General features: G+C 48.5%; 3 protein-coding genes and 2 long non-coding RNA genes across 8 annotated transcripts in view; 2 read left to right on the top strand and 3 right to left on the bottom strand.

Annotated features, from left to right (window-relative positions):
* The window catches only part of Ano2 (anoctamin 2), a 341,360-nt gene extending 316,148 nt beyond the window's left edge, over positions 1-25,212 (bottom strand). The window contains exons 1-2 of one of the 2 annotated variants that reach the window (XM_017593038.3): positions 25,006-25,212; positions 22,967-23,293 (exon numbers count right to left, since the gene is read on the bottom strand). In XM_017593038.3, coding sequence (XP_017448527.2) covers positions 22,967-23,293; positions 25,006-25,143 — 465 coding nt within the window. In that variant the 5' untranslated portion in view covers positions 25,144-25,212. Of the gene's footprint in view, positions 1-22,966; positions 23,294-24,353; positions 24,579-25,005 lie in introns of those variants that run through there. The other variant, XM_063286858.1, reaches the window with a different exon arrangement.
* LOC134486685 (uncharacterized) lies at positions 8,254-11,913 on the bottom strand. Its single transcript, XR_010066026.1, has 2 exons — positions 11,684-11,913; positions 8,254-8,788 (listed from the first exon to the last, which is right to left on the bottom strand). It is a non-coding gene; the product is annotated as an uncharacterized LOC134486685 (long non-coding RNA).
* A 22,713-nt stretch (positions 25,213-47,925) lies between the features above and the next one.
* On the bottom strand, positions 47,926-182,783 carry Vwf (von Willebrand factor). 2 transcript variants are annotated; one of them, XM_063285420.1, is made up of 52 exons: positions 182,573-182,783; positions 177,645-177,699; positions 176,651-176,815; positions 163,842-163,944; positions 163,391-163,599; positions 159,178-159,302; positions 143,402-143,618; positions 141,740-141,862; positions 140,794-140,905; positions 139,590-139,636; positions 134,120-134,256; positions 133,375-133,513; positions 132,020-132,120; positions 127,978-128,173; positions 127,145-127,360; positions 123,232-123,472; positions 116,648-116,742; positions 114,459-114,619; positions 105,900-106,003; positions 104,465-104,603; positions 102,429-102,563; positions 100,904-101,050; positions 97,248-97,388; positions 96,967-97,080; positions 95,819-95,975; positions 95,262-95,420; positions 94,127-94,262; positions 90,502-91,880; positions 87,895-88,011; positions 87,664-87,804; positions 87,235-87,378; positions 86,019-86,183; positions 85,104-85,147; positions 84,643-84,820; positions 79,415-79,635; positions 77,839-78,031; positions 77,297-77,638; positions 75,561-75,760; positions 71,349-71,451; positions 70,829-70,903; positions 69,224-69,328; positions 67,718-67,923; positions 66,909-67,058; positions 62,881-62,988; positions 58,848-59,028; positions 58,113-58,153; positions 57,553-57,669; positions 51,705-51,803; positions 50,900-51,028; positions 50,395-50,434; positions 48,680-48,777; positions 47,926-48,249 (listed from the first exon to the last, which is right to left on the bottom strand). In XM_063285420.1, the coding sequence occupies exons 2-52, from the start codon at positions 177,697-177,699 to the stop codon at positions 48,061-48,063; spliced, it is 8,439 nt and encodes a 2,812-aa protein (XP_063141490.1). In that variant the 5' UTR covers positions 182,573-182,783; the 3' UTR covers positions 47,926-48,060. The 2 variants fall into 2 exon arrangements, with proteins under 2 accessions (XP_063141490.1, NP_446341.1); NM_053889.1 differs by lacking the exon at positions 182,573-182,783 and adding an exon at positions 179,086-179,314.
* Positions 182,784-226,546: 43,763 nt separating this feature from the next.
* On the top strand, positions 226,547-228,503 carry LOC134486684 (uncharacterized). The gene is made up of 2 exons (XR_010066025.1): positions 226,547-227,579; positions 228,249-228,503. It is a non-coding gene; the product is annotated as an uncharacterized LOC134486684 (long non-coding RNA).
* Positions 228,504-250,219: 21,716 nt separating this feature from the next.
* Cd9 (CD9 molecule) lies at positions 250,220-283,130 on the top strand. 2 transcript variants are annotated; one of them, NM_053018.1, is made up of 8 exons: positions 250,325-250,451; positions 271,237-271,339; positions 279,231-279,328; positions 279,932-280,006; positions 281,043-281,141; positions 281,290-281,379; positions 282,100-282,183; positions 282,662-283,130. In NM_053018.1, exons 1-8 carry the CDS (start codon positions 250,386-250,388, stop codon positions 282,725-282,727), a joined length of 681 nt encoding a protein of 226 aa, NP_444177.1. In that variant the 5' UTR covers positions 250,325-250,385; the 3' UTR covers positions 282,728-283,130. The 2 variants fall into 2 exon arrangements, with proteins under 2 accessions (XP_063141640.1, NP_444177.1); XM_063285570.1 differs by having other exon boundaries at positions 250,220-250,451; positions 282,100-283,127.
* Positions 283,131-288,358: the final 5,228 nt, after the last annotated feature.

Below are 288,358 nucleotides of genomic sequence, written 5' to 3'. Positions count from 1 at the left end.
CACCCTACCAAAGCCTCCCTCTCCCAGGGCTGTGCTTCCCTTCCCTCAGCCTCTGATCGCTGTGTAACTTAGCCGTCTTAGTGTAACTTTAATTTTTTTCAAACCTTATTTTTAATGATGGTTCTTAGATGCTTTAACCTCCCTTGTAGCCCACCACAAACCAGAGGTAAGGGAAAAGAAAAGCTATGGGGGAAGTGGACCTGTTTAGAAAGGTTGTTTAGAGCAACTCCCATCTGTGCTGTCTGGAAATCAGCAGTTCAGTTCACAGATTAGCAGGCAGCAGCAGCTCGACCCACTTGCAAACATTCCACAGATACATCAGCCGTCCATTTCGGTAGAGTTGGGTAAGCAAAAACAGTGACATGACCTAGCAGAGACAGCCAGGCCTCAGGCTGAGCTCCAGTCAGCAGGAGGGACCAAGAGGAACATGGGGAGTTCTTGGCTGTTCCTCTCTCAGCGAAGCAAAGATCAGTGAAGATGTGAGACCCACAAGTATTGCACAGCTAGCTGTACCAGCAAGCCAAGCTCTGCCTCCATCACTCCGTGGAGTCCTGTTTATGTCCCCCAAACATCATGCGTCCTCCACGGATCTTGCCTCAGCACAGGTCAAGACAGGTTTTGCCTCAGCACATGCATCCAACCAGCCGGATTAGTCAGAGTCCCAACAAATGCAGCTCAACTATGCAGAGTAAGGCGGAACAATACATGCATGTCGTCAGCAAAGAGTCCTTCATTGCGTGTCCTTTCACGTGCTTGCTTTAGCAAAACATCCTCTCTTCTGTGTCTGTTTCAGTAAAACATCCCTTCATGAGTCTGCCTTAGCCTTTTCGCCTGTGAAACACTCCTTCATGTGTTTGCCCCAGCAAAAACACCATCCAACACAGCTGACCTTCTAAAGAACCCTTAAGTTTCCACTTCATTTTGGACACACTCTCTCTTGGTCTCTTGGCTCTCTTAGTTCCTCTCCCGTCTCTCTTGCTGTCTTTGCTTCTCTTTCCTCTCACCGCACAGCTCAGTCTGCTGACCAACTTCGGTCTGGACCCTTCCAGATGCCCATGGCTACTTTCTCCCTCCTCTCTACAATACACCTTCTCCTCAATTATACTTTGGAGCAGCCACATCCTCATTTTTCGTTCAATCACTCTGTAGGTAAATGCCATAGTGAAATCCATTACTTTGAATGCTAACTTTAAAATAATAATACAATGAAGATTCAAACATGGTTGCTCTTGGTATTGGGGTTATAACCCAGGATTAAACTCTCAAGAGTTACCAGATAGCCCCTTGTGTTTATGGTTAAACTATTATTCTTAAAGCAGATTTCTCTCTGAGTAAAAAGCTTCAGTCATAGTCTTACTGGCCACATCATCTAGGATGGATGCCACAGGATGTTTTGTTCCATTTCCTCAACCGCTGAGTCTGTCTTTCTGTATTCCTGTCTAAGTCTTTCATGCTCGTCTTATTAAAGAACAGTCCAGTGAGCACTTATGTTCTTGAAAGGAAGGAATTTGACTTATATTCCACCCTGGATGAAGAGTTTTCCTCTTTCTCAAAAAGAATGAGTAGATCGTAGAGCTCGAGACGTGTTTCTGAGACAAGTATCAACTCTCAGGGAACTTGAAGGTTCTAGAAAGGTCATGGACAAGAAAGACTTCTAAGTGCCCCTGCAAGCTCGGTAGTTATGCCCTGACTGTCTTGTGTGTAGATCTGACACCCACCCAAAGCACAGTAATATTCTGGTAAAACTCCATTCTGATCCCAATCTGCAGAAGGCTTTGAAAATGACGCTAATGTCCAAACATATCCCATAGACTCTAGATAAAGACTGCAGTTGGAAGTCTCCTGCAGTGGTGTGTGCCTGTAATCCCAGCACTTGGGAGGCAGAGGCAGGAGGATCAGGAGTTCGAGGTCATCCTCATCTATATATCAAGTTCAAGATACTGAGGGCTACATGAGACCTTACATCAGAGGGGCAAATAAACTTACAGACCAAATAAAACCAGATCATATTCCTGCCGGCACACATACAGGATTTAAATAAGACCTCTGATTCATAAAATAATACTGAAATGTTCAGGATATAATATAAAAATTGACCAAACATTCAGAGAACAGTGAGTGTCTTAAAGAGAAGGGAACCATTAGACAGCAGTGTTAAAATAACAAATATGACAGCTTAAAGGACAAATGCTCTTGAAGTACGCAGTCCGAACCATCAGCAGAGACACAGAAGACACAAAAATGAACCAAATGGAAGTTTCATAATTTAAAACTAAAATGACTTAAATAAAATAAAATAAATAACTCCAAGATGGCCGTGACCTGGCTCGGCAGGAAACGGTGTTCGCTTCAATGCCTGGGACCCACAGGGTGGAAAGAGAGGACCAACCCCTCCCTGCAAGCTGTCCTCTTACTTCCAAACCCCGCCTTAGCACACTCACATGTGCACACATACAGATACATATACACACATGCATGTACACACACACACACACACACACACACACACACAAATAAGTGTAACTTTAAAACAGCTTTTAAAAAATAACATGAAGGGGCTGGGGATTTAGCTCAGTGGTAGAGTGCTTGCCTAGCAAGCACAAGGCCCTGGGTTCGGTCCCCAGCTCTGGAAAAAAAGAAAAGGAAAAAAAATAACATGAAGCATTAGGCAGTTCACTGACATGGTGGGAATACTGTGATGGGAACGAAGGGTCCCTACACTCACAGAAAGGATCTAATGCAAACTGCAAAGACCAGGATAGACCGAAAGCAGCAAATGGAGCTGCAGGCGGCTGTGGGATCTCAAACACTAATAGCTCTCAAGCTACAGGGAAATGAGAACAGCACATAAAATTAAGTTTGAAAATTAAATACTAAAATTTTTCAAATTTTATGAGATACATAATCCTAAATACTCTGTACCAGTGGCTTTCAACCTTCCTAATGCTGCGAGCCTTTAATACAGCTCCTCACGGTGTGGTGAAATAAGTTATTTCATTGCTACTTCATAACTGTAATTCTGCTGCTGTTATGAATCATAATGTAAATATCTCGTCTGCAGGGTACTGCATAGGCAAACCCTAAAGGGGTCGTGACCCGCAGGTTGAGAACCATTGCTGTAGCTTGTCAGCAAACCTCTAGCACTTTCAGCCTGGAAAAGTCCATATCCTGACACGTTACAATGAAACTATTGAAAACTGAAGACAAAGAGGGGGGAAAGCTTGAAAATAGCTAAAAATAAGGAATGATCTCTTTAAAGGAAATGGTTATTTAAATGGCTCCGTGCTTCTTACTGGAGGCCACAGAGGACAGTGGGTGTGGAGCAGGTGAAATCGCTAAAAGAAACTTGTCAGAATGCCAAGGTAAGTAACCAGTCCTAAACAGGACTTCTCTACCGCTCCCTCAAAGGTCCAGAGAGCGTCACAGAGGAGCGATATAAAGAATGGAAGACCCGAAGGATACAGAGGATACGGGAAAGGCCATGCCCTGGACATGACATGCTGTGCACTCCTGACGTCACCAATGTCGCACTTTCCTGCACAAGATTGTGTGCTCCAGCATTCCACCTTGGATGCAGGAGGGACACAAGTGGCCTCGTGCCTCCCTGAGGCAATAGGACAGTTAACAGTAGCCAGGGAGGGAGTATCACTTCCTCCAGCCGTGCTCCAGAAGAAAGGCCCCCACTCACCCACGCTCATGCAGGCCAACCTAGTTAAAATCAGGGGCCACAAGGGAAATAAAAATAAAGAAGGCAGAGATGTAGGAAGGGAACTAGCAAAGAAGATGTTGGTCAGTGGAATCGCAAGGAGGGTGAGAGAGGGAAAAGGGGTGAACGCAAATGGCAGAACATTCAACACCTGTGCGACCCTGTCAAAAAAGGAAGATGACTATTCAAGAAAACTGGACTGCCAGCTCCAAATTCTATCCTGAAAAAAATTATTTATGTGTGGGGTGTGTGTGTGTGTGTGTGTGTGTGTGTGTGTGTGTGTGTGTGTGTGTGGTGTGTGTGTAGGGGGTGTGGGTGTGTGTGTGGTCTGTGTGTGTATGTGTGTGTGTGGTCTGTGTGTAGGGGGCTGTGGAGGTGCATGTGGTGTGTGTGTGTGTGTGTGTGTGTGTGTGTGTGTGTGTGTGGTGTATGTCTGTGTGTATGTGTAGGGGGTGTGGTGTGTGTACTGTGGTCTGTGTTTGTGTGTGTGTGTGTTCGTGTGTGTGTTTGTGTGTGTGGTGTGTGTGTAGGGGGTGTGGGTGTGTGTGTATATGTGTGTGTGGTCTGTGTGTGTATGTGTGTGTGTGGTCTGTGTTTGTGTTTGTGTGTGTGTGTTTGTGTGTGTGTTTGTGTGTGTGGTGTGTGTGTAGGGGGTGTGGGTGTGTGTGTGGTCTGTGTGTGTATCTGTGTGTGTGGTCTGTGTGTGTATCTGTGTGTGTGGTCTGTGTGTAGGGGGCTGTGGAGGTGCATGTGGTGTGTGTGTGTGTGTGTGTGTGGTGTATGTCTGTGTGTATGTGTAGGGGGTGTGGTGTGTGTACTGTGGTCTGTGTGTGTATGTGTGTGTGTGGCCTGTGAGAGGGTGTGTGCGGGGCTGTAGTATGTGTGTGTATATGTGTGTGGTGTGTGTTTGTGTGTATGTGTGTGGTGTGTGTCTGTGTGTATGTATATGTGTGGTGTGTGTCTATGTGTGTGTGGGGTGTGTGTGTGTGTGTGTGTGTGTGTGTGTGTGTGTGTGCAGGAATGAAGGTAAAATAGACCCTTTGGGTTAAGTAAAAGAATGCTCACAGATGGTTGAAGGGCCACTGTTCTGAAGAACCACTGGAGAACATTCTTCATCAAAGGATTTGTACCAACAGGACAGAGCGTGGGGGTAAAGGATGGCCACAGAAATGGGGACAATCAGAGCAAATGGAAGCCACATAGCTCCTCTGTTGGCTTCTTTGAAGTCGGTGTGATTGTTGATAGCAAACATTGTCTGATGCTCTTGTTCTCAGGTCATGGCAGCTATAGGAAGTGTCATGGCGAAGGAGCTGGTGAGAGGGCCAAGTGTCTAGGCTGCCCGTAGGGGTGACATAGTTCTTCTAAGGAGACTATGAAAAGTGTGTCTTTTGGGATCCCTAGGGCTCCCACTTATAACACCAGACCCTGGGATGTGGGGAGGTGTTCATAGGAAAGCTCCCATTGTGATCCTGCTCTCAGTGTTGGGAGCCAGTATACCACAGAAGCTTGATTCCTAGTCACTTGTGACACTGTTTCCCATCAATAAGAGACATGGTGGGTAATTGGAAAGTGATTCTGAAGCAACATGGGAGATTACAGGGTCTAGGCAATGACTGAAGAAGTGGGTATGTTCTCTGAGTTCAAGTTGACAGGACGCTCTTTGGTACCCGTTCCCTTCCCCTGGCCTGGTAACCAAGACTACAGTAGACAGCATCTGCTCCTCATGAGGGGACCTTAAAGAAACAAATGACAAACTTACTCTTGTGACTTACACAATACCCCTGGCACTAAAATGCTGTGCATGGTCTCTAGTTAAACCCAATGAGACGTCCAGGGAAAGCACACGGAATTCTATTGGATGGTGTGTGCTTGTTTTTGGAAAACTAGTGATGCACACATTTGGGTCAGATGCATACAACCCTAAGAATTAATATTTGGGCCAGACATGGTGGCACCTACCATTAATCCAAGCACTTGGGAGGCAAGAAGCAGGCAGATCTCTGGGTTCCGGGCCAGCCAAGGATACTGTGAGACCCTGTCTCCAAAGAACAACCATTTTAGTAATAATAAAAACAGACGAGTAGAAGTCACTCTTTGGTTTTGGTCATTCTTTCTAAGAAAAGGAACAAAAGCGGAGGTGGCAGTAAAGAGGGAGCTGCCTCCAGTATCAGAGGCCCTGGAGCCCTGGATCTGAGCCCCCACAACGGGGAGATCAAGAGGGCAGGCCAGGGCTAGAGATGGGGCTTTGATTTTTTATAATATGGATTCATAATTTAATAAACACTGCTACCTCACGGCAGTTCTATTCCAATATGTCTGGCATAGACTCGGGTGACCCACAAATGTTTGTCCCTCTTTTCTACCTCTTCCCTGGGGACGTGGACAATCCTTAGAGGGACATATCTTCGTCTCTGAATGCAGACCTCCCTGGGATCCCACACAAGTGTGCTTGAAGCCATGATGCAACCTCTTGGCTTGGCGGAGAACTTGCCATCCACAGGACAGCTAATCCCTCTTCCTTTCCACGGTGATCAGGCAGAGCATTCACACGGTCCAGTCCGGTGTGGCTCCACGGACGGGGTGTGTGTACTTTCCCAGACCATGGAGGCAGGATGGGAGGGGGACAGCAGCGCGATTCGAGTGTCTGTGTCTGGTTCCGACTGCAGCTGTGTATTTCCCCAGGTGAATTTTAAAACCAGTCCAAATTCATCAACCTCTTCTGAAGAGCCCTACACACCAGCAACTTGTGTTGTGCTGAGAAGCCTCTGTGGGTAAGGAGGAACTGGGAAAGGACAGGATGCAGGATTCTGTCACTAAGCCAGCCCCTCTGCCGCCTACATTCTGGCATCCGGCCCTTTCAGCGCGCGCGCGCATGCGTCCGGACCTGCATTTCATTTCGGCCATTGTTAGTTATGGGTGCTGCAGCAGGCTGGACCACTGTATCCAGGTTGCTTCCTAACCTGGCTCAGAGTAAAAGGGAAGAAAAATAGAAGCAAAGGGAACCAGAGCCCCTTGCAGCCTGGGCATCTGCAGAGACCAAGCCCTCACTATCATCAGCCAAGCTTTGGCACCCATCTGGAGGTCAGGAGACAGGAGATGCGCTTCCATGAACCCACGGCCTCCGTCTGCAAAGTAAGATGTAGTTTAAAAACTCTCAAAGGCCCCTTCGACCTCTGATTTTCTGAGTCATTGGGATTTACAGCGAAATAAAACGGGGGGATCTAAAATACACTCTCATTTTTAACAAAAATTAGGAAGGCTATGGTTCCCCCCTCTGCATTCGACTTGTGGCTCCTGCCATCCCAGAAGAGGCTGACACATTCGGTTCACCATGGATCTGGAAAGGGAGAGGCCACCACAGCGCAGCCCCGCCCCTCTCTGGCCCTCATTCACTTCATGTGCTGAGTATTTCTTTAGAATGGGTGATGGTGCTCACAAGAAGCCAAGGCCAAGAGGGCAGGAAGGAGTCTGCTTGTTCTCGCTCAGGAGAGCCAGAAAACAGCAAACAGCTGGGACAGGTCTCTGTCTAGGTCACTCCCCTGCTGGGAGCATTGGATGGCTTTCTGTGTTCATCAGTTCAGACGAGTTCCTGGGAGGACTCTGACTATGGAGGGGTTGGGCCTCTCAGCAGGGTCACTGGCTGTCCCCATCCTGGCCCCATGTGGTGTCCTGGGAAGCCACATTTCCAAGACTGCATCTGTGGCTGCAGAAGGGACCTGGAGATGTCAGCAAACCCAGGCAGGAAGTAACATTGAGCGGATTCAACCTGGAAAAATGTGGCCACTGCATCAGGGGATAATAATCAGAAACACAAATCCTCAGGTGGGAGGGGGGGTGCCTGGAACAGGGCGCAACCAGCCAGCATTTGGACAGGAGTTGCAACGTGATCCAGTGATGAGAATTTGTGAACTGGATGCAGAGAGGTGATACCCCAGTGAGAACCGGGAAGGAACAGGGGTGGGGCTGAGCAGCTGCTCCAAGGCTCCTGAGAGGCTAGAACAGAGACCAAGCAGAAATGGCAGAAGGCAGGCCAAGTCAGACTGCAGAGAGCAGAGGTCGTGGGCAGCTGACTGGAAGCCTGGCACAAGGTCAGGAGGCAGGGTGTGGCCAAAATGACCCTAAGCCTTGTCTTGAACTTTAGCTGTGACTGCAGAACTCCAGCAGCGGACGTGTTTGTTGATGCGGGTAGACGGAGGAACCCAAAGCAACAGAAAACGCTCAAGTTCAAGTGACTGGGTCAGTCAGTTGCGTGTCCCAAGTCAGAAGCAGAGCTGGGGAAAAGGTTCTGCTCGGCAGACAGTGAGACTCCCTCCTCCCCAAGCCCACAATCCTCCCACTGCTCCACTGCCTAGAACATGGGAGCCTCAAGGATAAAGCCCCTGAGAGAAATCTTCACGTACATTAAACCCAGTGGGACCAATCAGCTGCATGCCATCTGACGGAGGCCTTGGCCATCATATACTTGCTCTAGAGGGATTTAGGCCAGACCTTAAGAAGAACTTCCCTCTTGAGTCTTGAGATATTGCATGAGTAAGCAAAAGAGGCGGTTTCAATGATTCTTCTTCAAAAGGTTTATTAGCTAAATTGTACTTGGTACAAAAAGGAGGCATCCCCTCGGCAGTGGATGAGAGGAGCACCTTGCTTCAAACAAAAAAATGAAACTCCGAAGCCAAGGTTTAAGTGGCAAACAAATTAACGTGAGTGTTCACTAAAAGAAAAGAAAGCCATCGGGGCAACATTAACTTGGTTAAACTTAAAATAGGCTCTCTGTGTGACAAGCCAGACTTCTAGATCGAACTCTAACAGAGAGATGGAACGTTTCTGCAGGAGCCCAGGGGTGCACAGGTCTCTATGGCAATAGGAACATCTTCCTAGGAGCCATGTTGTGGGGCCCTTTGTAATGAAGCACCAGGCCTCCGGTCTTAATCTTGGGAGAGCTTTAGGGAGGGAAGGAGGGGCAGCTGTTGTGCGTGGCCTCTGAAGGCTGTAGCAGATGTCGGAGCCTCTCCCTGGCCCACACCAGAGCAGAAGAAACACAGCCAGGGCCCTGGTTGAGACTTGACTTATACAAGGTCTTCACAGCTGCAAAGAACAATAAAAGCTCTTGGAGAAACTTCAGATCTAAGATTAGGGAGCCGAAAGAGCAGCAAATGTTGGGGTTCCCAGAGCCCCCCCCCGAGGTACACTCATGATTGTCAATATTGTCACTTGGTTACTGTGGAGAACAAGGAGTGTGGGGCCCACACGGGGCACCCAACCTTACATCAATCACTGACAGATTGGGGTGCAGCATCGCTCTGACATTGGAACTGAGTCTTCTGCCAGAACTTTCTCCTTCTAGGGATTTCCGAGTACACTACCATTCTCGGTTCCTGTCACCCTGGTGAGACAGGATGTGTATAGAGAGGAAGGGAGAATAGAGACAGAGATAAGGACAGAGACAGACACAGGGACCGGGTGACAGGGACAGAGACAGAGAAAACAAGGTCAGGGCAGACACCTTGCAATTACCCATCTGGGTAAAAGTGTCAAGCAGATAGCCCATGGCCTGGAGGGAATTATGTTGTGCATTTGGGACCAGGAGATCCTAGCCTATCCATGTAATTCTGCCTGGCTTAGATTTGGATTAATGACTGAATTAGCTTCCCTTTCCTGAGCATCCTCACAGCAGGCTGGAATGACCCAGAATGCCAGAGGCAGTGAGCAGATTAGGCATCTGCCCTGACTAATTAGCCCCTGTGAGGAGGGAACAGACAGCTTTACAGTGGTCACACTTTGTGGTGCAAAGCAGTCTCCAACCTTCTCTCCTTCACTCAACCCTGACATCCCAGGAGGTGCTCCCTGTGTAACGGTGCTCCTCCTCTCAGGGTGTGGGAGACCTGTGCACTCAAGAGGTGCTCCATCCCACGCATCACATAGCTGACACGCATTAGGCTCTGAAGTAAGCGGCTTAAGAATGCTTGGGTAAAGGAAGGAGGGGGCGGTCCCATCTGGGGCCAGAGCTGCTGCCAGAGAGCCAGTGGGATGTGGTTTCCAGCATTCTGCATTCTGCGTTCTGCCCCACCTGCTGCTGCTGCTTTGATCCTGGTTTTGTTTGGGTTTTTTGTTTGTTTTGTTTTGTTTTTTCAGAAGGGTGGCTACAGTAAATCCAGACAGTTGTGACCAATCAGAGCAAGGGGCTGACTATGTTTGAGGGAAAAGGAAGGCCACTGAAGAGGAATGGAGAGCTTCCCTTGAAGAAACCCCTCCTGACTCGATCTCATCCCTCCTGCTGCTACCCAGGGGCAGAAATAACCAGAGCAGCTAGGGACGATCTCAGCTCAGTCCTGCTCCCATGTGCTGGCCCACCACACTGTCCTTTCTGTGTGGCTGTACTCTCACAAGCTCTCCAGATGTCACGGGACTCCAGGCCTCCACAGTCTAGGCCCTCTCCCCATCTTCCGGTCATCCTAGCCGTGCCTTCCAAGAAGCCTGACTGCCTGTCACCCCAGCCTTCTGGCTCCAGACCCATCCACCCCTCTCAGGAGTTGTCTGATGCAGGCTGAGTCTGACCATACAGGTAGCCCTGAGGTAGCTTAAGGTAGATACAGGAGCCCAGCTATCACCTGCCCACTACCTCCTACCTACGATTGAAGGAAAAGAAACAGTCTGCAGAGAGAGGAAGCCAAGAATGGAACATCCGTTCTCCACTCCTGGGCCCTTTTAAATAACCAGATACTCCAGATTCTGGGGGCCAGGACCACCCTTCCCATTCTACACAGGGGTAAGAGCAGAAGGGTACTACAGCCACCAAGCTCAGTCTCAGGTCCAGATCCTGGGGTGGCACAAATCGTACAAGTTACCAACTCCCCATCACTTTAGACTAGGGGACATGCTGTTCAGGGATTCAGTATGGTCCACAGTTCTCCTGACCACCTCCCATCAGACAGCTGCACTCCTTCAGAAGGTGGGAAGAGGGGCTGGGGAGAAGGCTCAGTGGTTAAAAGCACTGGTCATTCTTCCCAAAGACCCAGCTTTGATTCCCAGCACAAACATGGCTGCTCACAAGCACCTGTAGCTCCAACCCCAAGGCACCCATCGCCCTCGTCTGGTCTCTGCGGGTACTGCATGTGCATGCTACACATACACGCTGTACACACAAAATAAAGACAAAAGTTAAAAAATATTTTTTAAAACTGGTAAGATTGGAAAGAAGCTCAATTTAACCTGGGTGGCAAACACACAAGGAGTTAAAAGTGCAAATGTAAGCACGGTGGGTGTACTGGCTAGTTTTATGTCATCTTGACACTGACTAGAGCCATTGTAGAAAGAGCAACCTCAATTGATAAAATACCTCCACTGGATTGGCCTCTGTACAAGTCTATGGTGCGTTGTCTTGATTGATGACTAAGATGGGAGGGCCCAGCCCATTGTGGGTGGTGCCATCCCTGGGCTGGTGGTCCTGGGTTCTATAAAGACACAGGCTGAGCAAGCCATGTGGAGCGAGACAATAACCAGCATCCCTTTGTGGCCTCTGAATCAGCCCCTGCCTCCAGGTTCCTGCCCTGCTTGAGTTCCTGTCCTGACTTCCTTCGATCATAGACTGTGATGTGACAGCATAAGAAAAATAAACATTTTTCTCCTCCTTTTGCTCATGATAACGTCATCATATCACTAAGAGCCCTAAGATACTGGGAGAGCCAACTTGTCTGACTATACTACTCATGAAGCGTTTCCCCTGGGGAGTTGTAACTTACAGATCACAAATACGAGATAGAGTGAGCGTGGCCAAGAACTTGTACAAAGACACACATCCGGGAAACGAGCCCTTCAATCTATACCCAGATCTCATCCCAGGGTGGCACACCACTGGGGAAGAGGACAGAAGTCACCACCTGATTTTGTAATCATTCAGCAAACGGCCCGTGCTGTCAGGCTATGGCCCAGGTTACTCTAGACATGTCTTCCCACCTCCACAGTGCATCCTGGGAACAGTACCTGGCAATGCACATAACACTGTATTCACACGTGGGTAGTGTGCACAGGAAACTGGCACCAGGTCCACACAAACTCCAGGTGGCCCAGGGCTTCCACCCCGAAACCTTTGGGGATTCCTGTGTTTTCACCTCACAGAGGTTAGAACACAGCAGCTCATCCATCACATTCCTTCCCTCCTGATTGGCTATTCCCAAAATGCCGCAAAAGGCTCAGCCCTCCCTGAGGCTTGAGAAACACCAGGCCTCCCATAGCTGTGGGTGACTTAGGTGCAAGACCCTAGGCTGGCAGAGCCCTGAGACTCAGGAACATGACTTCATTGGTTCCTAAACTCCGATCCCTACAGGGTCTAACAACCACATAATACAACAGAAAGCAGCAGGTGAGGCCACACCCAAGCCAACAATGCCCCTCCAAAATGGGTTCACATTCTGTAGATATCACAATAAACCCAGGGTTCCCTAAGAGGCAAAACCACAAGGTCTGTCCCCTGAATCTTAATAGATTCACAAACCCTCTAATTTCAGCTGAGCTTCTGGGCAGAGGACTGAAGATGGAGTCTAGTCTCTCTGATTAAACATCATGACCAAAGGCAAGTTGGGCAGGAAAGAGTTTATTTGGCTTGCATTTCCATGTCACAGTCCATCATTAAAGGAATTCAGGCCAGGAGCTCAAGGCTGGAGTCAGAGACCATAGAGGAACACTGCCCACTGGATTGCTCCTCTTGCCCTTGCTCACCTAACTTTCTTTTTTTTTTTTTTTTTCGGAGCTGGGGACCGAACCCAGGGCCTTGCGCTTCCTAGGCAAGCGCTCTACCACTGAGCTAAATCCCCAACCCCATCACCTAACTTTCTTATACAACCCAGGACCGACCGTCCAGAGGTGGCACTGCCCACAGTAGGCTGGGCCATCCCACATTAATCATTAATCAAGTAAATACCTCTACTCCAGGCTGGAAAGATAGATTAACCATTAAAAGCTAGACTCACGACCATAAACATAAGAAAATGGCCCCACTGACTTGCCTCCTGGCCAATCTCATTGAAGCAATCACGCAACTGAGGCTCCATCTTACCGGATAACTCTAGCTTGTGTAGAGTTGACAAAACGTTAACCATTACGGTTCCCAGGATGCAGCTGTCCTTTCTGGTAATGTAAACTCGGCAATCAGTCCCTCTGGCTGCCCCTGCCTTTATGCCCACCATAACCATCAGCTTGGGTCCCTTTCTTCTCATCATCTATGGCTGAGAATACATGGAGGTGAGCCATGGCTTTATTGGTGACCAGCCCACAAGCAAATGCATTGTCTCCTTTGGAGAAAGGCCACCACTCCACACAAAGCTACCAATTTGCACACCCAAAACAAGAGCCAGCCCAGCAAACCCAATGCCCAGTTGGATATTGTAGGTTTGGGAATGGCAGACCGGGAAGGAATATTAGAGACTCCCAGGATCCAGTTCCTTTTGAAAAGTCCTTTGCAAAAGTCCTTAAATTCCCTGAATGTTTAATCTCCACATTCAAACTAGGAAGTGCTTTGTAAATAACCCACGGTGCATGCAACAAGGGAAACAACCCACCCAGATTGCATTGTGAATGAAATATGGCTAGCTAACTCTGAGACTTTTTGTGCATGTTCTACACTCTTCTGCCTGCCTTTTCTGGAAGAAGGCTGACGGGCTCCAAAGATTGAACAGAAGGTACACAAGAACGAATCAGAACTGAGAAAATTACTGCAGTCCTGTGATGGCTCAATGAACTGGGAAACACATTCTCAAGTTTTACCTCAGTTTGGAACCTTTTCTGTGGTGCTAGCCCTCCAGCTGGTGGGTTGAAGCATTCTGGGCAAGCACTCTTCACTGACCTACAATTGTTAGTTCACTATGGTCTACCTCAATCCAAGCTATATAAAACCAGCATTGTCAGAGTCATGATTTGGTAAGCCCATGATGGATGCCTAAGCCTCTCCTATCCCACATGAAGTGTCAGCTCCGGGGAGCAGCAGGTAGGAGAGAGCAGGACTCAGGAGCAGGCGCTCTAGCCTTCTCCTCACTCCCTTCCTGGGTTCAAACAGACCGTGGACACTAACCACCTGCCTTCAAAGCACAGCAGATACTCTAGTGACTAATTCACAGGTACCAAAAACCCGGGGCCCAAGATAAAACATCTCTATGCCTCTCTAAGCCCCTAGCAGAAGCTGCAAATGTCCCCAGCTGGCCTCCCTTCACACCAGGAAGACAGGACTCCTGGTAGTTATATAGGTGTGGAGAAAAAATTTAAAGATTTGTCAACTGTTTTGAGACACAAAACCCAAGACACACCAGTGAAATGCAAGGACCCTCTCTTTAGAATGTTTAGAAATGTATAGTAAGGACAAGACTGAGTTTATAGACGGAGGTTTTCAAGTATAAACAGGGGCTGGGATTATGGTCAGTAACATACTTGCCCAGTGAGCATGGCCACCTGAGCTCAGGACCTCAGCACCCATGAAAAAGCAGGATGCAGTTGTTCCTACCTAGGATCCTAGCATAGGGGCAGCAGAGGCAGAAGGATCCTTGGAGTTCACTGTCCAGCCAACCTAACCTGCCTGATGAGCCCCAGGTCCTAGAGAGAGACACTGTCTCAAAACATAAAGGACCAACGCCCAAAGCTGCCCTCCACAGGCACATGTGTGCACACATACACGCGTGCTTGCACACCTGCACACACAGGAATATGTGTGTGTGCGCACACACATGCACGCACACACACACACACACACACACACACACACACACACTTTTAAAGTGTGACTAAAGTTGTGAAATTAGTAACCTACTTACTTCTATATCCACACATTAAATGAGGCCTATCAACACACCAAAACTACGTCATAATTCAGAAAATTTACATACAGAGGAATGTAAATATTTTGAAGATTTCTACCATGACCAAGATGCAGTCATCCCTGTGAGTGGCAAAGTCACAGAAACACATAAATAACTTTAATTGTAGTGAATGCTAACTTTCAGTTAAGTGGTTTGCTTGGTTTCCTGCCATCTGAGTTTCTAGAATCTAACCCTGAAATCCATTCACAAAATCCACAAGACCAGAAAACTCACACTGCTACCTAATGACCCCTGAGGTTACCAGGCATAGCAGACTGGGGGTGGCAGGAAGGCTTTCCCTGCACAGAAAGGACAGAAGACAGAGCACCCCTGCAAAGCACTCCCCATCTGTCAATGGCGATGCACTCATTCTGCTCTGAACCACACCCACTTGAGATAAACTCTCTGGTGGATAATCTTTGCTGTCAAGTTAGCTGCGTTTGGAATCACCTAGAAGATTGGCGAGGTGTATCTGTGGGTGTCTACGATGGGATTCCCAGAGAAGGTGAACTGAGTGGGGAGGTACACCCTGACTGTGGGCAGCCACCATCCCACAGGCCTGGGGCCAAGATGTAACAAAGAGAAGAAGAGGTGAAGGCCAGCCCAGAGTGAGCTTACACTTTCCTCTACTTCCTGATGCAGGCTCCCACCGCCATGATGCTCTTCCCAAATATGTGAGGCCAAGTAACCGAGGAAGGAACCCTCTGAGATCAGGAGCCAAATTAACTTTCCCTCCCTTAAGCTGTTCCTATTAGGCTTTCTGTCAGTGTGGCAAGAAAAGCTACTAGATTCTGAACGTGCACACCACCATCTTGGCACATGTCAGATAAGCACGGGAACACAGTCCGCTCACATCTGCCTGGACCCCATCATCTGGGACACAGGCAGGGAAGGTGGCTTAGCTAGGAAGCTTTAAAGCAGGGTTCAGAACTTCCAAGTCGCTTCCTGACTCTCCACATTTCCGTAAGCTGAGCTTCTGTATGATTCTCTCCTCAAGTCTATCTTGCCTTGAAAGCAGGCACTGAGTCTCATTAGCCTCTGTGTCACCCAGGTCAGGACCTAGCGCTCACAAGGTCCTTCAGAAATGTCACAAGTTGGGAAGTGAGACAGAGCAGTAGGAGGGACAAGTGACTCTCAAGTGACAAATGGAAATGGGATCTTTCACAGTGTGTTTCCCAGATCCCAAAACACTCAGCAATGCCCCAGAAGGAATGATTAGCCAGGAAGAGACTAACCGTTGCCCAACTCTCTCTTCACCACAGAGCTTCCGAAATGACTGCTAGCAACTATAGAGCGATGTGGAGATCTCTGACAGCCATATAGGTCCGTTATCTGGACGCCATTTGTGAACCCCTACTACCACCATCCCTGGAGTACCAGCAGGATTCCTGCCTCATGGGAAGATAACAACTTCATTCCCAGGAAAACAGACTGAGCAGAGTAAAAGCTTACTCCCTTGCCTTGATGCTTGCACACATTGTCTATGGACAGTTTGTTTGAATAAAGTATCAGTTACTTTAGTGAGCTGCAAGCCACATCCTCTCCTGGACCGCACAGTTCTTACTCTCTAATGTGACTGAAAGAAATCTTCACAAATGCTTTATGATTCATTTCCTCCCGAATAGCATGTGGTAACAGAAAACAAGCAAAACACACAGCTAGGAAATCGGATAGCCCAGGGCCAGAGCCCTTCACAAGGATAAGCATATTTGGACCATAGAATGGCTATGACAAGTCAGAGCCTGGAAGTTTCCTTCCAGTGCCTTTGAAAGATCCAACAGGGTGCCAGATGTGCCTCTTGGCAAACTCGAAGCACAGATTTAAAAGACTGGAGAAAGAGCTCCCGTAGATCCTTCCATCTTCTCTCCCTAGACTCATCGCTCCTTCAAATCATTGACAATGCATTGTCTCCATGGCTAGGACAGTGAGGATCCAAACACTTCCCAAGGGAATAGCAGGGAATGGGAGACCTGGAACCAACCAACTGGGCAAGGTTCTTCATGCTCCCTGGTCCATGGGAAAGGACAATTGCTCTTCTGTCTACCTCGATGAGGTTGCTAGGGTGAGCAAGAGATGGGAAGACTGATGCCCATTTTTGTTCATTTTTTATCATAAGGAAATAGATACCTGGACTGGAGTGGAGGTGGGGTTTCACCTCCTTCCTTGCTTTCCTCTGGGTCTTCACTTCAGGCCTGCCCACTGAGATCTGATCCCACCTACCCTTCTGTGGCTCTGCTCTAAGTTGCATGGTCCCAGGGCTGTCTTGTTGTATTCCTAAAGATCCCTCAGGACAGGGAAGAGGCAAGAGAAAAACGCAAGGCTCCAGCGAGCTGCTCTGAGGTGGGAATGAGGAACACATGCAAGACCAGAGGACATGCTCACACTCCTGAGAGCATAACAGCCAGGCCACAGAACAGGGGACTACACACCACCAAAACCCATGTCAGCACTTCCTTGCCCTGGCCACGCTCTTCCGGGAACACACACCCCACTCTCTCCCAAGGAGGCAAAAGACTCATTTCCGAACAGAGTCAGTTGGGCTCTGAAGACCCTGTCCTTAAGAAGCATACCACCACCTCACACCAGCACCAGCTGCCTGCTCAGTGTGTGCTTGTGGCATATAGCTACAGGAAAGACTGTGACACTGTCACCCTAGGAAACCAAACAGCAACGTTTTCAATATTTAAAGTGCTGGCTTCTCCTAGAGAAAAAAGCCAAAGAAAGATCTGGAACCCTAAGAGGAGAAGCTGACTTGGCAGGAGCTCTGAGAAAGCAAGAAGAGCAGCAGCCGGTCTCACCCTCTCACCCTGTAGCCTGCAGCTACAGCACAGAGGGAGAGATGACGACCCAGGCAGCATAGTTCTCCAGAGACCAAAAGACTCCGGTCCTAGGGCTCGCTACTCTACAACTATTAATACATACCCCTGACAGAAAGGAGGGACATAGCACCCCTAGAACTCAACTTGTGTCCCCTGCAGAGATCTCTGTGGATGGCTGGTGAGTGTGGCCTCTGTCTACTGGACAGTTGTGAAGACTTGAGTGCCCAATCAGAACAGAAGAGTGTTCTGTGGTACCACAGATCCAGCCAGGAATTTCCCAAAGAACACTATTTCAACCGTTCAATCAAAAAAAAAAAAAAAAAAAAAGAGGTAAAAAGGAAAAGTCAAAAACCTAAAGACATTCTTTAAGAACCTAAAGATACTGCAATACCCTGGCTTTCACTCCTGTCTCAAGTGGACCGTAATGAGAGGTTATGATGTCACACGTTCTATATGTTCCTTTCCATTGATGGAAGGCAGTCACTCAGGATCCATTGTCAGATGCCCAGGCCCACAGTCAGGAGATGGGCTCCTCTCTGTAGAGAAAGAAGCTTTAGTCCCTCCTGGTTCTCACCTGATACTGAGTTAGGGAGAAAAGAGATTGACCCCTCAAAAGATGCTGTGGTTTCCAGGGCCTCCCAGTCAGCACGTGGCCCTACTCTGTGACTGACACTGCCAGAGAGTTATCGGAGCTACTCAAGATGGTAGACCAGGCATGATAGTGTCAGCAGAAGCTATCAGTTCTCCAGTGTCCTAACTCTAGGAAAGCCAACAATGCAGGGGGATCTGGCCTCCATATGGGTACCTTCTCTTCCACTTCTGTTTCAAAGATAAATCTTCATGGGCTTTGAAATTTCAGGGCCCGAAGATGCAGTAAGCTCTCGCCTCAAGTGTCAGAACACTCTCCTGGCCTCTTCCTACGTTGCATGCATCGCATGGCTCTGGAACTCCCCTCCCCAAACACCCCTGGTGGTGACATGCATCTCGGTCTCCATTTTGTCCTGCTGGCTCTTTAGTCCAAAGCAGAAGGTTCCGAAGGCAAGTGTGGACAGAAGGGACCTCCTAGCCCTTCCACAGAGGCCTTATCCAATGTATCCATGGCCCTGTGAGAACTAGAGAATGTTAGTTCTGGATGAGCACACTCTTAGACAGCTGCAACTGGCCTCCCATTTAGGAGAGATTTCCATATCGGAAGAAGTGATCCTCGGTTATATGAACTGGTAACAAGGATACAAGTTCCTCTGTGGGCCAAAAGCATCCCTCGGGAGTGGTTCTAACCTGAATTATCATCCACTGGCCAAGCAGAAGAAGGCATAACAGGCCAACTCCCATAACTCTGGTAATATTCTCAATTGTCTTCAAAGGATGAGTATGGGCAAGGCAGTGCAATAAAATCCACACTCAAAACAAAAAGGGAAAGGGGGAGGAGAAGAGGAAGAAGAGGAAGTGAAAGAAAGGAGGAAGAAGATGATGAGGCAGAGAAGGAGGGAAAGGAGGAAGAGGAAGAGGAGAAAGAGGAGGAGAAGAAGAGGAAGAGGAAGAGGAGAAGGAAACACCAGCTGGGGACTGTACAGCAATACCACCCTGTTCAAGGAAAGGGTCAGAAATGAATTCTGCCATATTCGGAGCCTTACGGGCACAAGGTTCTTTTCCAACTTTAATGGGCATCTGACAGAAACCCTTTTCTGTTTCACTGTTCTTAAAGTCAAAGTGAAATCAGAGCCTAAAAGACAGCCCAGTCCAGGGGAGAGAAAGAGGTGGGACCTTGATAAGGAGCCGTTCAGAAGCCCACGGGCTCCGTGGATGACTCTCCCACTGGTGTTTAGCACCAAGATGTGGAGGGGGGAGGAAGCAAAGCCAAGAAGACTAGGAAACAGTGGCCCTGCGTGGGTTGACAGTTTACCCTTGGTCTTGTTGAGGTGACCCACCGTGAGAAGTAACCTAAGTGTCCCTTGCTATGAAGGGAATGAAAGGTCAACTGTAGAGTCCATAAATGACCCTTTAGAAATAAAGGTTTTATATATATATACATGTGTGTGTGTGTGTGTGTGTGTGTGTGTGCAGAACGTGAAGACTCCCACACAGAAACAGTAAAGTAAGAAGCAGAGTGAGCTGCAAAGAGTGCATTTTAAGTAATTAAAAGTGCATACAGTCCCCCCCCCAAATTGTCAGCATCAAAAGGAGCCTAGAGATAGGACGATGAAACACAATGTTTCAGCCCAGGAGGGGAATCTAGAATAAAGGACAGCAGTTAGGAACGACTCTGAATAGAGCATGGGTTAATAATAATGTGCCGATGTTGGTTCATTAATTGTAACGAGAGTGCCACATTAATAAGACGGTAATAACAGGGGGAGCCAGGCACAGGGTAGGACACAAGAGCTCTGTGTACCACTTCCAACGTCTTGTAACTATAAAACAGTTCTAAATAATGGTCTATTTTTAAAGATGAAAGGGAAAATACAAAATTGCACACAGCATTTCCCAGAACCGTGATGTGCTAGAATGATTGCCTATGGAGAGAGTAGGCAGTGAAGAACAAGGAGAGCATTTGCAAATGGTGATAACGATGACAATGTGCTACGGGTGCAGAGAGCAGCTAACTTCCCCAACGTGTAATCCCAACACCACACCAGCAGGGTGCTTTTCAGAGAGAAGGAACCCCATGGTGAAGTCGGTCATCATAGCGCCAGGAGTGGGATGGTACAAGGGGCTCAGGGAGGCTGATCCATGAGGAAGAAGAACTGTTTGGTGAACCTTAAAGCCAGAGGGCGCTGGGAGGGAGAGCCTTTGGTAGTTGTACAATAGAGACAACTTTACAGGACAAGGTCCTCATCTAACATCAGCCACCCTCGGCTCTCTCTGGGCCCTCTTGATTCTCAGCCTAGGTCATGAGCACTGAGCGGAGGGTACGAAGGATGGGCAGATACATCGATGGCGGTGATAAGAGACCAGGCCAGCTACAGTCGGGTTCAGATCAATGACGAATACATTAGCCCGGGGACCATAGGAGACACATTTGAGAAAATTTTAAAAAATTTCTACAAAGCTGCTCATCGTTGATCTGAAATTCAATTTTAATAAAGCACCTATATTTTGCTTGTTCTATATGGGAGCTCTGAATACTAAAAGCAGTGGCAGCGTGCTGTTCTGTGTTCTGCATTTGCCCATCTCTCTGTCTTTTTACCAACCCTGGGAAGGGTGTGCTACTATTCCTATTTACACGCAAGAAAGCTCTGACTTTAAGGTCCTAAATTAGTAGAAAATGCTTGAGAGGGAAACACACCTAATCAATCAGCCTTCTGGGTGCCCCCTCCTGAGTGTGACCTGTACTGTTTCCCAACCAAGTCCACACCCTGACATCTAGAGACAGCTGTGTGCTCTGTAAGCACTCAGAGCTCCTTGGATGGCCATGATCTTGAAGGTGCCCGCTTAGCTGACTCCTAGTAAAAGAACCAAATGAACTTTGGGTTTCAAACAGCAAAAGTCAGGAACTCACAATAAAGGGGTCCAAAGTGACTCAACAGATTACTAGGTGACCTAGAGGAAGGAGGAGCCATGTACCACAAGGGCCTGAGTCAAGATACAGTCACCCCACCTGAGGACAGAAAAGGAATGGATAATCTCTGGGACCCCCTTCCAATATGAAGCCATCATAATGTTAAACTTATGGATTAGTTTTCAGATAAGAATGCCTTCCCAGCAGAACACTCTTTTTAAATAGCTCAGTCCTAAATGCAATGTCTTCCTCAGACCCCTCCCCTCAAGGCCCAAGGATCTATTTGAAAAGGGCAAAGCAAAGATGGTAAGAGGTGGGGGCTGAAGCTTCGAAGGAAACGGTCTCTAGCAGATCCAACAGGACTCATGTGCGTGTGAACACACAGACTATGGCAGCATCACAGAGCCTGCGTGGGTTCTAGCCAGATGGAATCCTAGCACAGAGAGGGGAAAGTGGTCCTGGGTCCCATCCTAAACAAGAAGCTATTTACCACTAATGCTCACTGCCAAAGGGAAAATTTGTTTTCTCCAATGGAGCGCAGCTGGGCCTATCAACTATTTGCAGGGCAGGCCTCATACCCAGGAGTAGGTAGCCAACACCACACAAACTCCTTGGCTGTTTTGTGGATATTTTTGTTTCTGTTGTGGTTGTTGTTGTTGCTTTTTTTTTTAAACATTACTGGTCTTTGTTTTGTTTTTTTTTGTTTTGATTGTTGTGGACAGTTGCTTTTTGAGGAGGACTCGTAAAATTGGATGGATAAGGAGGTGGGGAGAACCCGGGAGGAGTTAGGAGAGTGAGAAAAACATAATCGAAACATATTGCATGAAAAATTATTTTAAAAAATAATAGCACATATTCATTGAGCACCTCGTGTATACCAGATATTGTGTTTCATGTTTTCATTTCACCACATGACAGCGGGACATGTAACACCAGATCCTTGCTTTTCAAACAAGAAACTTATGTTTCCTCCAAGGGGCCAATTACAAGATACCTATTGTGGCATACATTCTATCCCAGGTTCTAGGAATGTGGCAGAAAATGAAACAAAACCCCTACCTTCACGCAGCTGGTGGGGCACAGATAAGAGACAACCCTACCACCTTGCCGTGGGGAGCATCGCTAAGCTAAGTAGGATCTGGAAAAGGAGAGTGGGGGGTCCAGGGGTGGAAGAGGAAAAGGCTTGATGGCATTTTAGAGGGGATGGCCATGGAAGGAGGAAAGAGGAGAGACCTGAAGTGAGGGCATGGGTCTGAGTAAGAGCTCCTGGAAGAAAGGACTCCCTCAGAGTCCATATACCCTGAGGCCAGGGTGACCGACCCAGAACTATGCTTAGGCCGGTGGCTGGCCTGGGAGAGAATTTTGAGTGAAGAGAGATTAGAGATAGACAGTTTGGAAGAAATAGTAAGGCCAGGATATTTTGAAAAGATGAGAGTGTTATGGATAGGCAAGTGCGTGGATGGGTGGGAGGATGAGTGGAAGGTTGGGTGGATGGATGGGTTCATGGATGGGTACACGGATGGGTAAGTAGATTTCCATGGATTGCCTTAGCCTACTTACCAAGGGTGAAATACAGATATGTATACACATACATACACATGTATACATACACATACAAATACACACACATATATACACACACATACCTTACAGATTTATAAAATGTCCAATGATGTCTCATTCACTTCCCTAAAGCATCCCATTACAAGTTCCTCAGGGTGCTCTGAGTATACCCATCCCTTATTGAAGGGGATCCCTATATCCCCACAAAGAAACTTAGATCCAAATCCAACAGGAAAACCAGGTCTCCATGCAAGGAAACCACTCTGGAGAAAGCCATAGACCTTTGGGGAGCCATGTCTTGCCTTCCATCCCTAACCAGACTGTTAGGTGCTTTGTGTGTGTGTGATCAGGTATGGGCATAGCACACCACAACCATCCCACAGTTCAAAGTTATCACATTACCAAAACTCTGCTTCAAGGCCTTGGGCAAAAGTTCCTGCTTCACACAAAAGACAAAATCAAGCTGTCTGCCACAGCAAAGCAAAACTTTGCTAACCACCAGGCCACCCCATCCTGAGACCTGTAAGCTGGCCAGCCTCACCTCCAAGTCCTTCTCCAGCTCCAGCCCAGCTGCCATCAGGTTGTGCTCAAATTCATCTCGCTGCTCCCTCCTTTCCTCTTCGAGAGCGTCCAGTGGCCCAAGTTCAATATCGCCAGGGCCCCCACCATGCCGCTCCTTGCCTGTCTCCCCATTGGAGATAACAGCCAGCGAGTGTCCAGGGGAGCCATGGCCCAGGTGTGCGCCTCGCTTCCGGTAGTGGTATGCAAGGACATAATCGACTTTCCTCTGGTTGTCGTGAAAGTGCATGCGGCTCAGACGGGCTTCTGAGGATGCAGGCTCATTGGCATCCAGGTAGTTATTGATGACCTGAACAGAGAAGGTAACACAGGTGAGGTCAGACGAGCAAGGAGAGTAAGAGACAGAAGAGGATGCTCTGGGATAGACTAGGACGCAAGCCTCTCAGAGGCCCCGCCTGTCCAATGGAAGGATCCACAGCCTAAGCCCACCTGTCACACATAGCCCTCCACCCATGTGTGCAGTCTAGGCATCAGTACACACACACACACACACACACACACACACATACCACACACTCACACACCACACATACACAGCATGCACACACACACACCACACATACACACCATGCACACACACTACACACACACACACACATACCACATACTCACACACATACCACACACCACACACACACACACATACCACACACCACACACATACCACATACTCACACACATACCACACACCACACACACACACACATACCACATACTCACACACATACCACACACCACACACACACAAACATACCACATACTCACACACATACCACACACCACACACACACACACACACACACACACACACACACCACACACACACAGAGACACACCACACACATCTCTGGTATCCAATACATATACACATACCAGAGAGAGACAGAGAGACAGAGAGACAGAGACAGACAGAGAGACAGACAGACAGAGACAGACAGAGAGACAGACAGAGATAAGGAAAGAGACAGAGACTGAGAGAGATAGGCAGACACACAGAGAGGCAGACAGACAGACAGACAGACTAGCAGGCAGGCAGACAGGCAAGCAGGCCAGCAGGCGGACAGACTGCACACACCATTGCTAGTCCACATGCTGCCCCAAACACGGAAGCCCATGCCCACTCCTGCTCACCAACACATGCATTCGCACCTGCAAGCAGCCCCCTCCACTCACGCCTCCCTGGCTCGGCACTCCTGCACACATGTGAAGGCGTCCATGTGCACGGGCACACAGAAGCAAACTAACGCACAACCCTCCACATGCACCACGGCACACCCACACGTGTGCCGTGCCTGGCAGAGCTGCACGTGAGCCTGCAAACCCGCTCCATAGTCACCCAGCGTACTTACTGGCAAGTGTTCTGGATCCATCCCAACAAAAGCCGACTTCTCGCCTCCTCTCCCACCCACAGCAATTCACTGGACTTTCTGCCCCTCACAAATCCATCTCCTCCTCCTCCTCCTCCTCCCCTTCCTCCTCTCCAGTCACTAGCAAGGGCCCTGCCAGTAACAGAAGCAGGGAAAGTGACTGCTTCCTCTCTCTTCCACTCTGGACTGCAGAGGTAGAGAGGAGAGGAAAGAGCGAGCGAGGCGGAGCAGGGTAGGGACCTGCCTCCCTCCCTTGGGGTGTTCCCTTGTTTATTACTGGTTTGATACCCAGCTGCCTCAGCAGCCACCTGAGAGGTCACCGGGGCAACCCGATGAAATGCCAGGCACAGGAGAGAGGCTCTCAGCCACCAGAGCTGAGGAGGCAGGTTTCTCAGGCCTGTGGGGACTGAGCCGGGAGTCTGCCCGCCCAACAGGTAGGAATCATCTGCCTCTCCTTGCCTTCTCATTTTCAGACCCTTCCCTGAAGAGGATAGCTAGGGTGCTGGAAAATGTGTGAAACAGGAAAGATAAAAGCATTCTACCCAAACCCAGGGCTTTTCATACAGGCACACATCAGCCACAAACTACAGGACGACTGGATGGGAGCCTCCCATGGGCATCCCTTTGTACTCACAGAACGGTCTCGGGAACTCTCTCTCCTGGAGACCTGGCTAGGGTGTAGGCTAGAATTGTCCCTCTGACCTGGGAGCCGGGGACCGGGCACCTTGAGGTACTGCTGTCCATGTCTGGGGCCCTGGCTTCCTCTTGCCATTGTCCGTGAACTCAGCCGACGTGGAGATCCAGGGAGCAGAGGGATGTCTGTGAGTAAGGAAGACAAGAGAGGCAACACAAGTTCAGGTGATAGGAATCTCAAGACACAGAATCTAAACCAGTTCAGTAGAGCTCTTCGTGGCTCCATAGAAATGACCTGCGGTTAGGTTTGTTTCTTTGTAGCCTTGTTTGGCCACATTCATTTTGGCCAATGGGGTAACACCCCTACCAACCAAACACACACACACATACACACACACACACACACACACACACACACACACGCATGCACGCACGCACACACACTACAGCTGTCATAATCTCGTGTGTGTGTGTGTGTGTGTGTGTGTGTGTGTGTGTGTGTGTGTGTGTGTGCGTGCGCTTAGCATGCAATGGTGGGGCCCAAAGCCAGTGCTTTGTGCCTGTTGAGCAAAGCTCTCCACCATCAATCCACTATTGTTCTGTCCCTACTTTATTCTTAGGACCATGACAGCTGGCCAGTGAGTCTGCAGTTTGGAACAAGAAGAGAGAGGGATGGCAGCATTGGCTGGAGTACTTCCCAGCATCAGGTAGAACATTTCCCAGGGAAACAGGACTTTAGGGCCTCCCTGGTGCATCAAGACCAATAGGCACCTTGAACATCAGCAAGGAGAAAGCAAGAACAGATGAACAGTGGACTCACTGGGGCAGCAGTGGAACCACGGAGAGCAGTAGTGGCCTCTAAGTAGCCAACATCCTCCAGCACACTTGAGAAGTTCTCATAGACCCACTGTTCAGGTCAAGTTCTCTTCTGGCCCTTGCCAGTCAGGAGCCCTGAGTCACCAAAGTCTCACTGGTGGTAGGAGACTCCAGTCAGTGTGCCTATGCTTAAACCTCGGCTCCATCACTTGTGAGCACTGTGGCCACTTGAGACTTGCTTCTTCTACTATAAAATGAGGAGAGTCTCAAACTTGAAGGACAGACGTGGAAAAAGGAACTGGAGAATATGTGCAAAACACCTCAAATAGTGATTAGCCTCTGAGTTCCCAATAAAGGTTAATGATTATAATTATTGTTCTTGTTTTCATTTTAAGCACCAGGTGAGCAGAAACAACATCCTGTACACTCAGATTGGTCCTAAGTAACCCCATGGATGAATGAATGACAGTTCTAAAAGATCACTTGAAATGCCTTCAAGACCAAGGGTAGTTTAGTGGTAGAGCATAGTTTCCCCACTTGGAAAAAAAAAACTTGAATCACCATCAGATCAATTACTAGCCCTTAGGCATTCATGGATTGTTCCAAGGGGTCTAGGACATGTGGTCGCTGCCCTTGAGAAGGATGGCCTCTTTAAGATGTTGAGGAAAAACTTGGTGGTGTCCAGCATGGATGGTTGTTGTGATTTGGATGGGAAATGTCCCCACAGGCTTGGATGTTTAAACCCTTGGTGCCCCTATTTGGGAAGGTCATGGAACCTTTGGAGGCGGAGCCTTGCTAGAGGAAGTGAGTCACCAGAAGCAAGTCCTGAGGTTTTGTAGCCCAGCTTCACTTCCTGTCCATTCCTTGCTTCCTGACTATGGATGCCACCTGACCAGCCAGCCTGCCATTCCTGCTACCATGACTTCCCCAAGACATCCCTTCAAACTATAACTAAGCCAGAATAGACCTTTGCTTCCTTAAAATGCTTCTCCTCTTGTCCTTCGTCACAGCAACGAAAAAAGCAACTAACCAGGGCAAACATCTGTGACACATCCTCGTGTCACGGGAGACCAAAAAGCCTAAAAAAAATCAAATTAGAACTAAAATCTGCAACTGTATCTCAAAGAGTGAGTAACTTCTGAAAGTCAGGGGGAAACAACGAAGGTCGTCCACAGTCCAGAACACACATTCTGGCTACATAACAATGCTCTCCCAGCTCAGGACACTGGGGAGGAGCCTTCATCCTTTTCTGCCATCTGGACCCATTTTTTCCTTTCTTTATGCCTCCTTTCTGTGTGCCTATGCCTCAACTGGCCCAGGGAAAACCTTACATAAGAAAGACGGTATCTCAGAGAAAGTCTTAGAAGGTCTGGTCTTAAAGCCCCAGGACGGTCCGGAGGCAAGCTTGGAGGTGATAAAGATGATACTCATCTAGGACCCCTGTCCCTGGCTGTTATCTTCCAATACACAAGAACCATAGCTGAGAAGCAATCCAGCGCTTCAGTCAAACTCCTGTGTATCTTCTCCTAGGAAGACCCTGGGGCCTCCAGAGAACCCACCAGCCATCTTGGCTTGCATCCTCTTGGCCAAATGTGTCACAACTACCTGGAGGCTCTAGGTTTGTGACAATCTCCCAGCCCCTGTTGATTAGGATGAAGTATTTGGTCCAGTTTCCCCAATTCTAGAAAGGTATACCAGGCAGCAATAGCATAGATCTGGAAGACGCAGACCTGGTTTGTGCCATCAAGTGAAGGCTGTGGAGGGGTGAGTGAAGCATGGCCATCAAGAAAGAAGGTCAACACACTTCCAGAGACTCCCTAGGAAGCTTGGAGGTGAGAATGAATCATCAAGAAAGAGGTCAAGACCATCGCACCCAGCCTGAAGAATGAGTTAGCCCATTCATTTGGAAATCGTCTCTCTTCACCCTGCAGCCTTTTGGCTGTTAGCAGATGTTATCTTAAACATCCAACAGATCCCTGGACATCGGTGCTTATAGGCACCATAAGGGCAGAGGACACAGCTTACTCAGCTCTGCATCAGTTAGATAGATGTTCCCACGTGTAGAAGTGGGGGCCTCACCACTTACCGTCTTCCACTCCTGAGAATGTCATTGCCATCGATCACTGACTTCCAAAGTTTACCTGCTACCCATAGTCCCACAGGCCCTACCTGAACGGCACCTGCACAAAGGCAGCAATCCCCAAATCAGACTGCTGATTTTCTCCCAGCAAAATTCTTTTATAGAGTTATCCACTCTGTCCATGCTCAGGGCATCCTATACACTCAAAACACAGACAGAAATCTAGAGATATCTGGAAATCTGTTTGCCCTCCGCACCCCATATCCCGTTTGACACCAACCTTACAAATTTTACTCCTGAAACATCTGCCAGGCTGGTTGTGCTTTTTGCCTTTAGACAACCAATGGCCAACCCCCCAACCTCATTCACCTCGACTTCAGTGACATCTTGCTAGCAACAGCCGCTATTGTCACCCTTACTGTGAGTGTGTGAGTGCAGTGACCCTGTCATAACCGGAAGACCCTGTTTCACCCCAGTCTCCCCAACCTCTAGCTTTTACAATCTTTCTACTCCCTCTTCATGATGGTTGCTGAGTCTTGGCGTGGGAGTATGGTATATGCCCAATTTATGGCTGACCACTCTGCAGATACTTCTCCCCGACAAGGTATTTCTTAAAGTCTAAAAAGATCTGTAACAAGTTAATGACACCTGTGTAGCAATGAAAGTCTCCCAGTAACAAGCATCCCAAGACTGCCCCTTGCCAGATCTCATCAGGTCTGCAAAGAACTAACACACACACACACACACACACACACACACACACACACACACACACACACACACACACTTCATACTTCACATACAAAGTCTTTGGTGTCAACAGCCAGGAGGACTGGGGTGAAACAGGGACTTCTGGCTACGACAGAGTCACTGAACCGGTGCACTCACAACAGCAATGGGGAGCAAGGTGACAGTGGCGACAGTTGCTAGCGAGCTATCACCGCGGCCGAGGTGAATGAGGGTGAGGGTTGGCGCTATGTTGTGTAAATTCTTCAAACTCTGTAAACACGTTAAATACGCTTCAAATTCTTCCATAAAATGGGGAGGGAAGAAATGTTTCCAAATTCCTTCTAGAAAGCCTGCACTGCCCTTCTATCCAAGCCAGACAAGGAGGCAACCAAAACACAAAACTAGAGGTCGCTCTCCACAATTGACAGCGAGGCCCCATTGCTGAAGACAGCACCCGCACGACTCATTGGACTTGCAGGAGTTGAGCTGATACCGACGATGTATTACACCTACATACCCTACGTTCTAGCGCCTTCGATGGAAGAAGGTACTCTTCATGCTTCCAAAAGAGAAACGTGAACACCAAGCCAACTACAACCCTGTGATGCATTGTCCTGCCTACAAGATATGCCAGGGCAACCATGGCACCAATCTTGTGACAGTAACCAACCAATATCTGATTTGACTTAAGGCCCACTCCACTAGATGGAACCCATACCTGACACATTTGGGTGATCGCGAACCAGAAACCCAGGGTCAAATCAAATACTACTGTTCTTTTAAAAAATATATATAGCAATAAAATGACTCCTAATGACATTCTGCTACATGTATAGTGTGTTGTTCAGCCATCATCCAAGAATCTTCCTCTTGCAGCAGAGGGAAACAAACACAGAGAAAGTCCCACAGCCAGACATTATGCAGAAGGAGAGATGAGCCTTAAATGAGATGTCTCTGTCAAATCTCTCAGGGCCCAGAGAATCCCACAGAAGAGGAGACAGAAAGAGTGTAACAAGCAGAGGCTATAAAGGAGATCAAAGAAACAAGTCCCTCTAAATCGACATGAGCAAAGCTCACATAACTTAGAGCAGCACAGGGCTGCACAGATCTGCACTAGGACCTCTGCCTATACATATTGTGGCCTCCAGTTTAGTGTTTTTTATGGGATTCCTGAGTGTGTGAACCAGTGGGTCTCTGATTCTTGTTTCTTCTCTAGGATTCTTTTCCTTCTGTTTGTTTGTGTTGTCCAACTCCTATGTAATTGTTTTTGTTTTATCTTATTGTATTTTATTTTTTGTTATATTTTATTAATTATCCCTTAGAAGCCTATTTGTTTTCTAATGAGAGACAAAAGGGGAGTGGATCTGGATGGGAGAGGAAAAGAGGAGGAACTGGGAGGAGTAGGGAGAGGGGAAACTGTAATCATGATATATTATGAGGAAAAAAATCCATGTTTAATAAAGAGAGAGGAATAAAATGGGCTGTGCTAGATGTATGTATTGAATACATTTTTAACATACAGTATTTTCAAGATGGGGTTGCTGGGATGTGATGCCATCATAAGCCTAGGAGCAGCTCTGTCCTGAAGTGAATGGGCGTCCATGTGGAGAACCCCCACTTCCACTGAGCAATCCTGAATGAACGGGAGGCATCAGTTTACAGTGGGACCCAACTGTCTGACTCATCACGTCTTGTCCTGAAGGTCCTGCTGAACAGTACCTCCCACAGCCTCTGAAAGCAGCCGCGCTCACCTAACTCAGGTCCTGCCACACAAGAAAAGGCTTTTGCAAATCTGCCTCCTTAGCTCTACTGGCCTTTCGTCGTTGGATCAGACACAAATGAACACCCCAATGCCATAGCTAGTGTCTTTACATGACACAAGCATAGGAGATAACCTTGTGCAGAGACCAGCCTGCCACTGGTCTTATTTCCCTCCCTGTTGTAATTTGAGTTTAAAATGGCCCCCACAGGTATTTGAACACTCGGTTTCCAAGTGGTGGCATTATTTGTAAAGACTGGAACCTTTAAGAGTTGGGGCTTTAGCTTCATTGCAGAAAATGGGTCTCTTGAGAGGGGGGTTGAACATTGAAAATTACATCCCAAACTCACTGATAGCTTAAGTGTTCTCTCTGCCCTCCTTCTGCCCCCCTCCTCCCCGTCCATCTTCCTCCTTCTCTTCTTCCTTTCTCTTCCTCCTCCTTCCTCTTTCTCCTTCTCTCTCATATCTCTCCCTTCCTTCTTCCCTCCATCTCTCCCTCCTTCCTAGTGGTAGCAAACAGGAACTCTACATTCCAACCACCAAAGAGTCTCCAGTCCCTGGAGTCACCACAAGGCTCTTCCACCACAGCTAACCGCATCTCCTCAAACCGTGAGCCAAAATAAGTCTTCCCTCCATTGTGTTGCTTCTTGTCAGGTACAAAGTCACACCAACAAGAGAAGGAACTAACGAATGAGCTCTTTGTCTTGGCTCACATCAGACCCGGGTGCCTTGTGAAACAACTGGACCAAGTCATTCCCATCTGCTGACTTTCTACTCTTGTAAGGATGGAAACTACGCTTTCTAAAATGTTCTCATCACACTTTCCCTGATCTTCCCCCTACTGACCTGCCAGAACCGCTTCATCTGCTTTCTACCTCGCTCTTCCCATTCTGTACTACACACACTCTCCACCATGTTGCAAGCATATCTGGCTGTCCCCTAGAAGACCAGAGCTGCTATAGACAAACTTCTGTGTCTCCATTCGTCCTTCCAGAGCCACTTAACTTACCATTCACTGTGGGACTGTTCAGATTGTATGGCTGAACAGAACACAGTCCTTTATAACAAGCCCTAGGTTCTCACAGGGAAGGAAGCCGACTGACAAAGAAAGGCCAACTCTCCACTCTGCCTAGAGGTATCAGGAAAGAACTCAGAGAACCTGACTTCTGTGGGTTTTTTTCCCTAAGAACTGTCTCACTATGTAGCACAGGCGGTTCTAACTCACAAATCTCCTGCCTCAGCTTCCTAAATCCTGGGGTGCTAAGTGAAGATGACTCGGCATCTGCAGTGGTCCAGGCAAGAGAAGAGATTCCAAGAGGAAGGCAGCCTCTTGGAATCTTGGTCCTGAGCTGTCAGCCTCCAACTTTCATATCACTGGGCTCCTGGGGCTGAGGGCTGCTGCCTCTTCCTGCTTCTGTCCCACCTACAGTCCTGTCAGCAACCATCTATGTGGCATGTGATGCACAGAAAAGACCTTTTGAGATTAGAGAAAACATTTTTAACGTGTCCTGGGAGGCCTTTTATTATAATTTATATTCTCAACTTTCCCAATACTTTCTCTTGCTCAACTATGATCACATGTATGCTTTCTCTCCCTCTCCTCCCTCTCATGTGTGTGTGTGTGTGTGTGTGTGTGTGTGTGTGTGTGTGTGTGTGTGTGTGCGCGTGCATGCATACGTGTGTTCAGAATGAAATTCCTGCAGCTCCCACTGGATGACCTGCTTTTTCTCCTGTTTGGTCATTTGTGTCATCTTTGATTCTGAACATCTCTTTCTATAACTATTGCCAGATCCAACTGCTAATATTCAAAGTCATAATTTATACCAATGTAATAAGATTTTAAGCAGAGGTGTAGCATGATTAAAATTACATCCTGAAGACATAGTGACTATAGTTAGTAAGGATAAATGGGGTGTCTGTGAAAGTATGGATGGGAGATGAGGGTGCTGAAGAGGCAGAGGGATCCTTAGCACATTACTGCTCATTACAAATGATCTTCATGAATGGATGGACCTTTAGTTTCATGGGTCACAATGTCACTAAAAAATCTCTATTGTCTTGAGACTTACTAAGCAACTGAACAGTCTCTTTCCTAATGCCTGTATCAGATATAAACATTCCTGTGTTAGTCAAATTTCCAGGCATCTGCTAGAATAGATACCTGACATAAATCAACTGAGAGAGAGGAGGTCATCTTTTGGATCATGATTTTGGAGGTTTGGGGTCCATGGTAGGTTGTCTTTGGGGTCTGTACCAAGACATAATGGTGCAAGCGTTGGAGAAGGAAGCTGCTTGCCTCGTAGCAGTCAGGAAGCCGTAAAAGTGGAGGCGCTGTGGTTCTGATATCCCTACAATCACATGGTCCCAAATACCTACCCAAGTCCCATTAGCATCTGCCTCCCACCTCTACCACTTCTGAAGTTACCCCCATATGCAGACAGGGTGAGGAGCTGAGGAGAAAACCTTCAACCTATGGGCTTTGGAGGGACAGACAAGGTCCAAACTACAGCGATGCCTCATTAGCCAAACCCATCCCAAACCTGATCTCACTAGCAGGGTCAGGCACCTTCTAAGTAGTTTGTGCTTGTATCAATTCATTTAACCCTCCCCGAAGCCCTATGAAGGGCATGTGATTGTGCCATGCCCTCAGTGGAAAAACCCATAATTTAGAACTCAGATGGGTGGCCACATGAAACTTCTTCATTGATAGCACATCATACACTGTGGGTTGGAGCGTGAGTGATCAAATTAAAGTCTTCATGCCCTCCTTGGTCTACCATGAGGAAATACCCTGTCTACCACTTAATTGGCCTAAACTGTTCTAATAGTTCATTAATTAAGCCTGTTTTGAAACAGCCTATCTCTAACACAATTGGTCAAAACTGCTCTATTAGCTCACTAATTAAGCCCGTTTTGAAACAGCCTATTTGCAATGCAATTGGCAAAAACTCTTCTATTAGCTCATTAGTTAAGCCTGTTTTGCAACATGAAAGAATATGATGCATCATGAACAATGGGCAAATGTAACTTCCCCCACCCTGCCATTCTCTCTCTCTCTCTCTCTCTCCCTCTCTAGCCCTCTCTCTGTCTCTCTGTGTCTCTCTCCCCCTCCCCATCCCCATTCCCATCCCCCTACCCCTCTCTTTCTGTTTCTCTGTCTCTCTCTCTCTATTTCTCTCTATCTCATGACTTTGGTTGGCTCATGTCTTTGGTGAGTTCCCTCAATGTCCCTCATGCCCCTCCACCATTCACAAACATCTCCCATCTCTGACCACCTCTTTCTCTTGACCATCCCCCACAACTTCCATTAGCCCAGTGAAGATGAATATTCAAAACTAGAGATCAAGGCCTGGACATCAAAATTCAGGATGGATTTGTACTTCACTAATAACTAACGATGCTGGCGAGCTCTTCTAGAATATTGGTCATTTGTGTGCCTTCTTTGGAGAGATTCTGATTATTCGTTCACTTAATAATTAGATTACTGTCTTTTTGTTGTGTGGTTGTAGGAACTCTTTACATATTCAGGAAACAAGCTCCCTATCTGGTCCATGACTTACAAATATTGGTCCTGTTATATGGGTTGTCTTTTCCCTTCTTGATGGCATCTCAAAGCATTATTTGTGTGTGAGAGGAAAAAAAGCAACAGTGGAAATGAGTGTGAGAGAGAGATGGGGGAAGGAAGTGAGAGAGGACAGAGTGGGTACATGCCATAGAGAACTGTGGAAGTCTCAGGACATCCCTGAGTATCCATCTACCTCACCTTCCACCTTGTTTGAGACATGGTCTCTGTGGTGGTTTGAATATGCTAGGCGTTATTTGGAGGTGTGGCCTTGTTGGAGTAGGTGTGTCTGTGGGTGTGGGCTTTAAAACCCTCATCCTAGCTACCTAAAATCAGTCTTTTCCTAGCAGCCTTCAGATGAAGATATAGAACTCTCAGGTTGTCTGCACCATGCCTGCCTGGATGCTGCCATGCTTCTCACTATGCTAATAATGTAGTAAAGCTCTGAACCTGTAGGCCAGCCCCAGTTAAATGTTGTGCTTCTAAGAGTTGCCTTGGTCATGGTGTCTGTTCACAGCAGTAAAGCCCTAAGACAGAAGTTAGTACCAGGAATGGGGTATTACTGTGATAGGCCTGACCGTGCTTTTGTTTAGAAGAATGTGGAGTTAGAGACTTTGGATTTGGACAACAGTGGGATGTTTTAAATGGGGTTTAGGGCTGGAGAGATGGCTCAGCGGTTAAGAGCACTGACTGCTCTTCCAGAGGTCGTGAGTTCAAATCCCAGCAACCACATGGTGGCTCACAACCATCTATAATGAGATCTGATGTCCTCTTCTGGTGTGTCTGAAGACAGCTACAGTGTACTTATATATAATAAGAATAAATAAATGTTTAAATGGGGTTTAATGTATTATTCTAGTAGGAATATGGAAGACTTTGTTACTGAGAGTGACTTGAATTTTGTAGACCTGGCCCAAGAGGTTTCAGTGAAGAATTCCAGTATGTGGCCTAGAGATTGTTTTGTGGTATTTTGGCAAAGAATGTGGCTGCTTTTTGCCCTTGCCTGAAGCGTCTACCTGAGCCTAAGGTAAAGAGATTTATATAAATTGCACCGACAAAGGAAGTCTCAAAAAAGCCTAGCAGAGACTTCGTTCTCTGGTTTAGTCTCATCAAGAATGTTTTAATGGAAAAGAGCAAACTGAGAAAGTTAAAAATAGAAAATACATGGTTCAAGTAATAATAAAGGAGAACCAGAAAGTGAAATGGAGCTGAATCCTGAGTTTAAGGATATTAAATGGAATTAAGGGAGTGGTGACCTTATGGCAAGATCTCACCCAAATAAACTTATTGTTTATGCATTTGCAGTTATAGGAAAGAGAATTATATCCTGTTAGGTGTTATTAAAAGCTTAGGCCCAGGCCTGGTAGTACACACATTTAATCTCAGGAGACAAAGGCAAACAGACCTCTGCGTTCAAGACCAGCCTGTGGCAGAGCAAGTTCTCGGTGAAGAAAAGCTTCAATCCAGGTGTGGTGGTGCACGCCTTTAATCCCAGCATTCAGGAGACAAAGCTATGCACATCTCTGAGTTCACGGTCAATCTACAGAACAAGTTCCAGGTCTGCCAAGTTCATGCAGTGAGGAAATTGGAAAACAGAAAGCTGGTAACAGAATAAGGGGGGATCACATTCTAGTCCCAGCGAGCAGCAGAACCAGCAGCTTCAGCCACGTGGATTTAAAGTGAAGAAAGAAGGGACAACTGGGACAATTGAGGCTGGTCAGCTGGAGCTAAGAAATTAGGGATGATTAAGAAGAGACCAGCATCACTGATATAAAATCTTCTGGGAAATGTTTTCCAAGAACACAAAGAAGCTGTGTTCCAGAGCTAGCCAAGGTTGTACCTCGTGCTGCGGCTGGACTTGGTAATGTGTAAGAACCACCCAAGTGGTACTGGTTTTTAAAGGTCTGAAGGGGTCATGGAGAGCAGCTGAGCACTATGAGAAGCCAGGGAACATCACTGGTGAAGGTGCAGCCTCAGTTGTAGTTGATGGCCCAAGACTGAAGGGGTCATGTTAAGAAGTTGAGGCTCGGCACCATGAAGAGAGCCCATGAGAGGCAATGGTGAAGCAGCAGAAGACCCCAGTGTATTGGGGATGCCACTACCATGGGATGATCACCACCAACAGCAGCAGCAGTGGAGTGATGTCAGCCAGAGCCTAGAGTGCTGCAGAGGGCAGAGCTGGAGAAGTGACCCAAGCCTTGGAGGAGTGCAGAAGATCATGTGTGGATCCCAAACATGTGAGGAACAAGAAGCTGTAAAGTTGAAGTTGCCTTGGAGACCCCAAGATGTTCAAGATGTCAGAGCCATGAGCTATCTGCTGAGGAGAGCTGCTGACATGGAGGGGAACCAGCCCAGGAGAAAAAAGTTTGTTGCAGTCAACAAAGATGAAAAGGAAATTGGAGATGTGAAGACCACGTTGACAGCAGACATGGGGATGCAGAGGTTGGAGTTTGCAGCTGGGCTCCTGTCTTGCTTTGGGGATTACGGTTAAGTGACTGGATGAATCTCAGAGGAGACTTTGAACTTTAGACTTCTAATATTGTTGAGACTGCTATAGACTATGGGGAGTTTTGAAGTTGGACTAAATGTATTTTGCATTATGCTATGGCTAGGTATGGCCTCCATAGACTCACATGTTTGAACAAGCCTAAGGGTGCCAAGGTGTGGAATGAGGTAGTTTGACTATGCTTGGCCCAGAGAGTGGCACTATTTGGAGGTACTCCATGTTGAAGTAGGCGTGGCCTTGTTAGAGGAAGTGTGTCACTATGGGAATGGGCTTTAAGACCCTCATCCTAGCTGCCTAGAAGCCAGTCTTCTCCTAGCAACCTTCAAATGAAGATATAGAACTCTCAGTTCCTCCTACACCATGCCTGCCTGGATGCTGCCATGCTCCCACCATGATGATAATGGACTGAACCTCTGAACCTGTAAGCCAGCCCCAACTAAATGTTGTCCTTAGAAGAGTTGCCTTGGCCATGGTGTGGGCTCACAACAGTAAAACCCTAACTAAGACAGTCTCCCCTGTTGTTCAGGGCTGCACACATCAAAGCAACCAAGCTGCAAGTGTCCAAGGATTCTCTGTCCATCTTCTCATCCTGGCATTCGGATCACAAACACTTGGGCGACCTGTCCAGAAGTTCTTATATAAATTCTGGAGTTCTGAACTTGATCATCAAACTTGTACATCTGACACTTTCTCCACTGAGCTCATTTTTTTCAATTTTTCAGCTTTTTATCCACCCCCTCATTATATGCCTACTGTGTGCCAGATGCACAATATTCAACCTGTCTTTGAGAGGCTATCCCTATACGTGTATAGTATGTAAAAGTGTAGAGGGTTGTTAAACTTATCAGACTAGGAGAATTTAGAGATGGCATTATCGAGCAAGACCGAAATATAGGCCTTGGGCATGGACAGTACAGCTGAGTTACTATATTATTAAGTGGAATTATTTTATTACTATCCATACTCATAGCAAATAATCAACACTATCTATATAAGACAGAGTCTGCTCAGCTAGTTGATACAACACAAACACACTAAAAATGAAACAATGTGGAAATATAACACTGTTCACTTTCTTGTGAAAGTTACAGCCCAGGGTTGGTAGCATGGTGGTAGGTAGGTTTTTTTTTTCCCCAGACAGTTTTCCAAGGGCCCTGGATGATGGGCGCTCTGCCAGCTTCCACTCTGATTTCCATGTGACAAAGCTAAGAGTGTAGAGGAGCTGGCCAGGAAGGTGCCTGTGGGACAGACTCAGACCCTGCATGTTCTGCTGCCTAGAGCTCAGTCTCAGGGCCACAGCAAGCTTCGAGGGGGACACTGGGTAATATAGAGTACCCCGACATTCAGGAAGAAGAGAACATGGACTCAGATAAGCACTCTTCCAATAGGGAGTTACAAGGAAGGGCAAGTTTGCCCTGGCATAGTCACACTTACTCTACTGCGTTCAAGTCACAGATTTACACATTTGTCTTTCCAGGTAAGCTCTGAGAGCTTCAGATTTCAGCATTCAGAACGAAGTAGGGAACATAGAAATGCTTATTAAATAGTCCATGAATTATATTTCTGAATCAAGAATGCCCCTCCAAAGACGATGTGTCAAAGGCTTGATCTCAGGATGACACCTACTTGGAGATACAGAACCTTTTAGAAGTGGGGCCTCGCATGAGATCTTTAAGACACTGGTGGCATACCCTGAAAGGAGAGTATAGGACCCCAGCCCCTCCTCTTCCCTTTTTGCTTCCCAGCCATGAGGTAAGTGCCCTCACTCTCCCCCAAGCACCATCTACAATGGACTGCCCAAAGCAATTCAGCCAACTGATCACAAACAGAACCCCTGAAACTGTGAACCAAAATTAACTCCCTTTCTTTCTAGACAGATCCTCTCTGCTCTTTTGTTACAGTGACAGGAAACTGACTAATACAAATAGTGAACTGTGAAACAGCAGCTCTTTCAACAAAGACTGTTGCTCCTTGAGACCCCACATGAAATGCCATACCCCTTCTGCTGCCAGTGTGGAAGAGGGTGCTTGAGTTCCTCTTCTCTGTGGCAAGTAGTGGCCATGCGTCCAGTTCCTGCAGCAAGTCCATAAAGTCATTTGGGCACAAATTGTCTATATTTTGTGACAGCTAGCATAGAGATTTTTTATTTTGGTGTGTAGAGCCCATTCCTAGTACTATGACTAAGTCGCTAATGTATGTTCTAGTAGTCAAGGGGCCAAACGGAACCCATGAAGGTAGAAAGAACTGACGTTGTTCGAGGCACACACTGCTTTTGAATTCTTATGGGTTTGCCAGATGCGGTAGCTTTTCCTTCATGTGTAGTGACAGGTTTCTCTTGTTCGTGGATCCTTGTAAAACCATGCACCATACTACCTGTGAGGATGACCAGTCTACCAAGTATGAACAATGACAAGTATTTCTGAGTTTGTTCAGAAATTGAAACCACCATAAATTACTAGCAAGAATACACAACAGCACCGCCACTTTGGAAAATACTTGAGATTCCTTGAAAGAAAAAGTTAAGTGGAATTATCATGTGATCTCATGATTCTTCTCCCAAATACATACTCTAGAGAAAGGGAAAACTAATTTTGTTCCTGAGGGGTCAGAGAAGCATCATGGATAATAGTCGAAAGTAGGAACCATGAGCTGACAAGTGGATTAACAAAAGGTGTTATATGCTTACTAGGGGATCCTGTGGATCTAGAGAAAGGAATAGAGAGCACTGATCTAGGCCAGGATGTAACAAAACATAAAGTTCCACTTATGGGGTATATCCAGGATAAGCAAATCTATAGCATAAAGTTAGATTGCTGCTTTCTAGGGACCAGAGGGAGGGAGGGAAAAGTGCCTGACTGTTACAGAGTATAAAGATTGTTTTTAATGATGTAATGTTCTAAATTAGATTTTGGTGCATATTATGCAACTCTGTGAACATATTGAAACAAGCCCATTGGATAGGTAGGTTTTATGGCTTGGGAATTATATATGAATACAGCTTTTTTTTTTTCAAATAGAATTCCTAGAACTGTGCAATCTCTTACCTCAGCCCAGTTAGTGAACGAAGCAAGACAAACAGATCAGTGAGACTAATCTAGAGAGCAGAGAGAAGATTGAAAAGCATTTAGCGAGCCTCAAGGACTCCTGGGACAGGATCAAACAGCCCAGCATACATATGGTGAGAGTTCCGGTAGAAGAAGAGAAAGAAAGGGGAACACAAAATATGCTGCAAAGCTGTTGATTGAATCATCATCAGGTTGACAAAATATAGTAACTTCTAGGTCTCAGAATTTCATCAAAGTTACAAAAATATATATATATACAAAGAAAACTACAGCTGCGTGCATCACAGTTGAACCACTGGAAAAGTGGAAACCAACGCTTATATAATTCACTGAGCTGAAAGAGGCCTCGCCTGAATTAAAACTGAAGTAGGAACTAAGGCTAGCTTCTCATCCAAACGCTGGCAATCAGTCAAGGGACTCCTGGGGTATTTATTGTGAAAAGCTAATTCTTATTGTACAACCAAAGGAAATAGCCTTCAAAACAGTGAAAGGTAGACTTGTTTCGGCAAAACACAAGCCGAGAGAATCTGTTACCGGCACAATGGCACCCCATGAGGGACTAAGATGGTCTTGAGGCTGAGAGGAGAGGTCAATCAATGGATGGAAACCTGAATGAGAACGATCTCTGCTGGGTGCAGTAGTACAGTGCTTGTAATCCCAGCACTAACTGCTCTGAGGTAAGACAGTGCACACATGATAACCTGGACTACACAGTGAGTTTTAATAGTAAGATACTATCTCAAACAATGGCTTAAAAAAAAACCAAATAATCAGTTCCTGAGAGAAGTGTGTCATAAGAGAAATTAAGAGCCACTGGTCTACATGGAATATTAAATGGAGTTTCCCATATACTGTATACTCCCTTTCCACTCAGAGACTTGACCAATTAATCCATGAATCACATAAACCTAAGGGCTTATAATCAGCCATCATAAACATGCCTGGAGAAATAGCTCAGCAGATAAGAGCACTAGATGTGATTCCAGAGGACCCAAGTTCAATCCCCAGCACTCACATGGCGGCTCACAACCATCTGTAACTTCAGTTCAGGGGGATCCAAATGACCCACTAGCCATCACAGACACCACACATGCATGTAGCACACAGATATACATGGGGGCAAAGCACTCATTCACATAAATAATAAAATTTAATTTAACAAAGCAGACTGGTAAGATAGGAATAAGACAGAAACGTCTTCTATTTTAAATGATCAGAAGCCGCCCAATAACTATCCATGAGTAAGTAATGCTCTCTAAAACCTACTAATGGGTGTTAGGGACTTGGCTCAGCAGGGAGCTTAGCAAGTGCAAGGCCCTGGGTTTTGTCCCCAGCATTGCAAAATAAAAGAAAATACAAACTATTGCTAAAACGACAGCTCTTTATGTTAGGCAACACCTGATATAAGCATTGATGTGAATTGTTTTGAGGCCTTTAATTCGTAGTTCCCTTGCCTCGGCCTCCTGGGTGCTGGGATTTCGGGCCTATGCCATCAGACACAGATTATAATGTTCATTTTAAAGTTTAATGCTGTCGAGCTGGTCTCCTTTTAGAGACAGTGAGAGCCATGTGACTTACTTCCTTTTCTGACCTGTCAGGAAGTTCATACATTTTTCTCAATGACAGTAGCTATTCTTAGTCTAGCTAAGTATATAGCCCTAGCGGGCCTTAAGCCCCTTAAATAAACTACACATGCTGATTCCAGGTTGGACGCAGTGCCGGGGGCGCAACCTTCCCTGCAAAATGACCACAGCATTTAACTAACTCCCCCTTGCAAAACTAACACCTCCTGTAGCTGCCCCAGAGTCATCCGCATTCCCATTCTCAATTACAGACATCCGGGCTTCCTGCTAATGACTTCTTTTAAATAGAACAAAAGCAATAAGGTGAGTTGGTGGGGGAGATATGCGGTCCGAGATCAGACCCAAGTTTAAATTCTGGCTTCATCCTTCAATGACAGAGGCTGGTGAGCGCATGATCACAGGCGTGGTCCTTAGCCACTATATACATCAGGTTTACCTTCTAGGATGTGAGCTGAGTATTGACCACCCCAGAGCTACTGTGTCAGTCACCTGTCATCCGCTAGTCTCGGGTACATTGGAATGCTTGATTAAAGAATAGCCTTAATTTTCTTTCGGATGCAAGAACATTCGGCCTCAGCTATAAGACACATAGTCAGACTCTTTCTTACCACTCACCCCAACCCTAACCCTAGCCCTGACCCTGACACTGACCTCCTGATCGCACTGCTCCAGCCACTGGCTGCCCCTTGGTCCTTGAACAACCCCATCGCTTTCATGCCATGGGACCTGTATTCCTTTGCTAAACCATTCTCTAGGTATCTCCATGCTCCCTCCTTAGAGACATCCTCCTTAACCACCCGGCCACAAGTCAAGACTGACAGAGACTGATGCCCTTCTGCACCAGCACCCTGTCTCTAGCTGTCCAATACACAGTTTTTGTGTGCTCTAGAAATCCCATGTGCAGGCTGGGATAGAAGGCTTCTCTCATCCAGCATAAAAAGGCCACTGAATAGATGATTTTTTTTCTTTTAAAAATCAAGTCCTCAGGAAATAAGAACTCCCCTTGATGCCCCAATGCCACCGTCCCCCACAATGGAAACTGGAGCTGGACCTGGGTGGTGTCTGGAACCCACCCCCAACCCTTACTCAACTTTTTCAATCAGCTACCACTATGGTGCTGACACAGATAGAGACAACCAGAGGACAGAAGTGGCTTCAGAGCCCGGTGTGGCAGTACCCGGCAAAACAGTTACAGAACCACATGAGCCCTGAATGTCTAGCAGCTGGTGCAGGGTGACCCAGAGGTTCCTTGAAGGGACTTGTGTTACGTTGCAAAATTCAGACAGGTGAAGGGACAGAAGAGTGTCTCTGTCATCTTAAAAAGCAGCTTCCACCACTCTAATACACACACACACACACACACACACACACTCACTCATATATATAGACACTCGTACATACATACACACACACACATATACACATATATGCATACATTCATATACACACATACACTTATATATACACACATACATATACACATACATACACACATATACATATTTATACACATCATATACACACACATACTCATACACAAATATACATACGCACTCATGCACACACACATGCACACCCTGTCTAAGATTCTCTTACCACCTGCCACTTGCCTATGGGCTAAGATCTGATCATGCTCAGTAGGACCTCCCTCCCTGGCCAGGGCCCACATAATCCCTGGAAATATCTGTTCACAGGACTATGACTAACACTTACCTTCAAATCCCTTCTCCTTGCTCATGCCGTAGGCACCTCCCATTCCAACTCCAGCAGCAAGATACCCAGCAACTCCCACCCCAGGCAAAGACAATCCCCCAATACATCTGATTTTCGAGGCACAGTAAAATAACATCCTTGGCCCCCAAGCCCCACCTCAGTCTGCCTTTCTTCTAAGAAACACCTGTGGAAATGGCATACCTGAGCTTGTCTGCACCCAGGTAAAATGACTCGTGTCTGAGCGCTTCCTGCGGACTGTGAGAGAAGAGGCTTTCTGGAACCCAGAGGCCACTTTGGGATGCTGTGTCCTCAGTGAACTGTCAGATCAACCTGGCTCCTGGCTTACTTACCCTCGGACTGTAGCAAGAAGGACTGGTGACCAGCCACTGAGAGGTGACACCAGCCCTCTGACACTTGTCCCCTCTTTGATAAAATACATAAATAAAAATAAGACTAGAGAATTACTTGGGCACCCTCACCTTCCCGACCACAGGGGAAAGAGGTTCACCTGAAGTCACTCATCCCAAAGGACAGGTGTTAGAATCCCTTCTCCACATCTTCCTTCAACTTGTGGGATGCTGAGAACCAGGGTCCTGGACAGGGGAAACTTACCTTGCAGCCCAGGGGCCGCCATGGTGCTGGTCCCCAGACGCCAAGCCCCAACTGGTGGCCCTTGGCCGCCCTCGCTCCACTCTGGGCAGGCTTATGTGGCTGCCAGGGAGTTAATTCCATCGCGGCTCAGCTTGTCTGGATGTGCCCGCCCCTCCAGCGGCTGCCACCTCCTCCAATCCATTCCTCTCCCTCCGCAGTCTCCTCCCGCACTCCTCCTGCGTCCCGACTTCCAGAAAGGATCCCACTCTCAGGTGCAGCAGTTGACACGCTGGGATCAGGCATGGGCTGCGGGCCAGGGAGTAAATGCTGCTGGCGCTCCTCCAGATGAGGGAGCCTGAGTGAGCGCCACACAGCCCGCTGGCCTGTGATAATTCAGCCGGCTTATCTCGTGAACCGCCTGGCTGATTAGTTTGGAGTCCCCAGTGAAGTCTCCTTCCCGTGGCACCAGGCTGCAGGCTACAGCCCTGAGTTGTAATAGTAGGCACTGAAACAGCACAATGAGGTCTCTTCACATACTCTACTCCAGCTGCGGTCTGAACACAAGAACGAAGGGCAGAGGGGAGAGGGCACGTGTTCGTTTGAGCTTCCGCAGGAGTGTCTAGGGCAGTAAGGAATGTGCCTAGAAGTTAAGCTGTGGGACAAGAGTAATGTAGGCCTCCCTAAGGTGGCTTAGGGACCTGACCATAGAGAGAGGGGTGAAGAGAAAGCCTCCAAAGAACTATTCCCTGGGATGCATGCCAAGATGCCAGAAGCAACTGATGCTCCCTGATACTGTGCCTCCTCTATGGGAAAGCAACATGTCAGCATCAAGGGCGATGTCTGTGATCACTGAATCAGAGATGTCTGCTCCCCGCTCTACAGAAGACAGTGGCAGAAGCGCAACAGAATGAAGGGAAACAGAAAGCATCGGGCCAGCCTCGAGGCTTTACTCTGTACACCTCCAGGATTAATGGCTGCCGATCATCTAAAACTCTGACTGCTGTCTCTCAAGTGCTTTGCTTGGCCCAGTGTTCATACTTCAGCCTCGATCTCCAGTCTGTGGGGCAACGACTTCCATTTATCCATTTTACACGTGAAGCGACTCCAGTCTGTGTGTCTCCGGTTCCAAAGCAAGCAGCCTACTCAGTGTCTCATGTCCCGGCTCAGAACACCTTGCACTTCCGCATCTCTCTCCCTCTTTTCCCTTTCATTCTCCTTCCTTCACCTTCTTCCTGCTTCCAGGGACCCTTCTCCATGCCCTCTCATTCCTAAAGGAATAAAAAGGTGCCCGCCCACCACTGCTCCTTATCCATTCTTCTTCTATCCTTCCCCAAGGAGTTTTTCCATGACACTCCCCTAAAACACGTTTACGAGCTGCCCTGGGTACTTTCTGTTCTTTGTTTTGTTGTTGTGGTGGTGGTGGTGGTGGTGGTGGTGGTGGTGGTGGTGGTGGTGGTGGTGGTGGTGATGGCAGTTGGTAGTGGTGATGGTGGTGGTGGTAGTGATGGCAGTTGGTGGTGGTGGTGGTGGTGGTTCTGGTGGTGGTGGTAGTGGTGATGGTGGTGGTGGTGGTGATAGTGGTGGTGGTGTTGATGGTGGTGATGGCAATCAGTGGTGGTGGTGGTGGTGGTGGTGGTAGTGGTGATGGTGGTGGTGGTGATAGTGGTGATGGTGGTGGTGGTGATAGTGGTGATGGTGGTGATGACAGTCAGTGGTGGTGGTGGTGGTGGTGATGGTGGTGGTGGTGATGGTGGTAATGGCAGTCAGTGGTGGTGGTGATGACAGTCGGTGGTGGTGGTGGTGGTGGTGGTGGTGGTGGTGGTGGTGGTGGTGGTGGCGGTTTTAAAGCAGCTAGGGGAAGAGTTTATTGCTAAACTTTCAGGTCACAATTCATTATTGAGGGAAGTCAGGGCAGACACTGAAGGCAAAAACCCCAGTGGCAAGAACCATGGAGTAACACTGTTCCAGGCTCCCTCTAGTTCTCTCTAGCTCTGCGAAGGCTCAGCACTGGGGCTGGTATCACCCACAGTGGTGATACCTGAGCCTTCTCACATCAGACCTCGATCCAGTCAGTCCCCAGCAGACAGATCCACAAGCCAATCTTACCTGGGCCATCCCTCAACTAAGAGTCCCTCAGATGACTCTAGGCTATATTAAGTGGACAGGTGAAGCTAACTAAGACAGGATCCTGTCTCATTTGGTCTAACAGTGACCATTAAAAAGAAGAGTCCTTAGTATCAAGTGCAGACTCTGTCCTTAGGAAACCTGGAGGTAAAAGAAGACAAACACGCACAAAGACACACGTGTGTACTGGTTCAGTTTTTTGTCAACCTGACATGAGCTAGAGTCATCTGGGAAGAGGGAACCTTCCTTGAAGGACTGCCTCCAGAAGATTACCTTTAAGAAAATTTGTGGGGATAAATGATTGATGGGAGAGGGCCCAGCCCACTGTGGGCGGTGCCAGTCCTAGGCAGGTAGTGCTGGCTTCTAGAAGAAAGCAGGCTGAGCAGGTCACAAGAAGCCAGCAAGCAGCACCCGCCCCTCAGTGAGCTATGCATCAGCTCCTGCCCAAAGGCTCCCAACTTGAGTTCTTGCCCTGACTTCCCCTCATGATAGACTATGAGCTGTAAGCAGAATTAAAAACCCTTTCCTCCCCAGGCTCTTGGGGGCTGTTTAATCCCAGCAATAAATGCCAAAGCAGGACAGCCCACTTGATCCTCTTCCTGTGTTTTTAACTGGAACGTGGCTTTCTTGACTTGGCTTTTTTGTGTGAAATAGCATAAGGGCTATTCAGCCCTTAGCATAAGGTGTCATTCAGCCACCAAGGGCAGATCACAAGAAAACTGGTCAGCCGTCCTTGTCTCAGGTACTGTTAAGTGATCAGTCAGGAGAGTGACAGTCAATTCCTCGCCCCTGGATCTGGTTTCCTCCAGAGACTGACCTTAGCAATGACTCAAAGTTGGGGAGTGGAGGGGATGTGGAGAAATGACAAGCTTTGAATTATTAAGGAGTTATATAAAACATTCATCCGTGCTTCCTTCCCTCTGTCTACCCTACTCAGTTCTCTGCAAAACCTAGGCATCATTGTGCCCTGTGGCCTGTGGCAGAACTTCTCATGCAGTTCTCCCTAGGCAGTGGCAAATGGTAGAAACCTAGAGATGGAGCAGTCACTGAGTCCCACACGAGTGGCGAGAGATGACCAGCAGCTGTGCTGCTCTGTGCTGGGTGGCCTGAGAGTTCTTGTCTAGCTGTAAAGGCACTTGGCTTTTGAACCAGAACCTGCCATTCAGAGCCTGTTCGGCCTTTGCAAGCCATTTGCCTTCTCTGGGACATTTTCATTATCAGTACAGGGATCAGAGAGAGATGACGGACTAGACATCTAAATCTTTTCGGACTCCATTGTCTAGTACTTTTGATGAGGTAAATCCCCTCTGTGTAAAAAGACTTGGAACATCAGTACCCATCAAATTCCCAGAACACGACCAGGACCCACTTTGTTCTCATGGCTTTGTCCTCCCTCCCAGCTAGAATCCTTCCCATCCTGCCAGCATGGGTGTGCATGCTTTTCAATTCATTTCCAAGAAAGACCACCTGTACCCAAGGGTGACGGTTCCACATAGGGATTGAGGAATTAGATGCTGCTTCGTGTTAACTTGACCCTTCCACTAAGGACGGTCAGAGCAGGAAAGGCCTTGGCAACCGGCATAAAACTAAAAACACTGAGCATCCTGACCATAGGGATGCCGGAGATCCCCAACGCTCTGCCACCATGTTGTTAGTCACTGGTTCCCACTTGTGAGAATAAGTTTCCCATTTTATGCTCATCTCTTACATTAGAGCATTTACAGTCGCCCAGGATAGTCGTACTTTATCTTAAGCATGAGTCATTGATCCTCACAATCTGCTGACTGAGATGATCATGTTAGTTTTTACAGATAAGGAAACTGAGTCTGAAATCCAGATAGGACTTATTGGAGACTGTACACTTGGGTGAGGGCCATAGGTAGCGTCCAGATCTGACCCTGAGCCTAGAGCTCATCTGCTATGGCTGAGCCTGTGATGGAAGCTGGCTTTTCCACCTGGTGGCCTCCTGCCTACAGGTATCTACTTCTTATTAGGACTGGGGACCACTATGCACATAGATTTCTCATCCTTCTTCATAAATGTCATCATTCACGCTGACAGCAGGAGCTGATTTCCAGAGCCCACCTCTATGCCATGCATAGAAGCAGCCTGACTGAGAGATTTGAGAACTGGGTGTTCTTAAGGATACATTTACAGGTTCAGAACCACCAGGCTAAGTTTCTGGAGAGACATCTTCACCCTGTGCCTTTCCACCCAGAGGATACTATAATTCCACTGCTTCCTGGATATTAGATGGCCTCAGCCTCCAGACACTGGGCTAGGAGATTTGTAGAGGAACCATGTGCTTTGTCCCTTAAAACCAGCCTCAGACCTCCGAGTTTAGGTCATGGCTGTCATCTGGGACTTGAGACACAGTCCACCACCAGCCTTGGTTAAGAGGAGAACTTGGCCTTTATTGTGGGCCCAGGAGGGCACAAAGGGCAGGATGCACAGGGGAGAGAGAGGTTCTCTGGCTGGTCAGGCCACAGCATGGGTAGCAGTAGGAGTCTGCCGTGGCTGCACAGGCCTCACTTGCCACAATTACGGGGAGAACATCTGCATTGCATGGCATTGATGACCTCGTGGTGCACAACCGAGCCATTGGTGCAGAGCAAGGGCACACGCATGCGCTCTGTACTTGAGGGCCAGCAGCAGGAGCACTGTTCCTGAAGATCCTCGATGTCAATGGAGTACACAGCTTTGCTGGCGCACTTTCCCTGTAATACAGCAGAGGGATGAGACATCACAATGCTAGATGGGGCAGTGGGATTCTGGGACAACCTGCATCCATCTTCCTCCTGCCTTACCCAGAGATACCTGGGAGAGCTGGCCTTCTAAAGGTAGATCTCAGGAAACTGTGAACCTCCTTTCTCAAATTACTACACATACCCAACCTCTCTGGCTAAGATTTCTACACACGCTGATCCTGAATCCCTATTTTCCATAAACGACTCCCCAGTCTCTTTACAGATCTGTTCTGGTCTTACTCTGGGCTCAAACAGCTCTACTCACTAAGTGAAACATTTACTTTAAAAGCAATGCTTACAATCCCTGTATCTCTCTTCCTTCTGACTTTTCCAGATCCTTCTAGATGACAACTAATGAGACTTAGCTTTTCGCACCCAGTTCTTGAAGTCACAGCTTTACCTGGCAATAGTGAATGTCCACTTCCTCTTCCGACTTACAATCTCCCACTTTGATATACTGCACCTTGGCTGTGATGTCTTTGCAATCGGGCTCCTCACCTGTAGAACAGGCGAGAGGAGAAACTGGAGGGTTGACTAGCTGGGGTTCTGTAGAACACTTTCCATGTCCAGTGCCTTCACTAAGTTGGAAATGCTCCTCTTCCCATAACAACTAACCAAACAGTGGCAGGATAAGGAACTAAGTTCTTCAAGCTCAACTCTGCTGCTCCTGGCTCCTCGGATGCAGAGATGTCATTGCTACTGTGCTTAACTCACTTAACAGTACAATTCTAATTGCAGAAGGAGCCTAGGCTGACTGTGTTTTTATCATATAGACAGACAACACTTGCTTTTATATAATTTTAAATTTAATGGCCAGAGCAATCATGTCATACTGTAACTATAACTAATGGACAATAGAGTAGCCACTAAACAGAATTAATATCAGTTTATCCATATATTTGTCCAAGAAGGCAAATGTCATGGGCACATACATATTCATTTCCTCTGCAGAGGCTTCCTAAGAAGCTTTGTGCAACTGTCTTATTGAGACTTGCTCCTTCCACGTTCACCATCATGAGATTCTTTGTCTACAGTGGCCTTCACAGCTGGAGCTCTGCTTGACCCACTGCCAAGTCTAAGGTCTAACACCAGCTCACCACTCTGCTCTGAGTCATGATGGTTTTCTATGCTGGCATGGCTCCAAACCTAGGCCAGCCCTATAGACACGTTAGCCTGCCTCCCAACTGCAGATGAATTCCATTTTAATCATTTTAATCGGAAAGTCTTCCAAGTGTACAAGAGAGTGAATTTGGAGCCAATGTGCAATATTCTTTTCATGTAGATTTCAATTCTTGAACCTAGCTTATTTTCCTTATAAAAAGTCTTACAGCCTCCTGAACATATTGGCCAGTGAAGGGTCTTTATTGCTGGTTTTGTATATCACAGCCTCTTAACCAGATCCCAAGAACAATATCATCTCTACTGGTTTCCTAAAATAGCATTCTTAAACCCTTCTACGGGAAATTTGGAAAGAAGCACTCTCGGGTGTGTCACCCTGCTGTTCAGGGATGGCCATCACTGGGCTGTCACAGCTGACCATGAAAGAAAGAAGAAATGACTGAAGGAATTCACGCTTTTACTCTTCTCTACCTACAACCATGAGTCTATGAATCTAAAACGGCCATAAACAAACTAAACTAAAAAAAAAATTAGTCTAAGCAAGAAATTCATGACTTGTGCTCATGAACACAAAAATAGATAGGGCAGATATTGTCTGGTACACATCCCCAAAACCACCCACCACTCTGCCAATTAGAGCCATCAGCATTGGGTAAGTACAAAGTCAAGAAGGACCAAGGTTGATAAAAACTTGGAATAGCCTCATGATGCTCCCTCGTGATAGATATAGAAGCAATTAAAGAGTCTAAGGCGCATAGGAGATAAGAGAAGCAGCAGGAAAAAACATATGAAGTGATTGCTTCAGGGTGATTGATAGAATTGAGCAGGAAACAGGCTAAGGACAATCAGGAAGAAAAGGGAGTTGGCTGAATGGATGAACATAGTGACCAACTCATACTAAAGAACTATTTTTCTGGACTAAAGTTGATTTCAAACAGTGGTGCCTGGCCTTGGCCTAATGGACATGGAACTGTAAGCTCTTAGTGATGGACTTACACGTGTCACAGCAGGTGCCTGGAATTTTCACGATTTTGCCCTTAAAAAAAAAGAAAGAAAGAAAAAGAAAGGAAGTATGTACAAGATCAGGCACAAATAACTCAACATGGACAAGTTCTCACATCATATGAATTCCTGGCTCTGAACTCAGAATTCGGGGCTAAAATCCCCAAATGTAAACTGCTTTCCCATCACAATTGTGAGCCAACTGAACACCCCACCTGAACCAGCGTGGTCAGAAACTTCACTCCCAGAAAAAAAAATGAAATGGGGTCAATGTCCTGCCTCCCTGTTCAAAGATCATGGCTTCCCTCCAGCAGCACCCTATGTCTCAGAGAACTCTCTCTTCTTCACCATTTCACTGATTCCTCAACTAGGCCAGATATCTGTCTTGGACACTGTGAGATTGCATAAGAGCTGGGCTGGATATTGCACAGAATGCCATCACAGAGCCAAACAGTGAGACCTTCGAGACACAGGCAGGATCTGAACGGCAACTACTCACTCCTTCAGCCAGACACTTGCGTTCATCGAATGGGGGGCAGCCCGTGACCCTCTTCTCCCAAATGTACTCCCCTCTCTCGTTGACCCTGCACAGATGACTGTCACAGCCATCCTGGAATGTCTCATCTTGCTGAAAAGACAGAGGAGAGTGGGTAGAACAAATGTCATGATATTGTTTGGATTGCAGAGCTGCCATCAGCCATGGCCTTGAGTCTTTTTGAACTGCTAAAACAACAGAGAACTATGGAAGAAGGGTGAGACCATCTGTAACACCCCCGCCCCCACTCAGAGTATAGACTAGAGGTAGAGTCTTGGCTCCATAACTTATTTGTTATAAAGAGAGCTACAGAAACATAAAAAGTCCTCAGACTACTCTCTGACCATGGAAGCACTTTCAAGATGGAGACACTGTAACAGTAAACTAACTAATTGAAATATGAGCCAAGGCACCATCTCTCAGATAGTTCCAGAAGTCATAGGTGGATCTGCTCACCCCGGTTGCTTGTCTAGTCCCATAGCCTCAAAGCTACATAAAATCTCATCCAAATCATAAGGCCATACCCCAACTATATACTTGTCAAGAAGAGCAGAATTTCAAGGCAATCAGAAAGGAAACACTGTTGCCTTCCACAAGCTGCCTACCCTTTCTTTAGAAAAGGAAGTGTGAAAAGAAACCAACAGTGACCCCAAAATAGTCCTTCTACTTAAAGAAAAGACCCCCTCCCCAAGAGAAATACCCCCAACCCCCTTAGGAAGAAGCCAGAGAGTGGTGTGAGAGGGAACTCCTGAGTTCAGTTTGTGCCCACCTTCAGGGTCATGACCCGTCCTCCTCTCAGCTGAATAGTGCAAGCCGTAGGCAGGCACCGGCCACAGCATTCGCTCTGACTCTTCTCCTCCCGATAGCCCTGTGTCCAGGAAAGACGGCAGCCATGGTTAACTTCCCAGAGTGTCTCAGTTATAAATTGGCTCACCTCGCTGACTTCTTACCTCTGCTACCCGACAGTTCCTCCCAGAGTGCAGCAGACATCCTACTGGAACTAGACTTTGCCAGGCCTCACTCCTCCCTCTGACATTTCTTCCCTCCATGTATGTGCATCTCACTCAAGCTGTATCACTCTGCTTACTAAAATGGATGTCTCGGCAGCTAACTGGACTTGTTCTTGTCGGGGGTGGGATCCAGGCTCAGTTCCCAGCATCCACAGTATCATTACCTCAGCGGTCACCAGGCATGCTCACAGAACACATACACACAGGTATGAGCCGGCGAAATGCTCATACCCATAACGTGAAATTTTTAAATCTTAAAAATAAATAGTAAGCTTAAGCAACACCTCACAGAAGAAATAGGCAATATATATATATATAAACCCTTTGTCAACTGAGAAACACACATTTAATATAATCTAGGATGGAATCCCACAACAGAAAGGAGGAGGAAGGAAGAAGAGGAGGAGGAAGAGGAGGAGGAGGAGGAGGAGGAGGAGGGGGAGGAGGAGGAGGAAGAAAAGGAGGAGGAAGAGGAGGAGGAGTAAGAGGAGAAGGAGGAACAGGAGGAGGAGGAAGAAAAGGAGGAGGAAGAAAAGGAGGAGGAAGAAAAGGAGGAGGGAGAAAAGGAGGAGGAAGAGGAGGAGGAGTAAGAGGAGAAGGAGGAACAGGAGGAGGAGGAAGAGGAGGAGGAAGAGGAGGAAGAGGAGGAGGAGGAAGAGGAGGAAGAGGAGGAGGAGGAAGAGGAGGAGGAAGAGGAGGAGGAGGAAGAAGAGAAGAAGGAGGAGGAGGAGGAAGAAGAAGAGGAGGAGGAGGAAGAGGAGGAGGAGGAGGACGACGACGACGATGACGACAACAACAAGATACTTAGCAAAACCAAGCATTGTTAAGAAGTTTACTAGAACCCTGACACTAGGAAGCTCTCCTTGATCATCAAGTAAGCCCCGAGGCATGTATGTATCCAGCAGCTGGGGCATCAGCTCAGAACTTGATGGTAGCTCAGGATAAGAGCCCTTCATTCATATCGGCACTGGGAAAAGCAGCAGCTTGCAGGTAGCAGGACTTTGCTGTTTTGCAAAATGCTGTCCCATTCAGGAGACGCCGTAAGATTGCCAACATCTTATTTTGCAGAGCAAACATACTTTAAACACTTTTAACAAGATAAGAAAAAAAATAAAAATGCTACCATTGACTGCCTCATCATTTCATAAAAATCAAAGCTCTTACTCCCCTCTTTCCCCTATAAAAGATGGTACTCTCAAAACGTAAAATGTCAATGTGTTTGGTAGGAGCTGAGAAGGTAACTCAGGCAGGAACGAGCAAGCATGAAGACCCGAGCCCAACCCCTAGCATCCACATCAGGGTAATCATTCGTGCTTGTAATCGCAGTACTGGAGAGGAGGCAGGAGATCCCAGGGCTCATTGGCCAGGCAGCCTAGCCTAACTGGTGAGGTCACAGTGAGAGGCCATATCTCAAAAACAAGATGGACAGCTGGCCTCTGGCTTTTACATGCACGAGTGTGCACACACGCGCGCGCGCGCGCGCACACACACACACACACACATACACACACACACACACACACACAGAGGGGCCGGGCAATGGTGAAGAAGGGAAGGAGGGGAGCACCTAGAAATAAATAAATAAACTATGTATTCGGTCCTGTGGGACGCCAACCCTTGCCATTCTTGCTGTAATTTGGCCACCTGTAGTGATCACTGAACTGGAGCCATTCTCTAGGGCCCAGAGGACCTGGGACAAAATCAATAACACTCTAAGTATAGTGTGTGGTGCCTATAACTCTACCACTCAAGAAGCCGAGGCATGAAAATGTAAGTTTTAGGCTGACCTGAGCTACACTGTAAGACTTTATCTTGTAACACAGGTTGAGAGACGGCCTCTAATCAATCAGGTTTAGCATCCAGATGGATGTCTCTGCCAACATGACGGGCCAGCGTCGGTAAGCTTGCCCAGAAGTGAATTTAAGCAATTTGCTCCTCGTAAATCAACCTATGAACTTGATGTGCCTTCTGGGGGTTGGACATAAGGATGGAGCTCAACACAGAGACAGGGAGCCCGGGCCCCGGGCCAAAAGCACCACTTTGAAATGATGCTGTTGGATTTTTGAAGATCACGAGGCAGTGTTTCAATTGTGAGGTTGAGACTTTTTACGATGCACCGTTCCTGGAAGGCACGCAAGCAAGGAAAATCGGAGGGGAAGAAACAAGGTGGGCCGAGCACTGAAGGAATGTGAACGATTGGTTCTGAGTCAAGTGAAGAACTAAAGCACAGCTTCCCTCAGGCCGATATCAGGGGAGCCCGCCTTTGGGCATTGCTAGTGAGTATTAGAAGAGCATAGGAAACTGTCCTGAGACAGAAAAGTGAACAGTTCTCTACCCAGGAGTCGAGGAAATCCTGGGAGGGGAGAGGCAGCTGTGAGAGGAAGGGGCAGGAAGCAGCCAAAAGGACAATGGATGACACTCACACACAGGGAGGCACAGCTCAGTCAGGAATAGAAAAAGCAAAGATGACTATGAGGGCCAACAGAACAGAAAGGAACAGGCAAGGGAGTGGAGAATAAGGAAGCCATGTTTTTCAGAAACAGTGTGGCTTGGAGATGGGAAGGGATATGCATTAGCACGGGAGTGTGTAAAAGAAACAGGCACCTACCTTTCTCTCCTAATACCCCAAATAGCTATGCCCCACCCCCACCCCCACTCCCACCCCCACCCCGACTCTTGTGTTTGAATGCTTGACCCATATAGAGTGGCACTATTGGAAGGTGTGGCCTTGTTAAAGTGTGTCACTGTGGGGGCATGCTTTGAGGTCTTACACACACACACACACACACACACACACACACACACACACACACACACACACACACTCAAGTTATGCCCAGTGAAGCTCACATTCCTTGCTGCCTGTGAATCAAGATGTAGAACCTCAGCTCCTCCATCACCATGTCTGCCTGCAGGCTACCATGCTTCCTGTCATGATGATAATGGACTAAACCTCTGAAACCGTAAGCCAGACTCAGTTAAATGTTGTCCTATATAAGAGTTGCTGTGGTCATGGTGTCTCTTCACAGCAGTAAAACCCTAAGATACCTGCCTACAGCTGGATACCCAGTCGGAGGAGCCAACTTTTCTCTCACCGATGGCTCAAGTTTCCAGCCAGCCCCTAATATCCCTGCTACAGCCAGTGAGTCCTCATTTACAGCCATTTTAGCTCTGTTCCCTCTGTTCCACCTTTTCCCAAAGCTCCGCATTGCTAACCACACCCCTGGGAACCCCTTCAGCTGTCTCCCTGCGCATGCCCTTTAGTCAGGCCCCGCCTCCTTCTCTGACTTCTACTTCTATCTATTGGCTGTTCACTATCCTCCATCATGGACATTCATATTCGACATTCAACTCATTGTGGAGGGTCAGTTGGGCAGCCCATGGCAGGATGGCCTCTCTTCCCCGCTATTTCCTTACGTTCGCTGTCAAGCTTCATCCATCTCTACCACATGTCAGCACAAACTACCTTGTTCTGATCTCCATGGGAGGTGATGCTAAACACTGTGTATCTGGTGAAAGCATCAAACAGGTCTACCTAGATGCCACTCACTTCGGTTGCCCCGTCCCCAGAGCCATACTGAGGTCCTCCATGGTCAAGCAGTATCAAAGCCAGTTAAAGTTGCTGACCTACAATAGGCAAGTTTGAAAAGTAGACCAAAGGCAGGCTAACCTAGGGCTTCTGAATAGGGGTGCACTGCTTTAGCAAGATGTAAGAGTGCTGGCGAACTGAAAGGAATACTGTAGAACAAAATAGACATGCATTTCAAATATGTACAGCACCTTCTGGGGGCAGAGGGAGTGACATACCATCTGAACGCTAGAGGGCGCTGCTACGGAGAGGCTAACAGACCTCCCTTACAGCTCCACCCCACCCCCCAGGACAGGGGTGGGAATCTCCGCATCTGTTTCCTCACCGCCTGGAATGCCAGTCAGTGGACAATAAAGGTGAAGGAAGTCGCATAGAATTGCAGACAGCCTTATTCTATGCCACGTTGAGGGCCTGGGGTGTGGCAGGGGGAGTTGTTTTACACTCTCTTGGAAAACCTCAACTCCTAAAACATCCGCTGCCGGTTTGCAAAGAAAGAATCTGTATTTAATTGGTTTTTTGCATCACAGCGTACTCTCTCTCAATTGAATCCGGCTACCAGAAAGAGCCGTGTCTCCTATAGGGCCATCTACTCCACCGACATTGGTTAAGCCTTGCTTTGACCTTGACATGGTATAAATGCCATGGAAAACACAGGTATGGGTTACTTCTCCTTTATTTGGACAAAAGCAGGAAGTGCCCACATGAGCTCTCAGCTCCCACCTTGTTCCTTGTTCTGTCCCTATCCTTCCCAGGAGTCACCTGCCCTGTGCCCTACTCACAGGGCCCCTTACTGCCTACCACTCTACCTATGGCTTTGTGAACCCCATGAGGAAATGCCCCCTCCTGATGCCACCTGAGATAAGGCAATTCTGCCTCTAGCTTACAGGAAGCTTACCTACTACCAATGTATTGTCTAAAACAACCAACGTGCTTGTGATGCTAATTAATTAATTAATAAAAATAAAGCCCAAACAGAAAGGGTAGCTGCAGGGAGAATTAAGGTCTCTTCAGGCATTTAGATCTCATCAGCCTGTGTGAGAATTAGAATATCCCTGTTAGGTGGGACTAAGAGTCAAATTAAAACAATAACATCAACACCCCTTAAATATATATAATTTTGTGTCAATTAAAATTGTTAAAATTAAGAGTAAAATAAACTATACTTTTAAATTATGATGCACTGATCTTTTCTCACCTACCAAACTAAAGAGTATCCAGTTGTCAGAATGTACCTTAAGAATGTGTCTAGAACGAGCAAGAATCACAACTTGACACAAAAAAAAGAAAGAAACAATAAATGTGTGTCCATGTATCCATGTGTGCATGTATGAGTGCAGGCATTCACATTCCACACACCACATAAAAAGTCAGGGGACAATTGCTACTTTTCCATGATTTTAGAGAAACGGTCCCTTCGTTGCCCACCACCCTGCATGCCAGGAACTCTCTCATCTCTGCCCCCTACCACTCTGTAGGAACAGCAATGAGACTGTAGGCATGTTCTACTGCACTCAGCTTTATCTGAGTTCCTGGGATTCGAACTCAGATCCTCATGTTTGCACAGAAAGTGCTTTACCCACTGAGCCATCTCCCCAGCCTCCTGCTGAGCTATTGAGATGACTAACAATTGAATGTCTAACAGTGAAAAGTAGGTTGTATGCATTGGGGCACATGCGTTTAGATGAAGATCGTGTGGAGTCTCAGACATTGCGAAAGGTCTCACAAGTATTTCGAGTATGGTGGTAATGTTTCTTAAAATAGGATTTTAAAGATACAGAGTTGTGAGCATAGCATCAAAAGCCTTGGAAGTACTGTGCTTAGTTTTAAAACACAAGAAGAAAATGCAGAAAATGTGTAAGACTAAATGGTAGTTGTTTCTGAGGGATACGATTTGAGTCGGTGTCCTGACAGCTGTCAGATATTGCCCATAATCACAACTAAGGCAAGATTTAAGGAACCCAGCGAGGTCCTGTTGCTTGGCTTCCACAGCGACCTCAGTCCCTCAGACCCTCTCTTACCACAGGGCAGGCCTCACAGGTGGTCTTTCTGCACTCCAGCTTGAATCTGAAGATGGCTCCTCTCTGAACAATGCAACGGCAGGTCGTGCATAAGTCAACCATCACACTCTTCCCGGGCTGAAAACAGAACCAGAGTCAGGTTTCCCAAAGTCCAGAGAGTCCTCCAGCCTCATCCCCCTCAGGCAGCCATCCACCGAGATGTACCCTCTGCTTCTGGTGGCCATTCTCTTCTGCCCCCTACCTTAAAATATGGAGAGTGTAAGAGAGATGGTCAGACAGTGGGAGAGGTGTTCGATGGAAATGTGCTCTGTGACCGTGATGTGATTCTATGTGTACAAAAGACACGGTCGTATGCTTGGGGTATGGGCCAGGATCTGAGTGCAGGGCAGCCAGTCCGTGCCCTGAAGAGTGAGAAGGGTGGCTCCAGCGTGGCTAGGAGCCTGGCGACCCCTAGGAGTGGTTGGATGAAGTCCCCGGCTTCCCTGAGTTCCCATCTTAGATTGATCTGCCTCCTCTTCCCACAGTAGCCCCACCCATCTCACCGCTTATCTCCAACTTACCCCAATGATGGTGCCATTGAGCAGGCAGGCCTCCACAGGCTCTGGGAAACAAAGGAACACGTGAGCATAGACACACCCTCCCCCAACCTGAGACCCTTACCACATGCTGGCCTCCCTCTCCTGTCTCCGGAAAGTTCCCCACATCTTACCCCAGGGTGTTATGAGTTTCCTGCTCGGGCCCTAGTGACCTCTCTTTATCTTTCAACCAATATATCAGAACTGTCCAACACCTCTCTACGCATCCTAATGGGAGACGGGCCTCTGGGGCACTAATTAGCTGAATGCATGTCTTTAAGATGAATGGGTGAGTTGTCCTTTGGGCTTGCAAAACAATAGAATTTATGACTGAGTATCACTGTTTGTCTCTCTCTCTCTGCCAGCAGTGTTCAGGGGTGGCAATGCCTTTCCCTATGTGAAACAATATTGTCCTACTGAAAACACAGACTCCAGAGTCAGAGAAACCTGGCCCAAGGAGGGTCTACCACTCACTCGGTCGGTATCAAGAAGATTATACAAGAGAATAGTTTAAAAAAAAAAAAAACTATCACTGGGCTCAGAGCCAGGCACAGTGGCCTGCAGAAAGCTACCATTGCCTCTTGTCTGCACTCTCACAACTGCATAGGAACTGATTTTTATTGTGCCCATTCTCTGAGTTGTTAAACAGGCAAACAAGTCAGGGGTCTAGAGAGGAAAGAGCCCTGAAGGCAAGCCCAGGGGCCTGCCAGCCTGACTCACCACAGTGACAGCTGGGACAGCATGCTGAGGTCTCACAGTTCAGCTGGAAGCCCGTGGGACAGGTAGGGACAGCCAGCTGTGGGCAGGAGATGTTCCTCTGCTGCACAAACACTGCGTCCTCCACTCGGACACACTCATTGATGAGGCAGGGGTTCTCAGGAACAGCCCACTGAGACCCAACCTACAGAGTACAAAGACCGTCAGAGGTGCCAGGGAAGACACAGCCTACCATCTTATGGCAGTGTGCTGCTGGGAAATTCTTTGGATTCTGAAAGTAAGTTCTCATTAAAATTGAAATGACAGGGTAACATCTACTGGGGGAATGGCAGGGGTTATCACAATAAGTCTGGGTCTAACTTACCCTGACCAGATCCTAGCCCAGAGTCATATACCCCCTACCCCACTATTGTTAACCAGAGTAGTACCATGGAGAAGCCGAGGGAGATACTCCCTGTCATCCTTAGCATTGGCTCTGAGATGAACCGAGAGATTAAGGACACTTCCAACAGCAGTGTGGGCTGGCACAAAACTGAGACAAAGAGGAACCCCCCTTTCAACCTGTTGCTTCTCCACCTTGTATGGGGAAATCAGAAGATTGCAGAGGGCTAGGAATCCTGGCCCCCAAACCCTAGGGATCTGCAAACTGCTCCAGAACACTCTGAGCCTGCAGATGTGACTAGCCTGGCCTGAAAGTGCCGGCCCCTATGGTGCTGTGTCTTGCTGCTCTATAATGGCAAAGAAAACTGAGAGTCGAATTGGGGTTCAGAAAAATATGAAGGGGATACACATCTGTCATCCTAGTTCTCCAGAGACTCGGGCAGAAGGATCATGAAATCAAGACCAAGCTAGGATGTATAGATAGATTCTGTCAATGAAAGGAAGAAAAGGAAAAGGAGGAAGAGAGGGTGGGAGGGAAGAAAGAAGGGAAGAGAGAAGGAGAAAGGCAAACCACCAAGAGGTTCAGCCTGGAAACCCTATTACAATGAGTACTACCTTGCTGGATAGTACCCAGATTCCTACGAGGCTACCTTCTGCTTTCCTCAGGCTCTGACCTATTTCTCCCAACTCTTGCTCACCATTCTTTATACAGATGTGACGTAGAATGTGCCAGACACTTGCAACAGTTCTCTTTGCCTCTCACCTCTGCATGGCCATGGGATTCATTAAGGGGACCTTTCCCCCTCCCACCTCTAAATAATTCCTGATGTGATCCCAGTGCCAAAGCCCCAGGGGACACGCAAGTCTTATAGGTAAGGTCAAGACCTGAGCTGAGAGCAAGCAGCTGACATGACCTCAGAGCATGCAAACACTGTTGTGGGTTAGAGCTGTGTGAGTCAAGCAGGAGTAGGAGGACTGAGTGTCATCGGGACCAGCACTTGATCCCTTAGTTGGAGCAGCCTCTGCTCTGAGCTAGCCCTGGGCTTGGGGACTAGAGAGTGGGCATAACAAAACTTGCGTTGGTCAAGGATAAACGGGAAGCAGAAGAACTTAAAGTGTTTGAGGCGGGACACACTGACAGAAAATCCACAGGTAACTGAATCATGAAGAGGCAGTAGACATCTAGATGGGGAAACTAACTAACTTCAGTTAGCCCTGAGGAGGGCAAAGACCTATGTAGGAGATGACCCTGTAGGACAAGATACAACTTTTCCTTTCTCTCTCTAACACAGAGTATATTTGTCTTGCTTGAAGGAGATAAAGGGAAGGACCTATATGGGCACCATTCACTCTTCCAACCCTGCCTCTGATGATCTATGGGATCATCAACTCATCCTTTCTAACTGGAGGAAAAGAATTGTTCTTATTCTGACATCAGAAATGCAATTATCTAGGAGACAACCCTCTGTGGTTAGCAAAATGGCTGAACATGGCATGGTGATACACACCTGTAATCCCAACACTCGAGAGGCTGAGGCGGGGTCATGAGTTTGAAGACAGCCTGGGGTATATGGTAAAAGTAATGTCTCCAGAAAAGTGGGGATACAGCTCTTGTTTGCTGCTTATATTTGGGCTATGTCCAGCTTTCATCAAAGAAGCTTCCCATTGGAGCAGGTGGAAGTTTAATGCAGATGCCCTTAACTGGCCAAAGTGCCAAGATTAATGACAGTGGAGAGCTCAGCTCTAAATGAGACAGTTAAAGCACCCCTCCAATGCTCAGGGATCATCACAGAAGAAGGACAGAAAGAATGTGAGATCCAGAGGACTGGGAGATGCACACCAAAAAATGACACCTTCGGAACATAACATGCTGTTGTGCTTAGACCTCACAGCAACTGAGATCATCTGCACAAAATCAGCACAGTATTGGGCCCCTCAAAGCCTCATCATGGATTGGGGATAAACTTGTATGGCAATTTCCTCCCAGATAGGGCCTTTATCTGGAAGGGAGGTCTTTAAGAATCTGAATGTTGTAAGAGGAGGCAAAACATTTCATCCCACAGGGAAGCTCCTTAAACTCAGGAAGTAAGCAACTCAGAAGTCTTCAGGAAGTTTCTGAAACTGATCAGAATCACTAGGCCTCTCCCTCTCCAAAGTTACATAAGCAGTAATGACTGCTCAGAGACACCCTCAGACAATCTGAGCTGGCTAAAAGAAGCTAAGAAGATCTGAGTTGCCTGTAAGAAGTAGACACCAACCAAGCTGCACGGAAATGTCTCAGACCAACTGAACTACCTAGATAGGACACTCCCCAACCCATTCAGCTGCCTGTAGGCTGTGCGGTGAGCTCCAAGTTTCCAGCTTTTGTTAGCTATCACTGATGCTGGGGTGAGCTTTGCTGATTCAGCTGCCTTTAAAATATTCCTGCTTCTGTAAGTAACCCCTCACTATATTCCTTTAATCCCAATAAAGCTCATTGGTTCACCGAGCTAAAATTTGGTGTCCATACTTTGGTCTGCCATTGGTTTCCATTCTTGAGTTAATAGATGATGGCTCATATCTCTCCAGAAATAGGGTCACAGAAGAAAGCTCTTGAAGTTTCATACTCCCTAAGGGGCCATGGGAAATTAGTAACTGTAGAGGGAGGGGTGTCCTTCTCTCTAGGGTTGTAGCTACTGATAGGCCGGCAGCTGGTGTTCTAATAAATAACATCCCATCAATACTAGGGACAGAAACTCTAATTAACCTCAGTAAAACACACACACACACATACACAGAGAGAGAGAGACAGAGACAGAGACAGAGACACAGCGAGAGAGGCATGAAAATAGGAGGGAGGCATATTAAGAAGGGCTCCAGTAGGGGAGGGGAGAGGAACGATGAGAACAAGACATGAAACTGACTAAAATTCATTATATAAATGTATGGACCTGTCAAAGAATAACAATAAAAATAATAACTTAAGGGAAATGGCTTGATTTGCCATCAAAAGTGACTACCTGGGGATCACAGAAGGCATCTGACTATTCTGCTCTGAGGTATAGGAAGGAATTCTGCAGGCCAGAGGAGACAGGAAAGAACAAGAGAAAGGGGCCCACAGCATAACAAAACACTAAATCTAGACCTACAAAAACAGCTGAAGAACTTTATAAATAGACTGGTTCCTTGAATTTTAAGTTTCTCCATTTCTCTCAGACCACCAGAAAAGTTTCTACTGCAGTTAATGTAAAAGTTCAAGGCCTGAGCCACGGAAGGATAGAACAGTGCTTGTCGCCCGTGTAGCCTGATAGACCACCAGCTATACAGAATGATGAGGCCACACCCCTTAACCAACCACTGAGCGACTGTATGACCTCAGAATCACCATGAACAGGAGGTCTTAAGTCCCTGGGAGTTTACCGATCTCTCAGGGAAGCCACTAGACTTCTCCTTAAATCCACAAAATGGGAAGTCTGAGACAGCCTTAACTAGTTCCTAAGGGGTAAAGGAATCCCACAGCTGGGATTCAAACCAACAGCTGTCTACACTCCCTGTAGAGAAAGCAAAATATGGGGGCAGCGGGGTACACAAAGGTTGGCACTGATGAACTGCAAAATGAACTCCCAGGCTGGAGGGAAGGACCCTCTTCTCCATCCTCCCTGTGACCCAGACCTACGCTCTTCCAGGAAGAGAGGGAATCACCCCTCGGTGAGCCAGCCACCTTGCAAGCAGACGGCAGGCACTTTCCACAGCACTCCCCTTCGTGGAGAACATAAGAAAAACCCTGAAAAATAAAAACAGCAGAGTGTAGGCCAGACCAGCAACTGAGAAACAGGTGTTCTTACCTGGGCCTCACAAGACAGGCTAAAGAAATCAATCCTCCCAGAAGATTCCACGTTGAGACTAATATCTAATCCGGGTGAATATTTAAGACAGTCCAGGGTTCAGTTAGAAGCACCTAATGAATCTGACCTCTGCCATGGACAAACCTAGGGCTGCTTGTTGACTGCAGGGAACTCTCAGGACGCCTCGGATCTAATCTTGCATGCAGGCAAGGACCTGCACAAATGAGTATCTTGATTCTAGCACTGCCCAGCATGTGTAATGCTTTATCTCTTAAATGTCCCCTAAATTACCATGTTATTCCCTGAGCCTGTGCTACTACTGTGCGTTGGTAGAAAATTTTGGAGGAAGAGCCTATTTGGATCATTGAGGGTGTTCCTTGGAAGGAGAATTTTGGACCTAGCCTGTCTCTGCACCCTCCCCCCACCTCTCCCCTCTCCTGGCCACCATGAGATGAGCATCTTTGCTACACAACATACTCACCACTATGATATTCTGCCCCACTACAGCCTGGAAAGCCAGGGATTGAGTAGCCACAGACTGAAACGATGGACCAAAATTACCCTTTCCTCTAGGTTGATGTTCTTAAGTACTTTGTCACAGCAAAGGAAAGGTGACTATCACACTAATCTGCAGAGGTGAGAGCCCTTCATAGTTACCTCATAGTTTAAATAGTATAGCATCTATTACCAAAAAAAAAAATTGAGGTGAGCAAATGACAGAGTCTGACTTTCCCCCAGAGAACCAAACAAGGGAGGCCAGCAACCTGGGAGTTTGTCAGTCTATCTTGCTTCTAGAAGAGCCTCTGTATGGCCAAAGTATTAAGGACTTAAATTAAGAGGCTGGAGGGAAGGCTCAGTGGTTAAGAGGACCCAGGTTTTATTCTCTGCACCCACATGGTGGCTCAAAACCATAAATAACCTTCAGTTATAGGGGACTTAATGCCCTCTTCTGGCCTATGTGGCCACAAGGAATGCATGTGGCACACACACATAGATCATATACATAAAATAAAAATAAACAAAACCATTTTTAAGAAAACTTAGATTAAAACCCTAACATCATGTGCAAAGAATGGCAATGACAGTGTAGCTGAGTCTGGAGCTAAGGACAAAGAACCCAGAACAAGGCTTTATCCGGGGGCTATGTCCTTAAGCAAGAAGGAATAGCTGGCTGATCTGGATGGCATAGATGACAAGCATGTGTGGTTCCCCAGGCACACTCAGGAGCTGTGTCAAATCTGAAGAGGCAGCAACGCTGCCTTCCCTAGAGGAGTGCAACCACCCCAGAGACCCAGCTCGAGGTCACATCGTCTCCATGGGACTCACTGGCATCCCTACCCACGTCACAGCAGTGCGCAGTGAGCTGTCCCTAGCCTTTTATCAACTGAGACTCAAGTCACTTATTGTGCATAGATGAGGTTCAGGGTGCTATGGGGAAGCTGACAAATTAGGATAGTGTACTGTATACACCTTCCACTACAAAACGGGACATTCCAAATATCAGGAAAGAAGTAGAGACCTCAGGGACACCTGAGGAGAGTTAACCAATGCCTTGAGACATCTGGTATACCTCTCTGAAGCCTCTCTAAAAGTGCTGAGTCATCTGAATAGATGCATTCATTTATCCTTTTGATGCACCTCACACTATCAATATTACAAATAATTCTTAGCTACCTTGATCCCAGAGACCCACTGTCTTCTCATGCCCAGGTGCCCCAGCCATGTTACAGAATTTCCCTTTCTGAAATCTCTCCCCCAATAATCCCAAAAAAGCAAAACAAAACCAACATTTTCATCATCCCTTGTCTTTTCCATTATTCCACTAAACACTCTAGCTTACATGTATGTTGACACCCTTGTCAGACCCTTCGCCTTACTCTCTTTCCCATCCTGTTTTCACCAGGATTAAGAAAAGTGAGTCTAATATCCACCCAACCTGCAGACATTCGCCACTGAAAAGAAAATGTCTTAGCAGGACAATCCTAGAACCATGATTACCACTACTAACATGCAGAGGGGAGATATGGAATCCTGGTCCCTTGGCCACTGCTGAGGCTACCTGAGGGCCATATGATAACGACCTTGTCATTCTTCCCAGGACTACATGAGCCTGTGCATCCTGAGGATATTAGTTACTTCTGTGTAGTTGTGACTAAAGTTCCCCCCAGCAAAATAAGAAGCAGGGAGGGCGAGGAAGCCTCAAAGACACCCCCAATTCTTCCAGGTAGGCACTACTTTCTAAAATGTCTACCACCATACAAATGGCCCTACCACCTAGGAATCAAACATTCAACACGGAAGCCTATAAAGGCATTTCATACTGAAACCATAAAATTCGAGGTTTCAGTTACACTGGCCTAGAATGGGCCCTGGGCTCTAAGTCAGACATTATTGACCTAAGTCAGACCTGTACCTTATTGACACTTCAGTCAACAATGGGTCACATGGTGGTACATGCCTGCAATCCTAGGACTCATGAGGCTGAGACAGGAGGATCACAGGTTTGAGCCCAGCCTGGGCTACATGATGAAACATGTCTCAGAAAACAACAAGCAAATATATTATAATGGTGTAAAAAAACAATTCCTGTCTACTAGCATCCTCCAATATCACTCTCACTATTTGATAGCAAGTTACTGCCATTTCTGCCAATGGTCAGTGGAATGAAGTGGGGACCAAAGGATTTTTAAAGCTGGGTGTTCCCAGGAAGGCCTTTGTGACTTCCACAGCATGCTCTCCCAAAGGCATCAGTAACTGCACACATCCCACTGTAGATAGGACAGCAGGTAAGCAGAATGGCTCTCCCAAAGCCCACACTTCTGCCATCATCCACACACCCAAGACAGGTCCAAGGGTGAGGCCTTCCCCACCATCAATTCTGAGAGCAGCATCCACAGGTGCTCACATTTGTATGCTGGGCAGTTCTGCTTTAACATGACTGTCTGTCCATTGCACTGTAGTGATGACACAGGGTTTAGCCTGTGAGCCTTATTTGACCCGAGGTTCTCCCTAAAGATAGATGCTCCCTTCTTCTAGAGTCTGAGCAGTCCTCAGCTAGAACAGAGTAGCTTAGGGGAAGGCAAGCACACATTAAATTTGGGGAGCACAGGTCACGTGTTCTAGGCCGAAAATGATAAACATGGTCTGAAAATCACCAGACCGTATGGAAGCAGTCATGTACTGCAAAAGGGACAATCACGGAACGACTCAGTGTGTGTGTCTGATTTAGATTAGCTGCAGTGGTGTCTGAGGGTGGGAGAGAGATCAGAAATAGAGACAATGATTCACCATGACTCTGCTCAAACCAGTATGGACTTAAAGCCATACAACAGCCATACCCCAGAAGGGGGCATGGCCACCTTTTGCTCTCACTTCTTTTCTTTTACCCAACCTGCTGTGCCTTACATCTGAACATCGTTGTGTTGAAGGCTTGGTCCTCATGCACCTGTGTTCAGAAGTGGGTCTTTAGGAGGTAATTGGGTCATGAGGGCTCCAACTTTATCAGTGGATTAAACCATGGGGTGTTTAGCTTAACTGGATATTAGAAGGCAAGAAAACTTTAGGAAACACAGCCTAGTTAGAAGAAATCCCTTGAAAGGTCTATGCTATATTCTCATTCATTCTCATTCTCTCTCTCTCTCTCTCTCTCTCTCTCTCTCTCTCTCTCTCTCTTCCCCCCCACTCTCTCTTGCTCTCTCAATCTCTCTTTTCCTTTTCCTCTCATCCTCTTGCCCTCTCCCTTTTAATATAAATAGGTATGTAGATACTTAAATAATCTTCCTCCCTCCCTCCTTCTCTCACCCAAACACATTCCTTCTCTTCCCTACCCTGCCGCACCCAACCCTTGTGCCTTACTTACTGGCTGACAGCTGTCTTCACAGGGCTTCTGAGAGCATTGAGCCACACGCAGGCCCACAACAGTATCCTCCATGTCGGTGCAGGTGCATGTGTCACAGCCCTCCTCCCAGAACTGGCCCACAGGGTAGACGGTGCCTCGGTGGACACAAACCTGGTGACACAAGGTTTCTGAGGATAAACTCATTGGGGTTGTTTAATCACATGTTAGTGGCATCCTCGGTTTGGAAGGTGCTTAGGGCGTGAGCAACAATATCCCCACCCTCCCCGAGTCAGTCACGGTGGATCGCTCCTCATTTAGACTGGTATTTGTATCTTACTGTTTGGGATTTCTAGACTAATACAATACATGCTAACAAGATCAGAAGTGGGGACTGTGTTCTACACACATGCAGTGCACCAAACATAACACAAGTTTGTTAAAACATAGTAGTAACTTGTATGTGGGCATAGATGGGAAGGCGGGAGGGATGAATACTTGGATTCATGGATGCATGGATGGGTTTATGGATGAACTGGCAGCAAATGAGCAAATGGTTAAACTGGTAAATACTCTCTAAATAATCCTTGTGACCACAATATCTCTTTGGCTAACCTTGTCAAAGCCATACACTGACTGTAACCTCAACATCTAGCCATTATTAACACATAGTAGGTATGCTGTCAATACCTCCTGAGTTAAAGAAATTTCCATGTGGGTGAGATGCAATACTGACTGCTCACCTACCTATCCACCTTACCCTTGGTTCAGGAAAGAGGGCTGAGAAGTTCAAATCTTCTATGACAAATAACGAATGAACCATCGGTGCCTACCTTGTCAGGGAGACAGGTGGTTGTGGTGCAGCCACAGTCATTGGTGGTGGCCGAGGCCAGGTAGCCAAGTGGGCAGCTCAGCGTGGAGTTGACACAGCTGCAAGTGCATTCATACTCATCACAGCACTGGGTCTTCCGAAGGGTGGGTGTCCGGTGAGGGGGGCAGGAGGGTGGGGACACTCTTTTGCACTCTTCTTTCCTGCAGGCTGGGGTGAATACAAGTGACGCCCTCAGTCCTGCCATACTGAGGACTGTCCTTCACTTGTGCTCCTAAGTGCATGGCTGTGGCAAAGCCTTGGACCCAGAATAATAAGTAAGACATACACACACACCCAGCTCGATGGCTAGAGAGCATTTAGAATACCAAAAGACAGTTATTCTTCCAAAGGCAGTGTCAATGAAGAGAAAAAGCAGGGTTGGGAATCCATATAGAGACGGGGAGGCTACTCAGCCCCTGTACTAGCGTCCCCACCAAGACAAGGCAGGATTCTCCCAGCTACTGACTCTGAGCGATATCAGATACAGAATCCCTATAGGATCTAGGCAGACCTTGGCTGGCATAGCAGGTTACACAATCCTATCCCCACCTCAGTACCTCAAACATCACCTCCCGATCTTACCATCCAGCAATGCAAAAATTGAAAGGTGATCCACAGTGCTTGTCCCGATCACAGTGTTTCCAACTGCCTTATGATGTGCTCCCTCCACCCCCCAAAGTCTGCATCAAGGAAATCAAGTGAGATCCCAAAGTAGGCATCCAAGAGCACCCCTGCCTTGAAATGGACCCTAGGTAACCACAGAGCTCCATACCTTTCTGTGCCTATCTCTAGCCCACCTCTGTACTAAAAGCGATTTTTATGATTAAGCATATAAACCCACAGAGGAAAGCACCCTACTAAGTTTAAAGACAAGGCCCAGCAATGAAGACAAGCAAGGCACCATGCCATCCCCTCAGTGGCAGAGTGAACAAGGGGGGCAAATAACTAGAGGGTTTGCAATCTAACTGTCTGAGCCTCTACAGCTGCTTTCTGTGTGTCTGTTTGCTCGATAGTATTATAGATATTTTGTCTACATGTGTATCTGTGCAACACATGCATGTCTGGTGCCTGCAGAGGCCAGAAACCGGGAGGGGCGGATCCCCTGGAACTGGAATTACAAACAGTTGTGAGACACCACGTGGATGCTAGGAATTGAATCTGGGTCCTCTAGAAGAGGAGTCAGTGCTGCTAACCACTGAGCTGCCTCTCCATCACCCTTATCTGTGTCTCAATGTACCCCCAAAATTGGCATGGCTACAGCAGTGTCCACACAGGTAGACCTGCAGCAGAGATAGCCAGAGCAGTCAGAGGACTCAATTAAGTATGACCTTAAGCCTTCTTTCCAAGCGTACCCTAGACCTAGGTTCAGATAGCTGGAGAAATGAAACTGTCGTGATCACCTAAACAGAAGAGGACTTCCCAAGGCTGGGAGACAGTGACCCCAAGTCCTCTCCCACGGTGACCTTACCACAGGTAAAGGTGGGTCTGCATTCTCCAGGGTTGGTCAGGGTTGGCTGGAGTCCTCCTTCACACGGAGGCACTGGTGGCAAGTTGCAGTTGACCAGGTCACACACTGAGGTTCAAGAAAAAAGAGGTGCATGCAGGTTTGCTGAGGTTACTCTCCTGTCGCTTGTCAGGGAGAGCTGAATGCTCTCTCCTGCGGAATTTTACTACTTTAGGGGGATGGTGGCACCAATAGAGGTGGAGGGAGATTAGAATTGAGAGAGGGGTGGCACATTAGATGGATGGTGAATGGACAGATGAATGGATAGGAATGAATGAAAGGAAGGGAAGGAGGGAGGGAGGGAGAAAGGATGTGGATAGGAAAGAAGGAAGATTGATGAATAGATAGATAGATAGATAGATAGATAGATAGATAGATAGATAGATACATGATAGATAGATAGATAGATAGATAGATAGATACATGATAGATAGATAGATAGATAGATAGATAGATAGATAGATGATAGATAGATACATACATACATAGATACATATATACATACATATATAGATACACACATACACACATGCATAGATAGATGGACAGACAGACAGATAGATACATAGATAGATAGATAGATACATACATACATACATACATACATACATATGTGCATAGATAGATAAGATAGACAGACAGACAGATAGATCATGGATGACAGATGTCAAGTTGCCTTCACACTGACTATGCTCCTAAGTACATTATCATTTGCAAAGGCTTGCAGCTTTCAGCTAAGTCTGAAACCTCTAGACCTCAGTTTCCCCTTCTGTACACTGGAAACTTACCAGGTTACCCCAAGTTACTTACCAGGTTAGCCCAAGGAGTTTATGAACTAATGAAAGTGCAGTGCCTGGCATATTACAGAAATTTAAATGTGTCTAAAAGCTGGAAGACTGGACCTAAATGACCACCACCACCACCAGTTTTCTCTACTGCCAATATTCAGGGGCCTGCTTGATAAATCTGTTCTCAAACCAGACTGAACCCCCTGTATGAGTTGTGTTGATATCTGATAAATTTCATCAGCATAAATCAACTTCCTAGAATCCTGGCTTCCTTTCCAGCTCCTTAGCCTCTCCCGTGGCCTATCCACTCTCTTTTGAAGATCTGCCTTTGGAGAATGAATTAATAAACACTTGATGGACGGGGATGAGAATGTCATTAGCGCCCTGTCACCCAGCAGCCTGACCTTCTCTGAACCCCCTGAGTGACACTGTCAACACCCATGGAACAGTTTGCTGAAGTCCTGAATGTGGTCCCCCCATGGTGAGTGTCCTCAGACTCTTACCGGAAACGTCTTCTGGTAGTATGACATCCTCGTCAGCATATCTCTGTAGCTCCAGCAATCACCCCACCAAGCTACCATTGCCCTTACACCTCACATTTGAAGCTACTTTGTTAGAAGCTGGCTTTGGGAAGTGTTTTTCTTGTAATCCAGCCAGCCCTTTCCTACCTTCTTTTGCCCACCCTGTGACTAAGGGAGTGTACTGGAGTACCTGTGGTCTGACCCACGTGGGGCCGGACTGGGCTCTGGACCCTGGAGGGATTTGCTGAGTAGACACATACCACACTCATACTCTGGGCAGCACAGGTCTGCACTCTGCTTGAGACGAGCCACTTCACAAGGGCCACAGGTGGGAGCTGGAGGAGAAGAAGAGGCAGGAAACTCAGGGAAAAAAATCAAGTACGGTCTAGACCAGAGAAGGTATTCCAAGTTCTCATTCCCTGAAAGGCAGCATAGACCCTGACTGGGACTCTCACAGGATCTGGACCACGGGACGGGATAAAATGCTGGATGGAGCAGATCTTCGCAATGGGTCTTGCTCTATCCTCATGCTTAGCTTTCAGAAGACGCTGAGTCTGACGCAAGCATTGGATGGAAGGACAAGGACACAGCTGAGAGTTCCTACTCCAGGTACCAAAAATGGACTCATGATTGCAGCAAGCAGAAATTTAGGCTCATGAAGAAGAACACCTCTGTGGGTGTTCTCTTTATTTGGATTGGTCCATTATACATGACTGGGTGGCTGGAGACCCACAGAGTCCTCCTTCCATCAGGGACCCCAGGCAGGGAAGACTCACTTACCCCGGGCTGTGGGACATGGCTGTGCAGTGCAGTTAATCTTCCTCCCACTGAGGCACATACAGATCTGACAGGGCTGATGGTCTGGGACCCAGGTCTCTAGGAACTGAGGGGGAAACAAGATTAAGCAGCCATACATACTCTGGTTCCGGCTCCCAGGTCATGCAAGTCAGTACTCAGCCAGAGTACAGAGGGCTTGGCTTGCCCTCTTGAGGGCCTGGACATAGGGTATGAGATGGTGGGTCAAAGGCCCTGTGGCAGCCTTGCCAGTCTACTTGAGTTTGTGTTGCTTGGAACAGGACTCTGCCTCAGAATGAAACATGTTGACTAAACAAAGCTGCTGACTACAAACAGGGTGAGGAGAGGAAGATCAGAAGAAGAAAGCCACAAAAATAGCAGAATGGGGAGCGTGCGGTGTATAACTGTAATCCCAGCAACAGGGAGACAGAGGCAGTAGGATCTGGAGTTTTAGGCCAGCCTGGGCTAAATATAAGAAGAACCTGAAAAAGAGAAAAAGAGGGGAGAGGGAGGAAGAGGAAGAAGAAGAGGGAGAGGATGAGGAGGAGGAGAAGGAAGGGGAAGAGGAAGAGGAGGTGGAAGAGGAAGAGGAAGAGGAAGAGGTGGAAGAGGATGAGGAAGAGGGAGAGGAGGAGGAAGAGGAGGAGGAAAAGGAGGAGGAGCAAGAGGAGAAAGAGGAAGAAGAAGAAGAAGAAGAAGAAGAAGAAGAAGAAGAAGAAGAAGAAGAAGAAGAAGAAGAAGAAGAAGAAGAAGAAGAAGAAAATGGAGAACACAAGGAAGAAGATAAATGGAAACAAAAAAATTAAAAACAAACAGAAACAATGAAAAAAACAATTAAAAAAAAACAAAACACAAGGCAACTGCAGCTGCTATTTCAGGCCCAGCCCTGGAGTCCCTGGGAAGGTACACAGAGCGCTGGCTCCCTTCTGGGGCAGGAAGCTGAAATGACAGCTAGAAAGCCCTGCTGTGATGTTTTGATTTTCTCTTTTCCTTTCTCTCTCTAAATGTGGACCTCAAGTACCTGAAGAATAAGAGCTTTTTTCCCCCCTTCATCAGACAGTGGGCAGATAAAGCAGTAGAGTTAACCTGCCTCCCACTGAGGCACGTGCAGAACTGACTAGGCTGACTAGAAGCCATCATCAGAAAGATACCACCCCCAAACCACCTTCCTGAGAAGTCTTACCCAGGCACACTCAAGGCAGGAGGACCCCCAATCAACTGCCCCGCAAAAAGTAGTTCAGGCCTGACTGTGCAGCACACATGCCAGCAGGGGGCGCTGCTACATAGGCCCAAACCGTTTGCAGGCTGAACTGCCATCTACAGATCCCAGACGAAGGCACAGGAAAACAGGTATAAGAGTAGCTGGAGTTCAAGATTAAATAAAGGGGCCAAAAGAACAGCCTGCAGAGAGTATGGCGTAGGAAAACTGAAGTGCTCAAGGCCAGCCAAGAGACAAGCGCGTCGCCAGACACCTCCCACCAGTAGCTGGAAGATCCAATGGAAGGTGTCAAAGGAACGCGGTTCCTAGCCTGAGCTGGAGCTTCATAGTCTCAGAAGAGGAGAGGTGCCAGGCCACAGACTCCAGGGTAAGGGATGTATGTCCCCCTGTGCTGAAGTGGGACTCTGAACAATGCCCCGCCAGCAGCGGCTCCCTTGAGAGGCCCACGACCTGAGTGGGACTCTAGCCCCCATCTGATCCAGCTACAAAAGACCACATCTCCAGAGTGAATTCGGTAAAACAAACAAGAGCTATGGAAACTGGTAAATATTTTTCCTTTTTCCCGGGGTCTAACAGATTTAAGCCCTGGTTATTTCCCTGAAGGAAGATTTTCTGGGCTTTCTTTTTCAGCCTAAAAATTCATTTAATGGAAATGTTCTTCATATTAGATTCTCATTCTTTCTCCACTTTAAAGTGGATGCTGGGAACGCAGGTGGCCGGGTAAGTGCTTGCTTTCTCCCATTTAAACTCTATTTTCTGAATAACTAAAACCGGCTGTGTTCTCTCGTCAGAGGTTTTGATTAATTCTATAGTTGATTTTAAAAAAAAAAAAAACTGCTCTTATGTCCAAAATAGTGCACTACTTGGACCGATTCCTTAATGCAACTCATGCGCCTACTCCAATTTGTCGTGCTGAAGGTAAAGAAAACAGAAAAGGAGAGACAAAGTCAGAGAGACGTGGAGGGAGGGGGTCGAACGCACTAAGACATTGCCATAAAGTTCACACATTTCCTGCCTCTGGGACCTGCAGATACGACACACATGGAGCCTGGAACACTCTAGAGAGCGAGCGTCTCCACACAGGAGGCCAGGGAAGAGGGCAAGACCATCTCTACCTTCAGAGTGGAGGAAGTGTGTTGTTGCCCTTCCCCAGCAGTCTGGAATAACCGCTGGGCATTAACACCACACATCAATGCAATTCCATCGTTCGAACACCGCAGGAACCCGGGAGCCATGAGGATCGGGGAGAAACGTGTTAGGTTTCGCCAACTCGATTGGGAATCTTATGTCCAAGGACCTAATTACTTTGGCAATGCGAAATAGGGTGGAAGAGTATGACCGGGTTTCCTCCCTACTCACCTACTCACAGTGAGAGAAAGAGGGGGGCTTCGCTGGGACGAAGTTCAGTGACTCACTAAAGCAAAGGACACCCCTGCCAGTCAGTAGTGTTACCAGCTGCGCATGCTCACATCAATGCCCAGGCAGAGCGGTGCTTAGCTAGCAGTCCCTCCTAAGGTCCATGGCAAGGTTGGGACAATACGGGATGATCTGGTGCTGTCAACAGCAGTCCCTTTATGTGATTCATGCCCCATGGAGCTTGGGCTTCTCATCCATTAACCATATATGACATGTGCTAATGACCCTACAAGGATCTGGGGAAAGTCAACAATGATCTACTTCCTGGCTTACAAAGTATGGACAAACCAAAGTAGCCGCTGTGACTATGGTTTTCTTGGTTGTCTTTGATTGACTAGCTTTCCCACAAGCTCCACTAGTGACTACAGGGGTAAGCCACCCCACCTGGTGCATTGAGGGGAAAAGATTCTCCTTGGTGCAGATGGATATGTCAGGTCTTGAGGATACATCCCTTTTACCAGAAGCGAAAGAGGCTCCTACATCTACCATTCTTGGTGACATCCCTGGCAATAGTGAAGGGGAGAATACCGTGCACTTAATCTTGTAACTATAGATGCCATCAACTTGGAAGGGAGAAGACAACCATTACAGTCAATGGGAGAGTTCAGTGACAATCCTTTTGAAGAGCTCTCATGAGCTCCCAGAAAGCTAGCAGAATTGGTGATGCGATGATTTCCAGGCAAATTCTCACTGGAACAATGCAGTGGACATGCTTTTGAATAACAGAAAGTGCAAGATCTTCGGAGTTACACTGCGCCTTGAATTCTGAGTCTGACATCCAAACCCATCTCTACAAGCAAGGTCCACAGGAAGGTTAACTGAGCTTGGTCCCTCAAGGATTTCTGTATTTAGAAGCAACGTAGATTAAGCTAGTATCTTCTGATAGAACCTGAGTTCAAGGGATGTTACACACACACACACACACACACACACACACACACACACACACAATCAAATATATCAAAGAAGCAAAAACCTTCTGAAACATTGGCATGGCACATTAGTCCATTAAAAACAGTAAGGAATCCTGCAATGGAGACAGGTACTGAACTATTTAGCTGTGCACCTCTCACTCGGCCACAGGTGGTTGCAAATGTTCTGGAGAAATAAAGGATCTTTAGGAAACATGGAGATAGGGGTTGGGGATTTAGCTCAGTGGTAGAGTGCTTGCCTAGCAAGCGCAAGGCCCTGGGTTCAGTCCTTAGCTCTGAAAAAAAAAAAAAGACAAAATAACAAAAAGGAAACATGGAGATAATGTATAAAGTACAATGTATGTCTGGAAAAAATGGCAGCTACTACCTTATAATACATGATTTTCTCCTCCCCACCCTGTGTTCCTATATCACTCAACATCCATGAACAAAAACATTAATGGTGCTCTACCACTTTGGTGTTTGATGCCACAGCTAATCCATGGGAGACCAAGATCTGAACTCGAATCTGTCTGAATCCAATACTGTTACACATGCTGCTTCCCATCCCTCCATGATTCTGTAAGAGTCAACCCTGCTGTGGAAAGGGAGGGGGGCTGACCCACTGAGAAGGGGAAGCCAGGCTCTTACCTGATGTCGGACTCCATCGTCCCCAACACACTGAGTGCAGGCCTCTTCGGGGACACAGCTGCCTTCCAGCAAGACTTGGTGTTGGGGGCAGAAGCAGCCTTCTGAGGGGTGGTCGCCACAGAAGCTAGTGTTTCCATCACAGTACCGAGGGCAGCCACGCTCACAGTGGTTATATATCAGGGATGGTGGGCATGACATAGCTGGAGACAGAGAATGAGGTCATTCTCAATGGCCTATACCAGCCGGAAGCACAAGAAGGGCATCCAATATCTGACAACCTTGCTAGAGCAGACATGACCAGTTTTCCCCAGCATTCATCCTCTGTCTTCCACTCAGTCACTCAGAATAAGGAATGCAATGCCTCCTGTGTGGGTAAGTGCAATCACATGACTATGTTCTGACCATTGGACCAGAAGAAGGAGGCAGTAGGCTATGAGTGGGTTCCAGGAATCTGTCTTATTTTTAAAAGACAACCATGCCTCCTTTCCATACTAACATTTGGACCCTGCACTTTATACCCAGAGCTGCACCTTAAACCATGGGGAAGACGACCATGCCCAGGATCAATGCCACCTTCCTGTGATCACCTAAAGGACAGGAATTCCTACCTCTCTGCTACTTGAAGCCAAATCTAATTGCAACCACTTACGGGAAAGCTCCGAGGCTCTTCCTGTGGAATACGGACCTATCTGAGGCTTTAAAATCCTCTTAAATAAAGACTCCGCGGTGGTGAGGAGAAGCCTTGGAGGAAGCTACGAGGCAAACTCCCATCTCACATTACAACCTGGCTTGGCAAACTCCCTCCCACATCCATACGGTAGTTTCCAGATATCTAGAGCACAGGGTTTTTCTCCACAGTAAACAGCAAAGACATACACAGAGCAAAGAAACAAAGAAGGTGCTTTCCACAAAGCAGAAAGCAGACTTTGCCCGTTGGTCTGCAGGCAGGTGGAGTAGGAGCAATACCACCCACAGAGACATAAAACCCAAGAGCTAAAAAAAAAAAAAAAAAAAAAAATGGCAAGGCGGGGGGGTGGGGGGGCAGGAGTGGAATAGTCCAGGTCTTCTGTTCTACTCTGCCAAAATTGAAGTGCCGGGAGACTAAGAGAATAGCCAACCACTAGATGAGCCACCCAAGTCCTCAGCCAATCACTAGATGAGCCGCCCAAGTCCTCAGCCAATCACTAGATGAGCCACCCAAGTCCTCAGCCAATCACTAGATGAGCCGCCCAAGTCCTCAGCCAATCACTAGATGAGCCGCCCAAGTCCTCAGCCAATCACCAGTCCTCAGCTCCAGGTCAAAGAGGCTGAGAATCTGTGATGGTGGACTCTGAGTCACACAGGTTTAAAAGGTCTACACTAGCATTCCCATTTATAAATGAGCAGTTCTGAGGAGTCAAAAGGCAAAATGCCATTCATTCCCCACTTCAAGATTCTGCCCAATAAATGTTCATTACAGCTTGGTGGGATTTCGAATTCCGTTACTGGTTACACAACACTTAGCCGATGTCTACCTGTGTCTAAAACATCGGATTCACAACTATTTGAACATAAAAGTCCTGCATTTGAAGGACTTCTATATCTGCAGTCCTGTTTGAGCCTAACTTGGTGATTCCTAATAGGAAATATAGGGATTTTGATCCTCATCGGGCAGATGAGAGTCTGAAGCCCAGAGAGCGTGAACAAGCCTATATTCGGTTTGTCGCCAAGGTGCAGGGGCACATGTGGGCACTCACCACAGAAGTCAGTTGTCCTCCAATCAACACAGACTCCATTAGTCCGACAGAGATGGGCGTAAGAAGCAATCACCTCACACACTCGCTCCTGGTGGCAACTGTCTTGCTGGCAGATTGTATGGAATGTGGCTGGAGCGATGACCTTGTGGCATTCAGCAAACGATGCTGAGAGGAGGACCTGGCAGTGGGAGCTGTCAGAGATGGGACACTGCTCTTCAGGAACAGACTGGCATGTGCTCCCTGGCTGCTGCACGGTCCATTCCTGGATAAGCCTCTTCCAGTCTGTGGTGACCGTGCCATCTCGCAATGTGAAGTCATTGGCCCCATTTTCGTCACAGATTCCTGGAGCGGCAACAACAAAAAGACAGCAGTGCCAAAGACAAGGCCATTCTGCTCATGCAAGGATGCCCTGAACCTGGCTACTGGATGCTTGAAACGGGATTTAGTAATCTAAGTAAGCACCGACCCACACAACCCCCTTGGAAGCACAGAAAACAGAAAGGTATATTAGCAAAGGAGGAGCAGAGAGAACCCCTTCTTACCACAGAGACCATACATCTTCGAAGCAAAGGTCTTGGGGCTAAGCTGCAGTTGGAACTCGTTGTTTTGTGGAGTAAATGTGAGAGTGTGACCAAGATGGGTGAACCTGACTTCATACATGATAGCACCATAGATGCTGACTTGCATATTTCCACCCACGTACGGGGCAAGGACGGGTCTCCCATTCACTGCCATCTGCTCAGACAAGAGAAAGATCACCAACTGTTCCAGCTCAGTGATTCTCAACCTTCCTAATGCTGCAAACCCTTTCATACAGCCCCTCATGTTGTGGTGACCCCCAATGATAGAACTATTTTCGTTGCTACTTCATAGCTGTAATTTTGCTACTCGTAATGTAAATTTGTTAATTGTAATGTAAATGCCCTTCTTTTCCAATAGTCTAAGCTACCTCTGTGAAAGCATCAGTCAACCCCCAAAGGGGTTGAGAACCACTGTTCTAGCTCATCCCAGAACTTCACTCTGTGCTTCTTGCTGAAGCTACTGAAGGTCCCTTGCAGGCCTCACACTTATCTGACTGAAGAGTCACCCACAAAGTCTAGCGCTTGTCGGCAGCTCTTCCAGAGTAAAGAGGCTGTTCATATTGACCGTAGAGAACTGTATAACACCATGCAGGCAGCATGCACCTGAACCAGAAAGCCCAGGCTTCAGGGAACCTGGGACCTCCATAGACAAGGGTGACCCTTCCCAATAGGCCACGGAAGTTGCCATTGCACCAACTACTGGGACAGCGTCTCCAGGAAGAAGCACCTGCTGGCCTGGGTTCAAGTCCTCAGTCTTCCTTCTGAGCCCTCGCCATGAAGTACATCACACATCGAACATATTAAAAATGTACTTACATTCGGCAGCAAATGTAGTTTTGTTGTTAAAAAAAACTTGGAAGGTTTTTTTTTTCTTTTAATCACTCTGACTTTTTAAGATTTCTTTGGCTATGAGCTCCTCGTTTGATATATGACTAACTCTGATTTCTGAGCAATTAGTGTTCGTACTCAGGAATTCTTACCAAGTGAGAAAATCTAGTCTACAAGTTGTTCTCACACCATGAAATATTTATGATCTCTAAATGAACGAGTAAAGAAGTTGGCATACTATAACCTTTTGTAAGCATTTAATCAAACATTTATTTATAGCACTTTGGCAGTCTCCTCTCTAAATTTTGAAGCCATACGTCTTGTCAGGGCCCTAAATATTTTTCAAAGGCCCTGATTTAGGCACTAAATATTTCTGTTTGGAAAGCCCCCAGGCCTTGAACACTGGGCTCATAATGCCTAGTGTGCCCATGGTCCCGGTGCCAACCCAGTTTCTTATCAATGCCAGAAACTGGGACTAAATTCATAACTTGCTATCTAAAACTGATCCGCTCTCCCAAATCTGGACCCAGAGCAATGTGAAATCATGCCAAGACCAGGGAGACGGCAAGGAACCCCACTGAAGGAGGAAGCGCCCTGCTAGTCAAGTAGAAGGCTGACTCTCAGGCAGCGGCAGCTAAAACCAGCTCCGTGCGGTTTTCCTGAAGCTCTGCTCTGCCCCTGCCATGGATCTGTAGAAAACTCCCCTCACCTCCATGTCACTGCGCAGCTCAACAGAGAGGCCAGCATGCTTAACCTCGATGGTCTTCATGCAGGTTTGCACGGCCCCAGGGCTGCAGGCCCCATTATGGAGGACCACTTCCAGGTCCTGCTCCTTGTTTTGAAAGATGACGTAGGAGCAGTTGCCGGTAAGCTTGAAATTCTGTCCATCGAAGGTGACGATGTGCCGAGTGGAACTGCCCGTGCACACACCTGAGTGGGGGAAGCAAGTACTAGATGGGCATTTCCTGCAGCAATGCACTCATGCTACACATAGACAACGTGAGCCAGCCCCCAGGGTGAGGGAGGGGGAACGGGTCCAGGAAAGGAAGTGAAGCTTCAAGGGTATAGCGTAAGGTTGTAAGCAGGAGGAGGTAAGCAAGTTGTTCGTGACCTCATTGTAAAGAAAACTCACCTCAAGACATTACACAAGAGAACTATTTCCCTGGGCCAGAATAAACAATTCCATCTCAGAGCTCACTCAGGAACCCACAGTCACTCACGTAATCAGAAACTTCTCAAGGGCCCTATTAAAACATGAGGTGAGCAGCCCTCTCCTGCCACATGTTCCTGCTAGAATGGGCTACCTCACCACCGTCCAAAAATTGAATGGATCCAGGTGACCATAGGCAAACTTCCAGACTGAGTGAAAATAAACCTTTCCTCTTTTTAACTTTGCGGAATCAGGTATTTTGACATAGCTGTGGAGAACTGAATAAAATAATGCCTACTAGTGAGCTTTTCAGAGTGTAGGGTCAAGGAAACCGCCTCCATTACCAATGACAATGAATCACTACATCCCAAAACAAAGACTGTTAACCAGAATGGCTCTGTCCACCCCGACACCAACTGTGATGTGGTTAGTTAGAGCCCAAGAAGCTCAGAATCAGATTGCGTTTTGCCAATTTCTTACGTAAGAGCATAGTTAAACTCTTGGACTTCAGAGACCGTCTCCTGTCTCTCTTGTCTAATGGGACGGCAATCACTTCTCCTGGGGATTATCGTAAGAGTGGCAATCTAGACTAGACGGCAGCCTAACAGTACACGACATGAGTGTTTATGTTTGATAAATAGATCTGTAAATCTTATGACTAGGCCAATGCCACCGATGAAACTTAACAGTGTGGGAGGCATATAGACTCTTAGGCACTTCCATTTTCAGAATACTAATGTGTCTCTCAACAAACCATCACAGTGTACCCCTGTTTGCTAGCCGGGTCTGTCTGTCTGTCTTCTTTCTTTTCTTGTTTGTGGGTATTTTGCCTACACGTGTGTCCTGGGTGACTGTGGAGGCCAGAGGACATCAGCTCCTCTAGAGTTGGAGCTGTACAGAGTTACGGTGGGGGGTGGGGGGGACAGGAATCAAACTTGAGTCCTCTGGAAGAACACCAAGTGCTTTTAATCAGTGAGCCATCTCTCTAGCCCCTACCAGTTGTAATGAGCCACATCTATTGATACACGCCATTGTGTGACACACTCCTGTGACACATAAAAGGTTAAAGTAACCCAGCTACAGAAGGAGGATCTGAGACCTACACAGTAAAATGTTCTTAGAGAGCTACGAAACATCTTCAAAATTATACCACTCATCAGTGCACCCTAGAGTCCACTTTACCTCTTCTCTCCTTTCTCCACATCCTGGTATCTCACGGTCACTCCACAGATCACAGACGAATCTACAACTGCGTAACACCTTAAACCTTTAGTCTTGTTGTCAAGAACAGCGGATACACACTACCAGAGACAACCGGCAAACCAAAGATTGAAAGAGACCCTGGGAGTCGGAATCAGAGCTCGGTGGTACTGTGCTCGCATGTGTGAGCCTTCCAACCAAGGGGAGGAAATGAGAAGGTATTTGGCAACTGAGATGTGACACATGAAAAGGAGCAAAGAGGGAAACCAGGGGCCTGGAAAGACATTTCAAAACATTAAAACACCAGAAGCCGTAAAATTCTGCACAGACACCAAGGAGATGGCTTTCCCACACTGGTGTCATTGAGTACGAAACCTCCTAAAGCCCTGATCCACACAATGAAGAGAGTGACAAGAGTCTGTAAAAATGCCTTTGAAGGTGACTCCTCACTCAGTGGAGACTCTCCCCAAAAAATGTCAAAGGGGAAAACTAGACAATGCAATACACACTAATTTAAATTTACTCAAAACTTTATAAACCATAAAAACCACCTTGAGTAAGAGCTGTCAAAACTAAGAGAAGAAGCAAGGCCGGCGAGGTGCGCTTTCTGCTGAGACTGACAACCTGAGTCCCGTCCCCAGAGCCTACATGATGAAAGGACTGGGCTCCCTGAGTTGTCTGCTGCCTCCCACATACGCTCTCAGACACACAAAATAAAGCGAGTAAACTGAGAAGAAAAGAAATATACAAAACAGAAATCGGTGTTGAAAAAGTTGACTGGACTCTGGAGAACAAAAGATTGGAAAAAAAAAATCGCAAAGTGAAGGGCCCAGGGAGAATAGACCAAAATGAAAATGTAATGAGGAAAGACTGAAGAAAGCAGGAGGGTGATGATGCTGTGTGTGTGTGTGTGTGTGTGTGTGTGTGTGTGTGTGTGTGTGTGTGTGTGTGTGTGTGTAGGAAGTCAGGGACTTAGAGAGGAAGTCAAGATAATGTGAAAACAGAGTCCTTTAAAAGACATTAGAAAAGAATTGACATTTAACGACTGAGTCTGACTCATGAGAAGATTCTGGAACTTAAGGAAGACTCAAATCTAGATGTTGAAAACGTGTGACAAACGTCTGTTATTTTTCCCCCAGGTCAATTGGTCCTCAGTAAATCTGAGGTTTGATTTTCTTTTTTAATGGTAGGAGCAAAACTATTCGACTTCAAAGATCAAGAACACCTCCTGCCAGGCATCAGGTAAAAGTATCACGTAGTTCATGAGGTGGGAAAAAAATCCAATTTGTCACAGGATTCTCAAAAACAATGTACTAAGTCACACAACCCCTGAGTGACATTTTCCAGAAAGAATGGGAAAGTGAATCAAGAACAGAGGCAGAGGGAAATGAGATGGAGGATAACATCCGTGATGGGCAGGCCACAGAGTAGTTAAAAGGCATCGTTAAAAACTGACTTCCCGGGCTGGAGAGATGGCTCAGTGGTTAAGAACACCCGACTGTTCTTCCAGAGGTCATGAGTTCAATTCCCAGCAACCACATGGTGGCTCACAACCATCTGTAAAGAGATCCGATGCCCTCTTCTGGTGTATCTGAAGACAGCTACAGTGTACTTATATATAATAAAATAAATCTTAAAAAAAAAAAAAATAATGAGACCCAACAGCATAGTTTTAAAAAAAAAAAAAACTGACTTCCCAATTAATGAATGATTGACTGAGGGGGTAAGAGGAGAGGTGAGAAACACCAAAGGCCATCCATGTGTGTGGAGACGTCACAGTAAAATCCATCAGTACAGACTACACACTATTAAGTAAATACAATAAAAACTAATAAATGGCATAGCCCAAGAAAGGCAGGGGAAGACGACTAATGTAAATAACCCTGGAAATCCAATCTCACTCTGAGACTGTGTGCACAAAGGACTGCACACAAATGCTTTAGTTGCTGGGCTTGCTTTTCATAAGGGTTGTGGAGCAACATCATGTGTCCTCTAGAATTAGGCAAACATATTGTGGACCAGTGAGACCCAAGCTTTCTTGGTGTTTGAGAAAGGGAAGGATGGAAATATGTAGAAAGGACTAAAGTCAAATCAAAACGGCACCTAAGGGCCACACTTGGATCCAGGAGACAAGAAGAACACTGACACTAGCCAACTGGTTATTCAAAGCAGAGAAAGGTAAGAACCCATGACATGGCGGCATTAGCACTTATTTGACCAATTAACTAATGAGAGGTGTGGGAAACTTCTTCCTTCTGATTGAATTCTAGCCTACATGGTGGGGATGCTGAGAACTGAAATCCCTCCTTACTGTGTGAGCGGTACAGAAAAACCTGTCAGTCAATCATCAGTGAGTGCTAAAGCTACTATGGGGCAGAGGCATATTTCTGTTGCCTTCATGAACACCATCACTACGTACAATGAATAGATCAATAAAATTATTTTAAGAGAGGCTTCTAATTCTAAAAGAACTTTCAATTTAAAAGTAGTTAATTCCCCAACCTAGTTTTGTTATGTAGCCCTTTCACTCATGGGTACAAAAAGAAGGCTGTGAATGGCTGGACCAAGACTACCTCAAGAATACCTCCTTTGTTGTACATCTCCTATGAGGGACAAATGGGAGGGCCAAGCCCAGGGAGCATGAATTTCAGGAATCAGGAGATAAGTTTGTGTCCTACTCAGTCACAAGGAATTCGGAACCAGTGTCTAATTCTTGCCTGAGGAGTCTTCTGGCCACAGGTAAACATGTAATGTTTGGAGAATTCCTCACTTGGTCCCAGTGGTAGGAGCACTAATCTTGGGGACTGGATGGGAGCTAAAAGGATGGCCTGGGGTTACACTCAAAGCAGTCCTTCCTAAGAGAACTTCCCAAGAGCAGGACTCTGACAGAGAGTGAGTCACAACAGACTGAATAGAAAGGCATTGGAAGTTTTGTGTGGAGAACTAACAGCCAGGCAGGACTAGAAACAGAAGAAGCCCAGGGCAGGACTTCAGGAAAGCCTTAAGGGAGCTTAGGCACAGCCCTATGGTGCCTTCAGAGCCCATCCATCCCTTCTTCCTGTTCCCAGCTTTGAGAGAAGCTGTCCTTGCTTTTTTTCCCCCATCATCAGGCAATGGATGTCCTGGCAAGTATTTAAACTCTCATCAGGTTCAAAGCTTCAATCACTCACTAGCCATCTAGTTACTGACTGGGACTGTCTGATGACTGATGTGACCATAGAATTCTTTATAAATAAACAGAAGTAACACGATCTCTAGGGACCATTTATTTAATGGGACATGTATCCCATTAAATATGTTCTGAAGGGAGAGCAAGATGTGAAACCCAGTTCTGACTGGATCTCACAATTATGTCTGTCTCCACTGCTGAGTGTGAACGGTCAGAAGAGCAATGCTTCCTGTGGTTCCGTTTTATCTGGAGAAAGGAACATCTCCCAAAGAGAGACAGGGTGTGCGGCAGAATGGTACATGTGTGTGCTGAGGGAGAATAGGTACCTCCACCTGTCTGCTCCCACACTGGTTGTCTACCCATCAAGATAAAAACCTGCTCCCCTATACAATATAGACCAGGGAAATTAAAGACTCACAAGGGCAGGTCCAGCGGCAGCCACAGGTCTCCTCCACCCGAACGGGAGACTGGCTGTTGGAACATGAAGGCCGGGGTCCATGGTCACAATTGACCCGATGACTCTGCAACAAGGTCTGACCATTTGCCAAGCAAGTCACTGTGTGGCACTGATCTGGCAAGGTCCAGACGTCTCCAGGCTACAGAAGGAGAAAACAGATTTGAGAAAGGACCAGGATGAGGCACACCAAATCGAAGTCCACCTACATGTCACTGCCCGCCTCTCAGCCTCTCCTTTCGGCAAGGAGGCTCTACATAAGCCAAGAAACATAACACAAGATTTACAGAGGGACCCCCCCCCAAAACAGGTTAATAACATGCAGGAGAATGAGTCCAAGACCAGCCAGAGTAGTTAGCCAATAGAACAAGAGCCCCAACACATATTTCTAACCTTTCCATCCGAGTCATCAGGAAGGGACTTACCCTCTTCTCGTTCCCATCCTCATCCACACAAACTCCAGAAAACCCTGGAACGGACACAGAAGGACTCTAGTCAGCCCCATCGCCGAGGATCTAAACATTCACAAGGCCTGTCAACACAGCTCTAAGAGGAATGTGAGCCGGTTTCATGCTGGAGATACGAGGACACAAGGAGATGATGACCGTCCTGTGGCCCTTCAGACGTTCTTTATGACAGCTAATAATTGGGAAGACATTAGCCATTGCGTGGTGGTAGCATCCGTTAACTCCTTTCATGCCTTCCAAGAGTGGGTGTGGGGTGTGAAGCCAGATCACATAAAACTTGAAGGAGATCTGCTTCATGATTGCTGCCGAGACAGCCCCCATCTATCAGGAAAAGCTCATAACTCTATAGATAATTTTAGTTTAAAACTAATTACATTAATATATAAACCCAGGCCAGAAAACAAACCATGTTGCTAACCTAAAGTCAAATAGCCTGTGGTCCTACAGCACTGGAGTTGATGGTGTGTTTCTAAAGCCCTTTCCATGTACACTGAGAGTAAGCAGAGGACCTTGGTCCATTAGGATGCTGGGGTTCCTTTCTTATCTCTCTCAAGTCTTTCATCCAAAATCCCTCCACGCAAACAAGCCAGGACTGCCTATCCTTAAAAAGCCAGACAGAAAGTTCAGGCAGAAGCAGGATTATACACAGGAAACTCTCCAGAGACCCCTAAAGGTGGCAGTGTGTGCCTTCACAAAGAGAAATGTGAAAGTTCTGGTCCATGTGACAATCTTCATTTAAGACTAAATTTTATATACAGGTGTCTTTCAGTCTTTGGAGTGGTAACTTTGTTTTTATGGGTTTTCTGGTTTGGTAGTGGTCACGATGGTAGCAGTAGGTTGAAAAATGAAAAAGAAATATATCAGAAGACTCACCAGAACACAGTCTGTGGAAGAAGGAGTTTCCCGGGGTGACCATGGTGAGGAGGTCTTCAACTTGCTGGAGCTTTACCACATTGGAGCTGGCCCCAGGGCCTGCCAAGATCCTCAGCTGGGCTTCATCATATCGATCCCCAACCCCAATGGGGAACACTGCCACCCCTAAATTATCCAAGCAACGAGAAAGGGTCTATGGTCAGGTGAACACAACATATACACTACATCAAGCACCGGTACAGAATGAGCCTCATGCAATCCAAGCTGGCCACACACACAGCAAGCCTGGGAGGGAGACGTCCACACAGGCAGCAGGCGCTAACGAGCCACTGCTGGGTATCAAACCCTGTCCTAAGCCATGGGGAAGCTAAGCCAATAAGGTTCCTGCCTCCCGTCCTCATAGCCAATGCCAGCAGGACACAGATAGCAAACATACACAATAATAAACGTACGGCAGATGTAGAGAGATGCTTGCAAGAAACTATGAAACGGGAAGGACGGAAAATACACAGAGGATGAGAATAATCGTTTCATGGACAAAGACCAGAGATAAGGATGAATATGCAAGAGAAGAAGCAAAGCCTGGAGTGTGCAAAGCCCCATCAGCCACAGCAACATCTTCTTCAAAGGAGACGGAAAGCCAAGACCACAGAGGAGCGGCAGACGCTGGTCTGTACAGCTGCCATGTTGACGATGAGCCATGAGAGTATGGGAGCTGGGGTTCCAGTCAAGAAAGCTAGCGCACTCTCACAGCTATGAGACGGCAGGAGCAGGAGTCTCAATATTTTTTTTTCGAAGATGCAGCTCTCTGATTGGGTTGCATGGGAAAGAAAAGGCAGAGCCAAGGGTGCTGAGATTGCTAACTTCAACAGCTCCGAAGAACGAAAAAGATGACAACGGAAGAGAATGAGGTAAAGTCGGTGCAGAGCTGGTGATGAACTGAGACCTAAGCTGAGGTGAGGTGAGAAGTCTGAACTTTGAGGTCAGTGGTCCATAAATACATTTAGACCCATGACATTGCATAAGATCACTCAAGGGGGTGAGCATGAGAAGAGAGCCAGTCTCTGAACCTAGCTCAGAGGTAGTGTTTGTCTAATGTGTGTAAGGCACAGGGTTCAATGCCCAACACTGCAAGAAAAAAGAAGAGAAGGCAAGCCCACCCACCCATTCCCGCAGGATCTTGGTGGGGTCTCGGGATTGCGCACTGGACACTTACGGTTGGATCTGGCAGCATCCACTGCTGTGTCCACCGAATCCAAGGAGGTATCCATGATGATCATGACCACTGCTTTGGAGGCTCCAGGCCTGGCTCCATGGATCTGTGAAGTTACATAGCGCACGGCAAAGGCCAGAGCATTCCCTGAGAGCAGAGAACGGTCCAAGTCAGGACTGATTTTAAGGATGGAGTATTCTAAACCCTCTGAGCAGTGGGCGTAAGGCTGACCCATGGTACATTCAGTTCTGACTTGGAGCAATACTTCACCAAGACTGCAAAGAGACACAAAGGAACATCTAGACCCTCACAGTTGAAAGAGGAAACTCAGACCAAGGAGTAAAGTTACTGGCCAAGATCACTGAGTCACTTAAGCCAAGACTCAGGATCAGAACACAGGTCCTACATTTAGCTTGTGGCTCCAGGCATTACCAATCTGGCTGGGGCCGCCCTCCTGCTGCATGAGGTCCACCAAACTCTGTAGATAGGCTTTCTCCTGGGCCACATTCCACGGTACATCGATGGTATTGATGCTTCCGTATTGTATCACGGACACCTGAGTGAGATGGGGCCCTAACAGGAAAAGGAGAAGGGAAACATTTAGAATCAATGAACCCCAGGAAGATCCTCTCCCTCACCTACAACTTCATGGGCATCCCTCACCAATGTTGGCCTTTGAGATGAAAGCTTTGGCAAAACTCTTCATCTCATCAAAGGAAGATGCAGGCAAGCTAGAGGAGCCATCCAGGAGCAGGACCACATCCAGGGGTTGGCTGCAGTCTGCAGAGAGAAACAAGAAGATGAGTACACAGGTCACAGGTACTAATGGAAGATCAGCCATCAGCCCCCACAGAACCACCCCCCTCCCGCAGGGCACCAGTGAGCACATGTTTGCCAGGGAGGTCAGAGCATGGGAACGGGACAGGTAGAAGGACAGAGGGGACAGTTTCTGAATCCATGGATTTACTAGATTGACAGATATTGCAAAGACTCCAGCTCTACCTACAGGCTGTTCAAATGCCTGCAAATAAAAGCAAGGGGCTGCCCTCTCTAAAGAACAGGAAAAGCAATTGGGGCTGTTGATGGGGAAGAAGAGGACCAGGAAAATATTTATATGTATATGTATGTGCATATATGTATATATGTATATGTACATATGAAAATGTCATTCTAAGACTCATAAGTCTGAGAATTAACTAAATAAGAGAAAGAAAACATACTTCTGTGTTATTGGGTCTAAAACTGGTGGGAAAGAGGGGAAAGAAACAGAACAGCATGTAACTGGGAAAGAGGCTCTGACCTTTGAAGGAGTCAAGAAAATGTGGCATCCGTGCCTGGGAGAGAAGGAAGTTGTTTCATTCAGAGAAGTAGGCAGGGCTGAGATCATTGCGTTAAGTGAAATAACTCACAGATATCACATCCTTTCTCATGTGATGAATCTAGGAATCCATATGTAAACCGTGTGTGTGTGTGTGTGTGTGTAATGAAAGTAGAGGGCTGGGGATTTAGCTCAGTGGTAGAGCGCTTACCTAGGAAGCGCAAGGCCCTGGGTTCGGTCCCCAGCTCCGAAAAAAAAGAACCAAAAAAAAAAAAAAAAAGAAAGAAAGAAAGAAAGAAAGTAGAAAGGGGGCTGGAGAGATGGCTCAGTGGTTTAGAGATCTGATTGCTCTTCCAGAGGTCCTGAGTTCAATTCCCAGCAACCACATGGTGGCTCACAGCCATCTTTAATGGGATCGGATGCCCTCTTCTGGTGTGTCTGAAGACAGCTGCAGTGTACTCATAAATAAAAATAAATAAATCTTTTTTTAAAAGAAGAAGAAAATAGAAAGGAAGCCATTTGAAGGGGCCATCAAGAAGGACAGAGGAGGATGGGTACTCTGAAGCATATGTAGAAAAATATAGTGAAACCCATTATTTTATGGGTTAACTTAAAACATTCATTTAGAAAGCAAATAAAATGAGCTTGTGTGTCTTCGAGTCTCTAGGGCAGGTAGAGTTCCTCTGTCCCAGGCCAGTCCCAAATGGCAGGCACTCCAGTTCAAGCTGGCCACAGCTGCAGCCAAGGAAGAAAACACCCAGACACTTTCAGGTACTTCCCTTATTAGCAGAAAAATCAAAGTGATATTAACCAATCTGAAGCTGGTTATAAACAAAAACGACTGAGCACGGGGATGGAGAGATACTAAAAGTAGCTCATTCTTCCTCTGTAAGGACACCAGCTTGTCAACCTAGCTACTAAGGAGTACTGTTAGTTATAAGGTTCAACGAGCCTAGACAGTGACTTTAAGGCCAGTCTGGGGAACTTAGTAAGATCCTATCTCAGAAAGAAAAGGGAAGGAGGGCTGGGTGGCTCAATGATTGAGCTCTTGCCTAGCTTGGTCTAAGCCAGAGGTTCAAACCTAAGTCTGTCTCATGATAGAAAAAAACAAACAAAAAAACCCAACAAACAACTAGTTATGATTTGATACCAGTATAGGTTAAGAAGGCAATGGTTTAATCCTAGTTCTCAGAAGGCAGAAGCAGGAGGATCTCTGTGAGTTCGATGCCTGGTCTACACAGGGAGTTTCAGGCCAGCCAGGGTCACACAGTGAGATCCTAACTCAAAACAAAGCAAATAAATAAATAAATAAATAAATAAATAAATAAATAAATAAATAAGCAACAGTAATGGCGGCACTTTTTAGCTGCTATGACGTGCCAGATGCTGCTTCAAGTACAAACAGTTGCTAATATCCGCCGTCCATAGATGAGGAGACTGGGAAGCCCAAAATTATCAGCTAGGAGTGGCAGTTCCAGAATCCGGCTTCTGGATTTGCATGCTTAACCTGAACATGTCGCCTGGCCTCCCGGCCTTGCTTCTAAGAACATAAGCTACTTGGAATAATTCCACAGGCCAGCATGGCCCAAAGGACAGTTAACAATCATCAAAACTAGCAGAAGTTACCTGCCAGGCAGAAGTCCAGATCAGGACTGGGCAGGGAAGGAAGAATTAATAAGATTTTCAAGTTTTCTATATATTCTCTGTACTGTTTAAAGTTTAACAATGTCAACCACCACTGAATTTATGAGCCCAGGCCCTAAGAGGAGACCCTTCCCACCAAAAGAATGACAGGGAAGCTCTCTTCCTGGAAGGTAGGACGAATCCTGGAGGGCAGATGCAGGGCTTTGAGCACATGCAGAGAGCCAGAAGTTAGCATTAGAGCCCAGGGTTACAGTCTCATCAGATAATGCCCGAAGTGCAAGGTCATCACACACTGGGTACCAGCATACCAGGGAGAGGGGGGAGGGTGGGCAGCTGCAGCCCCTCCTTGGAGCAGCACGTCCTCAGGACCAGGTCGGGAGCCTCTCGGGGAAGTGTCTCAAAGTCTTGGATGAAGATGGGAGCGATGGGTCTGCTGATCCTCTCCAGTTCCTGCAGGTTGGCCCTGGAGCCCACCCCAATGGGTACCACCTGGATGTCTCCAGGCAACCTCCTGATCTCATCAGAGGCAGGGTTCCCCGTGACCATGTAGACCAGGTTAGGTGCCTGCTCCCGGTCCCCCTGGCTGGGAGAGAAGCTGTGCTCAGAAAGGTACTGCAGGGCCTGCCCAGTGTTTGTCCTGTTGCCCCCCTGGTAGCGGATCTCTCGCACATGTCGCAGCACATCCTCCTTGGACTGGGCCTCCTTGAAGGTGTACTCCACGTTTACTGTGTATGAGTACTGCAGAACTGCGATGTGCGTCCCAGCCGGGCTCACATCCATGCGCTGGATAACCTCCTCCAGGAACTCCTTGCTCTTATTGAAGTTGGCTTCACCAACTTCGTCTGACGCCTCCAGGACAAACACCACATCCAGAACCAGAGACTTCCTTTTGGGTCCTGGTGATGAAACCCCAGAGATACCAGGGCTCACAGTGATGTGTGCTACCTGTGGAGGCTTAGTAGGGGCTGGGGCCTCGGGGGCAAGGTCACAGAGGTAGTTAATTATCTCATCTCTTCTCTGCTCCAGCTCATCCACCCCACTAAGCAGAAAGGCCTTGTTCTCAGGGGCCTGCTTCTCAATGAGGCGGATCTGTTTGAGGTTGGCGTGCGGCCCAATGCCCACAGGGATCAGAATGACCTTCTTCTTCTTGAAACCTTGGAGATAGCGGGTGAAATACCTAGCCATCCGTTGGGGCTCCTGGCTAGCGGTCAGGAGCAGAATGACACGGGAGGCTTCAGGACGGTCAATTTTGCCAAAGATCTGGAACAGTGTGTACTTCAAAACCTCACTGGTAGAGGCCAACTGGCTGCCCACATACTTAATCTGGCTGGCGATGCGCCGAAGCTCTGAGGGTCGCTTCCGGGCCCTGAGCTCAAGGTAGGCATGGGAGCCATCATGGTACTCTACCACTGCCACGCGGATGCGCTTCTGAGAGATGTGTAGCCTCTCCATCGTACCCACCACAAAAGCTTTGAGCACTTCAAACTCAGCCTCAGACAGCCTGTAGGAGCCATCCAGGAGGAAGACGAGATCCAGCAGCTTGCTGCAGTAGAAGTTGTGCAGGGGGGGTTCGGGGGTGTCCTCAACATATGGGGTGGTGGAGCTGACTGGGGCATCTGTTGGGGGTACCACCAGGCCTCCGGGCTCTTGGCAGGCTTCACAGGTAAGGTTCACACCATCACAGTGACTGTGGCGGAAGGGAAAGAAACCAAAATGATTCAGGAAGGGACTATGGGCAGGTAGGACCACCTTGGGGTACACCATAGAACGTCCTGCCTGCTCCAGTCAAGCAGGTCTCACCCAAGAGAGATGCCGTTTTTGACATTTTTTCCCAAAATGTGTCTTAAATACATACAGAGAGACAGAGACAGACAGACAGAGACAGACAGAGATACAGCAAGAGAGAGACAGAGACGGGGTAAGGAGGAAGCAGAGGCTTCCTACTCTGTTATTCTAAGCCCTCCATAGCCACGTAATGTTGACTTCCTTCCAATCCATGTCTCTAGCCACATTAATATTTAATTATAATTCAAACCTTCTTATAAGTGTCTCTGAGGACAAATATCATTCTAAAACGTTGGCCCACGCTGGAACTTGTGAATGTTCTACTGGAGATAAATGGTTTACATTAGAAACCATTATCGACGTTATGAGAACTTAAGCTGTATGGATTTTGGATCGTGTTTAATTATGTTGGACCTCAAGGAGAAGAAGACAAACTAGAGTAAGAAGATTTTAGGAAGATGGACAAAAGTTTAAAATCATTGCTTCATCTAGCAGAAACAGGATGTGGGAGGACTAGGCGTGTTGCAACTAGGAAGTGATGATAGCTTCACTGTCCACTCTGCCAATAAGCACACGCTGTCTACCAAGTGCTGGCTAACCTTCAGCCCAGCTCCATGATACCCACAAGTCTGTGTTGAGTCATTGCCCAGCCCACAGATTTATCTAGTTCCAGACGAGTCTCCAGCCTTATGTAATCACTGTATCCTTCAACCATGCCATGTTCTAGAAAGCAAAGGGGAAGAAGGCCAGACCATGAGGAAAATCACGACGGGCTGTGGTGAGGATCTACCTCCATTGTGCACCTTTGACCTTCTATCTTTATAGTAAGTACAAGAAGGGGACAGTGCCCTAAGTCTTGGGCATGTCCCATGGCCTCACTGCCAGCCAATGTCCTCAACCTGCCTTGAAACACTCATGTGCCCCAGCTGAGGGGACAGGAGACTCTTGGCGTTTTCATTCCCTTTGAGCTGGACACCCTAAGCAAGCTTGCAGTGAACACCCATACCCCCTTATTCCTCGGGTCTGTTTTGGTGCAAGGAAGGTAGGTAGAATCTTACTGGGAAGTTAATTCCCACTTCCTTATAATCTTGCAATTTATGGCCTCGATCCTTGGTTAACGGTGCGTGAGTGCACTACTTCCTGGTTTCCTGCGTTTGCTAGAAAATTCACCCTGGGCAGAGCTCACTCTTGTTTGCACAGATGGTGGCGGCAGGATTTGGCTCTGGCAGCTGCAGCCACAGCCCCTCCCCAGTGAGCCCAAGTCCCCATTAGGCTCGATTGGTGTCAGGGAGTGGCGCTGACTATGTCAACGTTTTAATGAATGCTCCCTACCTAAAGGCAGGACTTCAGAAAGCCCAGGAAACACCCTCAGGACCCTTCACCTTCCCAAAGCCAGGTTCCCAGAGTTTGTTCCAGCAAAAGCCCAGGGTGGGAGAGCCCCAGGGTGACAGCAGCAAATGTCTTCCTGCACAGCTCTGAAAGCCTGTGGTCTGGACCACAGGATGCTTAAGTTATACTTGGGGGCCAAGAATCCCATCTCCCTGTCCCCCCGTATTTACAGATCCCCCCAAATTTTTAATATCCATAGATACTTGTCCTCATATTGGATGTGATACCCAGCTAGAGTGAGGCTGTTTACTACCCATGCTGCTTATCTATTATACTGAACACTCCCCCCCCCCAAAAAGCTACCTGTTTGCTACAAAAAAAAAGAGGGAGGATAAAAATTCTTGAGAAGCATAAAAAAATCTGTTTAAAACATTGAGGATGGAATAGCACCTCTTAAAGAAAATCAGACACTAGAAACAAACCCAACAGAACTTCAAAGAGATGGGTAGGTAGATAGGTGGGTAGGTGAGTGCATCAATGGATAGAGGGAAAGAGGGAAAGAGGGAAGGAGGGAGGGAAGGAAGGAGGGAGAGATGGATGGATGGATGAGTGGATGGATGGATAAATGGATGATGGATGGGTGGATTGGTGGCTGGATGAGTGGATGGGTGGGTGGGTGGATGGATGGATGGAAAGATGGACAGACAGACAGATGGACTAATTAAGTTCACTCTCAGTTTATGCTGCCTGGAAATGTTTTCTAAAGCCCAGATCCTGAGGGCCTGAACAGGAGGCATCCAATCAACGAGTCTGCCTTACCAATTCTGACAGTGCTGAGGGTCATTGGGACTCAGGGTGATTTTCTTCCCGGAAGCCAAGCGCCGACCAGCCACCTCACACACAGGGCAGTCTTGGGCATCCACACAGGTCTGCAGAAGTTCATCCAGGATTTTCCCTGCACAAGACACCTCATTAGGAGGCCACCAGTCACCTCTCATACCAGGCAGGTCCATCCCCCTGCCACTAGGGGAACCTGCTCAGAAACCCACTCCCCAGGCTCCCCCGTGGTCACCTCAACACAAAGGGAGCACCCTTCTTTCTTGGTGCTTTGTCTGCCTCTCTGAGAAGCTGAGACGGAGCTTCCTACATGACGTCCCTCCATCCCCCAGAGTCCTAGGGCAAATGAAATCTTATCCCCAAGGGCGAGGAACAGCTCAGCTCACTCTTCCCAAGCATGAACTCAATAACTTTAGAGCTGGGCTATCCAACACACCATGCGTAAATTAACACACCATGTGTAAATTAAGCATAATTCAGTGAGATGAGGAGGCCTTTCCTCAGATCTCCTAGGCATCATTGCATTGGACGGAACATTGTCATCACTGCACGTTCTGCTGGAACGTGCTGCTCCTCTAAGTCCTGAGGCTGAGGCAGAAGGATGGTGAGTTTGAAGACAGCCTGAGCTAAACAGCAAGACTCTAAGGGGAGAGGAAAAGAGGGAGGAGAAAAGAGAGGGAGGAAATGAATGAGGGAGGGAGGGAGGGAGGGAGGAAAGAAGGAAGGAAGGAAGGGAGGAAGGAAGGAAGGAAGGAAGGAAGGAAGGAAGGAAGGAAGGAAGGAAGGAAGGAAAACAAACTGCTCTATATGATAAATCCACAAATGGGCCCACACCAGAGTGTTTAAGACGCAATGGGGTATGGTTACGTGGAAAAGCACAGGTGTGGGGAAAGAAGCGAGTTCTTTCCTCGCTACTGAAAAACCAAAGGGCAGATGATACAACTCCAGTGCGGCAAAACTCAGAGCTGGCCTTGAAGAAGCGATCCCCCCAAACAGATTTGTTTGCAATCTGGGGGTTAGAGGGAGGCACCCCTGGGCAGTGGAGGGCAGGATGAAGAAGGACCGCACCTGTCTAAGAACCCATCCCTCCAGCCTGCTCCAGCCAAGGAGGCCTCACCTGGAGGGCAGTGTGCATGGCAGCCCTCCACACACTGTACAGGACAAGCCAGAGGCTCAGGGTGCTGGCATGTGACCGGGCAGGCGGGTGCACAGCTGTTATAGCGCCACTCACACTCATAGCTGTTTTCCCGAACGTTCCTTTCTTCACAGCTCTGGGCTGTGGAGACAAAAGGAAAGATGGTGACTATGGAAGCATCATGGGACCCTCGGCAATGCAAGAAGCCAGTGTCCCCCTCCTTCCAGAATTTCTCCAGAAGTCTCTACCTCTCCATCTCCACTCCACGACCCTACTCACAGTCCTACTGCGACTTCCTCACCCTCGTCACCGTCGTAACCCTCTTCAGAATCCACGTTCCCCCCACACACACTGTTTTAATTCCATTCAGAGTCCACATTCTCATCATCTCATTAGGATGAACTGTTGCATAGCTTGGCTTCAATCCATGCCTCTGTCAGTGCACTGGAGTGGTCCCTCTCTCTCAGGAGAGTGCTCTCCTGCCCCCCGCCCCGCCCCCACCCAGGCCTTCAAGGCTGTGCATCTGAGTCTGAACTCACGGCACAGTGTGGGTTTCCTCCAGGCTACCACCTGGCCATGCTGGGCGCACACGTGGGCATAGGCAGCGATGGTGTCACAGAAACAGGAGCAGTCCCCGATGGACTCACAGGAGCAAGTGTCATAAATGCAGATGTCCAGGTATGGCTCGGGGTCCACCTACAGAAAGAACCTCAAGTGGCCTCAGCCTGAGCTGGGGAGAGAACTCTGGCTTATGGTTAGGGTGCAAGGGGTGGGGTGGGGGCTCCTGAGCCAAAGAACTGTAGAACACACGTCCCAGAGAATGGATGGGGCGAGGCAAATGCCTTTGTTTCTAATCTGGATTATTAAGAAGTACTAAATAAAGCAGGACTGCCGGCCTCTCCCGTGTTACAAAATGTCTTCAGAATTTGCTAGAAGGTTCCCTCTGCTGTGTCCTGCCTAGCTGCCTGCCCTTCCCTGTAACGGTGAGTGTGAAGTAATTTTATATAAACACACATAGACTGACCACCCTCTTTCCTTGCCTCAGTGCTATGTAGAGATGGACCGGAACATGAGGAGCTACAGGGCAACTTTGCAAGACAGTGGATCCTGGCTGGGCTTCCTTGGCTTTGATCCTAAGCCTCCCTGTAGAGAGGAGTGTCCACTACAACCACGATCAACCACAGTGGTTACTTCTTACTCTTCTTATCTCTATTGTTTGATGCTGTATGTTATAAAATGTCTGAGACAGAGAAATGAAAAGAAGCCAAAAAAATTGATAGACCCCAAGATCGCTGGACTTGATGCCAGAAAACACATTTGAATGAGAAGGGAACTGGACTCTAAAGTGGCCGTTTGCTGATTCGCTGGTGTGTTGATGATGAGAAAGGTTCTGACTGGGTCTAGACACATAGAACAGTGACCAGAAAAGGAATTCCCTGCATCTGACTGGAGACCATGCAAAGAGAATTTCAGACCAAAAGATTTCTTGTGTACAAAGAAAGAGCTTGGCCAGCCATTGCTTCCCTCAAAGACTATGCATTCTCTTCTTCGGCTAGAAGCCAAGAAAGAGCTATCGTGGGGCACCCTTTCAGGGCTCCAAGCCTAGTTAGTGTTCACATCGGACACTAACCCTCAAGGCGTGTGCAAGCTTTGGACCATTTTCCTCCCTCCACCCACAAAGCCTCACCAGCCTGTTGCAGCCCTGGAAGATGTCACTGGTAAGGATTCTGCAAGATGAGTCCACCATTGTCTGTTTCATGATATTGTTGTGGCAGGCGGCAAGGGAAACGTCTAGTGACAGCTGAGAACAGGAGAGAGCACCAGAGAGACCAAACATCAGATGGCCCTGCTGAAGGGACTGAGCCCAGAGGGACACAGAGACCTCAGGCTCTGACATTACCTAGTTCCAGTCAATACACCCTCCATGAGAATGAGAGGACCCTCCATCCACATAGACTCCAGATGTACCTTTCTTGTGTCGGCACACTGTGGGCTCACTTTCCAGGAGTTCCCAAAGTCAATGGGGTCTTCCTCCACCTGAAGGCTGCTGCTGGTGAAGTCATTGTTCTGGATACCATCGAAGTTCCCACACAGGCCACACACGTGTTCCTGGGTGAGGGCATCGGATGCACAATATAAACCTGGGCACACTCTCCAGGTTGGGGGAAGAAGGTACCAGAGGAGGAGGAAGTGGGGGAAAATAGAGGGAAGAGGAGGAAGCAGACAAGGCAGAGAGACCCAGAGAAGAAGCGGGATGGTCAGCAAAACCTTGTCCTCACTGGAGCCTTTCCCTGTGCTTACCCACAACTGACCCAAGGATGCAGAGAGAGGCCATGCACCCAAGCCTCATGGTCAAGAGCACAAGAGGGAGGGAGGGAGCTGGGACCTGGGACCTCACTGTGGGTCATTAGCCTCCCTCATCGGACTATGATCACAAACAGTATCAACACTGCTATTAGTGGATGGGAGGTGAGAACTAAGGAGGGAGCACGATGGTCCTGCTTTGCTGCGGGCAGGGGAGTCCCCTCACACAGAGGACAGTGCCTTGTTCAAGGGAACAGAGGGAAACTCTACAGCTTGAGAAATGTCATCAGGGAAGGGCTGATATACCTCCTATGGCAGGCATGGGCACTGAGTCCTAAACAAGCCTGATCACACAGAAATCATCACATAAGAACCAGGGGAGATGGGCAATCTTAAACCTACGCTAATCTTCATACATGTCCCGGGAAAGCGAAGGTGACTTAATCCATTTTGGAACCATATGTAGAAGTCATGTGAGAATGTTATACAAACAGTCATGGCATGGAAGCTGCCTCTCTGAGCCCCTGTTAATGACCAACACCCTCCCCTTCACCCACTGGTCCTGTTGGTCCAACTCTCCAAACATCTGTCACCTCGTTCCTTACAGATCTTACTCCACCCACCCGACTTCTCTCCCCAGATAGTTCCAATCCTCACCCTCTCTCCTCCATGAAGACTTCTACCCTGTGTCACCTGTTCAGACAGGGCTCATCAAACTAGCCTATCCAAGGTCATTCACCGTATGAATATACTCCACTCCGTGGTGATAGAGAGCAACACTGGCTCCATCAAAAATGTCTGTCCCAAATCCGAGAACTGTGACTGTGTCACCCACAGAGTACAATAATTTTCTTGTTGCTTGACCTTGTGGTTGAATCCCCAAAGGGCTTATTCTGTGAAAATGTGGGTCCCACGTGTGAGTTTGAGAGATGGTGTAACCTTTAGCAGGTGAGACCTAGTTGGATTTAATTAGTCACTGGTGACGTCACCCTTGAAAGAGACAATATCATTCTCATAGGACCCCAGTCAGTTCCCACACCATAAGGTTTTTGTTGTTGTTTTTTTGTTTCTTAAAAGGGATGCAGAGATGGCTCAGCAGATAAAGATGGCATAGCAGCTGCCAAACTTGATGACCTGAATTCATTCAGTCCCTCAGACCCACACTGGAGACCCAGGGAGAACTAAGTTGTCCACTGACCTCCACACACTATGGCACATATATATACACATATGATAGATGATACATACATACATACATACATACATACATATATACATAAATAGATACATAGATCGATACATAGGTAGGTAGATGGATGGATGGATGGATGGATACATACATACAAACATACATACATACATACATATATACATACATACATACATAAATACATAGATACATAGGTAGGTAGGTAGATGGATGGATGGATGAATGGATAGATGGATGGATGGATACATAAATACATACATACATACATACATACATACATGAATGAATACATAGATGCATAGATATAGACAGACAGACAGAATTTTAATTAAAATAAAATTAACCAGGTCTCACACGTGACCCATCTACATGAGGTCATTTCTCTCTCCCTATATACTTTGCCTTCATTCACCGCAGCCAGGCTGAGCCCCACCATAGACCAAACAGGTGGAACCATCCACTCCTACCAACGATAAGAATGAGAGTTGAGGGCTGGAGAGATGGCTCAGCCGTTAAAGGCTAGGCTCACAACCAAAAATATAAGAATGAGAGTTGAATAAACCTCCTTTCTCCATAAAGTACTCAGCTGAGAGCACTCAGAACACGGAGCAATACCCAGGACAAAGGACCGTGGACAGTTAAGGTTAGGATCTTGGGAGAGGAAAATGTCCTGAATAGTCTAGCAAGCTGATGTGACCAGAGTCTAACGAGGCAAGGAGGGGCAGCGTGTAAAAGGCAATGTGACAGACAGAAGTGCAGGCACGGGAGGCCTGAAGATACCACTGAAGAGCAGCTCACTCTGAATGTGGAAGGCGGAACCACACACGGAGGGGTGCATTCAGCCTCCAGAATGAAGAACAGTAAAGGCCTGCAGATGCGCAGCCCTGCCACCTTCTGGCCGCCAGGACTAAAATGCAGTGCACTTGTGTGAAGAAGCTGTGGCTGTAGTGGTTTGTCACAGAGCATGAGTACACACACATGTGTACACATGTAGACACACATACATACGTGTACACATACACACATATACACATTCTCTTTTTCTCCCTTGCTGTACACCCAGTGCCTGGAAGAGTCCAATACACTGAGTAGAAACATAGTCAGTTTCCTAGAACTTTCTAGGAATGGAACGGGCTGTCCCAGGGAAGCACACCCCTCACTGACATGTACAATCTAAACATGGATAGCAGTGTTAGATAGTGTGGGGGGCCACTCTCAACAAGAATAAACCGGCCACCGTAGTCAACAGAACCCCTTGTCATACACACACCATGTAGTGATACCATCAGAACCCCCAAAACTATAGAAACCCACACAAATGGCATTGTCTTTCTGCTCTCAAAAGGGGCTAACCTTGGACCTGGGGAGGTAAGACAGGTAGTCAAGTGCTTGCCCCACAAGCACAAGGACCTGAGTTCAATCCTGCACCCACACAAAAAGGACATTCATTGCAGCGTGCACGTGTAATCTCAGCACTAGGGAGGCAGAAACAGTAAGTCCCCAGAGCTCACTAGCCAGCTAGACCAGCCTAACGGATGAGCAGTCCCAGGTCCCAGTGAAAGACTTCATCTCAAAATACAAAGTAAATGTCTCCTGAGAAATGAGACCCACCGACCAACCTCCACATGCACACACACATGCACACATATAGACACACATGCTCGCACACACACATGAACATGCACACACATGTGCACACACGTGCACACGTGCACACACGAACATGCACACACATACACACACGCATGTGCATGTGTGCTAGCCTCAGCTCACTGGTAAGGCAACATCCCACCATAGATGGCAATGATTTAATATTTTGTGAATTGAATTTGCCTCTTTGGGTTAAGAAATCGAAGAAAAAGCTACCCTGCCTATCCTCGCTCTTCCTCCTCAGTGCAAACAACACGTGTGCCTTCCTAGGCTAGTTAAGACACTGACAGAACTGCTTCTGTCCTCCCCAAGCACGTGCAGTCGCCCTCCACGACTACTTAGCTCTCCTTGTGTGGGGAGCAAGGAGCCTGGACCAGAGAAGGAACCACTGTCCACCCATAGAGAACTGATGTCGGCCCATGTGACTCATGGGCAAGCTGCAACAAGAAGGCCAGCTGACCTGGTATGTGTACTTCAGGACCACGGAGATGCTGAGGCGGTGGTCCCAGACCACAGAAAGGCCCTGACCCAGCAGCAGGATGACGTACTGGCCCGACTCCACCATCTCAAAGTGAGACTCATCTTTCAGAGGTCTCTTAACATTCACCTGAAGGAAGAAGAAACCGGAAAATGGGGTGAAGGAAGGCAGAGACCAGGACCCCCTTTTCACACAGCCTGTCTGCCTGCCTTGCCCAACAATACCAGGGCTGGCCCTCAAGACCTGTCTGTGCCCCTGGCTACTTTCTAGCCGAACTCCCTGAGACCAGCAATCCACTCAGGAATATCTGTGTCCGTCTGGCCTACAGACACTCTCCTATAATGACGAGACCGCAGTGAAAACCCAGAGAAAGAGACCAGCATACTTCCTGCCACCTCATGTGAGAAGGGAGGGTACACTGACCCTGCATCATCAACTACAAGTGGTGACTTTCAGGCTTGCTTTTTAATGTGGCAATGATTTCAACCACCTTGTCAGTGGAGTGAAAACTCTACCCACCCTTGACAACTACCCACCCCCACCCACTCGTTTTCCTGTCTCCTACCACCCTCCGTTCTCCAGAGTGACTACCATCAGGAGTGAAGACTGAAGAACAGGGATTGTGAGGCTCCACGACCCAGGCAGAAGTTTCCAGAAGAAGTCTGCCCCAAACCACTGACTCTGCCAGGGACATCCTCACTGACAAACAAACCCTCGAAGCCCACGGCAGAGCACTTGGCTGAGTCAGATGCATAAAGCAGAGGGCAAGACCAAGAACCTGTCACTCCTCAGAGATCTCCTCTCCTGACAAACAGGCCTCACACGGGGCTCATCATCTTTACAAATTCTCCCGCTAGGAGACCTGCCATCTCCTAAGCAGCCTGGCTGCCGTCATCTGCCTCAGACAGAGCTGAGCTCTGAAGTAGAGCTGACACCGCTGGCTCCCAGTCAGCAAACTTGCTAAACAGTTTTTCTTTCCTGTCTGAGGAAAATGCACTTCCAGTTCCCAGCTGTCAGGGGTGGGTATTAACAAAACATCAGGGTGCAGGCAGAGGCCACGGGAGCAAATGAACCCAGGCTTTGGGAGTTTGTAGCACGGCACGAAACCAAACCAGCTGAGTCAGATATGTGACCCAAGGACAAGCAGCCACTCTGAACGGAGGAGATTCCAGGGTTCCACCCTGATCTACCAAGGCAAAAACTCAAGGTGGAGCCTAGGATCTGCACCTCGCCACTTCTCAAGCTGTCAGGACACGGAGGCTGCGTCTGCTGGCTCTGCCCCTTTTCAGCTTGTCAGAAATCTTAATCTGAAGATCTGGGTGTGTGTCAAGGTACAAGAGTGCTGGCTCAACACGCCTAGGCCCTGGGATCTACAGGACCAGCTGACGCTACTTGACCTCGTTCCCTACAGTGGCTGCCATTCTACCAACACAGTTCTAACTGAACACTGTCCTAATAAACAGGGACAAAGGGGCCAGGAAGGAAAGGGGGAGAGACCGGCGCTTACCTCTCCATTGAACAGTTCAATCTCCCCTCCATCCACCAGGATGGTCACCCGTTTCTTGCATTTCACCGAGGGATAAGTGCAACCCTCATTCCCCACCAGGATCCGAAAGGTCCCAGAGCTACCGCCACAGTAATCCTGGGGACAGAAGGCACCGAGAGGGAAAGATTAACCTTTCTCACAGACCAGAAGATGGCATTGTGACCTCTAGGGTCAGAGAATATCATCAGAGGCACCCTGTGTGGGGGGAAAGGGAGAGGTAGCCACAGGGAAACTCTCTCAAGGGTCTGACCTCAGCCCTTACAGATGGCCCTGGTACCTACACTCAGCACACTGGCAAACCCAAAGAGGGGAGCTAGAGGAGACAGCACATGTATCCACATACAAATACATATATAAACATACACCTACCCATATACCTACACAGACATGCACACATGCATATACAAACACAAGAACACATTCATATACATGCATTTCCACATGCATATACATACACACACATGTACATGTACAAGCATATAATACACATTGGTAAACATATATATTTGTAAACATGTACACACAGGCACATACCTGTACACACATAGATGCATACACATATACTTGTAACTTGTGTATGTGTTCATGTGTGTAGCCATATACATATATAAGCATACACATACACAGACTCACACACACACACAGATACAGAAAACACAGCCTGGCCATCTGTGAGGTGAGCATCAGTCTACTTCCCGGCACTTTTGGGTGAAATGATTTCAGCTGGTTTCTGGGTCCCACAGGTTAGAAGCCGGACAAGGCTGCGGGTGCTTGCCTGGTTCTTGTCAACAGCCGGCTTTTCAGAAGGAGAAAGCTAAGCCTGACAATGCCTCTAATGGGGAGGGCCCCAGGAGAGAGCACCAAAAGACAATCCAAGTGGGAAAGAAAAATAAACACACAGTCTTGAAGGAGGCACTGGGGAAAAGTTTGCAATCGGCGCGGGGAGGGGAGACACGGTTATGGTCAGCAGCGGCAGCGCCACTGGCTCCTTTCCTCACATTAATTCCATTGTTTCTGAAAGATGATAGACACATAGCCTTTGCTAAGACAATGAGCCTGTGGAGGAGTTCTACAGGACACACACAGGCCCAGAGGCATCAGAAAAGCCATTTCAAGGTGTGTGTGCACTCTTGCACTGTTTCCCAATACACTGTCTCCCTAAGTGAGCTGGGGTGGCTGAGGTTGGCCTGGCTGATGCCCCATGAGTCCTACCCGCTCCCAGCATGCTCTGCACATGATGACCCTCGTTACCCATAATGCCTGCCACACAGGTCCTGCAGCTCCCTCTCTGGTTTTGACACCCTACCTTCAGATCATTCCAAACAGCCTCCTCCCCCAAAGAACAGGGACGGAGAAGCCACATCAGTTCAGCATGTCACGGTATCTCTGAGAAAAGCACTTTACCTCCCTGGTGAACTATCTGGTGTCAGCCAACAGAAGCAATCCCAGGAGCCCACAAAGCGGGGATGGGGAGGCACAGGGGCTGTCAGGGCTTTTGAGAAAGTCCTACGTTCTCCTGCTGGACTGAACAGCACCAGCACCCCCAGCCTCCCCTCCTCGCCATGTTAAGGGCAAAAATGGTGGCAGGTCCAAGAGGACCCTAGGTCAGGCACTGCACTCCAGGGGTCATACAGACAAATCCTTCCTCCCAGGAATACTTCACAACAATGGGCTATGAGGGACGGTGACAACCAGTCAGGATCAGCTCCCACGTGATCTGGTCTAGGTGTCCACCAAAATGAAGAGCCATCTTTCTCTCATCTGTGCCAGTGCCAAAACGGCGTGAAGGGTGCCACACCAATCCAGCTCAGAAAATGAAATTCTGTTCCTAAACTTCCCGTATCCTTGGGGCATCCTTTGGGGGATTAAAAAAAATTACTGTGACAAAACCAAACCCTAAAGTTCTTGCTATTGACAGAACCTGACGCAGAAACTCCCAGGGCACGCCCTGCTCTGTTAGATACAGACAGCACCGCCCCCCTCATTCTCAGTCTCACCTGCACCAGAACGTACTGACACTCCCCAGGGAACAGGTACTTGAGACCATCGAAGGTGAGGTAGTGAGCCATACCAAGGGCAGAGCAAGTGGCGTCACACACGTGGGTTGTACAGTTCCACCTCCGGTCCCGGCAGACACTAGGGAAAGCAATTGGGTGTTACTGATTTGTACCTTGGGCCCCAGGGGCTCGATCAGGCCTTAGGAAACAAGGAGGCAGTGGGGGACACTAAGGCGCTAGGTCATCACTTAGCCTCAGAAGCTAAGCATTTGGAGCCTGTGGAAGATTCATGGGCCTCCAAGCCTAGCACAGAGTCTTCAGGGGAAAGGAAGGCCAGGCTTCTCGATACTTCCAAGGGAGAAACAGAGATACTGAGTGAACAGGGTGAAGAGAAGGCAGGAGTCCTCTCTAAGCCATCTGCTAGGGACTCTAGACTAGAGTGTAGCCTCAACCTAAAAGCTACAGAGTGCCTGAGATTAGCCACAGGGTCACTGTATCTCAGACATATTGAGGCTAAAACCCTTTAGACCAACAGAGATTGCAGGGACAAATCTGAGACTGGAAACCAGTGCGAGTCTGCCAGGAGCGGTTTTCTGTGTGTGGTTATGTGTTTACAGCTATCATGATTTGCTGGCCACATGTCCCGCCCCTCACTGCCCTTAACCAGAGCTGATCTAGGGAAGCCAACTCTGCATGCGTCAGAGGTGGTGAGCACAGGCCTTGGAAACTGATTCCCTCCTCCACCTCTGTCCACATGGGCCCCTAAGACTGCCTGTGGCCCAGAAGTAAGAGGGTGAGCAGAAAGGGGTGCCCATGATGGATAGCCAAAGAAGACAGAAGGAAACCAATGCCTCCCAAACCACTGTGTCCTCCAACCCACTCTCAGAGCACACAGAGCCTGCGGGAAGAGATGGGCCTTGAGAATCAGCCTTAAGGAAGAGCAGAATGCATCATGCACACAGAAAATGATGGAACCTGGAGGTCATTATGTTGAGCGAATTAAGCCAGACTCAGAAAGACAATTATCATGTTCTCTCTCAGGGGTAGGGTCCAGATTTGTTTAAAAGATACAAATGTAGAAGGGAAACTATTTGGGGGAGGGGAAAGAATTGTGGGAGTAGAAAGGGGGACAAGGGAAGGTGACACCAGAGAATGTGTGAGCAAAGCACATGGTATGCATTATGTGAATGTCTATGAAATGATTACCTTGTACAATTAATAAAAAATAAATAGAAAGAAAGAGAGAGGAAGGAGGGAGGGACGAAGGCCGGGTGTGATTGAGCAAAGTGATGGAAAGGGGCATTTCACAGATGGGGAAACTGAGACAGAGTAAGGGAAAGCTCGCTCAAGTTCCCACGGGGTGTAAGGACAAGTGTCAAAAGTCCTGTGTCCACAGGTCATGATGGCTGGTCCCCAGGGCGCCCCAGAGCCTCACCAGGTGTTGCAGCCGATCTTCACTGTATCTCCTGGGGAGTACGCCTCACCCTGGTGGAAGCAGGGACAGCGCTCCAAGGCCACACACCTGTTTTCGTGCCGGACCTAAAGGAAAAGAAGGAAGGCAAGTGTGTCAAGGGCCCCAGGGACTGACATCAATCCCTGATGAGAAAGTGTCCTGGCGCTCAAGCCTGCCAGGAGCCAGCTCGGAGCCAGGGGCAACCTCAGCAACAAAGTAGCCAAGGCAGGAGTCAGCAGCAGGCTGGCGTGGGGCAGACAAAGGCATCTTCTACATTGTGTCTCCCGGTCAACCAAAGACATAACTCCCTCTGTCCTGCTGGGTGCCATAACCTAGGACATGTTTGCAAAGACTTCAGAAAGCCATGTCAGAAGCCCTGGGAGTACATATGCCAGGCTCAGCCAGGTCACCCAAAGGGTGTCTCCCGAGAAGGGGGAGGATGGATAGAGTCTAAAGGAGGATTTACCAATGAACTGGGGAAAAGAAGGTGAAAGTCGAGTGTTCAGAGACAGGCAAATGATACCCTCCTTAAGGATTCCCAGGGAGCTGGTTTGCTAGAAGATCCTTCAGAGGACTCTTTAATGAGGTGAGCAATGCCTACCTAAACTTTTAGTTTTTTATATATAATTTTACTTATTTATTATATATAAGCACACTGTAGCTGTCTTCAGACACCAGAAGAGGGCATCAGATCTCATTACAGATGGTTGTGAGCCACTGTGTGGTTGCTGGGATTTGAACTCAGAACCTCTGGAAGAGCAGTGCAGTGCTCTTAACCGCTGAGCCATCTCTAGTCAGGTTTTTAAGAATGGGAAAGTAAACTGTACACACATGTAGTCCAAATTTCATGTGTATGGAATATAGACTGTTGTTGTTGTTGTTAACTAAGGCTAGAAGGAAGGAGGGATGTTGCCTCCGGGTAGTAAGCTTGGATAAAACACTACTAGGCTTATTTTCCTTTCTAGTTTTCATTCCCTCCCCCCAAAAAAATGTTCTTTGATGAGTAGGTGTTATATCCATAATTAAAGAAAGTGGCTATCATGTTTGACAAGAATTGATAAGCATTTAGCTCCCTGGACTCCTCCAGGGACTTAAGACTGACCAGAGGAGACATAACAAAGCCAAACTAAAACCATGTCCAAGACATTTGGGATCAGGTGACCCTCCTCCCAAGGTCACCTTCTCCAGTCCCAGCGCTCTGACACACTATCTGCCAAGGTTCCTTCCTCCCTCCTCGACCCCTCAGGAAGTGACTCTGTAGCATGCTACACTTCCTAGTTCTCTTAGGGACAAGTGGGTAGGGAAAGAAACAAGACCTCTGGCTTGAGGGACTTAAGAAGCACTACCAAGCCCACCCTGACCCCACCGCCATGACACGGCAGGACTTCACCTTGGAAGTGATATAATATACATTGATCACATATTCTCCCCTGTAACCTTCTCTTGTCCCTTGGGACAGCCTAGGTGAAGGCCCACAGCTGCTGTGCTCTAGAACTACCTAGCAAGTAGGAAGAGGAACTGAATATTCGCAGTCCAGTGATCTGCTAACCCTACAAGCTTGAGTTCCTAGACCTTTAAACTAAACCCTGGGAATAGAGGTATGTAGAGGATTTCCATAGCAGAATCATTGGTTAAACCATACACACACACACACACACACACACACACACACACACACACACACACACACACACGTACTGGGAGGTGGAAAGAGTAATATTCTCCACTTAGCACCACATCCATCTGTCTAAGGAAGTGTCCTCCCATGCCTTGCCCTCTATGTGGTGGGGCAGTATTGGTGCAAAGAGTTAGGAAGGAGCTGATCCTCTGTGTCCTTGATCCTGGTCCTTAAGCCTGAGGCCACAACGGTTCTTAGAAGCCAAGAGATCAACAAAGAAGGCAGCCAGTTGGTTGGAGCAAGGAGGGACTGCAAACATCTCCCTTCAAGAACCTTCCAAGGTTCACAATAAGGGATGGGTGGGACGGGGGTGCATGATGTGAAGCTCACAAAGAACCAGTACAAAGTTGGAGAAAAAAAACGGTTCATGCCCATATTCTCCAAGCTTTGTCAGTTTAGACGTCAGTCTGAAGTCGGCCACCTAGTGGCCACCATAAAATTGACAGATGCGTGCACACTGCTACAGTTAGCGGAGACAGGTGATTGCTTTAACTGGGAAGGGAAAACCTGGCCCTGCTCACTGGGTATCTCACCTCTGAGGGACACCTTCTGCCCTGCACCTGCAAACAGGCATGGCAACAGGTTCCCAGGCCTCCTGGTGTGCACACTGTCCGTGCTCACCTCTCTTCCAAGAGTCACCCCACTGTCAAGAACGCCATACAGCCATGCCCCGGTATCCCTCTGCTTCTGCTTCATCTAGGTGGGCCCATGGGCACAGCCCTCCTCCAGTGGACATCAGGTCATTGATAGGATATGCTGCCACGACTGTCCTAACAAACTCTCCTCCTCTGGGTTCTCACTGGCGAGGCACACTCTCCTCTCCGCCCTGACTTGCTTTAGTACCATCACTAACTGGCAGCCTTCGATATCAAGATAGGGGCTCCATGCTAAGCGATGCTGCTATCAAGACAACATTGATGTGGGGACTGGTGGGGAAGCAAAACATAACCTTACAGGAGAGAAAAGGCTTTCCAGGCACTGTGTGGAAACTCTTGACTTAAGATGGTATAGGCATAAGAGCTTGGTCAAAAACACCCAGCGAAAGCCTTAAAGAAATCCCCAGCAACTGAGAACCACAGAAACAAAGGGAAGTGGCCAGAAAGTCGGCCAGCCATGTAAGCAGCCGTAATTGAGCTATGTGGCACGTCACTGAAGCCGAGAGTATGACCTGAAGGCCGCCCCCTCTGTCCAGTATGTCCTTGGAGAATACTACAGTGGTGCTGTAGAAGACTTGAGAAAACATGGCAGGAATGCTCACCGTGGGCTATCAGTTCATGATCATTCCGTAAGCATTGTCCGAGCTCAGAACCTCGTCCTCAGGCAGTTCCAAGGACAAGTATGAGGCCAGAGAACACTGCTGTGTTATCTTTCTCTGGAAATGCCTCTGTTCCTAACTGTACTTGAATGCCAAACAGACCACTCGCTCTCCCAAAATGTTTGCTGCCACCTGTCCTCGGTGGTTCTGCTCCATCCATAGCCACAGCGCGGTGTAGCTGAGCTCCACCACATGGTGATTGGGAGGGAAGCATTCTTACCTGACAACTCGCACTAACACGTGAATAACTCTTCCTGTGGGGATTTACCAGGCTGTAAGCTTTTTATAAAGTCTCGCTCATTAACCAAGTGAGCACAGTACTACCATATTTCCAGAAGTTTTGAGAGACATTGGCATTCTTGGATGTTATAAACACTTATTACTTAAAAAGGCATTCACCTCCCATGCCTGAGGCCCCGTAAAACCTCTGGCATCCAAAAATGAAGCTCACTCCAGATGGAACCTTATACCTGGGTTCTAGAACGAAGAATAATTTCCTGTGTCTTTCATTTCCTGACAGGCCATCCCCTAATGCCAGCAAAGCTGGGTACTAGTCTGAAAGATGTAGCTGCTAGATTTCAAAGAATAAATCCCCATCTCCCAGACAACGATGCTACACTTTCCGCAGAGGCCTATCAGTGTCCTGGCCTGAGGACTGGGAACCAGGCAGGTTGAAAGATCCTGGCTCTGCCCTGGATTCCTACAAGGATCCGAAGCTATGGATGGAGTGCAGGAAACAGGACCATGGGCTGTGTTCTGCTGCTGACTAGTGGCGAAAGTAGGAAACACCCTAACTTAAAGGAGTGGCTGCTCCAGGAGCATTTTTTCAACTAAAGAAAAAGTACTAGTCTGGGCTACTTAGTAAGTTCCAGACCAGTCCCAGCTACAAAGTGAAGCCTGTCACAGAAATTCAAAGCAATCAGGAAAGACTTGGGAAACCCTTTACCGCCTCCCATGGTTTATGTGCATGAACTTACTGTGGCAGTGGTCACCATGACACCAATACAAAGTAGCTGAAATGCCTAGGTCTGCCGTCTTCCACCTTCCCTCCACACCCTTCTAAGCCAATACTAAGGTGAAGAAGCAAAGATCTGAGGTGACTTGCCGTTTGACTGAGTGTGGGAACCTAGACTGGAAGACCAAATCAGCACCACCATGGTTCTTGCCACTTGTAAAAATCATCCTACCCTCTACCCCTGCAAGAAGGCCTTGGGAACAGCTGCAGGGGCAGATAATCTGCTGTCTGTGGTGGAGCAGAAGTCCTCTGCTCAGCAGGAGCCAGGCCTGTGACACTGGGAAAGAGAGGGCCTCCCCACTTGCCTCCAACATCTTCAAAGAAGTGGGGGGATTTTTTTGTTTGTTTGTTTGTTTGTTTGTTTGGTTGGTTGGTTTGGTTTGGTTTTTGGTGTTTTGGTTTAGAGGGGACATGCATGGAGGAAACATGGTTTGTAGAAGAGGACAATGGCCACTTAAGGTCACGCCAGTGTCAGAGCTGACCAATGAGAATGAGAATGCAGAAACAGACTGTAATGTCCTGTCTGTCATATGTGATGAAAACTGGATGGATCCTATGCTTTGGTCAGATGGAAGGATGGATGGATGGATGGATGGATGGATGGATGGATGGATGGATGGATGGATGGATGGTGGGTTGGGTGGATGGATGGATGGATGGATGGATGGATGGATGGATGGATGAGTGGGTGGATGGATGGATGGATGGATGGATGGATGGATGGATGGATAGTTGGTTGTTGGTCTTTGTTGTCTTGGAGTGCTAGAGATGAACCCAAGGCCTTACACTGACTCACGTCCTGTGGCAGTTTGAATAAGAAAAGCTGCCATAGGTTCCTTGTTTTAATATCTGTCCTCAGTTGATACAGCTACTTGGGAGGATTAGAGGGTATGGCCTTATCAGAGAATGGGTGTCATTAGGGGTGGGCTTTGAGGTCTCAAAAGCCCATACTATTCTTAGTTATCTCCTCTCTGCCTCCTACTTGCAGATGGGGACGTAAGCTCTTACTCCTGCTCTAGCGCCATGCCTGCCTGCTGCTCCTCTCCCCATGATGGTCATGGAGTCTAAAAGTGTAGCCTCACATATACTCTGTTTTCCACAGGTTGTCTTATGGTGTTTTATGGCAGCAGTAGAGCAGTAACTAAGACATACCCCCAACTGCTATCACTACTTTTTTTTATTTTTTAGTTAACCCATTTTCACTGTATTTAAAAGCATTGATCCACAACAGAATGGAAATGTAAGAAAATGGACCTTACACCATCCCACCAGTGGCAGGACGAGGAGCTGACCCACATAGTTTCTAAAACTGAGCCCCAGTTATTTACAAACACAGGAGAGAGAGAGAGAGAGAGAGAGAGAGAGAGAGAGAGAGAGAGAGAGAGAGAGCGCTCTTACTACAATTCTATGGAACTTTCTGGCTTCTTTGAGACAACATCTCCAACTTGGACTGGCGTTCAATCATCCATAGGAGGATGACTTTGAACTTCTGTTCCTATGGTGTCCAGCTAGAGGCATGCCCCATTACCACCCATGTTATGCTGGGGGTTGAACCCATAACCTCACGCATGCTAGGAAATCATATCTCTAACTGTGGTCCATCCCTAACTTCATACCTTGTTTGTTTGTTTGCTTGTTTGTTTTATAAGTGATTTTTGTATACATCTCCCTTGCATCCATAACCAACCAAGTGAGGAGGGCAGACTAAGTACATTACAGAGGAGGTCTCTGGGATTCAAATAAAGACTGAATGAATGTCTATTCACAAGGGTGGGCCAGAGGGTGGTGGACATGGTAACTTAACCCCTGTACCCCATTCCTCCTTGGGTCTCTCTGCCCTCAGCAGATCTTCCTCCATCACAAGGTGACTTGCCCCCCACCCCCTTGCAAGCCATCAGATGCACAATACCTAGCCTCTTCTTCAACTCCTTAGTATCATTCCATAGCCCTCCCTCATCACACAGAGAACAGAGAAACATTCATGGGAATGAGGTCTGTACCATTAGAAGCACCCAGGCAAGATGTTCCCAGCTCCCTTTTCTCTGTGCTGTGGCCAGGAACACGTGTAGGGCGCTGCAGCCAGCACGCTGTGCACACTTCATAAATTACATGGATTTCCTTGCTCTGCTGAACCTGGCCCCGGCCATCTACATATCAGTCAGCCTTGTAATGAACCAGTTGTGAAAACGATCCAACCTCTGTGGACAGAAGCTTTTGTAAGGGGCCTTAGTTACACATGTTTCTGAGAATGCATGCTAGGAGCTTCTGGGTGAGAAAGAAGTGCCTCGCAGAGTGTCTATAACATAGATATAAGGCCACACTCCCAGCCAGAATTAGGGATCTGATACAACTGTTGTGGTTATGAATATCTAATACTACATAGATGCTTTTCTAGACATGCACACATTTCCCTTACAGAAGCCTTGACCAAGCTGGACACAGTAGAATGTGCCTGTAGTTTTAGCTACTCAAGAGGCTGAGGAGAAGGATTGCTTAAGCCCAGAAGTTCAAGTCCAACCAAAGCAACAAAATGAGGCACCATCCCAAATTATTGTTTTTAATTTTTAACATAATAATAAGTTAAACAATTCCCAATGCTGACATAATACTGAAGAAGTCCCTTTTCTTGCCTGAGGTTTCTCTCAAGTCAAGATTCCCCAACTCATCCCCTACAAGAAACACCATAGGGACAACTGTGCCTACAAGTCCCTGAGATAGTCACAGTGAAACCTTATCTCAGGTCTCTTAGTCCCCTGCTTGTTGCTCAGACATGGGACTGAGTTCCTCCTCTCATAAACCCCAATCATCCTTCCCTGCAGTGTGAGTCACACACCCAGGGTAAGGGCCAGTCTCTACCTCCCAATAGAAGACGATGGTTCTAGAAGCCTCAGGGGAGAAGACAGTAGGGACATCCTAGAGAATTAATAGAAATCTCCATTTGGGAAAGGGAGGCTAGAAAGGAAGTACAGAACGGAACTCCTGTCTGACACATGCCATAGTACCCAGCCTTCCTGAGGACATGGAACAAGTTCTGGTTTCAGGACAGAACACCCACAGATCCTCAGGCAGGGTCCTCAGTGTGCACTCAAGTCATCCTACCCACCTTCGCACTGGCTTCTACAGTTTCGCCTAAACCCCTCAGTATATAACTTTGTGTATGAGAAAGTAGAGTCATGGACAGCATAAAGACAGGGTGCATTTGAAAGAGAAAAGTCCAGAATTTACATTCTTCAAGGTGATGATAATAATATATGTATAATAGATTTTATATAAAACTGGCCAAAGTCAGGGGGTGATGGCATATGCCTTTAATCCTAGCATTCAGGAGGCAGATGGATCGCTGAGTTCGAGGCCAACCTGAGGGTGAGTTCCAGGACAGCCAAGGCTGCAGAGAGAAACTCAGTCAAAAAAAAAAAAAAACTTAATAGCAGAGGGAGGGAAGGAAGTCAGAAGTCAGAAGGCTCAGGCATGCTCCAACCATTGCTGCCATTTCTAGAAGGTAAATGGAGGAGCCAAGTGGTTTCAACCAAGCATTGGACCTTGTGTGCCTTTCAAGACATTTACAGCCCCAGGACCAGAATCATGGGACATATGGGGCTGGTCAAGACTTCCCAAGTCATTTAATGGAGGGAGCCAAAAAAGAAAGTGTGGTTGGGGATTTAGCTCAGTGGTAGAGCGCTTGCCTAGCAAGCACAAGGCCCTGGGTTCGGTCCCCAGATCTGAAAAAAAAAAAGGAAGTGTGAGTGTAGGAAAGCCATAATTTGCTTGTGTTATGGCACAAGGACAGCGTCTTAGTTGTGTTTTCATTGTCAACCTGACACAATCTCGAGTCACCAGGGAAGAGGGAGCAATCAGATTGACCTGTGGTCATACCTGTAAGGCTTCGTGTTGATTGATAATTGAGGTTGGAGGGTCTAGCCCACTGTGGGTGTTACCATTCCCTAGGCAGGAAGATCTGAGTTACATACAACTAGCTAAGCCTAAGACAAAGAGAGAGGGGACCATGAGCAGAGTCCCTCTGTGGTTTCTGCTCGATTACTGCTCTGAGTTCCCTCTGACCTTGAAGTATAAGATGAAATAAATCCTTTCCTCCCAAAGTTGTTTTGGGTCACGGTCTTTATTGCAACCACAGAAATCAAAGTAGAACAAACATCAACATCTTCACTTAAGAGAGAAAGTTACAGGCAAATATATGTAAATCATACACAACTATGTGTGTATCCTTTCATCCCCACTGTATGAAATGTTACCCTTGGAAAAATTCTAGTAGAAATACCTGTTTAGACATATATTTTCTATAAATTATGTCTTTGCTTCCTAAGGCAGTTCCGTACACTGAGATTTCCTCTGTATGTGTCCAACCCCATCAGCATCAAGTCCAGACATTCTCCTCCCAAGCCCCTCCCTGAATTTGGCAGTTGAATCTACCCAGCATCCCTATCCCTGTTTCTTCCCCTCTCTGACTCCACAGACACCTCATTCACCATGGCCTACAAGAAAATGGATGGGAAGGTTCACCCATGCAGTGCTCACCATGCCTGGGGGACAGAGGCAGCCTGACACACAGCCCAGACTCATGCATTCCAGGTCATAGTTCTGGCACGTCTTAGCACACTCCAGCCCTTGAGCCCGTGGGTTGTCAGCAGGACATACCAACTTGACCATGGGTGGCCGACAGGAGAGGCTCCTTTTGCCTTGAGGAAGGAAAAGAGGCGGTGAGCAAAGCCATGACAGATCACCCTTCTGCACTGTCCAGTAGCCCCCAGAAGCCATCACTCATTTGGGGGGGGGGCTCAGCACTGCCTACTCGGCAAGTCCTGACACTGCCCAGCCTGCAGTGAGCTCCAGCCCTGAGCTAGGATCTCCATGTGAGACCAGGGCTTCAGGCCAAGCTGATGGCAGCTCTACAGACTGCAGCAGATGTCACCTGATGACCTTCATCCCTCTTGACTCGGTTCTCCCAGTTTGCCCTGAACTGAGGTGCACCGTGGAAGTCTCCAGGTTCAGGCTTGAGAAGACCCAGATTGAGGTACTAAAATGGAGCTTGATGGGACTCAATAGGAACATTAAAGAAATAGTTACAGCTCGTGAAGGAGAAAACCATCAGCCGCAGGGACTCCAAGGTCTACTCCAAGGTCAGCCTCCTTATAAAATGCCATCACTGACACACCTTCTTCTCCCCCACCCCAATGTGTTTCCACTGTATGTTTCAAAGATTTGCTTCTGGTCTATAAATAAGAATCTGGTCACCCTTCTCCCTTCTGTGTCTTGTCCTCAAATTCTCCAGCAACTGTTAAGACCCTCAAAGACCTCCTTGACCCCACCTTAAAAAAAAATCCTATGTTCCCTGAAGGCAGGGATTCTGTCTACTTGGTTCACTAATGGATCATGTTTCCTGCCAATCAAAGAATAAGAACCATGGGCTGGAGAGATGGCTCAGTGGTTAAGAGCGCTGACTGCTCTTCCAGAGGTCCTGAGTTCAAGTCCCAGCAACCACATGGTGGCTCACAACCATCTGTAATGAGATCTGATGCCTTCTTCTGGTGTGTCTGAAGACAGCTACAGTGTACTTATATATAATAAATAAATAAATATTTTAAAAAAAAAGAATAGCAACCGTGATTGGATAATCATGAGAGCAGAGAGTTGAGACAATACCCCCCAAAAGCCCAGTCATATATGAAATATCATTTCTCTCACGCTGGGCAAAGAAGGCAGAATTCACAACTTTACTTTTACGTGGAGATTTGGGTTAAAAAGCTATACTTCAAAATAGAATATGCCTTTTCCTAACCTCAGAAGAAATCCAGGTATTTCTTTACAGTGACTAGACAAGAAGGTAGGAGTGTGGGTGCAAAAAAAGTAGGTCTTTGAGGCAGAATACAGTGGAGGGGACAGAAGTACAAGAGGCCACATTCTGGCTTCACTTTGAATCACCCTCATGCTTGAGGTCTTGCCTCTTGTGTAGGGACCCAGACCACTGTCCAGGGCAAGCTGGGAAGCAAAGGGTATGAGGGCGGAGTCTCAGTGTGAGGCAGAGGAAGAAGGGGTTACATAGAAGCTATTGAGGATCCATTGATGTCCTTCCAACCAGGAGACTACATTCTAGGCCATCATGGTTCTTCCAGAGGCAAAGCCTCTGTAACCTAGAATGACAGCCCACTCCCATGGACTCTGCCCATCCCCCGTGGGCCACGCCCACTCCCATGGGTCATGCCTACCCCCATGGGCCATGCCCTCGACAGTCTTTATCACATCTTAAGACAGAACTCCAGCTATTAGGATTTTCAAATAGGGAGCAATTGGCCCAAACCCCTCTTCGTTCAGATCCATCTAACAAGATCCCAAGGTTTCCTCATCAGTGTGTCCACAGTGGGGGAGAAAAGAGCCTTTGAAGAACGATAGGCGTCACTGCTAGCGGGCTCATCAGCCAATGCCAGTTGCTCACTGCACTCGGACTACCACAGCAGATCTCTCTGCTTCTGATAACTCAAGCGCTCTCCTCCCACACAATAAAATTCGTCTGGCCTCTCTCACATGAGTGTGCCTGAAGGATGCTCACACAAGCTAAGAAGTCAATGAGACTCAGGGCAGAGTCAGACCCCTGTGTGCACACCGGCGTGTATCAGATGGTGCAGGCAGCTCTCCCCCCACCCCCACACTCATGGAGAAGAGTCCAGACAGAAGGGAAGAGAACAACCTTTCAGGGCTACAGTACTTACTGCGGTGAGACAAGGGGCTGCTGAGGACAATGTTAGGCAACAGGCTCCCCGAGGCACCACTCGTGGTACAGTGCATGAAGCCATCTTCACAGTAACTGCAGAGAAAACACCCCAGCCTTTGATAGAGGTTTTTGTTATATATGTATTCGTTGTTCCCCTACCCCGACCCTGCTCACTCTGCTCCTTCCAGTGGGGCTTCAGGCCCATAACTCTGGATCTCAAGTTTGACCTGCTATCACCATCAGTGACCATCAGGCCACCAAGTCCAGTGGGTCCCTCTGAGCTCTTTTTCTTTGCAATGTCCCTTTGAACATCCCCATCACTGGTGGCTACTCCATTCTCTGAGAGAATAAAGACAATCTCCATTGGATTTCCCCACTTCTGCCTCAACCTCACCTATAGGTCACAAATCCCCTTCCCCTGGACATCCATGCTTTCTCTCCCCTCACTATGCTGCCTTTCACGCCCCCAGCTCTCATTACAAAAATGTCTCGTGCACTTCTGGCAGTAGCCCCTCTGAGCTCCGACCTGTACATGGAAACATACACACAAACATCTTTATAATTCCCTTCAGTGTCTCAAAGACGCTGTGAGCACAGTGTGTCTACACCAGACCCCAGGCCCCTTCCAGGGCTGGTCTATGGACTGGTATCACCATCTGTTCAATCGGACTCACTGTCAGAATCTAGGGTTCATCCCGACGCTGCTCTCTCCCCACTCTCTCCATCACAATTCAGGATGTTGCCTCTGACATCTTGCTTCAATTCCTATGTTCTTGTTACTTCTACTTCTGGACTGTGCCCCACCCTTGCCGGTCATCCCTCAGGAGCATCCCTTCAATAGAGTTTCCGGGAAAGGGCAAGCCCCACCTGAGCTGATCCCTGTGTTCCCGTCTTCTCCAGCTTAACGACCATCTGTGAATCTTAAGGTGTATCATTCTCTTTAAACCAAAGGTTCTTACACACTGTTTCCCCAAAACTACGGTCACTGCTACCCAACACACATAAGTATACAAACACATACACACATGTGAGCCACACACACAAACATGTGAGGACACGCAAAGTAATGTGTTTAAAGTTTCTACACAGCAAAGAGTTGCTGAGTGATTCCCTACAGAGCGTGAAATAAACTTTACCAGATACACATCTGACAGAGTTTGCAAAGAACCCCAAAACGTTAAACAATAAACGAGCAAACAATCCAAGGAACAAATGGGCAAGGACACACAAACAGATCTCAAAAGAAACAGAAACGTCCGATCAATACCGTGGGGGAAAAAATGTTCATCCTCTTTAGCCACAGACAGCATGCCACTGCTGATGAAGCCAGGTAGGTGCCTCTTACCTATAGTCCTGGCACTTGAGAAGCTGAGGCAGGAGGACTGCCGTGAACTCGAGGCAAATTGGGGCAACAAACTGAGCTCCAAGCCAGCCTGAGCTACAAAATGAGACCCTGTCCCACCCAAAAAGACCAAAAGGAAAACAAATGTAGTGACCATGTAGAGAAAACAGAAGTCCTCTGCACGGTTGGAGCGGATGTAAATCAGCCACTTAGGAAGTCAGCAGAGAGACCCTTCGAGAAACTAAAAAATACAATGGCCATGGTCTAGTGGTTCCAACCCTGCCCTAGGTCTCCGAAGGAATCAGAGTCAGCAGTCAGTAAAGATATCTGCACAGTGCTTTTCCTAGAAGTCACGTCATGCTGTCAGCCCGCACGTATCAATGGAAGGCCAGGTAAGGAAAATGTGGGACGTAGACATAATGAAGTAGCATCAGCCATAAAGAAGAAAAAAACTCAGGTCCTTTGTGGGAAAGTGGGCAGAACTGGGGGCGACTGTGTTAAATAAAATAATCTCTGGCTCAGAAAGCTGAGAGAAGCTCGTCTGCTCTCTCGAGAACACATGGAATCCAAAAGGGAACTGTTAGGGAAGAACAGGGTTAGGGCGGGGGAAAGAGAGTAAGAAAGAGCATATGTTCAAAGTACAGTGTGTGCACATAGGAAAATGTCACAGCAGGCTCAGGACTTGGCACAATGAACAGGACACTAATACGACACTCCAAGGAAATACAAAACATCGCTTAGAAGCCAAAGAGCTAAGGTGTTGGGTACCGTCTGCTTATGGATTGGATAACAAGACAATACAAGTGGTGTGTAGATTGAATACATCCCAATAAAATCCCAATGGCAGTTCCTACAGAAACTAAGACTAGAACTGATATGGTACTTCAAAGGCCCCTGAACACCAAAACAATCTTGACAAAGAAGAAAGCTGGAGGAGCCACAGTTACTGGTTCCAAGCCTATTGCGAAGCTACGGTAATTATAACAATATGGACTGGCAGACGGACAGGTATACAGTCCAGCTAAATAAACAGTTCAGAAGTCAGCCGCCGCCTAGATGGTCAATTGAATCTCTACACCGGTGCCAAGACGTGGAAAGGAGTCTACACGGTGCCGGGAAACTGGAGTTCCAGCTGGGAAAGAATGAAGCCGCCTGTAACCTTACACCATACGCAAAACGCGAGCGCCAAATGGATCCAGGATCTAAACATTAGGAAAGTCTTAGAAGGGATCATCGAGGTATTCGTGACTTGGAATTTGGCACTGATTTCATGGCTATAATGCAGAACCATAAGGAATAAATTAAAAGAATAGGTAAACTGATTACATTAAAATTCAAACGTGTTCTGCATCAAAAGGCACTAACAACAGAATGAACAAAGAGCTCACAGAATACACAAAGATCCTCAATAACTCAACCCAAAAATGGCTGAAAGATTCAAGTAGACATATGAGAAAAATCTAGAAGTAGCCAATAGGTACATGAAGATATTCAAGGTCATTAGCCATTAAAGAAATGCAAATAATCAAAACCACAATGAGATGCCACATCATACCTAGTGAGATGACTATTAGGAAGGCTGGAGCTGGGGTGATGTCTCCATGGGTAAGTGCCCCACTTTATAAGCATAAGGACCTGCACCCCCCGGAACCCATGTAAAGCCAGACAACATATCTATAATCCCAAGGCACCCATAGAGAGATTGGGAGCAAAGACTGAAGCTTCCCCAGAAGCTAACGGTCCAGCTAGTTTGGCATATGCACTGTAGTAAGCCACAAGAGACGGTTTCAAGTAAGCTGCAAGGAGAAGGGGGACACACGAGGCTATCCTCTGACCTTCCCACATGTGCTATAACACAGATGTTATGTTCTCTCATACACACCACATAAGGGGTGGGGGAGGGGAGAAAAGGAGGAAGAGGAGGGAGGAGGAATGGAAAGAAGAGGAGGAATAGGAGGAAGAGAAGGAGGAGAGGAAGAAAGTAAGAGATGCCAGGGAGGGCAGAGAAATGATTACACTGGTCCATTGCTCGTGGGAACTTCAATGCTGCAGCCTCAGTGAAAGAATACTTTGGTAGTTCTTCAAAAAGGTAAAGAGGATTACTATACGATCCAGTAGTTACACTCAGGGATATTGACCACGCCCCAAATCTGAAGCACATACTCAGATACTTAAACACTAACGTTCATGGCAGCACTATTCACAACAGCAAAGAAGCCAAGTCTCCACCAGCAGGTGAATGGACAAACAGAAGGTACCATGTGTACACAGTAGGATCCCATTCCATCATTAAAGGCATTGGGTTGGCATACATGCAGCAACAGGAGTTAAAGCATTAACCTAAGGGACATAAGCCAGGCACAAAGAAAAGGATGTGTACTGGATCCACTCGTGAGATATCTTGAGTAGTCACAGCCATAAAAAAGAAGTCGAGTGGCTATTCCTAGGCTGGGAAACAATGAGGAGTTCCTATGTAATGGACCCAGTTTCTTTCAGGGACATAAAGGGTCTAGAGATAGCCGGGAAGAAGTTGGTTGCACAATGTATAGGTGTACTAAACGCCACTGATACACGTTAAGAGAATCAAATGGCGAATCTTGTGTCTTTTTAAAATGTTTCCATTTTCATGAGTCTGTATGTGTGTGTGCGTGTTTCGCATGTATGGGGACACACTTGTATGGATGTGCCTGTGCACATATGGATGCATGTGTGGATGATCAATGTTGGAGTTGGGACTCACTCTTGTTTGCTCTCCTTATTCACAGAGGCGGCATTCTCAGTCCAGAGCTCTTCAACATGGCTAGTTTTTCTACGTAATTTGATTCGGAGATCCTCACCTCTGACTTCTGGGGTAATTATAGGTCACAACTACTCAACCTAGTCCAGTCCTTAGATTTACACAGTAAACACTTCAATTGCTGAGCTGTCTCCATAGTCCAAAATTTTACATCTTTCTTAGCACACACACATACACACACATATATATGCATACACACATATACTCACACATACACACATATATGCACACATACACACACACATATACACATGCACACATACACAGACACATATACACACACATATATACACACATACATGCACACACACATATACACATACACACACATACACACATACACATATACACACACATAGACACACATACACATACAATATACACATGCATATAACATATACACACGTACACATATACACACACATACACACATACATGCACATATATACATGCACATACACATATACACACACATACACACACATATATACATGCACATACACATATACACACACATGCATACATGCACACACTACATAGACACACATAGATATACATACACATACATGCACACACACATGCACACACACATACACACAAACACACATGCATGCACACACATGGTAATGGCAGGAGAAGCAAGCCCTACTTGCCCAACAGTGTTGCTTTAAGGTCCCAGAGGGAAATGCTTGAAAAGTATTGCCAGGCAATTCTTTGACGAGGCTGAAACCAAAAGATCCAGCCAACAGCAGGTGTTGTGACCAGCTGCCTTCTGTGCCCCTGGGATCTATAGCCACAAAAATCAAGCGACCATGAATGGAAAATGCTCAAAAGGAGAAGAATTCTGTCAGTGCTAAGTCCAGCCGAGCTTGTTCCCTGTAGGGCCTAAGCAGAGCAGCGGGACACGTATTCACTGAGCCTGTCACTGCAGGTACTGAGCACCATCTGAAAATGACTTAAGTGTGCAGGAAGATGTAGGTAGGCCATAAAGCAGGTGCTAGGGCATTTCAGGTGAAGGATTCAAACATCCGTGGATTTTGGTACCCAAGGGTGCCATGAAGGGACAACTGTTCTTCCTTCCACTTCTGTGACTTGCACGTTCTGGTTCCACCCTTTCCATCCCTGCACTGCCTTCTAGAATCCTTTTCCTCCTCCCTCCCCCCTTGATTCCTCCCCCCTTCCCTCTTTCCTCTTCCCTCTTCCCTCCTCCCTCTGACTGGTCCCTTCTTGCTCTCCGGTCCACACCTCCTAGTGACTCCCATTACTCTCAGGGCCTCAGGGTTTCTCAAATTTTAGCCCCCAAAGTTAAGTTCATCCATTCTTCCATTCATCCATTCATCCAGATGTCTTCTTGGTAACTGGGTCGGTAAGATCAGTGCCTCCTCTGCACCTCCAGGGAGCCCTCTTGCACCCTGCTATCGCCATCCTCAAGGCTCCAAGTCCTGGGCACCTGCAGGGCCCCTCCTGCCCTCCTGCCCTCCTGCCCTCCAGCACCTGCTGGTCCAGTCCACAGGCTACAGCCTCAGTCCCCTGATCTCCATTCCTTGTGATTGCTTGGTCCACGGCCTAACGGGCTTCATGTCAATGGTGTCAACATTCCCCCACATTCCTCAGAAGCCACTCCCCGAAGCTACACTTCTCTTCCTTGTTCCCTGTTCAAAACCCTTCCAAGGGCCCTGTACCCATGCATACAGAGTTTACAGTCCCTGAGCCTGATCCCACCCTGACCCCTGGAGAGGTATGGGATGTAACGGCATCATCTCTGGATGGGATTGTTACCAGTCTCATGGGAGTGGGTTAGCCTCAGGGGACTGGATGAGTTCTCTGGAGAAACAGTCGTTTAAAAAGTGAAGTCATTTCACATCCTACATTGCACACCTCACACATGTTCACGAGACCCTCTCCAGACACAGGTGCCCAAGCCTGGACCTTTTGCTCAGCCTCCAGAACCGGAATCCAAAAGAACCTTCTTACTCTATAAAAGATCCAGTCTCTGGTGTTCAGGTAAAGCAACTCAAAGCATGCTGGCAGGCAAGGCATCACTGAGGTGAACTGCAATACCAGAATTTTCTCCTTCAAGTGCCTGTGCACACAAGAAAGAAGCTGAGAGGAGGGGACAGGGACACCTCCGTTTTCCAGTCTAGAAAAGTGAAAGTGAAGCCTAGCACGTGCGAGTGGACACCGAAGCTCAAGAAATCCCACCGTTGGCATGGAGGTGTCACTGCTTACACATTATGGACACTGAAGACCTGGGAGGACTCTAGCTCTGCTTCCGCCTTGGTATGGAAGTCTGAACAAGCCATTTCTCTCGAGGCCTCGGTTTGCCCATCCGTGAAACAAAGGACTTGAAGGACCATTTCCAGTTCCAGTTCTGCCCCCAAGGAAGCCATCACTCTCCTCCCCAGCACCCAGGCTCACAGCCCAGACAGCTGTCTGCACGTACCACATGGTGTGGTGGTCTGAGAAGATGTCTGCAGGCTGGAAGAGCTCACCGTCGTGGTAACAGGGACACTGGGCCTTGGGCACACAGTCCCCTCTTTCATCCTGGTAGAGCCCTGGGGGGCAGAAGCAGCCTTCAAGACAGACTTCACTGCATTCTTCATCCGGAAGGGAGAGGGAGCGGCAGGTCATGTTGCAGGAATTGCCACACTGCAGGTACACCTGGCCCTGTGGGCAGCTCAGAGCTGGAAGTAGGAGATGGAGGAAGGCGTTAGATATGGTATCGTACCTTGCAGCTGTGACCACTGCTGGATCCCCATGGTCACAACCATCCCTTCCCAGTGTAAGCAAAAGTGTACCTTCAGGCGCACACATACACACACGCACACATACACACACAAACGCACACACACATACGCACACACGCACACACACATACACACGCGCGCGCACACACACACACACACACACACGCACACACACGCACACACACACAAAACATACATGGAAAGTATGGGCACACACATGTTCTCTCTTTACCCACACGGAGTAGGCTTGCCTCGCCTGTGAATTCTCTAAGTCTAGAACACTAGAGTCCTAGCAAATCTAAATATCTAGGGTTGGGAGTAACAGGCAGGTGCATTTATCTCCCTGACGATGAGGACAATAAAAGCTACAGTCTCTGAGCGCCTACTGCATGCTCTCCTCCTCAGTGAGTTAGCCCCCACCTCCCCCTTCCTTGGTTCTTACCCACAGGACCCAACACTTGAGCTAAGTATCTTAAAGATCTGGCCTCTCTGGAGGCAGAAGTGAGATCTGCGCCCAACTCTCTGTCTCCCTAAAGGTCACGTTCTCGCCCATCGCACTTCAAGAAGAGCACAGTCCCTTTAAGGATGTGCAAGAATCCTTACAAGGATTACAGGCAGGGACACTTATATCTACCCCCCAGCAAAGTGGGCAGCCTCAGTCTGCTCACAGCCCTCATCCCTCCCCACACCCCCTTTAACACTGAAATGAGAGATACTGTATGGCTACATAGAACAAAATGCTCAGGCAGCTAGAGAGTGGGCTATGTCCCATGTCCCCAGGTTCAAATCCCAGCTCCACCACTAGTTAGCACGGAACGCTGAGCACCGTCCTCAGTGGAATGTAGCAACAATAACCTGGGTCTTTGTGGAGGTTCGGTGAGCCAACAAGTCACAGGAGTTCACTGTTATTGTCACTGGGACACTGGAAGGGAATTCCAGCCCTGTTCAGCAGGCTCACCAGGGGGGACATGTTCCAGAGAAAGACCCCAGCCTCAAAGAACCTAGCCCTCCTTCCTGCACTGTGGCCATCATGCACCCCTGCATAATGAACGTACCAATAATGGAAATTGTTAGTGGGAGGATAAGAGGAGCAGGGAGGTGATGGGTGCCCTTTACCCTTGCCCTCAGGCTGTTGCACAGGAAATGGCAGCTGTGCTCTGGACATAGGCCTCCCAAGGACAATAGAGCCTTCCTTCTCCAGCAGATAGATAGCCACAGACAGAACATCCCATAGAAGCTTTAAACGTCATCCCTGGCCATGAACCTCTGAAGAGACCCTGAGCCTCTCCTTCCAACTGACACCTCAGATTAGCTTAGCTGGGTGGTCAACAGATTCCCTAATCATGGGAGACACTGACTTACACCCTGGATGAGTGGAGAATCAGCTCCCCTGAATGGGTGTATGGAGTGAAATTAGGCTGACACTGGGAGAATGTTAGCCCACAAAGGCAGCAACTCCCTTCAATTCACCTCAGGAGCAATGGCCAGGGTACTTTCCATCCAGTAAAAAAAGAAGTTGGAGTCAAGAGCTCCCCTCCCCACCAACAGAGTCTCTTCAGAGCTGATATCCAGCCTCACTGAGTTTCTCCTTGAGCCTTTCTTCTGGAAAGAAACCATGCACACCCCAGTTTGGCAGAGGTGTATGCATGTGCCAGGGCTGTGCCAGGCTCAGGAACACACAAATGAAAGACTTAGACCCTGCCTTTAGGGAGCCCATGGTCTTGTCTTCCCAAAGGAGACAACCATTTTAACAGGGACAAAAGTTTGTGTGTGTGTGTGTGTGTGTGTGTGTGTGTGTGTGTGTGTGTGTGTGTGTCTCCTGAGTCTTTCGGGCATTACACAAAGTAGCTGTGTGGCATGTCTTTGTCTCTCGGTTGTCTGCAATGACATTTTTTTCTGAATGGAGGTGATAGTTTGTGAGCTCTGTCTATTCCTCAAAAAAGAGGAGAGAGGTCAAGGTCCAGGAGACAGAAAACCTGGGCTCCTCTCTAAGTAAAGAGAGGGAGAGGCCAAAACACAGGGATCTGGTCCACTGTCCTTGAGCTCAGAGAAAGAAGCCAAGGTCATCAGTCACATAACTTACAGAAACAGGTCCCTCTTGTCCCTAACTCCTTCCTGCCAGTCAACACCTGAAGCTATCACAAAGGCTCGGGTGTTAGAACTTGTTAACTGAATCACTCCCGTTACTACGGTGCCCGCCAGCTCACTGCCCATAGTCTCTTCTGTGGAGGTCCTTTGCTGCTCCTAAGAATGAATGTCCCCAAAGGCTCTTGACCTTCAGGGAGAATGTCCTAAATTAGCACAGCCTTCTGATGCCATCACATTGCTTATGGCTACTGCAGAATTCCTAATACCGGTAGGTAACAGAAGCATTTTCATAAACAGCACAGCACTGACTAATTAGGTTCCCCAGTGGCTAGAAGGCAGATGCTAGGAAGGAAACAGACGTTCAGAATGAAGGGCTCGGAGACATAGAGCTCCTAAACCATAGGTAAACTTCTAGAAAGGTCTGTACTATGTCCTTTGGGCTGTCAGTATTCCCTTCATCCAGTGTTGGAGGGAAGAGGAAGGCCGGTTGTCCCCTTCATCCCTACTTGCTTCATCTATCTCTCCTTGGAATAGAGCGTCTATTCCCACCTCTCATCAGAGACTGCTTAAGACTCCAGACACAAGCTTGTGGATGAGTGCATCTCTTCAAATCCATAATGTTATTTTTTTTTACCACTTCCCCTAACTACTGTCTCCCTGCTTCCACCAGGACATCCGTTGCCATCTCCAAATCCCTACCTCACCCTAAAACTCAGAGTTCTGCCGACCTTTCTCCTCCAGACTGTCTGCTCACACTCCTGCTCTGCTAACCTCTCTCTGCCACAACAGCACCTCTGTAAAACTTTGATCAAGAACTCTTCCCCAGAGAGTCCTCCTCAGTTGTCCCTACCCTTCATCCCCTCATTCAGTGTGATTGATAGGCACCTCCGAGGGAGGTCTCGTAAGGAAGCTTCGAGATTCTATCTCCCAGTGGTCTGAGCCTGGACACTAGCCAAATGTCCCCAGAGGAAAAACAACCAAACAGTAAGCAGGGTTAACTGCCCAGGGGACCACGGTGCAGGAGCAAAGACCATCTCTGAAGGCAGGAATCTACCACAGCTTAGGACAGATGCAAAGTCAACTAGAACAATGGCATTATTCAACGTTGCATAACTTTATACAGTGCCAAAGACGTGGGCCAGGTCCCATGTCTGTCTTGCCTGAAATTACAAACAAGGGATTCCTTCATTCCAAATTCACTGGACAGCATGCTCATACAAGGATTGAACACTAGGTGGCAGCAGTTACAGGCAATCTCAGCCAGACCCACTCTCACTCCAAGGTTCCATGGCTTCTGTAAGGGGTTCCAACTTTATGCAGAAACCCACCCCATCACCAGCCAAGAGCAGAAGGCAGGAGAAATGGCTGCAAACGAACTGTTGGCCCAAGTTTGTCACTGAGGCCTGTTTCCAAGTGACAAAATTCAAAGACAGTACCTTTGAAGATGGACCCAGACCCCAAAGTTATCAGAAGAGTTTGAATGGTTGACTAAAGGAGGTTAACCGGTTATGGGATTCTCACCACAGAAGTCTGGCTCCCGCCACCCGATGTGCACGCCTTTTCGGGCACACGCAGCAGCGTAGTTAGCTACTGCGCTACACAGGCAATCCTGGCTGTCAGCGCAGGAGCAAACATCATAACGACAGTTCTGCAGGTAGGGCAGAGGGCTGACCGCATGGTGGCAGGTCTCGAACTTGGAGGACGTCAGGAGCGCACAAGCCTCCTCCGCAAACCTGGCTGTTGAGGAGAAGGAAGAACTGTGCAGAATAAGACATGGTCCTGCCAGGGCCTCTGGGGCCAGCCTCAGGGACTCCAACATCCATACCTCACCCCCACCCGCTCCCTACCCACGAACAGAACCAGTTCCCTTTCTAGTCGACAGTTGCTGCAAAACTAAGTCTATCTGGCTGTGGCTTCGGCGCCAATTTACTGTCGTGTGTTTGGCTCAGTAACGGGTAAAACTACGTTCCCCAAAGCCCCTGCTGGAGACAGTGGTCAGAGTAGCGGAAGCTAGTGAGAGCAGAGGTGTCGCAGCACCGGATCTTCACAGGGTCCCTGCAGCGCATCTATCGCCCAATAATTCAACTTTGAGCTCCCACACTCACTGCTGCGCTAGATTGGGACCTTCCCGGGCCAGAAACGGCCCAATATTCTCTTCTCTCTCAAGATTTCACCCATCAATGGAGGGTGTTCGATAAACAAACTTTGAAAAGGAAATGAGCCAAACGTAGACCTCAAATGCCAATAGTCAAAACAAAGGCTGGTCCCATTGCTCTGTCTCTGCCTCCTCTCTATCTCTGTCCCTTGGAACGCCTGGAACACGGGAGACCCCGGGGGCTCTGCGGCTCACGTACTCAAGCGTGGGTTCAGGCTGCAGGGGTCGCTGTGTTGTCTGTGCAGGTCCGGACAATCCCCTTGAAGCTTCCAGGCGTTTCCAAAGTCTACCACCAGAGGCTCCACCAGGCCGGCCGGCGTGAGGAAGTCGTCTCCCTTGTTGCCATTGTAATTCCCACACAAACCACAGGTCTTCCCAGAATAGATTGGGGACAGCTGCCGGAAGAAACCGGGCCTTGGAGCAGCTGTCCCCCAGTGCCACGATAGTTCCATTTAGCTAATGAGATCGTTTATGCCAAAGAATTTCCCCAGGTGAGAACTAAATGCCAGGACCTCTAAGCCCTAGGCTGCGAACGGGAGGAACACTGCAGGCTTTGTAACACAGTCCTTGCTCGGCTGTCATCTGTCAAAGAGTCAGCCAGAAGGATTCTAGAAATTATTCGGTCACTTTGGAAGGTGCACCGCGGGCCCAAAGAAGGGGGGAGGCGCGGGGGGGGGAGAGAAAGAGGGAAGGGAGGAGGAGAAAGAGGAAGGGGAAGAGAAAGGGAGAGAAAGAGGGAAGGAGGGGAAGGAAGAGGAGGGAGGGAGGGGGAGAAAGAGGGAAAGAAAGAGGGAAGGAGGGGGAGGAGAGAGGGAGGGGGAGGAAGGGGGAGAGAGAAAGAGGGAAAGAGGGAGAGGGAGGGAGGGAGAGTGAGAGAGGAGAGAGAGGGATTGTCTAAGGTCAGAGAGAGAGAGAGAGAGAGAGAGAGAGAGAGAGAGGATGGCACAGCAGAAAGAGCAAACAGGTTGAATCCCGAGACCCTCGTGCTCCCTACTTCCATGACTATATTTCCTGTCAGCAGGCACGAGCTAACAACAGTGAGACAAAGTGCAAACTGTTCATTGAACAGGTATTGGTCCCAAACTGGCAAAGTAGACTGAGCTGACTGTAGTCCAAGCCCCCAGGAGCTTGTGCCTGGTGTCCAGGAGCAAGACCTTTCTTCTAATCTCCTGTTGAGGACACGGGAAGGAAGCAGGGTTCAGACTCTAGCCCCATCACTCACTCTCTGATCAGACCTCAGCGGTGAGCCACAAGTTTGAACCCAAAGTGCACACTCAGGACCAAGTGGTGGTGTAGAGAGGCAGCCTTGAAGCAAGCGGTGGTAGGGATCAGACCCAAGAGGCCAACTCTACCTCTGTGTGTAATCAATGAAACCAGGTGGCCCCCGCCCCAGGATGCTCCATAGTCTCAACGGTTAGGCCTGGACCCCTGTGGTCATCTCGGGAGCCCCTTCCAGCTCCCAGAGCCACAGACGTGTATGCAAGCAAGAAAGGTGGGCAAGTGGCCTTCCTGGTTTGTTTTACAGATGCCAAGTGTCTCTGTCTCTCTCTCTCTCTCTCTCTCTCTCTCTCTCTCTCTCTCTCTCACGCACACACACACTAGGCATCGAGGTCTTCCCTGACTTTCCAGCTTAAATCTAACCCACGCTGGCCTTTCCTGGCTCTCTCCCTGCTGTATGTCTCTCCCCGGGTGTTATTCTAACATACGACTTGTTTGCTTTATTATCTGTCTCTCTCACTAGAATGTAAACTAAAGGTGGCAAGCATTGTGCCTTCCTCGTCTATGATAGGATGGTGCCTACCTTCTACTCAAGTTGCTGTAACAAAATACCCTAGGCTGGTAGGCTTATAAACAACAGAAACTGTATCATCTGAAGGCTAAGAGTGTTAGGAACTCACGTCAAAGAGCAGCAGATGCAACACCTGGCAGGGTCCCTACTCATAAATGCTGGCTTCTTGCTGCATGGCTCATGACAGGAGGGGCCTGGCTGGCTCCAGGGAGCGCTTTTAGAAAGGCATTAATCACATTCATAAGGGCTCTCTGCCCTTAGGGAGTTCATCCCCGCCCAGAGGCCCCACCTCCTAATACCACCCCCGGGGGTGAGGATTCCAACACAGGAATTTTTACTGGGACCCTCTGATATTTGACAGATTGAATGAATAGGTTGAATGAATGAAAAAAATAAAATAAAATAAATTGTCACACAAATAGGTTTCCTCTTGATGCCAGATGAAACAGGGTACAGACTGTCACGGCCACCTGAGCAGCATGGCAGCAGGTGACACCTTCTCCTCTGCCCTACTTCTAGCATCTGTCTCTCTTTCCCTTCTCAGACAGGTGCCCTCAAACTCCCCAGAGTCCCCTTGGCCACATCAGTTGCCTTCCATCACTAACATCCCCAACTCTAGGCATGTTCTTTTCCTCTGTCCCCTTGGCCCATCTCTGGGGACAGCACGGTCAGGGGTTGGAAAGGAGGGTGTACCCAAGGACACTGACCGCAGACCTTACAGTGCCTGAGCTCAGGACATTTTGAGAAGACACTATATGAAACAGGCCTCTGCTTAGGACAGTCCTGACACAGTGGGGACTGCCCCAGGTCCACTTCCATAGGACTCTGTTGACCCTGATCGGTATGGTAGTTACTTGCGCTGGTTGACCATAGCCCTGCTGCCTGGGGTGGAGGCATAGGACACATCAGTGGAAAGAGGATAAGGGCCCTTGATTGAAGGGGGAGGGCAGAGCTATCCCTCCGCAGGTGGCCCTGGGAGGTATAACATAGAAATGGAGGAAGAGCATCGCATAGAGACTTGCGACTCCCATCATGGAGTTACACAAAGGGCCCTGGAGAGCAGGGACCCCGGGGTGTGGGACAGGGACCCTGGGGTGTGGGACAGGCTCCCCAAGCATCCTAGGTGTGGCCTAGGAATATTTCCATAGTTCCATGATCTTGATCTTGTCTTTCCCTTCTCGTTGTCTGACAAGCACACAGTGGAATTTTCCAGGGACCCTGCGATCTGAAATGCTGTAGCTAATTGATCACAGAAATGGCTGTGAGAACCCAGCTGTCTCCTATTAAATGAATCGTTGAGGAGATTTGCAGCCATGTGCGGCCATGGCATTCTTCTCTGCTGCCTACTGTTGTCTCCTGATCCCTGTCTAACTTATTTTTCCAAGAGAAAAGTGCTTACAAATGTCTGTTAGGAAACAAGGTTTGGTATTATTATGTTATAAATGAGTTAAGTGTTTTAATGCCTCTGGTTTAACTTTTTTTTTTAATCTGTCTGGGATTTTGCTTTTCTGGCTGTGTCAGGATCTTGCTGTCGAGCTCAGGTTGGCTGAAACTCGCTGTGTAGCCCAGGCTGGCCTCCAGCCCCTGTCTCATCCTCCTCGTCCCTGGGATATGTCATTATGCTCAGCTTTGAGATAGCCATCAGCCAAGCACCAGTAGATACAATCTCACCACTGATCTCAGGGACTCTCCTCAGCATTTTTAAGAATCTAAGAGCATCCTGAGACCCGACAGTGAGGGGTGTGGCCTAACAACAGAAGGATACCAGCCAGAGAACTGCCCTTCATCATGTTGTGACTGGGTGAGAGCTGCTGGTGGCTCCCGATGTCCCCTGGCTATCTCCATTATGAAGCAGCACTAGAGTACCTCCTGGTCTGCCTACCTGCCAGGGACTTTGCAAGGCCAGCAAATCTGGAAGTCCAGTGAAATGTATGTGTTACCATCCAATCTGATCAGAAAATCTACCCAGAGGACATGGCCCACACATGCATCCACCCAGTGGTTCAGTAAGGAATGTGGAGGATCCCACACACACACCCTGGCCTTCTGCAGATGTCCTATGGGCAGGATACTGCATCTGAGCTGGGTACCCAATCTGGCTTTTCCCTTCCTCGCTCCCCACAGAGTGCCCAGGGACACCCCCTGATCCAAGGCCTCGCTGCAAGCTCAGAAACTGCCCAGCAAACCTACCTCAATGCCAGTCTTAGAGGGGACTCTAACATCAACTCTGGACATCAGCATAGGACCCGAGCCCCAGAGGGACCACAGGGAGCACCCAGAAAACAAACATCAGCTTCTCACACAGAGAGAGGCCTGTTCCTTGCTCTGGGGGTGTAGAGTGTGAGGAGAAAGAAATTCTTCTCCTACCACACAAAGCCATTTTGCCCAGAGCACAAGGGGTACTTTGTAAGGGTCGGTCTCCAGCGAGGCTGCAGCTTGAAAGGGGACCTACCTTAACCAGTAGCCGCCCGCGGCCATCCCATTCCATCTGCAGGTCCTCCCCATAGCTGAGGCGTACAGAAGCCATCACCGTGTGCTGGATACGGAGGTCACCTTGAAGCCATACACACGTTCAGGGTTCAGATAGGGAGGTGACAGGGGTGAGTGGTGTGTTGTGGGTCTCAGCGTTGTGTTTGTGAGGTCTCAAAGTATTATGGCAATGACAAGCAAGGAGTGGAAATCTGATAAGTGTGCACAAGGCTGAGGCAGGGGGTGTGGGGAGAGCTCTCTGGAGGAACGGTGAACTGGGTGAATAGAAGCAAATAAGCTCCTAGAGGAGCCATTGGGCTACCGTGACCTGTAATTCCCCTTATGGACACAAGAGGGCAGCAAAAGCTCCAGCATCCTGAGAGCCTGGAGGCGAGGGAATCCTTTCTGGTTTTCAGCTAGAATCACTTGAAGGGTGTGACCTCAGCTGAGAGGATGTTCCCATTGACCCATAGGCGTGTCTGTGACATTCTCTTGACTGTTGATTGATATGGAAGGGGCAGTGCTACCCCTGGGCAAGCGGCCCTGGGCAGGTATAAGAAAAGTAACTGAACACGAGCTTGGAGAGCAAGCCAGTAAGCAGTCTTCCCCCTGCACCAACCTGAACCGGCCTGCAGGTTCCTGCATCAGTCCGGCCTTGACTTCCCTCAGTGATAAACTATGAGGCGGAAGTGTCCGATAAAATAAACCCGTTCCTCCCATGTTGAAGGAAAGTGTCTATGGCAACCACTGAACCTTGGGCCCCTGCTGGCTTCCAGACTGGAGGTCCTTCTAACTGAAAGATGCTGTGTGCAAAACTGAACTTAGCAAAATCTGCTGCTGAGGGAGGCCAGGAAAGCCTGTGCCTTGTCCTGGAGGGATACATCAGCTTCCTGGGGGTCATGCTCAGCATCAACACACATGAAAACACAGTGTGCGTCTTCGCCAAGTTCACCCGCTGTGTGCTGGTTAGGGTTATAGGCTACAGGAGAGCCAGGCGTCGTGGAAGAGAGAGATTTGAGAGCGGCGTTGAAAGTAAGGTTTGGGAACCATTCAATACAAAGCCAGTTCATCTGGTGAAGACACGCGACAAGAATTTCCCATGAGGCACTTGCCCCAAGTAGCATCCTTTGAGCTAACCATTTGTCTGTCAACCCTGGCCTCTCAACAGGGTCAACCTCTGCTTCTGGAAACCCCCTTTTCCTCCAGAGTCAGAGTACCCAGGACACCTCCCCACGCTCCCCAGCTAAATCTTCATCAAGTTCCCAGGAAAGAAGTGGGCACCCCCAGCGGGCAGGGACATGGGTTGGTACAGTTTGGAGGAAGTGGGCATGAGCTTACCTTGCAGGAAGGGAATCTGGACATCCTGACCATCGATGGCCACCCCTCCCCCGTGCTTCAGCTTCATGAGGCTGTTGTGCAGGGCAGACAGCCGCACACTGACTGAGCGGGTGCAGACAGCATCAGGGTCATCAGCGCACTGCGAGATGGAAATGTGGAGTGGCCTTACCACAGCTCCTACTGCCAGGCCAGGATCCAGCCTCGGCTCTAGAGGGCCTCACTGAAGAGCACACTTCCAGTCTCACAGAGTGTGGGGTGCCCAGAGTTGTGCAAGGTCCTAAGCCCAAGGCTTACCCAGCCGTGCATGGGTTGTCACAATGAATCTTACTAAACCCTCAGCTCTTCCTATTCATTGGGCCTATTAACTCCAAACAATCAGAGCTTCCCTGGGGTAGAAGGCCTAAAATGTCCCCATCCTTGCTTCATTAGCTGCAGAGTACGTACTAGGTACCTTGGCACACATAAAGGAGGGGACCCTGCTATTCCCCACCTCAAATAGCCCTCGGTTTCAAAGAGCAGAGGTTTAGGGAGACAGACTAGATCTGAGGGGGTGACCCTCCTGAGTAACTAAGAGTAGCCATCTCCCAGGAGCTAAGGAGGGGAAGACAGGAGGCATGATGTCACTGAAGGCCAGAGGAAGGGCTCCCTCCTGTGCACGGACAGACGCTCAAGGCCCTCGGGACACTCACTGTCTTCTCACCATGAGGCTCGGCAGCCTTCTGACGGGCAGCCTGGCCAAGCTCACCTGCATGGTCTCTATGACAATGGAGAAAGAGTGGTCTTGGCAGTCCCGGGCCAGCAGGTACTGGCAGATGCCACTGAAGGTGAAGTGTCTGTTGTCGAAGCTCTTGAAGTGGGATTGGCCTGTGACAAGACACTCCCCTGGAAGGACCCGGAAGAGGTGAGGGGAGAGACTGTAACTTGGCAAGGGGAGGTACACATAAAAATGGGGGACCCCGCCCCAAAGCTCCCAGGTACCCTTCCCCCATGACAATCAAGGCTGAGTGGGGGCAGAGGATTCTAAGTCAGTTCACTCTCAAACCACAAGATGAGCTGGTCACAGGCCGGCACTCCGATTTATGAACAGAACAGCTAAGGAAGAGTGCTAGAGTCGGGGCCTGAGCCGGCAGCTCGCAGATCTCAGCTTCTGCCCCTAAGCACTTGCCTGAAGCCTGCTTCACAGGCCTCAAACGACCCTGCTCAGGGACAGGACGGCTGCAGATTGCTATCTGGACGCTGGGTAGAACTCTGCACAACAGGACAGGGGAGGCTGCCTAGAAGCACAGCTCTCACTGAACTGGCATGCCAAGGAGCCTAGGGACAGCCTCACCCGAGGAGAGCCATGAAGAAAAGAGACCGGCCCATTGCCAGTCAAAGACTCCATTCCTGTCCCTAGCCTCGCCAACAGGGAAAACTGTTCAGAGCCAGGGGCAGGTTCAGGAGGAGCATAGCACAGACAGGAGGCTATCTACAATGGTGTGGCCGGGCAGCATTGACCTTCACAAGGCCAGCTCCCAGCCCAAGCTGATAGATACAGCTGCAGACGGAGACTCTCTAGGCTCCTCCTCCTACCCAATCGTGCCTTTGCCACTCCATCTTCCAAGGGCTTGACCCTGACTTCATGTCTCAGAGGATATCCATGCAGAAGAGGCCCTGCCGATGTCTCTACCCAGCCTGGGAAAACTCCCTCGTCGAAGACTGCAATGGACCTGCTGTGGCTAAAACAGGCGCCGTGTCCTGTTGCCAGTCTCTAGCTGAGTGTCTGTGTCACCTTCTCTCATTTTCACCGTCACTCTGTAGAAATTGTGTCCCATGAAAGAGGGTCCTCCTCCTGCCAGCCACTATCCCCCAACTCCACACACTAGGTTCTCCTCAGCACAGCCTGCCTCTGAGAAGTCCCACAGTTCCCTCTGCGCCCATATCCAGGGCTGGTGCTGGGTCCTAACACAGCCTGCAAGTCCTGAAAAGCCACAGGTGGTTCCTGCTGCCAAAATGACAAACACAGGAAAGAGGGGACCCAAGCGTCTGCCACCTCATTGGTGCTCTCAGTAACAGGCAGCGCTGGGCCAGGCTAAATGTACAACTTCGAGTCCAGCTGTGGCACTGCCTTGGAGCATTTGAAGGTTGGGCAAGGGCAAGGAACCCCAAGAGACTAACAAGTGCCCTGTCTAGTCCCCAGGGCAACTGCTCCCTTCGAGGATGCTGGGATGACCCGTGAATAAAGCCAGGCTGACGAGCTTTGAGGGAAATAGGAAGGCTCCAGCTCGTTCACCATCGCTTCTCCTCCCACACCATGTCCTGCAAAAGGGCAAGAGTGGACTCGATGCTGGGCGAGAGCTGAGGAGCCGCACGATGGGGCCAAGGGTCACCCCGAGCCATTGTCAATGTCCTGGAATCCAGCAATGTCACAGGAAGGCCTTTCAAAATGAATATTTTTCTAAAGTCGCCGTGATTGAACAAACAGAGCAATGTGGTTGTTTATGTGAAACGCCTCGACCTGGCAGGCATGAAATGGGTGGGATTCTTCCCCCAGCCATCTCTATTCTCTCAAGAACACTCTTATCTGAGCGGGAAACTGGACTTCAGTTTCTCCACAATGCCCAGGGAAAGCAGGGTCAATGAGAAAGCACCACAACTATCTAAAAGCAAAAATGTCCCGGGCCTGGAATCTAATCCCCCAATCTGGCTTCCTGCTCTCATCCTGCTGATTTCTTTCTCAGCAATCAGAAGTCTAAATATTATATGTGGCTTATCTCCTTGGTACAATTGAGGGATCAGGCTGCAAACACCGGAAACCTGGGGAGACGGACTAGTGAGCTGCCGGGTAGTAGCTGGCTGAGAGAACTAGAACATCCAACCAAACAATGGGCCACATGGCCAGACTCATGCTCCTCGGTCCAGAGCAGGACAGATAGGGCATTTGTTCACGCAGTAAAGGGCAGCCTCTGGATGGAAGACGAATGACTGGATGGTAAAAGGTTCTTAAACCAGAGCACAAAGTGGGCCTTCTAATGTTAAAGCAAGGCTGCTCCAGGGTAAAGAACCCCCGTCATTTAGAAGGAGGAGGAAGAGGGGGTGAGGGAGGAAGACAAGCAGGAGGAGGAAGAAGAGAAGAGAAAGAGGAGCAGGAGCGACCTCGTCTGATGGACACACCCTTTTCCTAATAAACAAACCACATGGCTTCCAACCAAACTTCTCACACCTGAAGCCCATGCTCCCATTCCCCCATCCAGGGCCATTTTTATTTTGAACACAAAGGGAAAGCCTTCTCCTCAGCTCTTCCTCACATAGAAACCTACCTGCCACCACCTTCCATGAGGAACATCAAATGCAGAACCAGGGCTGTTCACAGCTGAAGGATAGCCTCCGGTAGCCGCCATGCTCTCTCCACGTTCACTCTAACCAAATGCTTACAGCTCCTGGGCACTGACCATGCAGGGCCTTCCTGACCCCTAGCAGGGTTGTCCTGGCAGTGCATGATGCCAAGGTTGAGAAGGAGCTAGAGGGTGCCTGCAGACTACGTCAAAACCACATGCTGCTGCACTGGTGTTGAGCGTCCACCGAAGGCCCATGTGTTGTTAAAAGTCTGGTCCCAGCTCTATGGTCCCAGCAACACAGGAAGTGGACCTTGTGCAAGGTGCTAAGTGATTGGGCATATGCCCTTGAAGAGGATGGCGGGGAACCACCCACACCCCTCACCTCCTACTTTTTTGGTTTCAAGTGTGGTTGTGCACTTTGATATCTGTCCCCGCTGTTGGGTCTTCATCACCAGAGAACCTAATGAATGGGGCCACCTGCCCTTAAACCCGATGCTCCAGAATCTTGAACCAGAATAAACCTTTACTTCACAAGCAAACCGTGTCTGGTATTTTGTTGTAGGAACACAAAGCTGACCGATGGGCCACAGTTTTGGCTGAGGATTACCCAAAGATGAGCAGGGAGTGGATAGTTTCTAGAACAGCATCTGTGGGGTTCACTAGCCTCTCCCCACCCCAGCGGACTGCTGTCCTCCTAAGCTCTCCCCTCCCCTTCCCCCTTCTCAGTTCCTTCTCCGCTCTGTGCTCTAGGCAGCCTTCAAAGTGACCTGTTATGTCTGGGGATTTGTGATACAGGGTTACGTGAGTGTCACAGGTTCATCGTTGTCCGGAATCAAAGCTTAGGGCTCTAAGATGCGTGATAAAGCCCCTTCAGGATCTTCATAGCAGCCCTGCTCTGGTCTTTCCCTGGAGAACTAGGCATATCCCCTTCCAGAACCTTCCAGAATCTTCCCATCAACAGCTCTTCCCAATTATCTGAGTGGTAAGACAGCCCACTGGAAACAGGACTGTGGTAAGACTATAGAGAGATAAACCTAAGTTTAGCAGCCATTGAGTAGAGATGGACGGAATGAGGGGAGGGGCAGGGTTGGGTTTGGAGAATGAGATGTGGTTTTCGTAGATTTGTCAGCAAATCACGGAACTACTCCAAAGACCACAAGTCGGAACTGGCTACCTGCCCTTATCAAAAACGCTGTTTGCCTTGAATCCACGACAAAGCTCTTAAAGATTTTCAACTGAAGACCATGGGGTTATTTCGCCCTGACAAGACTTTGGTGGATATAGTGCATACTGTGGCTGTGGCTGGGAGAATGGGAGAATGGAAGGGTGACGGATAGAAGCCTCTTCCTGACGTCACCGGTGCTAGGACTCGTTAGGGTGGGAGTCGGTCGATGAAAACACGGCAAGCTAAACTCCTAATTCTATCTGCTGTGGTTCAGGTCTTGTGCAATGGGTGCTTCTGGTTCAGCTATTGGAGGACTCAGACTCCTACATCAGATATGGCTGTGCTCAAATAGAGCATTTTCAAAAGTGATTTCTTCTAGTATTACCCAAAGGATACCAAGACTAGTTGGTCATCCCTGGGCTAAAGTAATTAATCCAGCTTCCATCAAGTTCCAGAATTTTCCCAGTGTGATATGTGTTAGATAAGATCCCAAATGACCCTAAAGATGACCCTAATCCACAGACCTGAGTCCAGACCTCCAAGTCACTTCTGGCCTAAGTCTAGGGCGAGCGAAGGGGAGAAAGGCCAGGTAGAAAATCCAGCCAGCTGTGAGTTTTAGTACTGCCTCTGTCTCTTAGCATCTGTGTGACTTTGAGAAAATTCCTTAACCTGTCTTGTCTGCTTTCTCTTTTACAAGGGTTGCAACAGTGAGGTAACAGGAGAAACTCTTAGCACGTCCCCAGCGTATCGAAAACATCACATGAGAGAGCAGGAGGGGAAAACTCCAGAGTCGTGGAGAGGCAGAGGGAACTTTGAACGGGCAAGGTATGCAGTAAATAGAGCTGAGGCTAAGCAGGAAAAAACAGAGGGCAGAGGCTATACGGCAGGTCCCAAAGCAGATTTCACATGGGTAGTTAGGGAATATCTTCTGCTACCCTAGTTCTCTTAGCATTCGGACCATATGTGGTCAGCATTAACAAGCCTTCTAGAAAATTCCAATGAAACTCATGGAAGAAAAAAAAAAGAGCACTAGAAAGGTACAGAGCTAACACATCAATAGCCTTCCTTCTTGAGTCACCTAGATTCCTGGAATAACAAACCTTGCAGGACAGAGCCCCTGGCAGCCGAGGGCTATTATCCACCAGGGTGAGGCTGCACCTGCTCCAGACATGAGCATCAAGTAGAAACGGGACTGACAGCTGTAAGGACTTCTTGGGAAGGCTTGGGGACACTCCTTTATTTGTTCCTCTCCCCAGAGTTGAATAACTCTCCACCCTCCTCCACCCTTCTCTATTATTCTGTCTAACTAGTCGTATATTGGGGCTGCAGAAACCTAGTTGTGCCCTTAAGATTCAGGTCCTATTATCGCTTCGAGCCAAGAGAGTTGTCAGAACCTTCTTCTTCTTCCTCCTGATTTTCTAAAGACATTCATTCACCTCTCTCTGCTCGGTCAGGTCTCAACAGCTCAGCAACTTAATCCGCAGAGCAAACAGGAGCTGGGCAGGGCAACCTACTCCTGCTTCAGCTGCCTTAGGGGAGCTGGCATGGCCCATAGTGAGCAGAGAGTAGGGCTGAGATCCAAAGCCAAAGCTGAGGTCAGGAGGTCTTGCAGCCGGGTCACTCTCCGTCTGCTGTACTGTGGGCTCTCTGTCCAGCAGGGCAGGGGAGGGGAATGACACCTCGACACAGAGAAAGGGAAGAAAGGGAGAGAAAAAATGCGTATACAAGCCTACCTGGGCATTCCTCATTGCTGCAGATCCAGAGACTGTGTCTGCAGATGCTGTTGGACAAAAGAGCATACAGGGGTCATTGGTTCTGCCAGGAGGGCACCTAATTAAATTAACATCCATCACAGATAGCATAGTCCTCCCCGGAGAAAGGATGTAGGAGAAAAGAGAGGAAGCAATGCCAGAGCAGTCTTTAAAGGGTTAAAGTAGCACAGAACATGGCTTTGGCCACAACAGATCCTTGGAGACACCATAAAGGGGAAGAAGCAGAGAAAAGGGCAACCTAGGGTTGACGGTGCCCTGAAGACCTGCTCTGATCCTCAGGTATCCTGTTCCCCTCCCCATGTACAACGGGTGGGGGAAGGGAGCAAGAAAGACCCAGCAGTGAAACGGAGGAGCAGAGAGCCTTGCTGGAGGGAGGATCCACAGTGAAGGGAGGGAGGGAGGGCTCCTGAGGCACAAGAACAGTGGTTCTCAACCTCCCTAATGCTTCGCCCCTTTAATACAGTTTAATACGGTGATTCTCCAACCGTAAAGTTATTTTCATTGCTACTTCATAACTGGCAATTTTGCTACTGTTATGAATAGTAATGTAGGTATCTGATATGCAGGATATCTGATGTGCAAACACCCAAGGGGGGTCGAGACCCACAGGTTGAGAACTGCTGCCCTAGAAACTGCAAATCAGAAAGGGCCAGAGATGGAATGGGGAGTTCTTTCTCCCGGTGTACAGAGACAGGGGAGCTGAGTAGAGGTGATATGCGGGGACATTCTTGAAGAGATGCTTGAACTAACCAGGGCAGGTGCTCAGGCTAGACCCACCTGGGCGCCATTGAACATAGACCAAGGAGCCCCCACTAGAGGATTCTGCTTACTACCACCCAGCAGACAAAAGGTTAAGGAGAGAGAGATTTGATGCTGGATGTCATGCACGCAGCCTTTGCAGAGGACAGGCATCGTTTACTAAATTCTCCTTTGGCAGCTAGAGTTGTCAGCTGCATGGACAAGATGTGTCCTCTGATTTCTCTCTTGGCATGATGTTTGCACACTGCCATTGCATTCAACACCAGCTTGGATCCCCCTGCCAACTCCCCGACCCCCTACTCTCAACCCAGGACAGCTCCTGGTCCACCGCCTGTTGCCCCCATCCTGTCACAGCTCCCCCTCCCCAAACTCCTGGGTAGACCGTGCTATGTAGTGCTGTGGTTACCAAGTGTTGCAGTCTTGAGGGAGGGAGGTGCCAGGTGGGTACCGCTTTCCGGCGTGTACACAAGAACAGTCAGAGCTCTGCACACAGCGGTCTTCGTCCAGGAGCTCTCCCTCTGTTTCAAGGACATCAAGGCAAAGAGCTCAGCCCCAGTCATGAGCACTGTGTATCTCTCACTTCTACAACCCCATGGGCAACCAGAAGCTTAGTGCTTCTGGAAAACTCTAAGACAATGCGTAGGATGCGTATTCTTGACACTTGTGGGGTATGAGGGGGGACAGATATCAATTCTCATTCACAGAACTTGCTCAGGGTTGTCCAGTAGAAGAGCCCACTGAGAAGCAGAGGCTTCACAGAGGAATCTCGAAGACCTTATTTGATGCTGTTTGTGTATGTGTGCTGGGTTATTTGTTTTTCATACCCTAGAGAATTGAATCGAATCAATCGTTTTTGCTCAACATCATCCAGGAGAGAAGTCATGAGCCTCAGGACTTCCTAATCCATACAACTGAATACAGCTCGTGACCATCAATCACAGTCTCCTGGACATACAGTTTCAAACAAAAAGCCCTTTTCAGCTGAGTACACATGCCAAATCCAGGACATATTTCATAAGACCTTTCTCCCATACTGGCATCCTGAACCCTAACTGAGAAAACAAAACCACATCTCAGATTAGGACAGGAGCTCCCTGAACAATGTCAGTGTTAGGACCAAGACGGTTCCTTAGACACAGTGCTTTCTGAGTACAGTACAACGGGAAAACATAAATCCAAAATAAAGGCCAGTTCAATCCTGGTCTCTCTGTACAAAGACTTTAAAAAAAGCTAAATAAAAGACCTCTGATTTCGGCCATGAGGGAAAAACACAAGTGGCCTTCATCTCTCTTCCCAAAGCCCAGGACACTGGCAGGACCTCAGGTTTGTAAATGAAGAGGGGCGTTCATTACCAGGGCAGCCACAGCCATCTACACATTGCTGCTGACACACTTCATTGATAGGCAGGCTCTGGCAGGTTCTGGTGCAAGGAGACACACACTCCTTATACTCCATGCCAGCCGGGCATGCTGGGCCTGAAAGACAAATCAAGGGATTCTCGCAAAGCTGTGAACCAGTGCAGCAGCTTCCAAACCACTGCGAGCACAGCCAGCTCGGTGCTCTGACTGTCCGCTCTGTCTAGAGGGTCCCGGAGGCCATCTCCAACCCAGCAGCCCATGCTCCGTCTGCAGCCGGCATTTCCCTGAAAAGAGCATATTCTGTTTTGCAAGGTCCCAGCTAAGACTCACTGCAGTGGCTGGTCCAGACACCCTGCCTCGTGGCTATCTGTTCTCCATTCTCTGTGAAGAAAGCTTGGCCACCGTTTGTCTCTAGATGTTCTGACCTCTTCATCTAAAACTTTCTTGGGGTAGCATCAAATTCTGGGCTGAAAAGGAATGGCTTCTTGGGACAGCAAGAAACTATCACTTCCTCCTTTTCTAGCCTTTCTTCCTCATGATGTTGGCTCCAACCAAATGCTACCTCGCCCCCAGCTTAGGACACTCTATCCATGCCCACTTTGGCAATACTGACTTATTTCCACTGTTTTACGAGGCTGCCTTTGAGCCTTATTGCCTAACCAGCTCTCAGTTCATCACAAGAGCACACAGCTCCTCATGAGCAGGGCCTGTCTCTCCTGAAACAACTGCCCCCACCCCCCAACTCCTGCTTTAAGACCATCTATCAGATATCTCCTCCACCCTACCTTCAAAGGTCTAAAAAGACAGCCGCTCCCTATCCAGAGGAGAAGGCAGCTCTAACCCCCACCTTCCCACACCCCCACAGGGGAGATGGCAGGCCCTGATGGCTAAGCTGTTTGCCACACGGTGAAACTCCAATGTGCAATGTCAGGACCAGCCAGGCACCCTGCCTCCCTCAGTCCACATTATCTGACTAATTATAGCCAACCAGCTGCCCATCGAGGGGCTTTGGATCAGTGTAGTGAGAGAGGCGGCTTTCACAAGGTGACCAGAAGTCCCTATTTAACCACCGTGATTTGGAGATAGTGACAATGACTATGGACCCAGTGAGATTCAGAGATGCCCAAATGGGTATTACAAGGCAGGACTGACAGAACAGAACACACTGTGCCTGGAGGCCGGAAGGATGAGTTAATAAAAGGGAAGGTTTAATGAAGCCTTTCTACTCTCCGGGGCCACCCCACACGCTGCCTAGATAACCCGACACTCCTCCTGACTCAGGAACGCTGTAAAAGATGAATGCTGGGACCTAACTGCCCACTGACAGTTGAACCAAAGACAACTTCGGGAAGCCAGGGAATGGATTTCCTGAGGGAGTCATGGGGTACCAAAAGGGATGTGGCATGGAACAGAGGTAGGGACAGGGCCTTGAAAGGCTTTCTTCCACACAGTCCCTGAGGGAAGGGACTCCCCTGCAGGTCAATGCTGAGAGGACTGGGTGACAGAGGGCAGGAGCCATTCAGGACATAGGGCTAAGTAGACAATGGCTGATGGCAGCGGTGGGAAACGCACACCACAACAGGGCTCCAAAGCACCCTGAGCACCACCACCCCAAGACGAACAGCCTGCTCAACATGGGGGAAAGCAGCAACTTACGACAGGCACTGTGGTCAGCCCAGCCATACAGCACCATCCCTTCCTGGGCACAGGTTCGGGCATACTCAAGGAGAGCAGGACACGCGCACTCTGGCCCCGTGACGCATGTACACAAAGTCTTCTCACAGAGAGCCACGAAGGGCTCGGGATCCACCAGAGGGTGGCAGCGGGCAAACACCGACGCCGTCTTCAGTAACTGGCACTGCTCCCACATGGCCTGTAGAGGGAAAAGCTCCTCAGCGTGGCCCTGGGGTAGTCCCAGCCACGCCCACTTACTGCCCCTCTGAGGCTGGCACTAAGGGGAACCAAGGTTGTCCCTTAAGGGTCTAGCAGGTGCTTCTGTCCAGAGGAAAGAAGGCACATGCTTTGGAGGTAGACCAAGACTGAGGCGATGCGCTAGATGGGGCTTAGAAATGGACAGCCTGCGTTCTGTGAGAGGCTCGACCTGCCTGAAAAGCAGAGAGAGGCGTACCCTGAGCACACCCTGCAGCTTTGGATGCCAGCAACGGAGGCAGTCACTCTTCTGCCCTCCCCGACCACCTGCCTCCCCTGATCTTAATATTCTTCATTACCAAACAAAGAGTCTAGCAGAAGGAGGCTTGTTTTACGCAGTAGAATTTGCTAGACCTCACTCCCAATAGATTTAAAGACAGTTGGCTGGGGGCGGGGCTTAGGAATACACTTTCCGACACATTCCCCCAGGAAGCTGCTGGAGCCAATAAGGTCATTTCCCATCAGCGATAACAAATTAACTGCCTACTGTCTCAGGAGGTGCTGTGCCAGGCACGGCCTACATTGGGTTTTCCCCTCTGTTGATACCCGCAACCTGATTACACAGACACATTCGGAACCGTGGGTCCTTCCTTCTGTGATTCGTCAGTATAAGCGTGCCCGCATGCTTTACTTGACTGCATCTCTACAGCCTGTGTTTCGATGATTCCGAACGCCCCTTGCTGGTTGCTCTCTGTCTGTCTTGTTTTGTTTTCTTCACTGTAACTGTCTCTGTAGCTGGGGTACCTCTATCCATGGATGGCACACTCTAAGCGGGCAGCTTGGACCCCATGGCCACATAGACCGGCGATGTATATGAGAAACAGCGACGTCTTCCTCTTGACACAGCTCACAAATTGCTATGGATAGAACCACTGTTTGTTTCGAGCAGATTCCTTTCGGGCGCATGCGTGCCTATGACTGGAAGTCAGCAGCTAGGGAAAGGACTCACCACCTTCGGCTAGATAGAGAAGAATACAAGAGTAGCTAAATATTATAAAAGGACTGAGCCATGGGTGCTAAACTGGAGCCGATCAGTGTTTGCAAACAGGAGAGTGGACAAAGAGGAAACACACTGTTGGCTGGGAGAAGAAATTGAGAGAAAGCCCATGTTTGTGGAGAGCCGGAAGGCAGGTCTCTGCTTAGTGGCACCACGGGAATCCCAGAGGTAAGAGTTGTCTGACCTACCATGATGCCACCATTCTCAAGATCCTCCCTGTCACTAGGTACCCTCTGTGGTCCTAGAGCTCGGTGTCCTGATCACAGTAACCCTATACTGGGGCTGCACAGCTCACCTGACCTGGTCTATCCGGATGGCTCAGGCAGAACCAGGCCAGTAGAACATAGCATCCTATCTGTGGCACGATCACAGGAGGCCTACTGTGCATCTTCGAAGAGCAGCTGCCTGTTGGCATGGGCTACTGAACTACGAACCTGCCGGTGGACTGAGGGAACCAGCCGGCCACACCACCGACAGATACCATGCCCCTCCCTAGCTCCACCTTCCTCAGTTTCATCCACTGAGTTGACGTCTCTGTGGCCATGCTCTGGTCGTGGAAACCTAGACTGACAATTAGTTTGCCTAGCAGCACCCTTGGAGGAATAGGAGTGATAGTCTTAGCTACTTCATGGGTCGTTGTAGAAATACCACAGTGCCTGCCACCAAATAGGTCATCACGAATGCTTCGGGGGCTGCTCTGGTCAGTTGGGTCTCGGCTACAGTGTCCTTCTGTTAACCACCTTGAATATTCTGCCCAAGGAGAAATAGATTTCCAAAGTTGGTGACCAGAAAGAGCTGGTTGGCCTGCCCCGGCCTTACTGTAACTTCCACATCCCCGAATTCAGGTGCAGCCTCATACATAGGACATCGTGTGGATGTCCAGCTTATTGCCCCACCCCCTTCCTCTGTGTGACACAGGGAGGATGGTCAAAGTTCCTACTGTAAGTCTGCAGTGAACCACGGTGAGCAGTGCATAGAGTCACACGTGTCAAAGGTTTGTCCAAGAAGTCGTGGCAATATCATCACCTATCCCTTCTACTGTTTCTCTGCCCCCGAAACAGCAAGCAGACCTCCAGAAGATCCGGACACTCTCGTCCCTTTCTCATCTCCATCTCCCTGGGCCATATTGGGATAATGGTTACCACAGCAATGTTATCACTTCTCTGGTATCTCTGGTTGCTCCCTGGTAAGCTGGGTCAGCTTTCATTGATTTCTTATTCGGGAAGCCATGATCCTCCCCAACAAAGTCGTTGAAGGGTAGGGAAGGAGGCCGAGGCTGGAGGCTGTTACCATTCTGCAACACGTCTGCCCATAAAAACCGCCACTCAGGGAACACAGCCCTGCCTCTTGCTGAAGGCAGCTGAGGGAGTCCAGCAACTCGGGTTCCTGCCTACCTGTTTCCTTACCCACAGTTAAGAACTAGAAAGCAGAAAACAAAACACCTGACAATTACAAGACGGTGAAAATCTACTGCTCCCCCACCCCCACTTCCACCCCGACCCTCACTCCAGGACCCCCAGACAAGAGCAATTGCTCTGCACTGTGTGACCGTGACCGGCTCTTGGCACTGTAAGGAGGAGCAAGAAACTTTCCCCATGCAGGTCACAATAGCATCTAAAGAATGATGGCTGCATGGGATTGGGGATTTAGCTCAGTGGTAGAGCGTTTGCCTAGCAAGCGCAAGGCCCTGGGTTCGGTCCCCAGCTCCGAAAAAAAAAAGAAAAAAGAAAAAAAAAAAAAAAAAAAGAATGATGGCTGCAGTTCAGGTAGCCTCCCTGCCAGGAATCCTTGCAGAGCCAGCCTGATCCATCCGCCTTTGGCCCAGCTCACCAGGTCAGTCCCTTCCAAAGGGAAAGTAGGAACAACGAGGCTCTAGCATATTTCCTGGGAGGCCCCTGGAGGTGTTAAATGGTTTGTAGAAAGCCACAGTACGATGGGTGCTTCACTGCAGGATAGAAGTATGATTTTGGCAGAAGCTGCCTTCAGTCCCTACCACGGCCACCTGAAGTCGAGCTATAGTTTCTCCCTCCACAGAAACAAAAAGAAGTCTGGGCTCTCACCGTCTCCTCCAAGCTTCCTCTGGTCACCCCTGACCTCAACCTGGTCCACAGTCTGGTTGCTAGGTAGACCTTTCAACATCTGCCCAGTCTCCAGCATGACCTGCTCTGACCCCACAGCAGTGCCCAGGGGCATATTTACCTCAGTCTAAGCCACTCCCAGGCTTCTCTGTTCTAACTCAGGCAGCCCAGCCAGGCCAAACGAAGTCCTGAGGTGACATAGAGTGAAGTCCAAGGTGGATTCAGTACCTATGCTCCCAGACTCACAACAGAGCGCTAGTTGTACAGATCATGCTACAATAGACATGGTACAAGCACTGGGTGATCGGCCTCTAGGTCCACAGCACGAAGACGCCGCTGGATATAAAAGGCAAACTATTCCAATTTAAAGGGCAACATTTTAGTTCAGTGGGAAAGCAGGGAGGCTAAGCCCTCCATGACTGGACCTCGGCCTTCCCCTCTTGTCCCATCCCCAACCCAGGCACTACTGATGTCTTCTTGAAAGCGCCCTAATGTTTTTTTTCACTGACATGTCTACTGTGCCCAGGTGCTGTGTCTAGCACAATGGACGCAAAAGAAAACACATGGATAGATTCCACAATCACAAAGCCTGGGACGGGGAGAAGCCCAACCTCTCCACCTGTCTGCACTTCCTCTCTGAAGCCCTCTGTGCCTCTGCCAGGAGCCGCTTCCCAGGAAGGCTTTCTCCACAGTTCCTCCTCTCTCATCACACTCTGGGCACACCGCTCTTGAACTGCAATTACCCATTCCTGGACCCTTCTCCTCAGTTTCCCTACATGTGTTCTAAGGACAAGAGCCACACTCTTGGGGTGTAAATGCTGGATCAATCCTAGCAGTAATGAATACAGGTATAAGTCACCTCCGGTGTCTCAGAGGTGCCATAGGCCGGTTCACATGCAGGCTGAAGGCTTCATCCCTACCTGGGATGGCCTTCTCAGTGATGCTACGTATTGTAGCTGGGGGAAACCATGCCAATGAGGTATCTAGATGGGCCGCCCCAGGGGGCTTAGCCAATAAGCTTCCCTTCCCAGACATTTCTACCTACAAAAGATAGTTAATCTCTGGTCCACACTAAGTAGGTCATATGCACCTGTTTTCCATGATGAACAATAAATAAACATATGGACAAGCAAGGACTGTCTCTCTCACCAAGAACCACCGTAGGGAAAGCCTTCGCCATACAGAGCCTAAGTCTCCTGCAGAAGGTCCCTCTGGGCTCCAGGACATACTCACAGCTGAGCTAAGCCAAGGAATTTCAGCTACAGCTGGATGCCTGGGAGTTTGGGAACCCCTGCCTCTTCGGCCTCAGTCTGCCTCGTTTCTCGTCCTGGCTGGTGTCCCCATCTTAGGCTGTGTTCTTTCACCCCTGAGCAGTGCATCAGCACTTATCACAAGCCACTCTCTGTGTTTTGTCCACCCAAGTGGAGTTCACACACCCCGAAAGACGGAACTCAGAACTGCACAGAGACTGACAGACACTTTCAAAGGACACAATACTTCCTTCAAAGGAAAAGAATGTGTCCATCCTTTCAGCTTTGGGATACGAATACATAAAGTAAAAAAGTTGTACTAGGGGGTTGGGGATTTAGCTCAGCGGTAGAGCGCTTGCCTAGCAAGTGCAAGGCCCTGGGTTCGGTCCCCAGCTCCAAAAAAAAAAAAAAAAAAAAAAGTTGTACTAGGTCGTCCCAGTATGGTGGCACATGTCTATATTCCAAGCACTTGAGAGGCTGAGGTACGAAGAGAGGGAAGGGAGTTGGAGACCAGTCTCTGCTACCTAGCACCATCTTGTCTCAAAAAGAGAAATGGGGTTGAGGCAACGACTCAATGGGTAAAGTGCTTGCTGTGCAAGCATAAGAGCCTGAGCTTGAATCTCCAGAAACCACGTAAAGCCAGGAAGAGTAGCCCGTGTCTGTGAGCCCAGGGCAGCTACAGACCGATGGGAGACAGGGACAAGAAAAACCTGAAAGCTTGCAGGACCGTTACCTTAGTGAACATAGTTAGTGGCCAACAAGGAAGAAACCCTGCCCCAAACAAGCACAAGACAAGTACTGGCACCCAGGGTTACCCTTGACTTCTACAAGTGGATGCACATCCTTCATACACATACATGCACACACATACACATATATACACAAACATGCACATAAATACTCACACATGCATGCACATGCAAGCACATACATGCACACACACATAAACATACACATATATATATGGCTGAGGATGTCACCCAATGATAAAGCATGTGCCTAGCATGCATGAGGCTCTGATTTAATGCCTAGTACTGTCAAAAAATAAACATTAATTTTTTTTAAACAATCCATACATGGGCTAATGAAACAAGCAGAGAGGTTGGGGATTTAGCTCAGTGGTAAAGCGCTTGCCTAGCAACCGCAAGGCCCTGGGTTCGGTCCCCAGCTCCGGAAAAAAAAAAAAAAGAAGAAAAAAACAAGCAGAGAAAAGAGCACAGACGGCCGATAAGTGCTTCTGAAAGTGTTCAGCTCCTCAGCCATCAGAGAAAGGCACATGGAAACTAACCTGAGATTCTTTCTGACCCCTTACATCACCATGGCTATCATCAAAATAAACGATAACAACAGTGCTGGCAGGGATAGAGGGAAAGAGGGATCCTTATTCGGTGCTGACAGAAGCATAAACTAATGTAGCGACTGTGGAAGTCAGTGTGAAGGGGCTTTCCAAAAAATTACAGTAGAACTACCGTATGACACAGCTGTGTCACTTCAAGTCACAAAGCCAGAGCTGAATCCCACCACAGAGGTCCCTGCACGCTCATGTGCACTGCTGAGCTATTCACCATAGCAAGGAAATGGAACTGATCTCCATGTGCATAAACAGACGAATGGGTAATAAGATGTGGTAATCGCATAATAGAATTATACTGTAAAGAATTAGCTGTACATCAGGAAAACTGATGGATCTGGAAAAAATTATACAGACACACACAAACACATACATGTATATATTTGTGTGCACACGTCCGCGTGCACACGCGCGCGCACACACACACACGTATACACACACGTATACATATGTGTGTATGCTCCTGTAATGTTGGGGTTTTACGCTTTCACCTCTCCTTCCACTGCTGCCTAGTAAAAAAGAAAAAACTCTGGCTTCAGAGAAATGACCTGGATTCTCATACTTGAGTCTCCTTAAGCAAGGAAAATTCATAAGCCTGAGAAACAATGCATTCTCCTTTTTTTGTTCTATCCTTGTTTGTTTGTTTGTTTAAATGTTTGTTTTCTAGACAAGGTTTCTGTATGTAGCATTGGCACATTGACTGCCCTGGAACTCACTCCGTAGATCAGGCAGGCCTTGAACTCAGAGACCTGCATCCCTCTGCCTCCCAAGTGCTGGGATTAAATATGTGTGCCACCATCACCTGGCAAATTCTATTGTTTCTTTAATTGATTAATGTTTTAAATATCCCTGTTTTAACACCTAATGTGTCAAATATCAAGAACTATAATCTAAGTAAGTAAACTGGAGCCTGGGTTAACTGTTCAGAGTTTAAAGGAATCCTGACCTGAGCGACCTGAGGAGTCTGCACAGCAATGTGAAGACCAGGCTTGAGGCACGGCTGTACTCTAAAGCCTGCCTGGTCACTTGTCATCGAAGCACGGTTATAGTGAGGCCGGGATTCCATCGCCACAGATTCAACCAACACTTTAAAATATCTGGGGCAGGCGACTGCATCCAAACGGGACAAGTACCTGCCATTGTTCCTTTCTGCTATTCGCTCAGTATAGCCTGACACTTTACACAGCATCTGCAGTGAATTGAGCATAATAACCCACAATCGTTTAAAGTATATGAGGGGCTAGCTCAGTGGATAAGAGCCCTTGCTGCACAAACTTGATGGCCTGAGTTTAATTCCCAGGACCCATATTGAGGTGGAAGAAGAGAACTGACTTCTCACATGTCCTCGAGCCTCCACATGTGCACTGTGGTTCATGACCAATACATAGACATCACATGGCCCACACATAGACATCACTCCTCTGTGCGTGCATGTGTGTGTGTGTGTGTGTGTGTGTGTCTGTGTGTGTCTGTGTGTGTCTGTGTGTGTCTGTGTGTGCAACAACAGGGCAGTGGTGAGGGAAATGGCTCCGCAACACTCACTGCTTTTGCAGAAGACCTTAGATCAGTTCCCAGCATCCACATGATAACTTACAACCACCTCTAATTCCAGTTCCAGGGGATCCAATGCCCTCTCTAGGCCTCCCTCTAAGGCCATTGCACACACACATGATTTAAAAATAAATAATACATACACCCATCTTTTTTTTAAGTAACACAGTAATAATTTTTTAAATAAAATGAAGTAGACAAGAAGATATGGACAGGTCGGAACTAACTGGCATGCCATTTTATGTAAGAGACCTGGGCATCGAAGCTTAGACGACAGGACGATAAACATGGGGGTTCTAGAAGCATGGGTGGGCTAGAACGCCAACTCCCCCACGTTCAAAGCATGTGACTCAGAGAAATTTATCTCAGTTTTCCACACATCTCAGCCGTAGGAAAAGACTCAGCACAGCCCAGTGTCTTCTCCCTGCTTCTTAGTTATGACTCGACTTTCCGCTTCCACTTGGGCATGGCTACTGGGTATGAAGATTCCATGTTCTGCCCATCCGAGGCCAGGAGCAGTCACAGCACTTGGCTATACAAGCCTAGGAGGACAGGAGAAGGAAGGTACCTTGTACCTTCTAGCAAAGTCCTCTCAAAGGGCCTCCTTTTTTTTTTTTAAGATTTATTTATTATTATATATAAGTACATTGTAGCTGTCTTAGGCACACCAGAAGGCATCAGATCTCATTACAGATGGTTGTGAGGCACCATGTGGTTGCTGGGATTTGAACTCAGGACCTCTGGTAGAGCAGTCAGTGCTCTTAACCACTGAGCCATCTCTCCAGCCCCAGGGGCCTCCTTTCTTGTCCCTTCTCCTTCCGATGCTGGCATGTGACTATGGTGCCAGGAGTTTGAATAGTCCCTTGGGCCAGAAGCTACAAATTCCATCCTGAAGGCAACAGAGAATGAGACAGAAGGACCCTGGACTCACAGGGTTGCCTATTCTGGTCTGGCCCTGAACGTCCTGCACTGGGCCTTCCTGAGAGGGAAACACATTAACTAACTAACTAACTAACTAAACTAAACTAACTAACTAACTAACTAAATTGTTGCCATGTCTCACCACTCATGGGTGGCTCTACATAAAGCAGCAATCCTAACCTCAGAAAGTTGCTACAAAACAAGCAATTTAAATGAGCCCCAGCCTGGGCCTGCGGAGACAGCCAGCAAGTGCTCTGTACTGTTCCACTCGCTGGCTGTCTGCAAAGGCATCACTTTGGCTCTCTGCTAAACCATTCTGGCAGGGACACAAAATAAAGGTCAGCTAATTTGCACTTCCAGCATCTCCTGGCTCCAGTGCCCGGCACCAGCGACTTCTGTCTTGTTTCATCTCCTGTCAGTGGTGCCAGAAGCTGGCCGAGAACGTCAACCCGGACTCCATCAATCCAGACTTCACCCTCCTGCGTGGGGGCGGGTGTACAGACCCAATTGTGGCCCATCTTAATCCCATTTTCAGTTCATCAGAGGAGGCCAGGCCTCTTCCCTGGGGATGTTAGGCCCCACCCTGGGGGAAGGGAGAGAAAGCGGGAGTCATCTCCCCAGGGGATATGCAGGCAAAGCAGGAGAAAAAGCAAGGGCCAGAGGTCTGCTATTATGCTATTGTTTCTTCTCAAACAGCTGACAAAGGAGAAGAGGGGGAAGGGAGAGGATGAACATTCCCAGGCCTGGAGTGAATACAGAAAGGAGGGCAAAATGTATGAAGTGCAGATTGTTTGCTGGGCCCTGATATTTCCAGCTCCTCAGTGGGTGTCGGGATGCCTCCTGTGGGGCCACCCCCTGGAGGAGGTGTGGAGGAGCCTAGAGCCTAAAGCAGTGGGTTCAAGAATTCACTCGAGGCAGAGGCTAGCTCCCCATCTGTCAGCAGCAGGGATGAATGGGGGTGAAAGAGCTGAGTTTATTTATAAGGCTGCCCTGAGGTTCCTACCCACATTCCAAGCTTCTGACTCATGATCAAGATTCAGATCTCCATCCTGGTTCATACCAGTCCCATCACATGGATGGGGTTTGTGGAGGTTCCTCTTCTGAAGGTGGTTGGATAGGATGCTGGTGATAGATACATAGGATGACTATATATAACCTAGTAGGCGTGCCCATGTCCAAGGAGACCTCTCTAGGCTCTTTCTCGCTCTGCCCTGGCCTAAAGAGTCAGGCATTGTCCGTGTAAGAAACATAACTCTAACTTTGGAGGGGATTTAAAAAAAAATAAGTTTATTCTGAAGCCAAATATAAATGATCATGGCCCAGGAACACAGATTCAAAGTCCTTCAAATTCCAACACAGAAACGGTTTCACCACACTGTTATTCTAAGAACAGAGCAAAGAAAGCCATACATTGAGGAACTGTTCAAAGCCATTGGTGGAAACACTCCATACATAGGAGGACTAAAGCGAGTGAGGAGATCTCTGCTGTAGCCTTTTCATTGTGGAACCTGGCGATCCGCTAAGTGAATACATTCTAAAAGGTTTAATCTGTCAATTACAGGATGTAAGAGGTGGGCAAGAAACGGCCATTCAGAGGGCCAAAAGATAGCCCAAGATAAAGTGCAGTAGGGCTCTGGACCTAAAGCATTCCAAGCCCTCTGTGATCACTGAAGTCCTGATTGCCCCACCAGCCTTTCGGGAGGGGCATTGGGAGATGTGGCTTCCTCTAGGGACTTTGGTTCACCGTATTATTCCCTGGTGTGCAGTTCAGAGCTTACCCAAGCTCTTGTATAAACAGCCCAGCCGGGATCCGTCTACATAGCCTGCTTACAGCAAGAAAAATCACCAGCTCCCTGCCAGGAATCAAGTCACCTGAGCTGCCTGTCACCATCCATCAAGCAGTTTGTCACCTCCTGACCCCCACACACTCCTGTTCTCCGCCATGATGGGTTAAGTCCTCTTGTGTGCCTGGTCCTGATCTCTAACCTTGCAAACCACATACAGTTTCAGCAGCCATACAAAACACTTCAGTGTGTACTGATGGGCCCTATCCCATTCTTTGCCCACTCTGGTCCTCCCTGGGAAGAGGGCAAAGGAAAGGAAACACCCGAGAACCACTCATCCTTCAGAAGCCTTAGAGAACTGCTTGTAGGACTCTCCTCTCATATCGGAGTCTATGAACGCTTGGTCTCTCACGGGAACCCCACACATTCTCAATATGCTTTGGACACCGTCTAAATTACTTACACTACTAACTATGGTATAGGTTCACGGATATAGTTGTCACTACACATTGTTTAAGGAATGATAAGAAAAAAAAACTGTGTGTTCAGAACAGATATAGTTTTCCTACCATTGGTTGCATCCACAGACAGGGACCCGTGGATGCAGGATGACTGCATTTTGCTACAGCCCCTGGGGTTTGTTGTGATAGGGAGAGATGGATGCTAGGACTTTTTCTAGCCCTCCTAAGGGTTTGCCCAAGAGGCAAAGCGCCAGCCCACCCAAAGGAAACCTCTGAAAACTCATAGCAACTGCTGAAGCTCTGCGGTAAGGCTAGACCACCAGAGACCATTGCCACGGCTGTCACCTTCACCACGGTCCCTTAGCTCATCTCCGGAGCTGTTCTTACGTAGATAATGTAATGACGGTATAGGAAAGGTTCTCTCATTTCAGTGTTCAGTAGCAGAGACCCCATAGGAGTGGGACACTAAGAGGCAGAGCAGGAAAGGAACCCAGGTGAGGACATGAGGAAGGGAGGAAGTTGGAGACTCCTTCCTGGTCCAGGACGTTCCTTGTATAAGTCCTCATTCCTTATGTAGCCTTTTGGTGACTCAGGAAGACTGGAGAAACAGCTCGTGTTGTCAAGGGGAATGTATGCAGATGCTAGGCTTCAAACCCCAACAATAGGACACGGAGAGATGGGCGGTCTGTAAAGCCAACTCACGGTGCTGTCATTTAGCCACCAACCTACACTTGGCTCCTTGAGTTTGCTGGATTCCAGGGGCCAAACTCTCTTATAGCTGGAGAGATGGCTACTCTCCCAATGGACCCAGATCTAAGTTCCCCATTCAGCACCCACGTGATGCCTTGCAACCATCTGTGACTCAAGTTCCAGGGGATATGACAACCCTGACGGCCTCCTTAGGCACCAGGCATGTGCCGCATGCATGCAGGCAAAACACCCATGCATGTCAAATAAAAGTCAAAAGTAAATAAAGATGATTCAACGACTTTCAATCCCAGGCAGGCAAACGAATGGCTGTCCCAATCGCTAAGAGCCCACTCCACACCAAACTCCTTGATGAAATCACCCTCCCACGAGCACCTGCAGACTCCCCACCCGGTTCCATCTAGATAGAGCGAGAAGTGACAGGTCAGCCCTTGCAAACAAACAATTGTGTAATGAGGACATGAAGAGCGAATTGCTCTGTCCCCAACAGGATGGATACTTTGTGTGCTTCTCTGGGCTATTGAGGAGATGTGCTATAGTCACTGAAAGTCAACAACAGTTTTACAAATATTAGCCCATACGACAGGTGATTTCCCGAGGACAAGAGACGTCTCGGGTGAGCTGGACGAGAGGGAAAAACGTTCTGTGGGATGAAAGGTGGTGAAAGGCCAAACAAACACAGCACAGAAAAGTGTCCTGTGCTCCCATAAGAAACACCAAATTCAGAGGTGAGAGGAGTAGTTTGAAGTAAGTACTAAGGGGTAAGAGCTCACACACCGGCCCCCAGCAACTGGACCAGAGGGGTCCTGGACTCTAGTATTCAGGGACATGGATAGATACACACAGCTCTAACTCCAAAGGAGTGTGCTCTCTCAGGAAGCTGGGAGCCGGCTAGAGCTGAGCTGTGCATGATGGCCAGAAAGACCCTGGTTATTCCAAGGCCTTGACTCTTAGTCAAGATCAGAACACCCGGCCCATCTGGCTGTTGTTTGCAGAGCGCCTTCAGGCGGGGGCTGGGGGATGAATAGGTAACTTTGAGAATCTCATCCAACTCTTGAGATTGGAATTCCTAACATTGATGAAAATCCATTTCTCCCAATCCTGACCCATCTGTTGCCACGGGATCATTCTCCTGCTGTGGCTCAAGTAAAAGTTAGCAACATCACCCTCGGGCTCCCCAATAACGACTGGTCATCGTGAAGACCAACTCTTAGGAATTACAGGGAGAGATCTCTTGACGCCAAGTATGGAAGTGTCCTCATACTCTTGACAGCAGTGCCAGTCTTGTCACCCTGGGGAATGTGACCTGAGGGTGAGTGACAATGGCTTTGGTGACTGGATCTCCCAGGCCAGGCCAAAGCCACCAAGTACAATGCTGCAGGCTAAACTGTGCCAACAGTGATATGCCAAGTGGCTAACACTTACATAGTGGGCCTCATCATCTGTATATTGTGTGATGTGCAGTGGCCATGGTCATAATGGCGGGTTTCCATCAGTGACGGGAGATTGCCTTAGGAAAGGGGTGTGGTTTTCATAGCTAGCATGGCTGCTCTGTGGGCTAACATCTATGGGGCTTTGGGCTTTAAGTTACATACAGGACACGAGACCAAGGCTACCATCCTCTTGGGAAGTTCAGCCCTTCCCTCCTTGCTCCCCAGACTTAATTTTACAAAAAGAGAAAGGTTAACTAAGGATCTTTCTAAAAACATGGGTTGTGTGGTAGCTATGAGCAAATGAGCGTCACTTAATCTGAACATCACTTAATCTGAGCATTTCTGGCTTGGGCTCTAGACTCAGCTGGCAAAAAAAAAAAAAAAAAAAAAAAAAAAGCCATTGTCAGCCCCAGCAGAGAGAGGCTCTGGGTCTGTTGGTACAACAGGTAAACGTTCTTCCCCAAGGTATAAGAATTATGACCAGGCTCTCTGAAAGAGCTATGAAAATCAAGAGAAAAGAGAGGTGACTGGTTCTGACAGCTGACCAAAGCAGTTAGGCCAACTCAGCCTCCCCCAGAACACTCAACCATTCCAACTGACTCCTGAAACCAAGGCCATCGGCTGGTGATAGACTCCCAGCCAGCAGACCCAATTTCTAAGCCTGGGCCCAGGGGGAGCAAGAAGATAGGAGAGGCCACATTAATCACCTCCCAGGAGATGAGTCACTGTGCATCCCAGCCAATGAAAGATCCCCAGCTGTGAGCAAACACTATCTGATTGGCTAAGGGCAGAATACAGTTCTCTAGGTAAACAATCTGAAACTATGAACTAGGAGTGCTGGGCTTGAAGGAGTTTGTGCCTCAGGGAGGTGTGTTTGGAGCCTGGGTCCTGAACCAAGGACCACGTACTTAGTGCCTTAGGCTGGTCCCAGGATGCTGGTTAATGCACTCAGGAGACAAAGTGAGTAGGGACACGTAGCTGGAGCCTTAAAATGTGTCCCCGCAGACTTAGCCAAGCTGCTTCTTCACTTTGTCCTCCTTGAACAAAGCACCCAGTCTTTCCCTTCCCCACTCAACCCCAGTATCAGGTTCTCTCCAGGAAAAGTCTGTCTGCACCTCCCACTAACACCACATAAAAGGGAGTGTTCCTTGGTACTCTGAGGGTGGGGAGCATCTGTCAAGCCCTTGCTGTTTGCAGCCTGTGTTTGTAAAATCAAACAAAACAAAACCTGTTGCTCTCAGTTGAAAGGGGGTGGGGAGAGGGAATACCACCAACCAACAACAGAACTCTAATTTGGAAACGCAAAGGGGAAATGAGAAAAGTCTCTCATGCACCATACCTTGATTGAATTTCTTTTGAAGTCTGTCTGTTGGTCAAGCATCCCTAGAGGAAGGGCTTGCCTCTCTCACTTGCTTATTTGGATGTATTGATGCGCTGGGGATCCTATTTTTTCAAGCCCACAGGCCGATGTGATGGAAGCGATTCCTCATTTGAGGTTCCCTTTTCGGGGTGACTCTAGCTTGTGTCAAGTTGAGAAAAATTAACCAGCACACCCAACCATAGGGGAGAGAATCTCAACAGCTCGGCCCTAAAGGGACAAATGTCAGATATCTCAAGCCAGGGGGAAGAGGAAATCCCCCTTCTGCACAAAGCGCGCTCCTCTTGGCGCTCAGTCTGGAGCTCAGTCTGCCTCGTTAGCAACCATGGCCACCTGCCAGGCAACCACCCAACGGGCCTAGCGCTGATGAATCACTGGAAGCACAAGGGCAAAGACAGCTTTTGGAATGTGTTTGTTTACAAGTTGGAAGTTGCTTAAGAGTTTGGGCCTTGACATTCCGCATCGGTCCACGAGAGTCTCCCGAGTCTGACATTCTCCTGTATTCAGACAACATTTTTTTTTTTTTTTGGTTCTTTTTCTTTCGGAGCTGGGGACCGAACCCAGGGCCTTGCGCTTCCTAGGTAAGCGCTCTACCACTGAGCTAAATCCCCAGCCCCTCTCCTGTATTCAGAGGCTTGATGTGAAAACTAACAAAGATTCATTGGATGAGTAACGGGCTATTAGTAAAGCTATCTCTGCTGAGCTGCTGCATTAGTGTCTATCGCTGTTATTTCTTGACATGGGAGAGGTGGGTTTGTCCATTTGTGTGCAGATTTGGGTGAATTAGGCTTCTACCAGGGAAGGATTCTGGGTTATTGTTGTTGGGGAGACCATTACAATCCTAGCTAATACCACCCAAAGCTTATGTCCCATCCCACTGAATAGTTTTGAGACCCATTAACTGTAACAACCTCATACACAATAAAGAATTTAAGAGCTAAAAGGAACGTAAAGAATCTTGTGATATCTAGGTCCTGAAGAAGGAAGGGTCTACAGGTAGAGAGATGTGGATAACACTTTTGCAGGCAGAGGGACGCACAGGGAGTGGTGTGGATAACCTTTACACAGGTAGGGAGACGTGGGTGATTCTTTTGTAACTAGAGGGATGTGGGCATCCCTTTTGTAAGTAGAATGATACAGGCAGCTCTTCTTTTGCTCGTACGCAATCTAAGACGAGAGTACCTGTCTTATATACAATATAAATACAACATAAGGCAGGAGTACCTACACCAGATAACAGATACCACAGCCATCACCCACCCTGCAGTTCCCCGCCCCCAGAACTGTAATAATCTCCATTGTCCCCACCATATACTTTGCTATTGCCTCACTAAGTGGTGGAGACACTGGCTATACGTACCCAGTTTTAAAGAAAGTACAAGGCCAAGGAAAATATTAGAATTAGACAAAATTCTAGCCAAAATAAGTTTTCAATTTAAAAAGACTCATGAACACCTCATATTGAACAGCCAAAGAGACCCATTTCTCACCCAACCCCTGAAGAGAGAAAGAAACCATGATCCTGAGTCCCTTGCCTTAATTCTAGGAGTCACGAATCATCCAGACCACATCCAGGCCAGTGTGTACCAACCTGCTGCATGTCCCCAGAGGAGCTGGTGCAGTTAGTGCTGGGAGGAGATGTCCGTTTACACCGCTGGTTCTCACTACTCAGGGCCCAGGAGTTGGCAAAGTCGTAGGGGTCTGAGGTCAAGGTCCCTGCAGAGAAAAGTTCCTAAGAAATGATGCTTCAGTTAAGCCTCACCAAGACTTCTGCATGAAAGCTATTTGCCAGTTGTGGCCTGAATCAAACTTCTTCTATGCTAGAACTCAGGCATTTGGACCACGGGCCTTTTGAACAGTGCTCAGCATGACACCACAGTGCACGGGCACTGGAGCTCAGCTAGCCATGGTCAGAGGGACAGACACAATGAAGGAGGTGACATGAAAGATGATGAGGATGTCACCACAGAAGCGTCTCTGTGCAGCAGAGATCATATCCACAGCTGGTCAGAATGCCGAGAACAGTTGACCAGGGGGCGCTGTGGTGGTTTGAATAGATATGGCCCCCATAGACTCATGTGTTTGAATGCTTGGTCCATAGGGAGTGGCACTATTAGGAGGTGTGGAGTAGGTGGGCCTTGTTGGAGGAAGTGTGTTACTGTGGGGGTGGGCTTTGAGGTATCCCGTGTTTAAACTATGCCTACTGTAGCACACAGCACCCTACTGCCTGTGGGCCAAGATGTAAAACTCTCAGCTCCTTCTCCAGCACCACGTCGGCCTACATGCCACCATGTCCTGCCACGGTGACAATAAACTGAACCTCTGAAACGGTAAGCCAGCCCCAATTAAACGGTCCCCTCATAAGAGTTGCCACCCGTGGTCATGGTGTCTCTTCACAGCAATAGAAACGTTAAGACAGGTACACAACCCCAACTTACACATCTAACTCCACAGAAAAGGAAGCAGAAAGATTGTAAGAGTCGGAAGACCAGAAAGATTGCTGTGAGACGGTGTCTTCTGTATACGACAGAGACGTTGCACCCACGAAATTTCAAAAACAGGATTGCCTGAACAAGACCAGGACAGTGGCAATACCAGTGACATGCCAACATGGATGGGAGGAGACCTATCCACATCCCACCTTTAGATGAAGAGATAGAGCAATTCATGACCAGAGAGAGAGGGAGACTGAATCTTCTCTAAGAATGAGCCCCCCATAGGCTATTCAATCATGAGGGGTCAGGCCTAAGCAAATACACACATGAGCAACACTAAATGGACTGGGGGGGGGTGCTTGCGCATGCGTGTATGTGTGTGTTCATGCGCACATGTGCATACATACACACACACGTGTGTGTGTGTGTGTGTGTGTGTGTGTGTGTGTGTGTGTGTGTAACAATATAGAAGAAGAAGTCATAGGAGGGATTAAATCAGGGGACACACAAAAGGAGTTGGAAGGGCAAAGGAGAGGGGAAGTAGAAATAATGAATAGTACTCACATATGAACTTCTCAAAATCAGTGCTTGGATGAATTTTACATTTAAAAAGAAAGATAATGCAGATGATGCCATTCACCCCCCACCTCTCCATGTCTTGGCATGCCCTTCCCCTTCTGTACGGACCATTTTTCTCCTCCCTTGTCATGGTTTTAATATAAGACGCCCCCACACACGCTCTCATGTGGTCAAGGCTTGGTCCTCAACACTTGGTACTATTTAGAGAAGTTCTGGGAACTTTAGGACATAGAAGCCTCGCCTAGTTAGAGGAAGTAAGTCATTAGAGTGAGTCCTTGCCCTGGCTCACACCTGTGTTCCTTTTCCCTGCTTTCTGTTTGCTGCCGTGAAATGCTCCTCCTCCACTGCACACCCCTGTCTGCCGTGATGCTCTGCCTCGGAACTGAGGACTGTGGGCTGAAATCTCAGAAACTGTGAGCTCAAACTAAGTCCTTTCTTCTCTGACTGGTTGGTTTAGATATTTTGTCATAGAGTCAAGCACAGCAGCCAACTCGTTCTTACCATGCAACTCTCTCTACCCAGTCCTGGACACAGAACCCAAGAACGACCAACCTTTCTGAGCTAGTTCTCCTTCCTTCCCCCATCCCAGCCTGGTGGGGTGTGCCCTTCTCCTTGTCTAGCACCCTAGGCAACTCTCCACAAAAACTCTTATCTTCCTTTGGGTTCCTTTGCAGCCTTGACCCTCTATGACTTTTGAGCTAGTATTCAACAACAGTGAGCTCCTTTGTTCAGAGCACGGGTATGAGTCTTAGCTGTGGGTTCAGCCACAGTGGATTCTGGATGCTCAGAACACAAGTGTAGAATGAAGGTAAGGATGTGACATGAGTCTTAAGACCCCCTCCAACCCCTCTCCACCCCTTCCCGAGTCACTGGCTCTTCTGGGTTCCCATTCTCAATGTCCAGGTGCTTTTATGCCTGTATTCTTCATACTGTAGTACGTAGTATGTAGTATGTATGTAGTATGTAGTACTGTACTATGTAGCTACCACAGAAGGCTTGAGGTCCAACACGCCTGGAGCACAGGCTCCTCCTGATAACCTTGCTGAATATTTATTATGGTAGTAGTTTCTGTCTGTTATTTTTGTACTATTGACGTGAACAATCCCTTACTTAGCCAGACCTAGAGAGGCCATTTAAGGTCAAGGAGTACACGTGGGGATAAAATAAATCACCTGTATGGGAAGAAAAGGGAGTCCTTTATAATTATTCAGTATCTAGGGTTTGATGAGCAGAAAAGAAAGTCCTCCTCCAGTGATGCGCTCATTTAAAAAATACTCTGTACACATTACACAAATGAGTCAGCTGAAGGTCTTGGGAGGAGGCGCTTCTCTGGGATTACCCGCAGGGGCCCTGTATACAGAGGTTAACTGAAAAGCTACCTACTCTTCCAACCTGTATAACTTGTTGGAAGTCAGAGGAAACTAATCGACCGACCAGGGGAGCCCAGTGGAGAGAACGGAAATTTGTATGATTTCCACTCTGTGATGGATGCTGTGATTGACGGATGCTCTTTGGTACCCAATCGCATCGAGTAGGCTTGGACCTCTTGAGGAAGAGGTAGAGAAGAAGCAATCTCATGGGGATGGGGAAGTTCCTTCTACCAACCAGTGAGATCCGGCTGCCCCCCTCGTCCTGAGTGTCAAATTCTTTGTTTGTCCAGGACAATTCAGACTCAAAAATCTTTTTCAGCCCTGATTTTGTATAGTGTGAAATTTTATGGCTAAATAGGAAGCGAAGCAGAAGGGTGTCCAGCAGATGGAATTACAGACATTATTATTTAAGGGGAGGGATCTCAGAGATCAAGAAACAAAACAAGTTGAGACTCTCAGAGGTCAGAAAATAAACTTAATAGTTTGGGAACAAATAGTATTGGGTCTGAATTGAGAACTGAACTAAATAAAGCACTTTCTGGGGATGGTTCCAAAAACAGCACCAGGGACTGAACTTTTGCCAACAAATACCACTTTCCTTCCATAGTGTACGTCATATTTAAGTGTGTGTGTGTTATACACATACATACATACATATTACCATGGACAAACATTCTATTGAATCCACAAATAACTTCAAAAAGAGTAGACAGAATTCTGAGAAACGAGAAAAGAGAAATGAGGGGAGGAGAAGAGGAAGAATAACAAAGATAACCGGGAAGAACAGACAAGTTGGCTGGTTGCCAAGAGGATTAGATTGAGGGCAGCCATCTTGAACTTGCATGACAGGGAGGTGGAGCTAAACCCCTGTTGTGAAGGTGTGGTCCTGCAAGGACACTCTCTTTGAGAAAGCTGACAAGAAAAGCTACCTACTCTGAAAAATAGAAAAACAAAAGTTTGTTTCCTTGGCCTGGGCTCAGGATAAGAGGGGGAAAAAAATCTCTCCCAAAAGCATAGAATAAGGAGAAAGCTTGAGTGGGGCAGGGAGGGTGTTGAGATTCAGATTTTTGTTTCTTTTAAGATTAGTATTCAGCTGAGTATGGTGGCTCGTGCCCTTAATCTCAGCACTAGAGACACAGGCAGGCAGATCTCTGAGTTTGAGGCCAGCCTGGTCTACAGAGCAAGTTCCAGGAGAGGCAGGGCTACGAAGAGAAACCGTGTCTGGAAAAATGCTTTTAAAAAGAGAGGGGGAAAGAGAATCAACAATTCAATGCAGAGTGCACATTGAACAGAAAACCTCTCTGAAGATGAGCTGGCAATCCAAAATTGTGGAACACAGACTCAGTGGACTGTGAATAGGGGTCAGCAGGCATTAAATTAGCAGGTTGGAGGCTCCGGATACTCTGAACAGACAGCTTACCCTCCTGCGTCCTAAAGTCATCTTCAGCGAAGATGTTGAAGTCACCACACAGCCCACAGGTCTTGTTGAAGTGTCTGTCTGACATCAGGACTTGGAAGTTGCCGTCGCCGTCAATTCTGGCCGCAAAGCCGAAGGCCTCACTGGAAATTTTGTAGTACCCAGCCTCATGCTCTACATAGAGTCCCTTGGAGGCATAGGGCATGGAGATGCTGGAGGGCAGAGGGCAAGCGCATTGAGCTTCTGGTTCACTTTTAGGATCTCTCCAATCTCCTGACCCAAACCCGTGTGTCAGGCTTCAGATGGTGAAGCACAGTGATCAAGGTTCTGGACCAGCACTGCAGAGACCTGGGCCTTTGGGCTCAGTTTCTACATTTAGATTCTGATGGAGTGAAAGATGTGTGAGAAGGGCTCCAGGGTCCTTCACATTGGGACACCCGAGCTTCTGACTTACCTTTGGTCCCCCTGCATCACGGTGCCGTTGGCAAACAAATGGATGTCAAAAAACTCCCCAAGATACACAGACAGGCCCACTCTCTTGCCATCTTGGAAGTTCCCTAAGAGGAAAAACAAAAAGTTCCATCCAAAATTGATAAATCTGTTACTGTGTGTCTGTAATCTCCATGTAAGACTTCTCCTGAAAGACCCAACAGAAAAGCAGCGTTTTCCCTGAAACTCCATCATCTGACTCTTTGTAAGTATGAAGGGTTGATGCACGGCCCTCAGCGGACTCCCATAGGCATGGCCATGCCCTTCTGGACGCTCATCATCTTGGTGTAAAAATAAGACTCAGGTTGTCTGAGCACAACTGGAAGTAGAGTGAGCTGTCAGTACCCAGCTTTACCACACACAGTGTTGTCACCATAGGAGAATCCAAGCCAGAATCTATGTGACGTTTGCTTACAATGGAGACTTGAGTCCCACTGTTTAACTGAACATGGTTTCCCGTGAGAGATTTTTGAAGAGAGTGCGGGAACTGTAAACAGGAATCAATAAATTACTGATAGCTCCATTAGTGACATTTGTACGGCCAAACACCATACAAGCACCGGGTAAAACGCTCTCTGCCAATGGTCTGGCTGTGAGGGGCAAATGCAGGCTTTTTTTTACTTCACAGTGTTTTGAAAGCTTAATATTCCGAAATTAATCTAAGAAACACAAAGTCTGAGCGGTTGGTGTTCGAAGATAACAGGCCGTGTTGGAGATGAAGGAAATGGAGGGGTCAACGGAGAACCTGAGTAGGGAGCCCTGGGCACAGAGAAACTGGAGGATGTAAGAAAGGAAGCCAGTGGAGACCACTCAGCTGTGGGCCTTGGGGAGCCTGAGAGAATCTGGAAATCCCGTGGGAGACTAGCCTAGCTGTGGTACGTGGTAGTAATAGGTCTTTGTCTTCTCCTAGAGGGTTGGGGGCGTGGCCTCTAACTCCTCAACAAAGAAGCCTGGGGAGCCACGCCCACAGAATGCTGGAGAAGGTCCCTTGATTTGAGTTGTTACCAGTCAGGATCACTCTGCAGAGCCTTGTCGCAACACAGCCAGGATAAAACAGAGGTGCCAAACTCGTTAAACAAAACACAAAGGGCCACCCGTTTGGACTGAGCTTCTACATCAAAGTCAACAGACTAAACCAAAATGTTACCCAGCAGGAAGCTGGGACGTGCATCCAAGCTTCTGAGAGAACAGGAGAGAGCTACTGGGGTGGCTCGTCAGGCAAGGCTTTGCTTGCTGCTTTAGGACGACCTGAGGTGGAGCCCCAGGACCCACATGGCGGAAGAAAAAAGCTGACTCCCACAAGTAATCCTCTTACCTCCACACACGCGGGTGGCACACACATCCATACGCGAGTAAGTAAATAAACACGTAAATTTATGAAGCAGGAGATTGAGAAGGAAGAAGGAAGGGAGGGACGGAGGGACAGAGGGAGGGAGGAGAGAAAATATCCCTGAATAGCCAGCAGCTGCTTCCGTGTCCATAGGAAATCAACGGAGTGCAGCTCATCACCGAGTCCATGTCTCAGCCCTTCTCAGCCTGGGGTCCCACCCTCCTCCACTCGGGGCATTCGGTTTACAGAATAGCAAATGACACCAGCCCCAACTTAGAGTTCCAGTGCAAGTGCGTGGATATCCTATTACTTTAGCTTTTCTTTTTCTTTTTTTTTTTTCTTTCTTTTTTTTCCTTTTTTTTCGGAGCTGGGGCCCGAACCCAGGGCCTTGCGCTTGCTAGGCAAGCGCTCTACCACTGAGCTAAATCCCCAACCCCTACTTTAGCTTTTCTACATGCTGGGAAATGACCACGCGATTTTTAAAAGACCAACATCAGGCTCCAGTGTCCAAACCATCTCAAGGATCGTTTCTGTCCCGAGGCATTTACTGTGGGCCCAAAGACAAAACCTGTCTCAGGCTTGCCTGAGGCCTATGCTCCAAACACTGCACACTAGCAGGGCCCGCCATGAGGTGGATCGAGGACCTCTTCAGCTCCTTCCCGCTAGATTTCCTTGACCTTTATGACCTCCAGCTTGTCTCCTCCTCTATCTGTTCTTCCTTTGCATCCCCAACATTACAGTGAAGGCAGACAAAGATGGTTTGTCTCTGTTTCCTGAGAAACCTCACTGGGAGCCAAAGGCACCTTTCTCCTGGGAACATGAAGGGATTCCCCAGAGGCCTGTCCTTCTTATGAGCTCTCCCACCAATGAAGACTCAGGAAAGGAGGCTGGGAACTCAAGAGCCAGGGAAACTGTGGCTAGGGGTACAGCTAGGAAATGCAGAGACAGCACCTGGGCAGCTAGGGAGGCACCATTGCCACACAGATCTGGAGGACAAGTATATTTCTTTCAGAGATGCCATAGAAAGGTCACTGCCACTGCCTATAAGGCTGGGCTAGCCCAAAATACAGCAGCAAAAGAAAATCAAACAAGATGATCCCCCAAAGCCATGTTGGGGAGCATGAAAGCTCTCACCTTTCCAAGAGAAGAATGAAGACTGAAAGAGCACTCCTTGAGGAGGGATGAGGGAGCACTCCTTGAGGAGGGATGAGGGAGCACTCCTTGGGAGGAATGAAGGAGCACTCCTTGAGGAGGGATGAGGGAGCACTCCTTGGGAGGAATGAAGGAGCACTCCTTGGGAGGAATGAAGGAGCAGTCCTTGAGGAGGAATGAAGGAGCAGTCCTTGAGGAGGAATGAGGGAGCACTCCTTGGGAGGGATGAAGAAGCACTCCTTGAGGAGGGATGAGGGAGCACTCCTTGGGAGGGATGAAGGAGCACTCCTTGAGGAGGAATGAGGGAGCACTCCTTGGTAGGAATGAAGGAGCAGTCCTTGAGGAGGAATGAGGGAGCAGTCCTTGGGAGGAATGAGGGTGCACTCCTTGAGGAGGAATGAGGGAGCACTCCATGAGGAGGAATGAAGGAGCACTCCTTGAGGAGGAATGAGGGAGCACTCCTTGGGAGGGATGAAGAAGCACTCCTTGAGGAGGGATGAGGGAGCACTCCTTGGGAGGGATGAAGGAGCACTCCTTGAGGAGGAATGAAGGAGCACTCCTTGGTAGGAATGAAGGAGCACTCCTTGAGGAGGAATGAGGGAGCAGTCCTTGAGGAGGAATGAGGGAGCACTCCTTGGGAGGGATGAAGGAGCAGTCCTTGAGGAGGAATGAGGGAGCACTCCTTGAGGAGGGATGAAGGAGCACTCCTTGGGAGGGATGAAGGAGCACTCCTTGAGGAGGAATGAAAGAGCAGTCCTTGAGGAGGAATGAGGGAGCACTCCTTGGGAGGAATGAAGGAGCACTCCTTGAGGAGGAATGAGGGAGCATTCTTTGAGGAGGAGGAGGAAGAGAAGGAGAAGGAATTGAGGTCAGTTTGGTAGACAAAAGATGCCTGAGGAAAATTGAGACAAAGTCAAGATAAAGTGAGGTATGTGGTCCTGAAACTGAGAGAGGCTGAAACAGGAAGATCACAGGTTCCAGCCTAAGCTACATAGCATAACTCTTTCCAAAAACAAAAGAAAAAAGGGACCAATTGTTTCAAAGTTATCATACTTACAATGTGGCAGGAAAGGAGACAAACTGACTTTGTATAATAAAAACTGTGGGGGTTGGGGATTTGGCTCAGTGGTAGAGCGCTTGCCTAGGAAGCGCAAGGCCCTGGGTTCGGTCCCCAGCTCCGAAAAAAAGAACCAAAAACAAAAAAACAAAAAACTGTGGAACGTGGATCCCCCAGGGGGTGACAGTGAGAGTCACCTGCCCTTCATATTGAACATTTTTTTTAAAATTCTTCCCTCATATATTAGATCTGACTGCAGTTTCCCCTCCCTCCCTTCTCCCAGTCTCTCCCCAACACCTCCACCCTGCCCCACCGCAAGACCTGGCCCCCGTCCACCTCTCCTCAGAAAAGAGCAGGCCTCCCAGGGACATCAACCAACTTGGCATGACAAGCTACAGTAAGAGCAGGCACATGCTATCCTATCAAGGGGTGGAAGAGGCAACCAACAGGAGGAAAAGGGTCCCACAAACAGGCGAGAGTCAGGGACAGCCCCTTTCCCCTGTTAGGGTTCCCACAAGAACACAAGTCACTCAGTCATAGAGTCTGTGCAGAGGACCTGGGTCAGACCCCACAGGCTCCCTCATCTCTGCAAGCCCCCATGAGTCCCTGGTCAGATGATTCTGTGGACTGTGTTCCCATGGTGTCCTTGACCCCTTTGGGTTCTCCAATCCTTCCTCCCCACTCCAGAGGACTCCCCGCGATCTGTCAAACATCACAGAACATTTGAAGGACTTGCTCAGGGACGAGCGTTAAGAAGCCTAGGGGCAACTAACCAAGTGGTGTCAAGGTGGACCGGATATAAGCAAGAGCAGGTTGGAGCTGGTGGTCCAGGATGCTCACTTACTGCTAGAATTTGGGGTCCTGAAGTGGATAGTTTATAGCAACCGGACCCCATTTCCTATTCAGAGACAAGTGGAAATTAACAATGCAGGGGCAGGGGTAGGTTAAGGTCGTGGCCGTCATTGAAGGCAGAACTGTGTAGAAGCTGTGGAACTCCTAATCCCACGAGGTGAGGAGGCTTCGGAGGCATTGGCCACATCGACAATAGGAGAGTTTAAAAGGACACATTATGAGAGCAGGGAGGATCTCTGAGACCATCTGAGCAAGTGGCTTTTAAGTTTTACAGGCAAACACCCTTTTCATGAGTCAGCACACACACACACACACACACACACACACACACACACACACACACACGCGTACAGAGAGAGAGAGAGAGAGAGAGAGAGAGAGAGAGAGAGAGAGAGTGTTTCTGTTTTCATCCCTACCATATGCTAACCTAAACTGGCTCCTTCCTTCCTTTCTTTTTTCCTTCCTTCTTTTACAAGAGACAGTATCTATGCAGCACAGGCCAGGCTGGAACTCAAGGTCGCCTCACTCCTTCAAGCACTTAGATTGTAAGCAAACACTCCCAGGCCCAAATAAATTGTTACCACATTACAGTTGAAGAAACTGAGGCTTAAATATATAATCTGATTTTACCATCTTGCCGCCATTATCACTGGAGAGTGGACACTTTGCTGTGGGACCTGCTACAAATGACAGAATGAGCAAGCAACAGTAACTGGGCCCTGCCCACTAGATGACTTGGCCCTGCCCACTGGATGTCCTGGCTCCACCCACTGGATGACCTGGCTCCACCCACAAGATGTCCTGGCTCCACCCACTGGATGACCTGGTTCCACCCACAAGATGTCCTGGCTCCACCCACTAGATGACCTGGCTCCACCCACTGGGTGTCCTGGCCCTGCCCACTGGATGTCTATAACACATACCCTAGATTGGATCTTCCAAAAGGTACCCAGACACTGCCAGTTTCCTCTGATGGAGAAACTTTGACTAAGAACTATTAGTGTACACTGGTCACCTGGAGCACACAGCACACAGGGTTTCCCATCCAGAAGCTCAAGTGTCCTTTTGCAACACAAAGCTGCCTAACTAGGATCTCTCTCTCAGTGCAGTAGATTCGGCAAACCACTGACACCGAGAGGAGCTCTAAAGCACCTCCATTTCACCTGCCTTCTTTCCTTCCTGCAAATACTGTGCAGCCATTAGAAGAGTGTGTCATTCAAAGTGTCCACGGACCCCCCCAAAAAGGGAAACCCATGCACCACAAACCTCCAAGGTAGTATTTCCTAGCACTATTGGGCAAAAAAAAAATTAAGGGCCAGTTGTCCACCGAAGAAGAAAGACAGAGCAGCCAAGTTCTACCCAGGCTCCCAGCTTGTCTCAAAGGAACTGTACAAGATGCTCAGAAAGTGGTGAGCTACCAACCCTCACCCCATTTGGTGGGAGCAGGAGGCCCTGCCCCATCAGAAGCATACAGGAAGCTTGAATCAGGGGTTATTCTCAGACATCTTGTACTGTGGAAATGACTGAGCAAGCTTCCGGTTACTTGTGGCTCTCCTTGAGCTAATCTGGGAGCCAGATCTTGTGGCCCTGACTTAGAAAGAGAAGGACTTACAAAGAAGGAGGAATCAGGTCTCTCTGTGGCCCCTGGGCTGACTGTAGAAGACATGAAACCTTGGCTTGGGCCCCCATTCACAAGAGGGCTCCCCTCAGCATTAGGCAGGCTTTCGTGCACAGACAGAAACACTTTGCCCAGGATATGAGCAAGGCCTACAAACACCCAGACAGGAATGTAAATGGTTTAGAATCAAGGAAACAGGATGTCTCTGGAGAACAATTGAGCACAAGGTAATCCTAGGCCCATAAACGAAACCCAGGGTCCAAAGCCTAGGTTCCTTCCTCTGACCTAGGACTTCCCCAACCACACACCACTAATACCAACAGGAAAAGTAACCATCAGGTCTTTCTGACGTCACGGTAGGACCAGGGTAGAAATGCAACCAACCTACTACAGCAAAGCACGTCTACTCTAGAATGGATTCGAACCAACAGCTCCCAGAAAACTGACCCTTGACAACAGCACGTCATCGTGAAAAAAGAATCACAAACCACTGGAGAATCGACGGGGATGTCTGGAAATGCATGGTCCCTCCTTGGATCTCGACGTGCCTCCTGGGTACTGAAACCAGGAAGAGTGACCCGTGAGGCTGGGTCTCTGCTACAGCCCTGTGTGGTGACAGAAGGGATTTTCCGTGAAAGAGAATCTGACCTCAACGGGAGCACGCTGAGGCCCAGCAGTGTGTGACTCTTTGACGAGTGAATTCAATAACAGGACATCTTGTAGTGACCCGGATGCTTCTGAGACTTAGTATGCACCATGGATTGCGTTTTCAAAGAGCAGATCTCACCTGAGCCTCACATGCCCGAGTCATAAAGAGACTGTCGTTTCCCTGGGGACTCTGATGGGGAAGGGACATGAGTATGAGGCTCTTTCTCCTCAGAGCAACACAGCCTCCAAGTCCTTAGAAATGTAAGCCAATTGGCTAACCCAAGTAGATGAGCCCAGTGCCAACCAGAGCCAAGTAGTCAAAAGGGCTGTGATGGTTAATCCCATGGGCCATCAGGGATTGGTGTTATAATCTCATCTCCAGGTAACGAGCTCTAGAACCGCTTAGAGAAGGAGCCTGTATAAAGGAGTAGCCAAGATAGGTTGGCTTGTGAGCATGCCTGAGAAGAACTGTCTTGCTTAGGTTAACTCAAATGGGAAGACCCACCCTAACAGTGATTGGCACCCTTTCCCGGGCTGGGTCCTGAGCAAAAAGGAGGACGTCTTCAGGAGCATTTGTCGTTCTCAGGTTCTTGACTGTAGACGCTGCGTGGCCAGCTGTCTCAGGCTCCAACCTCTATGGCTTCCCTTGTAACCAGCTGTGAGCCAAAATAAAGCCTTCCCTAACTTGCCTTTGTCAGGGTATCACGTCCCAGCAACAGAGACATAGACAAGGGCTTTCCTGGGGGGGGGGGGGGGGGAGTCGAATGGCATTCCAGAGATACCAACACAGCCTGAGTTTCCTTGACTATGAGGGCTCCCTTAATGGAGGGAGACGGTTTGAATTGCCCTTATGTAGGGAGAAAGGGGGCTTTTTAAATATGCTGGCTGGGTCCCCAAGAGCCCAATATATGAAATCTAGGCCTGGTCCTGGGATTCACTATGTACTCCTTATTAACCTGTCTCTAGGCAGGATCCACAGGAGCACAAAGCTAAGCTAAGGCAGACAGATCCCCCACCACTCAGGCATCAGCCTCTCCCTAAACCTGAAGCCATAGGGCAGAGAGGGGATACTGTTAACCCTGTCAAAATCTTGTGTCAAGACTGTGGAGTCAGCTCAGCAGGAAGGAATACGTGCTGCTTTTCCGGGGATCTGAGTTCAGTACCTAACACATCACATGATTCACAAGGGCCTATAACTGCAAGGGATCTATAGGCACCAGCATATGCATACCATATATTCACAGGCACATACACATAAGTAGAAAAATCATTAAAAAAAAAAAGTCCAAAAACTCTTGTCGTGTCTACTCCAATCCGACTCACCAACACCCACGTCGCCAGGTAGAGTACTTGCACCTCTCCGCCATGATGGTTAAGTAGGAGGAGCTCTGTTCAGAATACACGCTGTGGTCACCTGAGGGGCAGGCCTGACTTCCTGCCGCCCGCCCGAGTGGGGCAGGAGGAGATTGTGCTCTTCTAAACCACACCCTAGCTATTGCCTCGGTGGGACCCCACATGGCTTCCACAGCTTGTCACATCCCGTTACAGCTCCTGTCTTGTTACTGTGACCCAGGCCACCAATCCTTGTTCCTCACATACCTGTCTGTGGTGGTTTGGATAGAAATGGCCCCACAGACTCATAGATTTGAGTGCTTGGTCATTAGGGAGTGATGCTACTAGACAGGGACCAGGAGACGTGGCCTTGTTGGAGAAAATGTGTCAGTGGTATTTCAAATGCTCAAGCCATGACTCTCTCTCTCTCTCTCTCTCTCTCTCTCTCTCTCCCACCCCCCACCCCTGCTTCCTGCAGATCCACATGTTAAAGTCTCAGATCCTTCTCCAACACCACATCTGGCTGTGTGCCACCATGGATTAAACCTCTGAGACTGTAAGCAGGCCCCAGTTAAATGCTTTCCTTTATAAGAGTTATTGTGGTCGTGCTGTCTCTCCACAGCAGTAGAACATTGCCTAAGACACTGTCCCTCAGCACCGTCTCCCCAGTACTCTAGTTCTTTCTGACCCTTCTTTGCTATGCAAGACTCCACCCTGCTGCCTCCCAGCCTACTGAATGGAGCAGACAACCCGGGCAGATTAAATGAGACTGTCCCTCATAGGTTCATCTGTTTGAATACTTGGCCCCTGGTGGGTGGAACTGTTCGGAAGGATGAGGAGGTGTGGCCTTGTTGGAGGAGGTGTCTCACTGGGGGTGGGCTTTGAGGTTTCAATGGCCATACCATTCCCAATTAGCTCTCACTCCTTCTTTCTACCTCCTACTTGCAGATCAGAATGAAAGCCACTGCTCCAGAGCCATGCCTGCCTACCTGCCTACCTGCCTCCATGTTTCTGGCCATAATGGTCATAGACTCACCCTCTGGAAGTGTAAGCCACAACAAACTGATTCTTCTATCGTTTGCTTTGGTCATGGTGTCTCCCCACAGCAATAGAAAGTCAACCAGGACACAGCCCAGCAGATTAAAGACTCTGTACCTCAGCCTCATCCTCTCACACACACTTACAACCCGGTGCTGGGTAGATTTATGTCAACTTGGCGTGAGCTAGAGTTCTGAGAGAAGGGAACATCAAGTAAGAAAATACCTCCATAAGATCAGGTTGTAGGCAGGCCTGTAAGATATTTTTTTAATTAGAGATCAGTGGGCAGGGTGGGGGGTGGTAGGCCATTGTAGGTAGTGCCATCCTTGGGCTGATGGTCTTGGGTTCTATAAGAAAGCATGCTTAGTAAGAGGTGCAAGCCAGGAAGCAGCATTCCTCCTCCATGGCCTCGACATCGGCTCCTGCTTCCAAGTTCCTGCCTTGCTTGAGTTCCTGTCCTGATGTCTTAGTTAGGGTTTTACTGCTGTAAACAGATATCATGACCAAGGCCAGTCTTATAAAGGACAATATATATATATATATATATATATATATATTTGGGGCTGGCCTACAGGTTCAGAAGTTCAGTCCATTATCATCAAGGTAGGTGCATGGCAGCATCGAGGTAGGCATGGTGCAGGAGAAGCTGAGAGTTCAAAATCTTCATCTGAAGGTTGCTAGTGGAAGACTGGCTTCCAGGCAGCTAGGATGAGACTCGTCTTATAGCCCACACCCACAGTGACACACCTACTCCAACAAGGCCACACCTTCTAAATGTGCTATTCCCTGGGCTGAGCATATACAAGCCATAACATCTGATTCCTTTGATGATGAACAGTGATGTAGAAGTATATGTTGAACAAGTCCTCTCTGCCCTAAGTCGCTTTGGTCATGGTTTCATTGCAGCAATAGTAACCCTAAGGAAAACCCCAATGCCTCTCAACATCCAGCCCCCAGTAAACACCAGTAACAGCAGCTGGAAAATTATTAGACATGAGATTCTCGGTTCCATTCCCGAGCTCCTGGAACCAGAACTCTGGGGTTAGAACCAAGCAATAGCTGTAGAACTCTCCTTGGTGCTCCTGACACCTGTCAAAGTCGGGAACCACTGCTCAAGCTTGACCATCACTCCAGCCTTAGTCATCTGGACCCTGGCTCCCCATAATAAGCACTTCCTCCCATGCTGCCCCCAGTGCATGGAAAACCTCCCTGTCTTCTCCACCTAACCCAAACCCCTCACCCAAGACTTCTCAAATGTCACCCACATGAATAGTTTCCTTTAATACAGTGGCTCTCCACCTCCCCAGTGCCGTGACCCTTTAATACAGTTCCTCGTGTTGTGGTGACCCCCAACCATAAAGTATTTTCGTTGCTACTTCATAACTGTAATATTGCTACTGTTGTGAATCATAATGTAAACATCTGTGTTTTCTGATGGTCTTAGGAGACCCCTTTGAAAGGGTAGCACCTCACAGGTTGAGAATCCCTGCTTTAATACAACATAACTCCAGGTTTTATGGATCCTTCTCCTGTCCTTGCTGAGAGATCCCACTGAACAACAGAAAACAAAGAAGAACAAGATACTATCCTTGCCCTTGTGGGGCTTCTGGAGAACAGGGAAGATGGTGGATACTGAAGTGACTGGATTACTAACAGAGGCGGGAGAGCAGGTAGAAAGAGAGCCTGAGAAAGTGTCTTAGTGTTGCTATTGCTGCGATAAAATGTCAGGACCAAAAAGCCAGCTGAGGAGAAAAGTGTCTATTTGGGTTACACTTCCATATCAATGTTCATCATCAAAGGAAGTCTGGACAGAAACTCAAGCAAGGCAGGAACCTGGAGGCAGGAGGCCTTCGGAGAGGTACTGCTTACTGGCTTGCTCCTCGTGGCTTGCTCAGCCTGCTTTCTCATAGAACCCAGGGCCACCTGCCCAGGGATAGCCCCACCCACAGTGGGTTGTGCTATCATTAGCACAACACTAATTAATCATTAGCACCAGCAATTACTAATTAAGAAAACGTCCTACAGGCTTGCCTATGGACTGATTGTACAGAGGAATTCTCTCAGTTGAGGCTCCCTTCTCTCTGATGACTGTAGCTTGTGTCAAGTTGACTTAAAACTAGACAGTACAAAGAGCATCTCAGAAACAGAAAGAAGCCAGGAGAATCGGCCACTCAACAGGCTAAGGCAGGAGAGCCTCCACTTTAAGACCGGCCTGGGCCATGCTCAATCGGGAGAGGTAGAGAGTCTCACAGCTATGGCCACAGTCTGTTTACAAACAGCTTAACGCATGCACGGACCCACAGAATGACTAAAGGAGAGACAACCCTGACAGCCTCCAACCTATGTCAAGCAAGGCCCTGCAGGCTGCCAACCTTGTGCCAGGCTCCAGTTCAGCCCTCTCTAGACTAGGTTCTGACCTTGGGATCTGTCCTGGGATTTACCCATTTAGCCCAATATTAGTGGGAATCCCACTAAGATGACTCAAAGGGGGAAATGTACAAACCCGGTGGCCCAAGTTTGAACCCAAGAACCCACATCTGTAAGCCCAGCATTCCTAAGGTGGTACAGAAAGTGGAGAGGGGAGACTGGCCCAAAAGCTCATGGGCCGGCTGGCTTGGAATCCCCAGCACAGCCAAAGCAGTAAGAGAGACCATGCCTCAACAATGTTGAGGTGAGACCCACTCCTGAGAGTTCTCCAACCTCCACATGAGCCACGGCACACTCGAGTGTGTACCTGTGCACACACGCATGCACACACTCTCATAGTAACAATTATTATTATTGATTGGCAATGTTCAGAAAAGCTCAATATATACTCAAATTTTTCATCACCAACCTTTCTGTCTGTCGCTCTGACTTGTCCTCACCAAGAATCCTGTCACGTGGGTTTAACCAGAATCCTCCTTACCCTGGCAGTGTTCTATTAAGGGCCTCATCCCCACCCCTGACTCTAAACATGTACTTTTCCTGTTGGAATTTGGGAGTCAGACCCCTTCTCTTGCTCTCTCCTACCAAAAAAACTCCCACGACAACAGTCCCTCTCGAAGTCAAGGCCTTCCTTCCCAGTTTTAACAAGTTTCTCAAAATGTTTCCTTAACAACATAGATCTGTCTGTTTGGTCATCTCATTTCCCCAAGGCAGAGGGGTCCACCTTCACTGGGCCTACAGCATCCCTCCCGTGTAGCTCACAGCAGATTAGTTCTTAGAGAACGGACCCTCGTTCTCTATCACTGCCTACAGCTTAGAGCACACCCTCTCTCCCTATAGCAGAGGGAGTGCCTTTCGACTTGAATGGGCTGAAACTGGGGTCCAGTTCCTCCTAGGAAGGATGAGACAGACTTCTTTGGATACAGTTCCTCATTTGTAAACAAGGATCTGACAACTGCATCCGACAGCTACAGTGAGGATGCAAAGACACAAACAAGTAGACCATTAGCTCCTGACCAGTAATATAGGAACTATCCAACCTCTTAATTCTGAATTCCGCATATCCCAAAGCTCTTCTACGTCATCTTCTTTCTCTATGATATTGAACTCCTGGAATGTTGCCTGGACCCACAGCAATGGATACAATCATTGGAGTTAACACAGATGTCCTCACACCAGACTAAGAGAAGGTGTCACAGGAAGACCACTGCCCTCCACAGTCTCAGAAATGACCTCTAATCTCAGGACCTGAGCGTTGGAATCCTCCTCCATCTCAGCTGCCCCTGCTCTGGGATCCTGCCACGGGCACCCAGGACTCACCGAGAATTGAGAAGGAACGTTTCTGGCAGTCCCCAGCCAGAAGATAACTGCAGCCTCCTGCAAAACTGTACATGGCTTCATCGAAAGTGTTGATGAAGCCATCCCCAAAGAGGCTGCATCGGGCTGTCGACGGCCTGTCACGAGGATCTTCTGTGCAGAGGGTCCCTGAAGGAAGAGGCCAGGGTGAGCGTTATGGGAGCATCAGCCCATAGAAACTGATGCCCCAGAGAAACCAGGCTGCAACTAGTAGAAAGTAGAAGCAAGGAAGTTCTTTCCATTTTAAATGGGGTCCCTTGCCTCTGAGCATGACCCCAGACTCATGACAATAATGGAGAAACAATCTTCCAGGACATATTCGTCTTAGTGACACTTACTACCTTAAGCAGTGATGCCTGTTATAGAAAATTTAGGGACCATAGAGGAGTGCAGAGTATGAGAGACGATAGCCCACTGTGCCCCACCATGGGCAGTAACCATGCTGGCATTCCAACAGTTGCTTCACTGCTCTACTTCTTGGCACTGGTCAAAGGGCATGGCTGGCATTTCCAAACTGGGAATCTCAGAGAGGGAAGTAAGGTGGGACAAGGGGTGTGGGGAGAAAAGGGGTGCTCTAGAACCCAGAGAACTGTCCTTGGACTTTGGCTCCATATGACTCTCATGCATTAGTGCCTCTTCCCTGACCAGCAGTCTCCTCATCTATGCTGAGGTGTTCAACTAGATGACCACATGGAAACAAATGCTGTCTCCATGCTCCCATCACAAGGTACAGTTCTGTGCCACCAAGACCCTTCGGGTATTCAGTTTAGAGGGGACGTTAAATCAGAAACAAGGTTCTGCGTAACTGTCCCAGGAGGTGACCACTGACTCCTAAAGACACAAGCCTAACACAGAGGGAGCACAGGTGAGCTCCAGACACACATGCCGAGTCCTGGAAGGAGGTGTTCCCAGTAATCCTGGAAGAAGATAAATACTTTCTTAAGTATTTGGTACCTACCTGGCCAGGTGAGGGCCAGAACTAACAGGCAGATCTCATATCCGAAAGGATTCATCTGCCGAAGGAAAAAAAAGAGAAATGAGATGGTTCTCACTGTCTAGACAGATGGCTGTAAGTACATGCTACCGTCAATGTGTCCATTGAGGGAAGGAGGGGAGGAAGGGGAGTGGGGGAGGAGAACAAGAAGAAATAGAAGAAGTTGAAGAAGTAGAAGGAAGAGAAGAAGAAGTAAAAAAGTAGAAGTAGAAAAAAGAGAAGGAGGAGGGGGAAGAGGAGGAGGAAGAAGAGGAAGAAGAGGAGGAAGAGGAGGAAGAGGAGGAAGGGGAGGAAGGGGAGGAAGGGGAGGAAGGGGAGGAAGGGGAGGAAGGGGAGGAGGATTCTCACTGGCCCCTATGCCTCCTTTAAACATGAAGAACTAGTGCCCACACTCCCACTGCAAAGTCAGGCCTAAGAGCAACCATCCCAGTGAGCCACACTGCTGGCACCTTCTCCAGACAATGGTACCAGGACCAGTTGGGGTGGGGAAGTTCTGGGTCTTTTCCCCCACCCTCCATGCTAGCCTGGCATCCCATGTCCCCACAGCCCTACACCAGCTGGAACAAAGGTGCCACCCCACCATCACACGTAGCAACCAACGAGGAGGAGAAGGGGCTGGCTTCCGTTGCTGCCATCAGAACCCAGAAACAGAGACCAGTCAGAGGCCATCACTGAGAACTCAACGGTCACCTGCCCTGGACCGTGAGCACCTTTAGACCAGTGACTGTCTCTCTCAACAACATCCCTAGGGCCTGCAAGGACACTCAGGGCCCAGGACATGCTCTGCAGATAGATGCTTGCTGAGTGGCCTCGACAAGGGGACAGGGCTCTAACAGCCCTGGACCTGAGGACATTTCTTTACAACGTGCCTCACCCCACTGCCCACTCATTCCTGGCTGGCAGAGCATAGCCTCTCCAACCCTCAGAGCCCCTGCCGCCACCCCTCTCTTCTGGAGAAGGTTACAGGAAACACATAACATGCCACCTAGGACATAGCTGGTACAACTCTTCTTACATGATGCCCATTCAGACCAATGAAGAGGAATAAACCCCCAGTATCTTATGACTGTGAACTGGACATGGACCAGACTAGGTCACAAAGCAGGTGTCCTGTCCCCTACCCTCCCAGCACACAGGTGCATCAGGGGCTCCAAGCACGGATTCAAGAAGGGAGGGAAAGCAATCTCATCTGAGTACAGTTCTGCCGCACTGGAAAGCCTCTTCAGAAAGAAAAGCAGGACCCAGCAGCAACAGCAGAAGGGACATTAGGATCCAGCTAGCTTTGAATCGCTTCTCCAAAAGACCCCCTTCTGCTATAGGATTCCCAGCCAGATCTCAGGGGCAGGGATCAGCCCTGTACCTCCCTCCCATGACTAAGCCAGCTCTCCATCCAAACCCATCATACCTTGCCATACAAACAGGGGCCGTATCTCCAAGGTCCCTTGCAAAACCCAGGCCGCTGCTCAGTGGTGACACCGCTCACTCCTAAGCCATGTCCCTGAGCAAATGCTGGATGGATCTGCTCAGGCTCTGGGCTGGCGAGTTGTCCAGGGGCTTTGAAGTCGTCACAGCCAGAGAGAGCAAGCCCAAGCTGAGGCCAAGCCCATTCCTCTGCACTGCAATAGCTTCAAGTTGCCACAGCAGAGCCCTGGCCTTCTCTTAATTACCGAGGGGAAACAATGGCAGGAAGCAGTAGTAGGAGCCCTTCCAGGCTGATAAGGCTTAAAGAGTCAGGAGGGAGAGCTCCCGGAATCTGCCCTAATGAGCTGCCTTGCTCCCCAAACACCAACATGGGCTCAGTCTCTCAGACTCCCTGTGTACCCCTACAGGCAACCAGGACCAGGGACAGTAGGTTTCCCATGACAGTCCAGTCCACTCTAGGAGAGAGAACCAGGTTACATCAACATGGTTTTTGGTTCCAAATTCCAGGGGTTTTGAAAAACACCTCTAGCCTCAGGGTGAGAGGGAGAAGTGTGTTAACACTTCCTGCCCCGTCACCCACAGGTATGAACAGTCCAGGCCAGACCTCACAAAAACAGCCTGTTTGAAACCCAGCCAGTGTTTTATGGACAGGTTAAAGACAAAGGCCCCGGGCCAGGAGTGGTGGTGCACACCTTAATCTCAGCACTCTGGAGCAGAGGCGGGAAGGTCTTCATGAGGTTTAAGCCAGTCTGGTCTACTTAGCAAGATCCAGGACAGCAAGGACTAGAAATAGAGAGAGCCCATTTCAAAACAAACAGCAACAAAACGGAAGCCCTGGTTGGCAGTCCAAGCCTTTGGGAGTTAGGGGGGTGGAAATGATGGTCTCGTTCTAATACTCCCCCCCTCCAAAGGCTCACAAGCACACACCTGCTCTCTGCTCTCCCACTGAGCTCCATCCCCGGGTTCCCACCACACATACCTCCCGAACCCTGATTCTCCACACGCCAGCACACACACATAAGCACTCCATCCCCACCTCCTGACCTCCTATCCCCAAAAGCCCAGCTCTCGGCCTGATCTCACACACTGATTCCTGTTCAAAGAGATGACAGGAGAGGCGACTGAGGCAGGGCCTTCTCAGAGGGATTCCCGGCACTCAGTTGGGCAACCAGGGCCGAGCATCTAGAAGTGGCCCATTTCCGTTTGCGTCTCACTACAACACTTGCGCTAAGCCTCTGAAGAACCACTTTGCCCCATTTTTGCTAGGCCCTCTTTGCACACACCTCACACTCCCCCGTTCCCTTCTCCACTGTCTTAGGGTTCTGTGATGAAACACTGTGACCAGAAAGCAAGTTGGGGAGGAAAGGGTTTATTTGGTTTATGCTTCCAGATCGCAGTTTGTCACCAAAGGACATCGTGACGGGAACTCAAGGCAAAATGTGGAGGCAGAGCTGATACAGACAGAGGCCATGGAACAGTTCTGCTTACAGGCTTACTCACACTGCTTTCTTATTGAACCCAGGACCAGCAACCCAGCACCACCCTCAATGAGCTGGACCCTCCCCCATGGATCACTAATTAAGAAAATGTCCTACAGGCCTGCGTACAGACATATTGTGGAAGTGTTTTCTTAATAGAGGTTCCCTCCTCTCAGATGACTTTACCTTGTGTCAAGTTAAGGAAAAAAATTAGCCAGCACAACCAGCCAAGGTAGGAAGGTCAGTGTTGCCAGGACAGACAAAGAACGAAAGAGGCAAGATTAGCCCTAAACATTTCTGTTACCAGGATCCTTAGGGGCAGAGTCCTAGTAAACTAGCCTTGGCCACCCATCACCAATGGGCCAATTTAAAAGGTATATGGTAATGAGGGAGATTTATTCATGTAGCCACATCGGGAGCAGAGCAAGGAGACCCAGTGACCCACACCTAAATCCATGAAATTAGGCTTAAACAGAGGGCAGGAGATGTGTGTGTGTGTGTGTGTGTGTGTGTGTGTGTGTGTGTGTGTGTGTGTGTGTGTCTGTGTCTGTGTGTCTGTGTGTGTGTCTGTCTGTCTATCTGTCTGTGTCTGTGTGTGTGTCTGTGTGTGTCTGTCTGTCTGTCTATCTGTCTGTGTCTGTGTGTGTGTCTGTGTGTCTGTCTGTGTGTGTGTGTGTGTCTGTCTATCTGTCTGTATCTGTGTGTGTGTCTGTGTGTCTGTCTGTCTGTCTGTGTCTGTGTGTGTCTGTGTGTCTGTCTGTCTATCTGTCTGTGTCTCTGTGTGTGTCTGTGTGTCAGTCTGTCTGTGTCTGTGTGTGTGTCTGTGTGTATCTGTGTGTCTAATTGTCTGTGTGTGTGTCTGTGTGTGTCTGTGTATGTCTGTGTGTCTGTGTGTGTCTGTCTATCTCTATGTGTATGTCTGTGTGTGTGTGTGTGTGTGTGTGTGTGTGTGTCTATGTGTCTGTGTGTCTGGGGGGGCAGTACTGGTCAAGGTGTGGTCCCTCCCATTAATGATCTGCCTTTTCTTGGCTCCACTCTCCTGCAGAGTGGTCTTACAAGTTATCAGAACTGTGTAAAATCTATTTCTGGGAGACAAGTTCCTCCTCCAGCTTCCAACTTTACCTTCCCCAGCATGAGATCCCTGGGCAAACTCCAGTGTCTTAGGAATTGTCTCAATTGGCTGATAGCAAAAGGGAGGGACACAGGCATCTCATCAGGATGTCCTTTCTCCTGGGGGCTAGAGAGATGGCTCATTGGTTAAGAACACTGACCTTCCAGGGGACCTGGTTCCACTCCTAGCACCCACATGATGGTTCATAACTATCTGTTAACTCCAGCTCTAGGAAATCAGACATCCTCTCCTGGCCTTCCAAAATGCTGAAAAAAACGCAGCACATTTTTAAATACACAGCTGGCCCTGAGAGCAAATGAGTGGGACACAGTGGTGCATGCCTTTAATCCCATCCCTCAGGAGGCTGAGGTAGGAGGACCGTGAGTTCAAGACCAGCCTTTACTACCTAGTGAGACTCGGTTTAATGAAAAACAAAAGCAAAATTAAACAAAATTCTCGGGGGGGGGGGGGACTTTTAGAAAAGAAATCCAAGAAAATGTTTCCAAAGAATAAAAAAATGAAGAATGGTAAGAAGTGTTAGGAGAGAGCATGGAACGAAGGAAGCCAAGGGGAGGTGTGAGAGCCAGGCCTGGAGTCTACAGCCCTCGTGGTCTCTGCGTTCACAGCCGCAGACCCTGAGCGTTTTAGCACAGATAATTATGAGGGTGGGCAGGAAACTGCAGCCCAGACGTGCAAGTGCGATATGGGGAAAGGGAAGCCACCAGTAAAAGATGTTTGTTAGGACATGCATTGGGAGCGAGGGATGGAGGGACGGAGAGACAGAGGGATGGAGGGAGGGAGGGGATGGGAAGGGAAATTGGAGAGCGGAAGCGGGGTAAAGTGAGAAAATACTCAGCCTCGGAGCTGTGGTTTTTCCGCACCTAGTGATGTCAGCTGTTAGCTGGGACTGTTTCATTAGCCACCGGACAGCCTGCGCACGGACACAGAGGTGGGTCCCAGATGAGGTAGGTCAGAGGGTTGTAGAAGAGGACGTAGTAACTGGTCTCCATAACGAAGTCATCATTCAGAGTTAGGGACATTTTCTTCTGCCGGAGAAAGACAAGCTTACCGTCCCCGGCCTTGCTGAACGGAAGACTAAAGAAGGTTCTCAGGAAGAAGGAAGTTAAACCCTGAGAGAAAATGCTAGAAATAAAAGTAAACAAGAGAATTTGGTAGTCGTGGGCTGAATGTGAACAGGCAGCGACTTCATAAGACAATAACAATGATGGTGAGAAATTAAAGAGTTAAAATAATAAACGGGGTGCTGAGGCAGGAGGATGGGCTATGCATAAGTGAATGTTTCCAAAAAATGTAAAAACGAAGAAAAGCGGAGCCATAGTACTCGACAGTGACAGCACAAAGGACGATGACAATCACGGAGAGAGTGTTTTGAGGTTCTCGTATTCTTCAGACTTAAAATAAAAGTTCATTTAAAAAAAAATGTGGAGAACAGAGACTGAAGAAAGCAGAATTCAGGGCCGGAGTGTAGCTCAGCTAGTAAGGTGCCTCATGCCCAAAGCTCTGGGTTGGTCCCCGGCCCCATACGAGACTGGTTATGGTTGGGTCACGTCCAGTAATCACAGTCCTTAAACCAGGAGGTAGGAGCAAGATGGTTTCAAGGCCATTCTCTGCTACACGATGAATTCAAGGCTGGCCTGGGCTACAATGAGACCTTGGCTCAAACTAACACATTACCAAAGGGTAACAGTTATATAAAATCAAAGGCTGTAAAACAAGAGCCCGAAGAGATGACTGGAAGATCTCATTACTGCTCTCCCAGACGGTCTGGGTTCTATTCCAGCACCCACGTGGCAGCTCACAACAATCCAAGTCCAGCCGTGGGGATCTAATGCTGTCTTCTGGCCTCCAAGGGCACTGCATGAACATACTACAGACATACTGCATACTTACATAAGACTGCATCAAATGAGAAACTTACTCCTCACAAAGAAGACTACACAATAAAAATAAGATTTTAAATGACTGTATATCCTTGTTTGTGAGTATCAGGATACCGGAGACCTCTGGGGAAGAAGAGAGAGGACAGAGCCTGAAGAGCAGCAAGTGGGAGCTCTCTCTCCCTGCTTTCTGCTTTTAACCATTTCCACACTGTGGAGTAAGCGGGGCTTTAGGATGGGCAGAGCAGGGTAGAATGCACATATTTTTGCATTGGCCTCTCTGGGTTCCTATACTTGATCTTCAAAAGGCCGAGAAGCCATTCTCTCCTGGTTTCGATATGGTTGCAATTTTCACTTAAGTAGGAAAATCCTGAGGCCAGGTGACTCAGAAGTGTGGGCTTTGCTCTTTCCACAGCAGGGTGGCGACGTCCCTCACTGTACACAGTCCCTGCTTCGGGACAGCTTCCTTCCCGTTCCCAGAATCGAAAGAAACCACTGTGTCAGAAGCTACAAGAGCTGTTATGACCTTTAGTACAGATCCTTCAGGGATCCGGCCAATGGACACTCGTTAGTTTCTCATTACTTGATAATTTATCTAGAAAGTGGTAATATAGTTATTGTTTTACTATTCAGTCTTTGTTTTTAAGGGAATAGTTCCCCCTTTTTAAAGATTTATTTATTTAATGTATATATATGAAGACACTGTAACTCTCTTCAGATACACCAGAAGAGGGCATCAGATCCCATTACAGATGGTTGTGAGCCACCATGTGTTTGCTGGGAATTGAACTCAGGACCTCTGGAAGAGCAGTCAGTGCTCTTAACCACTGAGCCATCTCTCCAGCCCAGGGGATATTTTCTAATATTGCCCATCTTGATTTCTGTTTTAATTTCTGATTTTTGATTTGTATCTTCAGGTCATTTACATACATACATACATACATACATACATACATACATACATTTATTTATTTATTTATTTATTTATTTATTTATTTATTTATTTATAATAGGGGTTTAAACCTAGAGCCTCAAGCAAAGTCAGCATGCGGTCCCTGAGCTGTGTCTCCACCCTCGTCTCCCTTTCTCATTCTGAGACAGGGTCCCACTCCATCACCCAGGATGGACATTCAGTCTCCAGCCCAAGCTGGCCTTGAATTTGAAATCCTCCTGCCTCAGTCTCCCTAGTACCTGAGATCCTTTTCACCTGGGATGCTTGTCCTCCTGTAGTATGGGGAAAGCTCAACATCTTATTCTCTCTCTTTTTCCTCACATTAATCCATGGATGCTTTTCCAGTTCCTCATTCACTTTTAACTTTTCGCCACAGTGGGTTTGCCGTCTTGCTTGTTTGTTCTCTGTCTGAGGACCCATTTGACGTCATTGTCTTAAGGGGCTGAGCAGCTGGGGCCACGTGCAGCAAAGCAAAGAGACAGCCGGTGAGGCTTCACCAGCCCTTCCTCCGGCTTAGATATCTAATTGCTGCTTCGCTCTGGACTGAGGGAGTTTCCGGGGCTAAAACTGGGACAGTTCTCAGCAACTAGGACAATCGGTCACCTTACGGGACCCTAGCCTCACCAGTTTCTTAGACTGCCTTCAAAAGATAGCTGGAGCATTTGAAATTTCATCACCAAGTCCACTGGAGGAAGCCTACATTTACACCTCATTTACAAGTCAATCAAATGCCCTCTTTTTACATCAAGTAACTATCATGGGCACCTAGGAGGTGGAAGCCAGACAGAAGCAGCTGCAGCACAGAGTGACTACTGAGGGGGCAAGCAGAACAAGACAGAAGCCTCCCTGTTCGTGGCTCTCCCTGGCAGTGGGCTCTCTTTCTCTCAGCCCCCAACTCCACAACACTGTGTTAGGAATGTTTTCGATGCTGTAACAAAGCACCTGACCAAAGCTACGTTTTAAAAATAAAAAGGTTTTCTTGCGTGGAGGCACGGCAGCAGGATCTGGAGGCAGCCGGTCACATTGCTTCTCAGTCAGAAGCAGAGAGGGAGGATGCTAGTGTTCGGTTCACGAGCTCCGTTCTATTCAGCCCAGGACCCCGGGCCGTTGGGTGGCACTTACACCTACAGATGAGGGTCACCCCTATTTATCCAATCTAGAAACCATCACAGAAGTGCCCAGAGGTTATGTCCACAGTCATTGGAGATCTCAGCAAGTTGGCAATCGGGGTTAACCCTTGCGTCTGGAGGGATGGCTCAGTAGTGAGGAGCACTTAGAGCTCTCAGGAAGAACCCACATCAGGCTGCTCATACTGGCTACAACTTCAGGTCAGGCTGCTCATACTGGCTACAACTTCAGGTCAGGCTGCTCATACTGGCTACAACTTCAGGTCAGGCTGCTCATAACTGTCTATAACTTCAGGTCCAGGGTATCTCACATCCTCCTCTGGCCTCTTCAGCGACCTGCACAAATGTGTGCACACAAACTCATGCATGTTCCACACACACAAACACATTCAAACACATACAAACACATACACACAAATAAAAATAATGTTTAAAAGGATTACTCACCATCAAGAGCCACCATGTACAGTAATTACTTTCCTCATTACTAAGATAAACTCCATAAGGGGGGTAGGGAGGGAGGGAGAGAGGAGGGGAGGGGAGAGAGAGAGAGAGAGAGAGAGAGAGAGAGAGAGAGAGAGAAAGAGAGAGAGAGAGAGAGAAAGAGAGATTCCTTTAGTTCAAGGTTCGAAGGGTCTGTCCTTTACCACAGGAAGACACAGAACAATGGTGCCTCCCGACCGCAGCAGATCTGGGAGTTGGAGACCAGCCCACCCTACCCTTAGTCCCAGGCCAGTCAGGGCTACATAGTGAGACCCTGAAAGGAAGTGGGGTTAAATGAATCACTATTTTTGATTAATGTGATGTTCCATTATAGCCACACAAAGCAAGAGCTAGGTTTTGTCACCTTACAGATGAGGAAGGTGCCGGCGCACAACCAGGCAATGGGACCATCGTAGAGTCACAGAGCTATGGAAAGACAGCTAGCTGACCTCTCTCCCTCTGACCACAGGCCTCTCTTCCGTTCTACCCTGTCCTGTCTTTACGCCACCTTGTATGCTCCGGTGGAGAGAACCAGTCACTGTAGTTGGGAAATTATAGACAGAAGGTCTGCCTAAGGTCCTTCTTCATCCTGCATCTACAACCATAAGTGGTAGGATATTTTGCATTGTCTCCTTTCTCTCTCTTTCTTTCTCTCAGATAGGGTCTCACTACATAACCCCATCTGCCCTAGAAGGCACTATCACACTAAGCTGACCTCAAACTCACTGAGATCTGCCTGCCTCTATGCTGGGACCAAAAGTGTGGGCCATCGTGCCTGGCCACACTGTCTATTTCTAAATTATTCTTGAATTTCTTTTCTTTTCTTTTCTTTCTTTTTTTTTTTTTCATAGAGCTTAATACCCTTGGCTGGAATATTTCAATTATTTTGCGTTCTGGATGGGTTGCTCATCAAGGCCACAGCCCTGCTTTCTATCTCCAACAGAAAGAAAGGAAGAAAGGAAGGAAGGAAGGAGGGAAGGAAGGAAGGAAGGAGGGAAGAAAGAAAGGAAAGAAGGAAGGAGCAAAGACTACATTCTCTCAGTATAGGGAACTGAGCTGAAAACAATTGGGTTTTGTCCTTCAAGTGCTTCTGGTCTGCTCAGAGCAACCTGAACTGCCAGGGCAGTGGAACAGCCCCTCACGGCTGTATATTCACACCTCTGAGGGATTGGCTCTGATGCTCAGAACCCTTAGCACACAGAACCATGTTCTCATCACACGCACCATTTTCTTAAGGCAACCGTGTGAGAGGCCAGGCCCTGAGTTTGACAGTGGACAGTTTAAGCCTAGGGACTTAAATGGATGTTTCATACGCTACACAGCTGACCTGTTAATAAATAAGGAAACCATCCAGGGACCCTCTTCTGAGAGTGTTTCCACGGAGATTGTTGGTTTCCTTGGGATCATATAGCTTTCTGTGTATGAGCACTGCCCAAAGCACGCCAAGTATGATCACACCTATGCTGCCTGAACTCACACCATGACTTGGCAAGGACTCGCAGTGTCTCATAACAACTCCTGTGGCTTTTATAAACACACTGCGTGGTGATGCCTTATCTCCCAATTGCACCACCAGTTCCTTGAGAATATGAATGGAGTTTTGCAAACACTCCTACCTTCCCAGACAACACTCTGCACCCAGATCCAGGGGCAGGACTCTCAGGAAAAGATACCATCGAAGTTGGCACAGTTAGGCTCTGGGCTGCAAGATAGGAGGTCTGCACACAGCCGGTCAGTCTCCCCACCTTACACTCTGGCTCTCCACTGAAAGTGGTTCAGGGGTGGGGAACACCCTCTCCTCTGAGTACTCCTGGGAGGGGAGGGGAGCCCTGTAATCCTACAACCTACACATGCAGCTTTAGCCCTTAGAGGCTGCTACACTATGATTTCTAATTTGCCTTTCTCTTGATTTTTCTAAAAGCATTCAAAGCAATGGCTTCCAGTATTCCATTTCCATACATACACTTCATTTTTATTTGCCCCTCTCCTCTTTCTTAAATAAAATCTGTAGGGTTGGGGGGGGGGGTCCACATCTGCTTCGCCGCAGGGCATGGCTGCTCGGGGAGGGAGGATGCAGGAAGTAGACCACACTTACCCAACCTCATTACTGAGCAGGTGTCGGGCCATAGGACAGCCCCAGGACAGCACTCTTGGGGTGGGGAAGTATGGTCTGAGCTTGGGACACAGCTGGAGCCGGCTTGGGGGGTCCCCAGGCTTGCAAGGAGGCCGGGACCCATTGGATTCTCAGGCTGTTGGGCATCCAGGCACCACTGGAAGCCTCAGAAGAGCTGAGAATGGAATGCAACACCCCCTACACACACACACACACACACACACACACACACACACACACACACACACACACACACACAAGAGGGGGAACTCTGGCTGGTCCCATGAGGAGAGTCCTTGGCTTCAGGATGGCAGGCTTGGTTTGGCTTGGTGGCGGCCATTGCTGGGAACACAGGACAGCCTTCTATGGGAGATTAGAAGGTGGCTCAGTAGGCGACGCCTTCTCTGTGACTCCCCACGGCAGATCCCCTAAAAAGAGAAAGTCCATGACTTTAAGACATGTATTGTCGTGGCAGAAAGTAGATGAGTAAATCCGTACCCCTCTTCTCAGGGTGGGCCTGAGATTAAATACTTTTAGCAGGGAGGAGTGTCTGGGATGGAAAGTCCATTGGCTAAGCCTCCAGGTCTTTAGGTACCTCATTATAATGGAGATCTGTCTCGAGCCTACTGACCTATTGTCATGTCTTCTATCTACGGAGGGGCTTGGGGCATTGCCCTTACCTGACTGATGGCCACAAATCTATGAGGGGCTGTGGCTAGTGACAGGGGCCTCGTTTCCAGGGAGTCAGGTGAAACGCCTACTGTCCCTTGAGGGTTTCGAGTCTTAGCTCAAATGGGAACCAGGGTGCCATTCATGGACCCACAAAAATCAAAGGTTCACAGGGAGCTGTACAAACAATGCTAGAGAAGCAAAGGAGAGGGGTTCGGGTTTTAGCTCAGCGGTTGAGCATGTGCCTTGCAGGAAGGAGGATGTGGATACAACCCCCAGAACCACACGAAGGAAAGGAGAAGAGGATCCAGGTCTCCCTTTAACCCAGGATGTTGCATGAGGATCCTTTCAGGGAAAGGGGAACTTTTGAATACTTGGGAAGAATGGGTAAAAATTTTATAATGACCTCAATTAATTTTTATGTGACCATTGTAAAACAGACAAACAGAAATATAGACAATAAAGAAACATTAGGAAACAAAGGAGCCATGGTGTCCAGCAAGGAGCAAACAGCACTGACAGTTCAGAATTCAAACAGCCTCCAGCTACAATTCAGTAGCTGACAATTCAGTCACCCTCAGCGGATGACTGAGGGATGCACTGAAGTCTAACGCTGAGCAGAGAAGAGGTTTGGTTCTTAGAACGCATGGTGAGAGAGAGCCACATCAATGTCAGTGCAGAGCCCACAGCTTCATGGTAGCTAAGCAAAGAGGAGGGGTAGCAGAGAAAGAAGGAGACGTGGGAAGGTGGAATTTGACACAGAAACAGATAGGAAACAGAGAGGCAGTCTGAGATAGTCATGGTGGCTCGAAACCTGTAATCCCAGCTACTCAGAAGGATTGCAAGTTTGAGACCAGTCTGGGCTACAGCGTAGTCCTAGGCCAGTCTGGGCAGCAGAATGAGACTCTACACACAGCAGAGAGGCAGCCCGATAGGAGGGGTGGGAGCTGCTGTAGAGAAACCCTTAGCATTTCTCAACAAAAACTGAGGCACTGTGGTGGGCAGCCATCTTGAGAAGGTCATGACCAAGTTGGTTTCTTTGGGAGAATAAATCTCTACATTTTTTTCTTTACCCTGGAACTCATTAAGTATTGTTACACTGTCTCTGCCCAGTATCTAATTTGTAGCACAGTGTGACCTGGGCAGAACGTCTCAGAGGAAAACTTGTCGACAGATGCATATGATTGACTTGGCGTCAGAGGCACAGAACCAAGTGCCACTTGCAACAGCGGCTATGGCAGTTAGCCAAAGGGGGCTGAGATCTAGTAGAGGTGTAGCCGTGCGAGCAGAGACTGGACTTCAAGAATTTATAGCCATGACTGGTAGGAAGTGTGGGCTTCCACAGGGGTCCTACATGTTGCCCTCTGTGTGGATCAGCGGGCACAGCCAACTCGGTTCAGTATTAACTTGAACCCGAGGGTACATCAAGCTAACAGATCCAGAGGAAACTGCTATCAACATAACCTTGGTTCCAGCTACCCTCTAGTAAACAGGGAAACAATGCTGTTGTAGCTCCAGTCCCAAACCACTTGAGCGGTAGACACGCTCAGCAGCCGCCATTGCCTCTGACCCACATCTCTAACGGGACTCTTAGCAACATAGGAAAACATCCCAAGAATCAACCAATGAGACTACAGGACATTCAAGTTCTCTGCACAGCAAAAGCGACTCTTAGCACAGCGAGCAGCTCCGAGGAGAGATGTTTGCCAGCTACACCTCCAACAGGGTGCTGACTCCTAGAATGTAAAAGAAATTTCAAAAGTGAATACTAGGGGTTGGGGATTTAGCTCAGCGGTAGAGTGCTTGCCTAGCAAACGCAAGGCCCTGGGTTCGGTCCCCAGTTCAAAAAAAAAAAAAAAGTCAATACTAAGAACATGAAACTGACCATCAAGAAATGGGCTGATAGGGCCGGAGAGATGGCTCAGGAGTTAAGAGCACTGACTGACTTCTCTTCCAGAGGTCCTGAGTTCAAATCCCAGCAACCACATGGTGGCTCACGACCATCTATAATGGGATCTGATGCCCTCTTCTGGTGTGTCTAAAGACAGCTACAGTGTACTTATAGATAATAAATAAATAAATCTTTATAAAAAACGAAATGGGCTAATAAAACAAAGATTCAGCTCTACAAAGAAACACAGAGATAAAAAAAATGTTTTGAATGTTGGTTGTCAAAAGAGATTCGATTAAAGCCACTTTGAGAGTCTATCTTACCCCAGTCGGAATGGCTGTCTGCAAGAAAGCAATGGCTGGTGAGGCTGTGGAGAAATAGGAAGTAGGAGTGTTCTCTAGAGCAGCCACCGTAGAAATTAGTGCAGAGGCTCCTCAGATAAACCAAAAATAGAAGAACTCTGTGGCCCAGCTATTCCCCTCCCGGGCATGGGCCCCGATCACATGGCGTTCACAGAGCCTCTCTCAACTGTGTTCCTTGCAGAATTGTCCACAGTAACAGAGAAATGGACCATGTGACAAAATGCATAGAATTCTGCACGGAGCCGGAGCCGTATTGGATTTGGGCCTAGCCGCTTTTTGACTGCATGGCTCCAAGTGGCTAGGTGACTTTGGGCTGTTTGGCCACAGATATTCACCCCTAAGATGACTGCCATAAGTCTTAAGATTGTTGAATGAAAGCCTCTCCCATGAATTTACGGCACAGGAAGACAACATTCAAGGGATGCCTCAGCTCCCTTAGCAGATACCAGTTACCTCCTGAATCAACACCCAGTGTCTCCACCGCCTGACCTCATCGTCTACCGCCTGACCTCTTTGCCTCCAGCTATCACTACCTGTATCCGCACCTCCCCCTCCTCTGTGTTTCACAAAGGACACTCCCCCTACCTGAAAGCCTTAAAAGCTGTAACATTCACCCCAATAAACGAGACCTTGACAACAGAACTTTTGCTTGGTCTCCTTCTTCTCTTCACCCCCATTTTGGCCCACAGGTAGAAAGCCTCTTCGGGACCCTGAATAACTGGGTCCCCGCTGGCGGGGACAGAATTCAGTTGTCCAGAACAATGAAAATGGGTGCTGCAGAGAGGGCTCGCTGGGGAAGGGCACTCGCTGTCCTGGCAGAGGACCAGAGTGTGATTCCTAGCACCCGTGCAACAGATCACAACCACTTGTAACTCCAGCTCCAGGGGCTCTGGTGCCCTCTGCTGGTATCCAGAGGTACCAGGCATCATGCATGTAGTATACATACATACATACATACATACATACATACATACATACATACATACATACATGCAGGCAAGCATTCATACCTACAAACCTCTTTTAATTTTTTTCAAAAAGGAAAAATGAATCCCCACATCCCCCTCCCCAAAGAAGAAAGAAAGATGAAATTTGTAGGGAAATTCATGGATCTGGAATATATGAGTGAAGTGACCCAGTCTCAGAAGTGCAAACACCATGTGCCTCGCTTGTACATGAAGTCCAGCTTTAATCTTCATACATTTGCATGTGAAGGGTCTGAGTGTGAGTATAGACTATGAGACCAGATAGGGGACCCCTGAGGGAGGAACAAGAGGTGGGCAGGAGTGTGGAAGACAGAAGGTCCCATGGGATGTGAAAGCAGAATTCTAAGTGTGGCCTTGAGTGTCAGAGGCTACAGGGGAGGGAGGGGGATGGGGAAGAATTCACAGGGAGAAACAACAACAAACATTTTTGTTTGAAAAAAAAGCCATAACGGAACCTACGCCTTTGTAAGCTGATTAAATAGTAACAGGCGAAGACAAATGAGGTCAGACACAGTGTGTGTACCTGTGATGCCAGGACTGGGGAGACAAAGGCCTGGAGATTTAAGTTCTAAGCCAGCCTGGAATCTATACAGAGGCCTAATTTAAAGACAAGCAGACAGAAGACCTCCGTGTATTTTGACATTGTAAAATGACTAGTTAGCCTGTAGGCCAAAAACTATCCACAAGAGGATTTTTCTGATGCTGAAAACCAAGATACTGTGAGGATGGAGATACTGCACATTAAACAATGGGCAGGGCATGTGGGGGTGCCATGGAGGGCGCCCACTGCTGAGCTCGATTATTATTAAATCTTCCAGATATCTCTCCCCCTTCCCCTCCTCCCTGCCCCTCCCCTTCCCCCTCCTTTCCCTTCCATTCCCCTTCCCCTCCCCTTCTCCCCCTCCCCTTCCCTTCTCCTTTTTTCTCCCCCCTTCCCCTCCCCCTCCCCTTCCCTTCCCCCTCCTCTTCCTTCTCTCTGCACCATCAGTTGCTAATCGATCCTCAGCCATGGGCTTCATACCTACCTCCCCTCTCCATGGTGGGGTTTCCGCCCAGTCTGAGCACACTCAGGACTTGTGCATGATGTCACAACCACCGTGAATCCATATGTGCAACTGCCTGCCATGCTATCAAGAAAAACACTGTTTCCTTGTGGTCACCCACTGTCTCTGGCTCTTCTCGTGCCCTCTCCCATGATTATCCCTGACCCTTGGGGGAAAGGGCACAGTACAGATATCTCCTTCATGGCTGAGCACTCCCCAGTCTTTAGCCTCTGCACGTTAACCAGTTGTAGATCTCGGGACTAATCGCCGTCTACCACAAGAAGTTTCTCTGATGAGGGTTGAGATGTGTATTAATCTCTGGGTATAGCAATAAGTTCCTAGGAGTTGTTTCGTTCCACATAGTAGATAATAGATAATAGGAGTGGACCCTCCCCTAGGGCCTGTGACCTATCTAGACATAGGCTCTTTGCCCCCAACAAACCAAGTACGGGTTCCACCTCCTAGCGTGGCCTTAAATCCAGTCAGGAAGTATTTAGTTATGTCCATAATGTTAATGCCACTATCGCGCTGGTAAGCATGACTGGCCAGGACAGTCTCAGGGTTCGCAGTTGGATGATCCGTGATTACTTTCCTCCTCTGGTAGTGAGCTCGGGTCTTCAAGCTGAACACATGTTAGAAATAGTATCGTGGGATGGGAGTGGTAGAGTGTTTAGCATAAAGGAGGCCCTATATTCCATTACCAGTGCCACAGACAGACAGACAGACAGACAGACAGACAGACAGACAGACAGGGTTTGTTGTTGTTGTTTTTAAGGAGGGGATTTTTTTGTTTGGTTTGGTTTTTGTTTGGTTTGGTTTTGATTTGATTCTGGTTTTGGTGTTTTGAGACAAGGTTTCTCTGTGTAGCCTTTGTTGTCCTGGAACTCACTCTGTACAGCAGGCTGATCCAAACATGATTTGAGTAACCAACCACTTTCTGCTTAGATTCAAAGCCTGTTCCACAAATTAAAGCTCATGGTTCTCCCTCTTAACCAGTCCCAAGCACATGGCCGGCTAAGTCCTAGATCCCAGTGAGATCCTATTATTTTGCTAAATGACACAGAATAAACTGACTTCTAAGTTCCTGTTATACCCATTCATTATTGCATCTCTCAACCTTCATTACAGAAGCCTTAAAATTTTTATTTTTTATTATTTGTATCTACATATATGTGTCTGTGAGACATGTATGTGTATGTTCTCAGGAGCCAGAAGATGCGGCTGGACCCCCCTTGGAGCTGCAATTACAGGTGTTTGTGAGTCACTTGACATGTACGCCGGAGCCAAACTTGGGTCCTCTCAAAGAGCAACCAAGTGCTCTTAACTGCTGAGTCACTTCTCCAGCCCACAGAAGCTTCTTTCTGCTATGAATACAGAGACCCACAACGGGTCAACATGCCGAGAGGAAGAGACAGTGGAGGGCTCAGCTCTGAGCCAGATGTCTGGATCATATTCCCTCCCCACAAAGCCCAGAGTGGGTAGAAAACTGTAAAGGTAGGTACAGCGAAACGGTGTTGGACAGATTGACAAGGCCATTACGCACGAACTCACAGTGGCTCTGACTATGCACAAGATCAATCAAGGCAGCCAAAACCCCAGCATAGATGGAATGGGCGGGGCTCATAAAGTCCCCCAATCTGAGGCGCTGTTGGTATTCAAGGCTGCTGAGACATAGGGACATAGCCCCCGGGAGGCTGGCTACCCGTGCTGTAGTAATTGGCCCCATGCCTGTGCACATACAGGCAGCACTGAGCAGATTCAGTGGGCTTAAGGACTGAAGACTTGAAATTGGAAGAAGTAAGGGAGGGACTGAAGAGGAGATGGGGTTTATTCACGTCGGAAACGTAATGTATGTACGAAATTGTCAAATGATAAAACAACACAACAAAACCCCCAAACGATTCACCACGCCTTGCTCACTATAGGTAAGTTTTATATTAGGGGCAAAAAAGGATATTATAGAAGATACTGTTGGACATCTGAGTACATACAAGAACTAGAGCGTCGTCAGTGCGGCTGCGTCTCCTCTCAAGCTCCTCCCCTTCCACGTGGCTGCCTTCTCCAGTGGCGCGGCCTCTATCCTGACTTTCACAGCTCTAATGTCTCGGCTTTAAGAATGTCGCTTCATGGGGCTGGGGATTTAGCTCAGTGGTAGAGCGCTTACCTAGGAAACGCAAGGTCCTGGGTTCGGTCCCCAGCTCCGGAAAAAAAAAAAAAAAAAAAAAAAAAAAAAGAATGTCGCTTCATTCTCCGTGTTTATGCCCACAACTCTATCATTTCCTTCGCTTGTTTTTGAGCTCTGTGGAAACAGCGCCCTACTTTGTGCATTTATTTTGCTATAAACATCGCTGCTGTATGCATCCGCCACAAGTCTCCAGTGCCCGTATTTGTCCCAGGGAGGCAGAAAACGGACCAAGTTAGGGCATGCAAATAGCTTTCACAGATTCCAACGGGGTTCAAAGTTACTACGAGGGTTTATAGGTCCCGGGGCCGATCGTGTGATCACGCTGATGTTTCTTCTGATGAACACTCAATGGTAGCAGACAAACGGCTCCGAGCTCTTGGATGCAATGGACCTACTACGGTCCTCCCTCATTTCCTCAGCACCCAAGAGTCTGCCTCTTTCCACGTGTTTTTACGAATAAACAAATGTTTATTCCAGTTGGGTTTTCTTTTTCTCTCTAAAATAAAAAAAAATTTTTTTTAATCTTTTCTATCTTCTATGAACCCATTTGTAGTTATCTTCTTTATGGTTTGTGGTAGTTTATATAATATGGATATCAGGCCTCTGCAGGTTAAGCGTTATACAAATATCTTCCCCTTGCTGGTGTGATATTTTGTTTGCTTCCTCCCGCCCTCCCTCTCTCCTTCCTTCCTTCCTTTATTTATTTCATCTTGTCTTTGAGCACAGGCTAACTTCAAACTTGAGATCCTTTTGCTTCAGCCTCCTGTACATTGCTATGACATGCTGCTGCTGCCGCTGCTGCTGCTACTGCTGCTGCTGCTGCTGCTGCTGCTGGTGGAGGTAGTGTGTGTGTGTCTGTGTGTGTGTGTGTGTGTGTGTGTGTGTGTGTACACTTTTGCATGCATGCCACAACATACATGTAAAAATTAGAGGACCTCGTTGTGGATTTGATTCTCTCTTTCCAGTGTCTGGAGCTAGTGGCCTTTTGTTCCCTTCAAGTCACACAGTGTGGCCGGCCCTGAGCTGCCTGGTTGTCTCATGTGCCCCTGTGTGTCACATACATCAGATCTCAGCAGCCCATGAGTAACAGCAAGGGAGCCGCTGTGGACCTGCCAGGAGAGGCAGTCAGCTCTGGGACAGAGAAGAGCAGTCAGGGTGGAACTGGAGCATCCTACCAAGGGGTGTGGGAGTGACTGCACAGATCTTGTTCTGCCAGGACCATGGCTCGGGAGACTTGAATTATTAATAAAAATTCTAGGAAGCCCAGTGGGTTTTTCAGGAAACTTCATCCAATTAAGGGGAAATAAATTCCAAGTGTGCTTTTAAGCCCCATTAGGTCTCTTTTTCACTGTGAAAAACCTTCATATCGACGCACAATATTCAGAGCGAAAAGTCCTGGGGTCATCTGCTGATAGTTCAACACTCATCCACAAGTACGCTGTCCCCAGCATCCAGGTTAAGAGACAAACACTACAGCTTCTCCGAGACTCCCTCAGACTCCCTTCTGGTCCCCAGCCCAGGGTCAGCTCTCCTGACTTCCAGCAGCTGAGGTTAAGTCCTGCCAGTGTGCTGCTCTGTGCGTGTAGGCAACACTTCCTGAGTCTCCTCCCTTCAGGGTTACACCCAGCGAGGCTCACTCACACGCTCATTTTGATTACAGACCATTTTCACGGCTGTGTAGTAAACCAGCGTCTGGTTGTCATAGAGGTCATGCCTTATCCTGGGGAATATGTTCTGAGACCCCACAGCCTGCTTGGCACCAGGACGCGCCTGGTTTTGGAAACCCCGAGTTGTCTGCCTCTAGTGCGCATGCTCATAGTCCCAACAACAGGGAGATGGAGGCAGGATTGTATTTTAGAGACCAGCCTGGGTTGTAGAGTGAATACCATGTCAGCCAGGGTTACGCACCAAAATTTGTTTCAAAGACCTTTGAGATAAATAAATAGATTCATAAATAATAAAATACTGCTACTCTCTATAAACATATCTACGATAAAATTTGTTATACTGAAAGACCCCCTCCCAGAAAGGGAATTGTACAAGCCCAAGACCCTCAACTATAGAAGTAAAAAGTAAGTTTTTAGATATGTGGGACAAGCTGACCCATCATTTAGACGAAACAGACCAGAAAAGAAAACAAAATGCAGAAACCAGACTAAATTATGGACATTGCTCCATGGGCCACCTGGCAGGAAAAAGAAACAGTCCCTGAGCCCCCGGAAGCCCTGACCACCATGTACTTTTTGCTAACTCACTGTTATGATTATAGCCAAAATAGGTAACATACACGTATGCCTCATTTACTCCACCAATCACATCCCTGTAACCATGCATCTGCTTCTGTAAGCCTGCTTCTGCTCCCCAATGCCCTATAAAAACCCGTCCCTGGTTCTGCTAGGTGCGCCAGTCTTCCAAATTGACTGGGACGCCCACAGATACCTGTGTATCCTGATCAATAAAAATCCTCTTACAGATTACAGCCGGTGGACTCAGACTGGTCATTGGGGCTTGAGGATCTCCCTCCTGAGGGAAGATTCTCTCTGAGAGTCTTACAATACATACATAAGGCACAGAAAGAAACTAGCAATAATAAATAGTAGTGAAATAGATAAATGGCAACAATATAATGAACTGGCTTAAAGCCTAGGAATTGGTATTTCTAGAACTTTCTACTAATGTTACAACCACAGCAGACTGCAGGAAACAAATTGGATGAGGAGAAATACTGATTATAGGACTGTTTGTTCTACCTTTGAAAGACATAAAGATAGAGCACCCCTGGGTTTGGGGCTCTTGCCAATGACCCAAGTTCAGTCCCCAGCATCCATATTGAGAAGCTCACAACTGCCTGTCTGTACACACAGACACACACACACACAGAGACACACACACACACACACACACACACACACGACTAAGACTAATAATCCTTGGAGCTGGAGAGATAGCTCAGCAGTTAAGAACACTTGCTATTTTTCCATAGGACCCGAGTTTGATTCCCAGCACCCCCACCAGGCAGCTTACAGGTATCTGTAACTCCAGCCTCAGGAGCTCTGAAGCTTCTGGCTTCGGTAGGTACCTGCACACATGTGCACATACCCACATGCCTACACCACCCATATACACAACTAAAAAGATTAAAAAGTTCTTTATAAGAGGCTATTGATAGCGAATTTTCCCTCCAGGGAAGCTAAAATCATCTGAGGCCAAGAGTGAGCTTATTCTTGTCCCTCACAGTTCCCAAGTAGGTGGTCAGGGCTATAACATGCAAGACAAACAGACAAACCTCTTTTAAAAGTAGATGTGTATGTGAGAGAGTGTAGTGCACTTGGAGTCCCCTTTGAGGCGTGGTCTTTTGTTGAGTCTGGAGCTAGGCTGGCAGCCAGCAAGCCTCGGGGATCCTTCTGCCTCTGCCTCACATAGTGCTGGGGGTGGCAGATCCTTGTGCATGTACAGCAAGTGCTGTTACCCACTGAACCATCCTTCCAGTCTCCCTAAATAAATAAAGTCATCATTGTACAGCCAAGAGAACACTGTGTCACATTTTTGGAGACCACAAGGAAATGACAGTCATCTACACCTAGAGATAGAGTACAAGTGCATAGAATGTGTGTTTCCAGCAGCTTCTTGCTTTCTTCAAAATTTTATTATTTTCATTTTGCGTGTGAATATGTGTGTGCACATATGTGTGTATGCCTGCATGTGTGTGCCTGTGTTTAAGTTCATGCTAGAACTGGTCCTCAAATTAAGAAAAAAGTTAATAAAGAAAGAGGCAATGAGGGCTGGAGAGATGGCTCAGCGGTTAAGAGCACTGCCTGCTCCTCTAGAGGTCCTGAGTTCAAATCCCAGCAACCACATGGTGGCTCACAACCATCTGTAATGGGATCCGATGTCTCTTTCTGATGTGTCTGAAGACAGTGACAGTGTATGCACATACATGAAATAAATAAAATCTAAAAAAAAAAAAAAGAGGCAATGAGATGGCGAACATGCACACAGGCGTGCACACACACACATGCATGTGCTCGTGTACATGTGTGCATGTATGTATACATGCGGGCTCATGTGTGTGCCTGTGTGCATTTATGTGTGCCTGTGTGCTCATACATGTGTGCCCGTGTGTATGTGTTCCTGTGTGTGTGTGTGTGTGTGTGTGTGTGTGTGTGTGTGTGTGTGAGAGAGAGAGAGAGAGAGAGAGGGAGAGAGAGAGAGAGAGGGAGCGGAGGGCAACTCTGTAAAGTTGGTTCCTGGAATTGAACTCAGGTCCGTGGGTTAATGCAGCAGGCACTCTGCCTCATAAGCCATCTCATTGCCTCTTTCCTTTTCAGTTTTTTGTTTTGTTTTGTTTTGTTTTTTAAAGGACGGGTTCTAGCATATACTCAAACACAGGCATTAGGCTAGGAGGACGTGGCTCTGGCTTCTTGGGAGGCTGCCTGATGCTTGCTTCTGACACAGCTGATTTCACTCTGTTCGTGGCTCTCTTCACGTCCTGTTCTATCAGAAGTATTTCCCAGCTTTTTAAGAACTATTCAGTAGCATTGTTTTTCATGGCTATGTGAAAATCCACCCTGACTGGATGCCAGATGACCTTTAACATCCCCACCAGGACAATCAGGATGCTTATATTTTCTTCTGACGGCTAGAAACAATACTGACTCCCTATCTTGAAGGTAGATCTCAGCCCTAATTGTAAAGGATTTCCTCAAGATAGGCTCCTAGAAGTGGAAGTGACCAGTGTGTCATGTTGTCAAATTGCTTTATAAAAAGAAGCCTTTAAAAGTGTCTATCAGCTGGGCAGTTGTGGCACATGCCTTTAATCCCAGCACTCCAGAGACAGAGGCAGGCAGATCTCCAAATCCAAGGCCAGCCTGGTCTATGGCACGCGTTTCAGGACAACCAAGGCTGCACAGGGAAACCTTGTCTGGGAAAAAACCAAAACCCAAACCAAACCAAGCCAAACAAAAAGTACCCCCCCAAAAAAATACCCCAAAAAACAAAACACACGCACGCACGTGCACATGTGCGCACACACACCCCCCAAAACTATCTGTCTATGATGCTAGTAATGGAACACAGGGCCTCCTTTACACTAAATGCTCTACCATTGTGCACGTCTTGCCAAACTAGTCATTATTGTAGCTCACAGCTGTGTAAGGCTATAGACTACTTTCCTCTATCAATAGCATCCACAGAAACTTCCAGCACTGTGAAGTCGGGATGAAACTTTCAGGTCAGTATCGGCTTGATTGGCCCTGTGAAGTTTTCAAGTGTGTGGTATCTTCAGCAATATCTGTGCCCTGTTTGAGGAGGTGTGTCAGTGGGGGTGGCCTTTGAAATTTCTGAAGCCCACACCAGGCCCAGTCTGTCTCTGTCTCTGTCTCTGTCTGTCTCTGTCTGTCTGTCTGTCTGTCTCTCTCTCTCTCGCTCACTCACTCTCTCGCTCTTTCGCCTCTCGCTCACTCACTCTCTCGCTCTTTCGCTCTCTCTCTCTCCCCCTTCCTCCCTCTCTCTCCCCTTCCCTTTCTCTCTCTCCCCCTCCCTCCTCTTTCTCTCCCTTTCCCTTCCTCCCTCCTTTCCCCTCCTCCCTGCCTCCCTCTCTCTCTCCCTTCCCTCTCTCTCCCCTTCCCTCCCTCTCTCTCCCCCTCCCTCCTTCCTCTCTCTCTTCCTCCCTTTCCTCCTCCCTTCCTCATCCTCCCTCCTTTCCTCTCTCTCTCTCTCTCTCTCTCTCTCTCTCTCTCTCTCTCTCTCTCCCCCTCTGCTTCATCTTATGGATAAATTGTACACCCTCAGCAAGCGCTCCAGTGCCATGCCTGCTTTCCTATCTGCTGCCCTGTTTGCTGCCATGATGCCATGACCTGAAACTACAAGCAAGCCTACAATTAAACACTTCCTTCTCTAAGATGCCTTGGTCATGGTGTCTTTTCACAGCAATGGAGCAATAACTAAGATAGCAGAGAGCCAACCACACCTCTGAACGTGTCTCTGAAGGCACCTCAAACGAAAATGAAGCAGAGAAGATAAGCTCAAATGTGGGGTATCGCACTATCCCACAGGTTGGATATCTTACGGCAGAATAGAAGGTGAGAGAGAACCTGTGTGGCCTGCGAGTGTGAAAGTATTTCCTCTACTTCCAGTCACCATGATGTTCCACATCACCTCAGGACCGAAGCAGCCAATGGAATGAAACCATAAGCCAAGATAAATCCTCACTCCCTTAAGTCGTCTCTGCCAGCTAGTATGTTACAGCCAGAAAGATGGACCAGATTCAGTCAAGAGACATGGTAACTTGGGCCAGGGGAGAAGGGGTGAGACCCGGGGCCTTGTGCATGTCTGTTGCCTATGATGGCCTTAAACCTCCTAGGTTTGAATCATTCTCCTGACTCAGCCTCCCCAGCAGCTAGGCGCAGGAAGAGAGAAAGGTAGCAAGGGAAAGAGGACAATATGGAGGAATGGCTGAGTAAAAAGGAAAGCTTTCTTTACATTAATTTATTTTGTCAGCAGGATGTGACTGGTGAGTACCTCACACATACGGAGGTCAGAGGAAAAATGTGGGAGTCACTTCCCTCCTCCCGACCACGTGCTGATCCCAGGGCTTGACCCCAGGTCTCGAGTCTTGGCGGGAAGAGCCTTCATCTGCTGAACCATCCCATTGACCCTCAAAGAAAGAATGTTTACGTCATCGTCATCATGTTCCCGCATCGTCATCGTGTTCCCAAGGCCCCGCCTCCTCCCATGAGGTCCTGGAGGACTGACTCACTGCGGTTTGTGGTCTTGTGACTTTCCTCACATTCTTAAGGACGTTCTCACACCAATCAGCCTTCCTCATCTCCCAGTCACCCCCTCCTTGAACAAAAGCCTCGTCCTAGCAATTGGCCTGCTGAGAAGGAGCCGATCACTCACAGCTCACTGCCTGAGGCTTCACTTCTCATGACCAGGGCTGTCCAGTTCCCACTTACGTGTCAAACGCCTCCCTTCGGCAGGTCCTCCATCAGGAAAAGAGATTATGGAATAGCTCACAGGTCCGGAAGCTGGAAGTCTAACGTGAGGTAAGTGCTCGCCCTCTGTGAACTCACCTCGCTCTACGGAAAGTTCCACCACTTCTTTCAATCACTGCATAGACGTGCCAGCTTCCAACACATGAACCATCAGGGGACAAATGACACTGAAACCTTAGCAGTTAGGCTGTAGATGTCAGTGCCAACAACAAGCGCCAATAAGGGGTTGTCGTCAATAACCATGGGGCTGTGAGATTGACCATATGCCTCCCTTGTGTGATTCTCTCTGCATACGTAGCCCAGACACCACCACAGACAAAGCAGACACACAGTACCACTTATCTTCTATGGACGCAGATCACACTGTGCTTTGGTTGCCTAAAAGAGAAACAGAGAGTCATGGATTAGGTGGACCAGGGGACATGAAGGAGCCTCTACCCTGTCCCATGTGCCTGTCACTTCTGATCACTTCCCACTGGCCATAAGTTCACTCCAGCTATAAAGGAAATAAAGACTTCATTCTAGAAAGCCCCAGTGACAGGAGAATTGTCATGGGGATGGGGAACAGGAAGAGACTGCTCCAAGTAGCTTCTTCTGCCTTAAATGTCATGCTCCTCCTCACTGCGGCCTCTCAGAGCAGGGCCCAGCTCAACCCCTGTATTTATGTACAGTGTGACTATAGCATAGTTAACTGCTCTTGACCTTCGCAGCACCCTGTGTGCCAAGAATCTGGGCAGATTTCATCCACATGAGAGCCAGGACTCAGAAAAACAGAAAATGTGCACAGGGTCCTAGGCTGCATCGACCCCTGGGATTTGAACTCAGATCACTAGCAGGGCACTTAATGGATAATTGTTGTGCCGTGAGTAAGGGGTAACGAAGCACACTTCCCACGATCACAAGAACTTTCCAGGAAAGACAGTGGCTAGAGATAAGTATGACTTCAGCTGGACATGTGGCTCAGTGGTAGAACACATGCTTAGTATGCGTGAGGTCCATTTCTAGCACCTCCAAAAACTAAAAATAAAAATAAAAATGGGTGTGACCTGATAGCATACAAGCAATGCCATAATTCTCAGTGAAGGAGGAAAAAAAGAAAAGACCCACTCTACCCCTGCCTGTCTGTGTGTGGTCAGAGGAACGGGAAGCAGTATTGAGATGTCAGGACAGCCCCTGGGACCTGGTCTGGTACAGGTGGCAGCCCCCAGCACAGTCTCCTTTTTCCCAACAGCATCTTCTGCTATGATTGGCAGCTGTCTACACTAGACAGCTGTCAGGTGATTTCAGCATTATAACATCACTGCCCTTGATGAATCCCAAAGTACCTTCTCATCTGAGCTACAGTTCTACCAAGATCAAGCCAGTCCTACCCTGTGCAGCTTATTAGCAAATACCTCTGAGCACGTAGATACATCCAAGAGATGGGATGGCCACCTTGCCACCCCAGGCTGCTTCTGAACATCTGGACCTCGGTGGCCTCATCATTGGTAGCCAACTCCTGCCTCACTATGGTTGTATTGATGAAATGAGTCAATACATTTGATTCTCACTGTCCACGGTGATTGTCTTCTAGAATTGCTGTGAACACTGAATTAGTTAATATGGAGATGTTGCTCCTAGGGAAAACACAAGGTTAGCTTCCCACAAGCCTCCACTCACATCTTTGTCAACCAATCAATACGTAAGCTTGCCTTCTGTGCTTGTGGTTAATGACACTGTTCTCGGTAGACGTTATTGACCCATGGACCTTGAACCCATAGCAAATGGCACCACAGCTCATGTCTGAACAGAGTTAATCTGCCACACCACAATGGTCCTGTTCTTGTCAACACCGTACACAGGACCACTTCAAACACCAAAATAGCAACAGAAAAAAAAACACAAAAACACAAAAATAAATAAGTCCTCCCATAAAACATATTTTCAAGAAGAGCCTTGGGAAGTGGAAACTTCTAGTTTCTTTGGAAAGTCAGTTATGTCAAATGATGTCTTGCTAAAGCAGACTCGGGTGAAAGGATGCTTTGATACAGCAAGCCCTGGAAAGTACGCACGATGAAGGATTCTTCACTAATGACACCCATGTATTGGTTCTCCTTAAGTTTGTCGTGACTCCACAGAGAGAAATGCACCAAAAATCTTCTGGTGGTGTTCGAGCTGAATGGCAGAGTGATGTCAGCTGATACAGACTCACGTAGAGTTTTGTTAAGACAGACTCACATGGTGAGGCAAGATCTGTGGGGGGACATGTGATATTTGGAGAGAGTATAAATAGGGCTCACCTGACAATGGCGGGGCTTGCATAGCTAGTTTTGCAACACTCCTTGGGCTCTCATCTTTGTCTGCGCTGATCTTTACTTCATTGAGAAGGGAATAGCAGAGAACTTCTCCTGGTGTCCCTCCTGGTCCTGGTCACTCCTGCTGACTCGTGCCAATTCGGTGGAGGCCTGGCTGTTTCTGCTGCATCGTGCCACTGCTGCTGATTCCTGTTTGCTATCCCAACACTTCCGAACTGGACTGCTGTGTATTCAGGAAGTGTTTGCAAGTGGATTGATCGAGATGACGCCGAGGACTCCTGTGAACTGAACCGCTGATTTCCAGACAACACAGATAGGATTTGTTCCAGAGAACAATTTCTAAACAGGTCCACTGCCCCCCTGTACCCTGATAACCTTTCTTTTCTACTACCTCTGGTGGGTGGTGGGCTAGAAGGGAGGTCAAAGCATTTAAGAACCATCATTAACAGTAGGCTTTGAAAAATTCAAGCAACAGCCTTGTTTAAAGTGAGTGGAGACAAGAAGGTGGGCTCACCTTGTCTAGACTCAGCTGGGCTGTGCAGGTTCCAAGCTTTAATCTCTCTACCCTGAGTGATGGCTCAGTGATGGCCACTGGGAGTCGATCTGAGCTTTTGTTAAGTGGATAAATCAGCAAATACGAGGTCTGTGGGTGAGGAGGACAGAACAGGCACAGACACTGGAGCAGCACTGGACACATAGGAGGCATCAAGCAAATGACACCGGCTTGCTGAGATGGATACTGCTCTTCCCACTCCACAGAAGAGGAAGCTGGGGCTGGAGAGATGGCTCGGTGGTTAAGAACACTTATTGTTCTTGCCGAGGACCCAGGTTCGAACCCCAGCACCCACATGGCAGCTCACACCATCTGTAACTCCAGTACACTTTCTTACCTCTGCAGGAAGGAAACATATACGTGCACATATGTGCATGTAGGCAAAACACTCATGCACAAACTATAATAAAATAAATAAGTCTGAAGAAGGAATTTTAAAAAGAAATTGTCTTCCAAAGGTTGAAGACCTTGGACCCTAGTCACCTGCTTGGGCCACAGTGGTCAGGACTTGACGAGAAGTTTCATTCTAGGTTCCTATTTTTTTATGATATTGCTGAGGATGGAAACCTTTGCTCAGTGCCTACATATGTACAGGCATTGGCCATAAATGTGTGCACACAGACAGCCCATACACGCCAACAGCATCCCCTGTATTGACACAACAGATTCCGTTCCCAATGTTTCTCAACTCTGAGGTGCCTTAGGAACAAGATGTTTCCCAGATTCCTGCCTGGGACGTAGAATTCCTCCATGATCTTCCCACAGAGTCCCCAGAGCTTCTCCCTCTCGGACTCCTTACCCCTTACCCCTGACAGGGCCATCCAGACACCCAGGCCTAAGGAGTTCCTGATGTGAACTCTCAGATTCCACTAGTGCTCACTGAGGGGCTCCCTAGGGTCCCGGACTACTCCACCTAGGAGTCCAGGAGAAAGGAAGAAAACCAGGAGACAAGAATTGAAGAATTTGGAGCCTCGGGAGACCTCACATAGGGAGGTTAGTCAACAGAGAGGAACTGTGAGGAACAGAACTATGAAGAGGGTGTGTGTGGTGCCCACATCCCATAAAACTGTCAGTAAAATCTTCATGCACCTGGGCCACACAGCTAACCTTGCCAGCTGCCAAGCCTGGGTTCCTGGAGTAGAATCAAGTGGACTGGATAGTCCACTCTAGAGACTGGGAAGGTACGTCATGAAACTTACACCTGGTTCATCTGTTAGTAAAGATCAATAAGCCATAGCCTGTAGGCCACATCCAGCGAGCAGCCGTGATTTCTGGCTGCTCCCATCAGAACTCCAGGCAGTACCCCCAAAAGCTACCAGCTTCTTCTGGTCAGATAAAAATGTGTTTCTGATGCCAGGATACCAGACAGCACCCTACTCTGCCTTGACTCCCCATTCCCTGCTTTGGGAGAATTTTCAACATGTCGCTTAATGTTCAGGGGACCTGTTTTGTTTTGTTCTTTCAAGACAAAGTTTCTCTGTGTAGCCTTGGTGTCCTAGAACTTGCTGTGTAGACAAGGCTGGCCTCAAACTCACAGAGGATCCACCTGCCTCTGCCTCCAGAGTTCTAGGATTTAAGACATGCACCATGCCCAGATATCAAATGGATTCATAATGAAGAGAGACCTGACAATCATCTCCTCAGCCAGGCAATGAAAGTCAGCATCAAGAGTCATGAGTGCTGCTGACCCCACATGCCTTCAACAGGAGGAGAGCAGAGTGGTCTTATGTCTGCCCTTTCCCAATCATGTGCTGGCAGAAGACCCTGAAACATGGCTTTTTTTTTTTTTTTTTTTTTTTGCTATTATTCAACACTGCCAAGGGCAGTCTAAGGAGGCATGGCGACCAAATGTGATGTAATACCTGGAGAGACGCTAGAATGGGAATGGGACCTTAGAAAGAACGAGTGAGGGGAGGGGTGGGGCAGGAAGATTGAGGAGGAAAAGCAGCTGGAATAAAAGCGTGTGTCACTTGCTGAGGACCGATACCTGTTCACTAACACTGTGTGTGGTGTATGGCTGACAACTACGACCAGCTGGAGAAAGGCGGATCACAGAACATAGATTACCTTTGTACTATCTCTGTATTAAGACTCTGCCAATCCCATTTTTCTCCTAAAATAGGTATTTATTTTTGAAAATAATCAAATGCATGGCTATTTCATCCTTTCCCACCTGGAAGGCATGAAGCCCCCTGGCTTCTGTAAGAGGACAGTGTGGCCAGTCCTCAGCTTCCGATTAGGCAAGATGAGGCCCGGCTCTGTTCTGTCCTCCTGAAATGACCAGGGTGAGTTATGGATGGCCTCTGGGCATCTGTTTCCGGTATATTAATGAGGAGGAGGTAATGACAAGGGCATCTACATCGGAGACTATCAAGAAAACATGTAGCTCATGCTCAGGCTGTGGCCGAGGCCTTCCAGGCCCACATCAGACTCCATGGGCCATCCCTTCCCGCAGCTGATGGACATGAGGAGGTGGACGGTGGGCGTCTGGGAGACTCCTGGCTGCACTGCTGCTCATGAGCTTCCTCAGAATGCTGGAGGAAGTACATACAGGGTGTTATTGTATTACTTCAAAGGAATTCTGATCTCTGTGTTCATGACCGGGGCATGCTGGGAGCACAATACCCGGAAAGTTACTCATGATCCATCAAAACAGACCAAGTATCTATCGCCCTCCCTTGCTTCCCAAGAGACTTGGCCACGATATCTTGCTGAAGCACCCCACCTCTGCCTGGAACACCCAATGCACTGCCTCCAAAGAAAGTTCTGGAAAACTTAGGCCTCCAGCGCCCCCAGCAGTTGAGCTACCACAAGGCTAACTCGAAATGCTCTGTCCAGAAGACCTTAGGACAGCCAGCCACACGGCACTGATGGCACATCCTTAGTGACGGGTCTCACAGACACCCTGATGGGACGGGATGGGGCCAGCGATGGACCCAAACTAGATGTCAAGTGAGATTGGTCCCAGACTCTGCTTAGCTGGAGGACCTTAAGCCAATGATTCAACTTCAACCTCTGTCACCAGAAGTAGCAACTGCCTGGAATACCTCACGGCCTGAGAACGTCCAAGTAAATCCTGTGGATAAAGATAAGTAGTTATCCCCCTAGAGCAGCCCTCTTACCACATGCCTCCAGACAGGTTTTCTGAAATGCCCTTACAGCTCCAAATCTCTCCATGTGAGGCAACACACCGTGTCCAGCTCTTCAGATCACTTACATACAGGACCTACTGGTACTCCAGAGAACAGACCTTGTGTGAGTGACAGGACACTGAAGCCTGAAACTCAGAAGGCTGGGGCGATTTGCGCAAACATACCCAGATTCACCAAACAGACCTAAAGCTGGCCCTGGGACTTGGCATCCCTCCATCTCAGAGGGGTGGAGCTTAACTGCTAGATTCAGCCTAGGCTGGAGACAGGCAGGACACTGAGCCTGCTCTGGGCCTCTGGGCGGAGTTTTTCCCTCTCTGACTCCATTTTCCTCCCCGGTGGTATATGTACAGAATGAACATGAAGAACAGCCTTCAGCATGATTCAAACTCTAGCCTGCGTGTGTCAGACAGCACCTGGCTTTTGTGAAAAACTTTAACAGTCTCTGCAGCGACTACAAAAACCTACAAGTCTCTGCCCTCCAGGAGCTTGGAACTTAGGAACCATGGGTGGAACTTGAGGGGAACAGCTTGGCAGGTGGCCGCTCTCCGTGCTTGTCTTCCAAGTGACAGGCGGTGTTCCCACACCAGTTTACAAGCTCAATCTCTCAAGGGGGAAGAAGCCAGTGGGAGAACTGTGAGATTCTGACTAAACTATTGCTGTCTCTACCTTTAATCTATTCTTTAAAAAAAAGAACATAATAAAAAATTTTTTAAAGTAATTTTAAAAAATGGAGGAGAGGTGATAAGAAGCCCCGCCCCTAGCCCCCGCTGAGTAACTATTGGCATTTGAAGGTGCTGGGTGAAGGAAACAGACTAACGCCTTATTTAATTGACTCCAGTCCAGGGCAGGCCTCACACCCACGAGTAGTTGCCAAACACAAACTGGACTCCATGGTTTGGTTTGGCTTTCTGTTTTTAAAGAGAGAGAGAGAGGGAAGACAGGAAAACAGGAAATAAGGAAGTTAGGTGGGTAGGGAGGTAGAGGGAAATATCTGGGAGGAGGAATATAATCAAAATATATCGCATGAAAGTCTCAAAAAGCTACCTTTACAAACTAGAATATAAGACAAATTTAGTAATGATTACTGCTCCACTTAACACTCGCTTAGCCAGGTCTAGGACAGCACATCCATATTTCTAGCTCTTGGGGACTGAAGCGGGATTGAGAACTTGCTTAAAGCTACCTTGGGCAACCAGTGAGAGCATGTCTCAAACAAACCAACAGAAGGACTTTGTTTATTTGTTTAATTTCCCCAACACTAAAGGATTTCTAAACATAAAAGAAAAGAAGCCAAGAGCCCTATAAAAATGGGAAGTTGGCAGGATGAATAATTTTCATAAAACAAATATAAATACTCACAATTTTGTAAAAAAAATAAAAATAAAAAATGCAGTGCAGGGTTGGGGATTTAGCTCAGTGGTAGAGCACTTGCCTAGCAAGTGCAAGGCCCTGGGTTTGGTCCTCAGCTCCGGAAAAATAAAAAATAAAAAATGCAGTGCTTGACTTTGCTCTTATTAGGAGAAATACAAACTGAAACTGCATGCAGGAAGAAACCTTTCAGACTGTCAAAAAACCAATCATTTGACCAAATGCTCGCTCGCTCTGCTACAGGGCAAGGGGCCCTTTCATGCAATGCCGGAGGGAATACAACATGGTATGATTCTTACAGAATTTGGCTATCTTTAGCAAAATTACATATGCACACAAACAGTGGCCAACAGTTGATCTAGGAACTTATCCCACGAGTTTAGAAAAAGAAAAAGAAAACAGAAAACCATACACAAGGCAAGAACCTCTGTAGTAGCAAATACAGGAAAAAACCCAAGTAGCACTGGTGAGGGACTAAGTCTTCATTAAGCAATGATACTGAGTAACTGAGTACAGCACTGGAGAAACCAGGGCTGTCTCATCATAAACCAAGAGCTCTCCAGGAGATAGTTCCAAGGAGAGAGAACAAGATGGAGGCCAGCAATGTGGCTCAACAGGCAAACACACCTGAAGTCAAGCTCAGGGCCCGAGTTTAATCCAAAGAACCCGCGTGCTGGAAGGAGAGGACTGAGTCCCACTGAGTGTCCTCTGACCTCCACATGTGTGCCATGGCACCCCTCCACTCCCACCCCCCCACACACAAGCACACACGCTCACGCACAAACCCACCCACCCAAATAGGAACACAAAATAAGTATTTTTTTAATTAAAGGAAGAACAAGATAGACAGGATGCTCCCACTTTTCCAAGAAGAGGAAGAAGGATAAAAAGAATACATATATCTTCTACTTAGTAAAACAAAACTATAACCACAAAACTAGACAGTTACCTATTAAGAATAAGTCTCCAAGCCTGGGACAAACTGAGGCATATCCAAGGAGACCCGGCCTCCAGGTTCTCCCCGCATCCCTCAGTCCCTACCTCTTACAGGGTATGGCTGATATCCCCTGACACACACACACACACACACACACTTCCCCTGACATCTCCAGCCCAGGGGCTGAGCCGCCTTCCCACAGAGGCTCTTCCCTGTATAGTCCGGCCATTTGGGTTACCTGTCCCCCTTTTACCTTTTGCCCTCCTGGTTGCTGCACATGGTTCTCCTCTCTCCCCCTCTTCCCCTCCCCTTCTCCTCACATGGCTCAGAGTCTTGTTTACTCTAGTCTTTCCCAGAGGCCTCTGCCTTTGGCTCTGTGCTCCTTTTATCTACAATAAATTCTTCCCTCCACCGTACCTAGGGACAGCCATGTCCTTCCTTTTTAGTTCTTCCTTCCTTCCTTTCTTTTCTTTCTTTCCTTTCTTTGTTGTTGTTGTTGTTGTTTTTCGTTTTTTGTTTTATCATCTCTGGTGTCACAACTCAGGACAGGCATACACAAGCTCCCCTTAAAGGGGCTCGGGCTCTCTTAGCTGAATCAATCTGCCAGTTTTGCCCTCCTGGCTGTGGATCATTTGCCCGTGCTGGCTTCTACCACCCAATGTACTTACCTTCAGTTTCTACATTCCAGCTCCTCCACATGCTCTATCCATCCATCTCTGCCCACCTACTAGGAATATGTCCTCTCTCTGGCTCCTGGAGCCTGCTACAACATCCTTTGGGACCCCACCAAGTAGGCACCTTCCTGCTATGGCCTTCATGGACCGTACCACGTGGGCAATTCTACTTCCTAAGATCTCGCTCCTCTCCCTCTGCTGGGACCTCCCTTTTCCAAGCCTCTCCCAATGCACCTCTTAGCTGCTTTCTTCTCTATCTGCTCTAACCACTGGTCTCTCCCCTTCTACTGGGTGAGTGCCACCGCGGGGCTCCCTGCATTGTCTGCTTTACTATGAAATCCACACCAGTGTGTCAGAAAGCTTCAGGGCCCCTGTCACGTGGGAAGAGATGTCTCTCTTCCGTGATTCGGACATTCATTCCTCTCTGATAAGTCTCGCAGTACACCTGGGGACGCCATAGATTGAAATTCTTGCCTTTGCACCTACCCTCCCCTACGCCCTTTGCGGACAGACAGAACTGAGGACTTCCACCCCCACTCCTCATCTCCCCATCCCCACTCCTCATCTCCTCACCCCCACCCTCTGGTCTGTTTCTCTCTCTCTGTCTTTGACCATGGGCTTCTTCCCACTCAAAACCTAACTTCTCAACCCCACTTCCTTGTCTGCCTACTCAGATCCCGACACACCTCAGACTTAGCATGTCACTAAACCTCGCTACCTTGGGTTGGTTTTTTTTTTGTTTTGTTTTTTGTTTTGTTTGTTTGTTTTCGTTTCGTTTCGTTTTTCAACACAGCCTGACCACAATACAAACTTGACAGTCTCAGTGGCCAAAGGCTGGCACATTTGACTACCAAAGCCTCACTGATCTTGATAAATACTGCCTGCCAATGCGTGGGCAAATGGATTGTCTGCCCTTGTGCAGGCTTTCTCGGTCTCCGTTTTCACCTCTCCCTCTACAGTTCATGCCATGTTCTCCAGGTTCTCCAGGCAAAAGCCACCCCCTCCCTGCCCTAAAGCAGGCCAGGATCTCTCTGTTCCCACTTTTTTGACTTCGATATAGAGGCTGTGGCTCCACCATGGGCGTCTCCTCAGCCTAGCTCTTTCTCAACCTCATCCTTATTCTCCGGCACCCTCTACACCAGCTCCCTGCCCCAGTCCTCATTCAACCTCGACTATCCTCTTCATATTGCCTCCATTGCGGATGGTCCCTCCCACCTAAGGGAAGGGGCGGGTCCTAATGGCCCCTCCTTTTTTAGGACTGAACTCTCCCAGATAGAAAGGAATTTTGGTCCTTTCTTTACCGACCCTTCTGGCTTCACCAAAGAGATCAGGTGCCTTACTCGAACCCATAATCTCACCGGGCATGGCCCTTGTTCTTTCCTCGCTCTCACCCTGAAAAGAATAGGGTCTGGTCCGCTGCTCAACTCCACACAGATGAGGTCTGCCCGGAAGAGGATTCCTATTTACTGGCGGCTGACACATATCCCCCAGCAGATCCCCACTGGAACCGTCTGTCAGCTTGATCCTGAGAATTGTTCCCCGGGCAGGGTAGCCTGAGTCAAAATGGTTACTTGCCTCCTGGCAGGCCTCTAAAAAATCTCTCATACAGTAATTCATTTTGATAAAATTGAAGGAGGTTGCCCAGAGGCTGGATAAAAATCCCCCACCCCGGGGTTGGGAATTTAGCTCAGTGGTAGAGCGCTTGCCTAGCAAGTGCAAGGCCCTGGGTTCGGTCCCCAGCTCTGAAAAAAAGAATAGAAAAAAAAAAAAAATCCCCCACTCCAAGTCCCTCACATGACTTATAGGAGCCCTCCTTCAGTACACAAAGCTAGATCTTAATTCTCAAGGGGACATGCTTGTTCTCAACTCTCACTTCCTCTCCTGGTCAGCTCCTGATATTCAAAAGAAACTTAAAATGATGGATGACAGCGATCAAATTCCCCAGAGTGATCTGTTGGATATGTCCTTTAGGTGTTTAATAGATGGGTGTAACAGAAAAAGATGGGGCAAAAAAAAAAAAACAAAAACAAAAACAAAAAAACTCCCTTAAGAGAAAGAAATGTCAGCTCCTGGTAGCACCCCTAATCTCCTTCAAATGCTGGGGTGCAGAATACCACCTGGAGCTTGCTTTAAATGTGGCTAAGCCAAACATTGGGTTAAAAACTGCCCCTTACCTCACCCAACACCAGGACCCTATCCAAACTGTGGGCAAGCAGGACACTGAGGAGCTGACTGCCCCACGTTACTCAGACAATGTAGGTTGGTCCCCCAAGTTCCTCCTCCATAAGAAAGTCTGTCAGATCTTCTGAGCCTGGCAACCAAAGACTGACCCTGACCTGGGACCTCTGCTCCCAACAAAATCGAGATTACCACAGAAAAACCTAGGGTGACTGTCCAGGTAGCTAGCGAGCGCTGTCTGTCTTTAATAAATTCGGGAGCTACTTGGTCTATATTTCCTGCTTACTCCTGTAAATTTATCCTTCTCAGATCTCTATGGTAAGTGTTGATGGCCAGCCCCATCAGCCAAGGGCTACAGGCCCCCTCTGCTCTCTGGGACCACCCAATAGCTCACTCCTTCCTCATTCTGCCTAGTTGCCCAACCCCAGTACTGGGCAGAGATATCAAAGTAAAGCTACGTTCTTCCTTTTCTTTTCAACCATTCCTTCGGGAATTTTCCCTCTTCTAGCCGCTAAAGAGCCTCCTACTAACATTGATGCTTCATCCTACCCCCTACCAGCCTAAAAGTATGGAATGCTTCCTCTCCCTCGGTGGCCTCACATCACCCTCCTATTAATACCCTACCTCCTACCTCTGTTGCCCTCAGTACCATTGTCCTCCAAAACAGGGCTTATAAGCTATCACCGGGCACTTTCTTGGAAAAGGCACTCTCAAGTGTACTCACTCTCCCCATAACACCCTTACCCTGACAGTAGTACAGCCTGCTGGTTCTCACTGCCTAGTCTGGGACCTCAGGGTTATTAATGCAGCTGCCGTTCCTATACACACGCTCCCTAACCCCTATGCTCTGCTCCCTCAGATCCCCACTGGTACCTCTCATTCTACTGTCCTAGACCTTAAGGACGCCTTCCTCACCATCTCTTTACAGGAAGACTCGCACAGTCTCTGGCTTTCACCTGGAACATCCTAACCTGGTATAGCATCCCAGCTTGCTCAGACTGGTCTTCCCCAGGAGTTCCAAGACAGCCTCCATTTTTTTTTAAAGCCAGATCTGCTTTGATATATTAAATAGGCACCTCAGCCATTTGTCCCAGGTTTTAAGACTTAACAGGATAGAAGAACCAAGGTAGAAGAGATCCTAGACAAAAGTTTATAACTTATTAATACTTTATTCTATAGGTTTGACCTTGGGACCACTGGCTGTCTTTAATTGCAACTTTTTTTAGTCCTGCAGATGCCCAGGACCTGGTGTATGCTAGACCAGCTATCTACCTCTGAGCTGCACTCATAACCTGCGAAGTCTGTATAAAAAGGGCAACTACAAAAGTAGAAAAGGGTCTCACTATACACTCAATTGCCTGGAGAAGAACTCCAAAATACCTGTGATGTATGAAATGTCTCGGAGTGCAAGGGTGCATGTGTAGGCATGTGTAGGCATATGTAGGCATGTGTAGGTATGTGTAGGCATGTGTAGGCCAAAGCCTCACACCAGTGTCCTCCTCAATCACCCTCCACTGTATGTTTTTATCAAAGTCCAACTTGCTGAGACCAATGAGTTTATTGTATTTGTTTACACACAAAGGTGAGAGATCACTTATAGGAAATGCAGGTGGTCCCAAAACAGCTGACACCACAAGGTCCCACCACCATCATTTCGGCAAGCCCACAGAAGCTCCGTCACAGAGTACCACTTTCTACTAGCCTTCTGTCTCCTATGGAGTCTAGCACCTCCAGTGATCATTTGCATCTGGGGCTCCTGTAGACAACGGCAATCCCAGTGGAGATCTTGTGACCCCCACCTCCTACCTCCTTCTGGAAGGTCCACAGCTCAGTGTCACCACAGGCCTGGTGACCACTGTGGTTCTGCTCTACTTACCAAATCCATGCCTGTTCTGAGACGGCACTGTGTTACCCACAGAAGGGGAAATGCTTGGCAACCTTCCACCCTTCCCCTGGGCTCTTACATTCTGTCCACCACCACCACCCTGCTCCTCAGGGCTCCCGAAACCTCAGAAGGATTCCTCAGAAGGAGCCCATGATCCTTTGCGGAGCATCGGGGAGCCAGGCCACCTCAACCGTCACTTCTTTGGAGCAGTTTAACCAGTAATGAATCTGTTCATCAACAATCGCCACCCACTGTAAGAAGCCCTCCTCCTGGGCTGGAGAGATGGCTCAGTGGTTAAGAGCACCGACTGCTCTTCCAGAGGTCCTGAGTTCAAATCCCAGCAACCACATGGTGGCTCACAACCATCTGTAATGGGATTTGATGCCCTCTTCTGGTGTGTCTGAAGACAGCTACAGTGTACTTATATATAATGAATAAATAAATATTTAAAAAAAAAAAAAAAAGAAGCCCTCCTCCACAGCCAAGGCAGATAGCAGCAATACTAGGCCCCACAGAATAGCAGTGTCACCTCTAAGACCCGCCCACTGGAGAGAACGATCTCCTGGAACCTGTATCTTAGAGTGTCCTCCACCTTTGTTTTTTTGAGGCAGGATCTTTCACTGAACCAAGAGCTCAGACGTGGCTACTACACGGGCTGGCCGGTAAGCCCCAGAGATCCCCCGCCCCTATCTCCCCAGTGAAGGAATGAATGCTCTGAAGCTCCTGGCTTTTTCACATGGATGCTCAGAACTTAAGGTCCCACGCTTTCACAGCTCTCCCTCTCAGGCCCCTGTAAAGTATAATTTGACTGCCCATCCTTGGTCAAGGACCATCAGAAAAGGAAGGACAGACAGAAAGATGTCTCCATAGGTAAAATCAGTTACTGTGCAAGCTTATTGACTGGAGTTTAATCCTGGGGACTCATGGAAGGAGAGAACCAACTCCTAATACTGTCCTCTGACCTATACACACAAATGCACATATATACATACATACATACATACATACATACATACATACATACATGTTTAAAAGAAAAGAAATAACGTAGAGTGTTTCAGTGTTTTCAGTGATCCCATCATTGGAGAGAATACTGCTCTGTCACTCTGAGGCTGTGTGTGTACAGTGTGGGGCAAATGGGGACCGATGCTCCTTGAGACTAGCAAAGCTGTTGTTACCTCCTGGTAAATCCAGCATAAGCTGAAATGCACTTGATTCATGTAGCCATACTATGCCGCATGACCTCAGGCTTCACACTCACCCTCTCTGCCCACAACACAGAGGGAGTTCTACCACAAGCCTGCTGGGATGGTTTGCTCAGCCCAGGGAGTGGCGCTGTTAGAAGGTGTGGCCCTGTTGGAGTAGGTGTGTCACTGTGGATGTGGGCTTTAAGACCCTCATCCTAGCTGCCTGGAAGTCTGTATTCTGTTATCAGCCTTCAGATGAAGATGTAGAACTCTCAGCTGCCTGCCTGGACACTGCCATGTTCCTACCTTGATGATAATGAACTGGACCTCTGAACCTGTAAGTCAGCCCCAACTAAAATGTTGTCCTTATAATAAGTGTTGTCTTGGTCAAGGTATCTGATCACAGCAGTAAAACCCTAAGACACCTGTGGTCCAGGAAAGAAACAAAATTGAAACTTTGAAACATAGTTTTAACCGGATGAGTACTGCTTGCACACCATCACAGAGTTGAAAAGTCTTAGCAAGCTGTCAGAAGTCAGGGGCAGTCTGTGTACCCGTAATTCTATCATCCTGCATCAGGCCCCAAATTTAAATTTAAACTATAAGACATCGCAGTTTATTAGCAGCTGCAGATAGGTGCCTTGTCCTTTAACCAGGAGAGTGGTGTATGGTGTATGTGTGGGGGTCTTCTCTCTATCCATCCACCCACAAAGCACAAGTTGAACGACTCTATGTCAGACATACCTTTCAGTTCCCTTCTCTGTCAGCCCTTTGTCACCTGGACTTTTAGCAGGTCTTCACTGGCATCCCCTGCCTGCACCGCTCCCCCTCACCAGGGTCGTCTATCCACTTTTTGCTAAGCCACGCACTTACAGCACCTAGCAGTCTTCTAGAAACAGAGGGCCAGAGACTCAGGAGGCTACTGGAGAGAGTGATACAGGGACAAATTCCAGCTGGTGGCAGATTACCAAGAATGTGGCACGGCCTAAAGATTTACTGTAGGCCGCAGAGGTTAGGCAAGGGTGAGGAAGAATCACAGGGTGGCCTAGCAAGAGTCACAGCTGTGAACGGTTTCCGGCTGCTGTCGTAAAGTTGAAAAAACAATAAGGAAAGATGCGTCTTCCTTCCTACGGCCCCACCCACTGAGGACAGGTGCCTGGCAGAAGCAGTCTGCCGAGAAGGTGTGTTAGTTTCCATTGCTGTAAGAAAACACGTGAGTATTTAAAGTATACACACTTCAAAGACAGAGTTCGTGCTGAGCAGGTACAAAGCCCAAACGCTGCAGGATACTATGGAACGCAGAAGCTACATCAAGGTTAACAGGAAAGCAGCCAGTCGTGAGAGAAACGCTGGAAACCCTCCCAGTCTGTAACTGACAGCAAATACCACATGCCCGAGAAACCCACAGACGTGGGAGGGAGGGATACCCTGCAAGTGACCTACAGAGTCTTGAATGTCTTGACCTGGTGCTTTCCCTCCATTCACCAACCTACGCCGACTCTCAGGAGGGATTCCCGTTCGTTCGTAGTAAACTGTGTTTCTGTTTCTATTTCTAACCAAGTGATCCTGGCTCCTATCTTCGGGGACTGGTAAAAGACCTGGAAACTTGAGCAGGCGTCCTGAGACTCAGATCCACACCTATGACACCTGATGAACAGGCAGCTAAGAGGCATGGCCTATGTATGCTACCCCTGTTGGTTCCTTTTGTATGGACTGGAGACTGTGCATTAGTACAGGGACACCTCTCTGGTTCTCCTCGTCCCTTCTTTCTGTCCTTGCTTTCTGCCACGGCTTACGTGTTCCAGCCTGGTGTGAGCCTCAAACTTTTCTCCTGCACACTGAGAAGTGTGGCGAGGATAAAGTGTGAGCCTGGCCAGCAGCGGGGCCCACCCATGCCCTAGGACGCGCCTTCCACAAGCTGGCATCCACAAACCCGTCCTTCCTGGAGCATCTAGATGGGGTAGGCAAATTCCTGCAGGAGATCTGATCGTAGTTCGGGGGAAACCAGATTCAATCTCTCTCTTCCTTGTCTTCTCCCTTCCATCTCTGGGATTACGTCACCTCACGATGAGGGCTGAGGGGTGTGCAGGGCCTCTCTCCCCATTCGACTGGCCTTAGTTGAGTCTATGTCATAATAGAAAAGTGCACACATTTAGAGCAGCTGCGAGCCCAGACGTCAGATTAGAAGGCAAGGCAATGTCCCTAATGGACTACACTTAGTCTCCGCATGTGGGCTTCCCTGGTAGTAAATGCTTACCAACTACCAACTATAGGCAGAGACAAGATGGGGACCCTACACAGACACATGGTTATTTACAGTCCTCTACGCTGCTGGGGCCTTAGAGCATCATCATACTCAGACGTTCTTGAGTCAGCAATTGGTCATGCACCCAGATCTTCACTCTGCCTGCATGGATGAGGGGGCAGAGTCACAGCACTGTGATGGCACCTAGCTAATGAACAAACTAACTTCCCTCCGCCTTCCCATCCCCCCTGCTCCTCCCCCTCCCCCCACTGCTCCTTTCCCCCCTCCCCCACTGCTCCTTCCCCCTCCCCCATCCCCACCCCTCCTGCTCCTCCCCCCTCCTCCCACTGCTCCTCCCCTCACCCCACCCTGCTCCTTCCCTCCCACCCCACCCTCCCTCTTCCCCCCTTCTTCCCCCTCCCTGCTCCTCTCCCCATCCCCCCACTTAACAACAGTTTCTGCTTCTTTACACTCTAACCATCCTCCCTGTTCATTTACAGTAGGCAGTCCCATCCCCAAGGATATGGAGACAATCCCCAGATAAAGGGACACTCCCATGAGCCTTACCCCCTTACACTTTTAACCTAAATGTTTTTTGTTTGTTTGTTTTTTAAAGCCAAAGCCATTTGTGCAAACACACTGGCTCTCTGAGCCATGAAGTCTGATAGCTCAGGAGTTTTATTTCTTTTTAAAGAAATTCTAAGAAGTGACCTTGCCACGCCGGGATAAAAACACTCAGAACTGTTCACAGCAGAATAAAATTCAGGCACGTCGCTAATGATCCTGGAATGCAGGCAAACAAGCAGTTGATTTTAAACCCCAGCAGGAGAAAGGGTGAGGGCAGGAGAGTCAGGAAGTCAAGCCAGGGCCTCTGATTCTCCTGTGACTATACTCAGACTCACCAAGGGGTGCCCGAGGAGGGTGTGAAGGAGCTCTCCTGACAAATGAGAGAATGGATGAGACAAACACTGTGCCCACTGCAGCGACCCTGACTGTGGCTTCCTGGTTCCCATCTGTCTTAGTAGGGTCTTGTTGCTGTGAACAGACACCATGACCAATGTAAGTTTTATAAAGGACAACATTTAATTGGGGCTGGCTTACAGGTTCAGAGGTTCAGTCCATTATCATCAAGGCGGGAGCATGGCAGCCCCCAGGCAGCATCCAGGCAGGCATGGTGCAGGAGGAGCTGAGTTCTACATCTTCACCCAAAAGAAGCCAGGAGCAGACTGAGCATCCCCAGGCAAGAGGAGGGTCTCCAAGCCCTCCCCCCACAGTGACACACTTCCTCCAACAAGGCCACACCTTCTAATAGTGCTGCTCCCTGGGCCAAGCATATGCAAACCATCACAGGACCCCTTCTGGGATCACCCATTGGCATAACTATGTTATTCTTGCTTAAACCTTGTACTTCTATTTTGGCAACATTTGTGTCTTCTGGGATATGTAACAATTTCAAACTAAACTCCTTATAATTCAGGGATTCCAAGCAACTCCTCTTATAGAAAAGCCTTCTCCATCCAGTAGGTAGAGAATCTTGTGGTCCCTACCCTTATCAACAAGAAAGAGTAGTTACAGAAAACTAATGGATCATTACCTTTCTGCTCCTCCAAATGATTTCTAGCGCCATAGCTCTCAGATCAAGAACTGAAGAAAACTACCTCAAGACCTCCATGAAAGAAATCAGAACAGCTATTTTTTATATGGATAGGCGGGCCATATAAAGAAAATAACAAAAGGAGGAAATGAAGTCTTGTGGGATGCTGTAATGGTTTAAATATGCTTGGCCCAGGGAGGGGCACTATTAGAAGGTGTGGCCCTGTTGGAGTAGGTGTGTCACTGTGGGTGTGGGCTTTAAGACCCTCACCCTAGCTGCCTGGAAGCCAGTATTCTGCTAGCAGCCTTCAGATGAAGACTTAGAACCCTCAGCTCCTCCTGCACCATGCCTGCCTGGATGCTGCCATGCTCCTGCCTTGATGATAATGGACTAAACCTTTGACGCTGTAAGCCAGCCCCAACTAAATGTTGATCTTATAAGAGTTGCCTTGATCATGGTGTCTGTTCACATCAGTCAGACCCTGATTAAGGCAGACACACGAGGGGTCCAGTTTCCAGTCACCCATTCCCTCCTACATCTTAGCACTGCCCACGGGTAAAATGCTTGCCCTCAGGGACAGTTAACATCCACATTTCTTTTTCTTTTTTTTTTTTTTTTTTTTTTTTTTCCTCGGAGCTGAGGACTGAACCCAGGGCCTTGAGCTTGCTAGGCAAGTGCTCTACCACTGAGCTAAATCCCCAACCCCACATTTCTTTTTCAATCATAGCCCTCAACAATACAAGAAAACACTAAGAAACTCCTCTGAAGACCCCTGAGCATAGCTGAGCAGCTAACACAACTTCTGACGGCCAAATCTGTCTCCTGTCTTGATTTTCTCTTCTCTTACAGGGATCCCCAAACCCTCAAATTCATGTCACTCTGCCCCCACATCACCATAGACTCTAACTTTCCTGCCACCTTCCCAACCGGTACAACTTTCAACTTGCCAAGATACTCCTGCGTTTTCTCCTGACCAATGAGTATTCCTAACCTTAATGGCACAACTAATTATGTTAACCCCAATACTACAGGAAAGTTGGGCCTCAAAGAATCAGCTGCTGAAACAGTGTCCTCTAGATGGTGAGTAACAGGGACCTGAAGTAAGGACCAATTGCTGACGTTACCTCATCCCAGGCCTGAACATTCCCAACAAAACAGACAAAAAGAGTGGGGGGAAAGATGGTTTTCCGCTGCCCAAGGTGGGGTCCACACCACACTGCTTAACAATATTGTTGATCCCTGTCATAACTTAAATGAAAGTCTCCATGTCTGGGGTCTTTGATGTCCTTGCAACAGAAACCTACAGAGGCATCACCAACCTGGATGTCCAGATAGAGGCTCTGTACAAGGCAAATTGGTGTCATCTGAGTCATAAATCCTAAGGGACCTGACAGATGCTGCTGTAGGCAGTCAAGCCACTATTGTTATTGAGACTCACCTTCCAGTACAATGCCCAGCTAGCTGAACTGGAATTCCATGTTACTGGCTGCTTCAACCCTGTACCTTCACTAACCAGATCTAAGTAGCCTTCAGGGGACCACAACTTTGGGTGGTGAATGGTCCCAGGGTGGTCACCAGGTCTTAAATCAACCTACCTACCAATGCTCATTGTTAGAGGATATCCTTTCTTTGTATGCAGAAAACCTAACTGTTAGCAAAGTATAAAAGCTTAAATAGAAGTCAGGTGCAGCTAGGTTTGTCCTGTAGAGATGCAGTTTGGGTGTGCCTCTAAAAGCCTCCAGAGATAAGACCACTAAAAATAGGAACTCCTAGTTTAAGGCAAACTGCTTGGGGAAGTCTTAAAACCTTTGCCCTACGACCTGAGGCAAAGCCAGCTGGATGGCCAACAGCTGCTTCACTGCGAAGGTGAAATGGTTCAGCCCCAACTGACTTGGCTTGAAGCCCACCCTCCCATCCCTCCCCACACACAGGCACACATACCAGGACTCATGACTCATGTAACATGCTTCAGCCTGCTAGGAGTATAGGAGAGGAGCTAGAAACTTTTTTTTTTAATTAGCAATTAGACCTTTGATAGCTCTCTTCTTTCGGTTTGCAAGAACCTTCATGGAAAGAGCTCTGGGAGTGAGATAAGGATTTTCTCTCTGGGCTTGCAGGAGCCACAGGGGAGCAGCTGGCAGGAAACAGGTAAAACACTATTCTAGGAAAGAGAACTAAGGAGCCCTCTTAAATTTGGAGGAGCTCAAGACAAAGCTAGACTAGTTTGGACCAGGCTGGCCTTGAACTCAGAGATCCACCTGCCCCTGCCTCCCACATGCTGGGATTAAAGGTGTGTGCCAACACTGCCTGGCTGACACAGTCTTAATCTATAACCATCATCACTTTTTTTTTTAGTTTTAAGATTTATTTATGGTTTTTTTTCTTTTCTTTTTTTCGGAGCTGGGGACTGAACCCAGGGCCTTGCGCTTGCTAGGCAAGCGCTCTACCACTGAGCTAAATCCCCAACCCCTTATTTACATATTTTTAAATTATGTGTATATGTGTGTTGGGGAGGTCCTCTGCAAGTGTGAATGTAAATGCCCATGAGAGTCAGAAGGAGTTGGGAATTTGAGTTACAAGCAGTTGTGAGCTGTGTAACCTGAGTGCTGAGAACTGAACTGAGGTCCTTTGCAAGAGCAGTATTTGTTCTTAATGACTGAGCCATTCTCTACTGGCCTTATGTTTAACAGTCTGTGTTAGTTAGGGTTTTACTGCTGTGAACAGACACTATGACCAAAGCAACTCTTATTTTTTTTCTTTCTTTCTTTCTTTTCTTTCTTTTTTTTTTTTTTTTATTAACTTAAATATTTCTTATTTACATTTCGAGTGTTATTCCCTTTCCCGGTTTCCGGGCCAACATCCCCCCTAACCCCTCCCCCTCCCCTTCTTTATGGGTGTTCCCCTCCCCATCCTCCCCCCATTGCCGCCCTCCCCCCAACAATCACGTTCACTGGGGGTTCAGTCTTAGCAGGACCCAGGGCTTCACCTTCCATTGGTGCTCTTACTAGGATATTCATTGCTACCTATGAGGTCAGAGTCCAGGGTCAGTCCATGTATAGTCTTTAGGTAGTGGCTTAGTCCCTGGAAGCTCTGGCAAAGCAATTCTTATAAAGACAACATTTCATTGGGGCTGGCTTACAGGTTCAGAGGTTCAGTCCATTGTCATCAAGGCAGGAGCATGGCAGCATCCAGGCAGTCATGGTGCAGGAGGAGCTCAGAGTTCTACAACTTCATCTGAAGGCTGCTAGTGGAAGACTGACTTCCAGGCAGCTAGGATGAGGGTCTTAAAGCCCACACCCACAGTGGCAATTTTACTCCAGCAGGGCCACACCTTCTAGATGTGCCACTCCCTGGGCCGAGCATAAACAAACCATCACACAATCTAAAGGTTCACACCCAGAAGAGCCACAGAGGATCGCTCCTCTAAAGCAAGGACAAGCCTGGCTCTTCTTTTTTTTTTTTTTTCCCCCCCCCCCCCGGAGCTGGGGACCGAACCCAGGGCCTTGCGCTTCCTAGGTAAGCGCTCTACCACTGAGCTAAATCCCCAGCCCCACAAGCCTGGCTTCTTGGTTCTCAGGCCTTCTCCACTGGCCCATTGGTGTAATCATTACGCTTGTTTCCATTTTGAATTCCCGATTTTGTAACATTTGTGTCTTCTAAGCTTTGTAACAACTTCAAGCTAAACTCCCGGGGGGATTCCAATCAACTCCCAGCACTGAAAGCCAATGCTTGTCTCTAGCAGTAGATAGATGATCTTGTGATCCCTCTTAAGCAGTGACTACGCCCCCATCAACATGGAAATAGCTAAAGAAGATCAATTCAGCACCACCCTCTGTGGCACCCCCACGCCCAAATTTGTAGCACCAAGTCTCTCAGAGGCCGGGGAACTGGTGAAAGTTACATCAAGATTAACATAGGAAAGAAGCCAGTTGTCAGACAAACACTGGAAGTCCCACTGGGCTACACACAACAGAGCATCCTGAGAAAGCCCACCTTATATGAATTGGGACAGTAGGAACTATGTAGATGACTGCACTGGCTGGTTCTGTGTGTCAACTTGACACAAGCCAGAGTTGTCACAGAAAAGGAGCCTCAGTTGTGGAAATGCCTTCATGAGATCCAGCTGTAAGGCATTTTCTCAAATGTGGTCAAGGTGGGAGGATCCAGCCCATTGTGAGTGGTGCTATCCCCGGGCTGGTGGTCTTGGGTTCTATAAGAAAGCAAGCTGAGCAAGCCTGGGGAAGCAAGCCAGTAAGAAACATCCCTCCATGGCCTCTGCATCAGTTCCTGCTTCCTGGCCTGCTTGAGTTCGAGTCCTGACTTCCTTTGGTGATGAACAGCAATGTGGAAGTGTAAGCTGAATAAACCCTTTCCTCCCCAGCTTGCTTCTTGGTCACGATGTTTGTGCAGGAATAGAAACCCTGACTAAGACAATGACCTAAAGATGGTCACCGATTTCATGACCCAGTGTTTCTAAGAACAAGCTTTTCCCTCAGTTCACTGGCCCAGGCCCATTCTCAGAAGTGCTTTCTTTCTTTTTTTCAATAAACTGTCTCTATTCCCATTTCTAACCATGTGCCCCTTGCTGGCCCGATGCTTTGCCCTCAGACACAAAGATCTGGAAACTTGAGTGGGTGGTCACAGACTCGAGTCCTCACCAAAAACACTAGGTTCCATTCCCAGTACCACAAAGAAAATAAAGAGGAATTTATTTCAGCTTGTAGTTCAGAGGCTTCGGTCTGTGGCACAGTGATTCTGCTGTTTCTGGATCTCTCATCTCTGAGGCAGAGTATTGTGGTAAATGGGGGTATGCTGGATCGGAACTGCTCACCTCATGGTGGCCAGGAAGCAAAGAGGAAAGGGCAGAGGACAAGATATACCCTAAAAGGCCTGTGTGCCCGCACGCGCGCTCGCACACACACACACACACACACACACACACACACAGTACCCTAGTGACCTACTTCCTCTGACCAGGCCCTACTTCCTAATAGTCCAGCTGGCTATTAACCCATTGTCTTAGTTAGGGTTTCTATTGCTGTGACGAAAACACCATGACCAAAAAGCAAGTTGGAGAGGGAAGGGTTTATTCAGTTTATACTTCCAAACTGTAGTACATCAATGGAGGGAGTTGGGAAAGGAACTCAAGGAAGGATTGAGCCTGGAGCTGATGCAGAGGCCACAGAGGGGCGCTGTTTCCTGGCCTGCTCAGCCTGCTTTCTTACACAACCCAGGACCACCAGGCCAGGGATGGAATCACCCCACAATGAACTGGGACCTCCCACCTTGATCGCTACTTGAGAAAATGGCTAGCAGCTGGATCTCGAGGAGGCATTTCCTCAAGGGAGGCTCCTTTCTCTCTGATGACTCCAGCTTGTGTCCAGTTGACACGCACAACCAGCCAGTACAGCCACCAATCCACTGGGGGCTCATGACTCGGTCACCTCTCAAAAGCTGGCAGCCAAGGCTTGGAGGGACAATTTTATAATCAACCCTCATTAGGATGAGAATGCAACTTGATGTCTGACGCTGTGCGGCTACTTCCTCCTCGTGGAAATATTCCTCCCTGGAGACAAAGGCTTAGGAACCCAGGTCTTCAAAATAAATTTATAAAAATCAGGAAGTTTAGAAATTTTTGATTCACAAGCTGAGAAAACTCACTGGTTGCCTCCCCAACCCCACCCCCCGCCAGGGAAATGATGGTGGAATGGTTCTTTTGGCCATTGTTGGTGCCCTATTTGAGGTGCATAGATGTTTGTTCAAACCTCCCTCAGGAAGGTAACCCAGCAGTTGGGAACTGTACCAAGTGCCTCCCTCATTAGCCAACTACTCGGACTCTCATTCATCATCTTCCCACCCCACCCTGGGCACCCTACACTCTCCTGGCCCTTTCAGGGGCCACCACCCTGGTATTCTTTCTTTCTTTCTTTTTTTTTTTAAGATTTTATTTATTTATTTATTTGTTTGTTTATTTCATGCATATGAGTACACTGTCCCTGTCTTCAGACACACCAGAAGAGGGCATCGGATTCCTATTACGGATGGTTGTGAGCCACCATGTGGTTGCTGGGAATTGAACTCAGGACCTCTGGAAGAACAAGCCAGTGCTCTTAACCACTGAGCCATCTCTCCAGCCCCCTGGTATTCTTTCTGCTTCTACTGTACTCCTCCCATCCTCCACCCCTCCCTCCCTCTGTCAAGGTTTTTCCCAGCTGATACCTCGTCCATGAGCCTTCTCCAAGCTCTGCTGTCCAACTATCCCCTCTGCTCCCGCAGCTGCCCCTAAGGCCCCGTGAGAGCCCAGGCCTTGTTCTCACACAGTTTTCCCCTCTGCCTCCCTGTCTAGACTGTGAGTGCCTGGGGTCTGGAAATGAGCCTATCTCTGACCCCAATGCCTACTCTCCCTTTCCTATCCCTACCCTCTTGTGGGTTCTGCCTCAGAGGACACAGAAGCCTTTTTCCTTTGTCTATTACTAGAACCAGGGCCATGTTTGTGCTCAGCAGCCCTAAGGGGAAGACTTTATCTCTGCGTCTTGTAGCTCCTGCCCTGAACTGAAGGCAGCCCCAGCCAGACTTTCTGTTTTTACCTCAGTCTAGAGAGGCCACAGGGCTCCACATAGATTAGAGGTTGCCATGACTATCCCTACTTACTCCAGGCACACAGGTAACTCTGTCAAAGCAACTCTGATAGAGATGGGAGGATTTCTCCCTCCCTCTTGTACTATGCATTCATGTACAAATTCATATCAAGGCGGGGTCAGGGAGCACTCAGGCCTGAGGACAGGGCCTTGAACAGGCTTTGAAGGTCCCTGGCTTCCTGTTGACCAGTCATCTCCACTCTGACAGCACAGCAAAGAAGAGAGAAGAAGGCTAAGGAGGCTGGACTGGCTAAGAACCAGTGGAGGGATGGAATGCCAGCCTGAGAGAGCCCTTAGAAGCCAGCTCTGTCCTTGATTCTCTAGAAACCAGGGGGCTGGAGAGGGATGCCAGCCAGTCACAGAGAGGCATTGTGTCTTTCTGGGGCCATGGTAACAAAGCACCACAGACCGGGTTGATTAAAGAGAACTGTACTGTCTCCGGATTCTGGAGCCAAAGTCAGAGATCAAAGTGTGGGCAGGTAGGTATGGGCAGAGTGGTGTGGGCAGAGTTGAACCCTCCTGAGGGATGTGACGGGATGGGGATGGGCTCTTCCTTCCTAGCTGCTGATTCTTTTCCGGCAATCTCAGTGGTCTAGTCAATGAAAATTCTCCAAGCTCCTGTACTCTCTCCAATGGTTTATTTCCACTTTAGTAGGACTATTAGCATTGTCCAACACACATAGCAGCTCAGGGTGTGGTTGAAACTAATGGAAGAAGATCCCGTGTTCAGGCCTAGCTAGGGCTACGTTTCGATACCATCTCAAAAACAAAGTAAAATAAACTACAAGGGAGATGGATATCTGAGCGTCAGCACCCGTCACTCTGCTTCTGGTTTGTGGATTCAATGTAACAGCCCAACGGCTCTGCCATTAGGACTCCCTCTCCCGTGCTCCTCTCCCCCCATGAAGGACTGCAGCCTTAAAAGAGAAGAGGGAGAGAAGTACAATAAAAGGAACCGTTAAAAACCACTTTAACCATTTTTAACTATACAGCACAGCAACATTAAGTTTCACTACCCAGCTCCAGAATTTTTAGTCTGTCCCAACCTGAAACTCCACATCTGTCCAGGAAACTTTGGCTCCTGGTTCTCCCCTGTAATCTCCATTATCTGGTAACCATTGTTATTTCCTGTCATTTGACTCTTCTAGGTCCCACTTAACTGGAATGGTCCAGTATGTGGTTCTTCTGTGGCTGGCTGGCTCTTCTCTCAGCAAGTCCAATGTTTGTATAAGGACAGCAATCGCATGAGACTGAAGCCCAACCCACTCCGGTGTAACCACATCTTAACAACCAGCTGCAGCTGCAACATGATTTCCCACTGAGTTGGGGTGAGGACCCCAACTATGAATAAAGGGGATACAGCTCAACCCCTAACAGCCACACTGCTAGACAACGTAAGGTTATATGCGTGTGCTTTTGGTTGTTGACCATTAACACTACTACCTCCAAACCGATCCCACCAGCAGGAGTCGATTCCCTGACATATTTTTCCAGCCCAGCTAACTCATTGCTCCAGAAGGGAAGAACAGGAATTGCTGGCAGACGTCCCAGCGCAATCTCTAAGTGAGCTCCAAGCCCCGGCCCCTGTGGCTTCAGTGTGACCTGCTTGACTAACAGGCAGCCACTCTATCCTCTGAGGGACACCGAGTACCTAACCACCCACCTACCAGGGTCTAAGCTGCCTGGACTGGGAGGTTTCCTCTGCCCACTGAGAACCATGTCCTCTGTTCCACAAATAAGAATTAACACTGTGGTATACGCCTGGTTCTAGGCCCTGAAGAAAAGGGATGGCCTTTTGTTGGGAGCGATGTCCTTGAAGCTCTGGGCTTAGCAGAGGGCCATAGAAGGGAAGGAACCAGCTGTGCAGATACTGGGAGAGAGGATCATGACTGCGGTCACAGCACTTGCTGTGGAACTAGAATCCAGAGTGCGTTGGGGGAGGGGGACGGTGCACCAAGCAAACAATCCCATAGACTCTAAGGAAGTTGGGTGTCACCCTGAGAAATAGAGGCTCCAAGGGAGAATGAGGAGCCTGCCTAGCATGCTTCAAGCCCTGGGCTCAGAAGAGTGAGAACGAAAGCCTCCTGCCTGGAGGAAGCTTGTTCCAGAACCAGTCCCAGGGAAGCAGTCTGCTGACTGAAATCCACACTAACCGTACCTGGCTAAAGAAAGCGCTTTGCTACCCAAGAGTGAGGGTCTGAGTTCTGGTGTCAAGAACCCACAGAAAGGGGTTGGGGATTTGGCTCAGTGGTAGAGCGCTTGCCTAGGAAGCGCAAGGCCCTGGGTTCGGTCCCCAGCTCCAGGGGGGAAAAAAAAAAGAACCCACAGAAAGCAAGCATGGTAGCAAGCATCTCTAATCCCAGAGTTCCTACAGTGAACAGGACATAGAGAAGGAGACTCTCTGAAGGTTTGCGGGAGAACCAGCCTGGCTGACAAGTCACTGAACAACACGAGACTCTCATCTCAAGCAAGGTGGATGGAAGGATCTATGAGGTCGTTCTCTGATGTCTACATGCGTGCCACGGTATGAGCACCTGCTTACTCTCTCGTTCTCGCTCTCTCATTAAAAAAGAGAGAGACTTGGAACACAGTTGGCTCACAGAAAGGTTAAGTGTGGAGAAATGCTTAGCTCTCAGCTTTAAGAACCATTTTCTCTGTCAGGAGTAGATTTAACATTTTCTATCCGAAGAGGGCCAAGGTTTGTCATTTGACTGCTCCTCTTTAAATTCAAGGGGAAGGGGAAACTGCTGTTATCTCTGGGTGAGCTGTTTTGCCTCAGATCACAGGCTACCCCAGGTTAAACTCAGTGCCATAGACAAGACAAGAAGGCATGTTGTGTGTATGTTGAGGGGAAGGGGGAGTTTGAGCTCACATCTCTAAGCAACTGGCCTCAAAGACCAAGAGCAAACCTCCCTCTTCCTACCTATCCTTGTACCCTTTGGGCTGGTATTCCTGGGGCAGTTCCTCTGTCAAAAGGAAGGTTAAGGGATAGGGACAGGGACAGGAGACAGAAAGTACTTTACTCTCTCTCTCTCTCTCTCTCTCTCTCTCTCTCTCTCTCTCTCTCTGTGTGTGTGTTTGTGTGTGTGTGTGTGTGTGTGTGTGAGAGAGAGAGAGAGAGAGAGAGAGAGAGAGAGAGAGAGAGAGAGAGAAGCAGGGAAGAGGTACGTCACAGAGGCAAAATGTGGCAAGAGAGATGTGGGCAGAGCCATACAAATACTGTGGGGTGAGCACATTCCTGTGGCTCACAGACTGGGGACAACAACTTGAAGATCTGGCCAAGTTTGTGCCAAGAGGGGTGCTCGTGGGATGGAGCAGGGCCAGAGCTAAAAATACAATGATATTTCTGTGCCCAGCAAGCATCTGTGGGGTTTGTGTGGTGGGAAGAAGTGGGTTTGAGGAGAGAGGGAGGGAGGGAAGGGGAGCACCCCAGGGAGGGGCTAAAAGTGAAGGCTGGCTTACAGCAGAAGATTCCAGACAATTTAGCCAGGCCCAACCCAGAGGCTGAGCCCAGATCTGTGTCCTGCACGGGGAGCAGCAGGAAGGGTAGGGCAGCCCCCTCCCCAGGGAACAGGTAAGGCTGTGGGGAATGGGCGGGAGGTATGTGCTAGTCACAAGGCATTGGCTAGGCCTTAAGCTAGGATGTTTCCACACTGACCCTCATAGATGTTCTTTTCAAACAGAAAACAGTTTCCATAAAAACAGAGTTCAAAAAAGACTCACAATCGGGCAGGGCTAGAAGAGGACCTCCACCTCTGCCTCCCAGAAGCAGGCTTTCTGGATGTGTCCCCAGAGGATAAGACATGGTGGGCTTCTAGGCTGGGAGGGAAAGTTTCTGTTCAGCAGATGTACCCAGTAGTAAAAACCTCCTCACTCAGAGAGCAGGGAACTCACAAATGCTGCCTTGTGCTTACCTCAGAGAGACTTTGAAGGCCTCCAGTGCTCTGGGAGTCTACATTTCTGGGGTGGAGCACAGTCCTGCCAGGGTCCAACTATGCCCTTAAAATGCCCTTCTGGGGAAGAGGGGAGAGTCCCACTTCAGAAAAGGAAAAAGTGCACATCAGTCCCTCGCAGGCACCGCCTACTCACAGAGCAGTCACTATGCTCAGCAGTCATTATAAACATCACCCCCAGGACAAGACAGAGTCCCTGCTCTTGCATTGCCAAGCAGAGTTCCCCCTTAGAGAGACTCGAGCACAGCAGCCAAAGAGGAGGGTTGTATAAAACCCAAGGGCTGATTCGATGGTAGCTTCCTAGACCCATAAGGAGTCAGAAGAGAGAGCAATGAGAGCCGTAGAACTCAGAGAAAATTGTGTGGCTGTCACTGTAGCTATATAATTAAAAGTGTCAGGCTGGAGAGGTGACTCAGTGGTTAAGAACACTGACTGCTCACCCAGGAGACCTGGGTTCAATTCCCAGCACCCACATGGCAGCACACAACTGCCTGTAACTCCTGTTCCAGGGCATTTGACACCTTCGCACAGACATACACGCAGGCAAAACACCAGTGCAAAAAAATAAAAATAACTAAAGTGTCAATCACCATCCTTTCTTGGGCATTCCTTATGCACTTATTGCACTCGGCTTAACGCCTGGTATATGTTTTCTGATTCAACCTTCAGACACCTTTGTGAATGACGTATTCTCCTTACTTCCCCTGTACATCTGGAACAGACGCTCGTGGGTGACCTAAGTTGTCCAAAATTGCACAAGTGGCCATGTGGCTAGGTCTGGATTCCAGCCCAGAGCCACCGGACACCGGACCCCACGAGGAACTAATACTTCTGCAATCTCCCTAGTGATAGGGTTAGATCTCCAACAGGGAGTGTGTAGGTTCCACTGTTGCTGTGATGGCTCCCCACAAAGAGCCCACATAATTGTGTGTAGTGTACTTGATGTCATATCAGACATGTGGATCTCACTGGGCGTGACTCATATGAGTGGCTAGGGCCACCTTCTTATTGTCTGAAGGAAAGAGTTCACTGCCCTGTGTTTTCTGCTTCTGTAGGCTGCCAAAGTCCTTGACTTGGAGCCTCTCTCTTTTTAACTGAGAAGTCATCGCAGTCATGTTTCTCGGACTCTTTATCAGAGTTCTTGCTGCCGGAGACCATCTGAATAACTGGAAGTGATTGCTCCCATTTCAAGTGTCTAATCTAAATTGAATCATCAAAGTCCTTCTTGCCGAGGTAGATAAGACTTCTCAGGTACATAAGGTGTGTACACATCAGAGAGCCTTTAGTGTGTGTGTGTGTGTGTGTGTCTGTGTGTGTGTGTGTGCGCGCGCGCGCGCGCACATGTCTATGTGTCATGTGTTTGTGTGTTTACATGCATTCGCACAAGGTACATCCATGTGTATGTATGTATGTATGTAGATATGTGTTTCCATGATTATGTGTCACAGGTGAGGGAGAGAATGCATACAGGTATGTACATGTGCGTGTAGAAGCCAAAAGTGAACACCAAGTTGTTTTGGGACTTTTTCTGGGGACATGTGAAAAAAATGTCTGATCAGCCCAGATAGGGCACTGACAACAAACCGAAGAAAGTGTTTTGCCTACCCTGGCATAGCTTAGTGAGCCATAGAGTTTATTATTGTTGATTACGGGATTTTAAGTGAGGGGTTTTTTTCAGGACCATGGAAGGCTTAAACGCAGCCACATCACCAAAAAGCCACCGGAGCATGAGCATGTCAGGATCCAGCCTTGGCATGGGCTCTGGGTCTTAAACTGGAGCAGGGATATCTGGGAGGCACATAATTGATACACATGGGCAACTTTTTCAGGTACAAGCTGACAGGCAAATTTCAGGCTTGAGGCCTCTCCTCCCCTCCCCTCCCCTCCCCTCCCCTCCCTTCCCCTCTCTTCTCTCTCTCTCTCTCTCTCTCTCTCTCTCTCTCTCTCTCTCTCTCCTCTCTCTTCTCTCTTCTCTCTCTTCCCCTCCCCCCTTCTCTCATTCTCTCCTTCATTCACTTCCCAGCTTGAGTCTGTGTGCACTTTCGCTCCTTCCTCAGACTGGGAGTTGCACTCTCTGCACATTCTCACACGCCTACATACTTCTCACACACACAGCTCACACACACACAGCTCACACACACCTCTCACATACACTTCACACACATACCTCACACACACCTCAAACACACCTCTTACACTTCTCACACACTTCACACGCATACCTCATACACACCTCACACACCTCATGCACACCTCACACACCTCACACATACCTCACACACACCTCATGCACTTCGCACATACCTCACACACACCTCATGCACCTCACACACACCTCTGTACACTCTTCTTTTACACACACACACACACACACACACACACACTCCCTCGCCTTTAACTTGCCCCGGTCCTAGAAAGACATTGTATAATCATTAACAAATGTGCCAAGTTCAAAAGAATAATCTCACCTTATAAAAAATTAAGAATTCCGATTGTTCCCCAAAGTTTCAAGCTTCCTCTATTCCAAGGCCTGTGGCCAAAATAATAATTGCAAACTTACCATTATTTAAACTTTAACTTTTGACCTTTATACTTTAGAGTTCTGAGGTCAGCTACTTGTGTTTTCCTGTGAGACTCTAATGATAAATGACATGGGCAAAGCTGCCAGGCAGTGGCCAGAGTCACACAAACCCTTAACTCAGCAGTTCCGCTGGCTTTCTGCTTCTGTACATAGTACACAATGACTCTCCTAAGAGTTGACTTAGTTTTACTAGTATATGATTTTATGTGTTTTATACTTGCTTATTCATACATGTCCAAAGGAGACCAGGAACCACTCTCAAATGTTGCACAAAACTCATTTCATAACTTTAATAGCTTTTTCCTTTCTTGGGGTCCCAATATTGGCTCTGTTTCATTTTCTTAATTCCTTCAAACTTTCTTTGCAAGTCAAACACTAATCTGAAACTACCATTGTGTTATTATTGTTTCCAAGATGAGAGCACACAACATGTACCTGGGTGTGATAGTCTGTATATGCTTGGCTCAGGGAGTAGCACTATTAGGAGGTGTGGCCTTGTTGGAGTAAGTGTGTCACTGTGGACGCAGGCCTCACCCTAACTGTCTGGAAGTCAGTCTTCCACTAGCAGCCTTCAGATGAAGGTATTGAACTCTCAGCTGTTCCTGTACCAGCCTGGCTGGATGCTGCTATGCTCTTGCCCTGATGATAATGGACTGAACCTCTGAACCTGTAAGCCAGTCCCAATTAAATTTTGTCCTTTATAAGACGTGCCTTGGCCATGGTGTCTGTTCACAGCAGTAAAACTCTATGACACTGGGCCATTAGGACTGTGTTGTGCTGTGCTCCTGTGTCTCAATTTTTGATTGTTTAAAAATAATTACATCAAGAAACACCTAGTTTCACAGAATTCACCAGAACAGAAGGAAAAAGAAATAACAAAGTCAGATATAATAAAATAATTATACACACCAAGGCCAACTAAAAAGCAATCACACACAAATAAAATCTATACAGCTGTTTGTTATCCATGGCTAAGGTTAGGAGAAATGGAAACAACTTTTTTACAAAGAGCTGCTCACAGACTTCTAAGATATCTCCTTCTAGGCCTGCTGTAGGTAGTTCCTTATTTCTGATGGTGGGTCTCCTGGAAAGATGTCTCCTGCTTCTCAGAGTCCCAGACGCCATCTATGTCATGATATGCTGTCCCCAGCAAACAATGATTCACAGCTGCATCCCAGCATTCCATTGAAAAGTATCCTCTGGGGTTGGGGATTTAGCTCAGTGGTAGAGCGCTTGCCTAGCAAGCGCAAGGCCCTGGGTTCGGTCCCCAGCTCCGAAAAAAAAAAAAAAAAAAAAGAAAGAAAAGTATCCTCTGCCTGGAACTTGGTGCTTATACAGCCTTTAGAAAGGGCTTTATAAATCTTGTTGCAGGAACTTCCTAAAACTTGTGAGCTGTCTACTTCCTGGATCCTTTAAGTTTTATTTACCTCTTATGTCTTAAGCCTCCTTTTAGTATGGATTATTTTAATTTGGAAGAATCTACCATAAATCACCGGTCTCCTGCTGAATCTAGTGCTCATTAATTGGCTAGGCTGCCTGGCCAGTGAGCTCCCAAGGTCCGCTTGTCTCCACCTTTGCAGTGCTGGAGTTACAGATCTACCTAACCATGCCTGGCTTTTATATGGGTGTTGAAGATCTAAACTCAGGTTCTGAGGCTCATACAACAGTTACTAATTCCTACTAATCCTTCTCCCCACCCCATCCCAGGAGAGGGGTATTATTCTGCCTACCACATATAATAAAAAGGGAAAAGAAGCAAGATACAAACCATAGCAGTGTGTTTTGGTGTTTAAAACAAGGAGGTGGGGGGAGGGGTAGGTAATCACACACGTGACTATATCCTCTTGCTTTGTATGAAAAGGAAGACATCAAAACCACTGTTGATTCCTGGTGGAAGGCTAGACTGAGGAGGAACAGGATCAGATGGGTGGGTGTGTTTTCTCCTTTGGGGAGAGTTCAAACCCACAGAAGCTGAGAGACTCATGAGGTAAACCCCACATGCCCAGCGAACGGCTCTAACAACGGTGTTCCTCTGGTTCCACACTGTCTCTTCACTTCTTAGGAAGTGAGATGAAAAAATCGAACTGCATCCAACCTCAACTTGTCACTCGACCCACAGACATCTCAGTACACATTAAGACCCAAGGCATTCTTGAAAGTGGCAGTGTCGTCTTCACACAAGGCAAAACCAAAAGGTTCCTTAAGGCTGGAACAGCGGTGCGTATCCTATGCAGCAAGCTCTGTGTAGAGCCAGTGAGATGCTACTTTCAAAAAAAAAAAAGAAAAAGTTTACCAATATCGGCTAATGAGCTAATGATTAGTCTTTCCCTAGCCAGGGCCTGTAGTCACAATACTCAAGAAGCCAAGACAGTAGGATTGATTGCAACTTTAAGATTAGCCTAAGCTGGGCTGGAGAGATGGCTCAGTGGTTAAGAGCACAGACTGCTCTTCCAGAGGTCCTGAGTTCAATTCCCAGCAACCACATGGTGGCTCACAACCATCTGTAATGGGGTCCAATGTCCTCTTCTGGTGTGTCTGAAGACAGTGTACTCACAGACATAAAATAAATAAATTTAAAAAAAATAAGAAAAAAAAAAAGATTAGCCTAAGCTACACACAGAGAGATATACACCCCCCATCTTAATTAGTTGATTTCCCCCTGCATGCCTGAAAAAAGTTAATTGCTCCATCTGAGCTATAAGTCTCACGAGAACCGCACATCGTCTACTTGACTCTTAAGTCTGGCTTACACCTTAAGTTTCCAGAACCCCTACTTCTTTTTACTCTTTTGCATCCTCACTTCTTGAATTATGCGAATAAGTAAGTTATTTAAAATTAAAATTAGAAGCAGATACAAAACAAAAGCTAAACAGAGTCAGCCTCCCGATGGGCCCCCAAAGGGTAGCCAGTGAAGGACAGCCTCCAGCAGTAAAAATTCCGGGATGCAAACAACATGAAATGGGGAATCAGAGATACACATCAAGACCTCAGGTGGAGGGCAAGTCGGGGCACCCAGGGGTCTGGCATTCTGTTTTCCTGGTTTGCTTGGCAAAGGTGGATGGAAAAGCAGGTGAGGTCCCAGCAGTGACACATCCAGCCCCAAGTAGCTGGGGGAATTAGGAGGAGTGAGGGGGTGGAGGGGTAAGGCGTGGGGCTCACAAAACAAAAGATGCTGAGATCCTGCTAAATGGGGGTTGGGGGGAGACCACAGGACCCACCCATTGCCAAACAGAGCTGGGAAACCCTCCAGGACACAAGGGCTGAGGCAAAGCACCTGCGACTAGAAAACAAAGGACACTGGAGATGGACACAACACAAGACAACAGAGTAGACTAAGGCTAGCTCATACCCCTGGCCCCACCTCAATGCTGACCTCACGAAAGTCACTGTTAACAAGGTCCCTTGGATCACATTTCTGGAGAGAGACAGAGAAGTGATAATATATTAGTGTTTGCTATAGTTAGTGTGTTCTGCAGATACATGTGTGACGAGCTTGGTCTCCAGGGATGGAGGGTCCATAGGTAAGGCCTAGCGGTAGGCCCTTGGGTCAATGGGGAGTGTGCCCTTAAAAAGAAGACTGACTGAAGCCTGGTGGTGCTAGATACCTTTAATTCCAGCAGAAGCAGGCAGATCTCTGTAAGTTCAAGGTCAGCCTGGTCTACAGAGTGAATTCCAGGACAGCTACACAGAGAAACCTTGTCTCAAAAACAAAAACCAAAAAAAAAGGAGGAAGAGGAAGGAAAAGCTTAAATGAATCTCTTGAAGGACCTTAGTTGGCAATGAGTTGGTTTCATCAGATAAGCCTGGCCCTTTCTGGCTTCTCTCAGCTTTCTGCCAGTCTTGCATCCGTCCCTGCTCCCTCCATGAAATCGTCCAATGCAGAGTCAATGCACAGTACAGCACAGTGCTAAACTGTGTCCCGCTGAGCCAGCACCAGAGTCTGTGTTGTACCGTGTCCAGCTGTGCTGGACCACCAGCACCTGCTGGACTGCTATGTCCCACTAAGTGAAACACAGAAGTCCCTAAGACCCTGAACACAGCGGAAACTTACAGAGCTCAGAAAGTACACATTTCACCAAACTTCACCCCACAGTTGTACAGACTCTGGCTGGAGGGAAGGAGACATCTGCATGGAGCCACATGCAAGTTTTGCAGACAACTCTAGTAGTCTTCAAGACTTCTGAAGAGTCATCACCCATGCTCTGGGGCCTACTCCATCACACCTGCTTCCGTAAGGAACCCCATTGAACTCACTGGTTCACCAAGCACGACCTGGCGATGGGTAGGATGTTTTTCTGGTCTGTTGCCAGTGCCTGGACTAATCACACAACAGGATTCCAAACTGTGTGCTAAGTAAAAATGGCTTCCTCATGAGCAATGTTCTGGTTGGGTCCTTGTCAACTTGACAGGAGCTTGAAGAAGACCTGGGAGAAGAGCCCCAATTGAAAAAAAAATTTCTCTGGAGGGAAGAAAAGGAAGGGGAGAAACGTTGCTTACTTATATTATAATCTTGAAAAACAAAAAAGTAAAAAGAAATACATGGAAAGCCTGTAGAACATTTTCTTGATTAGCGATGGATGTGGGCAGTGTACTCCTCAGCAGGTGACCCTGAGTGGCAGAACAGAGCCAACGGAGCAAGCCATGGAGAAGCCAGTCCGCAGTGGTGTGTGTCTCCATGGCCTCTGCTTCACTTCCTGCCCTGACTTCCCTTCAGGATGGACTATAAGCTACAAGCTGGCATAACCTCTCCTCCCCCAAGTTGCTTTTGTGTTTTATTACAACAAAGACACCTAACTAAACAAACAAAACTAAATAAAACTAAAGGCCTTGGAGAAATGGCTCACTGCTTGAGAGCATTGGCTGTTCATCCAAAACCTGTGTTTGGGTCTCAGCACCAACATGGTGGCTAAAAGCCCTTTGTCCTCTTGTGGCCTCCTCAGGCACGGAGGCAAAATACACATACAATTAAAAAAAAAATCTAGAGAGAAAAAAGAAAGCAAGACAAACCAGTACTTTGTCATGTTGATAGAAGAAGGAGGAGAAGGAAGGAAGGAAGGAAGGAAGGAGGAGGAGGAGGGGGGAGGAGGAGGAGGGGGAAGGAGGAGGAGGGGGAAGGAGGAGGAGGGGGAAGGAGGAGGAGGGGGGAGGAGGAGGAGGGGGAAGGAGGAGGAGGGGGGGAGGAGGAGGAGGAGGGGGGAGGAGGAGGAGGAGGAAGAGGAGGAGGAGGAGGAGGAGGAGAAGAAGAAGGAGAAGGAGAAGGAGAAGGAGAAGGAGAAGAGGCTGACAAACCCATTTACATTACAGAGGCACAGGGAGATGCTGACTAGATTTTGCTGACAGACAGCTCCCCAGATGCCAGACTCCCAGCATTGGCCCTGCCCTGGGAGAGGACAGGCTGCTGCAAGAACAGGGGTTTGCTGGAAACAAGAAAGTCACCACAGACCAGAGAGCCACAAGGCCAGAAAGGTGGTGGGCCAGGAAGAGAGCCCAGCCAGTCCAGAAGAGTCTAAGGAAGGCAGAACGCTGAGCTCCCTGCAGGAACTTGGACTGGAGTCTGGAACACTAAGACCTTAGTGGGGAAAAATTAATGAAGTCTGATGGAAATCTATAGCCTAGTTACAGCACAGCAACAATGTTACGTTGGTGGTTTGGTTTACTGTTGTTTTAGGAGAAGTGTTTGGGTGAGGTTGTTGGGTTTTGCGAGGGAGGGGTTTCTTTGTTGTTGTTTGGTTTGGTTTTTTGTATTTTTGTTTTTCAAGACAAGGTCTCTCTGTATAGTCCTGGCTGTCCTGGAACTCACTCTGTACACCAGCCTGGCCTTGAACTCAGAGAGATCCGCTTGCCTCCGCCTCCTGGGTGAGGGTTTAAAGGCCTGCGCCACCACTACACCATGGCTGAGATGGATGCGAACATTAGGAAGACACTAATCACTGAAGCATTTCTGTAAGCCTGAAATTACTGTGAAGCAAAAGCTTAGAGGGAGAGAGGGAAGGAGGGGAAGGGACCATGAGATTGTTTAAGGCGCCAGAAGTGGGCAACTTGAAGAAGCCAGGTTAGGGGTCCCCATGTCATAAGACAGAGTTCAGACTTGAGTGTCTTCAAGCAATGGCTCCATGACAATCGTACACAGACCCAAGTGAACATCCAGGATAGCTCCTTTCCTTTACGTTCATCCTGTATGCATTTTACATTCCTGTTTCTGCCTACATTCAAACTCTAAGGTTCACACTGTCATATACATACAAGACAGACAGACACCTACACACATACCACACACATACACACCACACACACAACATACACCAACACACAGACACAACACACACACAACACATACATACACACACACCACACACACAACACACACAACACACACAACACACCACACACAACACACATATACACACCACACACATACACCCACACCACACACACACATAACACACACACACCACACACACACAACATACACCAACACACACACAACACACACAACACACACAACACACACACAACACACACAACACACACAACACACCACATACCCACACATAACACACATATACACACCACACACATACACCCACAACACACACACACATAACACACACACACCACACATACACCCACACCACACACACACACATAACACACACAACACATACATACACACACACCACACACACACAACACACACAACACACACAACACATCACACACAACACACATATACACACCACACACATACACCCACAACACACACACACATAACACACACACACCACACATACACCCACACCACACACACACACATAACACACACAACACATACATACACACACACCACACACACACAACACACACAACACACACAACACATCACACACAACACACATATACACACCACACACATACACCCACACCACACACACACACATAACACACACACACCACACACACACACCACACACAACACACACACAACACACACACAACACACACAACACACACAACACACACACAACACACACAACACACCACACAGAACACACATATACACACCACACACAACACACATATACACACCACACACATACACCCACACCACACACACACACAACACACATATACACACCACACACATACACCCACACCACACACACACACAACACACATATACACACCACACACATACACCCACAACACATACACATAACACACACACACCACACACACACACACACAACACACACAACACACACAACACACCAAACACAACACACATATACACACCACACACAACACACATATACACACCACACACATACACCCACACCACACACACAGACACAACACACACACCACACCACACACAACACACATATACACACCACACACATACACCCACACCACACACACACATAACACACACACACCACACTCACACACACACACACACCACACACACAACATACACCACACACACACACACAACACACACACACAACACACATATACACACCACACACATACACCCACACCACACACACACATAACACACACACACACCACACACACACAACACATACACACACCACACACACACACACACACACACACACACACACACACACACACCACCCCAGACGCAATTGGGGGACACAAAGTACTACTATAAGGAACTTATGTGCCCGAGTGTCAGTCCTATGGCCCCTGAAGCACAAAATTATTGTCAGCAACATAGTGGTTTGACTTGCCCTTTGGTAGAACTTTCTCCAGGCAGGCTCTGCTGAGCTGAGTAGAAATGCACCCCCAGCCCATGCTGTTCCCAGCATGCCCTATGTCTCCTGGTTGGGGCCTCACACTACTCAAGGTCAGTCCACTGTGTGTCCCTATACCCGTGCTGCCCTATACCTCTCTAATCCTTCCCTCGCTATTTTGCATTCCAGTTGGGTGGTAACTCCTTTTAAGCAGGATATGGACCCTGCCCCTGCCTGCAACCCCACAGGGCCTGGCACTCACTGCACTAGTGAGGTAGATCTTGGTAAACAGGAGTCAACACGTTGGGTAGAGATGCTCAGGAGACAGAACTAGCTCTTCAAAGAGAAAAAGAGTTCTTGCCAAAAGTGCAGGACTCCAAGGCTCAGGGTCATTTATCATGTTGTAACACCCAGCCACCACGCCTAAGCCTGAGATTCAGAATCACAGGTAAGTTCGGGCCTGGGCCTGGAGAGATGGCTCTATTGTTATGAGCATTTGTGGCTCTTAGATGAGGGCTCGGGTCCCAGCACCTATGTTAGGTGGCTCTCAAGCACCTGTATTTCTAGTTCCAGAGAAGCCAATGCTGTACTCTGGTCCCTGTGAGCGCTCACACACATGGCAGACAGCAGAGTTAAGCATAAATAGAATAAAAATAAAGTTTACAGGGTCTTTTGTGAGCACGTTTCCAGTTTAGAGAGCATTTCTACATCCAAGGGCTCATTTGGTTCTCAGTGATTACACAGGAATATGAGCCCACTTAATGGGTAAGGAAATGGAGGCTCCGAAAAGGAAAATTTGCCTAGGTTGTCTTAGCAACCAGGGAAAGGCCCTGGGGTTTGGACCTGTGACTGCTAATATTTTCCTTTTCTGCCTTCCTATGAAAGAAAGATCTCTCTCTCTCTCTCTCTCTCTCTCTCTCTCTCTCTCTCTGTGTGTGTGTGTGTGTGTGTGTGTGTGTGTGTGTGTGTGTGTCCCTGTCTCCTCTGTCTCTCTCTCTCTTTGTGTGTGGTTGTGTCCCTGTCTCTGTCTCTGTCTATCTGTCGGTCTCTGTCTCTCTGTCTCTGTCTGTCTCTCTCTCTCTCATACACACACACACACACACACACACACACACACACACACACACACACACACGGGTTGGGGGTGCGGGGATGGGGAACCTCTTCTGCTGAAGAGCTGCCCAGAACAGAGCAGCTGCTATGGACTGAAGAGCAGCTAACGATGATACCTGTGGGTGCCAGTGCCCACCCCTGAGCCAAGGACAGGTTCCACCAGGGTTCACCCACCTACCCACCTAGCATAGTACAGAAAGAGCGGTAATCTCTCTGCTGCTGTGGAAGAAGAGGCTTAGGAGGGACCAACAAAAGGCAAAACGAATATGCAAATTCACAGGAAAATTGGAGAACTGGCTTGTTTGCAGGCAACCTCAGGATAGCATCATCCCAAGTCACCACCTGCTTCACTCACCCTCTATAATCAAAGGAACAAACCAGAGAAGAGAGCCAGCGGGTCATGGTAAACCCAGATATTCCACAGGCTGAGCTAGCAAATCGCTTGAGCTCAAGGGGTACTGGACCAGCATGAACAACACAGTGAAACCTTGTTTCAACCAATCAATAAGAAAAAAGATACCAAGTAGTGCTAATCTTAACATAGCCACTTACTAACTCCGGGAAGTCAGCCCTTTTAGCCAGAGGCTCTGGGGTTGGGCCATCTGAGTTCATTGCTACTTCCTCAGTACTTAATAAATCTCTGGAACTTGTTTTCTTTGCTTTAAGTGATGACAAGACCTCACCCTCTGAGGGTATTTACATATTAAATGGGCTTCTCAAGATCAGTGAGAATCATGCCTGAAGTGTAATAGACACCTACCCAGGGGTTAGACCTGGAGGCTTGCTTTCTGTATTCAGAGACTACCCACAAACAGGAGCTGGGAATCAAGGTTACTAATGGTTGTTTATTTTGAAAATACACAAGGCATGACATCATGGACCAAGCTGAACCTTTTAAGAGTCTAGTAGATAATTAAAAAGAACCAAGTAACTGGGCAGGAAGGTTCATCCTTGTAAATCTAATATTTCCAAGACCAAGGCAGGAGGATGGCCTGTGGGTTCGGACTAGCCTGGACTACGTTCTAAAATCCAGGTCAATGTGAATTAAAGAGTAAGATCTGTCCAAAAAAAAAAAGAAGGGGGGTTGGGGATTTAGCTCAGTGGTAGAGCGCTTGCCTAGGAAGCGCAAGGCCCTGGGTTCGGTCCCCAGCTCCGAAAAAAAGAACCAAAAAAAAAAAAAAAAGGAAGAAGAATTAAGGGCTGCTTATGGTGGCACACCCCATTAATCCCAGCACTTGGGAAACAGAGGCAGAAATAACTCCATGAATTTGAGGCCAGCCTGGTCTACATAGTGGGTTTCAGTCCAGTCAAGATCATGTACTCAGACCCTGTCGTTAAAAATAATAATAATAAATAACAAATAAACAAAACAGAAAATCACTACAGGGCTATGTTATGAGAGTAGACATATCTCTAAGGATGCTGGGATGATTGGGGCTGAGCCAGCCTCGGAGACAGCTAGGTGAAAGGCAGAAGGACCAGGAACTGGGGCTGGGGAAGGAAGTGCGGAACCCAGACATGAGGATGCATGTGACATCCTCAAAGAGCAGCAGAAGGGAGAGCAAGGGGCCTCTTGGCCAATCTCAGATCCAGGATGTCATGTTTGTGTACAATCAATATTTACTCTATGACTACTTGGTGTCTGACCTATTCAAAGCATGTAGGAGACAGCAAGGCTGGTCAAGTCTTCCCGCATCTGTGGAGTTTGCCTTTTAGCTACAATCGTTGGTTAAATAATAATACGCACTCTAAGACATTTCTCCATCATATGAGAAAGTTGCAGTGTCACAGAAGAGTCGTAGTATACAGGGGAAGGGAACTGGGGAGTCTTCAAACAGGAAACGTTACAAGAAAACGTTAAGGGGCCTAACAAACAGGCAGTGTCAAGCATTGGTTTCTTCCAAACACTAACACACACACACACACACACACACACACACACACACGCCCCTTCTGAAGAGGAGGACCTAAGAAAAATGGGCAAGAGGAAGAAGCAGGGAGATACCCAGCTGGGGCTAAATTACTCTGCATGAACATGAACAGAGGGCATTCACAGGTAATGAGGAGCAGGGCTTGGCAGAGGCTGGGTATAGAGCAGAACACAGGGTTGTTTGCCATGAAATGGGATTTTAAAGAAAGAGACGTTCAAAAGGGGTGTGTGTGTGTGTGTGTGTGTGTGTGTGTGTGTGTGTGTGTACATCTGGTCGCATGTTTGGGGTAGGGTCACACATGTGTGGAGGTGCACATGACAGTACATACAGAGGCCAGAGGTTGATGTCAACTGTCCTCCTTCTCAATCATCCTCCACCTGTTATAATGGAAATAGGGTTTCATGTTTGAACCCAGAGCTCAGGAAAGTGATTAGTCCAGTCTGTCGACCTGTTCTAGGGATCTCGTCTCTGCCTCCATCTATTCTTTGGTTGGTTTTGGTTTCTATAGTTTGGGAGGTTGTTGGTTTGTTGAGATGAGGTCTCACTGTGTGAATTCGCTTTGTAGAAGGGGTGGCCTTGAACTCAACAGACGGCCATCTACCTCTGCCTCCCAAGGGCTGGGATTGAAGGTGTGTTGTGTTACATGAGAGATGTTAGGAAACGGGGCCCCCGTTCACTCAGTAGCTAAGAGGAAGAAGGAGGGAGAGTCCCAGGTAAGGCAGGGCTTGATTGCCGAACAGAAGAAAGATAGAAGGTCTGGAAAAGAGGACGCTCATTTTGAATGTAGGATCCTGCAGAGATTCTGCTCCCTGGCCCCAGTGTTTATTTTAATAACTTCGTTCATTTCCTTCTGCTACTGTAATAAATTATGACAAATTTCAGTGGCTTAAAATAACACGTTTAATTATTTTACTGCTCCAGAGGTCAGGGGTCAGTAAGCTGGCAGTGGTGCGTTGGTTCCTGCTGACAGTCATTTCTTCACCTGGTGCAGCTTCCAGAGGCACTTGTGTTCCTTGGCACAAGGTCACATACCTCCCCAACCTGGGCTCCCGTCCTCACACCTCATCCTCTGCCTAGGAAACTGTGACCTCTCTTTCATAAGGACTCTTTGGAGGAATGCAGAGATGACTCAGAAGTCCAGAGCAGTGTCTCTTAACTCAGTTCTAGAGGACCAAGGTCAATTCCCAGCACCCACACTGTGGCCTACAAACGTCTGTAATTCCAATTCTGGGGAACCCAACCCCTCTTCTGTCCCCCATGGGCACCAGGCATGCAAGTGGTATGTAGAAGGTACACCTGCCAAACCACTTGTCACTCATACATGTAACATAAAACAAAACACGTTAGAAAGAGAACTCTTTGCAAACTTGAGGGTGGTGGTGCACAACTGAAATTCCAGTATCAGAACAGTTGTGGTGATGTCGCAAACCTTGGCTCCCAGCACTCAGGAGGCAGAGCTAAAGGGTTCTCTGTAATCCCAGGCCAGTTTGGACTATATGGTGAGTTCTAGGACAGCCAGGACTACACAGAGAGGCACTGGGGGGGGGGGGGAGAGGAAGAGGAGGAGGAGGAAGAGGAAGAGGAAGAAGGAGAAGGAGAAGGAGAAGAAAAGGAAGGAAGAGGAAGGAAGGAAGGAAGGAAGGGAGGGAGAAAGGGAGGGAGGGAGGGAGGAAAGAAAAAAAAGAAAGAAATTCCAGTACTCAAAAGGATGTGGCAAGAAGATCTAGAGTCAAAGACTCAAAGACGTTTGGATGGCTGCTGAACACATAGGACGATTTGAATTGACAGAGAGGTAAGCTAGACAAAGAAAATGGTGGAACATGAGAGCCAAGAAAAAAGCAGATATCTGAGGACCAACCCTGGAGTGAGGCATATCTCCCTGAACTTATGCCAGAGATATTTACAGAAAGCAAGCAAGGGATGGAAATTAATCCAGGCAAATGATCTTTTAAATTTTTTAATCTTAATTTGTATTTATGTTTGGATGTTTTGTTAGTATGTATGTCCAGGCACCTCCTGTATGTCTGGTGCCCACAGAGGCCAGGAGAAGGAAGGTGTCAGGTCCCCTGGAACTGGAGTAACAGATGATATGGGAATCAAACCCAGGTCCTCTGGAAAAGAAGCCAGTCCTGTTTGTTAACTGCTGAGCCATTTCTCCAGCCTCCTACCCCAAATTGAGAGTCATCTGAAGGTGCCCACCACCAACCTCTGTACCAACACAGGAAGATGCTGATGCTCGAAGAGTCACGCCAAGCAATTCACACAGACGAGACTGTAGAGTGTTTGCCAAATGCTCACACAGCTGGCTTTAGAGAAGCCTGCTGTTCTCAACCTGTGAATCATGACCCCTTTGGGAGGCACATATCAGACATTTACATTATGATTCACAACAGTAGAAAAATTACAGTTATGAGGTAGCAACAAAATAGTTTTATAGTTGGGGGTCACCACCACACGAGGCACTGTGTTAAAAGGTCACAGTGTGTTAGGAAGATTGAGAACCACGGCTTTAGAGCAAAGAAGTATTGGAACCTTCTAGTAGCAAAAGCAACAATTCCAAGTGGTCCCTGATATAATAGCCAAGAGGCTCCAGTTGGGGAAAAGAATCCTGCCTGTGGCTACATAAGTTGGTGCCCACATGGGGATGAGCAGTCTCTGAGACAAGCCGGCTTGGCCATGTGCCTTTAAATCTTACCACCAGGGGGAGCACAAGGGCTAACTGGGACCCCTGAGTTGAGCAGGGGTTTTTTCCAGAAACTGGATCCCATCCCTGACCCAACCCCCAGGGAATGCAGAATAAGTTTTCCCAGTTCCAACTCTATGAAAGCCTGGAAGACCTGGCTGTCACCATGTGATCTCTGACTCAAGGGCTTACCCACATTTTCCTCCTCCAGTTAACGCAAACCACATTTTTTCCATCCTTCCCTTTTCCTGGTTGCCTGCAGCCCTGAGCTTTTGTAACAAACACACTTTGGCCCAGAACATCACTGGGCCAGACCCAGAGTCCCAAGACAGAAGATAACCAGCCCAAATAAAGCACAGAGTAGGGACGCAGACCAAACGCCAGTCCCCTCTCTCCAGGTCCAGTGCTTTTGATGTATAAGACAACATCATTGTGTGGGCCTGGAACCTCCGGCAGTTGTTTAAGGTCGCACCGAGACTCTTTAAAAATAAATGAACAGGGAAAAGATAATTTTTAGAAGAAGGAATCTATGATTATAGGTAATGGGGTCTTAAGCAGTTCCTTTTCATGGGTACCAATTGTAACAGTGACAGGAACGGGGTAGGGGAGTCTCTTCTTCAGCATCCACCCAAAGCAGCTTCTGGTGTGGATGGAAACATTTACTGAACCCCACTCTTCCATGGCGGGGGCGGGTACACAGAGATAAAACCCTTTCTTTAGAAATGTTCTCCCACCAGAAGAGTACAGGGAGACCTTATTTTCTACCCTATCCTAGCGCCTGGCGGTGTCTCGAATCTGGATGGTCTTCTCAGTGACTTATGAAGCAAATCATTAACATCCATTCCCCCTGGCAAGAGACTCAGGTTAGGCTCTGCCCCCTTCCTCATTCTCTGTCCTCCACACAGCTCCCCCACAGCCAGCAGCTTCCCGGGCACAGACAGATGCACATCTTTGTGTTTCTGTGCCCTCATCTCCTCCTGGGTGGTATTTCCTGCTCCACCCACCTCCTGACTTCCAAAGTCAGCTCTGGCCATAGCGCCTGCATGGGGCCTATCTCAGAATGACGCAGGGACATCCACAGAATTGCCCGTTAGCGTCTCTCCAACCCCTATCCGTGGATAAAGGCGGCTGCATGGTACCACACTCAGGAAGAATAATGTGGTAAGACCTAAAAAAAATGTAGAAGGAACGAAGGAAGCTCTGAGGAGAGTCGGCACCCGCTCAGACTCTCCCTCTGGCTCCCACCTGGTTCCCTCAGCAGACTTTTAGGTCCCATTGCTGCTCCCCTCCCTTCTTCCCACTTGTCCTAAACTGACCACACCTCCTAACAGAGCGCCAGCCTCCACCTCCCTGCACTGTCCCCCTTCATTGTACCTAACTGCACCTCCTCAGAGGCACAGATGTTCTGTCCAATGCCCCAAGGTTTTAAACTAGGGACGGGACATTTAAACAAGGGTCCCTACCCTCACAGCACTGGCAGGCTGCCCACCTGACACCCACAGGTTCACCCTCACTATTGGAGCCCCCGCCCAGGCTTCCCCGATAGTAACTCTCACTTAGTGGTCGTTACCTCTTCCTAAAAGGGAAGATCAGTGGCCTCTCCTCAGAGCTCTCAGAGACTCCTAAGTTGACCATACACACACTCCAAGTCTCCTGCCTGTCTCCTTCTCCCAGCTCCTAAGCTGCATCAGGGAGAAATCAGATAGAATCTGTTGCTTTCGACTCCTGTCCCCAGTGAAGAACCTTTCTAAAGTAGACTGTAGGGGAAAATGTTTTTAATTTTTGGATTGATTAATGAATCAGTCTACTTACTGATACATAGTGAAGTCGGTCTACTGATAAATAGTAAAAAAAAAAAAAAAAGAAAGAAAGAAAGAAAAAGAAAAAAGAGCCATGCTATGCTAACAGAGGCTGGGTTTGCTACGTGAAAAAATGTCTTGTTTTTATTTTTCATTTTTGGAGACAGGGTCTCCTGTAGCATTGGCCCCCAACGTACTTTAACCCAGGAAAAAAAATCTAACTCACGTCCTTTTTGCTTCTTGGTGTTTTCTGATGTTTCTGTAATAAGTATGGTTTGCTTTTCCAATAAAGAATGCTAAGGAAACTTCCCACAGGGGTGAGGGAGAGGAAACGGAAAAGGACATGGCGAAGGGCCTCCTCCCTCAGTTGTGAAAATCAAGAAAGACTTTAAAGAGCCTCACAACAGGACATGGTGGTCCATGCCTGAAATGCTCTGGCAGGAGGACTGCAGTTGAGGATAGCCTTAGCTACTTAAGCTACTTAAGTAGGGTTACTATGGCTAGATCCCACTTCAAAAATAATGAAATCACTGGGCATATGGCACATGCCTATAATCCCAGTAGAGGCAGGCAGTAATGAGTTCGAGGCCAGTCTGGTTTACATAGGGAGTTCCAAGCCAGACAGGACATCATAGTAAGACTCTGTCTCAAAATAATAATACATTTAAATAAAAAATAAAGGGGGCAGGGAGGCCAACTACACACCCCTGCAGGCATTTAGGCAAAGTAGGAGTGTAGTACCAGGTGGGACAGGGAAAGAACGGGCGGGGTAAATACAGGATAAAGGATTTCAATCTCTGAACGTAGAAAGTTTTTGAGCAAGGAAGAACTGCTCAGGTTGGAACATTGAACATTCTAGCGGCCCCTACGCTCAAATAAGTACGTTCAGTCAGGAAAGGTTTACTTACAAGGAGGTGTCAGAGAGAACGCAAGCCAGGCAAACAGGGCCCGGCAGACTTGTCGCAGGAATCTGAAAAGGCTCTTTAGATTAGATGACCCTTGGGGGTCTCCCAACGTATGTTCCTACGCAGAGCCTAGAATGAACCAGCGTGACCTGGTAAAGGCGAGGCCAACACTTAACTCTCGCTAAAAGAAGACATGTCTGAAAGTCTGGAAAGACCCCGAGACGGTGGGAAGAAGGAAGATGGAGGGAAAGAAGATCTTAGGAACGGGACTACGGGAGGAAGAGTGCAGGGAGAGCTCTGCAGTGCGGAGGGAGCCGCACGCAGTCCCTGAACCTGGTCTGGGGAGGGGATTAAGTCATGGGCGGGGCAGGTGGGCGGGGGGCGGGGTCGGCATCCCTCGGCACATGCGCATCACAGCTGGCCGGGCGCCGTAAGGAGTGGCACTTTTTAAAAGTGGAGCCTCAGGCCAGCCCCTAGCCTCAGCGTGTCTCAGTCGGTTGTCGAGTTCCTTCGGTCCCGGTCGTGCGTGCCTCTTGTCCCACGCAAGTCCAGCTTGTACCATGCCGGTCAAAGGAGGTAGCAAGTGCATCAAATACCTGCTCTTTGGATTTAACTTCATCTTCTGGGTGAGTGAGAGGCAACTGTCGCGCGCTCCTCTCCGGGACCACCTGTTCTCAGGCCCGGGACGGCGTCCGGGGCGGTGAGTGTCCCGGCGGCCGAGAGCGCGAGGAGCTGCTGGTACTGTGCGCGCCAGGCGGACTCCGGGCGAGAAGAGAAAGGCGCGGCGGCTGCCAGCTGGCCGGGCGGGACTGGCAGGTGGGCGGGAGGGGCAGGTGGGTGGGAGAGCCGAGGATCCTCGTGGCCCGGGCTGTGCACTTCGCTCCCGGGTCCCTCTGACGCCGAGGATTTGAGATGGGGTCTGTGCCTGATCCCACCCGCAGAACCCCCGAGTGTGAGAGAGGAGGGAGGGAGGAACAGAGCACCCTTTCTCGAGTAACTGGATGCCCTCCCTGGCCCGCGAGGCCCCTGGCCAGCAGGGCAGTTGAGTGTCTCCCACTTCGGTGGTCCCACAAGTGGTAAGGGGCGTCACAAGGGAGAGGAAATAGGTGTGGAGAGTCTTCCCTGCATCTGGAGGACGGCCTTTCCTTGAGTTCTGAACGCTCAACTGAGAACGTCCTTGCCTCCCTCTAAGCTACCTGAAAGACTAGATTGTCTTGATTCTTTTTCAAGAGCGATAACTATCTTGGCTGGAGAGAACTCTGGAGAGTTAGTTAAAGGACGGCGGGGTGCCTATCGGCGCCTCTAGATGGGATAAGTCCGGTGTTTCTGCATTTCCCAGGTAATCAGGCACTGCGGGCTTGAAGCCTCGCCTCCTAAGAATGTCCAGGTGGGGCCACGGGGAACGGCTGTTCACCTGCAGAGGCCCCAGAGGCAGGTGCTAGTAAACTATGCAGATGAACCTCTGGGAAAAGCATCAGAGAGTTTCTCCAGAAACTAAGGGACAGAAGCAAGGAAACGCACGGAAAACCCTTTTGTCTTAGTTCTGGGAGGGCACACCGCCTACACACAAATGGACAGCATTTGCTCCGGTGCAAGAGTTTAACCAGGCAACTCCTGTGCCACCAGAGGCTTTCAACAACAACGAAAAAGTACACTATTCCCTTGGAGCTGGCCATCGGGATGCTTAACCTCTTCCAGCAATTGGGAGCTTTAATACTCCCCGGAGTTGCTTGGAAGTGTTGCCCAACCTGCAGAGACCGCCTTGGGTTTCTAAGAGCCACCACACCCATACAACTTAAGAGGATGTCGGAAGGCATTCCCTCCTGGCCTGTTTCCCCAGCTCTGCAGACAGGCAGCCCAGATCCCAGGCTTGGCTTGGCCCACTCATCTGCTTAAGCACCACAAAACAAAGTCTGAAGGCAGCTGGCCCCACCCAGCCCCGCCCTGTCCTCTGGGGAGTTTTCCTCACTCTCCCCAAGTAGTCGCTCCCCTGCTAGTCTGGGGTCAGTCCCCAGACGCCTGCCCGCAGAGATGTTTGAATGTTTGGTGCTGAAAGGAAACCACATATTGCCACAGCCTGCCTGCTTCCCCCATCTGCCCCATGGCATAGGCAAGGGGCAGAGGGGAGGTGCCCAGGGCCACCCTATGTCTTCTCAGTCTGTAGCCTGCTGGCCTGCAATCTGTCCAGCGTTGTCTCCTGCTGCCACTTCACTCCTATCCAGAGTCGTCGTCCCCCCCCACCCCCCATGAGGCACTGCTGGTTGACTGTGCCTCCTGAAGCAGAACAATCTCACCCTAGAAGGGTCTGGTTTGGGGGTTGGGAACTGGTTCAGAGATTGTGTACCAACTATAGGTGCTAGCCCTCGTGTCCACCGTGAGGAAACAGAGTGCCCAAGATCGAAAGCAGAGTTAGTACTCTGACCTCTGGGCACCTTGTTTTCCTTCTTTACTCTCCTGTCTCTCTTACCATTAGGGAGGTGGGCAGTTTACTAAGTTAATTATTGTTACCTGTCCTACCCTGGGCTCTAATGGTGACAGTCATGTTACAACCTCTGTTAAGTATTTTACAGCCTCCAAAGGCTCCCCCCCAGCTCCATGATAATGCCAGAGAAAGAAGAGTTATCCCATTTGCCTATTGGTGACCAGAAACCTTGCCTGTGGAAGGTTAAGTGCTATAGGCAGGGTCAAGTGACAGGGTATTTACCAAGTGAGGTGGTAAGCTGGGTTTGGCTTTCAGGCAGGAGTAAAAGAAGGCTGAGGCAAAACTCCTCAAAATATCTTTTATGACAGGCGGTGATCTCGGCGGACCCTTGGGATTATTATGTCACCTCTTCAGTCTCTTGAGACTGGTGATTTATGAACTTGACATTTGGTACCTGGTGTGGGCTCTGAAAAGCAGGGGCCACCTTTGCCCGCAGAGGATGCTGAGGGGCTGGGTGGCGGGAATCCAAAGAGAAGCCAGCGTTTCTTAGTTGTAGTGGGGCAGTGGAGGAGAAGGGAGGACCGGAAAAGGGTAATCAGCCTCTCTCCTGGGCCTGAGCATGTCCCCTGTGGGCTGCTCCATGACAGCTGAGCCTGCCCAGCCTGCCTTTCTGAAGTTGGGTGTCTCTTGCCCACAGCCAAGCCAGCAATCAGTCTGTTTTTCCAACATCCTCAGAGCCAGACCTTGCAAAGCTATTTTGGTTGTTCCCAAATTGCCCTCAGATCTCTCTGTGTCTATCCCTCCACTCCCTCCAGAAAAGAAAGAAAAGAACTGAGGAAGAAAACATCATTCTGATGTCTAGTGCCTGAATGGCAGGTGACAGGAGTGTTCCAGGCCGTGATGTGGTGGCCAGCCGTGAGCCAGGCCAGGAATGTGCTGTTTCCCGTTCATTCGTTCGTTCATTTGTTTGTGGCCTTGCTGTACACGCAGCCACACTGGCCTTGATCCTGTTGCCTCTGTCTGGCCTTTCCCCATTCTACCCATTGCCCCAGATCCCACATAGTGAGGGCTTTCTATGGTCCTCAGCCTAGGCCAAGGAAAGGACAGATGGTCTCTACTGAGTGAGGCAGACCCTGCTTCCACACGCTCTGCCCTTTCCCCATCTGGAGGGGTGGAAGTAGCAGAGGGGCGGGCTCTCCTCTACCTCCAGAGATGGCATCACCTTCATGGAAGCTGCTTGGAAATGTAGGCAGAGATCTGGACCAGGGTTCAGAGCCTGGTGGAGGCCAGATTACTTTTCTGATCTGCACTCAAGTTTGCTCATCACAAAGCCACGAGTTGACGCAAACAGTCTCAGAATTCCATTCAAGATCAGCCTACAGAACAAGGCCCGGCCCACCACACACCACCATGCCACCTCCCCCCTGGTTAATGAGGCTCCCCAGCAAGCCAGGTAGGAGTCAGGAAATCACAGTGGACACCGAGAATTGTTCTGGCAAGTACAAACCTGTTTCTAGGATCTTCCCGGCTCCTTTCTCTTTCCCTCACTCTTGGGGGGTGGGGTTCTCCTTATCTTCAGGTTCTATTGTAAATGCTCTATTGCCTTTTATGGTCATAGATTGTCGAGGTAAATGCACAGCCCTGGATGTGCATCCTCAGCCCCTGGGCTTACCCTGTGTATTTCTCTGAGGCCAGGCGGTAGACGCAGGTCAGCTTCTCCCAGTAAACTATTGTGCTTCATAGTAGAAAGTGATTTGAGGCCATGGAGAGAGCAGGGAGGAGCAATTCCCAGGGAAGTGTGGATGTTTAAACCACAGATTAGACCACACTCCCTCCTGGTGTGGCCATGCAGTGTGGCTGTGCCTCTTTTCCACATCTCTCTGCCACACGAGCCAGCCTCACTCTTCAAAGCAAAACAACTGACTCCATTTTGTACACATCGGACTCAGGGAGAAAGGTGCACCCACTCCTGAAAATGAAGCTGAAGAGCTTCTAGGTTTCAAGTCACCAGGGTTCGAGTCAGGGCAGGCTATGGTGGGGTAGATGGCTGTAACAGGAGCCCCTCCCCACCCAGATCGCTGCTCCCCAGAAGTTGTTTGCCTTGGATGTTGGGTTGAACTGTGGCAATAAAATGGCTTCCCACAGAGCGCCTGGGCTGGAGCGACACTGCCCTGCTTGTACTGGAGCTGGCAGGTTGGGGAGAGGGTGAGCTGAGGCCAAGCGTCTGCACAGCTATGGAAAATAGGAACTGGCCCCTGTCGAGAGCTTTGGTTTCTCCCCAGCCATAGTTACCAATAACTAAGATCAGGAGTCCTGATCTCTGGGTGGTGGTGAGAACTGGATTCGTGAACGTACACTCACGCTCCCTCACACCCACACCCACACTCTTCACAGACTCTGCCCCTGTTTTCAGAGTGCCTGTGGCAGCATTCCAGACCTTGCTATGGCTCTGGAGAAGCTGGGGCTGCTGGCTGCTGGTTACTGGTTACTTCCCAAATTTGGACAGGTTTTGATAAGCAAGCCTTTCAGGAGTGGATCTGGGGTGGCCGGTCAGTGCTCACTCTTCTCACTCTTCTAAGTGAGCCCTTTCCTGGCTTCTGCGCCTCTCTCGGGAGGTGTGTTGGGTGTGAACCTTTAATTTTACACGTAGGCCTGTGTGTCCTGGGAGGTGGTTCCGCCTGGTTTTGGGTTCAATTCAGTTTTTATAAAGAACTGTGGCCTCTGAAATGGGTCACACAGTTTGGGACCTAAAAATAACTTGGATTTACAAGAAACATGTTTTCTTTGGTAGCACACACAGAGATGCATGGTTTTGACTGGGTGTTTTCTTATTTCTGGCATGGGACAGGGGCGAAGGGAGCAGGGACAGGAGTTAGGGTTCAAACCTCAGGGTTCTGGTGGCTGTGCAGAGCGCAGAGCTGTTGCTGCCGTGTGTGTGTGTGTGTGTGTGTGTGTGTGTGTGTGTGTGTGTGTGTATGTGTATGTGTATGTGTATGCATGCGTGCGTGCGTGCGTGCGTGCGTGCGTGCGTGCGCCCATGTGACGTTGAGAAAGAAATCAATAGTACCTGTCAACTTTTTGATTCTTTTGGTTTCCGGTGCTGGGGATTGAAGCCAAATCCTTGTGCCTGGAAGACAAGCACTCTGCCCTTTAGAGCCGCAGCCCGCCTCCCTCCCCAGCCCTCCATGTGTTGGATTCTGCCTTCCAGTCAAAGTCTTGCAGAAATGGGTTTTACCTCTTACACAGAGAAGAGCAAAAACCTCTTCATTTCAAGGGCTGTAAATCTCCCTGACCCTGAACCACCACCAGAAGGAGTGTATTTCAACTGAGTAACTTTGTGTGTGTGTGTTTTGTATGTTGTGTTTTCGAAGTCTGACTGCATGACACCTGGCTGCTCCATTCTGTGGGAAAGGTCAGGCTGGTCCAGGGACACTTTTATTTTCCATCAAGTGGTGGCACGCAGCTGTGGAAAGCAACATCCTGTCCCCAGATGAGACAATTTTATAAAAATTACATCCATCCGGGTAATTTTCTACCCCATCCACCCAAGAGAATACTGAGTCATGGATTCATGTGGGGAGGGGTATTTGCCTGTTTGGGGATTTTTGTTGTTTTGAGTTTTGTGGAGTTTTTTTGTTTGGTTGTTTGTTTGGTTGGTTGGTTGTTGAGACAGGGTCTCTCTATGTAGCCCACACTGGCCTTGGACTCAGAGATACATCCCCTTGCTTCTGCCTCTGCCGCCCAAATTAAAGGCATGAGTGCCACCACACCCAGCTGAGTTCTAAGTATTGTGGGTATATTGTTAGCTTTTTAGGGAGTCCCATGAAATTAGCAGAACTTTCTTTGGGGGGAGTGGTGGATGTTATGCATGATTTGGTTTTTCTGTTGTTCCGGAGGTCCATGAACCTTAGGTCAGGGGTAACCCCACACTAATTTGTTTCCCTTGGTTTCCAGGAAACCCCTGGTATGCCCTGACTCCCATGTTTCTGACACGGGTGACTTCCTGGAATTGAATGGGAAGAATAATAGAAGGTTTTTAGAAAGTGCTGTTAGAAGCCTCTAAGTTGAGCTGAGTCTAGTGGTGCATGACTTTAATTAATTAATCCTAGCATTCGGGAGGCAGAGGCAGGTGGATCTCGTTCGAGGCTAGCACGGTAGCCTGTAGAGTGGGTTTCAAGGGCAGCCAAGGCTACATAGTGAGACCCTGTCTCAAAAACAAGTAACTTAACAAACAAAAATACTGAAATGACCAAGACAACACCATCTTGTTCTAAACACACAGACACACACACATATTCCCTCCCTCCCTCCAGTCACATCTACCTTGACAACACATTTGAGATTCCCGTGACCTTGACAATGGTCCATGTGTATTAACCAAAATAACTGGCAAGTTATGTCTAGAATAACTATTGTACTCTGCCATGAATGAACATTCGAGGTTATTCTGACCACCCTCTGTGTGGGTGTTACCTTTAAAAACACTGTACCCCTGGGCTTGGGTACCAAGAGATTCTAAAGAGGCCCAAGCCCACTCTTGGTCTGGTCATCAGTAAAAAAAAAACTAAAAACGTTTCATTGGCTTAATCAGCATTTGGCATTAGTCTACGCCTCGTAGATCATCACAAAAAGAAAACAGCACAGAAGAAACTCTAGGTTCAAGACTGGTGCTGTGGGGGCTGGAGAGATGGCTCAGTGGTTAGGGGCACTTGCTGCTCTTACATGGGGACTCAGTTAGGTTCCCAGCAACCACACGGTGTCTCACGACCACCTATAACTCAAGTGACTGGGGATCCTATACCTCCTTCTCCTCTCCCGATGAGAAGGGCGCTGGATGTGCACGTGCCTCACACACACATATACACGCACGCGCGTGCGCATACACACACACATACACACACATGCACATGCACACACATATGCAGGCAAAGCAGTCTTACACATAAAAGAAATCTTTTAAAAGACTGAGGGTGTAGATGCAGGAGGCCCTGGTTCCAGTCAGTCCCCAGTGTCAGAAAGAAGAGAGGAGGAGCGGAACCCTGAGCCCATGTTGACCTGGGACAGCCCACACTGCAGAGCCGCCTCCCCACCCACCCTCACTGACTCTGCAGTTAATCATTGCTGAAGGACTGACTGGACACTCGCTCAGTTTAACCAGTGCTCTGTGTCTCTAGACCACACAAGGAATCATAACATAAGCTTCCGGGCAACTCTTGCTCGTTGGAGATTCCTCGTCCCACCCCCATGGAGCGTACAAGGCCCAGCTCAACCTTATCTCTCTCGTCTCTCCTTTGGGGACTTTGAGAAGGGGCAAAGGTAGGGACTGGGTCTCCAGAGAGGTAAAGAGTCAACAACCTAAGTGACAGAAACAGCCAGAAGAGTCTAACTTGGAAATGGCCCCTGTTAATTGCATCCCAAAGAAGGCTTCTGTGGGTTTGGAAACTGTTCACTAGAAGTGTCGTGAGCCCCGCTTGTTCGTTGCTCAGTGGGTAGAACAAGGGGCACTGTGTGGAGGGACAGAAGTGGTCTTCAGAGCTGACCTGATGCCCATGGGGAGGGGTGTGTGTCCTGTGAACACTCCTCACACTCGGGCAGGTCAGTGGCTCCCACTGACTTCCCACCTCCTAGTATCAGAAGGCAGCCCCTGTTCACTCATACCTGCCAGTATGTTGGGATCAGAACAACACAGCCCCTGTGTGGCTCACTAAAGCTGTCCTAGACTTGGGCTAAAAATACCAGAAAGTCAATTGAAGCATTCTCTTAAAGTCAAACGGATTTCTGCAGTATTTTAATTTTTATCCCCTTTCTACCTACAGTGAGTCTATAGTGTGTGTGTGGATTATTAAAACTGGATGAGAAAATGTGCAAAGCCATGTACAGTTGTGAGCTCACCATGGCTTTCCTGGTGGCTGGAAATTTAGGTATCGGGGTGCACGTCACAAGGGTGAGCGTTGGCAGAGCGCCTGTTTGCACATACACCACACATGTTCACACCCCAGCTCTGATGGATGTTTTCAGGCTGGGGAACCTCCACTGCCTAGTCCGGAAGAGGAATGTGCACCCTGGAGACAGCCCCTCCCCTCTAAGGCGGCTTCCTGCTGCGCCTTCTTGTTTCTGATACCGCTGGTGTCAGTCTGTGGCCCTTACTGCCCTCAAATGTGGTGTTGTGTTGAGTTTGAGACAAGGTGGAATCAAACTGTGGCCCAGCCTATCACCATTCAAACGTTAAGCCTCCTTTTACCAGTCTGGGACAGTCTTAACACACTCTGCTTTCCGCTACCCAAATCGTTACCCTGGGTCTAAGGCACATGACCTTTAAGTGACCCAGAAAACTCACTGCAAAGTAGAAATTAGATTATCATCCAGTGCTGGGCTTGAAGAGCCCTCAGTCCTTTGTATCAGGTAGCCGACATCTGGTTCATGCCGGTTCATGGCAGTTACCCCTAGGACCCCAAGGAGTGTTGGTGCAGGTACGAGCAGAGGCTCTAGGTTGCATCTTGGAACCCAGTTTTCCAAGAGTTAAGATTCCTGGCTGCCCTGACTGGTGGAGGGAGCTGAGGTGGAGGAAGCTGAGGTGGAGGGAAAGCTAAGCAGAGACAGGCATGAAGTCACTGAGGGCTCTGGGAAGCAGAGTTTTCGTGGCGTGGACCAAGGGTGTGGGCAAAGCTCAGAGGAACAGCAGCCAAAGGAAGGACGCCTAGACCTGGCTATGGCAAGTCCAATTTCAACAGCACCTCAGGCCGAACTTAACAGTTCTGGGACTTGGATGTGTCTTCTGTCTCCGTGTATCCCTTTCCCAGCATGGGGGTGGGAGAGACACACCTGGACAAAGTGATTTTGAATCCACACTTTGTCATTAGTCAGAATCATATTCAATACTTTATTTGTGGTATTAACCTCAGAGGAGCAATTTAACTTCTGTGCACAGTTTTCCTGTATAAAACATGGGAGATGAAGTCTCGGGGTATGGCTCATTACTGATAAAACGCTTGCCTGTTGTGATAGCCCAGGGTTCAATCCCCAAGCCCACATAAACAAATCATGGTGGCACTAGCCTGTGAGCTCAGCACTTAGGTGGTGTAGGCAGGAGGATCAAGAGTTCAAGATCTTCCTCAGCTACTTAGTGAGGCCAGCTTGGGCTGTGTGAGACACCGCCTCTCACACACACATTAAAAAGGAAGTTGGTGTTATCTACTAGAAGGCCCATTGTGAAAACAGCTCAAGTGAATTAATTGCTTAAGGTAGGGTGTAGGTCAGAGGACAGATGTGCAAACACTTGTCATCTAAAACTAAGAGACCTAAAACATGAAGGAAGAGATTGTGCGAAGGGTTGAAATGCACGCTAAGTAAGGCACAGCAATTTGGAAACCTTGTCTGCTGTGAATACTGCTAGCCAACACTGCCAAGGCGCATACAAGGCTCAGCCCCTGTTTGAAAGCTGTCCAAGGGTCACCTCCCACCTCTGAGACCATCCACGATAGCACATCTTCACTTCTGCAGGTGGTAAGAGAGCTGCTGGTCCTGTGGTAAGAGAGCTGCTGGTCCTGTGGTAAGAGAGCTGCTGGTCCGCACAGGAAATGTGGGCCAGCAGGAGTGTGCACGTCTAATCTCCAGACACCTTGGTGAGGTGTGTGCTGTGTGAGAAAAGCCAGTGTGTACAGCCGAGCCGGCTCTAAAGCGAGAGTCCTCACGTCGGCGTCCTCCTCATCACATGATCAGAACCCCTGCTTTCCTCAGAAGGGATTATTTACAAGCTTGGGGGGGGGGGGTTGTGTTGCGTGTCTGGCAAGTGGAAACCGCAGCTAGGATGCCTCTGTTTTGAAAGAGGTTAGCCTGGGCCTCAAGCATGCCAGGCCTGCTCTGCAGCTGAACGACACCCCCACCCCAAAGACGCTGCTCTTTAAATGATGCTGATTCTGTCCACAGAAGAAAGGATTTCATAACTCTTGAACTTGTCCAGGCCAGGTTGATGCCTCATTATCATTACTAGGGTGATACTCTGAGGAAAAGTTGACATAGCCCCAAGTTCGCAGTCTCCACCTTCCTAACGGGGTGCCCTTTAATACAGTTCCTCCTGTTATGGTGACCCTCAACCACAAAATTATTCTCATCGCTATGTCATAACCACAATGTTGCTACTGTTATAAGTCGCAATGTAACTATCTCCGGATGTGATATGGAACCCCTGTGAAAGCATCGTCTACCCCAAAAAGGTCTCCACTACTGCCCTAAATGTTCTTCCGCACCCTGGAGAAGTAAATCCCACTGCAAACAGTTTCTACCAAGAACGAGATGACATGAGAAATAGACTCCTCTCTCATGGTCTGTGTCACGCAGGTGACAAAGAGAGCCCACATCTGAGTCACTCTGAGCATGCTGTGACGTGGGCAAGTCACCTCTCTGAGCCTGTTTTCCTCTTCTCCGATTGAACGTGATTATAGAAGCCATCTATGGTCAGGTCGCCATGCAGGTCAGCTAGCCACACAGAAGGAAAGCCTGGAAAGAGAACGGGCCCCTTCTTAAACTTTGGTATTTTACAACTGGATTTTTTTTTTAAAAATGCTGAACTATATGAGTATAGAGTTTTCTCAAAATATAAGATGTAAAATAGAAGTTGACTTCTTAAGGGCCTGGCTTCCTGTATTTTGTTGGGAGTTATAGCTGTTACATTTGCACACGCAGCCCATGATGCAACAAAAGAGTCTTAGGGACCTGGGCCATGTGTCACATGCCTGGAAGAAGATCAAATGAAGGTCGTTGTCAGCTACATAGTGAGTTTAAGCCCAGGAATGACCGCACAAAAAATTTTCCAATAAAAGAAAAAGGTCATTTGTGAACCAGAGTAACTGAGGGAGTTGATCTGTGAAAAACAGGGCTCCTGTGAGATGGCAAGTTAGTGGCTTCAGCCTCATCTTCCTCATCTGCATAATGGAGGGAGTGATGTAGCATTTCATGCAAAGCTATTGCCCTGTCCCTGGCCCACATGAAGAGCCCAAAGGTTGGGTGAGTTAGTTTGAGTGTCTCCAGCCATGGCTGGAGTCACAGCACCACTCGCTTTCTTTAAATGTTTGGAGCGTAGAACTCGTCCCAAACGGAGCTCTCTCTCCTCCAGCTCTGTGGGATCACAACACAGGGTGGCTCAGAGCCGAAACTGGCCTCTAGCATATGTCACAGGGCTTATCTCTCCATCCACGGAATGCTTGGCTGTCTCCCAGTTTGGGAAGGGTGGCGAAATTAGCCCTCAGTCAAGGCTCACCTCTGAAGCTTAAGTTGGCGTTAATTCCGAGTAGTCATGAGCTACGTGAACTACTCTGCATGGAGGCAATCCCGGCACTTGCTGTGCAGAGGCGAAGGATCCAAGTTCCTCATCCTCAGCTATGTATGTAACAAGTTTAGAGACCCCCCTGCCTCACAACAACAGAGAATGAAAGGAAATGGGGGGAGGGGCGGAGCAAGGAGAAAGTAAAAGAAACAATCTTACTTTGCCCTAAACCAAGAGTACAGCCTTAGCGCCCCCCACCCCCATCCCAATTCACCCAATTCGTCCGAAAAGAGGACTGAATTTTTTTTTATCTAGAAGCTTCTGGACAACAAGGTCATCCCCCTCCCCCCAGGAAACCAGATCTTAGAGGGTGTCAAGCCAAAGTCATCATTGCTTCTGTACAGACATCAGGAGAGAAAATGGAGAGCACTTGGGTGGAGCTCCCTGAAGCACATTTTCCAGGGACCACATCCTGTCCTGCCTCAGCAGAGAGAAAGGATGAACCCAAAGGAAGAGCTGGTTTCTGCCCTCCCTCCCCAGGCAGCTGACACTTCATCCTCAAGCCTGGACAAGGGAGGAAATCCTTGCGGCTCAATTAATTCAAGTTAGAGTATTTTTCCAAGGCCAACCTGTCTGGGCCACCAGTCCCTGACCTGGGGATTCCCGGTCGCACATGGGCAGTTCTCCGAAGTAGAGTTTTCTTCTCTGTGACCTTGCTTCCATTTGGGCCCTTCCTGTTCCGTCTGTGTCCTCTTGAGTGAGTTGCTTAACATCTCTGAAGATCTCTAATCACAAGTAAAGGCTCCTAACTTGATAAACCACATCCCACCCGGGAGGCATGCGTGGGTTCACAGATAACAGCTGTTTCTGTTATTGACAGCCTCTGTTGTAAACATTGTATATTTCCCCTCTCCTGCCTCTGGCAGGAAAACTTGGGAGAAGTTAAGTCATTGCTAAAGCTGGGTAACCTGACTGCAGTCTCTGTGTTTTCTTGTTTAAGAATAAAAAGGGAACTCTCTTAGCCTGGGAGAGTGTGAAGCCAGAGTCTATGCTCCTGCATAATTGCAGCTTAGCCTTAGAAAATAGGGGTGTAGCTTTCAGGAAGCTTCAGCCCTGGCTGGCCATGGGAACCTCTTACAACTCCCCTGAGTCATTGGAGAACTAGGGTAAAGAGGTAAACGCACCGTTGGGAACCAGATGCATGTTCCCACTTGATCTCTTGTGTTTCAGCTTCCTACCCTTGATCCTTCAGTGTGGAGCTGCCCAGCCAGTGGGCCTGCCTCTCACTCTTCCCACCCCCGACTCCTGCCAGCCTCCTCTGGCTGTAGCAAGCAGTCCCGGAGGACTTCCTGTGGTGGCTTTGCGGTTGGGTTGGTTAAGGGTGCCAGAGCCCACTCCCTGTGTCTGTGTCCAGTGGGGAAAACAGCCTTGCTCAAGGGAGGCCACAAGCTCATCTCCCACAAACACAGCCCAGGAAAGATCACCCCTCCCTCCCTTGGTGTTTTTCAGAAATGAGGGGGGGGGTAGCGGGGTGGGGGGGAGCTGTCCTTCAGGCTCACAAATCCAGGAAACGCTGTTTCCTGCCATCCTTCTTGTTCAGTATGTAAACAAAAGTCCAGGGTAGTGATCGTAGTTGTGAAAGTGTCAGAAAAACCCAGGGTCCTGGGTAACCTCTACCTGAACCAGGTTTCTGGCAGGTCTAGGAGGGAGTCTAACAGGTTCTAGGGACTACCCTTTGGGACCCGCTGCCTGGTGAACGGGTTCCCCTCCCCCCCCAGGGGGGTTCGCTGTAGATGTGAATGCTGCCCACTTGGTAGAAGGTGGAGTCTAAAGATTTGCTCGCCAGTCCTGCCAGCCAATCCATCTATTAATCTCAAGTCCATTCCGTTGTTCTTGAAACAAAAGCTAACAGTTGTGATCCTCGAGGAAAGGCAAGCATGAACTTCTTCTGTTGGAGTCGACCTGAGTATTTATTACGTATAACTGAGGGTTGGCACCTGGGTGTAGGAGGGCCCCTTCCTCTAGCACTGGCTATGCCCTTGCCTTCCCACAGCCAATAGTTCCAGTCTTGGGTGGGGGAGGGGAGACAGGAGAGGAGGCTGCCACTTGGGATCCTGTGTGTTCTTGCTGGCATTGCCTAGCCAAGCCTCCTAACCGCCGGCAACTGGGCCCATCTCAGGCTTGGCATTTGCTGGTGAGAGGAGGTCGCCATGGGAACGGGTGAGGCCCAGAGCCCATGGGGTCTGGGTGGCCTGACTTGCTTTTGAATGTTGAAGCCTGCGGACACAGAGGGCCTTATCTTCGCCTCGGTGACTTTCTTTAAGCTTGACTGATATTTTCAGGCCTGGGAAACAGTTCATAGCTAGAGTGCATCCTGGCTATTGGGTCTTCCCGGGCGGACTGAGCAAGCAACAGTGAGTGCCTACAGGTGCCCAAGTCCCCCGGGTTCAAGCGAAAGCATACAGCAGAGCGAGGAGCATCTGCTGAGGGGACAGTTATGAGCTGCTGTCCTGTCCTGTCCTGTGCCAGTCTAGGGCAGTCTCCCTCCCTCGCTCCCTCCCCATTCTGGAATCCTAGGAGAAGCCATACCCTACCAGCCTCGCCTCCCACTCACTTCTGCCATTCCATCCAGGCCTGGGCTCTGGCAAGCATTTCCCCGATGTAGAAAAGGTAAATGTACCCATCTAAGACACGGCCTCAGAAAACAGAAACCCAATGTCCCAAATTTTGCAGCTTCTGCCAGCCACCTTCTCAGATCACAGGGAGACACACAACATCCAGGGAGTGCCTGCCAGTCTGCCCGGGTCGCCCCATGTCTTAAGTTTTTTTGTTATTATTGTTGCTACTATTTTTTTTCTCACTGCAGAGACTGGCTGTAGTGACCTACGGTTTCCAGAGTGTTTTATGTGTGTGCTTCTTTGACCTATGCCGAAAGTGAAACAGTGTTTCAGTGCATGCCTGTGTGTGTTCTCGTGCCTGTGTGCGTTCTCGTGCCTGTGTGCGTTCTCGTGCCTGTGTGCGTTCTCGTGCCTGTGTGCGTTCTCGTGCCTGTGTGCTTTCTCGTGCATGCGTTGAAACAAATGAAACCAGTTGTGTGGTGCATTCCTGTAATCCCAGCAGCATTCAGGAGGCTGAGGCAGGAGGATCAGCACAAGTTTCAGGCCAGCCTAAATATGTATCACAGAGCTACAGTCGGCCTGTCTCACAGAGAGAAACAGCTGTGGGAATGAAGAGTCTTAATGGCGGAGGGAAGTGCTTGGTGTTGAGCTCTTGACAGAGTGCTTCTTCTCAGCAGAGGAAGGAGTGCAGAAACATCACCTGGCACCCTTGGTGGAACCAGGTCAAACACATGCCTAGAATTCCCTGGTGATTCTGGCACCATCCTATGTGCAGCTAGAAACTGGTGGCTCAGTCAGGCAGGTGGCCGCTCTGGGGCTTCCTGCTTCTTGCTTGCTACATTTCAGTGATGCCACCACGCTGCCCTGAAATAGCCATTGTTTTTTTTCCAGAACAACAACAGGAAGTAGGAAAGAAAACCCCTCCTCCCCCTCTCCCATACCTCCTCCTCCCCAGCACCCGCCTCAGTCCCCCTCAGTTCGGCAGACAGGCTAGCTACTTCACGTCCATTTGGAGTGGGTTGGACATGTAGCGGAGTTAGAACACCTTCCTAACAGGCACAAAACCGTGAGTTCAGTCTCCAATAACCCGAACACCAGGCTCAGTGGCCCTTGCCTCTTTGGGTTTGTTACTGTTTGAGGTAGAAACAGGGAGATCTGAAGTTCAAGGCCATCCTTAGCTACTATAAAGTTTATACCTAGGCTTCGTGAAATCCTGTTTAAATCCCCACTGCCCCACCCCCAAGCCGTCCTCCCCCTCCCCCACCCCTAGCCAAATACAAAGCCCAACAGCTGACTTCACCTGCTCCATATTTTCTGGACCCTGGCCCCGCCCAAAACACCCAGTGCACCCCGGTGTGTTTTGATTGGGATCTCCCCCATGGGGTCACATGCCACCTCTCACTTGAGAGACCCAGTGCAGTAGAGGCTCAGTTTCTAGTCTCCTCCTAGTCCATCGGCCCACAGACTTGAAGAGTTTCTGTCAGTTCCCCTTGTCCCGTGGGTGGTGTGTATCTCCACAGGTTCTGGCTGGGCCCAGTTTTGCAAGCTTGGCCAGGAACAGCTGATCAGCCCAGTACCCCTAAGCGCCATTATTACTATTTAGCCTTTTTTATTTTTTAAATCGACCTTTGGAATTGGAGGTATTCCCGTTGGCTGCAGGTCATGTTTCAGGGAGAGACTGTCCCCGCTAGTGAGATTTTCCATGTGACTCACTAAAACCCTGCTCTGCACTTTCTGTGGATCAGAGAAAACAGACGTGAGATGGAATGTGGCTCGGTGGTGGAGGGCTCCCGGGCTTGCCTCGCAAGTCCAAGGCCTGCGTTCCTGGGTGGACACCAGAAGGGAAAAGCAGGGAGAAGAAGGTTTTGTGCCTCTGAAATTGGCTTAAGCCTTATGTGACAAGGTTACCTGTGTGTCCACCCCAAATCGGAGTTTCTGGCTGGATTTTTCGAAGGGTAGAGTTACAGAGAGGACCGCAGAGCAAGCACTCTGCAGAAACTTGGCTTCTCAAAAGGATTTACCAGAGGCGGGCGTGGTGATGCAGGCCTGTAATCCCAGCCCTAGCTGTGCCTAGAGAGAGCCCGGTGGAAGGGACTAGAGACTTCCTCAGGATTAGCCCAATCTCCTCCAGGACCTTACACCTGGGAGGCAAGTGCCTAACCACTGAACTACTCTATTTTTGATTTAAAGTGAGTGTTTACTCCATAGCCCAGGCTGGCTCAAAGCTCCTCCTGCCTCGGTCTCCCAAGTGCTAGGATTACAGATGTGACCCACTGTACTTTTTTTTGGGTGGGGGGGATGGAGAGGGTGAAAGGTGGGTGGAAGGAAACAGGATCTCAAAGTGTATCCCTGACTAGCCCCGAATTCACTTACTATCTTGACCAGATTGGCCTCAAACTTAGATCTGCCTGCCTCTGCCTCCTGAGTGCTGGGATTAAAGCCCGCAGGAGCTGCTGTCTGTGCACAGCTCCGCCTGTCACCTGAGATATTAGGAAAGGGCTCCGGTGTCTCTTTGGAGCTGTTGTGTTAGGGTTAGGGTGAATGGGAACGGGGCGGGGGTGGAGGGTGAAAAAGAAGTTGATCTGACTGACCTTAAGGAATGTGTGCTCTGGGCAGTGCTGGAGCAACAGTAGTCTAGGTGGCCAGGGTGACATTTCAGGAGGAAGGACTTGATGGGCAGAGTGGGAAGGGAATGCCAGAGTTGGAAACTGAGATTCTAATTAAAGGCGGAGGAGCCTGGGGTTCCTTGGTGTCATGTGCAGGTTGGGACGATTCATCTGTGAGGATTCAGGACTGTCGAGTAGGGAGCAGGTTAAAGAAAGGAAGTCTGGGTTCCTGTTTTGCTCTTTTTGGGGAGTGGGGAGAGGATGAGAGACCTGCCATTGCGGTGCTGACAGAGACAGAATCACAGAGACAGTAAAGGAGCTAATTAACCGAGCAGCCCTGCAAGGAGACCGGAGCTTTATGGGGCAGAGACTGGCAGGCGGCATCAGCTGCTGCTTCTCAGACCTACAGAGGCAGTAGCAGTAGCCAAGACAGATCGTGTAGCCCTCGCTGGCTTCTAACATCACTCCATACCTTCCCATGTTTGTTTAGGGTTTATTTGAGTTTGGGGGAGGTTTTGTGAAATGGGGTTTCGTAACAGAACCCAGACGATCCCAGAACTCACTGTCTTCCTGGCCCAGCCTGGAGTACAGGGTTGTCCCGCCTCACCTAGCTCCGCCATATTGTTGTTAACCTGTGCCACACTTTCCATTTGTCCATTCTGTTCCTGAGTCTCACCGAAGATCCCACGTGACAGCAGTTGTCCTAAATCTCTGGTCTGTGACAGCCTCTGACTTTCCATGTTCCTCATGATCCTGACAGTTTTTCTAGACATTGGTCACCCGGCCCCTGGGGAAGCTGAAGGAGGAGGTGGAAGAGGGTTCAAGAGTAGACTGGGCTCCTTAACAAAACTTTGTCTCAGAAACCAATACAGAAAGTGTTGTTGGGTTTGGGGAGGTGGCTCGGTGGGCTCAGTGCTTTCCCAGGGGAAGCTGGAGGATGGAGTTCTTGTCCCCGGAGCCCACATAAAGCACTAGAGTTTGGAGGGAGATGGAGGTAGAGAAAGGAAGCCCAAGAAGCTATCAGGGGCTCTGCTTACATGGCAACAAATAAGAGACCGTCTGAAGGGGAACGCAGGCTGTCTTGTCCTCTGACCTCCACACATGTGCCATAGCACACACAGAAGTATACACACGCACACAGACACACACACATAACATACACACACACATATATATAATATACACACACGTGCACACACATGCACATATAACATCCACACACGTATACACACGTAGACACCCACATGTAACACACACTCTCATACACACGCTGGTTTTTGTTTTGTTTAGAAAACAGGAACAGAACAGAAAGAAGAAGTTCCGGGCTGAGTTCTTTGTGGCCTCTATGCAGTTTGTTTCCGTTTTTGTTTGTTTGTTTGTTTGTTTTGTTTGTTTTTGTTTTTTCTTATGGTCCATCTTATACTAATTAAAAATCCATATGAACCGAGCCAAACAAAGCAAGCCACAGTGAAACAATGAGAGAAACTCCTTTTTCCTTCACCGTCACATGGATGGAACCATTTGGGGCCAGATGGCAAAGGAGCTTTTCGCAGCAAAACCAGACTGTTTTCCACTTGGCTTTTGTTGGAAACAAAAAAGGTAGCTAGGCCAACTGTAGGCAGGGCCTCTGGCTGGGAGAGCTGCCTCTGACTGGGAGAGCTGCTGCCTCTGGACTTTCATCTCCTTCCCCTGCAGCTCCTGCCCCCGCACATTGCTCTGGCCCATTTCTAAGGACCGGTGTGAGCATTGGTCTGAGCATCTGCATCGAACCTGTCCAGATCATGAGGGACATGACAGCAGTGGGCTGGCTGCTTTGTGGCTGATGTGACTACCACATGTCAGGTAGTCGGGCTGGAAGGGAACTTCTTATTGTTCTTGTTCTTGGGATAAGTTACTGGCACAAGCAACCGAGAGACAAAGGTTCGCTCTGGCTCCAGTTGATGCAAAGCACGAAGGAAGGGAAGTCCTGTCCTGGAGCAGGAGCTTGGGGTAGGGGTCAGTCTTTTTGCCTCACAGATGCATATGCAGTCCTTCCCTGCTGTCTCCAAAGTGGACATTCCAGGAACTCCTTACCCAAGAGTCCTTGCCCCCAACCCAACCTCTGCAGATGCCAAAGTCCAAGGTGGCCTCAAGTACAATGTTACATTTATATTGTTACATTTACATGAGACCCATACATATCCGGATTCAAGCCTGCCACCTTCAGCAGAGCACACCCAAGGGGCCCAACTGCCCGTTCACAGGAAATCTGCAGGAACAGCCCCCTCACCTTGTGGAATCCCTTAGGAAACGATTGGCTCGGTGCTTTTTTTTAAAAGGCCAAAGATGCCTGGTCTCTTAGTTTCTCCTGTGATTGGGATAGCCGGAGGAAAAGCCAAGGATGGCAGCCGAAGTACCCCCAAACCCTGCCACCAAAAGCACACTCCCCTGGGAAGGATCCAGAGCTCCTTAAACAGTGTTGCCTAAGGAACCAGTGCAAGCTCTTCGGTTTCCGAGCCTCACCACCTCCTGCTGACCTAGCCAACCAGAGCCAGCTTTTCATTGCACAGGACGAGGCAGCTGATGACTTACACAGCAGACCCTCCAGCCACTTAGCACCAGAGTTTTCTTTTTAAACAAACAAACAAACAAACCTGGCAGTAAGTAACCGCCTGCAACCCCAGCCCTCGGAAGGCAGAAGGAGGTTCCAAGATCAGCCTGGTCCACACAGCAAGTTCCTCACAAGTCAGGCTGCAAAGTGTGGAACCTGTCTTGTAACGGAATAAGAGCTGGGCCTGGTAGGGCACACTCTTCATCCCAGCCACAGAGAGAGGCAGGGGCCAGCCTGGGCTACAAAGTGAATTCTAAAATAGCTAGAGCTACATAGTGAGACCTTGTCTCAAAAAAACAAAAACAAGAAAACCGATCGGACAGAGACGGCTCACACCTGATCAGGTGTTCTCCTAACACCCCACCTTCCTTCATTCACCCTTCCTGTTGTCTACTTTCCTTGAGTCTTCGTCCTCCCTGGTGACTGTTTTGACAAAAAGCTTGGGGTTTAGTGTCCTTTTCCAAGCCTCTACAGCCATCTGCATTTGATTCTTCACTGTTTGGCATCACCATGGTGTAGACAGCCCAGAATTGTGACTCTAGGCTTACGGCGTTGCCCACAAGTAGGACTGACTTCTGCCCTCATGTCCCAAGGTAGACAGGTATATCAAATCTCTATGCAAATCACTTCCTGGTCATAAACCAGAGTCTAGCCCATGGCCCAGCCAAGCGTGCTCTCCCCCAGCCTTGATTCTGCTGTTCCCTGTGGTCTGAAGCACTCATTCTGTTGGAGATCAGCCTGGCACAGGCAGGCCACATCTACCATTCCTGTTTCCAAATGGAATGGCTGGAGCAGTAGGGCTGTAAGCCGGGAAACACAGCCCACCCTGTGCGACCTCCATTTGTATGCAATGGGATCGGAGCAGCCTACACCTCTGTGGGTACGGGTGAGGTGGTTTCCATAGGCTGACATCCTGGGTGGCCCTTCCTGGTGTCACCATGCACACTTGACACTCAGTGCACCCAATCCTATTGCCACATCATGTGTAATATTGGGGAGAAAGAACGGAAAGGGGGTGTACGTCCACGCCACAGACTCTTTACACAGCTCCTAGGGCAGAGCACCAACATCCCCCCGAGAGCAAGATGGTGACCTGGGACCATCAAAACCAGGTCTGTCTCCCACAGCCAGCCAGGCGCTACACTGGAGGGCTATGAGTCACTCCCCCAGCAAGCCCTGGTACCAGTGATGGGGAGGTCAGCTGACTTGGTCCGGTGGGGGATGAGAAGGCTTGGCAGAGGCCTCCCCAACAGCATCTGCCATCTCCAGAGCCAGAGCAGGGGTTGACTGGTGAATAAAAGGCTGGTGTGGGTAAATGAGGAACACTTCTGATACATCGTGTCACGTGCTGGGCATATTGCAGCCGTCCCCAAGCCCCATGCGTATGTTTGTCGTTGCTCAAGTTAAAACATCAACAAAATGGGTATTATATCCCTGGTCTTTCAGGAGACCGAGGCAGGGGGATAGCTAAAGAAAGCCCTGAATAAAGTATACTGGAGAATAAAGTATCATTTAGCATCCTATTCGACACCCCAGATGCTCGCCCTCCTGCTCAACCGTTTCTCCCCCTACCTGGAGCTCGTCACCCATGTGATGGTCACCGGTTATGTTTGTTTCGTTTTCCATTATTCTGTGACCTGTATTTTAGATCCGTGCCCAAACCGCATACTGGCATTTAACTCTATGGAGTCTTGGGGTGTGGGTTCAGTGGCTTGCGCTTTTGCTGAACACTGTAGTGCCTGGTAGCCCTCGTGATTCATCTTCACCGCCGTGTAGTGTCCGGTAACCGCCTACTTGGAGGGCTGAACGAGATGATGCCGAAGTCCTTTGTGAGTCTCCTCGGGGGCGTTTGTGGAGTTTGCTATCCCCAGCGGTCAGAACTAACTGCGGTCAATGCGTTGTGTCTCTGGCAGCTCGCCGGCATCGCAGTGCTTGCCATTGGACTATGGCTGCGGTTCGACTCTCAGACCAAGAGCATCTTCGAGCAAGAAACTAATCATTCCAGCTTCTACACAGGTGAGAGGGAGAGGGTTGGCGCTTCAGCTCTGGAAACCCCGTGCTGACCCGGGGCCTAGGGCCTGGAGAGAGAAGCTGGCCACATGAACCAGCCCTGTCCCTTTCAAGTTGGGCGGCTTAGTGAGCGTGTGGAGCTGTGTCTGTGCTGCCTTTGCGTCTGACTCTTGTGGTTCCTCCTCTTGCCAACTGAGTTTGGCATCTTGACCACTCTCTGATGTGAAGTTGTCTGGCAAGGACGTCATCGCTCCTGAGGGTTTAGGAGCCTCGCTTCACATGCCACGGGTGTCTCCAAACTAAATTGTTATCTTCTTAAGTCAGAAACCATTGTCCTAAGTGCATCTGCAGAGCCCGGACGAGACGGACGCCCCCTCCCAGTCTCTCTCCAGACCTGCTAGATAGACAATCAAAATCAAGATTAATGGGGATGGAAGTGGAGGAGCTTGCAGGAGGCCCTAGGAGGGATGGGAAAGAGGAGCTAAGCAAGAGAGCCCAGAGACAGACAGAGAACAGGGAAGAGAGAGAAGAAAGAAAAAGAAAGGCGTGGGCTGGAGAGCTGGCTCAGCAGTTAAGAGCACTGACGGTTCTTCCAGAGGACCGACCGGGGTTCAGTACCCAGCACCCACGTGCAGCTCATAACTGTCTGTAACTCTGAGATCTGACACCCTCCCAAACACACAGGCAGGTAAACCACCAATGCACATAAAATAACAACAACAACAACAACAATAATAATAATAATAATAATAAATAAGTAGTAAACGAAAAGAAGGGAGAAAGAGAAAGAAGTCAGTCAGTGGACCAGAGAGACCATTCTGGCCTTTGGGGAAAACTGCTTTTCCCTTGGAAGGGTTTCCACTTTCATTCAGTAAGGTGGGGCCCGTGCTAGCTTCCGCCAGCCAGTAGCTTTCTCTACACAGGTTCCTCGGTCCCTTCTGGCTCCATTCAGCCCCTTTATCTTCCTCTGTGAGAGGAGACCGTCTCATATGATGGCCGGCCTGAGTGAACTCAGCCTTTGGTTCCCCCTTCGACTCCAGGCTGCCTGATTTAGAAGTAGGAAGCCCCCTATTTTTAGGGTGATCCTGTCAGTGCCATCAGACCCAGCGTGAGTCGCCACTTCCTTTCCACCCACCAAAGTTATTTTTACAAAAGACAAGAAAGCATTCTGACAGGGTTATCATCACTCTTGTAGGCAGCAGGGACAAAGGGCCATGGCTCCAGTCAGCCTTCCCTTCCCGTTCCCCCTTTGGCCAGACTTGGTCAGGTAGACAAGGAGTCTCTAGGGAGGCAAGCACCTGAGCTCTCTGTCTAGATCTCCTTCCTGTTTTCCGGCCCTTTGTTCTTGTTCATTGGCAGTGGTGTGGGGAAGGCGTGAGTGTGTTGCCCTATGGTTGGGCAGAGAACAGTGGGTGGTTTATGGTTGGGCCTTTTGTTTTCTTTTTCTTTTTCTTTTAACTACAAGCAGAGTTTTTAGGGAGCATGTTTCCATAGTGCCCTGACTTGTTTTAGCAACAAAGCTTAGATTCTGCGCAGGAATGCCAGGGAGAGTGGGGGAGGAGGGAGGGTGTGCTTCTCTGCTGAGTGAAATAGCATAGCAGGGAGAAGGTCCTGAGAGGAGCCCTTCAGACTCCATGCATTCCCCAGCACATAGGGGAGCTGTGAACTCACTCCCTAAGGATGGCAGATCCAAGGCAGGAAGGCTATCCTTTTGGACCAGGAGCAGGTACCTTTTCAGGCTGATCTCCTGACCAAGTCCCCGAGTCCTCCAAAAGAGCTCTGACTCCCTAGGCCTCCCTCCTGTTGACTGCTGCTGATCACCCATTAATCTTCCCAGCGTTCAGGACTCAGGCTAAGTCTGTATATTTTTAGATGTGGGAAGAAAGATTCTCACTGGTGACTGGGTGACCTGGGAGAAAAACCACTGCCATGTCTGAGCCCTTCCTAGTGTAGTTCACTGGCTTCATCTCTGAAACTACAAGGAGTAGGGATTATCTCCCATCTCACAACCTGAACAGCCCAGACACCTGCCCAAGCCTCTTTTCCCTAGAACATAAACGCAGCCCCTTCTGGAATTCTCCATGCTGCATGACCTGGAGGCACCCTTTATAAGAAGTGACCACCACTCCTCTTGGCCAAGAGCAGGGTAAGGCTCTCTGAGCCTTTTAATGTCACACAAATTGAGGCTGAGAGAGAAGCCCTGGTGAGCTGAGGGTAGGTAAGAAAAATGTGCCCTGGAGCAAAGAGCAGTTTCCTAGTGAGTGGAGAGAGAGGAGCTCAGTTCCGAGGGATACCTGGGGTTCTAATCCTCCCAGTTGCTACAGAGACAAAGTGGTCTTCAGTAGTCTTCCCTAAAGAGATGGAAGGATGACAAAAAGTACTTCAGTAGTCTTCCCTAAAGAGATGGAAGGATGACAAAAAGTAGAGTCCAAGCCTGCGGCCCCTCACTGGAGGCTGACATCCTCAACTCTGTCAGTACCCTTAGCATTGGACCCCGTTAGCATTTTAGTGGTGGTTGCTGCTGCCGCCGCCGCTGATGATGATGGTGATGATGGTGGTGGTGGTGATGATGATGGTGATGATGATGATGATGATGGTGGTGGTAGTGGTGGTGGTGGTGATGATGATGATGATGATGGTGGTGGTGGTGGTGGTGGTGGTGGTGGTGGTGATGATTGATGATTTGGGGGAGGGAGGCCCCTGGAGACTGAACCCAGGCAAGGCACCCCTCTGTCATCGAGCTATATCCCTCGCCCTCTTTTCCTTTAAGACTTTGAGACAGGGTCTCCCTGAGTTGTTCATGCTTGCCCTTGAATTTACTCGTTGATCTTGACCTTGTAGTCTAATGCCTCAACCTCTTAAGTGGTTGGTATTAAAGGCCTATGCTGTCAAGCTTTCTAAGAGTTCAGCTTTGAAGATGTCCTTCTGATTCCAGGGACAAGGGGCCAAAGACACTAAAACATCAGGGAGCTGAGTGGTACCTAGTTCTGGACCCTACCTGGACAACCATTCTATTTCGGCTGAAATTGTTGTCCCCGGGCAAAAAGGGCCAAGGAGGCTTTGTCGTCCGGGTGCCCTTTCCCATTGGACCGAGAGCAGCCCTTTGTGGGAACCACAGCCCTCTTAACACATATGCTAGGAGTACGGTCTATACCCAGACTAATGTTTCTGGCCTGACAGGCTGGCCAACCCTTGCACATGGCCACCCTCAGACCAGCCGAAGTATGCAGCTGACTGTGCAGGCAACCTTTTTGTTCAGGTTTCCTGAGGTGAGGCCACAGCTTGCACAGTCTCAAGAAAAGGTGTGTGGTAAGGCAGAAAAGCAAGACTTCAGATCAGCTGATGATACCTTTTCCCATGGAAGGGCCTTCTCTCCAGTTCAGCCCTGGTAGATTCATCCTGTCAGTGGGATACAGTCCCAGGCTTACAAACATGTCAAACGTCATATGTCCTTCCAGAACCATGGCCAGAGTGAAGGAATTTAGGAGGTATGGCCACAGGCCATCAGTGTCCACCCATCCTTGGGACCTTCGGGATATAAATGTTCTCTGTAAGGTGGTCTCCCTGCACTGGGTATGTAGGCCAGGCTGGATTGTTGTTCATTTTCCCACCTGAACCCGGCATGGCCCATGGACCTACACTTCTCTGAGGGTTCCCATGCCCAGCATATGAAATGCCAGTGACTCCCTTCCGAATGAGAGTAACCGGCCATGGGAGAGAAGGCAAGAATGAGCTGAGGTGGGGGAGGGAGTAGAGTGGGGGCCAATTATTTTGGGGATAATGACCCTAAGCAAGGGGGCGTGAGCCCAGACGAATAGTTAAAGGGAAATGCTTATGAGTTGATAGAGCTGGGCTTTTTTTTTTTTTCTTCTTTTTTTTTTTTTTTCAGAGCTGGGGACTGAACCCAGGGCCTTGCGATTGCTAGGCAAGCACTCTACCGCTGAGCTAAATCCCCAACCCCAGAGCTGGGCTTATGTGTCTTCCCTGGCCTGAGCTCAGAGCCCAATGCACAGGTGGGACAGAACACCCTCCTTCCTGTGCAAAGGGCACACTGACATATGCTGCTGCCACGCCAGTCCTTCCTCCCTCCACCCCATTTAAATAGATCTATAATGTCAGCCCAAGGTGGGGGGGGCAGGGAGGACACGTTCAATAAACAGCCCTTAAGCAATTCAACATGGAGATCCTGAAGAAGGCCCTCTGACGCGAATAAATTTTTCCATGAGTCAGACAGAAAGCTAACATTCACTCCTTTTATAAAAGGGAACACTTTGTCATTTACCACCGCCCGCCCTTGCTGACAAGCGCGGGGTGTGGGGTTGTGAGCGAGCCACTTGGCTTTCCCAAAAGGAAGCAAGGGACAGTTCTTTTCGGAAGCCAGCCAGGCAGCGGGGAGGAGCTCCGAGGTGGTGCTCAGAAATGAGCACTAGCCTAGCCTTGGCTCCCCTTCAGGAAGCCATGGGTTTGAGCTCTAGCCCCTCAAGGCTAAAGTGGGGGACAGAAACAATGCAAGGCTCGCATTGGGCCCATGACTCACGAGGGTTGGGAGACCTGCTTCCCAATGAGCCACTCTCCAGCTTAACTGCCAAAGTTTCTGTCTTGCTCCTGACTAGCTAGAGAAGGGTAAAGAGAACAAGATTTAAAGCCAACAGACCTTTCGTTTAAAGCCTTTCTGGAGTGGATCTGTCCTATGAACTGAGATGCCCGTTAGGGGAACATTCCCTCTGTGAGAACTGCTCTCTCTAATGCTCACTGCCCTGGCCTTGCTGGGAGTCCAAGCTCCCAGGCCAGGGTGTGGACTCCGAGAGAATGCAGGTTTGTTGGCACTTGATTCTGTTTCAGGTGCTTATTCATCCTCTTGGTCTCTTAATGCCCCTCCCCATTTACTGAGCCCCTGCTCTGCAGCTCAAAGGCGTGACCTCATCCTTCCTTGTCTCGCCCTGAGAGGACAGTCAGAGACCAGGGCTGTACTACTACCTTGCTCCGTGGTACCCCTTTGGCAGCTGATGCACGGGACTGCACTGCCTCCCATGTTCAGGCCCCACTACGTTTGGCTGGCCAGAAAGATGACTTGAGGACAAGCTGCATTTGTCCCCTTGCCCTGTCTGGGCCAGGCATGCACAGAAACAATACCCATATTCATGCACTGTGGGGTTTGCCAGGAACCCCACGTGACTTCACATCACAGCGGCGATAGGAGGCGAGAGAGACACAAATGCCCACTGTGTGTGCTCTGCTCTGTGCTCCTATGAGCATCAGCTGCAGGCCGGTCCCACGGTCTCCTGCCTGCCGAGTCCAGCCCTGCGCTGCAGATGGGGGACAGTGAGGTCACTGTGGCACTTATCAAACCTCATCAGCACATAGTGCGCTGTGCACCAGGAGAAGACGTATCTCCCCCTCTCGTTTTCAGCCCATTTGAAGTGTCTCAGATCCCAGTGGGAGAACAGGGAGAGAGTGTCAAGTACATAAAAATCAATAGTTACCTATGCCTTACACTGTTGAGATTAATAACAGTTGGCACTGTGTGTGTGTGTGTGTGTGTGTGTGTGTGTGTGTGTGTGTGTGTGTGTGTGTACTACCTCATTGCACACATCACAACAGTTCCAGGAGACTGTACCATTGCACTGTTGTCTTCTCTTTTTTCGTGGTACTAAAGATTGAACCCGGTGCCTCTATGCGCGCCCCCACGCCCAAGTCATTTCTCTTAAGTTTATGTGTGCAGATGTAGGAGTCCAAAGGAATGCTGGGTGTCTCCTGTGCTCTCCAGGTCCTTGAGACAGGGCCTCTCATGAACCTGACTCCTTTTCAGCTAAGCTGACCAGCTAGCCAGCTATCTCCCGGGATCTGACTGGCTCCACTTCTCAGCGCTGGCGCACACATAACCTGGCTTTTTAATGTGGGTGTAGGTTCTGGGATCTCAAACTCAGGCCATCATGGGTGCATAGCAGACATTCTTAGTGAGCTATTTCTCTACCCCAGTCACCCCATATTTTATTTAAAAACAAACAACTTGCCATTTCTTCTTTTCTTTTTTCTAAGACCGGGTCAGTACCTAGCCCTGGCTGTCTTGGAACCCACTATGTAAAACAAGTTGACCAGGAATTCACAGAGATCCATCTGCCTCTGCCCCTGCCCCTGCCCCTGCCCCTGACCCTCCACTGGGATTAAAGTTGTGTTAGCTGGACATAGTGACTCACACATTCAATCTCAGTCCTTGGGAGATTGGCAGAGACAAGTGGATCTCTGTGAGTTCAAGGCCAGCCTGGTCTACAGAGAGAGTTCTAGGATATTCGGAGCCACATTCTGAGACCCTATGTTGGAGGGGGAAAAGGAAACAAAAGAGAAAGAGTAGAAGGTGTACCACCACACCTGGCTGAGACGTACATCTTTAAACCCAACACTCGGGAGGCAGAGTCAGATGGATCTCTATGAGCTTGTGCCAGGACAATCTACATAGTGTTTCAGGCCAGCCAGAACTTACTGAAGAGCCCCGTTTCCTCAACATATATCCACCCACGCATTCTGGGCTTTAAAGATGAGGCTCTTGATATGTCACTGTAGCCTTCTCAAGGTTGGCGAGAGCATGGTAGCAAGACGGGAGGCATTGTGTAGTGCTTGTGCAGAGGGACCCAAGTTCAATTCCTAGCACATATGTTGGGTGGCTCGCAACTGCCTGGAACTCTAGCTCCAGGGGCTGCAGCGCCCTCTTCCAGTCTCCAAGGGCAGCTGCATTCATAAGCACATATATCAACAGAGACATATACATAGCTTAAGAATGAATATTAAAATACAATACGTATGGAAAGCACTACAACCTCTCTTAGGACAGAAGGGGGCTTCACAAAGGTAGTCCTGCTCAGCAACTATGGCTTCTCAAGAGTGTCACTGCAGGTTAGACTCTGGGCATAGCCGTGGTGATCTGGAATAAATGTATCCAGGGCTGGTCTACTCTGGTTCCAGATCCAGGGATTTGCACTGTCTGGGTGTAGGCAAGACTTCAGGGGTCTTAACCCTCTCTGCCTCCTCCCCAGCAACCACTCCCATTGAAGGCTGAAGGCACGATGTCACCCACTCTCCATAGTGTGATGAATCCTTTCACCCTTAATCTAGAGTAACTTCATTCCAACCATAAGATTTTTTTCCAGATGGACTGACAGGATTTCATGACAAGCACATGTGTGTGTGTGTGTGTGTGTGTGTGTGTGTGTGTGTGTGTGTGTGTGTGTGTGCGTGCGCGCGCAGTGCAAGGTGCCTGCAAAGAGGGCATCAATTAGATCCTGGGAGCTGAAGTTTCAGGCATTTTTATAAGCGCTCTGGTTCCCATGATTAATTACACAAGTACTCTTAGCCACTGAGCCTTCTCTCTACCCCACAAATGCAGTCTAACTAAAGACACCCAGCAGATAGTAGCAATGTTGGAACCAAGACAAAGCTCTTCTGATTTGATGCCCACTCATGTGCCATTTGTACTAGAACAAGAAAAACTCCTCTTGCCAGCCTGGCGGTGTGCAGAAAGGATTTCTGGAGGGATCGATGGTATTCTCAAGTCCCAAACCGTAGTTTGAGAGGTCTCAGTAATTTAGCTCAAGTGCATTATCCTGTTGGGAAGAAAGTAGCAGACTGAGCCAGGGATTGTCTCCTAAGAATCAGAGAGTTCTGTCCTCGGGCCCAAGGATAAGGTAGATTGTTGATGTGGTGGAGCAGAGTTCTGGGGGAGAGGGAGGGGAGGGGAACCAGAGGGCAAGGTGGAGCACGCTGTTTTGTTAAAAAAAAGGTCTCCTTCCCTGGAGCGGAAGCTATCAACAAGGAGGCATGATGAAAGCTCTAAGAGGAAGAGGCCTGGGCCTCCACACTGACGTTTGCAACCTTGTGTCTTTTTCCCCTCTCCTCCCTTCAGGAGTGTACATTCTGATTGGAGCTGGGGCCCTCATGATGCTAGTTGGTTTCCTGGGCTGCTGTGGAGCTGTACAAGAGTCACAGTGCATGCTGGGATTGGTGAGTATTCCTTCTGTACTCCCAGTCTCCAGCCTGTCTTACCCTTAATCCCGTCCTTTCCCAAAATGTCACCAGGCCCAGTGCACAGGATGGGTAGAACAAGTGGAGTAAGGAAAGGGCCTAGGCTGCTGGGCTTTGCTCAGCCTTTCAGTATCGGTACCTCAGGCCCAGCCCTGTCTGCCTGGCTCCCACCTTCTAGGTAGCTAAATGCCAGGACTCCATTTCTGCCTTTCTCAAAGGCCATGTTTACTCTCCCCTTCCCCCAAGTCCACAGGTCCTTTTGCCTTCTCTCCTTCCTGTTTCAAAAATTGTTTCCCTCATGCCCAAATGCCACAGAGTGAATGTGCTGCCTTTGTGCCCTCATGCTCGGTGTGTGTGGGCGGTGGTGTTTTATTGCTGCCAGACTCCAAATAACACCCCAAGCACCAGTTTAGGGTCAACGGATCACATTTTCCCCCCGGAATGCCATGGGCTCTCTGCTTTTTGGTCACCCTCTTCCTGCCTGTTCATCTGTGCCACCCGCATGCTAACTGCTCTACATCCCTTTGGTGTCCCTGACTGGCTTGCTGGAGTCCCTCTCACCACATCCCCTGTGTCTTCTAGTTCTTCGGATTCCTCTTGGTGATATTCGCCATTGAGATCGCCGCAGCCGTCTGGGGCTATACCCACAAGGACGAGGTAGGTGTTTCCCCTAAGAATGCTTGGGTCCTACAGCGATTTGAGGTTCTGAGCTAGGAAGAGGGTTGACAAAGATCGAAGGGTCCAGGCTAGTCACTTGCTTGGTTTTCCCCTCAGCATTCAGTGTGTTCCCATATAAGAGCAGGACACACAGTCGGTGGGACTGGGATTGTGGGGCTAGCCTGCCCTGTGTGGCCAGCACATGGTAACCATTCAGAACTATTACTCACTTTGGAAACCATTTGTGTGTGATGAACCCATCTTCGTGCCTGACAATCACAGCCAAACAGCCCTCCCCCACTACTCCCCGAAAGGTTGCTCAGAACACCATGGCTTTCTGTAATCAGCAGAGACTCCCTTTCTCTAATCCGTAAATACGTGCTACAAACACCACACCAGATGCTATGCAAGGTCCCCGAGTATTTCCAGGTCCCACACCTTGAGGAACTTTGCCATCTAGTATGGTGGGAGAAAGATGTTTGACAAACGTCACACTAGTCATTTATAACCAAAAAAAAAAAACCAAAACCCTTGAGATTTAAAAAGATTGTAAAGAAAGGACTGTGGATCTAGACCATGAATGAGATGGGGCGTCTTGGGAGGAAACGGGAGGAGTGGGGACCTTCTGGGCGACAGAAGGGGCCAAGCGTGTGAGTTTAAGTTTCTCTGGTGAACTCTCAGGACGTGTAGGCCGGACTGGAACACACCAGTGCAGCATTTAGAGGCAGGGCCTCTAACATTCTTCAATGAGAGAAGAAGCCCAGGGGCATCGAGGTGGGATCCCTGTTTTCAAAAATCTATCCAACTGATAAAAGAATTTACGAAGGGATAGAGGCCGGGGATCCCCAGTACCACACCACCACCTCAAAAGAAACCCAGGCAAGATGGCAGACTCCTGTAACCTGGGCACTTTGGAGGTCGAAGCAGGAATGGTGCCGAGAAAGGCGGTACGGTGGCAGTTAGCCAAGTGCTTGAAGAGTATCCGTGAAGCAGTTTCTGAGAAACCCATCTCTGCTCCTTTGTCTGTCCCTTGTAGGTGATTAAAGAACTCCAGGAGTTTTACAAGGACACCTACCAAAAGTTAAGGAACAAGGATGAGCCCCAGCGGGAAACACTCAAAGCCATCCATATGGCGGTAGGTCACCTCTGTAGCGGAAACCGCTGACCCCTCCGGTACATCCCTGCAGGGTATCCACACTTGGGTATTTCTACACGGGGCTGGCATGCCTCTTTTAACTACCTTTTTGTTTTTCTCATCCCTCCTCCCTGCCGTCTCTCTTCAGTTGAACTGCTGTGGCATAGCTGGTGGTGTGGAGCAGTTTATCTCGGACATCTGCCCCAAAAAGCAGGTTCTGGAATCCTTCCAGGTTAAGGTAAACTTTGAAGCAACCCTCTGGCACCCTGCCCTGCTGCTTAGACAAATACCCACAAGGCCTAGCTTGGGTGAATTTAGCAGCATTCCTCCCAGGGGCCCCTTTCCTCAAGTGGCAGCGAGACAAAAGCCAGATCAGAGAGGGAACAAAATCCCCTAGCTCTCACAGCTACAGGCACCTGGGACCTTGCACACTGCCCAAGGCCCAAGCCTTAAAGGAACAAGCAGACCCCGTGGAGGGTAGGTATGTCTACTCCTAAGGCTTTAGAAACAGTTCCTGGTTGCTCAGTTTTCCTTAATCCAGAAGCAGAATTATAAAAGTGACTCTCCACAGCTGCATGGAACTGGACCCCAGAAGAGCCTCTGTAGTGGCAGAATGCTTGCCGGGTGGATGAGGCTCCAGGTTCCAGCCCCAGAACTGCCAAAAAGAGAAAGAAAGGGTTGTGTGTGTGTGCACGCACTATATCGAGTTGTCTGTTCTTCTGGGAGATACACACACCACACACACACACACACACACACACACACACACACACACCACTCATATAAAAGTAAATAGAACAAGGAAAAGACCTCAAACCTCTCCCTTCTGGCCACTCATTCCAGTTGGCCCTTCAACCACGAGGCCTCCCAGAATGATTCAGGAGTCAGCAAAGAAGAGTTACATACACCCCCAAAGTGAGAACTGTTTCTGACCCGTGTGTCTTGTTTGCCTCCCTAGTCCTGCCCGGATGCCATCGATGAGGTCTTCCACAGCAAGTTCCACATCATTGGAGCAGTGGGCATCGGTATCGCCGTGGTGATGGTGAGTGGCAGGTGGTCCCGGGGGAAGACTCTTGTTAGCTGTGCCCAGGCACTGTTAGAAGTGCTGTCGGGTCAGAAGCACTCCTGGCTGACCTGGCTAGGGAGATACACATCAGGATTTCCTTCTTACTACTAGGAAGTGAGAGCCTTCGGACTGCGGCTCAGAGGCAGCCACTTGGCTGGAATGGGCAAAGCCCTGGGTTTCAATCCCATCCCTGCAAAGCACAGAGGGTGGGAAGAGTCCTAACCCACATGCTGTGTTGGAAACACTGACCTTAGGATCTAACGCTGCATTTCTCTAAGGAATTACCTCAGCAGCTGACTGTCAGAGTCCCCGTCCCGCCATCCTTCCTGCCATCTGGCCCTCTTCTCTCCTACATCAGTACCCTTCCCCGACCTTGCTGCTTTGGTCTTGTCTGAACCGGGTGATGCTCCTTCCCTTCCAGTCAGGCAAACCACGCCCCTTGCTGTCTTTGCAGATCTTCGGTATGATTTTCAGCATGATTCTGTGCTGCGCCATCCGCAGGAGCCGAGAAATGGTCTAGAGTCTGACCCAACCCCGAGCAGGAACAGTGGCTCTGAGGACAGTCGGGCCATTTGTTTTTTTTGCCACTAATATTAGTATTCATTACGCATTTCTAAACAACAGTTATTCTGTGTTTGTCTTTTTAATGCTTTATTCATTATTGACATTTGTAGTAGAGGGATCCGGGGGTTCGGTTCATTTTGATTTTTTTTTTTTTGGTTGTTTATTTTTGCTTGTTATGTTAAGCAAAAAATCCTGCAATGAAAGGTACTGTATTTGCCAGACTCTAGACATAAGATGTTGTACATAAAGAGAATTTTTTTGCCTTTAAATAGATAAAAGTATCTATCAGATAAAATCAGGTTGTAAGTTATATTGAAGACAATTTGATACATAATAAAAGATTATAACAATGTCTAGTATTGATTGCTGGTATTGCTTTCTTTAAATTAGTTTTTAGAACTGCTGGGGTTGAAGCTTGGATTGAATGAACTGAGTGGATTTTTTTCAGCTTTTTTTTTTTAAGATTTGTTTATTTATTATACATAAGTACACTGTAGCTGTCTTCAGACACACCAGAAGAGGGCATCGGTTCCCATTACAGATGGTTGTGAGCCCCCATGTGGTTGCTGGGATTTGAACTCAGGACCTCTGGAAGAGCAGTCAGTGCTCTTAACCACTGAGCCATCTCTCCAGCCCCCAGCTTTTTTTTTTTTTTTTAAATCTGTTATCAAGGCTAGCCAGACATTCTCTCAAGTTCCAGGCAGCCCTCAAATCTCCCAAGCGCTGACATCACCTTTGTGCACCAGCCCATCCACCTTTTGTGTTCTTAGGGCAGGAAACGAGAAGTAAATTGGCAGGGAGGTCTGGTCTCCTCACCTGTTAGTAAGGAAACTGACACGTGATAGATTGGGAGACTTTGATCTGAGGTCACAATGTTAGTCCACACTAGGATGAGTCCTCAGCTCAGTGGTGTGCGGTACCGAGGGATCTCCCGAGTCTTTGCTATACTCACTGGTATAACTCTAGCACTAAGCCGTGGGAACTGGGCAGAGCCAGTGCTCTGTAGTCTTTTATCCGTGAAGAGTTGTTGGTTGAATGGCGGAGTATACAGCCATCGGGATTTAATCAAAGAAACGGAACCGCTCAAAGATACATGCACATGGGGCTTCGTTGCAGGGTCCCTACGTGGACCCTGGAACTAGTTGAGTAGACTCATGGGTAGGGGAGAACAAGAACCAGTTGGCAGAGGCCGGCAACCCTGTGTCAGTTCTTGCTCTGACACTGGCAGAGTCTTGCCTGGGCTGGACCCTCCTTTGTAGAGTTGAGGCATGGGAAACATCTTCATTCCTTATCCCTGATTCAGCGTAACATTAAAAAACAGTGTGGTGGTGGCTGGAGAGATGGCTCAGTGATTAAGAGCACTGGCCACTCTTCGAGAGGACCCCCTCTTGGAGGCCTAGACTCCACACAGCTCCTCACAACCATCTTTCCAGGGGATATGATGCCTCTCTTCTGGGCACAAGGCATGGGTGTGGTGTACAAACATACTGTCAAAGAAAACAGCCATACACTTTTTTAAAATTATTAAAATGTGTGGTATGTGGGTACCTACCTGTCTGTAGTCTTAAGGACTCAGGAGGGTGAGGCACAATTATCCGGTCCAGGCCAGCGTTGGCCGCAAAGCGAAGTCCTGAATCAAAACAAGAGAGACTGAAAATGTTCCCAAATCCTATGACTGAAGTAGAATGTTACCTGGGCTTAAGAAGGACAGAGAGTGGAGGCCCACAGCTTTGGTCCCAGTGCTTGGGAGGCAAAGACCAGTGGTTCTCTGTGACTTTGAGGCAGATGAGCCTTGATGTCACTGTGCCAAGTAAAATAAGCCAGACACAAGAGGGCCAGTGTCCATAATTGCATGGAGTACCTGGAATAGGTAAAAGTCGGAGACAGGAAGTAGATTTGATGAACTTAGCTAGGGAGACGGAAACAGAAAATTACCAGAGTTGTTTGCTTGAATTACCTTTTCATTGCGTATGTCTATTTAGCTAAGGAGGGGGTTCACGCCACAGCTCATGGGTGGGCATCAACACACAGCTTGTTAAAGTTATTTCTCTTCCACTGGGCAGGTTCCAGGGGTTGGATTCGCATCCTCAGGCTCCATAGTGCCCTTACCCACCGAGACATCCATCTTGCTGGCCCAGGTGCTACTACTGTTTAACGAGTTCAGAGTCTCCGTTTTTGGATCAGTGAAGTTTTGGGAATACACAGACTCCTGTGTTGGGCAGTTTTAAAATGGTGCAAATGACAAGCTGTTTGATGGGTGTGTCATGCTAGACAAGCAAAAAGGGACAAGCCAACTTAGCTCAGGATCCCGTCTCCATTCAAGCATTTGAAGAGAGCTACTATGGTTCTGGTTACGGAATAAGTCAGCCATTTAGTTTTATGTAAATTACAGAGCAGGGTTAGGGGGCGGGGCAGATGACAGGGTGTCCGTGTAATGACTTCTCTAGGAACTTTTCCTCCCCTCAATCTATCCAGGCCTGAGTGACTCAAGGGTGTTCACCCCACCCACCCGGAGCCCTTATGGGCTTGGTGAGTCCTGAGCAGATAATGCAATTGTCCCCACACAAACTCTTGGCCATTGGACCCCTGGAGAGCTAATTCAATTTCTGTCCTTTTAAATTGGATTTTCCCAAACCATCTGCTTCCCTTGTGGAAATACAGGCAGGGTGAAAACTGATAAAACCTCCACTCTGCAAACCCCTAAGCCAGACCTGCCTCTCTGGCCAGGCAAGACCTTAAGGACTCCTGCTCCAGAGGCCGGGTGTGCTGTTCTAACCACCCCTAAGCACCCATGGGTCTCGGCCTGACTACTTGAGTTAGAGTTGGGGAGACCCATGGACTCTCCATCGTTGACACATGGGCAAACAGGACCACAGCACTCAGGCGAGCCTGGAAAAGCATGCCCTGGGAGTTGATCCTTGTCACTACCTTATCTCTTGACACCTCACCTGCCGGGAGACATCCGGACAGTCGGGACAGTAGTTAGAATAAGCGTTTAGAATAGGGCTGCCGTGTGACTCAGAGGTAGAGTGTTTGAGGCGTGAGAGTGAAGCTATAGATTTGGTCCCTGGAACGGAGGAAAAGGATCAAAAGCATCTCTGTGTGTACCATAGCTGTGTGTATGAACTGTGTGTGACCAGGTGGCAACGTGGCAGCCTCAGCACATCAAGGCCCAGAGGGTGTGATATTCCAGGGCTCCTTTGTTGACCAGGCTACACCACCCTTGAAATGTCCTGGGAGTGTGGGAGGCACTCGTTTCCCATGAGGGTGAAATTTAGGATGAATCGGGAGGCCTGTGTGATACCAGAGCTTCTCCCTGGTTTCTTGGTTGGCTAGTTGGTTTGGGGATTTTTAGTGGGGGGTGGGGGGGTTGGGTAGGGGTGAGGGGGTATTTTTTAGTTTGGGGGGTTGTTTTTTGTTTTTTGGTTTTTTTTTTTTTGTTGTTTTGTTTTTTAAAAACAGGGCTTCTCTGTATAGCATTGGCTGTCTTGGAACTTGCTCTGTAGACCAGGCTGGCCCATCATTCATGTGATTTTGGTTTTGTTTGAGATAGTATGTCCATGTCTAGCCATCTGGCCTTGAACTCACTGCACCACAGTGCCAGCTGAGGTATGGCTTTGATTAAGGTTACTGTCCCATCTGCAGAGGCAGAAACGTCAAGGAATTTAGCCTCGAGCTACGTAGTTCAAAGTGAGCCTAGGTTCCAGCCCTGTTCAAAAATAAACACACTGGGTACGGTGGTGTATGCCTTTAATCCCAGCATCTGGGAGGCAAAAGTAGGTGGACGATCTCTGAGTTTGAGGGCCAGCCTGGTCTACAGAGTGAGTTCCAGGAAAAAAACAAAACAAAACAAAACAAGTAAACTGAAGCCATTCAAAGGAAGGAGAGAGAGAAAGCTTCCAGCTGCACAGACACAGTGGTCACAAGGGAAGCAGCTTTCCTAAGCCCTTATCTAAGAGAATGAGGAGAAAGGACATGAAATACACAAATGGCACTCAGAAAACTAGGAATCCCCTGATTGTCGGGGAAACAGACATAATCTCCCTGGCAGGGACAGGAGGGGGCTGGACAGCTGACTCGGGTTGAGAGCACTTGCTGTTCTTGCAGAGGACCCTCGCTCGGTTCCCAGACTCCCAACCACCTGTAACTGTAACTCCAGCTCCCTCACATGGAGCATACACACATACACATGGATAAAAATAATTTTCTTTTTAAAGTTTTTAAGGCAGGAAAAATTCTAGCTCTTCCCCCAAAGGCCCAGTTCCAACCAGACTGGGAAAACCCAGCCCGAGGTCAGAAACCACACCTCCTGCAGGCTGCCCTCCTGTTTCCTTCTGGGCCAGCCTGAGTCCCCACCAACAGCAGCACCCCAGCAATGCCCAGGTATCAACAGCAGCAGTAACAGACTAGATCTTCAGTGACTCGGGCCACCGAATGCTGGGCTTAAGGCAGAGGTAAGATGCTGAGTTCGGGTCACCTCTCCTGGGAGCCCTGGCTGCTGAGAGCAAAGATTAATCATTTCCTCCTTAAGCAGTTCAACCATTATACATAGTATAATTTATATCTCCTTTCAATTGTAGTCGATTGGAAATTGTTAAATGACCAGTGGAGAATCATGGTCTAGCCGGGGAAAACAAAATGTAAAATAGGTCATTCATCAGAGAAAATTTAATCTAGGAAATTGGCTCGGTCCTGGCGGACGAGGGATCTCTTAGAGAACAAGGCAGTAATGTGTACGAGAACACAGCTGCCAGCCCTGCGGCTGGGGCCCCCCCAGAGCAGGGCTGCCTGGAGGACTGGCATGTTCCACTGCTGTGGGTGGGTTCCTTTAGGGGGGGCCAAGGAGAGGCTACGTCTCAGAATGTTGGATCCCACGTGTGATATCACCCATCACACCACTCACTCCTCCGAACCCTGGCTGATGATCTCCAGAACTCTCCCTGATGGCTCACATAACCAACGAACTTGATTTGCTAGCATCCGCCATGGGGAATTAACAAACGGAACCTACGATGAAGCCCTATCTCATTCCCGTGAGCATGAGGAGGCTGGGGGGAGTCCTTATACACTGCCAGTTAGAACGTAAGCGCACCCAGCCACTGTGGACATCAGTACCCTCCCTCAAAACAACTAACAGAACTACCATATAGCCGGGCGATGCTGTTCCTGGATGTATCTACCTGAAGGGGCGTGGTCTGCTCACTACAGAGACACTTGCGCGTCTGTGGTTCTCCCTGCACTCTTCAAAACCATCAGCAAACGGAGTCAGCCTGGGTGTCCATTGACTGAGGAGGAGGTAAAGAACCTGCTGTATGCATGCTCATCGGAGACTGGCCATAAAGAAGAAAGAGAGCTTCTGTCTGTCACACCATGTGTGCAGACTAAGGGTCATCCTGAAGATAGAACTCCTGAAGATAGAACTGTGGTCACAGGCACGGGGGGGGTGGGGGGGGGAGTTGGAAATGGAGTATTGAGAGGAGTCTGATGCGATCAGTGCACATTTCGTCCACATGTAGATACCTCACACTGAGCCACATTAATACGTTCAGTTAGCACATGTATAAATATATGTTAACTTAAGAAAAAA

The sequence above is a fragment of the Rattus norvegicus genome, chromosome 4 (genome assembly GCF_036323735.1).
Source record: "Rattus norvegicus strain BN/NHsdMcwi chromosome 4, GRCr8, whole genome shotgun sequence".
In the NCBI taxonomy this organism is placed as follows: domain Eukaryota; kingdom Metazoa; phylum Chordata; class Mammalia; order Rodentia; family Muridae; genus Rattus; species Rattus norvegicus.
Note: the sequence above shows the minus strand (reverse complement) of the source record. Positions and strands in the feature narration are given on the sequence as shown.

Coding starts and splice junctions, on each gene's coding strand:
- Vwf (XM_063285420.1), bottom strand. CDS start 177,699: ATGAATCCTTTCGGATATGAGATCTGCCTGTTAGTTCTGGCCCTCACC. Junction 71,452..75,560: donor ACGATGGAGTCCGACATCAG/GTAAGAGCCTGG, acceptor TTTCCCCCTCAG/TTCCTAGAGACCTGGGTCCC. Junction 59,029..62,880: donor CCCTCTCTTCCTGGAAGAGC/GTAGGTCTGGGT, acceptor TGTACTCTGTAG/GTTGGGTCTCAGTGGGCTGT.
- Cd9 (XM_063285570.1), top strand. CDS start 250,386: ATGCCGGTCAAAGGAGGTAGCAAGTGCATCAAATACCTGCTCTTTGGA. Junction 271,340..279,230: donor TCATTCCAGCTTCTACACAG/GTGAGAGGGAGA, acceptor TCCTCCCTTCAG/GAGTGTACATTCTGATTGGA. Junction 279,329..279,931: donor CACAGTGCATGCTGGGATTG/GTGAGTATTCCT, acceptor TGTGTCTTCTAG/TTCTTCGGATTCCTCTTGGT.